Below are 276184 nucleotides of genomic sequence, written 5' to 3'. Positions count from 1 at the left end.
TAAGGCTGACCCGAGGCGTCCCTGACCACCCCCAGAACGACCCCTAAGACCGACCCGAGGCATCCCTGACCACCCCCAGAACGGCCCCTAAGGCTGACCCGAGGGGTCCCTGACCACCCCCAGAACGGCCCCTAAGGCTGACCCGAGGGGTCCCTGACCACCCCCAGAACGGCCCCTAAGGCTGACCCGAGGGGTCCCTGACCACCCCCAGAATGGCCCCTAAGGCTGACCCGAGGGGTCCCTGACCACCCCCAGAACGGCCCCTAAGGCTGACCCGAGGGGTTCCTGACCACCCCCAGAACGGCCCCTAAGGCTGACCCGAGGCGTCCCTGACCACCCCCAGAACGGCCCCTAAGGCTGACCCGAGGGGTCCCTGACCACCCCCACGCACAGCCCCGGTCCTCCTGCTGCTCTTAGTCGCCCGCCCGTGCTCATGCGCAGTTTTGCGAGCTCAGCATCAGGCACATCCTGTTTTGTGCTGAGCCAGCTCCATGCGTCCCCTGAGGCTGTGAGCTGCAGACCCTCCAGGCAGCTCAGCCTGGTGTCCTCCAGTTCCGTGAAAGGCTCTGCTGGCCGAGGGGCGGGCAGAGGGTTGGGCTTTCCAGGGAGGCAAGGACCGGGCGTCCTGGGGCTGTGGGGGCAAACGTGGCCTGGGCCAGGGTCTGACCCACAAGTGCTGACGGGGGAGCTGCAGGCTCTGGAGCTGGAGTGGCACCAAGAAGGGGAGGGATGGGGATGGGCCGGCCGTGAGTGGGCCGGCAGTGAGGCAGGCCTGGACTTCGGTGGATAAACCTTCCGATCCCACTGTGGCACCGGCGATACAGAAGGGAAGGTCCTCCCCACAGTGCTCTGGCTCAAGGCAGCCACGTGGGGAGGTACCTAGTGTCCACACCACCCGCCCCACCCCTCGAAGGCTTTCTGCTTGGTGAGCCGGCCCTGCCTGCTTCTCTGCAGCCCCCACCTCCCTCCCAGCTCCAGCGCCACTGGCAGTGTCCACATGATGCCCATTCCTGCTGCGGGACCGTTTTAGTTGCTCTTCCCGGAATTTCTCCACCCCAGATCTTTGCTCGTGAACTCCATCTCATCCATCAGACCCAGACAAAAAGATCACCTCCTCCAAGAAGACCTCCCTGACAGCCACCTGTGCCTACATCGTGTGATTTTCTCAGTAGTGCCTGTCCCTCACAAAAATGACCCGGTGTGTGTTTTTGCCACATTGTCAATCCCTCCCTGCCTTCCAGTGTGTACCACTCCTAAGCTCCACCCACCATGGCCCATCCTGGTGCCTGACACCCTGGGGGCATGCAGTGAGTGTCTGACTGCAAATCAGCGAATGAGTGATTATTAGAACCCCCACCCCAGCCAAAACTGAAAGTAGAGAAGCAGCCCTCAGGTTACACGATCCCCCACATCTGGCACTCAATTCTTTTCAGGGAATTAACCAGCTGTTTTGGGGTCACGCATACCCAGGCTGATTACAGCCATTTTTGTAGGTTGATTTGAGTTGATGGAACAGAACAGAGAGTTCAGTAATGGACCAAGCAGATGGGACAGTTGGTGCACTGGGACTCGGTGGAGGAGGGGACAGACTCCACAGTGACCACCCCATGGGGATGACTTTCTGTCCATCACATACACATAGAGCTAGATCCCTACCTCACACCAAGCACAGATGGAGTTTTGCTCTTGTTCACCAGGCTGGAGTGCAATGGTGCCATCTTGGTTCACTGCAACCTCAGCCTCCTGGATTCAAGGGATTCTCCTGCCCCAGCCTACTGAGTAACTGGGACTAGTCATGCCTGACTAATTTTTTGTTATTGTTGGTAGAGATGGGGTCTCCCTATGTTGCCAGGCTGGCCTCAAAATCCTAGGCCCAAATTATCGCAGGGTGGTCAATGAAGCAAGTGTGCCCCAGGCTTGGCACCCAGGGCAGAGGTATCCCAGGCCCTGCCCTTCCCTGCTGGAGCTCCCAGGCTGCCAGGGTGTGGGGAGCCAGGACAGAGCCCAGGAAAGAAGGCCTCAGAGGATGAGGATCCAGTGATAATGGGAGGGGGACCCTTGGGGAAAAGTGGGAGCTTGGGAGGTGTCAGAGGAAGGTAGGAGCTGGGGGTCTGGGGAGGAGGTGGGAGCTGAGAGTCTCGAGGGAAGAAGGTGTGAGCTGGGGGTCTTGGGTAGGAGATGGGAGCTGGGGGTCTGGGATGAGGTGTGAGCTGGGGGTCTGGGAGGTGTGAGCTGGGGGTCTGGGAGGAGGTGGGAGCTGGGGGTCAGGGGGAAGAGGTGTGAGCTGGGGGTCTGGGAGGAGGTGGGAGCTGGGGGTTGGTGGGAGGAAGTGTGAGCTGGGGGTCTGGGAGGAGGTGGGAGCTGGGGATCTGGGAGGAGATGGGAGCTGGGGGTCAGGAGGAGGTGGGAGCTGGGGGTCTGGGAGGAGGTGGGACCTGGGGGTCTCAGGGAGGAGGTGTGAGCTGGGGGTCTGGGAGGAGGTGGGAGCTGGGGGTTGGTGGGAGGAAGTGTGAGCTGGGGGTCTGGGAGGAGATGGGAGCTGGGGGTCAGGAGGAGGAGGTGTGAGCTGGGGGTCTGGGAGGAGGTGGGAGCTGGGGGTCTCGGGGAGGAGGTGTGAGCTGGGAGTCTGGGAGGAGGTGGGAGCTGGTGGTCTGGGAGGAGGTGGGAGCTGGGGGTCTGGGAGGAGGTGTGAGCTGGGGGTCGGGGGGAGGAGCTGTGAGCTGGGGGTCTGGGAGGAGGTGGGAGCTGGGGGTCAGGAGGAGGAGGTATGAGCTGGGGGTCTGGGAGGAGGTGTGAGCTGGGGGTCTGGGAGGAGGTGTGAGCTGGGGGTCTGGGAGGAGATGGGAGCTGGGGGTCAGGAGGAGGAGGTGTGAGCTGGGGGACTGGGGAGGACGTGGGAGCTGGGGGTCTGGGCAGAGGAGGGTCCCGGAAGCAGGACATCATTTGGGACAGGGCAGAGGCTCGTGCAGGCACAGGGCTGGGAGCCGGGCCACACTCCCTCCTTGATGTGGAGTGAGGGGCACCCCAGCTTGGGGACGGGGTGCTGGCACTCAGGCAGCCCCGACGTTGTCCTGGGTTCACTACGCCGGGGCAGGGGCTCCTACTGGGGCTCTGTGGTCCCACAGCCAAAGCCCCACTTCCCTAATCACACGTTGGGGCCTCGGCGGGAACCTCAGTGGGACCTTGGGGGGAACCTTGGGGGGGACCTCGGGGGAACCTCGGTGGGGACCTTGGCAGGGACCTCGGGGGGAACCTCTGTGGGGACCTCGGCAGGGACCTCGGGGGGAACCTCGGGGGGGATCTCGGTGGGAATCTCGGGGGGAATCCTCAGGGGGGATCCTCGGAGCCGAACCTTGGGGGGGCCTCGGGGGGAACTTCAGGGGGAACCTCGGGGGGGACCTCAGTGGGAACCTCAGCGGGGCCAGGCTGGTGGCAACTTGGGCCTGGCTGTCCTCTTGGAAGGACGTTTCCAGCCTCTGGGCCCCAGGAGACCCCGGCACGTCCACTGCCCTCACTGGAATGGGACCACCTCCACCTCTCGGGGCCCAAAGGCCTGGGTCCCAGGCACAGGTCGCCTTTTCCCTCCTCGTTTGTTTGTTTTGTTTTTTTGGTTTTTTTGCCCTTAAGACCCAAAGACAGAGGCTTCACCACGTTCAGTTAATGAAACTGGCTTTTGTGAGATTTGCGTCGGACCAGCTATGTGACTTTGGCTGAGCTATGTAACCTTTCTGAACCTCATCTCTGGGCTGCCGTGAGAACTGAGAGTGAGGAAGGCCCGGGGCCTCACAGGTGAGTGTCTCACCAGGTGTGAGAGCTGCTTCCCGGAGGGTCCAGCCTCCGAGGGTGTGGGCTGCCCAGAGATCCATGGGGCTTAAAACCCCAGACTCGAAGGCAACCTGGTTTGAGTCCCGGCTCTGCTGCGCTCTGTTCTTGACATAGGGGGAACATCACTCGGCCCCTGCCTCAGTTTTCCCATCTGGCAAGGGAGGTGCCAGCCGTAGGTGCTTCAGCAGCCCGTGGTGGGGAAACCTGGCCATGGCCCCACCTTGGAGTTTCAGGGGCAGGGAGCAGGATGTCTGGAGAGTTCCACGAAGTTCTGGGACCCAGCAGATCCCTGAGCGGGGACCCAGCAGATCCCTGAGCGTGGGCAGGGCTGGAAAGACTGGGACAGGCCCTGGGCAGTTTCAGGGTCCCTGGATGGACGGAGCCTGGAGCCGGGGCAGTCAGCGTGTGCATGTGTGCACGTGTCCACCTGCGTGTCTCTGCGTGTGTGTGCATGTGACTGCCTGGGGGCGGGGACTGAGGGGATGCTAGCTGGGGATAGCACCCCTTTCCTGCCAGTGATGACAGAGTGGCAGGGCCAGGGGTCCTAGAGAAGGTCCCAACCCCTGGTTCAGAGGGGACACTGAGACCTAGGTGGGACCAGGCCTGCCCCAGGGGTGCAGCCAGGGTGGGCCGGTTCCTTCTCTCCACGCAGGGCTGGGCTGGAGGCACAGGCTTCCAGAAGCGACAAGGAAGTGGTCTGGGGCACCTGCCTACCTCTCATTCAGCAGCAGGGATGGTGCCACCCCCTCAACCCGGCCTGATACACGCAGAGGACAGACATTCCCAAGCAGCCCAGGCTCTGCCTCCCTCTGAATCCGCCTGGTACCCATTCGAACACTCAAGGCTCTGATAAGGCCTGCACCGACAGGTCCAGCTAGTGGGCTCTGATAAGGCCTGCACCGACAGGTCCAGCTAGTGCTGCGTGACCTGTATTTCCCCGGGTCATTTGGCTAGAAGCCCTTTATCTGGAAAATCCTGAGGGACCTTCAGAGAACCAGGTTGTAGCTCACACCGCGAAGCGAGCTCTGCACGGCAGAGCCGAGGGGGCTCAGGGCCGTGCCTGGTGCAGTGCAGCCCCCTGGGGGGCTCCGTGAATGAGCGCCTGTGTGAATGGGTGAGTGGAATTCACAAGCGGAGCATGAAGCCCGAGTGGCTCTTCCAGCCCTGGACGCCGTACGAACTGCCTGTGTTGCGGGGCCAGAAGCGGCAGGGTAGATTCTGACCGAGGCCGCTTCAACGCCCGGTGCCCCCGAGGATGGGGTCCCAGGAGAACCCCCGGTGTGGGCTGCAGAGCAACTCCCCCGAGAAGCCGCCCGGGAGCTCGCGGGTGACCAGGACATCGTCACGCAGGGACAATGCCGGGGTCCGAGTGGGGCAGCCGTTGAGGGAACTGCCTTCACCCTTGGTTGAGTAAATGAAAGAGTGCTGGTGCGTGTGACGGGCAACGGGGTCAAGCAGACGTGGGGCGTCCCTGAAAGAGCCGCCGGCGACTTGAGGCTTCATGGAAAGACGCCCCCAGGAGCCAGGGCTGGAGCAGAAGGCAGGTGGTGGGAGCGTTAGCCTCCGCTGCTGCTGTGGGCTGAGTGTATCTCCCTAGAGGTCCCAGCCCTTGGCACCTCCGCATGTGACTGTACTTGAGGACAGGCCGTTAAAGACTCAATTCTGTTAAAACGAGGCCTTCCAGGGGGCCTAACGCAGACTCACAGTGCCCTTCCAGGGAGCAGAGGGCTGGAGATGCGCACGCAGAGGAGAGGCCTGTGGGGACCTGGGAAGGTGCCATCTGCGAACCAGGCAGAGACGGCAGGAGAAGCCCACCCTGCTTCACAGGCTCCAGTGCGGTGAGGGGAGCGATGTCTCCTGTGTGAGCTGCCCCGTCTGTGGTATTTTGTTTTGGGTGCTCCCAAATGCAGCTGCTTTAAACAATTGAAGACCTCGCTGTCTCACACGGCTTCTGAGGTCTGAGAATAGAGAAGGGCTTGGCTGGGTGGTGTGGCTTACGGAGACGTTACCATCAAGCTGTCAGCCAGGGCCGAGGTCACCTGAAGGCTGGACTGGGGCTGGGGGAGCCCTGCCTGGGGTCCACCTTGCCCTCTTCCATCAGTGCTGGGAGTCAGGAGGTCTCGGCCCCCACACGTGGCCCCCACATGTGGCCCCCACACGTGGCCCCTCCACAGCGCTGTCTGGGCCCTCCCGACATGGCTGCTGGCTTCCCTGGAGCAGGAGGCAGGGGCCAAGCCCCCTCACAGCAGTTACCCACCTCGTGGGCCTAGGCCTGACTGGGACCGGGACCCTCCTGGCACTACCGGCTCAGGATCTGTCCCTGCCTCTGACTTCGGCTTCTTTCAGCCACAGGCCGCAACTGGCAATTACCAAAGAGAAACCACAAACAACTGTACGTAATCTCCCGAATCCCCAAAGCAGCGCGGGAGGGCTGGCGGTCTCCAGGCGGATCCCGTCCCAGCCATAGGCTCCTCCTGCCCCGGACAAACAGCCTGGGGCACCCCCCTCCACCCCGCCCCCCACGAGCGGCCCCAGGCACCCCCCTCCACCCCACGGCGTCGGGATTCCTGGCTCCCTCCTGGTTTGGGCGACTCTAGGATTCCGGGATCATCCTGGCTGGGAGGTGGCGGGTGCTTCCTTGGAGTGAGCGAGGAGGGAGTGGGGCCTCCTAATCACCAGCATGCTGAAGACCCGGGTCCAGGACACGGAGGTGGGGGTTACAGGTTACAGGCTCGGGAGCTGCCGAGCGCCGTCCGCTGAGCGCTGAGATGGGCCACTTCCCTGCATGGCTCTGCCCGCCACTGCCTCGGCTGGCTGCCCACACACCGGGCTCCTGGCCTCTGGGGAGTGACAGCCCCGTCCCAGCTACAGTGTCTCCCCTAAGCTTTGAGGTTCCTAGGTGGGGGCAGGGACTCCCTGACAGAACCCCAGGTAGGACATCCTGGGCAAGAGGCCACGCTGACCCCCGGGCTGCCCACAGCACACACAAGGAGAGTCCCCTGAGAAGTGAGGGACAGATCAGGATGGAGCCAGTGTGGGCAGGACCCTACTGGGGCGATGGCAGGTGGGGCCCCATGGGAGCACTGGACCGCAGGGACATGGGACGGTGTGGGCTGCTCTTGGGTGCAGTTGAGGTGCAGTTCATTGCCCTGGAAGGGTGCGGTGGGAGAATCACCATCCGGGGGTCTCTGGCTCTGAAGATGGAGCCTCCACCAAGGCCCCTCGGGGGCAGAAACTGCAGAAAACCACATCCAGGACAGGGCACAGTGCCAAGCTCCCCCAGGCGGTGGCCCCTCACACCCCTCCCACATCCGGGACAGGGCACAGCACCAAGCTCCCCTGAGTGGTAGTCCCTCAGGCCCCTCCCCGGGGAACCCCTCCTTCACAGCACCAAGGTCCCCCGGGCTGTGGTCCCTCAGGCCCCTCCCCAGGGAACCCCTCCTTCACAGCACCAAGGTCCCCCGGGCGGTGGTCCCTCATGCCCCTCCCCGGGGAACCCCTCCTTCACCGCACCAAGCTCCCAGGGCTGTGGTACCTCAGGCCCCTCCCCAGGGAACTCCTCCTTCACAGCACCAAGCTCCCAGGGCTGTGGTCCCTCAGGCCCCTCCCTGGGGAACCCCTCCTTCACCGCACCAAGGTCCCCCGGGTGGTGGTCCCTCATGCCCCTCCCCAGGGAACTCCTCCTTCACAGCACCAAGCTCCCAGGGCTGTGGTCCCTCACGCCCCTCCTCGGGGAACCCCTCCTTCACCACACCAAGCTCCCAGGGCTGTGGTCCCTCAGGCCCCTCCCTGGGGAACCCCTCCTTCACAGCACCAAGCTCCCAGGGCTGTGGTCCCTCACGCCCCTCCCCGGGGAACCCCTCCTTCAGAGATTCCTCAGGCTGGAGGGGGAGGAAGTCTTCCTCGGTCCCTCCCTGCTCCCAGACCCCCAGAGGAGCAGCCACACACAGGGACAATGACGGGCAGAGCTCATGTCTTGTTCAGCCCCGTGGGGCCCCACTCAGGGTCAGACCCCAGGCAAGGCCTCGGTGCCAGGAGCTCATTTGCAGGGGAGGAGGGAGTGGCGAAGAAGCTGGCCATGCTCCGTGCACCAGCTCCCAGGCCCTTCTGGTGACTCGAGGACACCTGAGGCTGACGGAGCTCCTGGGGAGTCCCACTGTGTCCCCCTGGGGCCTCTTCCCACCAGGCCTCAGTGCCCTGGTGCAGGGGCAGTGACTGAGGCCCCAGTCGCAGGACTGCAGAGCAATCCCATAGGTGGAGGCCCCACCAGGCAGCCAGGCGCACAGGAGGCACCTAATAAACGCAGACACTCTCGGGGTGGGGGCAGTGAAGAAATTTAAGGTCCCCACCCCAGCAGTGGCTGGCACGCCCTCCCTGCCTCCATGACTGGCCTTGGGGGGTTAATGACGGTGGTGGTGGGGTCCTCAACCCCTCAGGCTCTTCCCCTCCCCTCCTGCACACTCATTCAGCTCCTGACAGGGTCCCCGTTGTCCACTGAGGCCCACGCCAGGAAGATGGGACATAGGCCACTGCCCTGCTCAGTGGCATCCTGGGCTGGCAGCTGTGGGGGCCTCAGGACAGGGTTCTGGCCAGGCCCATCACCTCCGCCTCCTCACTGGCTTCCGTCCACAGCAGTGGCATAGGCCAGCCGAGAACGTGGGCCCCACCACTTCCGACCTGCATGGTGCCAAGCCTCAGTTTCCCCACCTGCACCTCCAGGGAGGTTGAGAGTGTGAGAGACGCTATGTGGCCGGTGCTGAATGGGCCCAGGACTAACCATACATCCCCTCGCTCCCCGTGTCCCTCCAGAACCCAGGAGCCCTTCCTAAGCCATGGTTTCAGTGCCCCCCTCTCTCCCCGCAGCCCCCCAGAACCCAGGAGCCCTTCCTAAGCCATGGTTTCAAGGCCTGGCAGTAGCCTCTGGCTCCCCATTCCTCACAGTCCCCAGACTGGCTCCTCCAGACACCTGAAGGTCACTTCCGTGGTTGACAGCCTCGGACCCCCAGCCCTGCCAGCCCCATGAGCCTTGGAAGAGAGGCCAAGACAGGGTCAGAGGGTGTCGGTCACTGCACCCCAGGCAGCGTCTGCTTGGGACCAGGCAGCCCCAGGACTCCGCCTGTCCATCCCCTCCCCAGAGATTCTGCCCCTCCTCTGCCCCGCCCCACACTGGCTTCCAGGGCTTGGGCAGCTGGGCTGTGTGGGCCAGCATCTCAGCCAAGCCCACCCCCTCGCCACCCAGCCTGGCGTTGTGCCCCAGAGCCCCAGCCTAAGACGTTGCAGGCACGGGGGAGCCACCCCACCTCGAACCCCCCCACCCTGGCCCAGCCACCTCCACATACCCCAGGACTCCCATCCAAAAGCCTGTCCTCTAGAGTCTGAATCTGCTTGGACCAGCAGCCATGTCTTACCAAGCCTTCCCCATCCAAAGGAGGGGTGAATAATTAGGTTGCTATAAACTGGAAATGCTTTTCAGCTGCAGTGGCGGGAGCCAGTAGGTCCAGCCTCCCACCCGGAGCTCACAGCTGCAGGCTGGGCTGACTGCCTGGTGTCGGCGGAGAGGCTAAGGCCCTGGGAGGAGGGTGGGCTGTGAGGGGCTGGGGCATGACTGAGACTCCCCTCCCCTCCCATTCATTGCTCACCAAAGTCAAACATGTGGAGGGATGGACAGATGGACAGATGGATGGATGGATGGATGGATGGATGGAATGGTTGAATAGATAGACAGATGGACCAACAGATAGATGGAAGGATGGATGGATGGACTGGTGGATGGATGGAAGGATGCATGGATGGATGGATGGATGGGTGGATGGATGGATGGATGGGTGGATGGATGGATGGATGGTCAAATAGATAGAAAGATGAACCAACAGATGGATAGATGGATGGATGGATGGATGGATGGATGGATGGATGGATGGATGGATGGGCTGGTGGGTGGATGAATGGATGGATGGTTGGATGAATGGCTGGATGGATGGATGGAAGGATGGATGGATGGATGGATGGGTGGATGGACAGGTGAATGGATGAGTACATGGATGGATGGATGAATGAATGGATGGATGAGTGGATGGATGGATGGATGGATGGATGGATGGACTGGTGGATGGATGAATAGATGGACTGATGGGTGGATGGATAGATAGACTGCTGGGTGGAGGGATGGACTGGTGGATGGATGGATGGACTGGTGGATGGATGGATGGATGGATGGATGGTCAGATAGATAGAAAGATGAACCGACAGATGGATGGATGGATGGATGGATGGATAGGTGGATGGACAGGTGGATGGATGAGTGGATGGATGAGTGGATGGATGGATATGTGGATGAATGAATGGATGGACGGATGGATGGACGGATGGATGGACGGATGGATGGACTGGTGGATGGATGAATAGATGGATCGATGGGTGGATGGATGGATAGACTGCTGGGTGGAGGGATGGACTGGCGGATGGATGGATCGACTGGTGGATGGATGGATGGATGGATGGATGGATGGATGGACTGGTAAATGGATGAATGGATGGATAGGTGGATGGCTGGGTGGACGGATGGATGGATAGATGCATGGACTGGTGGATGGATTGATGGATGGATGACGGCTGGATGGATTGATGGATGGATGGATGGCTGGATAGGTGGATGGGTGGATAGGTGGATGGTTGGATGAATTGATGGACTGGTGGATGGATGAGTGGATGGATGGGTGGGTGGATAAACAGTTAACAGGGCCTGGGAGATGGTGTCTGGGAGGGCAAGTCTTCAGCTCCTCTCCCTGGGATGTGGGGTTGTCTGGGGCGGAATCCCCAGCCTGGGAGTGAGCCAGTCCTTGGCTGTCACTGGACTGGTCACAGGGGGAATCACCCTGGCCCTGCCCTTGGACCTGGGGGGTGGTTCTACAGGGCACATCCCATGTAACCAAAATGCTGGCTCTGGCCTCTTCCTGGCAAGGATTTAGAGTTTGGAGCAGCCGCCTCCATCCCCTGATGCTGAGGATGATGGGCAGCAGTCCAGTCCATCTGAAAAGTCAGGATGGGCTCCAGTTTCCATCAGCTAGAGGTCATCCCTGGGCCCTGCCTGTGTGCCCGGTGGCCCTGGGCTGAAGGGTGGCCCCCAAAAGGCACGTCACCCAGAAACTGTGAAGGTAGCGTTATTTGGGGAAAGGGTCTTTGCCGATGTGAGTACATTAAAGATAACTACATGAGACCACACTGGATTGGGCGGGCCCCAAATCCTCATAGGGTGACCTTGTAAGAGACAGTGGTGGGAAAGATGCAGACACAGAGAAGGCTGTGTGAAGACAGGCAGGGCTGGGGCAACACGTCCACAAGCCCAGAAATGCCTGGATGCGTGGCAACCACCCCAGGGAGCCACTCCCTCAACCTGGGGGGTGTAGGCCCCCACCTGGGCATGTTTGCTGCCCTAAAGCCCACCAGAGCCTGTGCAGCCCCGGCAGCCAGTGTGGGGCCACTGTGCCCGCAATCCAGGGCAGGTGGTCAGCCCCGCACTGCCCACCGAGCACCGCACTGGGTAGCTGAGGCTGGGCACCTGGCCTCCATGAGCCTCAGTTTCCCCATCTGTATGGTGGAGGCAGTAAACGGCGGAGGCGGAGCCTGGAAGCTCCACCTGAGTCCAGCACCTGGCCAGCACCCAAAACGGCAACTCCCCTCCCTGCCCTGCTGAGCCCCGGGCAGTTTCCAGAGAGGTGGGCTCTGTGGGAGACTGGGGTGGGGGAGGCAGGGATCCCCTGAAGTTGTCTCAGCAGCATCAGGGCTCCAGCCCTGGCTCCCACCTGACAAGGAACAGTGTCCCAGACTCTGCCAGGTGACCAGTCTCGCCCTCCAATGGCCATGGTGGATGGAGGCCTCATCCCTCCTCTGAGCCCCCATCGGGGCCACCCAGCTTTCCCTGGTCTACACGCCTTGGGGAGGAGCAGTTGCCTGGCAGTTCCCTGACTCAGAGGCCACTGTTAACCAATATTGTTATCCTGTTAACGGGAAGCCACTGGCTCCCACCCTGCAGTGGGATCGCAGCCTCTGAGCCCACTGTGCGTCTGGCCTAAGGGACCACAGACACCCTTGCTGAGCCCCGGTGGGTAGAGCCAAGCCCCCGCACCCAGGCCCCGGCTGAGTCCTGCCAGTGTGGCCTGCATGGTGGGCAGCCCCAGGCCCCCTCTGGCCAGCTCTCGGGTCCAAGTGGTGGGAACAGAGCCCACTGCCAGCCCCGGCTCACGCCCTCCAGACAGGCCCGCAACACAGGCCGGGCAGCAGGGCCAGGCGCAAGCAGCACCGGGCAGTGGCGACACTGGGGCCTTGTGATGCGCCAGGCACTCGGGTGCCCCCACAACACAGATCCCTGAGGGTGCCAGGCACAGAGCTCAGAGAGCAAGCCCATGGTGTGGGAACCCGCCCCCCGGAGCCCCCTGAGCTCCCCAGGCCCGCCAGCCGCCCCACCCTCTGAGGTCATTTTCCAGCCGGCCCACACCCACTGGAAAGAGAGCCCAGAACCAGGAGGGCGCCCGCCTTGCCAAGCCAGAGGGGAGCCACGGGGCGGAGGAGGCAGTGGGAACCCGACCAGGTGGCAATTTAAACAGGAGGCCCGGCGGCCGCCAGGGAGCGGGCTGTCGGGGGGCCTCACGGCGGGGTGCTCAGGCTGGAAGGAGCCAGGGGCCGGGAGCTGGCTCCACTCAAGCACAGGCCTCCTGGGAGGCCACACTGACACGGCGGGGGTGGGGTCTGCGGCGAGAGACGCCCACCAGAGCCGGCAGCAGCCCTGAGCCCTCCCGTGGCCCCAGTCTGGGCCCCTCCCCTATCCCCACTTTACAGATGCGAGAACTCACGCACGTGGAGGATCCCAGCCGTGGCGTGACCCGCATTCAAGCCCAGTGGGCTGTGCCGGGCTGCGTCTGTGCGCAGGGCCAGCCTTGGGGACAGACCCGGAGCCGAGTGGTCGGGCCATGCATCTCTCCCGGGGCTGCAGGGACCACGCCCCACGACAGGATGCCTTGAGATGCCAGAAATGCGTTCTCTCTCAGCGCTGGGGGCCGGACACCCCAAATCAAGTGCTGCTCTGAGGCCCTGGGGAGGGCGCCTCCTGCGGCTTCCAGCTTCGGGCACCGCCTGTGCCCCGGGCTCACGCTCATCGCTTGGGGGTCCTCGGCCGGCGTCTGCTTGTCTCTGTCTCCTCTTTTTTTTTTTTTTTTTTTTTTTTGAGATGGAGTCTCTCTCTGTCGCCCAGGCTGGAGTTCAGTGGCATGGGCATGATCTTGGCTCACTGCAAGCTCTGCCTCCTGGGTTCAAGTACTTCTTCTGCCTCAGCCTCCCGAGTAGCTTGGACTACAGGCAGGCGCCACCACGCCCGGCTAATTTTTTTGTATTTTAGTAGAGATGGGATTTCACCACGTTTGTCGGGCTGGTCTTGATCTCCTGACCTCGTGATCCACCCGCCTCGGCCTCCCAAAGAGCTGAGATTACAGGCGTGAGCCACCGTGCCTGGCCTCTCTCCTCTTCTTATAGAGACAGGTCCTTGGAGTCGGGGCCACCCTGAACCCTGCATGTGCGCCCCTGCCTTGATTACATCTGCGAAGACCCCACCTCCGCACTAGGCTGTGTTCTGAGGTTCTGTGTGGATGTGGATGTTGGGGGCTCAGCACAGCACCCCGGGAGCGCTGAGGCCTCAAGCCAGCCTACCGTGGGCAACGTCTGGAGAACAGGCAACGTCTACTGGGCCTGGGTGCACAGGCTGGAGGGAGGCGGTGGCCCTGGGGTCCCAAGGCTGGACTGGAGTTGATGCACGTGGCAGGCAGTGGGCTGCTAAGCTCGGGGTAGGGGGAGAGTGGGCAGGACCCCCGCAGCCCCGCAGCCTCACTCCCCGTGCAGCCCGGCAGCAGGGAGCCCCCAGTCGGGGCTTGAGGATTGAGCGGTGCCCGGGGAAGAGAGCAGGCGGAGTGGGGCGGGCCCTGGGGCCCCAGCAGCCACACTCAGCGCCGGGAGGTTGGGGAAGCAGCTGCAGGCCCCAGAGGGGACAGCCAGGAGAGTCTGCGGACAGTGAACCAGAGTCCAGAGTCAGCCTCCCTGGTGACCAGCAGCCTCTGTGGTGACGGGAAACAGCCATGTCCACCCTCCCAGTGGTGAGCAAGAAGATGGGTGGGGCCGGGGGCTCCACTCTGGGGAAGGGGGCCAAGGCCTCCAGAGGCCCCTCCGGACGGGCTGGGGCAGGGGCAGTGGCAGTGTCTGGCAGGCGGCAGGCGGCAGACGTCCTCCCGGGGCTACACAGCGCTGGGCCGAGGGGAAGCAGCGGTGCATATTGGAACGTGGCCCCGGCCCCCCACACCCGCACAGAGCATCCCAGGACCCCGGTCCCAGGCTCTGCAGGAAGAGGGGCCATCTGTTTTCTGTCGGGCAGACGGTCGAGGGGCCGCCCCTCCCAAGTGGGAGGCTCTGCAAACCAGCCGCCCGCCCCGAGAGGAAAGTAAGGAAATGGCGAGAGCAGGGCCGGCAGCACTGAGGTCAGGGCGGGTTCCCCTCCATCCTCCTCGGCCGCCACATGGGCCCAGTCCACGTCCCCGCTCTGCAGTCAGGAAGCTGAGCCTTCAGGCAGGTCCCAGGTGCCGTGCAGGAGCAGGATGGCAGCAAAGTGTCCCCAGGTCCCCGAGACTCAGTCCCAGTGCCCGCTCCCATCAGCCACACCAGCTTCTCACCCTCGCCTCAGGTGAGCTGGTCCCTGGGCAGGGTCTTGGACTTGATGTCCGGCGGTCTCTCAGGGGCCCCCAGACCCTCCCGCTCCTGCTCCATGGTTGCTGGGAGAAGGGCTTAGGGAGGTATCCTGGAGAGGCCAGAGCTTCCATCCAAGCAGGACAGTGTGGGGCGTGGGGGTGGAGGTCCCCAGCCAGTGTTGGGGGGCACGGCTCCGGGGAAATGGTGCCACCGCTGTGGGACCAGTTTAGGGCTCCTCAGACAGCCGCGCTGAGTCACCACACGTGTGGGCATGTGCCCTGAGGAGCTGAGGGCCGAGCACAGACCCCGATCACAGCAGCTCCGTTCACAGGAGCCGGACTGGGGATCGGACTTCACAAAAAGGGAAATATCAGCACAGAGAAACCAAACTCCCAACAGGACTCAAGCAGCCACAGAAGGCTTTCATTTTGTCCTTTTTCTCCTTTCAACCGTGGGAATCCTCCGTCATTTCCCCTGTGGGAGGGAGGCACCTGCTGCTCCTGTGGGAGGTGGGGCCCGCTGGACCCCCGGGACCCTCGGCTGCACCACGCCTGCCTCTGCCGCCCAGTGTCCAGTGGCCTGGCCTGCTCTGGCCAGCGGGGCCCCAGACCAACCGGCCCCACCTCCCTCCTCCCCCGAAGGCAGGCCCGGGTCTCTGGCCTTCAGGAAGGGCCTGGCCCAAGGTCCTCACCTTGCCCATCCATAAAAGCATATAATAGCTGACATTCTTAGATTTAACAATTATTATAATGATTATATTTAATAGCCAATAGAACGCCAGCTGCCGTGAGAAAGAAGCCATTCACTGTGGTGATGTGGTCAACAGCGCCTGGCCCGCGTGTGTTAGGGACGGAAGGACGCCACCCTCCCCGCCCCCACCACCGTCACCGTTGTCACCGTCATTTGGAACCTTCCAGAACTCACAGCCCACGGGGGAAAAAAATAGCACAGGAACAACTGTTCCCTGAGGCAGGCGTTGATCTCAGAAATAAATTTGCATCCGTGTTCACTGTAACGCGTTCCCAGAATGTGAACAAACGGAGATTTTCCGTGATCTCCCGGCCAAGGATTCTCAGTGTGTCTGAGGGTGGGTTTTCCCTGACACAGGCTGCATCCGGCTCAGCCCCCAGCTGCGTCTCCCCCACGGGGGGCTTTCGGCAGGTGTCTGGGCCTCCCAGGACCTTCGTGGGCAGGTAGGAGACAAGACCGTGGCAGGTCCCCGGGCCGGTGAGTTATTCAGGGTATGCGGGTGCAGAGAGCCGTGCCACATGGTCCGGGATTAGTGAGCTCCAGCGGTCGGGACGGAGGGCGGCACGTGGCCTGAGAGGTTGTTCCAGCCCTGCCCAGGCAGCATCTCCAGGCAGAGGCGCATTCCTTTCTTAGGGCTGCTGTGGCGAATGACCACACACTGGGCAGCCTCAAACCACACAAACCCCTGCTCTGGCAGCTCCGGAGGCTGGAAGTCAAAGCCACAGTGTCAGCCGGTCTGTGCGTCCTGCGGGGGTCCTTGGGGGTCCTCCTGCCTCTCCTGGTTTCTGGCGGCTGCCGCTGTCCTGGGCGGTCCTGGTGGTGGCCACCTCACTCCAGTCTCTGCCTCCATCTGTGCTTGGCCTCCCTGGACCTGCGTCACCTCCTCGTCTCCTAAGGACCCAGTCACTGGATCCACGCCCACTCTCAGCCGATATAACCTTAATGCTGCCAATTACACCTGCGACGGCCCCGCTTCCGAACACGCTCACGTCCCACAGGCACACTGGGGTGAGGACCCCGGCACACAGCAGCACCCATCTGTGCCCACCCAGCAAGCAGAACAGAAGCCGCCCCCTCTGCTGCACGAGGGCTTCACCGGCCCCGTTAGCTGCCCCGTTAGCTGCAGGGGACCTGGCGTGGGGACCGGCTGTGTCCTTGGCCTGCCGGGCAGGACCCCCTTACCACTGCCTTGCAGACAGACTCCAGCCTACGGGGTGCTGGCAGCCTGCGGGGCGGGGGCCTGTCACCACGGCAACGGGGGAGCTCCCCACATTGCCTGAGTGCTGTCAGGGCCTGGAGCAGCTCCAGAAACAGAACTCCAGCCACGAATCCGAGCTACATGTGCAACTGCGAATGTTCTGGTGTCCACAGCGAAGAAGGTGAAATAGAAGATGTGAAATTCAAATTCATGCTAATATTTCACTTCACCCAGTTTATCCGCAATGTTATCATGGCAGCATGCAATCAATATAAAAATCATGAATGAGATGCTTACATTCTTTACATAACAGCTCTATTGAGATGTGATTCACACAGCACGCCACCCAGCCACGGAAGCACACAGCTTGAGGGGCCTTTGCTGTATTCGCAAGGCTGTGCCAACGTCTTCACTGTCGCTTTCAGAACATTTTTATCACCACAAAGGGAGTCCCCCCAACCACCAGGCACTCCCACCCCTCCCCAGCCCCCACCAACCAACGGGCTCCATTCTGTCTCCGGACTTTCCTTCTCAGCACCTGTCGTGTAAATGGAGTCACAATCTGCGTCCTTTTGTGTCTGGCTCATGTCACCGTGCGCTGTGTTTCCGGGACTCACCTGTGGGGTGTCTGTACTCCTTTCCCTTTTATGGCTGCATGATCCAGCCAGCCGGCCGCGTCCGTGGACTCCACTTTTGGAGATTCAACCAACCTCAGATGGAAAATATATCTTTTAGTGGAGGGCTGCGTCTGTGCTGAACACGGACAGACGTTTTTATTATTGCTCTTCCCCAAGCCATACGGTGTGAGAACGGCTTCTGCGCGTGTGCCTGGCATTGGGGTCAGCAGGGACTGCAGATGATGTAAAGTTACACCCTGTTGCATGTGCGGACCCCGCACCCTCCACACCAGGGACCTCAGCACCCCCCACACCTGGGACCTCAGCACCCTCCACACCAGAGACCTCAGCACCCTCCACACCAGAGACCTCAGCACCCTCCAAGCCGGGGACCTCAGCACCCTCCACACCGGGGACCTCAGCACCCTCCAAGCCGGGGACCTCAGCACCCTCCACACCGGGGACCTCAGCAACCTCCACACCGGGGACCTCGGCACCCTCCACACCGGGGACCTCAGCACCCTCCAAGTCGGGGATCTCAGCACCCTCCACACTGGGGACCTCAGCACCCTCCAAGCCGGAGACCTCAGCACCCTCCACACCAGGGACCTCAGCACCCTCCACACTGGGGACCTCGGCACCCTCCACACCGGGGACCTCAGCACCAGTGGACCCTGCTGTGCTCTGGGGTTTGGAATGACCCCTCACGGATACTGAGAGACGATGGCTGCCGCCATGTCCTTTTGCGTTTTGACAGTTCATGGAGACACTGGCCGGCTTCGTTTCCTGGTCTCAGCATCACGGTGGAGCCGGAGATGTGTGAACACCCAGGCAGGATGGGGTTCCCGCCCAAGCCTTAGCAGGTGACGGCTGACCCTGGCAGTACCTTGAAGAGATCGTGTTGCAGCCAGGCAGAGTCAAAGGCTCTGGCTTCCAAAAAGAAAGAAAGGGTGCTCCCTCCAGAGATGTTTTCTAACTGGCTACTCATGTATAGTTTTGTTTTTTTTTGAGACGGAGTCTTGCTCTATCGCCCAGGCTGGAGTGCAGTGGCGCGATCTCAGCTCACTGCAAGCTCCGCCTCCCGGGTTCGAGCAATTCTCCTGCCTCAGCCTCCTGAGTAGCTGGGATTACAGCCACCTGCCACCACGCCCGGCTAATTTTTGTATTTTCAGTAGAGACACGGAGGTTTCACCGTGTTGGCCAGGCTGGTCTCAAACTCCTGACCTCAGGCAATCCACCCACCTCAGCCTCCCAAAGTGCTGGGATTACAGTTGTGAGCCACCGTGCCTGGCCTTGTGTGTGGTTTTCTAAACAGAATGAGCTGTAAGTTTTCAGGGAAGCATGGGAGGAAACATTCCGGATCTTCTGGGGTGGCATCAGCACCGGCCGCGCTAGCAGCCGTGGTGCCAGGCCAGGCGTGGGGACTGGCTGCGTCCTTGGCCCGCCCCCTCTGCCCTCGCTGTCCCCTCCCCGGGTGCCTTCTGTGCTGAGCAGTGGCCATCTCCATGGTGACGACAGGGCAAAGGCGACCTTCTCAGGGGAATCAGGCGTCCAGGCCTGGGAGCCACTGTCAGCTGAGCCCCACCTGTGACGGGACAATGTCACCTATCAGGTGGTGCCTGCTCCTCTCCTGGGGCCCTGCCAGGGAGCAAAGAAGAGGCAGTGGTGGGAGTCAGGCCAGAGCCACGTCTCCACCGACAATGGCTGGCAGCCATGGATTGCCTCCTCTGAGCCCGCAGCCAGACCCCCAGAACATGAAGGCCTTGAGGAATTACCACGTCCCCGGCCCCCAACGACGTGTGCGGCTGCCAGTGGGGGCCAGCCCGGGGCAGGAGCTGACTGTGCTGACATTCCCATAGTCCTTTTAGATTGTAGATGCCGCCTCCTTTACAGACAGGGAAACGGAGGCACGTAGGAACAGACCATTATTCAGGGTCACCCCGCCTGAAAGGGCAGGGAGGGGGCTCCCCCACTCCGACTTCACAAGTGTGATGGTTCGTCATGCGTGGGGTGCCTGGAGGGCCCGAACCCCGAGGGCCCTCCTCCTGCTCCTGTGGCCAGAGTGGACTGGCCGGACTCTGCCAGGCTTGGGAAAGTCAGGTCCTTTGTTCAGCCTCTGCTCATGGTTAGAAGAACCTACGCTTTGGAGCCGGGAGGACTTAGACCCCGAGACTAGGATTAGCTCCAGGGACTTGGAGATTTCTGACCACCCCAGCTGGGTCCCAGACGCACCTTCCTCCGATGCTGCCTCCCTCTAAGGGCCACCCAACCAAGGGGACGCCACCCAGAAGGGGAGGAGGAGCCAGGACCCTAGGACGTGGGGAGACTGTGCTCTGGAGATAGACGTGGGCGGAGAACGTGCCTGGCAGCGCTGGCCTAAACATGCATCCGACCGCCTCTTAAACCTGTCCAGCAGACCTCAGAACAAAAGCCCACACCAGCCACACGGGTGCCAGGAGCCCCAACCCTGACTTCTCTGGAGGAGCCGTAACTCCAACCAGCAAAGGCCTTTCTTGCTGGAAGCTGCGGCGTCTTGCTGTGACCTGAGGGACCCGGGGCGAGCCGATTTGGTGTCGAAGATCCTTTCTCTTGCCCTGGCCCTGACGCTTCCCCCGCCTTTCACAGACGGGAAACTGAGGCACAGAGGCCTGGACGCTGCCCCAGGGTCTCCCCAGCCCGGCATCGGGGGGCTGGGACTTGGACCCAGGGTTCTCCCAGCCAGGTCTTCTCCGCCTGCTAATTAATATTTGTACTATCAGTGGCACGGTGCCTGGACCCCTCCCTAGGCCCGCCCCGCCCAGTGTCCCCCGCCCCGCCCGGTGTCGCCCCCGCTCTGCGAGGCCCAAGTAATGGTTTCTACTCCGTCCCCTTCACGGACGTAGGTGCTGGAACTCGGAGGAGCGGGAAGGGGTCTGCCGAGGACACCAGCTTAGAAGCGGGTTCCAACCACCCCCGCTCCTGGCCCCTGTGTCGGGAATGGACTCGGTTCAGGGGGACTTCCCTGCATTGCGACAGGAAGGACTCCATGGGGACCAGGAAACTGAGGCACGGGGGGGAAGGCGTGGCCTGCTCTTCATCACTCCCCACCAAGCCTCAGCTGGTGCCGCTCAGCCTGCAGCCCCCGGCAGCCCCACCACACCCAGCCCTCTGCCCGAGCTTGGGCCAGGGCCCAAGACTCTCCATGCGGCTCACCCACCAGGCCCAGGCGGTGGCCCAAACCTGAGCCTCTGTGCCTACGTGAGACTCGGCAGCCGGTGCGCCCCGTCAGAGGCCTCCACCCCCTGCCGCAGGGCCCGGGCTGAGTGCAGACAGGGGACCCCTGAGGCACCGGTCAGACCCAGACTCCCTCAGGTGGGGGCTCCCCCAGTTGCACTGTCTTTCCCCAGGAAGCAGGAACCAGCGTGTCCTGGCCTCAGGCACCCAGGTCTTCAGCCCGTCCCAGCTCTGTCTGGATACCCCGACAGGGAGACGCAGCGCAGCTTCTCCGGGGCGCCAGGCGTTGCCCCAGGGATCCCACCTGTGTGCCTGGGTGGACCGGGTGGGCCCATCAAGCTGGAAGCGGAAGGAAGCTCTTGCAGAGGTAGCTCGGCTGCTGGCCAAGAGGATTCCAAGGGTGTTTTCCAGGAAAATCAGGAAGTGGGATCGGCTCCTTCATCCAGCCCCCAGGAGGGGCCCCACCTGGCTGCCTCCCCGGTGAGAGAACCAGACGGCCCCCAGCTGCAGGTCCCACAGAGCAGCACTCAGGCCTTCCTACCCTGGTCAGCCAGCTCCTCAGAAAAGAAAAACCAGCTTTTGCTTTGTCGGGGTCCCTGACAGCTGGACTCCGAGCCTGCAGCCCTCACAGTCCGGCCACAGGTGCCCAGGGGCTCCAGACAAGCACAGGTCCCCATCTCAGCTGGGGAGGGGACAGGAACAGGCGCCGGGGGTGCAGGAGCAGCTGGGCCCATGCTGGGGTGTGGGAGGGGCCGATCGCAGGGGGTGCTTATACTTGAGGTGCCAGACCCCCAGGGGACGTGTGAAGACCCCCGCTCCCTAGGGAAGGACGGGGACCCGGGGTGAACAAGCCGCTGACGGGGTCCAGGACTCAGCCAAGGGGTCGAAGCCACTGTGAGCCCAATTCCTAGACTTGGGCCAGGAAGGGCCGGGCCGCCGGCCAGAGTGGGGACGGCTCAAAGGCAGGTGGACCCCAGAGTCCTCCTGTGGCCCATCCTCGGCTCTCCTCGTCCTCTCTCTGTGTGCAAGCACTGCCGCGAGCCCAAGGCAGGCCCCGGCTCCACTCGGACCGCGCCCCTGCACCCCTGCCGCACCCTCCACGGCAGCCCCACCAGGCAAGCAGTGCCACCTCCGCAGCCAAGCGCGTCATTCCAGCTAGGAAACCCCCACGTCCCTCCTTTGCCGGGGAATTTGCAGAAGCAGAAGTTTGCTCAGACACCTCGAAACCCCCGGCGAGGGTCACGGCAGGGTGAGGGCGGCAGGCCTTTGCTCCCGAGTTCCCCGTGGGCCTTGGGAACAGACGCCTTGGAAGCAAATTCCGGGAACTCCCAGCTCCCGGGCTCAGAGGTGAGAGGGGGGTCTCCAGGGGGTCTCGACAGCATAGCCCGGGTTTTCTTCCTGGGTCTGGGGACACCAGGCCGTGGGGGCAAGGCCAGAGGACGCGGGTGCAGGCGCAGCCCCTGTCCGCTGTGTGACTCGGGCGAATCACTTCTCCTCCCTGAGGCCGGCTCCCGCCTCCACCTGGGTCCCCCTCCCGACTCCGGGGCAGCATCCGCAGGGGCGGACGCCATGCTTCCCTGCGCCCTGCCTGCCTGCTGGGAGTGGGCTGCGGCCTTGCTAATCTATCAGCCCCTGGCGTGAGCTGGAACAGGGTTGCCCCCTGCCCCTGCCCAGCTGGGCCGTGTCTGGCTTCAAACAGCCAAGGAATAATGGACGTTCGCACGGAGCCGATACAAAGCCCCTCCTAGGGTGACCCCTCATCAGGCCGGAGCCAGGGCCAGAGGTCAAACTCATTAGCTCAGGAAGCATCTGCCGCCCCCACTCCTGTCCCCAGGACGTCTGCTGGCCCTGGTGCCCGCTGGCTTTGTGGGGTGACTGGAGGTGACAAAAGGGAGGTGAGAAGTCTGGTGCCCCCCCCGAGGCTTTCCCCCTGCCATGGGCGGGGTAAGCCTCCCCAACCCCTGCCCTCCCTCCACCCTCGTGCTACAAAAGGCCCCCCCAGGGCTGCTGCCCTCAGGCCCCTGAGCCTGCCTGGTCCTCCCCTCCCCGCCGCCCTGAGAGCAACACGCACTCACACCCCTCCCTGTGCACCAGGACCACACAGAGCTGCCAGGGAGCTGCAGATGCCCCCAGAGAATGGTCCTTGTGCCCGGCAGCGCCCACAGGGTTTGTTATTCTGGGGCCCGAGGGCAGCCAGAACGGGTCCTGCAAGTGGAGAGGGACTGTGGGAATGCATTTTTCTGGGAGGGGTCTGCTGGCTCCTGGGACACTGGGAAGCCAGCCACTGCCCCAGAGGCGGCCTGGAGGGACCTGGAGGGACCTTCTGCAGACAGCTGCCCTGCCCCCACTCTGGCTGTGCCCTGCAGAACCCAGAAGGGGCAGCTTACAAGGCATGGAGTCAGCTCCACTGCAGCCAGTGGTCCTCACATATCTGGCCAACAGGTAAACCCATGGGGCTGTCACCTCTGCTACCTGAGGGCCCGACAGGGAGCTCTCGGCCGTGTCCCGGCCAAACCCAGCGCCTCCAGACACCAGCAAAACAGCCACACGCACCCCAGCTATCAGCCACACACGTCTGACCCTATCAGACCAGGCCTGTAGAGCTTGGGGAGAGGGTTCAGAGACCATTGCAGCAGGAAGCCGGCCAGAGAGGCAGCCCAATAGAAAGTCACGGCTGCCAGACGCTCAAAGGCACCTCGAAAGAGAAACTCAACGGGGCAGGGCCCAGGCATGTTTAGGGGCCGCAAAGCCCAGCTGCAAAGCGGGGTCCCCCTGCGCGAGGCCTGCAGGGCCCTCCGCCCTCTGCAGTCTTCCCTCAGGGCTCCGATGGGTTTGCCATTTCCTAGCACGTGGACGGGAAAGGGCCCGTGGACTGGGGGTGACCGGACGGCGGGGGGTCAGGACAGCGCCTGTGGGGGTGGCCTTCCGGCTCGACTCAGCCGAGACGCCAGCGCAGGGCCAGGGCCGGGGATGCTGCCGGCCGGACACCCGCGCTGTACTGCGCTCCTCGCCCCGGGGCTTCATCTGCCCTTGCGGGAGCCTTCCCGGCTCGCTGGTTTGTGGCCGACTTAATCCCACACTAATTAGGTTTCTGCGCTGGTGATGAAAGGGCTCCGTGCCTGCCAGCCTGCTGGCCGGCCCAGCCCACTGCTTGTTTTGCACAGAATTTTAATTATTTCCAAATTAATCCTCGGAATCGAGTGAGCTCAGCGCAGATAAGCCAGCTGCAGGGAGGGCAGAGTGCCGCGTTCCCATCTTCCCAGCCAGCGCGGCCGCCGCTCCCGTGGGGTGGCACGGGGAGGCCGCCTTCGGACATGACGCTATCGCCCAGCAATGTCCTGCGCCTCTTCCCGCTCGGCGGCTCCGAGAGCCCCGCCAGGCGCCCGGCTCTCGGGGAGTTTTCCTTCTGTTTGCTCTTGGCTCAGCTTCCCTCTTAATCCTATTTTCGCCAGCTTCTATCCAATTTAAGACAGCTCCTGTAAGTCAAAATTAATTACCCCGTGTGCTTCCAGCCCTGTGGTCTCGCTGCTCACTGTTCCTGCAACCTGGGGCTGGGCTCCAAAAGGAGGAAGGGAACACACCCCCAACGTGAGGGGGGCTGGGGGCCCCACCCCCGAACCAGACTGAAGGGGGCGAGGTCCCCACCCCACATTTTGAAGGATCAGCCTCCTCCATCACGAAGTCCTCCCTGACTGCCTCAATCTTCCTGAGCTCCCCTGACACCTAACCCAGCTCACCAAGGGCACCAACCCAGCTCACCAAGGGCCTGGGCTCCATCCACGCACGTGTGTCTGCACCCACCCAGCTCACCAAGGGCCTAGGCTCCATCCACGCACGTGTGTCTGCACCCACCCAGCTCACCAAGGGCCTGGGCTCCATCCACGCACGTGTGTCTGCACCCACCCAGCTCACCAAGGGCCTGGGCTCCTTACCAAATGTGTTCAGACACATAGAAATGAATAAAGGCCAGGCACAGTGGCTCACACTGGTAATCCCAGCACTTTGGGAGGCCAAGGCAGGGTTGTTTGAGCCCAGGAGTTTGAGACCAACCTGGGCAACATAGCAAGACCCCATCACTACAAGAAATACAACCTTTAGCCAGGTGTGGTAGGGTGCACCTGGAGCCCTGACTACCCGGGTGGCTGGGGCAGGAGGATGGCTGAGCCCAGGGAGGTTGGGGCTGCAGGCAGCGGTGATGATGCCACCGAACTCTAGCTGGCGGAGTGACAAAGGGAGACTCTGTCTCAAAAAAAGAAGATAAATAAGGACACTAAAAGCAACAAAAGGCAACACAAAATGTAGACAGATATTTGAAGTTAAAGACTTTTTGTGCCTCACAGGTCACCATCAAGAAAGTAAAAAGACAACCCACCAAATGGGGGGAATATTTGCAAGTCATTTATCTGATAAGGGGATATATAATATCCATAATACATAAAGAGCCCTTACAAGTCAACAATAAAGGCCGGTTGCAGTGGCTCACACCTGTCATCCCAGCACTTTGGGAGGCCGAGGCAGGTGGATCACCTGAGGTCAGGAGTTCGAGACCAGCCTGGCCAACGTGGTGAAACCCCGTCTGTACTAAAAATATAAAAATTAGCCGGGCGTGGTGGCAGGCATCTGTAATCCCAGCGACTCGGGAGGCTGGGGCAGGAGAATTGCTTGAAGCAGGTAGGTGGAGGTTGCAGTGAGCTGAGATGGTGCTACTGCACTCCAGCCTGGGCAACAAGAGCGAAACTCTGTCTCAAAAAAAAGAAAAAAGGAAAAAAAAAACCAAAAAAACAATAAAAAGACAAATCACCTAATTTAAAATAGCAGAGGATCGAAACAGACATTTCTCAGAGAAGATACACCTGTGGCCAACAAGCATGTGAAAAGATGCTCCGTGTCACCAGCCACCCGGGAAACCCAAATCAAAGCCACAATGAGAGGCCACCTCACACTCATGAGGATGCTTATGTCAGGAAAACCAGGCTGTAGGTGTTGGTGAGGATGTAGAGAAACAAGTCCTCGCGCACTGCTGGCAGGAATGGAGAATGAGGCAGCCAGTTTGGAAAACAATTTAATAGTTCCTCAAAAGTCGGAACCTAGAATTAGCACATGACCTGGCAATTCCGTTCCTAGCCATCTACCCAAGATAACTGAAAATATATGTCCACACACACATTTGTATATGGATGTTCATAGTACTATTCACAATAGCCAAAAAAAAAAAAAAAAAAAAAATGAAAGCCACCCAAACATTCACCAACAATTGAATGGATAGATGTGGGACAGTTCACCCACGCAGCGGAACACTAGCCTCACAGAGGAACAAGATTCTGACCCTTGCTACCAGATGGATGAACCTTAAAAACATGAGTTCAGTGGGAGAAGCCAGACACAAAAGGCCCCGCATTGTGTGATCCCATTTATGTGAAATGTCTCGAATAGGCAAACCTGCAGAGACAGAAAACAGATTGGTGTTTGTCTAGGGCGGGGGGAATCAGGAGTGGGAGGATCCGGAAATACTGATGTCTAAAGGTTAGGTGATTTCTTTCTTTGCTTTTATTTTTTATGATTTTTTTTTTTTTTTTTTTTTGAGACAGAGTCTCGCTCTGTCGCCCAGGCTGGAGTGCAGTGGCGCAATCTCAGCTCACTGCAAGCTCCGCCTCCCAGGTTCACGCCATTCTCCTGCCTCAGCCTCCCGAGTAGCTGGGACTACAGGCACTCACCACCACGCTCAGCTAATTTTTTTTGTATTTTTAGTAGAGACGGGTTTCACTGTGTTAGCTAGGATGGTCTCGTGATCTGCCCGCCTCGGCCTCCCAAAGTGCTGGGATTACAGGCGTGAGCCACCGTGCCTGGCCAAGGTTAGGTGATTTCTTTTGGGAGGTGATAAAATGTTCTAAAATGGATCATGCTTAGTTAGCACCGCATGCCGGCACCAAACATCTCATGTGCCCCATAAATATATATACCTACTGTGTATCCACAAAAATTAAAAATGAAATAAAATCGATTGTGATAATGGTTACACAATTCCAGCACATTTAGTGGGTGTGCTAAAATCATTGAGCTGTACATTTTTAAAATGGTGACTCTTACGTGAATTATGTCTAAGAAATAAAATTATGAAAAAATTAATAAAGAGCAAACAAGGAAAGAAAAAAATGCCAAAGAAACTACAAAGGTCAGAGAGTGCCCAGAACCCTAAAGAGGCAGCCAGTGCCAGGGCGGGTCACACTCCACACAGAGCTTCCCAGCGGGCAAAGCAAAGATGGAAACACCCCCAGTATGGTGGGCTGTGGGGTCCCATTTGTTGATGATTCACTCCGCTGAGTGTGCCCAGGTGTTTGTCAGGTGTCAACTCTGCTAATCCCAACAAGGTCCGGGCAGGAGGAGGGCTATGTAGATGGGGAAACTGAGGCAGGCCCAAGGTCACCAGTTGATACACGGCAGAAGCCAGACCAACACCTCAGTGGTTGGGATTGGAGCCTTTGCTCCCAGCCCTGAGGCCTCCCCACCTCACCCACCTGCCTGCTTCAGGGTCTTATTCCCTGGAAGGTAGATGTCACCCCAGCAGGATGTCACCCCCTGCAGGGGCCACCACATGCCCCCTCTTTCCAACCCAGGGCCCTCTGCAGCCGGTTCTTTTTTTTTTTTTTTTTTTTTTTGAGACAGAGTCTCGCTCTGTTGCCCAGACTGGAGTGCAGTGGTGCAATCTTGGCTCACTGCAACCTCCACCTCCTGGGTTCAAGATTCTCCTGCTTCAGCCTCCCGAGTAGCTGAGATTACAGGCACCTACCACCACTCCCGGCTAATTTTTGTATTTTTAGTAGAGACAGGGTTTCACCATGTTAGCCAGGCTGGTCTCGGACTCCTGACCTCAGGTGATCCACCCGCCTCGGCCTCCCAAAGTGCTGGGATTACAGGTGTGAGCCACTGTGCCCGGCCTGCAGCCTGCTCTTAAGTTGATGCTGCTGTGGGTGACCTATCAGACCAGGCCTGCAGAGCTTGGGGAGAGGATTCGGGGATCATTGCAGCAGGAAGCTGGCCCTTTCCAACAACCACCACGACTAAAGTCTGAAAAATATTTCAAGCCACAAGGATTTTATGAATGAGAGGGCCAGGAATGGGTCTGGGCGCTTGTTGGTGCTCTGGCTGGGGAGAGCCCAGTCTCCCGTGAAGGCTGTATAGAGCAGAAGCACGCGACCTGTGGGTCTGGGCACACGGTTGTCTCTCTGAGGCCAGCTGCTGGAGGAGGCCTGTCCCTGGGTGGACATGAGCAGGAGTAGTGGGCTTCAAGTGACCACACTTCCCAGGGCCAGCCCCGCACGGAGACCCCTCAGACCTACAGCTCAAAGCGGAAGGGCCTGGGGTCCTCAGCCAAGCCCCCTGCTCCCAGGACGGCTGCGCCCACCCCCGCGAGTGCAGCCCCGCCCTGTCCACCTCTTGTCGGCTCTTCTTCTGGAACCCTCCGCGGTGGACTCTACACAATCCTCAAACATCAGCATCCCTGGGGCCTGCAGGAATGTGCTCCTGCCAGGTCAGCTGGCTTAGACTGGGCGACAAGAGTTCTGTGTGTGTGTGTGCGTGTGTGTGTGTGTGTGTGTGTCTGGGGGTGGGACTGAGGCCTGGGGACTGTCTCAGCAGTGCTGGAGCTCTAGGGATCCATGGGAAACAGTAGGCTGAGTGTGCTCTCTGTTCTGCTGCAGGCCCTGAGGGCTACAGGCCTTGCCGACCCTGGCATGAGCTGCTGGCCTGCCCTCTGCTCTGAGCAGACGTGGGGGTGGGTGGCATCTGGCCACGGAGAGTGGGCCAGGCCCAACACACACAGCCCAGACCTCTGTCCCAGGGCAGCCTCCCAGGAGGAGCCACCTCCAGCCCTCGCCACGTCACCTCCGGTGTCGGGACTGGCCAGGCCACATTCTCTCCAGATTTGGCCGTCCTTTGCTGCAACCTCGGAGAAGCCACCCTCCTCGTCACTGGCAGCATCTGCCCTGGGGACCCCTGTGTCCCACTCATCTCCAGCCTGGCTGGGACAGGGAGACGACTCTGGGCCGGGGAGCTGGCCCTCCCGGCACAAGCCCTGCTCAGGGCTGGGAGGGAGGCATGCCTCTGTTCTCCCTTTGGTGAACAAGGAAGCTGGCCTCGGGCACTGAGTCCTCCAGCAGGGCAGGCTGGCCAAACAGATGGGCGGGTGGACCCATGGAGGCCCCAGCCCCCACTGTAGGAGGCCCCAGCCCCCACTGCAGGAGGCCCCCTCGGCCAGCATCAGAGAACAAGTCCACCCCACTCCACGAACTGGAAGACCAAGACTCACAGGGGCCCGGGACAACCCCTCAGAAGCCCACACCCAGAGCCCCGGTCCCGCAGACACGGCTTACCCACTCAGCTCACAGGACTGAGCCTAGGATGGACAGAGGAGACCTGGAAACCCACCCCAGCCCCAGCCCCACCAACACCTCCTCCCTGGGGGCTGCAGGCGCTGGGGCCATAAATCAGGGCTCCCGGCAACCCCTAGGCCTGGAGGAAGTCCAGGCCCCTCCACCGTTTCCTCCCAGCCAGACGGGGTGTCCTGGGCCCACAACTCAGCTCCCTCCCTGTAGCGGGTCCAGAGTGGATCATGAGCTCTCCTGGGCAAGGTCCCCTAAACCAAACCTCTCTCCCCTCTCCTCTCAGCCATCCCAGCTACAGGGAGGACACCGAGGCCAGGAAGGGGGGGCGTATCCATAGCCTCCCAGCTCCATGGTGCAGAGTTGGACCCACGCCCAGGGTCCACCTCCCAGTGCAGCTGCTCTAAGCCCAGAGCACTGTGGCCTCTGGAGCACCACCAGTCTCCACAGCACCGCTGGCCTGCCCCTGGGTCACCCCAGGCCCCATCCAGGGCCCCTGGCAGCCTCTGCCTGCCCAAGGTCCGCCACCAGCCTCCACAACGCCGTGGTCTCCGGAGCACTGTCCAATGCAGGTGGAGGAGGCGCTCCCAGCCCCGGCAGCTACAGCCCCTCCCCAGCCACCAGCCTGGGCCAGGAGCTCCTGTCAAGAGCTGGACACCTGTCCTGGGTTGGTCCTGCCTCACCCAGTGCCCAGCCAGCTCCTCCTCGATGCCACCAGCCCAGCCCAGGACAGAGCTGAGCGAGCAGATGCTCAGGACCAGCCGGAGGGGCCACTTAGGCGGGCAGAAAGCAGGGGCCAAGGGGCACCACAGGAAGATCCCAGCCCCGCTGGTGATGGGCACCTGCGTGCAGGCAGAAGGCAGCACATGGAACAGCAAGACAGGCCTGCAACAGGATGCAGTGAGGCGGCGCAGGGCTGCACAGTGGTACACTCATGTGTCCTGTGTGTGCACGGGTGTGTCCTCTGTGTGTGCACACGTGTGTCCTCAGTGTGCACGTGTGTGTCCTCTGTGTGCATGGGTGTGTCCTCTGTGTGTGCACGTGTGTGTCCTGTGTGTGCACACGTGTGTCCTGTGTGCACGTGTGTGTCCTGTGTGTGCACATGTGTGTCGTGTGTGCATGCGTGTGTCCTGGGTGTGCACTTGTGTGTCCTGTGTGTGCACGGGTGTGTCCTCCATGTGCACACATGTGTCCTGGGTGTGCATGCGTGTGTCCTCTGTGTGTGCACGTGTGTCTCGGTGTGCACGTGTGTGTACTGGGTGTGCACTCGTGTGTCCTCTGTGTGCACGTGTGTGTCCTGGGTGTGCATGCATGTATTCTGGGTGTGCACATGTGTGTCCTGGGTGTGCACGTGTGTGTCCTGGGTGTGCACTCGTGTGTCCTATGTGTGCACTCGTGTGTCCTGGGTGTGCATGCATGTATTCTGGGTGTGCACATGTGTGTCCTGGGTGTGCACGTGTGTGTCCTGGGTGTGCACGTGTGTGTCGTGTGTGCGCACGTGTGTCCTGGGTGTGCACACGTGTGTCGTGTGTGCATGCGTGTGTCCTGGGTGTGCACTTTGTCCTGTGTGTGCACGGGTGTGTCCTGTGTGTGCATGGGTGTGTCCTCCGTGTGCAAGTGTGTGTACTGGGTGTGTACTCGTGTGTCCTGTGTGTGCACTTGTGTGTCCTCCGTGTGCACGTGTGTGTCCTGGGTGTGCACACGTGTGTCCTATGTGTGCACTCGTGTGTCCTGGATGCACACACGTGTGTCCTGGGTGTGCATGCATGTATTCTGGGTGTGCACATGTGTGTCCTGGGTGTGCATCCGACTGGGGGCACCTGTGGGTTTCATCCTCTGCCCCAGCCTGCCCCCAGGTCACCCCTGGCTCTCCAGGCCCCCAACAGTCTCTGCCCACCTGAGGCCCAGCAACCCCGCAGGCGTCCTGCCCTGCTTACTCCCAGGCCAGCCCCACCTCTGCAGCCACCCCCTGGGGTCTCAGCCAACAGGAGGTTCCAGTCCCACAAGTTTCAGGAACCACATGGGGCCGGGATGGGGCTGAGAGTTGGACCCTCGTCCTCAGCCTATCAGGCACCCTCGCCTGCTCTTTGACATGGGGAGGGCACACAGGTGGGGGCACAGCCCGGTGAGTCCTCAGGACCCTGGGCAGGGGGCAGGATGCAGGGGCAGAATGCTGACCCCCATCAGCAGCCACCAGGACGGCGTCCGGAGCCTGAGGGTCCCAGGCTCGCATGGCCCTTCCCCGTGCTCCACAGCACTCCAGCCGCCTGCCTAGTCCATGTGGGTCCCAGAGGAGCTGCTGGGCTCTGGAATCATCTTGGGAAAGGCAGACAGAGGCCGGCCGAGGGTGGGGTAATCCCTGCCTTCCTGGGAATGGGGACAGCCTCAGGGGAGCTCTGGAGATGGATTTTCCCCGATTTACCCAGCTCCCCAGCTCCTCCCAGCAAGACTGCTGGGGTGTGGGCTGCTCTGAGACTCCCCATCTCCCAGACCCTGCCTGCCTGCCTATAGGGTCCCCTGAGTGTTACTAAACAGAGGGGCAAAGCGTGGCCCCCAATGCCCTGAAAGGGAGCCCGTACTGCGGTCCCAATGCGGCATCCGGTGTTCAGATCGTTCTGCTGGAGCCTCCGCATCTCTTCCAATGTGCACACGAAGGGACCCCCACAGTGTCTCAAACCTGCCATGGGGAGTCTCCTTTCAAAGTAGACTCAAAGCTGAGGGTGACTTGGAAGAATATCGGGGGGACAGCACCACAGTGGCCCCAGGTCCTGCGGGCAGGCTGAGCGTTGGCCAGAGGTAATTCGGGTCTGAAGGTCTCTGTCCCTCCTGCACTGAGCTCTGTGCTGCCCACTGGGTGGGGCAGCAAGGAAGAGGCGCCCCTGTCGCCCAGGTGCTCCTGCTCACACCAGGGAAAGAGGCAGAGACAGAGAGGGCCCCTCTGTGGTCCAACCCCACGGGAGGAGATGGTCTCCTGGACGCCAAGGCAGGGCACACACGACGTCTGGTTCCTCTGGGATCTGTGGCTTTCCAGCTGCCCGCCAGGCACATTCCCGGTCACTCTGCTTCCTGCTCTCCCGCTTCTCTCTCTGCCCTGGTAGAGTCGGGGCAGCCCCAGCCCTTGTGGGACCAGAGCAGGGCTGAGGCATAGCATGGAGACAGGCGGGGGATGCCTGCCGTAGTGGAGTGAGGGTTGCCGGGGCCAGCTGCTGCAGGAAGGGAATGCTGGCTCTGAGTACCACCAATGGCACAGCTGAAAACTGCAGCAACGTCCTCTCCCGCAGCCTGGAGACCGGGCCTAAAATTGAGGTGTGGGCAGAGCTGTGCTCCCTCCGGAAGCCCCATGGGAGGGTCCTTCCCACCTCTTCCAGCTTCTGGGCCCCTGGCTGCTCTGCGCTGCGTCTCTGCCCCGTGTCTCTGCCCTGCGTCTCTGCCCTGCATCTCTGTCCTGTGTCTCTGCCCTGGCTGCTCTGCCCTGCGTCTCTGCCCTGTGTCTCTGTCCTGCGTCTCTGCCCTGCATCTCTGTCCTGTGTCTCTGCCCTGGCTGCTCTGCCCTGCGTCTCTGCCCTGTGTCTCTGTCCTGCGTCTCTGCCCTGCATCTCTGCCCTGCGTCTCTGTCCTGCGTCTCTGCCCTGCATCTCTGCCCTGCGTCTCTGTCCTGCGTCTCTGCCCTGCGTCTCTGCCCTGCATCTCTACCCTGGCTGCTCTGCCCTGTGTCTTTGCCCTGTGTCTCTGCCCTGTGTCTCTGCCCTGCCACTCTGCGCTGTGTCTCTTCCCTGCGTCTCTGCCCTGCCGCTCTGCCCTGCGTCTCTGCCCTGCGTCTCTGCCTTACGTCTCTGCCCTGGCTGCTCTGCCCTATGTCTCTGCCCTGCGTCTCTGCCCTGGCCGCTCTGCCCTACGTCTCTGCCCTGCGTCTCTGCCCTGGCTGCTCTGCCCTACGTCTCTGCCCTGCGTCTCTGCCCTGGCCGCTCTGCCCTACGTCTCTGCCCTGCGTCTCTGCCCTGGCTGCTCTGCGCTGCGTGTCTGCCCTGTGTCTCCCCTACGTCTCTGCCCTGGCCGCTGTGCCCTGCGTCTGCCCTGGCTGCTCTGCCCTGCGTCTTTGCCCTGTGTCTCTGCCCTGCATCTCTGCCCTTCGTCTCTGCCCTGCGTCTCTGCCCTGTGTCTCTGCCCTGCATCTCTGCCCTGCGTCTCTGCCCTGCGTCTCTGCCCTGTGTCTCTGCCCTGGCCACTCTGCCCTGCATCTCTGCCCTGCGTCTCTGCCCTGCATCTCTGCCCTTCGTCTCTGCCCTGCGTCTCTGCCCTGTGTGTCTGCCCTGCGTCTCTGCCCTGCATCTCCTCTGTCTCCCTCCAGGGAGACTCGCCCGGGCGAGGCTGCTCCTGTCTGCTGGACCAAGCCCCGCACCCACAGCCCTGAACTGCTCGCTGCCGGCACTCCTGGGACCACCCTGGAACCCAGCCTAGGACACACTCGGCCAGCATCTGTCTCTCCACGTGCCTGGAGACCAGCAAAGCGAAAAGCCTGTGGCAAGGCGCACGGGCCTGAGGCCACCTGCCCTGCCTGCCGCACGTCTCTCAGAGGCGGGGGTCTCATTTTGCCACAGACACCGAAGCCACAACAGTGCAGGGCAACCTGATCAGCCCTGTCCCGGGACGGGGCCACGGCCATGTGGACACACAGTGGGCAGCCCCCAAGTGGGAACAGCCTCAGCCTGGCCCGTTTGGTTGGAGCCACCCGGGGGCCACACGCCACAGTCCCTCCTGCCCAGCGGCTGCCACTGGGTTCCGTGTTGCAGCCACATGTTTCCACACATTCTTCCGCTTGGGAATGGGCAGCGCTTTGCACAATGGGGTCATTACCGTGTGGCCGCCCGGGCCCTCCACTTTCACAGGGCATGTCCTTCAGGGCCCCTCCGAGCCCGCCGCCGCCTCTGCCCGGCCTCCGACCAGCCACTTTTATGGGCTCACAATCACAGACGGGTCGCTGCGACGCCTGGCCCCTCCCCCGGCCATGGGGAGGACTTGCTGAACAGGGGGCCGGAAAGGGGCCCTGTCTCTCCCGGAGGCGCCGTGAACGCAGCCTGGCTTCTCTGCGGCTGTGCCTGGGCAGCTGCCGGGTAAGGAAGCAGAAGCGGGCTGGGACCAGACGCCAGGCTCCCCACCTGTGCAGCTGTGTCCCCCTCCCTGCCGCTTTTGCCACAGAGCAGTGCTTCCTGGTGGCCTTTCCCCCCCACCACGCCCCCCACACTCCCCTCAGGCCGGGCCTCTCCATCCACAGCGGACACAGTCGCCTGGGAGCGTTGGATCCCCGGCTCAGCTGAGAGGCACAGAGGCAGCCCAGGACCCTGCAGAGGTCCCCGCATAGCCTCTGCATTGCCCGGGGGGGCCCTGCTCGGCCCCAGAGGCCCATTTGCAAGCATCATCAATGTGCAAGGCCAGCCCGGGCCCCGCCCCACACACGGGGTACCGCCTCTTCTCCTAGGTCCCTGTGGGCCTTCGTCGCTGGCTGGGCTAGAAGGGCTGCCACGCCCAGCCTCTCCTGGTGTCCCTGGCTCCTCCAGATCTGTCTCCCATCTCCCTCACACACTGAGTTTCAGGATCCGTGCGCCCCATCGCACCCCAGAGCCCCCACACCTGCTCCTCCCCCAACACTGGGGCCGGGTTCCCCTCTGCTTGCAGGCTGGGTGGTCGCCCGGCCTCCTGGAGGCACTTTGCCTCCCTCGGGAACAACCTGCTCCTCTCGTTTTCCACCCCAGAGCCTGGGCTGCCTGGGATTGATAGGTGGGCGCAGATGGGAGCTCTCGGGCTCCTGCCTACCCAAATTCCTGGCACCGGGGTAGCTCCTGGGCCAACCAGCCCTGCCTCGCTGGTGTCTCCCTCTGCCAGCCCCACGCTGACACTTTGCCCTCCTCTCAGCAGCGTGCTTCCTGCTAGCATCCTCTGAGCACGTGCTGTGTGCAGGGCCTGCCCTGGCCACCTCCCCACTGCCTGCAGACCCCGGTGTGCCAGCCCCTGCCCCGTCCTCCAGGCCTGGAGTCTCCCTGACTCATTCCCCCACACGCTCTCTTCCTTTATTTATTTATTTATTTATTTATACTGATTCTCCTTCCTCAGCCTCCCGAGTAGCTGGGATTACAGGCGCCCACCACCACTCCTGGCTGATTTTTGTATTTTTAGTAGAGATGAGGTTTCACCATGTTGGCCAAGCTGGTCTCGAACTCCTGAACTCAGGAGATCCACCCGCTTTGGCCTCCCAAAGTGCTGGGATTACAGGCGCCCACCACTACACCTGGCTAATTTTTGTATTTTTAGTAAACACAGGGTTTCGCCATGTTGGCCAGGCTGGTCTTGAACTCCTGAACTCATGTGATCCGCCCGCCTCAGCCTCCCAGAGTGCTGGGATGACAGGCATGAGCCACTGCACCTGGCCACTTCCTTTATTTAGATCACAGCCCAAAGCCACCTCTCAAAGCCCGATTCTGGCTTGCCATCCAGCCTGGTTCATGGACCCTCAGCCTCTCACCACCCCTGAGACCTCCACGGTATCCTTGGCAGACGCGTACCTGAGGCAGCAGCCCTGACCACTTCTTTCCAGTTCCCTGTGTTCTCCAGCTCCCTGGGTGACCCCCTAAAACCAGATCACTCCCTCCAGTGTCTGGGGGTCCCCGCCAGCGACAGGTCCCCGGTGTGGGTGAGTCTGGGGGCTCCCCCATCTCTCTGGACCTCAACTTCCTGAACTACAACTGGGCACTGTAGTGGGTTGAACAGTGTCCCCCAAGACACATCCACAGAGCCTCAGGACGTGCCTTTATTTGGAAACAGCGTCATGGCAGGTGTAACTGGTTTAAGGATGCGGTCAGTGGGTCTTAGCCTGAGTGCCCTTATAAGGAGGAGAGGAGAGGCTCACAGGAGGACCCGCGAACAGGCAGGCAGAGCCATGCGGCCGCCAGCCAGGGAGCACGGGCAGCAGCAGGTGCTGGCAGAGGCCAGGAGGATCCTCCCTGTCTCTCAGGAGAAACCAGCTCTGCCGGCTGCTGGACCTTGGCCCTCTGGCCTCCAGAGCTGTGAGGGACCCTCTGGCCTCCAGAGCTGTGAGGGGCTCTCTGTTGTCTTGAGCCTCCTAGTTGGTGGCGCTTCTTATGGCAGCTCCAGACACAAACGCAGGTGCCCTCATCATGGCCACCGCCCCGTGAGTCCTCACTGGAGACTCTCAGAGGCCATCCCCTCCCACGGGCCCCAGGTCCCTGCACTCTGTGCCCCTGTCTGTGAAGCGGGAGGTTGGAAGATAAGGTCATTTCCAAAACTCGGCCCAGCTTGGAGACTGCCTGGTCGGCACCGACGTCCACCCCCATCCATCACCCTGCGAGGTCCTGGGGCCTCGGCCATCATGGTCCCCCTTGAAGGGACCTCCTGAGTCCTCCAAGGATGTCCTGGCTTTCCACTGCCCAACTGGGAAGCCTGGGCCCCGGGACTTGGTGATGAGGAGAGGGGAATGAGGGGCTGGAGCTCCACCAGGGACAGAGACGGGGCGTACCAGGAAACAGGGCCAGGGGCCGTGGGGTCAGCCACAGGGGTTCAGACAGCAGGGATCCCTGCTAGAGTCTGGAGGCCCAGGTGGGAGCATCCCAGGAACCCCCACCCCTCCTGGGCCGTGGGAAGGACGCTGCCTGCTGGGAGTTACAGCACTTGGCACCAAGCTGGCCAGGTTCCCCTCGAGGGCACGGCAGAGCTGGGCAGGAGTGTGAGAAGGATGCCGGGCTGTAATGGGGAGGGATGGGGCACAGTCGGCTCCTGGCTTCCGGGCCAGAGAGTGTGACCCTGGGCTGGGTCCCAGTTACCTGGCAGGGCTGCTGCAGCTCCAGCCACGTCCGTCCTACAGGGTGCCCACACCCTCTTCCCAGAGCTGGATGCCCCAGAGAGCTATTTCAGGCGCCTGGTGGAGACATGACCCATCTGGCCAGACCGAGGCACAGCCGCCACCCATGGCCTCCCCTGTGTGCCCCGGTGACTCACACCCACCGGAGCAGAGAGGCACCGGGATCCCCCTTGGCCATGCTTGGTGTTCGGGGAGGGGAGAACAGGAGCTGCCACCTGGGAAATGCCTCCTCTAGCCTCCCTTGGCCGCACCCCAGAGCCCTAAATAAATGCCTTTGCAGGTCTGCTCCCAAGAGGCACAAGGACTCCTGGCATGTTCCCTGAGGCCTGGGAGGGATGACTTAGTGGGCTGGCCACCAGGGCCTGTCCTTCCACGATCCCAGGGCCCAGCCCTCTACCCCCCAGTACCAAAGCCTGTCCCCATCTAGAAGAAGGCGCTGGACTCGCTGCCTGCCGCCCCTCCCGCCTTGCTCCACTCCATCCTGCTCCGGGAAGGCTCCAGGCCCCCACGTCCCACACAGCCATGGAGCCTTCGGGAACCCGCTTCCCCGGTCTGGAATGTGGAGCAAGCTGAGGTGACGGTTTCTGTGGACAGGACAGATGGGGTGGCCGGGTGCCCTGTGCAGCTCCACGCTTGGGTGACGGTTTCCATGACAGACGGGGTGGCCGGGTCCCCTGCACAGCTCCAAGCTTGGGTGATGGTTTCCGTGGACAGGACAGACGGGGTGGCCGGGTCCCCTGCACAGCTCCAAGCTTGGGTGATGGTTTCCATGGACAGGGCAGATGGGATGGCCAGGTCCCCTGCACAGCTCCAGGGCTCCATCTGGGAGGTGGCCGCAGAGGGAGCAGGGATGTGAGGCTGGACCGGCTGACATGCTACAGGGACAGGACAGGTCCCAGGACCCATCCAAGGCCCAGTGTCCCTTCAGTCCCAAGAGCCCACATCAGCTGTCCCAGGACAGAGCCCTCCCCTGGTGCCTGGGGCTGGGGGCTGAGTGGTGGATGCAGGGGAGGGGTCCAGCTCTCATAACCCAAATCCCACTCCACGTGCCCTGTCCCTGAAGCTCGGCCCCAGCTCTCTCTAAAATCCCATCGGCCTTGTGATGCCCGTGGGCCAATGCCCGCACCCCATTCCTGATAGGGAGGGAGGCAGGGGGCCCAGCTCCTGGTGGACGGTGGAGCATGGCACAGACCCCCAGTGCCACCACCTCACCTCCCCACACCATTTCCAAAAAACAAAATCAGCACACAATCAAGAAGTAAAATCATCACTGCCCACTTCAGATGGAAATTCCCTTTTACCCACTGATTTACTCGTGGCTGGAAAGTAAGTTTTACAAATGTCTTTCTGTAAAGGACTTGGTTTGGGTGAGTTTTTTGTCTTTTTTTTTTTAGATGGAGTCTTGCTCTTTCGCCCAGGCTGGAGTGCAGTGGCGCTATCTCAGCTCACTGCACTCTGCCGCCCAGGTTCACACCATTCTCCTGCCTCAGCCTCCCGAGTAGCTGGGACTACAGGCGCCTGCCACCGCGCCCGGCTAATTTTTTGTATTTTTAGTAGAGAGGGGGTATCACCGTGTTAGCCAGGACGGTCCCTTTGTTCATATAAAAACCCAGAGCCGCCTTCTGTGAGCAGGCGTCCTGCCCCCCAGGGCGCTCAGGGGAGGTATTTCTGCATGAAATATGTCCAGTGGCAGGGCCTTGCTCTGAAGCAAAAATGAAGGCAGAAAATTCTGAGGAGGGATTTGTTTAACCTGTCACCTTGCGGCAAAGTGTGGCCCTGCCTGTTCTGACTTACTCTCCTGTGTTTTTATAACACTTGGCTCGGCCGCCGTGGAGGCTGGAAGAAAACCTGCCAATCGGGTGCTGCGGGGCGGGTTCACTCCTCTCCAGACAGAAGGAGCGCCGAGTCCTCCTGGGTCTACACCACACATCCATCTGCCCATTTTCCATTCACTCACTTGTTCACACCCACCTCCCTCGCTAGCCTTGTGGGGGTTGCTGGACGGGACCACAAAAGCTGGTGCCCAGCTCCGTCCCCAGCATGCCTGCCCTGACACGGCGAGGGGCTTTGTAACACTCCCAGCTCTGTCGCTCCAGACCCTGGGGGCACAGCTGAAGGAAGAAGGAATCAGACACTTTGCCACACTCCAAGCTACCCAACCCCAGCACAGGAGGCCTGCACAGGGAATGAGCTCTCTGTCTTAGGAGGTAAGCAAGAAGAACCTGAAGAGTCCTTGGGTTCAGGATGCTGTGGAGAGAGCCAGCTGGGCCAGTTGAACCTGGGGCCTCTACAGGAACACCCCCATCTTTTGTCCCTCTGTCCCCTCCCCCCATGTCTACGCCCTCCCCCATCTCTACCCCCTCTGTCCCCTCCCCCTCTCTACCCCCTCCCCCGTCTCTGCTCCTTCTGTCCCCTCCCCCATCTCTACCCTCTCCCCCATCTCTTCTCCCTCCCCATCTGTTTTTTTTTTTTTTTCTTGAGATAGGGTCTCACTCTGTCACCCAGGCTGGAGTGCAGTGGTGTGACCTCGGCTCACTGCAGCTTCTGCCTCCTGGGCTCCAGTGATTCTCCTACCTCAGCCTCCTGATTGACTGGGACTGCAGGTACACACCACCACACCCAGGTGATTTTTGTATTTTTTGTAGAGATGGGGTCTTGCCATGTTGCCGGGCTGGTCTTGAACTCCTGAGATCAAGCAATTCACCCATTTCAGTTTCCCAAAGCGCTGGGATTACAGGCATGAGCCACGGCGCCCGGCCCCCATCTCTTCTCACTCCATCTCCGCCCCCTCCCCGCCTGAGTGTCTGTGTGGATACCTGGCTCCAGGGGTCTCTCTGGACAGCCTCCTGGGGCACCCCACACGCTCCCCCCGCCATGGGCAAGGCTGGAGCCACCTTCCCGGAATCAATATTGACCCAGGCCCAGGAGTGGGGCTGGGGCCGGGGCCAGGCTTGCTGGTCACTCCTGTGCCTGCCGTGCTCCGGGCTTGGAGATGCGTGTGAAGGGTGGGAAATCGCCCGGGCCTCCTCGCAGGGTGCTCACGTTCACCTTGGGAAAAATAACAGGTTTTGGTTTTGTTTTCTTTTTTTTTTTTCTTAACCACAAAACTCTCATCAATGGTTCTGAGGGGACAGAAAACCTCAGGACTGAGTGTTTTCAGGAAATTGAGCTCCCGGGGCCACACGCGGGGCCGGCGCGAGACAGGGCGGCACATTCCAGAAGGCTGCTCCATCAGTGCCACCCACTGCCCCGTGTGCTTCATGCCCAAGGGGTCCACACAGGGCAGCAGAGGGTCTTCGGGCCAGGACAGCGGACGACCTCGGGGGGTAGAGCCCTCCAGACCCCTGAAGGGCCTTTGGGCTGGTCCCTCTGTGCCTACCGTGGACCTTGCCTCCTCTTCTAAGGACAGCAGCCTGTAGGGTCACAGCCCCCGTGTCTCTCCTCTAAGGACAGCAGCCTGTGGGGTCACAGCCCCCGTGTCCCTCCTCTAAGGACAGCAGCCTGTGGGATCGCAGCCCCCATGTCCCTCCTTTAAGGACAGCAGCCTGTGGAGTCGCAGCCCTCATGTCCCTCCTTTAAGGCTTCAACTGGTGAACCTTGGTGGCCCGAGTTCAGCCCAGGTCAGATTCTGCCTCTGATGGGCCCTGGCTTATGAGGCCTGACGCCGCCACACAGTGGAGAGAGAGAACGCGTGCCGAGGGCTTTCCAGGGCATCCCCTTGTGCTGCGTCCAGGCTGCCATCAGAGGGGTGCAGGGCATGAGGGGCTCTGGGCTTTTCCCAGGAAAGCAACTGGCAGCCATCCAGCCCTTCCCAGGACCACCACCGGGCTCCTGGCCAGCAGAACCTGCGCAGGCCTCTTCCGTCAGGGCAGCACTTTCCACAAAGCCTGGACACTGTCTGGCATGGGGCTGTGGGTCTGTGTGGGGCTGTGTGGGGCTGTGGGGCTGTGGGGCCGCGTGCTGTGTGCAGGAGTGGGTGTGAGCGAGGCCCACGAGGGGGCTGTGGCAGCAGGTGGGGCCCGGCCGTGTGAGTGCAGGGTCTCTGGACCCCGCACGGTTCCTCATTTGAAGTTCAGTCCCTGGACACGGCCACTCCATGGGGCTGCCAGGATGCCCCCCAGACCATGGCCACGGTGCTAGAGGCTGGGGACCCCTCCTCTGGCCTCTATAGCTCCCTCTCCACCCAGCATCCCCCTCCCCATCACTCCATGCCAGCTGCAGGGAAGGCCTCTGGGTCTCTCGACCCACACCTTTGCCCAGCCCTAGTTCCAGGATCCCACCCCAGGGGCCCACCCTGCCACGGGACTTTCGTTTTTCCAAACTTAGAGCCGCCCCTGGCCAGCGCGGGCCGAGCCTGCATCCACTGCTTGGCAGACGAAATGTCTGCGCTTCGGGCCTGTCCCGTGCCCTGGATGAACACCAGCCCCTCGGCACTGCCCTCCACTGTGGGAGGGCACTGTGGTCTTGAGGCTTCTGGGGAAAGGTCAGGCTTGTCTTTAAGCGACGCGTTGCCAGTGGCCTGGATGAGTCACCCCCGAACGTGAGTCATCTCAGCTGCTGGGAATCTTCCAATTCTTTGATTGAGGTGAGATCCACATAGCGTAGAATTAGCTGTTCACATCATGCGGTGCCGTGGCATCCAGCGGAGCCGCGGTATCTTGCGGCCACCTCCCCCCGCCCCGCATCTCATTCCGGGGCAATTTCATCCGGAAGGAAACTCCCGCCCCTCGGCCTCCCTTTCCGGCATTTCCGCAGATGGAATTGCAGGTGGCCTCTTCCGCTCGGCACGGGTCCAGTCCTTCCCTGAGGGGGCTGAGCTGAGGCCTCCCCCTTTCACAGCTCACGTTCCACGGTATGCGTGAGCCACGTCCGTGGGTCCCTTCACCCGGGGAGGGACATCGGGGCTGCGGCAGGTGCACAGCGGGTCCCTTCACCTGGGGAGGGACATCGGGGCTGCGGCAGGTGCACAGGTGCGGGTCCCTTCACCCGGGGAGGGACATCGGGGCTGCGGCAGGTGCACAGGTGCGGGTCCCTTCACCTGGGGAGGGACATCGGGGCTGCGGCAGGTGCACAGGTGCGGGTCCCTTCACCTGGGGAGGGACATCGGGGCTGCGGCCGGTGCACAGGTGCGGGTCCCTTCACCTGGGGAGGGACATCGGGGCTGCGGCAGGTGCACAGGTGCGGGTCCCTTCACCTGGGGATGGACGTCGGAGCTGCTTCCAGTGGGGGCTGCTGTCACTACCCACTCTCCGGACTGCGTGTGTCTGAGTTCTTTCCAGCCTGCGTGCAGGAGTGAGGTTGTGCAGGTGCACAGGTGCAGGTCCCTTCACCCGGGGATGGACATTGGACTGTGGTTGCACAGGTGCACAGGTGTGGGGTGCCACAGACCCACGGTCTTGCTCGGTTTACCTGTGTGAGTCCTCAGGTCACCACCAGGAATCCAGCCTCTCTCCCCTCCAAAGATTCAGCGGAGCCTCAGGGAGCCCAGAAGGGGGGCTGGGCCTCCCTCCTGCCACATCTCCAGCTCCAAGGGACCCTGAACTGTGCCCAGGTGACGGGGCCCTCAGAGCAAGGGACTGTCCACCACGTGGCTCACTGCCAAGAGCTCCCGGAGGTGCCAGCATCCCGCTGGGCCAGGAGGTCAGCAGCGGCAGATCTGAGGTACGGTTTGGATGGACCCCTCGGGCAGCAGAAGCCCCTCGGAGGCCCAGGGGAGAACTCCACGCCCCCACCCCTGGGGCTCCCTGGAAAGGCACACGGTGCTGGAAGGAAAAAATGTTCCTGAAAAACTAAACAAGTGAATTCAGAAGCTCACGTGTCAGAGCTGGGGCCCCATGACGGGCCAGCGGCAGCCATCGGCCCCTCCGTGGACACCAGGGTTCCCTGGAGAAGAAATCGTACAGGGCAGGCGGTGAGAACTCGAACTTCACCTCCACGGTGGCCTCCTCACAGGGCGATGGGAGGCTTGGACGAGATGATGCGGCAGGTTTCAGGCTGAACGGTGGCCACAGCTCATCCTGGGAAACTGTGACTCTGGCCTGGTTGGGAAATGGAGTCTCTGCAGATGTAATTGATCAAAAGATCTTGCAGTGGAGTCATCCTGGGTTATCTGGGTGGGACCTAAATCCAGCGAGGAGTGTCCTCACAGGAGCAGAGGAGGAGACAGATGTGCAGAGGAGACGGCTGCGTGAAGCCGGGGCAGGGGTTGGAGCAATGTGGCCACAAGCCAAGGGACACCTGGAGCCACCAGGAGCTGGAATAGGCAGGAAGGATCTTCCCCTGGAGCCTCTATGGGGAGTGTGGCCCTGCCCAAGCCTTGATCTCAGACTTTTGGCCTCCAGAGCTGTGAGAGGACAGGTTTGTTTTCTAAACCACCCGGCTCATGGCACTTTACTTGGGCAGCCATGTGGCACTGCCACACCCCCACAGCCAGGCCCTCAGCTCCAGGCATCTGGAGCTACCCACCCCATGGTAAATGCCGAGCTGAGGAGGCATCTCCAAGCCAGCTGGGCCCCAGGTCTGGGAGGCCCTCAGCACTCCAGCCAGGTGCTCATAGCTGCCGTGTCCCGGGGGCACTGAGGCAGGGCCCTACCCCACTGAATGGGAGGGGCAGCACCTCCAGACCCAAAAGGCCAGCGCCTGGGGAGCTGAACAGGGGAGACCCACTGTCCACACGTCTGCCTGGGACTCTCCTGGCTTTAGCCCTGAACGTCCCTCAGCCTGGGGACCCCTGGGCCTAACCCCAACAGGCTGATCCTCAAGTGGATACTCCCCAACCTCCAGGCTTCATATCACAGCCCCCATATCTGCCCCTCACACCCAGCAATTTTTCCTAGAGGCGCCACTGGGCAGCCTGCGCGTCGGAGCCAAGGATGCCGTGGCCAACAGGGGTTGGGATTTCACAGACTTTAGACAGCTGCTGGTGTCAGGGTCCCGGGGGCTTTTCCCAGCCGCACCCCCACCAAATGGAGCCATCAGCTCCCTCTCCCCAGTCATGGAGACCGCACTGCTGCCCTTTCTTCCAGGCCAGGAGCAGCCCCCGCCGTGTGACGAGCTGGGACATGTGTCCACTCCTGTGAAACCTGCTCTGCACGGCCTGGTCTTCAGGAGAGAAGCAGCCCAGATGGGCTGAGTGAGAAGCCCAGGGCCCACAGCCGCTGCACAGAGCCGGGGGCACCCGTTCCCTGCACCCCCGCTCTGCTTGCCCTCTCACACCCCCAACCCGGCTTCCCACCGACTTTCCTGCTGCCATTCCAGGGAAAATCAAATCTCCTGGGGAGAAACGGCATCTGTGTCCAAATGAGCTTTCTGAGTCCAGGTTCAAATGGTTTGGGGAGCTCCAGTAGCAAAAATACGGTTTCAATTTTCCAAAGCAGGCCGAGATCCCCGAGTTTAACCCACACGGCCTGAGAAGCAAGGTTCCCACCCAGACCCAGGTCATCACCCAGCCGAGGCCACGGGGAGTGCGCTGTGCACATGGCATTGCCGGGGCCTGGGGCTCCTGGCTGGAGGTCAGGGAACTGGGGTCCCCATCCCCGGTCCCATGGCCGACAGCGCTTCTTCCTCTGGCCCTGGCTGGAGAACCAGCTGTCCGGGCCACTTGTCAAGGTCACTAAGAAACTTGGGCGGGAGAAGGAGTTCATCCCAAACTCGGGAACCTTCCTGGGGTCGGGAGACACTGCGCTCAGTGACCTCCCAACCGGTACTTCCCAGGGACGGGACGCGGCCCTCACAGGGGGCGGCAGGTGCAGCCTCAGCTCTCCAGCTGCCAGCCCCACCTCAGTCTTGTCTGAGGTTAAATGGAGTCCCAGCCCCGTGCATCTTGATGTGGGGGCCCTGAGCCTGCGGGCACCAGGGAGGGCCAGGGAAGCACCAGCAGGTGTGCCAAAGTGTGGGCACCCCCAGGGGGCAAAGGCCCTGCCACTCTCCCAGGCCAGGCTCTCAGAAGCCCCAGGGAGCCCACAGTGCCCGCACCTGCCTGGCCCCTGCTGGCTGAGCTGCCCCGGAAGAGCCTCCCTGCTCTTGGGAATCACTGCAGGTCCACAGAACCCTGCCCCACATCAGCCTCTGACTGCTGGCTCATGACTGCTGGCTCATGACTGTTGGCTCCAGCAGCTCGAGGGGACCTGTCCTGAGTTCGGCTCAGGGGCCAGGACATGACTAGTGCGTCTCCCACCCAGACTCTGGCCCAAAGCCCAGCCTCCATCCACCCCTCAGTGGCTTGAAGCAGCTCAGCTGGTCATGGGGGCTGGTGAGCAGCTCCGTGTGCCTGGCATGAGGCACCAGGGTCAGTTGTGACCTCATGGAGGAACAGCCTGGGGATGGGGAAACTGGGACCCATGCAGTCCCACCCCTCACAGTGATTACTGAGGGTGACCATGGCCTTGAAGGAGACCATCAGAGGGTTCCGTCTGGGCCAGTTTAGGAGGGCTTCCAGGAGGAGGCAGCATGTGAGCCAAGAGTGAGAGGCATGGGCAGGAGAGGCAGGCTCAGGGCCAAGGACACTCCAGGGCCCAGGGTAGTGGACATCACTCTCCCTCCTCCCAGGAAGAGAAATGTCCCCTTTAGGCAGCAGCTTCTAGAAAGACCTGGGTGGAGCTGGCAGGGACCACCGGGAGCTGCCCCACCTGGGATCCCTCCACCTGTCCTCCACCCCATGCCAGGGGCAGACACGTGATCCAACTTGGTTCCCATCTGGCCCCTCAGGAACTGACGAAGGCCCATGCCGGCTTGCTCTGTGGAACCAGCTGGCTTTCCCTCTTTCCCCCTTCCTCTTTCTTTCTGAAATCTGGATGCAGTTTGCTGCATGGCCTCCCTCCTCAGTCCTGACCAGGTGGTTCACCCGGGCTCCTATGCCACCTGTCAGCTTCCTCCCTGCCTGTTTCCCCACCGGCACCAGCTGCCCAGGCCTCCGGGCCTTCCCGCCTTCCTCCTTAGAGAGAAGAACCTCCTTGGGCCTTGGAGAACCCCCACGCTGGGTGCACTTGGCCATCCGCACAAATGGGCTGGGCCGGGCCCTCACGCTGCTGCTCGCTGGATTCCTTCTGCCCTGCACCTACCCAGGAGGCAGTCCCCAAATCTAGTTCACTGCTTCCAACTGCTCCCACTGTGTGGCACCTGGTGTGCACCTCCTGCCTGCTCCAGAGCTCCCAGGGCCTCCTGTCGGCACCGAGGGCACCTATGCCCTTCCCCTTTTCCCCCCATAGGTCCTGGGAGGCTGGCATCACTGCAGGTGAGGACCTGCCAGGGTCGTGGCCTGGAACCCTGATCTGGAGACTGAGCCCTGTCCAGGGGTTCTTGATTTGGGCCCAGCACCGCCCTGGCACCCAGCAGCCTTCACGCCTCCCGAGGGCCTGTCCAGCTGGCTCTGGGCGCCACCTGCCTGGTTCCTGCCACAGGCTCCTCTCCTGCTGTCTGTCCCGCTGCCCTCTGACATGCCACGCAGGGGTCCCAGGGCGCCTGTTTCCCAGACACAGTAACGGCATCTCAGCCAGCTCCTGGGAGGCCTAGCCTGAGCCAGCCAGCAGGGACCACCAGGAGCTGCCCCACCCGGGGTCCCTCCACCCGTCCGACTCGAAGCAGAGCCCCTTCTCCCACAGCATTTTCGGAGCTTAAGCTGGGGGATCGGGGGTGGGTTTTGCAGACATGAGCTTCAGAGATTTAAAATAAAGGAGGATTCGGGTGGGGACTCTCTGGGGGCTTCCTGCAAACCAGCCCCCGCGCAGGCTGTTTGGTAACCGAGGGCACCGCGGCAGCGAGGCAGGAGCAATCCGCACCCACACGCCGGATCTGCCGCACCCGCTGCCACCCACAGCCCTCCGGCGAGCTCTCAGATGGGAGGAACAGGTGACAGGGAGCCCTCCCCAGGGGAGCCGCACCCCGAACCTCACAGGCAGGCGTGTGGAGTGGGAGGCGGGGGTGGGGTGAGGCCTCCAGACCCCATGGAAGATTGAAATGTCATCTGTCTCGTTTTCAAAGGAAGCTCAGCTGGCTCCGTCCCCGCCTTGCAAGAAGATGACTTCTCTGCCAGATGGGAGCGGACGCCCACCTCCGCCACGCCAGCTTCTGTCTTCCTCCCGGTGACGGCACCACAGCTCCCCAGACACCGTGTACATTCCTGAAGTGGTGAGGCCCGGGGACGGCCTGTGACCTGCCTCCTTCCCGGGAGGGGAGCCGGGCGGGTATTTAATGAAAGGAAATGCTCCAGCCGGCTGCTTCCTGCTCAGGTTGCCCAGCCTCCCTGCAGCTCCTGCCGCCGGCAACCTCTTGCGCTGGACACCGTGGAGGAGGCGGGCAGGCTCAGCACCCAGGGCCCCTGCAGGCACTGGCAGCTCTCAGAGATGCCTGGTCACTGAATGTGCCTGTAGGGCACAGCCTGGGCAGCCATCTGTTCCTGCAGACCCTCCCTCGGGGGCCCAGGGAGAAGCAGGGGCTGCTCTGAGCCACAGACCTTCCTCTTCCCTAAGACGCCTGAGGATGCTTCCCTGAAGGGGCCGGTGTGGGACTGGGGGCTGACAGGGCACAGGAGATGCTGCCCGGGCGTGTCCAGTGGAGAGATACAGCTCTGGGGATCTGCGCCCGAGAGCCTCCTCCCGTTCAGAGACACAGCACGCTCCTTTCTCCTCCCTGAGAGGGAGGAAGCCCTGTGCAGGGATAGAGGTGTGGGTGTGGCCCTAGGCGTGCTGCGGCCTTGGCAGGGCAGCAGACCCTGGCCCTGTCCCCACCACTCCTTTTCCTGGGCTTGGGCCCCGGCTGTGAGGGACGGACCGTGGGTAAACCACCAAGAAGTGGAGTCAGGGTCCCTCTTCTGTTAAATGGGGTGAAAACTTGCACCAGCCCCATGAGCCCTCCATGCCTTTGTTGAGATCAAGCTGGAGGAGGACCAAGCACGCAGACGCCCTCCCACACATCACCACTGTCACCGTCACAGCCACCACTCCCTTCCTTTCCCCTTCACCCCCACCCCAGCCCTGACTCTGGGGTGCTCAGGGCCCCATTTCAGAACAGGTGAGCACCAAAGCCCTGACAGAGGCTAAGTCTCCTCTTTCTAACAGAATCTTCTTCCCCCGCCAAGACATCCCCTGGTACTTAGAGAAAGGAGAAACTCACCATGCAGGGGAAACAGGCGGCTGCGAGCCGCCTCGCCTCCTCCCTTCCTCTTCACTCCTGCAGGTGCCCCCACGATGCCCCAGAAAATAACCATGCCTGCCCTCATGGCAGTTCACCTGTTTTGGGGTATTTTATTCTCATCTGCACAGTAGAGAGGAACATTCCAGAATGCGAAGACTTCAGAACATGGATCCTGGGTTCTGGAGAGAAGGTGGCCTGACTTTTAGCTGGGAGCTGGGGGGATACACCCACAACTCAGTGGGAGGACCCCCAGCTGCTCTGGAGACCTGGCTTTCCAGTGGGTCTGCATAGCTTGGAATTGATTTTGGAAGAAACTGCCCTGAACTGCTTTTCTCACTGCCCTGTCTGGAAAAAAAAAAATCACCTTGTAACTTTATGTAAATGAGCCATATAGCATGCTCATTTGCAGGAGGGGTCAGCATGCCTGCCTGCTTCCTCCTCGTTACTGAGCTGGATCTCAGAGTGGGAAAAGACCATAGTTTATCTACCTGCTCTTGAGGGGTGTGTGGAAAGTTCCCTGTTTGAGATCTACAAAGAACCTTCTCTCCTGGTGAACACAAGTGTGCATTTCACATGGGTGGACTTCTGGCAGCAGAATTGCTGGGTCATAGGTCACTGGCATGCCAGCTCTAGATGGGACCACAAACCATCTTTGGAGTGGTTGTGCAATAGCAATACAAGCTTCTATCAGGAGGACAAGGCTCCACTTGCCCATGTCCTCACCAGGACTGGATATCTTCCCTCTGAACTTCAGCCAACCTAGTGGGTGCTGCATCTTTTAGAGAAATGAGCTTGACACACACTTCTACCGTGTCTTGATAACTCAAGGTCGCAGTCATTAGCATTAACCACAGTCCTAATGATGTACTCAAGCTGAGCAGGCAGGTGTCCCATGTCATGCACTCAGGGCCCCCCAATTAGCAATGACTCCACCTGCACAGAACCAACAATAGCTGCCAGATGACAGATCGGAGCTGCCTGGGGCTCCTGAGGTCTCTTCCATGCTTACCTCCTTGTGCGCTACCCTTTTGCCCTTCCTGCCAGTGGGTCTCCTGTAGAAATTGTTCTCACCACTGGAGCAATTTAAAGAGAGCAATGATTACCCTGAGCTTCCTGCTGCTGCCCAGCCTGCTTCTGTTACCACTGAGCCTTCATTTGGTTCAATGCTCTGTTCAATGCTCTGAAATATCTCAGAGACTTGACTCTGTTCTGCCTGGAGCAAACATGCCCTGCTTCACCTTCATTCATTCATTCACTCATTCACTGATTTGTTCATTCAGCAAATACTCACTGAGTATCTGGTCTGTGTCCAGGATAATTTAGGTTGTGGGTGAAGGCCAAGGACAGTCATGGCCCCAAGATTGTTGAGCTCGTAAGGCCACCCGGGGACAAATGGCTCATGTTCTACCCCCACTCCACCATCCACACCACAAAGCATGTTCTTCTTCACAGATGGGCATGGGCGGTGTGGAACCTTCCATACCTGCCCACTAGATGATCACCCATCCTGGTTCTCCCAGGACTGATGGGCTTCCCAGGACATGGGACTTTCAGTGCAAAAACGGGAAATGTCCAGGCAAACCAGGATGAGTTTGGCACCCTACTGCTCACTGAGTCCTGGGACCCACAGCTGTGAGAGGGCTGCACATGGAATCGGTGTTTCTGCTTGCCTCAGGCATGTCTCAGACCTGTCCCAGGTGTCTCCTAAGCACTACCACTCACTCAGGTTCAGAGAGAAAAGAGCAAGTTGGAGCCATCCGGGTGGGATACTTTAGACTGAGTGAAGAAATGAAGGATGATGATATCTAACTGAGTGAGAGATAAGCTGCTCAGAGACAAGACTCAGTGGAAACATCTATCCTTGTGAACACAAGACTCACCAGAACCCTACTCAAGACTCAGTGGAAACATCTCAAGGGCCCCACTTCCTCAGAAAGCCTCCACTGACCACAAGGCAAGTTGGGTCCCTGTCCTGGTTCTTATGGTCCCCTGTACTTGTCCTGTTTTGCCCTTTCCTGATGTATTGAGGGAGCTCAGGGCTGAGTCTATCTCCTTCTTTAAAGCTCATCACCTACTACATAACAGTCACTGAACGAATGAATGAAAGAATGAATGAGTGGATGGATGGGTGGATGGGTAGGTGGGTGGGTGGATGAACGGATGGATGAATGGGTGGGTGGGTGAGTGGATGGATGTGTGGATGTGGTGGATAATAAATGGATGAATGGGTGGGTGGGTAGATAAATGGATGGATGGATGGGTGAGTGGGTGGTGGTTGGATGGATGGATGGGCAGGTGGGCGGTGGGTGGATGAATGGGTGGTTGAGTGGATGGATGAGTGGATTGATGGGTGGGTGGATGAATGGGTGGGTGGGTGAGTGAGTGGATGGATGGGTGGGTGGGTGGGTGAGTGTGTAGTTGGGCGGGTGCATGGAGGGATGAGTGGGTGAAAGGATGGATGGGTGGATGGATGGATGAATAAATGGGTGGGTGGATGGGCGAGTGGGTGGGTGGGTAGGTAGGTGGATGAATGGGTGAGTGGATGGATGGGTGGGTGGATGGATGGGGGTGTGGATGGGTGAGTGGGTGGATGGATGGGTGCATGGATGGTTGGGTGGGGGAGTGGATGGATGGGTGGGTGGATGGATGGGTGGGTGGGTGGGTGTGTGGGTAAATGGGTAGGTGAGTGCATGGATGGGGGTGGGCGGGTGAGTGGTCGGATGGACAGGTGCATGGATGGTTGGATGGGTGAGTGGATGGATAGGTGCATCCATCCACCTATCCATGATGGGTGAGTGAGTGGGTGGATGGATGGGTGGGTGGATGGGTGAGTGGGTGAATGGGTGGGTGCATGGATGGATGGATGGGTGAGTAAATGGGTGGGTGAGTGGATGGATGGGAGGGTGGATGGGTGAGTGGATGGATGGATGGGTGCATGGATGGTTGGATGGGTGAGTGGATGGATGGGTGCGTGGATGGGTGAGTGGGTGGGTGGATGGATGGGTGGGTGGATGGATGGGTGGGTGGGTGGGTGGGTGAGTTTGTAAATGGGTGGGTGCATGGATGGATGGATGGGTGAGTGGATGGATGGGTGGGTGGATGGGTGAGTGGGTGGATGGAGGATGGGAGGTAGGTGGATGGGCAGTTGGGTGGATGGGCAGGTGTATGGAGTATATGTTGCCATTGTCCAGCAGGCACACTTTTTGCTGATCATATGCAGGTGTGAGTCCTTTCCCTGTAGCTCAATGACAACTTCAGGTGATGTGTGTTGAGTAGCTGTTTCTAACCAAACCCTGTGTAAGCACCTGACCCACCAGCATCTCCTGTGTTCCTGAGCGCCATTGCTGGGGAGGTGGGCACCATTCTCTCCATTTTGCCAGTGGGCTACTGAGGCCAGAGAGGCCAGCAGCTTGTCTAAAGCCATACACACCAGGGGGTTTTTGGGGAGCCAAGTGTCTCACTCCTTTCTCTGTCCGAACCCCTAGACACGATGCCATGCCTCAGGGTGAACTTTGACCCTTCCTTGACACCCTTTTTCCTCTCAGGGGAAAAGGTACAAGGCATGGGTTTCTAGAGCCACTCCCCCAGGCCCTCTGACCACCTCTGTCCATCCCCTCCTTTTTTTTCCCCCGAGATGAAGTCTCACTCTATCGCCCAGGTACAGTCTTGGTTCACTGCAACCTCCACCTCCCGGGTTCAAGCTATTCTCCTGCCTCAGCCCCCCAAGTAGCTGGGACTATAGGCGCCCACCACCACGCCTAGATCATTTTTGTATTTTTAGTAGAGACAGGGTTTCACCATATTGGCTAGGCTGGTCTGGAACTCCTGACCTCAAGATCTGCCCACCTTGGCCTCCCAAAGTGCTGGGATTACAGGCGTGAGCTACCATGCCCAGCTTGTCCACCCCTTCCTTTAGCAAACAAAATCCCTGGGCGACCAGAGTGACCCCAGAAATTGGGGGAGGGCAGAGACCCTGTCTTTGGAGGTGATGCAGAGGGTGTCCAGGCCCGCCCTTGTCTCACAGGCGCATGCCCTGTTGGAGGCCAAGTGTCAGAAGTGAAGGTGGTGCTGCCCCGTGCTGTCCAGATGCCCAGCAATGCTCACTCAGTACCCGGAAACAGGACCAGCCTCTGCTCTGCGTGGAGCCCACCCGGACGGTCCATCTCAGCCCCCTCTATCCAGGGACCCCCAGGCCCCTGCCCGCATGCAGGAACTGTCCTCTGGGCAGAGCAGCCCCCTCCCCATGAGGGTCTCGCAGGCCCAGGACTCGCGTCCAGCAGCTTCTGGACGTGGCCTTGCTGCCCGGCCAGGGCTCGTGTCCGTGAACAGAGAATAGTGTGTGTGAGCGGCTCTCTCATCTGTCACTTGGGGCTGCCCGTGTCCCTCTCCAGGACCTCAGTGCCAATTGCAGGAAAGGATGTTGGCACAGCCCCCGGTTGGACAGGCCAGCCGTGTTAGGGGCTGCCGCGCGGCGAAGCCCACGGCGGTGGTGTCATATGAATGTCACCTGCTCTTCACACCCAGCCTAGGAAGGGCTGTTGACTGACGGCCGACACACCCAGTGAGGCCTCTGACGTCCCTGTCACCCCCTGGGGTGGGAGAGGCCCCTCTTCCAACCTGTCTGGGGCCTTGCCCCTCCCTACAGCCCAGCTCGGGAAACAAATGCTCCTTCCAGCAGCAGACAGCCGTAGAGCCGGGGCTCCAGGCAGCTTCTGAATCCAGCTCCCAGGCCACAGATCACAGGGACAGGACAGGAGCCTCCCACACAGACGCCAGGCAGCAGGACCCCGGGTATGTTCCTTTACCAGCCTCTCCCTCCACCCCCCAGCTGGGCGGCTCTGATCTGGATGCTTCCTGATCACGGAGAAATCTTCAGACCCACGAGGAGCTTGAAGCCTCTGAGTGGGAGAACCGGGTCTGCGGGGGGGTTGGGGGGGACCCTTTTTCCCAGTGACGTCTAAGTAACCATGGTGGCAGCAGCTGACGCTGGCCCAGCCTGGCTCCGGGGAGGGCTAGTCCAGGTCCTTTGAGACTCCCCTCCCCTCTCCTTGCCTCTTCTCCCTCTCTTCCCCACACCCCTGCTGCCTGCAGTGTGCAGAGCCCCCCCACCACACCCCACCGCCTATGTCTGTTCCCAAGCTGGGAAGTCACATCCAAAGGACAGAACCACCTGCCGAAGTCCCCTCCACGTCTGAGACCACCTGCCCAAGTCCCCTCCACATCTGAACATTCATTGCCGCGTCCGGACGCAGAAATTCATACTCGGATTTTGTCCGGCATTCCCACTGCCTGCCCTGCTCGGAGAGGCAGGACCGCAGGTCTGCCGGCCACACCAGCAGCGCCACAGTGCCCGGCACAGAGGCCTGCTGGTCGCGCATACAAAGCACCCGCCGGCCATTATCATTCCGGAGCCGGCCAGAGCCTCCCGGCTGCATCTCATCGGTCATTCAGCAGCCCGTAATGACTTGTCAGTTCCTTGCCCTGCCATTTTCTGTCTAATTAATTCTTTTATTGTGCACCGGATAAAGAAAGACAAAGGCCTCGCCGGCAATAATGATTCATTAAAATGCAGCGCCTTCGCCCGTGCTCCTGGCCCGCACCAGCCCGGCTGCTCCGCCCCACTGTGGGCACAGCCGCCTGCGCCCCTTAACCCTTTGTGGAGTCTCCTGGGCTGGGTGCCCGGCCTTTGCCAGGGCCCTGGGGGAGCAGGGCTTATGCAGCCGCCAGCTGCCCTGGGGGAGAAGCCAGGCCTGGGCCCATCTGGGCACTGCCAAGAAAGGGGGTCCTGGGTGTCTTACGCTTGTCCATGGCAGACCTCAGTGGGCCTGGGCCTGGGAATCCCAGACGGTCCCCTGGCCAGAGGGCCAACCTAGGCTGGGGCAAGTCCTCCAGTCCTGGCTGTAGGCCCATGGGGAAGGCGGGGGCCGGGGCAGGCAGGGAGGAGCATCTGCCACACACAGGACCCAGGGTCCCGGGACAAGTCTGCTTGAGATTTGACCAACAAGAGGGGCAGGACCAGCGTACTGGCCGCAGCCACACCAACCCCAGCTCAGTTAATCCATGGGGCAGCTCGGCAGAGCTCTCACCGCCTCGCGGTCATGGGGGAAACTGAGGCACGGGAGGTCACCTGGCAAGCACCCCTCGCGGTCATGGGGGAAACTGAGGCACGGGAGGTCACCTGGCAACCAGCCCATCCTGCCTTCCCGTGGGGCGGCGGTGTGGATGCCCCAGACACAGCAGGAGGCAGCAGGAGGGGCGCTCACTGGGTCTGCGTCCCCGGGATCTCGTGAGGCCGGCACTTTCTTTGCCAGTTTCACTTCGATTTTCTTCCTGCCAAACCCACTTTATTCTGCAGACAAGCAAAAGGGTCATTGTGTGGCCCGAGGTGGGAATAATACCACCAACAGCACAGCAGCACGTCAGGCACCTGGGGGGCACTGCTGGGGGACGGTCCCGAGCTCACCAAGTTCCCCAGAACTCCGGGGTCATTACCATCGTGCAGGTGAGGAAGCCACCTGCCCCACAGCCAGTGAGAAGCAGCAGAAGACGCAGGACTTGGCCCTACACTGCTCTGCTCCGGGACGGCCTTCCTGCGTACCCACGTGTCCCACCCCTCTCCCCTGAGGGCTCCTGCCCCCCTGGGAGCCCCACAGCTCCCACAGCCCATCCTGGAGACACAGTCTATGCTTCCTCTAGAACACAGGGGACACCAGAATGAGAGGGGACGCCGGGGACGTTAGATGATGCCTCTGAACGGCAGATGGGAGGTGGAGGGACAGCCAGCTCCCCCTTCCCTTCCCTTCCCTTCCCTTCCCCCAGCTCTTGGGAATACTGGGCTTCGCAGGTGGTAGGGGGCCCGGGTGGGTCCCTGCAGCTCCCAGGCAGCTGAGGGCCAGTGAGTATCAGGAGGCCACAGCCCCCTTGTTTGCAGTGGCCTCAGGACTGGGCCGGCAGAGCCAGGCTGTGGGGAGCAAGGATGGGGCCTCTGGTCCCAGGAGAGAGAAGCAGATGTCGTCACTGGCAGGGCCTGGGCAGTGGGCGATCTGAGCCTCTGGCTTCCATCACCTGCCTGATGCCCCTGCAGTCCTGCAGGAAGGGCCTGGCTGAGGCTTGGGGGCAGCGCTGGGTCCGGAAGGAAGGGCCCCGGCTGAGGCTTGGGGGCAGCGCTGGGTCCGGCAGGAAGGGCCCAGCTGAGGCTTGGGGGCAGCACTGGGTCCGGCAGGAAGGGCCCGGCTGAGGCTTGGGGGCAGCGCTGGGTCCTGCAGGAAGGGCCCGGCTGAGGCTTGGGGGCAGCTCTGGGTCCGGCAGGAAGGGCCCGGCTGAGGCTTGGGTGCAGAGCTCTGTCCTGCAGGAAGGGCCCGGCTGAGGCTTGGGGGCAGCGCTGGGTCCGGCAGGAAGGGCCCAGCTGAGGCTTGGGTGCAGAGCTCCGTCCTGCAGGAAGGGCCCAGCTGAGGCTTGGGGGCAGTGCTGGGTCCTGCAGGAAGGGCCCGGCTGAACCTTGGGGGCAGCACTGGGCTGCGTCTCCTTCCCTCAGGGGTGCTTCTTTGCCTGAGTCACTGGGGGGCCACCCATCTCCTTCATCTGGGGTCTACACTATCCCGGAGGGATTCAAACCAAGTGCTGGCTTTGCTGCCGGAGACTGGGTCCTGACTGGCGCAGGTCTGCTGTGAGCCCACTGGAATGTGCCCCTGCGGCCGTCCACACAGCTGTCCAGGGCTTGTCTGGAGTCTGGTGGTCAAGGTGTCACTGCCCGGAAGCAGGACCCCCAAGCCTCCAGCCGCAGCCCCAGCAGGTGTGGAATAGCTAGAGATGCTGTCAAGAAAGGTCCTCCGTCCTGGGCTGGGGAGGCAAGACTGGGGTCCAGACAGCAGGCCAGGACCCCGGGTCCATGACACCCCGGACGTGATGGTCCTCTGACAGGCCCAACGCCACAGCAGACCGAGCGGGTCCCCGAATCTCACTGCCCAAGAGAGGCGGGCGAGTGGAACCTCAGGCCCCTCCCAGGCAGCTGCTGGGAGGACACAGGCCCTCTTGGGAAGGAACAGCCACGCAGCTGTGAACTCACACCCACACCGATAACCTGCTCCTAAGGCTGCTTCTGTCCCAGGAAGACCAGAGGGGCTTTTCCAGCCTATCAGAATCCAGGGCGGATCACCAATGCCATTTCCCCTTTTGGGGCTGAACAGGGCATTCTGTTCAGCTGAGATCAGAGGCTATGCTCTCTGTGGAGGATGAGGACGTGGAAAATGAGGAACTGTCCCGGCCAGCCCATCCTGGGACGCAACGCTCTCAGGAGGACCGGGCGCAGGGAAGCTTGGGCTTGGGGCGAGGCCAGCTTGGAAACAACATCATCAGCCTGGTGTTCTTGGAGGACTTGTCTCCAGCAAAACCCCCACCAGCCGGAAACAGGGGCAGAGTGGCCTGACCCCCAGGGCACCGACTCCAGCCCCCTCCTCCGTGCAGCACCGGGGGAGGGGGACTGGCACCTGGAGACTCCCAGGGCTAGCATCCAGTGCCGAAGGGGGAAGCCACAAGCCCTGCCAGAGGGGGACCCCCAGAGAGGAGGGATGGGAGGGGCAGGGAGGGACAAAGGGCGGGGCTGTGCAGGGGGAGGAGGTGTCCATGCACCCCTCAGCCAGGCAGGGTGTGGACGCACCAGGGCAGTGTGGCACTCCCTGACCTTCACGAAACTCAGATACTGGAAAACCCACAGAAACACACCCAGGACCCAGGCACACCCGGGACGGGGACATGAGATTTTCCTCCCCTAGGGCACACACCAGTGAGACGCAGGGCCCGGGACCCCAGGAGTTAACTCGCAGCAGCCCTGCCAAGTCCACACAAAACTGGCAGGGCCTCCCAGCCCCTGGGAACCTGGCAAGCCCCAAAGCGTGTCCCGGGGCAGCCCAGGGGCAGAGCTGGCTTTGCCGGCTAGCCGGACACTGGGTTCTCCCCAGCTGGGGTGTCAATGTGTGAGCTTTGAGGGACATGTGGGCCTGGACAGCCCTTGGCTGGACGCAGGACGGGATGGGCCCGTTCCACAGAGGCGATGGGCGTCTGTGAACCTGGCTCTCGTCAGCCCCCTCCCAGCCTCCTCCTCGCCTGTGGGGCTTGGCACACCCCACCCCCAAGGAACCGTCATAAATCCGCACAGCCCCTCCCCCTGCTGCTCTTGGCAGGCCCTGGAACGGGATCCCCACTGTGGGGTGAGCAGCAGGGCGGCCAGGCGGGCAAGGAGATGGGGTGGGTGGCCCCCTACCCAGGTCACCCTGTTAAAATTGTAGACGCAGCTGCCTCTCGAATTTGGGTTCCTGTGAGCAGTGCATCCTCTGCCACCTCCGACCAAGATGACTCGAGAAGCCGGGTGTCTGCACTCCAGGGGCGGCCTCCAGCCCCGAGACGCCCCTGCACCAGCCTCAGGTGCCCGGGAGACCTGGCAAAGGGACCGGCTGCCCCTCACTGGCTGTCACTCCCACAGCCATTTTCTCCCTAGAAACTTTCCTCCAACCAGACAGCTCTGCTGGCTCCTGCAGGGCGCTTTCATCCGCTCCCAGCCTGGCTCCGTGCCAAGGCCCGAAAGATGCCGTTGGCTTCCTGGCGTTGCACAGCCACCCAGAAACCAGCTCTGGGATTCGCCTGGGAGGAAAAACACAGCCCCGAATCGGGCCCATCCAGACCCGTTTTGCCTACCAAGGAGGCCCTCCAGGAAGGAAGACGAGGAGCTCGGTTCTCAGAGGCCGCGACGGGATTCGAGAAGGGCACGGCTGTTTCCATTCCAACTGAAGCCTGCTGATGCCTCGTGGCACGACGGGCTGCCCCTGCCGCTCAGGGGTCCGGGTGGGCTCGCAGCCGCCCTCCTTGCCGCCCGGTGTGGAGGGCACTGGGGTGAGGCCAGCGGCCGCGTGGCACAGCCTGATCCTGCCTTTGCTGGACACCTTCGTCCTGGGAGCCCCAAGCTCACACAAAGCAACACACAAAATGCAGCCCACGTCCATAAAAAGCACTTTGTTTAATTTTATCAAATCAATCTGTACAAAAGTTAGCGTTGCTTGGTCAGAAAGGAGCGAAGGCAGCAGGCGAGTGAGGGTGCATCCTCTGAACGCGGTGCGGAGGGAGACGCTGCATAAAACCGGTCTGCGGCGGCTCCCCACCCCCACCCCCAGAGAAATAGAAGCAGAGACATTATCTTTTTTTTCTACAAAAAAGTAGGAAAAGTAGAAAAAATACAAAGAAGCAACTTCTCGGGTGTGTTTAAATTTACAAAGTTTAAAGGCACAAGTTTCCGTGAAGTAGGCGCTATCGTATGCTCTATGCTCAGCACACAGGGGAAGCAGTGCAGGTAAATCAGGTATTACTCGTCTAGAACTAAGGCCCTAACGACGTTTAGTGGAGAAGGTTTAGTTTCACAGCTTGGTAGGTGGCACTGGTGCCTGCGAGCCAACATCACTTCTGAAGCCACCACTTCCCAGGAATTCCTGTGTCCTACCACGTGGCACAGTCGGGGACAGGGACGGGGTCCTGCTTCCCAAACCCCAAACTGGTACTGGGTGCTGGGGCACCCCAACCTGATCAGAAATGTCACAAGGCAGGTCCCTTCTCCTCCCTCGGGTTTTTGGCTGCCAAGCTCGAGGCATGAGGGGCCCAGTCCTCCCAGGGACCTTGGGACCTCCTGGCCTTCCAGGGCAGCCTCCAATAAGCCGAGCAGCGTGATGCCGGCCAACAGCTGCAACCCCACCTCCTGCCTGCCCTCAAGGGAAGCTTCCCAGCTTCCGTTTTGTCTTAAATTCTACTCTTTGCCCGAATTACCTTATTAATTAAAGATAAAATAATACGGAACATAAATACATCTTTAACAGCTTTCAAAAGAAACACATTTAAGCTTCAAAAATAAAAATTATCAAAAACATAAAAATAAAAGAGAGACGTGTTAATCACAGCCAGACCTTGCGTGGATGCACTCTGCCAGCAAGGAGACCCCTCAGATCTGACAGGCGGGTCCCGGAGATGCTCCAGCAGACGCGTCCCAGAGAGTCTGCGGACAGACACCCCGGATCCCGGACAGACACCCCGGATCCCGGACAGCCCGTGCAGCCATCGTCGAAGGCGTGTGGCCATGAGTGCAGGGGCTCTCAGCGCCAAGGCCAGCCTGGACCTCAGGGCCTGGACCTCACAGCGCCCTGCAAGGCCCCCGCCACCCCCTCCTTTAGTCCTTGGGCTGTGCTGCTATTTCTCTTCTACCGAGATGCAAAGCGAAGGTGCTGGTGCCGCCAGTCCTCACAGAAGAGGGACCAAACGGCGGCCCTTCTTTGTGGAATAATCCCACCACCTCAAAAAGAAAGAGAGAAGGGAGAGGGAGTTGGTCCGTCCTCGCCGGAGGTGTGGCCATCTGGAGGCTGAGGGCCACCGGCCGCTAGCATGTTTCCCTGCAGACTTCAGCAGGCACTTGATGGAGCTCAGCCACTGGGGCCCCTCCCGCCCTGGCCACGCACACTGGGCCGGGACAAGGATGCCCCCCGACGCCCGCGAGTCCCTCCCCGCAGCCGGGCCCTCAGGGCCTGGTCAGGGTGGTGTACACCGGCTGGTCCCAGTGACTGGTGGGGCTGTGGGCGGGCGGCAGGGCCAGGCCGTTGAGCAGAGGCGAGGCGTAGGGCCGGCGCGGCGAGTGGAAGCAGGGGTACTGGTAGAGGCCGGGCGCGTAGCCGGGGTAGGCGCTGTAGTAGCTGGAGGCCTGCAGGTCGCTGTAGTCGCCCTGTGCACCGGGGAAGGGGCCGGCGGGGGCCGTCGGGGCGGCGCTGGCCTGGCCGCTGCAGGAACCGTAGTCGGGCGAGCCTCGGGGCTGGTCGCCGTAGTGGCCGGGGCTCGGCTGCTCCGTCTTGATGTGTGGCCGCGGGGGACCCGTCTCGGTGGGAGACGCGGAGGCCGACGGGGCACTCTTGTGGGCCCACACGGGGGACGCCCCGGCGTGGAAGTAGGTGCCCCCGTAGGCCTGGCCGGGCTCGGGTGGGGCGGGGCCGCCCAGGGGCAGGTACTGGTCGAACTCGTGGACGTCGAAGGCGTCCATGGTGCCCATGACCTCGCTGCTGAGCTCTGAGATGTCCACGTTGCTGAAGTCGATGTTCTGGCGCCCGCTGTCTGCCGGCCGGCGTCCCTCCAGCTTCAGCTCCGGCTTGGCGCCCGCCTGCTGCAGCTCCGTCTTGGGGGTGGTGGGCGGGGTGGGCGGCCCGTGGGTCTGCCCTGGGGACAGGAGAGCAGGCTTCAGGGATGAATGCCCCTTCTGTGGGGCGGGTGGGGCCGGCCAGGCTGGAAGGGGAGGGACGCCCGCGCTAACTGCCAGGGGGATCAACGGCTTTTTGTTTCTTTATATTTCCCAGAAATTCCAGCAAAGTCAGACCTAGACCTCACTCCTCGGCGAGAAAATTCCGTGAAGCGCTGTGCTATGGGAAGACCCGAGGCCCCTCCCAGAGACCAAGGTGGGAGGAAGAAGCCGACAGGCCCAGCCTGGCCAGAGCTGGCGTTTACAGGGCGCTGGGGGACCACACAGACCCTGTTCCTCCCCTGGCCAGCCAAGCACTCTGAGGCTGGCGGGCGTCAGCCAGCCTGACCGAGGCCCCGGCAGGACTCCACCCTGTCAGTCTGGCCCTGAAGCTGGGGCTGCTGAGCGCCGTGTGGGCAGCGGCTCAGTGTGGGAAGAGGAGCCCGCATTGGACTGAGTCTTGCTGAAAACACCACCTCCCGGGGTCTCCGCCAAGCAAAGCTGTCAGCCCCTCAGCACTCAAGGTGGCTAAGCAGGTCCCTCGTGCACCAAAAACAGGGGCGGCCAGGGCCTTGGGAGCTTTTTCAGGGAACCCAGGGAAGGCCTGGTTCTCTCAAGGGCGTCTGCCCCCCTCCACCATCATGCACCCATCTCAGCCAGAAACCCCACAGCTGCCTCCCGTACCAGGGACCCTCAGATATGCCGGGGGCCTGGAGCCCACCTGTGTGGTCGCCATGGTGGTGCGCATCTCCAAGCCCTGCTTCAGCCTTGTAAACGGCACCGCCGCCAGGGTGGGGTCCCAGCTCCGCGCCCGAGTCCGAGTCGCTGTGGCCGGCTTTGGCGCTCTTCCTGCGCCGTGGCTGGTACTTGTAGTCGGGGTGGTCCTTCTTGTGCTGCACGCGAAGGCGCTCTGCCTCCTCCACGAAGGGCCGCTTCTCGCTCTCGCTCAGCAAGCTGCAACACAGGGCAGAGGCAGGGATGGCCAGGGCGCCCACTGTGCCCTTGGCGCAGGCACACACCACAGGGGGAACCGGCAGCAGAGGCCGGGGCCAGGAGGCTCTGACCAGGGAAACCCGCCTGCCGTGCGCTCCGGAGCCTCCCGTGGCACCAGGCAGTACACTCCTCTGGGAGAACCGGCCGGCGCCTGTTTGGGGAGGTTGGTATGCTTACGACAGCCAAAGAAGAACAAGCTCCACGCCTCCCATCTTCCTCTTTCTGCTTCCCCCCATTCCGGGCCTGCTGTTCCCTCCCTCTGGGCTTTCTAAGGGAGGCGGGGGAGGCGGGCAGGACCCAGCCGGCGGTGGACAAAAGCGAGGCTTCCCGGGAACGGTGCCGGCCTTCGGCGGGCAGCTGGGCTGCTGTCCCTCCATTCCCAGACACCCAGAAGCCCTGGCAGGGCCCAGGCGACCGTCCTCACTGAGCCTCAGGACACATTCCCTGGGACTCTTCCCGAGGCTCACCTCCAACCGCCTGTGCGGCAAGACTTGGGGGAGCAGGGGCCTGCAGTCCACAGCGCCCCGTGGCTGCGCCCTACATCCAGACAGAAGGCAGGAGGTGCAAATACGCAAGCTCCAAGCTCCCTTCTTCCAGGTGAGGAGCAGGATACGGGAACCAGAGCCCCAAACCAAGAGAACCATTTTAAACCCAAGCAAAGGACACTCGGTGGGGGCGGCCTGTCCTGAGCAACAAGTTCTTCACTCTGCAGTCCTAATTTCTGGAAAATTGACCGGCCCCACCACGCCAAGGCGTGCACACGGCGCACCCCGTCATCTCCACTCCTGCCCTCCCTGCTTCGAGCCGAGGGTAGCCAGGAGAGGGAGAAACTGCGGGGAGGGTACTCGCAGGCAAACCTGCTGCCCACCCATCCGCCTGCCCCACTCCCTCCCCATGGGTGGTCCAGGAGCCGGAAGAGCTGAGCGCTTTCTAAGGAGGGAGCACCTCCAGAGAGCCGCATGCAACTTGCTCTCGTGCCGGGCGGGCCTCCCGGGGCTGGGGCCACTCGCAGCGGCTGGAGAGCACGTCGGGGTTCCCCGCCAGGAGAACTGGCTCCACAGCGCACCCGCCACGAGGGTGCACACCCCAGGCACTGCCCTCCGCGGATCCCGACTCCCATACCTGGCGCCGAACACCGGCTGGCCAGAGGGTGTTTTTCCACGGGGACCCGCCCTGACACCCGCCCGGGGTGCAGAGCCCGGAGCCTGCGTGTGGCCGCCACCTCCGCGAGCTCTGCGTCCTCCAGGCCCCCGCTCGCAGTCCGAGACCAGGGGCGGCCAAGGTCCCGAACCCCGCCCCCGGTGCGCCGGCACTCACCGCCACAGCTTGCCCAGCGTCTTGCTGAGCTCGGCGTTGTGCAGGTGCGGGTACTGGTCCGCCAGCTTGCGGCGCGCCGCCTGCGCCCACACCATGAAGGCGTTCATGGGCCGCTTCACGTGCGGCTTGGCTTTGAGCGCGCCGCCGCCGCCGCCGCGCACCGGCATAGGCACCAGGCTCCAGTCGTAGCCCTTGAGCACCTGCGACACGGCGTCGCGGATGCAGGCCGGGAAGCGCTCGTCCGCCGCCTCCGCTGGGTCGCCCCGGGCGCCCCCCACCGCGCCCCCCGCGCGGCCCAGGCCCTCGGAGCCGGCCGGAGACGGCGGCGCGTCCGAGTCCGAGTCCTCCACGTGCGACATGGAGCTGGCGGTGCCGGACGGGCTGCAGGGCGGCTGGGAGCGGGCCTCGCTCATGTCCAGCATCGGGGCCGCGCGCGGAGGGGCGCACACAGGAGACGCGCACTGGGGCCGGCGCCCGGGGCTGCCCTGCGGCCGCTCCGGGACCCGAGGTCGCCGCGCGGTGGACCCGACCCTCGCCCGTGCCACCGCCGCCGCCGCCGCCGCCGCCGCCGCCGCCGAGGCTCGGTTCCCGCTCCGGGACCCGCAACAAGTTTCTTTAAGCGGCAGCCCCGCGGCCCCGCCCCGCGCCCGGCTACCCATTGGCGGAGCGCGCCCCGATCCCCCGGAGGCGGAGCCCGGCCGCCCCCGCCCCCCCACCCATAAAGAAAGCTCCGCAGCTCTCGCCGCGCCCCCGCCTGCCCCACCCGGCGCCGCACCACGTGGGCCCGGCGCCCCACGCCTGGAGCTCCCCTCTCCGGAGCCCCGGGAAGGGAAGCGGGGCAAGGAGGCCGGGTGGGCGCAGGGGGGTCTCCGGCGCTTCCTCTCCTCTGCGGGCGCCGCGCGGCTCCTGGGAGTCCGCCCCCGTTCCTGACGCTCAGCTAGGAAGCGGGTCCTCGGGCCCCTCCCCCGATACACACACACACACACACACACACACACACACACACACACACACACAGAGACAGACTCTCACTCTCTTACACAGCCCCTCTCGCGCCCGAGGTCTCGCCCGCAGGCCGGTGGCGCGGGGTCAGCTGCTGCCTGCGGTCCAGGACAGGGTCGGTTCCGCCGCGCAGCGCCCAGGCCCAGCTCGTCCAGAGTCTGCGGGCAGCGCACGTCCAGGTAACGCGCGCCAAGGGGCCGCGGCTCGGAGCTGGGGGACCCGGGCCGCCCTCCCCATACGGGTGGGAGCGTGGAGAGCGCGGGCGGGGGCGCGGTCCCGGGGGCCGGGCAGCTGGAGGGGGCGGGAGCGCTGGGTGGGGCCTGCGCTGACCCCGGCGCTGAGTCCCTGGGGCCGCCGGGCGGATGGCGTGGCCGGACGCGGGGGCCCCGGGCCTTCCGGGCGTGACCCAGGGCTCGGGGGCGGGGAGGCCCCTCCGGCGGGGCGGCCCTGGGTGGTCCGGCAGAGGCGGAGGCCGCTCCGAGCCTGTGAGCCCTGGGCGCCTGCGGAGGCGGGGAGAGGGCGGGGTGTGCTGCCCTGGTGGGGACCGCGGGGTCGGAGAGGGGACATTACCCCCCGCGCCGAGGCGAACGCCCAACCGCGGGTCCGGGTCCCCGCCCAAGGCCGCCCCCGCGAGGTGGCCTCGGCCCGGCTGTCCCCGAGGGTGGCTCGGATCCTTTCAACTAGCGCGCTGGAGGCAAAGGGGCCGCGCCATTCCAGGTCAGGCAGCCAACGCGGGACACGCGCGTCTCCGAGCTTGCGGCCCGCGAAACCCGGGTGACCTACCGCGCCAGTGCCTTCAACGTCCCCACGCACGGGCCAGTGGCCGCCGCAGCCCCTGAGCCACGCGGTCTCCCCGGCCGGGCCGGCAGAAGGAGCTGGTCCGTTACCAGAAAAATCCAGATGCAAAGTTGGGGGTCGTGCTGCCGCTTCCTGCCAGCGCACCGCACCCACCTGGGGCCGCCGCCGACCGGGCAGGACGCGCCTCCTACCCCCTATTCTGGCCCGGCGGAGAGCTGGTGCCCCCAGCGGCCGCCCGCCCCCGTCCGCAGACCCCGGGGCCCCTGCTGATTTGCATTTGCCCGGAGCTGAGGGGGCCAGGGCCTTTGGAGGAAGCATTGGCCTCCGGGCTGAAGAGCAAAGGCCGTGCCACCTGCCGGGAGGGCGGGTGTCATCTCTGCAAGGGGGCAGACCCCTCGGCCAGGTCAGAGGAAGCAGCGGTGGGGAGACGGACTGCGCGCTGGGAGGCTCCACGCATCGTAGGTGGGGAGCTGGCTGCCAACCTGGCCTGCCCTCTCTTCCCCGCTCCACCATCTCGCTTGGCTCTAGTACCTGCCTGGGAAGACCCACACCTCCGTCTGCAGTGTTCCTTCCCCTTGGAGGCCCTGCCCTCTGCTCGAGTGCCCGCATCTTTCCGTGGCCCTCAGAGCATCGCCTGGGGCGCCCACGGAACTCATCTGTTAGGCCTGGGATGCAGGCAGGCAGAAGTGGAGGTTTCAGTGGAAGCAGTGAGGGTGGGGGCCCGGCCCGAACTGTGCCACCTTCCACCCCCTGCCCCTGGGAGAGCAGACATCGCCCACTCGGGCTCATGGTGTCATCCGGGTGAGGACCTCCATGGAGAGCTCCTCTTTGCCAAAGAAAAGCAAAGTTGCATTAGGTCTGCGAGCAGGCAGGGTGGCCTCTTCCTGGCTCCCCACCCACCAAGGAAGCTTCAAGTCCCTGGGACACAGGTGGGGGACTCCAACACCCCTGGAGGAAGGGAGACTGAGGTTGGGGGGTGGCGTCCAGGCCCTGACTCTGAGGCACGGTGGTCTGTGCAACCGAGACCCTGCCTCAGGCTCCACCAGCACCTGCTCCTTTCCCCAGGTTGCAGTGACCACCAGGAGAGGTGCCGGGTGTGTAGGCTGCCACGGGAAGGGTGGGGAGGTGGGGAGTCTCTGCGGCGGGGTGGTGGGGGCCTAGGCCAGCCAGCTGAGGACATGTTGGTGCACTCCTGGGAGGGCGGTATGTGGGTGAGGATCCCCATGCAGGGTGGTGCCCAGAAGCCCACTTCCAGAGTCATCTCTGGTCCACCTCGAAGTCCCCAGGAAAATGACCTTGTTCTCCGCGGGTGCGAGCCACTAGGCCTGAGAGGACGCCGGCATGGGGCTTTCAGAGAGGGAGGTGTCAGGATGGTTTGAGTGTCACCAGGTATTAATTAAGCACTTGCTGTGTGCCAGGCACTTTCCCACACAGGACAGAGCCGGACCATCCTCACAGCCCCTGCCCAGCAGACGCTAGCCTTGTGGAGGGAGGCGGGCAGCAGGTAACTCCAAAAGCACCTCTCAGAGGCAGGGACTTCAGGAAGGATGGTCTGGGAAAGCATCTTTGGTGTCATTTAATCTGAGCCCTGAAGCTTCTGACCTGCAGGGAGAGGCCAGCGTGTTCCCTGGGGAAGCTAGAACAGTGTCTGATGACAAGAGAGGGACCTGGGGGTGGAGAGTGGAGGGGCAGCCATCGGAGCCACCTCTGAGTCCACCTGATGGGCCCATGTCCTCATCCAGGGGGGACCTGCACACTCTCCTCCCCTGTCTCCCATCCCTGCCCCCACCCTTCAGCTGGGGCCGGCTCTGCCGTATCTGCATGGCCCCACCCACCGTGACCTCACCGCCTGCTAGTGGGCCTTGCAGTTTCAGGGGGAGTATACATTTCAAGTATAACCTGATGGGGGAACCTGGACCAGGGCTGTCCCCTGGGCCATGAGTGTCGGGCGTGGAGAGCTGGTGTAGATGACATTTGTAGCTCCACGTGCCCTGGCCTGGGCGCCAAGGACAGCTGCAGAGAAGAATGTGGGTGGACAGGCTCTGCTGCCCATGAGATGGTGCAGGGATGGCCTGCGGGAAGCTTCCAGATGAGAGACCACCCCACCCTACCCGTGGCTCCTAGGGATGGCGACCCCAGAGGCGTGTGTGTTCGTGTGTGTGTGTGGTGTATGTGTGAAGATATAGGTGTGTGGTATGTGTGTATGGCATGTAATGTGTGGTATGTGTATGGGGTGTATGTATGGGGCGTGTTTATGGCGTGTGTGGTGCGTGTATAGTGTGTGTGGTGCATGTATAGTGTGGTGCGTGTATGGTGTGTGGTGTGTGTGGTGTATGTGTGTGTGGTGTGTATGTATGTGATGTGTGTATAGAGTGCGTGTGGTGTATGATGTGCATGAATATGATGTGTGTGGTGTATGGTGTGTGTGTGTGTGCATGTGTATGATGTATGTGTGTGGTGTGGTGTGTGTATGGTGTGGTGTGTGTGGTATGTGGTGTGGGTGTGTATGTGTGTGTGGTGTATGTGTGCAGGGTGTGTGTGTGGTGTGTGTGGTATGTGGTGTGGGTGTGGTGTGTGATGTGTGTGGTGTATGTGTGCAGGGTGTGTGTATGGTGTGTGGTGTGTGTGATGTGCATGTGTATGATTTATGTATGGGGTGCGTCTGGTGTATGTGATGTGTGTGGTATATGTGTGCAGGGTGTGTGTGTGTGGTGTGTGGTATGTGGTGTGTGTGTGGTGTGCATGTGTATGATGCATGTGGTGTATGTGGGGTGTGTGTGTATGGCGTGTGGTGTGTGTATGGTGTGTGTGTATGGTGTGCATGTGTACGATTTGTGTATGGGGTGCGTCTGGTGTATGTGATGTGTGGTGTATGTGTGCAGGGTGTGTATGGTGTGTGGTGTGTGTGTGCATGTGTATGATGTATGTGTGGTGTGTGTGTATGGTGTGTGGTGTGTGTGTGCGTGTGTATGATGTATGTGTGGTGTGTGTGTATGGTGTGTGGTGTATGTGTGCAGGGTGTGGGTGTGTGGTGTGTGTGTGTATATGTGTGTGTGTGTGGTGTGTGTTGGGCCCAGGGCGCGAGGAGGAAGCAGGGCTGCCCAGGGAAATGCCACCCTGGAGAGGCCCCTGTCCCCCACTGTCCACCCCCAATCCGGCCCTCCTCCTGCGGCAGGCGGCCCATCTTTTGTGCGGCCTCTGAGAAGCACAGGGAGGGCCCGGCGGGCGTGAACCCGCTGGCAGCCGGTGTGTGCACAGCCCTGGCCCAGGCCTCCCAGCCCCTGCATCCCGAGCACCCGTGGGGCAGTTGGCAGCGTCCCGGCACGGCCTGGGAGATTAATTGGTGCTTTTAATGACGGCTGGTCTGGCAGAGACAGAGTAACTACAGGCTGGGCCGCGCAGGCTGTGAGCAGAGGCTGGGAAAGGCCCTGCCCCCGGATGGGTCTCCAGGGGAGAGGAGGGGTTCGCAGGACCCCTCTCAAGACCCCCTTCAGGAGTCAGCTTCTTGGCCATGCACACTTGGAGCTCTGGGCTGGGTTGCAGCTCCCTGTACTTCACTGTCTGGGGTGCTGACAGTGCCAGCTGGGGCACGAGTTCCGGTTTGGGTCAAGACTGGCCTGTTGGCCGGGGTGGCGTCTGCCTGAGAACTGGCCTTGTCTGTGCCTTAAGCTTCCTGGCGCTCACAGGGCAGTGGAAAACCACTCAGTGAGTCTTTCTTGGCACCCTGCAGGAGCAGTGCTTTCTGGGCCTCTGTGGCCAGAGCCGGCCCCGCTACAGCTCACTTCTGCCTGCAGCCCAGACATCCTCCTGGTCCTCCTGATGCCCCCGACCTCCACGGAGGATGAGCATTTCCAGCCCAGCCCTCCCCATCTCCACCTCCCACTCCCGACACACAGGGAGCCTCCTGATCTGTGAACCCGCGCTGGCGGGAGTAGCTACTGACTGCTGGGGACCCCTGCCCAGGCTGCTCCCATGTGGAAAGGATTCAGGGAGCAGGCGATGCTTAGCCGAAAGCGTGGAGACCAGCGCTGCTCTCTCCCCAGCGACAGGTGCACACCCAGATCACGGATGTGTCGGGAACAGCTGTGCTCCTGCTCAGCGTCCGTCACTCCAGGCTGGGAGCGGGTCCCCAAGCTTCCAGCTGGGCCTATCCGTCTCCACTCTCAGTGTGGGGGTGGGGGGCGCCAACAGCATGCATTTGCTCTACGCACTTCTCGTCTGATAATGGACTGAGGGTCCTTCTGCAGCCCCAAAACATCCCTAGGCAGGAGCCCTGGGGCCCCAAGCAGCCAGGGAGGTGAGCACCAAGGACTTCCCAGAGAGCCTCATCTCCCGCCGAGGGAGGCCCAGCCTGGAGGTGGTGTCTGAGACTTGGAATCAATACTTCCGTTGGTGGCAGTAAATCCTGTCCCTAACCCTGCAGTATAGATGTGCCCTGTACAGGAGGGTGCTGTCTGACGCCAGACACCCGGACTACAAATCGCAACCCCATTCCTGGTCCTTGCTCCACTGAACCGCAGACCCCATCCTCATTCTGGGCCCTCATCCCCTAGATCCAGGGACCCCAGCCCCATTTCAGCCCTTGGACCCTTGTAGGATGTCAGGCCCTGGCTCCCCTGGGCCCCAGCCCCCAGCCCATCCCTGACCCAGGCACTGGGGGGCCGAGCTCTTCTGAGAAGGGACACAGGGCCTGGGGGGCTCTCTCAGCCCATCAGCAGGAGAGGAGGAGAGGACAGACTCCAGAAAAATCAGCCTTTGTACCCACTCAGGCTGCCAAGACCTGTGTCTGTCCTTCCAAGCTCAACCTTCAGAGTTCATGAGGCCTCTTGCCCAGAATGTCCACAGATTTCATGAGGCCCCTTGCCCAGAATGTCCACGTTTGAAACCTCCCAACACCAAGCCCCATTTCAAGTATAACCAGGAGGGAAAATGGTGCTTGAAATAAGCATGCCGCAAAGGAACACCTGCTTTCTCTAAATGGGCTCTGGCCGCCCAGGCCCTGACCTCCCTGGCCAGGATGGAACGTTCCAGAGACCTATTAGTGCCAAAGGCAAATTAAAACACACCCTGTGAAAATGTCTCTGCTGTCTCCCAAGTATTTTTCTGAAGGTGGGGAAGGAAGGTTTAATTAAGATGCCCTCAGGCAGGTACGAGGAACAAGGTGGGAGCAGGGAGGGTGGTTCCTCTGTGGCCTTTGTTCAGATGAGAGCCTTCAGCAAAGCTTTGCTCTAGAGGCTCATAGGAAGGGACAGAGGGCACAGGCCCAGCTCTGCCTTTCCCCTGCCTTTCTTGGGGCCTGGCATGGGCAGCACCACCCGGCGACACACAACACTGGGCTCTGAGGCTGTTTGTTACGCAGCATTAATGTGGCCGTTGGTGACCGCTACACTGACTGATAACTGCACTGTGGGTAGAGCTCAGCCCACAGGGCTCTGGTTTGTGACCTCTGGGCCAGGCAACTTTCAAGTCTTCTTCCAGTGCAGAATATGATTCCTAGACAAAAAAAAAAAAGTACACATTGGTTTCCTCACATAGGGCCCTGCAACCAGAGAACACCACCACATCGGGAGCTGTGCTTTCCACTCTGTCTAGAAACCATCGCTTGCCAACTTGCAGGGTCATGTGGAGCCGCATCTCCTTCTGGGGTGCAGGGGTGGGAACACTCGTGGCCTGTAGCTGAGGGTGCAGGGAGAGGACAGGGTGAGCCAAGCAGAACAGCCGTCTGTGAGTCATCGTCCCAGGACAACCAGCAAATGGCACAACACCTGCTCTCTCAGCCCCCACCCGCACCTGCCAGCCTCATGTGGGGGGTGGGGGGGTTGGCCGCTGGACAGTCATGGCAGGATCTGCCCAAACTGACCACCCTTCCAGAAGGAGGCGACAGATGTTAGCATCGATGGGTCCTTGGCCCCCCTTCCATACACAGACTTCAGGACATGAAAAATTGGGGTAAATGAAGGGTGCACGATTAGTTTCAGGCCCACACTGGGTTCCTGTGGGTGCCAGAGACAGCTGCCACCGCATGCCAGGGACAATGGCCCTGAGGAGGCGGGAGCTGCCGGGGTGCTGGGGGACAGCTGGACGAGGTGCCGACAGGGGCTCATTCCTCCCTGAAGCCGGCCCGCAGCTGCTGGGAGCGTGGCCAGCCACAGGCCTGTGTGTGCCTGGGTCCCGGGGGCTGTGCTGGCGCAGGCTGGGACGGCGGGGACAGGGTTCCACCTAGGGCAGGCTTGTCGGTGGGTCTCCGGGGAGGCAGCCCAGTCTTCAGCCTGCGTGCTCTTGGGGAGTCCCTCCCTCCCTCCCTCCCCACTCTCCTCCTCTTCTCAGCATCTTCTCCCCCAGCACCAGGCAGCCCTGGGGTGGTCGAGCCTCATCTCCACTCCCTCAGGCCTCTCCTGGGTCAGCCTGGCTTTTTCTCTTAAGAGTTTCTGCTTGACAGGGCACGCTCAGGACGCCCTCCTCCTCCCGCCTCGGGTTGGTGTGAGGCGCTCAGGGCAGAGCCCACGTGCCTGTGGCCACAGGGCACTGAGCTGTAGAGTGAAATTACCCCACCTGGCCGATCTCCCGGCCGCTGCTGCTCACTCTGGGTTTGCAGAGAAGCCTCTGTTTTTAAGTGAAGTGCCTTCTTAGGGAATAAGACACACCTGTATCTAAATGTTATTTTTAAACTGCTAGATGCTCCTTAACATAGACAAAGAAGTGAGTGTAAATGACACGACGTATTCCGACAGGTGACAGCGCCTTCCAGGCGATTCTGAAACACCAGTGCAGGGCTGTCTGTTGTTCTTTTGTTTTCATTTTACTTTTTTTTTTTTTTTTTTGAGATGGAGTCTCGCTCTGTCACCCAGGCTGGAGTGCAGTGGCGCGATGTCGGCTCACTGCAAGCTCCACCTCCCGGGTTCACGCCATTCTCCTGCCTCAGCCTCCAGAGTAGCTGGGACTACAGGCACCCGCCACCACGCCCGGCTAATTTTTTTTTTTTTTTGTATTTTTAGTAGAGACAGGTTTTCACCGTGTTAGCCAGGATGGTCTCGATCTCCTGACCTCGTGATCCACCTGCCTTGGCCTCCCAAAGTGCTGGGATTACAGGCGTGAGCCACGGTGCCCGGCCTCATTTTACTTTTTCTAAAATTCGAGGCAAAATTCACATAGCATGAAATAAGCCACTTTCCGGCTTACACCACGATTCAGTGGTGTTTAGCACCTCGCAGTGCTGGGCAGCCATCACCTAGTTCCAGAACATTCTCATCAGCCCAGAAGGAAACGTCCTACCCACGGAGCACTCGCTCCCCACTCCCCGTCCCCAGACCTGGAACACAGAGCTCCCTCCTTTCCCCGTGGCTTTGCCTGCCCCGGACATTTCGTGTAAATGGGCTCACACAATACATGACCTCCACGTCTGTCCTGTCCCACTGAGCTTGATGTTCTGAGGTTCATCTGTGTTGTAGCATGTGTCAGAACTGGATTCTATTTTATTTTATTTTATTTTATTTTAGTGAGACAGAGTCCCGCTCTGTGGCCCAGGCTGGAGTGCAGTGGCGCTATCTAGGCTCACTGCAACCTCCACCTCCCGGGTTCAAGCAATTCTCCTATCACAGCCTCCCGAGTAGCTGGGATTACAGGTGCCTGCCACCATGCCTGGCTAATTTTTTTGTATTTTTAGTAGAGGTGGGGTTTCACCATGTTGGCCAGGCTGGTCTTGAACTCCTGACCTCAGGTGATCCACCTCCCTCGGCCTCCCAAAGTGCTGGGATGACAGGCTTGAGCCACCACGCCCGGCTCCTGGATTCCTTTTTATGGCTGAATCATAACCCAGTGCACTTTTGATTAAATTCAGGCTGAAATGGGCACGAACAGAGCTGCTGGTCCACCTCTCCCCGGCCCAAGCCCTGCCCCCGGTGACCTGATCTGGAGCCATTCTAGGCAGCGGACGGGACCCCTGCGGTCAGCGTCTCAAGAGAGCAGACCCTGAGGGAAACTTGAGCTCAGAGAGAACAGGAGCTCCCAGCAGACCCTTCCGCTGACTGCTCCCACCCTGGGCAAACGCAGAGCCAGAGCCCAGAGCGCTGGAAGCTGGAACAAGAGGCCCTTTTCTGCTCTGCACAATGCCCCATTGTGCCCTTCGCGGGGAGAGCAGCTCGGCCCAGCGAGGGGAAGCTGTGCACAAAGCCTCCTTGTGAGGGCAGCCCCACCTGAGGACAGCGCAGGGCCACACCTGACGCAGGGCAGTCCCTCTCGCCGTCCGTCCCCTAGCAGGCCTGGCATCCAGACAGGGCCCGCTCTGCAGGCTTGGTCCAAGGGTGTGGGGCTCCCTGTTCTCCACAGAGGAGGGGAACAGTGTGGGCTGTGCCGGCCCTTCCTAAGCTGGCCCCCAGGTCACGAGGAGAGGTACGGGTCGTGGGCTCTGCGGAGGGACTTGGGTGCCGGGCACCAGTCAGGGCCAATGGCTTCTGCGATCCCCAAGGCTCCGAGCCCTCAGGCACACACCACGTTCCCGGAGTCTGGGCCAGCACGTGGAGGATGTTTGCGTGTTCGTACCCATTGCAACATCTTTAACAGGGTCCCATTTCACAGCTGGGCTCCTAAGGGGGGTTTCATAGAAAAGAAATGGAAACTAAAAATGAATTAAACCATAAGATGTACACGTATGCTACAACCCCAGCAACACAGGGAGGCTGGAGACTGAGAGGAAGCTCTGGCCACTGCTGGTCGGGCCTGGATTTGGGGGCCCAATGTCCACAGTCAGTCCCTGTCCACACAAGGCTCACACTACAGGTGGTGAAGATATAATTAAACAGGTAATTAAACAAGCACTAAAGACGGGTCATTTGACCAACCGAGTGGCGATAATTTATATGCCAAAACACTAGGAACACTAGAGAGGCGAAAGAGAAGAATAGGTAAAAACAAAAACAAAAAACCAGGACAAATACTTCCAATATACACAGAAGAACAGGATTTTTCATACGTAAAGAGCTCTGACAAATGAATAAAGAGAAATCTGCACTTCTACCTAAGCGCCCCACAGTTTATTCAATAACCCCTAGGTCTCCAATGCCTACTCTGGCCTCACGCCCTTTCTTTCCTCTAAGGAATGCCTGTGACCCCAGCCCTTCCTAGCACCCACTTCGGATCAGCCCCCAGAACCCCGCTCCAGTCATCAGAGTGTAGAGTGCTGGCGTCCTCCTTCACGTTCTGTCTGGGGCACTGGGCAGTTAGCCCTTCCCTCCTGAGTCCTGAGTCCCCCTCTTCACCTACAGCTTGAAGTCCAGTCCCAAGGGCTGGCAGGAGCTGGGCTGTGCAAAGGCGGAAGGGTGCTCAGGCTGGGAGAAAGGGGAGGGTTCCCCGAGCATTCCAGGCCCAGCCCTGCCTATTCTGTCCCTTGCTGGCTGCGACGATCGCCCCAGCACCCTCCGCGGAGAGTGAGTGTCAGCTGTGAGGCAGGGGCACGCAGTGGCAGCACCGCCAGGGTCTCTGCAGCCCACCTTCCCCAGGACCAGAGTTCGGAAGGCGCCTGGCTGGGGGAGGGCACCTGGCCTCTGCAACTCGGACTGACGGAAGGCACGCGTGCATGCCCCAGTGAGTTCCGGTCGGGCGACGCGCACCACCTCCCAGGTACCCTGACCCGCGCCCTACCCGCAGCAGCGCCCAGCGAGGACTGCGGAGGAGGCAGGCTCCGGGCACTAGCTCCCGCGCGTGGGCGGGGCCGGCTGGAGGGGGCGGGGCCTCCGGGACTGTGAGCGAGGCCTCCCGGGGTGTGGGTGGGGCCTTCGGCCGTGGGCAGGGCCGGCCAGGGAGAGGCGGGGCCTCCGACAAAGGGCGGAGCCTCCGGGAGTGCGCCCTCCCCACACATGCGCCCTGACAGCCCAATAATGGCGGCACCCGAGGAGTCGCTGAGGAGGCGGAAAGCCGCGTACTCGGACCCGGAGCCTGAGTCGCCGCCCTTGCCGGGGCGTGACCCCGCAGGCTCTCCGGCCCATCTCCACACGGGCACCTTCTGGCTGACCAGGATCGTGCTCCTGAAGGCCCTAGCCTTCGTGTACTGTGAGTGCCGGGCGGGGCCGGGACATCCGCCAGCGTCACCTTCGCGCACCACGACCCCCGCCCTCCCTCGAGACTCCTCCGCGCGGTCTCGCGGCCGCGGCGCCTCCACGCAGCCCTCCTCCCTGTTGGGGCCCGGGCGAGGCGGGGCGGGCAGGGCAGGACGAGGCTTGCTGGCGATAGCGCACCCGGCCCTACCCCTGTCGCCGCCTCGAGCCTCCGGCCTGGGCTCCCGGGCTCCCGGCTCCACCCGCAGCCACGAAGTTGTACGGCCGCGCCCGCCAGGACCGGCTCGGGGCTATGCGAGGCGGGGCCGGCCCGGGCCCTGGCCCAGGAGTTCCCAGGAGAGCTGGGCAGGTGGGGGGACACCCGTCCGTGGGCAGGTCGGGGGTCTGCGTCCTGGCTGCGGGGCGGGGGGCGGCCTGGAGAGGCGAGGCGCTCCTGCTGCCCCCGGCACAGCGCTGTGTTGACGTTGAAGGTTCCCGCTGTAACTGGACGCCCGCACGCCACATCCCTACCGCGTGCGGCCCCTGCCAAAATCCGAGGAGCCGGCCCGGGAGCCTCCTTCGCGTCTCCCAAGGGCTGAGGGAAGGTGACTGGCTGGTGGCCGGACTGGAGTTTCTCCTTTAGTGTTCTCGACTGGCTCAGTCTGCGTTCGGGAAGATTCCCAGCGGAGGCCTGGGGGCAGCTCTGGAACCTCATCTGCAAGTGAAGCCTCCGCCTCACTGTGGGATGTGGTTGGCCGGGGCCACTGGCTGAGACCCTTCACCCCACAGCTGTGCGGGGCCCGCGTGCGCAGCCTGCAGAGCAGAGCTCTGAGAAAAGTCAGTTCACGCTCAAAACCTCTGGACCCCTGGCCAGGGGCAGCTGGCGATTCCAACTCCCTCACTCCCAAGTCCCTACAACCCCAGAACTGGTTTAGAAGAGAACGGTCCTGTGATCACAGGGACATGTGATCACACGGATACATGTTTCATAAGCCCAACCTGTTAGTGGCAACGAAGCCCAAACTGAGGCTCTCAAATGAGCCTGGAAGTGAGGGGAGCCTGCCAGGCCGAGATGCAGCCAGCGGGGCGCGTGGGCAGTCACCCTCCCAGAGGGCTCCGGAGCTGCTGGCCCCGGGCGTTGCCCACGCGTTGGTTGTAGGCCGTGGGCATTGGACGTCTCCCTTTCCTTCCGTCGTCTACTTCCCTCACGCGTGGAAGGAAAGGGTCAGGTTGCAGAAGTTCTTCTTTGCACAGCTTTTTTGCCCCACAGACATCGCGGGAAGTTTGGTAGCCTTGCTCTGCTGGAGTGATGCTCAGTTTGACGTTTTGTGTGACATTTGTGTGATACTTTGCACCTCCTGGTGCAAAGTGATGAGACGTGCTCATCGCTACAAGGTTTCCTGTGGGATTGCAGTATCGGCTTCAACTGGGTCTCTCTCTCTCTCTCTTTCTTTAAAGCAACTATTTTATTTTATTTATTTATTTTTTTCGAGTTGGAGTCTCACTCTGTTGCCCAGGCTGGAGTGCAGTGGCACCATGTCGGCCCACTGCAACCTCCGTCTCCTGGGTTCAAGCGATTCTCCTGCCTCAGCCTTCCAAGTAACTGGGATTACAGGCGCGCACCAGCACGCCTGGCTAATTTTTGAAAATATTTTTAGTAGAGACAGGGTTTCACCATGTTGGCCAGGCTGGTCTCGAACTTCTGACCTCAGGGCCTCCCAAAGTGCTGGGATTACAAGCGTGAACCACCGTGCCCGGCCAGCAATTATTTTAAAAAGTAGTTCTTCCCAGGTCGCTTTTCCCTCCACAGTATTAAACAGTCATTCTAAATGTTGGTGCTGTCACTTAGCAAACGATGAAGTAGAGATAAAGTGAAGCTGTGAGGCTCTAATAGGCCTTCCACAGGGGAGCCTGAGATACGGCGGGAAGTCCCAGTGGCCTTGCCTCTGGAGCACAGCTTCATAAAACCGGCTCAGACTCTTTCAAACGAGCTGAGGCTCCTTTGATCTCTGCAGGGATTCTCTGTTCAATTCAGAAGGAACTGCTTTTAAGCCACTGGGTCAAGCGGATACTTTAAGCCTGGTGCCCAGCATTGAACATTGCTCCTTGACATATGCATGTTCTTCTGTCTTGTGAGTATATTTGGGGTAGAATCAGTGTTTTTCTGCTGTATCAAGGAACCAGTTTCCCATCTTTCAGGGACATGGTTTTCTGGCTGAGCTGGCCCAGGGCAAGCAAGCAGTCATCCTGCATTTATCTCCTTCTAGAAAGATCTGGATTTTACTGGGACTGTGCGCTACTCCCTGTTCCTCAGAATCCCAGGGTTTTTCCAAGTTGCCATAGGGGCTCTCCAAATATTTCACTTGACACTGAATTTTACAATGTTTATAGCTATTGAAACACTTGTAATTAAACACATAACCAAATGTATTCTGTGGAAACTCCCGTTGTTAAAAGACATTGAACTGAGGGAGGCTTACCCTTAGGTAGATTGTCTCAGCAGACATGTAGTAAAGATGTACAGATCAGGAGAACACAGAAACGCCTGCCCTGTCGGGGAAGCTTCGAAGCCGGACCTGGAGAGGCCGGCTGCCAGCAACAGGCCTCTGCATTCAACCTGACTTTGCATCCGTCCTGGGGCTGGCTCCTTCCCCCTGCGGGCCTGGGCGTTTCCATGTGCTGCCACTGAGGTGTGTAGGTGCTAAGGGTGCGCTCACTGCACACAGATGTGCGTACCGCGGGCATCCTGGGGTGTCTGGCATGCCCTGCTGTGCTGTGGGAGCCGGAGTATGTTAGCGGAAAGCGGCATTTTCACAGGGCTCGGAGTTGAAGACACACCTGTCTTCCTGACGTGTGGACTCCGGTCCCTAGTGTGATTACTGTGTTGAGCAGATGCTGAAGTAGCACCCTGCCCGGTGCTGACCTGGTGACAACGCCACTACCCCCAGTGGACAGTGAGGAAGCAGGGTCAGCCGCCGGCCCGGCTGTGCAGCGAGTGTCTGTAGGCCCTGGAGTTCAGCCCTACCCTTCATTCACACCACTGTGCAGCCTGAGTATCCTGGACACCCGGTTCACATCTGGGCAGCGGCGTTCTCGGGCCGTGACGGCCCCTGGGAGGACCGAGGCTGCCCGAGGTGGTCGGGGACCCCTGACACTGAGCATCCCCTCAGCACAGATGTCACTCCCAGGAATGGCCGAAATCCGGACGAGTAAAAGCTCATGTGACAGGAGTTTCCGGCCTAAGCAGTGGGACCTGGGTGCTATGTTCTTGGTGTGTAGGGGCAGTGCCGGCCGCCCATGGGTGCCGGTGCCTCCTGCAGTCAGGCCTGCTGCCGTCTGTGTGCGCAATGAGGAAACCAAACCCAAGAGTGGGCACCATGCCCAGGGTCACCGGGACAGAGGGCAGAGCAGCCTGGCCAGAAGCCCTCACTGTTTTATGCAGGGACCCCCAGGGTCGTGCTCTGACGTTGTGGCCCAGCATTCCCCGTGGAAGATTGAGGCCCTCACTGGTCAACCCTGCAGTACGAGGGTGTGTGTGGCAAACAGCTGGTCTGGAGCCTTGTCAGCCAGGCCGGCTCCTTGATGCTTTGAAATCCCCCTCCCAGGGGGCCTGGCCATGTCGGTCCATGGGTGGCCACAGGCAGCTGGGGCTGGAGTCCTGAAATTTCCAGCAGCCCTGCGTCTGTTACAGCGCCAGTGGTAGAGCTGGATTCCCTGACAAGGACAGCCTTGCAGGTGCTACTGAAGACACCCTAGGCTAGAGCTGCCCACCCCGACTGAACTCACGTTGGTTTGCTGTTGATGAGAGTCACATCCAATATGTACACAATGCATTTTAACTGCCTCAGAATTAAGGTGTCATCTGGAAACAGTGTAATTACAGTTGGTCAGAATTGGGTTGATAGCATTTCACTGCAGAGAACTTTCTGGAAGCTTGTGACAGGTGGAAGTAGTGAGGCTCAGAGTTGGTGGGCCACACCTTAGCTGTGTGGCCTTGGCCAAGTTGCTCATCAAGACCTTCCCGTCACTGATGAGGTGAGAGTGACCGCTGGGCCGTCCTGAGGCTGACATGGGATTCCCTGCCTGTGCACACTTCCCAGAAGGTGGACCAAGGACACACCGGCCCAGGAGACAGCTTGCAGGCACCCACGGAGTATATCTGAACATCGGAAAGGACCTTTCCTTTGAAGCTCAAACATTTATGAGATATTGTTACAATTCGGAAGGGATTTGTAGGCGAAATGTGACAGGAAGACTGGGTAACGTTGGCATTTGCAGACTGATTTTATGACTGGCACTTTTCGTGGGTGCCATGCCGTCGGTGCAGAGACACTCCTGAGGGATTTGGTCTGTCGGTCCATGTGTTTGTGGGGGCCGAGTCCCGGACAGGCCTAGGAGGGAACCGCCCCGGCCAGGGCCGGCCGCTCAGCACCTGCACAGGGCATGAGTGCTGGGGGCTTTGGGACACACGCTCCCTGCTGCCTCTGGGGCAGATGTCCACTGCACTGCTTGCAGTGAGAGGCTGGGGCCCCAGTGGACGAGCCATGGTGCCTGAACTGCTCCCGCTGTGTCCCCGCCACGTGAGGCATCTCTTCCTGTCCGTGGTCTTGAGACCACCTGGCCTCTGCCTTCCCAGGGTTGAACTGTACTTGTTCTTTCCGTGGCTGCCGACGCCCTTCCAGCCTTCAGACTTAGCCCTCATCACTCGTGGACTCTGACCCCACCCAGGGCTGACCACCGGAGCCCTGCTCGCTGCTTCCTTTGCAGCTGATATTGTCCCCATTGCAGTGTTGTTCTTGAGCCCGTCTCCCCTCTGGCTCCTTGGAGTCAGGGAGAGGACTTTCTTTATACTTCTATCCCTTGTCTTCTAGGGGCATCTACTGCTCAGTGAAATGTGCTGACCTGGAGCAGGTGGTCTCTACCAGGGCTTAGTGTCAGCATGGGACACTTTTCCAGCCATTACCCCTTCCTCCCCCTCCACCCGCCTCCAGCCCTGAGGTGTGGCCCAGCAGGACAGACCCTGCCACAGCTCTCCCTTGGTTGTGTTCATACTTCCTGTTTGCTGGTAGATTCTCTTTTTGCTGGAGTGTATCTCCAAGCAGCTTTTCCAGAAAGGACCAACTTGCCTGGATCTGTAATTCTCCATGAAAGCCACTTTCCCTCAGAGCTTTGCAGCATTGAGGAGGCATCTTCAAGCATCTGACTCTTCTTCTTCTCCCTGGAAGCTTCTAGAGTCTCAGTGCCTTGCCCTCCTGCACTCCACCTTTGCTCTCTGTTCTGGTTATTTATTGAGGAATCTCTGAGGCTCTTTTTCTTTCTCTCTTGTAGTGGCCTCGGTGAGCTCTTCAGCCTCAAGGCTTGTCCTTGGCTCTGGGATCAGGCTCTTCTGGCCTCACCCCCATCTGCCCATGTGTTCCAAACACCGCATGCCCCAGCTGGGTTCCAAACAGGGCGGGTGGGGGCCACTCTCCTGTCTAGCCTCCTAGCGTGGGCTGGACCTGGGAAAGTCTCTCCGTGAAACTGAGTGGAGAAGAACATGGCTTCCCCAAGGCCCACACAGAACCCACTGCTTGGCTGTGATCCCGAGTGACGGGGACAGCCTGGGCTGCAGAAGGAACGCCCAACGCTGGCGGGAATGGAGGGTTTTTCTTGCTCGTTTTTCCAGTTCCACATTGTCACATTGGAGTTCTGGGGTCAGTGAGATTATGTTGAAAATCCGACCTCTAGGGGATCTCCATGCTAGTTTTGTCCTTTAGGCGTGGAGGCATGCGTGCCGCACTGTGGCGTCTATTCTGTGCGCCTGCTCACCGCCCTTCCTTCTTTTCCGCATGGGGCAGTTTTATCGCTTCTCCCCGGCAGCTGCTCCGGCGAGGTGGGGCTGCAGTGCTGTTGGTAGCGTGTCTCTGAGTCTCGCCGCAGCCCCTGTAGCTTGGCATCCTCCTCAGATGACACCCAAGGCAGGGTTGACGTGGCAGGCAGAATCGTTTGCGCCCGTATTTGCTAAACTCTCAGCTGTTCTTCAGAAAATCTGAGGAGAAAATGAAACCAAAAAGAATACTTGAAACCCTGCTCAGTTGGTTTTGTTCTGAGCTTTCAGTGGCTCTAAGAGCTCATGGGAAATGAGTTCTTTTTCTTTTCTCCAGGCCACTTGAGTTCTAATGAAATGCACCACTTGGTTTTACAAGTTCTTCTATAAAATACTTGCTTGTTTAAAAAGCAAACAGCACTGCCCTACCTCGGAGCTCCGCAGCACGTACCTTTAAAGAAAAAATACTTGAGGTCACTGTGCCAAGGCCCAGAATTTAACCACGGCCAGTAAGAACCATCAACAGAGAACGGCATTTCTGGGATGACTGTTTTAATTTTACAACAATTTATCTGAAAGGAGAAAAGAGAAAGCTGATTTTTTTTTTCTGATTCTTTTTTTTTTTTTTTTTTTTTTGAGACGGAGTTTCACTTTTTTGCCCAGGCTGGAGTGCAGTGGTGCGATCTCCTCTCACTACAACCTCCGCCTTCCAGTTTCAAGCAATTCTTCTGCCTCAGCCTCCCGAGTAGCTGGGGCTATGGGCACAGGCTGCCATGCCCAGCTATTTCTTTCTGATTCTGAAACAAAGTATTTATCGGCCATGCCTGCTGTTGGCTGCTGGAGTGACACGGTATTTCCCGGTTGCAGCTCCCAGGTCAGGCTCTGGGTCCCTGTGAGAGGCAGGTGGTTGCCATGGCTGTCTGTTGCCTCCTGTGTGGGGTGGTGACGGGGCCTTCCGAAGCTTGACTGGTTGGTTAGTTTTGCTTTGAGAGCCTGTGATGTTTCAAAATTTTTGCTGCATCTTTTTATGTAGCTATTTTTATAACATGAGTAGAGGTTGAAATAGTTTTTTTCTCTGAAATCTCAATTCAGTCTATCTTCCTTTTTCCTGATAAGCAGGAAGTATCCTTTGCTTCTTGCCTTAGAATTACTGATTTAGGCTATTGCTTTGGTGATGCCACATCTTGTTTTCCTCTGTGGTCCTGGAGTTTGCATTGTGGTGAGGGGCGGAGCACATCCACCCTTCAGCCAGCGCCGATTAGGTCCCTGTGGGAAAGGGGCCCCAGCCTATAACCGATGAGGGCTGGGCCCTGGAGTGTGCAGTGGCTGAACAGTCACCACCTGTGTTTCTCCCACCTGCATTCATGCCAGGACATACACACATGCATCCCTGCACACACACACATACATGTATACATGTGCACATGTGTACAGAGACATGCATACACCCCTGCACACATGGACACAGGGCATCCATGTACAGGTGCACATGTATACAGGTGCACATGTGTACAGACACGTGCACACACACAGGGACACATGGGCGTGTCATACCCATATGCACACACACTGGTCTGAGCTCCTGTGGAAGCTGCTGGTGCGGTCCCTGCACATGTGGCCGCTGGGGCTGAGGGCCTGCTGCAAGGTGTCCTCTATGTTGCTAGGAGGTCAGCGCTCACCACTCAGGTCCCTTCCACCCAGTGGTGGAGGCAGTAGGGGTGTGGGGAGCCTTCTGCTGCAGCCCTGTTTCCCGCCCCGTGACCCACCCCGTATCCACTCTGTGTCCCACCCCATGTCGACCCTGTGTCCAGTCTGTGTCCCGCCCTGTGTCTGCCCCATGTCTGCCCTGTGTTTACCCTGTGTCCATCCCATGTCTGCCTGTGTCCACCCTCTTCCTCCTCACTTGGAGCTGCCCCCACCCACCTGCCGTCGCAGCCCCTTTAGAGGTCACCAGCCCTGGCCCTTTCGTCGCCCAGGGCCCTGCGGTGCTCTGCCTGTGGCCCTGCTCCCGCTGCCCTGGAGGGAGGCTGCTCACAGCGCTTCACGCTGGGCACTGGGTGGTGCAGAGTCTTCAAGAAACCTTTACTTTTTAAAATTTTTTTATTAAAAATAAAACTATTAGCTAAAACTGCAGACTCTATGGCTTTTCCACCCGTGCCTGTTCCGTTCTGGGACCCGGTTTTGTCCTGGCGTCTCCTCCCTCCCTCCCTGGTCTGTGAGTCTCCCAGACTTTCCTGTTTTCCGACCTTGACGGCGTTGAGCCGGCCTGTCATGGTGTCTGTAGAGCGTCCCTCACGTTGGGTCCGTCTGGTGTTTTCTCGCAATTAGACTGGGTGATGGGTTTTGGGAAGACACCCACAGAGGTGTGGGCCCTTCCCATCACACCGTATCAGGGTCCTGACGTCCGCACGGCTTTCTGATCACCTGGCCAAGGTGTGTCCCCCCAGGTGTCCACTCTGTCAGTTCCCTGCTTTCCCGCCCACTCTGTCCTCTGGAAGCCGCTCACTGGGTCCAGCCCCCGCCTCCCAGAGGGAGTGTCTGCGGACATTATGTGGAATTCCTCTGTGAGGAAGATCTTGTTACTTGTTTGTGGTCACTGATTTTGTCACTATGGACCCATGCCCATTTATTTTCCCTCTGGGTTGTGATCCAGTGCTGTCACCGTGAGTCTGTGTCTGGGTCGTGATGCAGTGCTGTCACCGTGAGTCTGTGTCTGGGTCGTGATGCAGTGCTGTCACCGTGAGTCTGTGTCTGGGTCGTGATGCAGTGCTGTCACCGTGAGTCTGTGTCTGGGTCGTGATGCAGTGCTGTCACCGTGAGTCTGTGTCTGGGTCGTGATGCAGTGCTGTCACCGTGAGTCTGTGTCTGGGTCGTGATGCAGTGCTGTCACCGTGAGTCTGTGTCTGGGTCGTGATGCAGTGCTGTCACCGTGAGTCTGTGTCTGGGTCGTGATGCAGTGCTGTCACCGTGAGTCTGTGTCTGGGTCGTGATGCAGTGCTGTCACCGTGAGTCTGTGTCTGGGTCGTGATGCAGTGCTGTCACCGTGAGTCTGTGTCTGGGTCGTGATGCAGTGCTGTCACCGTGAGTCTGTGTCTGGGTCGTGATGCAGTGCTGTCACCGTGAGTCTGTGTCTGGGTCGTGATCCGGTGCTGTCACCGTGAGTCTGTGTCTGGGTCGTGATCCGGTGCTGTCACCGTGAGTCTGTGTCTGGGTCGTGATCCGGTGCTGTCACCGTGAGTCTGTGTCTGGGTCGTGATCCGGTGCTGTCACCGTGAGTCTGTGTCTGGGTCGTGATCCGGTGCTGTCACCGTGAGTGTGTGTCTGGGTCGTGATCCGGTGCTGTCACCGTGAGTGTGTGTCTGGGTCGTGATCCGGTGCTGTCACCGTGAGTGTGTGTCTGGGTCGTGATCCGGTGCTGTCACCGTGAGTCTGTGTCTGGGTCGTGATCCGGTGCTGTCACCGTGAGTCTGTGTCTGGGTTGTGATCCGGTGTTGTCACTGTGAGTTTGCTGCTCAGCTCCTCCACCTTTAACCACTGGTGGCTTTCCCCTCCTTCCCCTGGGGATGCTTCCGGCCCAGCTTCTGTTTCTCTGCCCCAGCCCTAGAATGAGCTGTCTCCAAGGAGCCCTGGTTCTTTTTAGGGGAGCATAGAAACTTCAGTCTGGGCACTGGGAGGGCCGTTGCTCCCTGGGTGTCACGGCTGCTGGCCCTCTTCCTGGGCAGAGCTAGGCTCTGTATGTCACTGTCTCATTTCACACATGTGATTGCATCTCTCTCGTATCCACCTATCCATCTGTAAGTATACGAAGGTCAACCTGGTCCGTGCTGATGACTCTGACTCTCACCTGGCACACGGTGTATTCCAGCCTTCCGTCCTGGCACACGGTATATTCCAGCCTTCCGTCCTGGCACACGGTGTAATCCAGCCTTCCGTCCTGGCACACGGTGTATTCCAGCCTTCCGTCCTGGCACACGGTGTATTCCAGTCTTCCCTGCTGGCCCATCTGAATACTCCCTCTCTGCTAGTGAGAACCTGGCTCCCCCGACTCCTCTAGCCTCTGCCCAGCCCTGGTGCACATGCGAGAATTGTCCACCCAGGCCCGGGGGAAAAAGCCCTGGAGTGCAGTGTTTGTGTACAGCTCCTTCTGGCCTTGTGGTCTCCACTCAGAACATTTTCCGGAGTTGCTTAGGTGGCTTCTGCCCTCTGGCCGTGTGGTTCTGTTTCACATTCGTGCGTGTAGAGCCTGCATTCTGTCTGCATCCTCCGACCTCCTGGTTGGGTCTTCCCCCAATAGTTGGTGCACATTGAAGTTCATCTTGTGTAATGTTCAGTGCTGTGGGCTTTGCCTCCATCACCCCAGCTCCAGCCCCAAGTCCCCCATGCATGGGAGTGACCACTTCCCCCGCACCAGCCCCTGGCATGCCCGGGTCTGCCTCCTGTCCCTCTGGTTTTGCCTTTTCCAGTGTGACATATGAATGAAATCACGCAGTATATAGCCTGTTGTGTCTAGATTCTTTCACTTAGCAAAATGCGCTTAAGATTCATCCATGTTATTGCCTGAACCAACAGCTGCATTCTTATCTGATTATTTTTCTGTTGCACAAATGCACCTCCGGTTATTTATCCACTTCCACCGTGAAGGATGTCTTCCTTGTTTCTAGTTTTTAGTGACTATGGACAGAGCTGCTGTGAGCATCTGCACGAGGCTTCTGTGTGAGCACGTTTTCAGGTTGAAGGCCTAAGAGGCGCAGTAGCTGGTTTGTAAGGTAACCCTTCATTACCTGGGTCAGACGCCACCGTCTGCTGTCCACAGTGGTACACCACAGCATCCCCGGCACAGCGAGGGCACTCCTGCTGTCCCAAACCTTCTGCAGCATGGGGCACTGTCCTTTTTCTTTTTTTTTTTTTTTTTTTTTTTTTGAGACAGAGTCTTACTCTGTCGCCAAGGCTGGAGTGCAGTGGCACTGTGTCGGCTCATTTTAACCTCCCCTTCCTGTGTTCAAGCAATTCTCCTGCCTCAGCCTCGCGAGTAGCTGGGATTACAGGTGTGCGCCACCACGCCCAGCTAATTTTTGTATTTTTAGTAGAGATGGGGTTTCACCACGTTGGCCAGGCTGGTCTTGAACTCCTGACCTCAGGTGATCTGCCCACCTCGACCTCCCAAAGTACTGGGATTACAGGCGTGAGCCACCACGCCTGGCCTGGGCACTGTCCATTTTCAAGCACTTTGGCCACGTGACGTGTGTGTGGTGACAGCACATTGTGGTTTTCGTTGGCATTTCCGCAATGATGAATGATGTTGAGCATCTTTTCACATGTTATTTGCCATCCGTACACCTTTCCTATGTCTGTTCAGATCTTGTGGCCTGGTTTTTTTCTTCCCACCTTTAACATTGGGTTGTTTGTTTTCTAATTATTGAATTTTAAAAGTTCTTTAAATATTCTAGATACAAATCCTTTATCAGATGTGTGGTTTGCCAGTGTTTTCTTCTAATCTGCGGCTTGTGTTTTCATTCTGTTAAAAGTAGCTTTTGCAGATCAAGAGTTTTTCATTTTGATAAAGTTCAATTTACAGTTTTTAATTTCATAGATTATGATTTTGGTGTTGTATCTAAAAACTTGTTGCCAAACTCAAGTCACATAGATTTTCTTCTATATTTCCATCTAGAAGTCTTATGCTTTTATGTTTTACATTTAGGTCTATGATCCTTTTTGGTTAATTTTTGTGTAAGGTGTGAAGTGTGTTCAGGTCCATCTTTTTGCATGTGGATATCCATTTGTTCCAACATGATTGTTAGAGAGACTCTTCTTTGTTTTTTTATTTATTTTGTAGAGACTGGGTCTCACTATGTTGCCCAGGCTGCTCTGGAACTCCTGGGCTCAAGTGATCCTCCTGCCTCGGGCTCCCAAAGTGCTGGGATGACAGGTGTGAGCCACCGCACCCGGCCCAAGGCTGCTCTTTGTCTGTATAGTTGCCTTTGAACCTTTGTCAGAATTTGTTCACTCTATGTGTCGGGTCGGGGCCAGGGGGGCTGTGTCTGGGCCGTCTCTTCCATTCCATTGAGTTCTGCAGCTCTTCCTTAATCAGTACTATGCTGTCTTGATGTGGTTTTGATTAGCTTTTTAGTAAGTCTTGAAATTGGGTAACGTGAGTCCTCCACCGCTGTTCTTTTCCAGATGATTTTGGCTTTTTAATCCCTTTACTCTCCCATGTATATTCTAGAATCAGCTTGTCAGCCTAGGCGGAAGCACTGACTGGGTGTTTTGGTTCAGATTGTGCCGAATTTATGGATCAAAGTGACACCTTAATGATTTTGATTCTTCCAATCCATGAACATGGTCTATCTCTTCATATAGTTAGATCTTGTTTCATTTTTTTAATCAGTGATTTGTAGTTTTCCATGTGCAGATTCCGTTTATATTTTTTTAGATTTATAAACGCACGGGGAAGAGTACATGTACTAGCTTCCTACATGTCTACACAGACACTCACTCCAAATCGGCACACACAGTTACACAGACATGGACCCCAAGCCAGCTTCCTACACGCAGTAGGAAGCCGCATGTACTTGTGGGGTTGCTCTTGTGATATTTTTATCATTATGCAATATCTTCTTTCATCCCTGTGTCATTCCTTGTTCGTAAATTGCCTTTTTTCCTTTTGAGATGGAGTCTCTGTTTCCCAGGCTGGAGTGCAATGGCGTCATCTCGGCTCACTGCAGCCTCCCGGGTTCAAGTGATTCTCCTGCCTCAGCCTCCCAAGTAGGTGGGACTACCGGGGTGCACCACCACATCCGACTAATTTTTGTATTTTTTAAGTAGAGACAGGGTTTTGCCATATTGGCCAGGCTGGTCTCAAACTCCTGACCTCAGGTGATCCACTCGCCTCAGCCTCCCAAAGTGCTGGAATTACAGGCATGAGCCGCCGTGCCCAGCCCTTAAATCTACTTTTTTTTTTTTTGAGATGGAGTTTTGCTCTTGTCGCCCAGGCTGGAGTGCAGTGGCGCAATCTCAGCTCACTGCACCCTCTGCCTCCCAGGTTCAAGCCATTCTCCTGCCTCAGCCTCCTGAGTAGCTGGGATTACAGGTGCCCGCCACAATGCCCAGCTAATTTTTGTATTTTTAGTAGAGACGGGGTTTTTCCATGTTGCCCAGGCTGGTTTCAAACTCCTGATCTCAGGTGATACGCCTGCCTTGGCCTCCCAAAGTGCTGGGATTACAGGCGTGAGCCACCATGCCCGGCCCTTAAATCTACGTTTTATGATGTTAATAGAGCCACTTCCGCTTTCTTTTGTTTATATTTTTTATTTTTATTTTTAGTTTTTTTCAGCCATGATGAATTAGATCCAGCTTTCTTTTGATTCACATTTGCACGGTGTATCTTTTTTACTTTCAGCCTACTTTTTCATTCTTCACGTTTACACACAGGAATGTGGTTCTTTCGCCTGTCAGCATCTCTGGGTAAGCATTCAGTGTTCTGCAAATACTGACGTCCAGAGGATGTGAGAGAGCCGTTGTGGGTGGGCGCCCTGAGACATGAACTCGGAGACCTATGGTCTGCATGGAGGGCAAGCGTGGCTCACCTGTAGGCAGTAAGCGTCAAGCCCTGCAGCGTGTGGTGGGAGTGACGCCGTTGACCAAAGCCAGGGTCATCAGGGTGTGTTTCATAATGGTGAATGCTGAGTGCAATCCGGGTGGTCAGCTAGCTGTCTGTGTGTAGCCAGGCACGCAATTTATATACATGTGTCTAGTTTACTTTTATGCGTATGCGTGTATACACACACTGCGTCTGCTGCAGACACGCAATTTATATATACCTGTCTAGTTTGCTTCTATGTGTATGCGTGTATACACACACTGCGTCTGCTGCAGGCATGCAATTTATATACACACATCTAGTTTGCTTCTATGTGTATGCGTGTATGCACACACTGCGTCTGCTGCAGGCACGCATTTTATGTAACGTGTCTAGTTTACTTAGATGTGTGCGTGTATGCACACACTGCGTCTGCTGCAGGCACGCATTTTGTAACGTGTCTAGTTTACTTAGATGTGTGTGCGTGTATGCACACACTGCGTCTGCTGCAGGCACGCATTTTATGTAACGTGTCTAGTTTACTTAGATGTGTGTGTGTGTGTATGCACACACTGCGTCTGCTGCAGGCACGCATTTTATGTAACGTGTCTAGTTTACTTAGATGTGTGTGTGTGTGTACACACACTGCGTCTGCTGCAGGCACGCATTTTATGTAATGTGTCTAGTTTACTTAGATGTGTATGCGTGTATGCACACACTGCGTCTGCTGCAGGCACGCATTTTATATACAGGTGTCTTGTTTGCTTCCGTGTGTGCGTGTGTGCACACTGCGTCTGCTGCAGGCATGCATTTTATATACAGGTGTCTTGTTTGCTTCCGTGTGTGTGTGTATACACACACTGCGTCTGCTACAGGCACGCATTTTATATACAGGTGTCTGGTTTGCTTCCATGTATACGTGTATACACACACTGCGTCTGCTGCAAGTTGGCTTTTCCCAGTGTTTCCCCCAAGATCTTGAGAATACTCAGACTCCTGAGCCTAGGGTTTGGACCCCAAACCGTCGGCCAGACTCTGCCTCCCCTTCCCACCTGCCTCGCCCCGCAATCTGAGCTGCGCCCACGGTGTCCACATGTGGTTTGTTCCTAGTCACGCTGGTTTTGTCTTCTTTTTCTTCCAGTCGTGGCATTCCTGGTGGCTTTCCATCAGAACAAGCAGCTCATCGGTGACAGGGGGCTGCTTCCCTGCAGAGTGTTCCTGAAGAATTTCCAGCACTACTTCCAGGACAGGACGAGCTGGGAAGTCTTCAGCTACAGGCCCACCATCCTCTGGCTGATGGACTGGTCAGACATGAACGCCAACCTGGACTTGCTGGCTCTTCTCGGACTGGGCATCTCGTCTTTCATCCTGATCACGGGCTGCGCCAACATGCTTCTCATGGCTGCCCTGTGGGGCCTCTACCTGTCCCTGGTCAATGTGGGCCATGTCTGGTGAGTAGCAGGAATGGGGCGGTCAGAGCTCAGGGCTTGCTGTCACTCAGCATAGATGTCTGGTGAGTAGCAGGAACAGGGCGGTCGGAGCTCAGGGCTTGCTGTCACTCAGCACAGATGTTTGGTGAGTAGCAGGAACGGGGCAGTCGGAGCTCAGCGCTTGCTGTCACTCAGCATAGACACCGCGGGTCTCCTGGCACTTGGAAAGACTGGACGAGCGTTCATCTTAAATTCATTCAGGAGGATATCGTCATTTTACTTAGGCCATGGCAGAGCAGCCAGTGCACCAGCCACAGCAGCCACCCATCTTCAGGATTAAAACCCCACCTCTTTGCAGTAGCTCCTCCTTACTTAAAGGACTGCGTTGCCAGCTTACTGGAGCCAGAGGGATGGGGAAAGGGAGGCAGAAGCAGTGGGTCCGTGTCTGTGTGGACGTGTAGGAAGCTGGTTTCGGGTCCGTGTCTGTGTGGACGTGTAGGAGGCTGGTTTGGGGTGGGAGTCTGTGTGGACATGTAGGAGGATGGTATGCGGTGGGTGTCTGTGTAGACATATAGGAGGCTGGTTTGGGGTCCGTGTCTGTGTAGGCGTGTAGGAGGCTGGTTTGGGGTGGGTGTCTGTGTGGATGTGTAGGAAGCTGGGGATGCGCTGGCTCCTGCGTGCCCAGCTTGGTTCCACCCTCGATGGGACAGCAGGGCTTTGCATGGAGACTGAGGACGGCTCTTGTGTCTTTCGTGGATGGGAGACAGGAGGCAGCTGGCTCAGGGCTGAGTGGTCGGAACCAGGACCCTGTCCCAGGATGGAAGGGTGGGGTGGTGAGTTGGCGCAGGCAGGGCTCAGCCTTGGGCTGTGGAGCCTGTGTTTTCCATCCTGGTCAGGGCGGCTGAGTTGAGGTTGGAGTGTCTGGGGCCACATGTGCTTCCGGGAGCCTGAATGCTCTGACTCCAGCACAGCTGCTGTGGCTCCGGTGTTCCCTGGTCGGAGGCTCGGGTTGCTGTGATCTGGGCTTGGTGGCACAGCCCAGGCCCTGCAGGCTCATGCAGGGAGGGCCGCAGCTGGCATCGGGGCACCTGTAAGGGGGGGGTCCCCACGTGGCTGTGCTGGGGTGGGTACCTATAGGGAGGGGTCCCCACTGTGTAGCTGTGCTGGGGTGGGCACCTGTCGGGAGGAGTCCCCACTGTGTGGCTGTGCTGGGGTGGGCACCTGTAGGGGGGTCCCCACTGTGTGGCTATGCTGGGGTGGGCACCTATGGCGGGGTCCCCACTGTGTGGCTATGCTGGGGTGGGCACCTGTAGGGGGGTCCCCACTGTGTGGCTGTTGCTGGGGTGGACACCGCTGCCAGGTCCAGTTGCTGGTGTCTCCTCAGGTCTCAGCTACACTTGAGTGTGTCACCTCATTCAACAAGCAGGTCAGACAGTGTCACCAGGGCAGGGCAGAAGGCATGGGTATGCCTTGGGTACCCACAGCGTGGCTCCGCCCCAGGGCCCCTCCGTGCACACAGGCCTGACTTTGCCGAGGCGCCCATGAGCTGTCAGCACAGGCTGAAGTGGTGTGCTGGGGTCAGGTGCTCTCACGGGATTCTGCAGGGCTGGTGGCTGTTTGTGGTTTGCCCCCGAAGCCTCAGGCCCTGTGACGCACCTCCCCCGCACATCACATTCGCATGAGCCGTCTCTGCTGACGGTGGCCTGGTGGGGGCTGTGCTTGTTGGGTGTCTGGACGGTGAAGCGGCTTTTTCTCCCTTCATTGCACGCTCTTGGTGAGGATGTCGCTCTGCAGTCTTCACTGGAGGAGTGAGGTTCTGCCTGAGGTTCCGCCCGCCTCCTGGGGGCTGCAGGAGTCGTGAGCCCACCTGCGTGGGAGGCTTCTCTCTGCTCCCCGTTTATCATTCACCTGAGCGTGGTTTGTGGCAGCGTGGACTTGCATGGTTTTTTTTGGTACTTTGGGGGGTCTGTCTTCTTGGTCTAGAAATTTAAACATCTAGGGGTTTGGCAACATTTATGACAGAGAGAGCCACAGCTTAATAATTGTTGCATAAAACTCTAAGTGATTTTAGAGAGGACTCTGACTCTGCTCAGAGCTGGCCTTCCGGTTACATAAAGCCACGCAGCCTTGCAGGACACTGGAGCCCTGAGCACAGCATCTGCTGCAGTATCTGAAGTCGCTTCAGCTTTTCCAAAACGTTGGCTCTGACTCTGTCATTGGCTGACTCTGTCGTTGGCTCACTCTGTCGTTGGCTCTGACTCTGTCGTTGGCTGACTCTGTCGTTGGCTCTGACTCTGTCGTTGGCTGACTCTGTCGTTGGCTCTGACTCTGTCATTGGCTGACTCTGTCGTTGGCTCTGTCGTTGGCTGACTCTGTCGTTGGCTCTGACTGTCATTGGCTCTGACTCTGTCGTTGGCTGACTCTGTCGTTGGCTCTGACTCTGTCGTTGGCTGACTGTCGTTGGCTCTGACTCTGTCGTTGGCTGACTCTGTCGTTGGCTCTGTCGTTGGCTGACTCTGTCGTTGGCTCTGACTGTCATTGGCTCTGACTCTGTCGTTGGCTGACTCTGTCGTTGGCTGACTCTGTCATTGGCTCTGACTCTGTCATTGGCTGACTCTGTCGTTGGCTCTGACTCTGTCGTTGGCTCTGACTGTCATTGGCTCTGACTCTGTCGTTGGCTGACTCTGTCGTTGGCTCTGACTCTGTCGTTGGCTCTGACTGTTGTCCGCGCTTGGCTTTGGCAGTGGCCCTGCGGGCTGCTTTGCTGCTCTTCAGCACGGCAGCACCGCCATCCCTTCCCCACTGTCTCGACTCCAGAAGGAAGGAAAGATCCTCTCCAGAAACTTGGACCAAAGTCAGGACACCTCAGGGGTCCTCCTTCCTGTGGAGGGAGCTGCCCTTGGAGCTTCCTTCCTGGGCAGGAGGGATGGCAGCTCCACTTCAAAGAGTGCTGAGAGCAGCGCCAGGGCTGGAGGGGATGCTGGGAGGCCGCCAGCGCCTAGGGACACTGCCCTCGGTGCTTCATTTCTCACTGACGATGAACAGCATGTTTGGGCTCCAGGACTTCAATGTAAGGAGGTTCCACAAGTACCTGCAATACCTTTTCCACCACCTGCCCCTGTGTAGCCCCAACTGGGTGGGTGGGGCCCTCCCTGGCTGGGCTGCAGCCTGTCTCTGTGTTAACGCATGGGAAGGGATTTGACAAGGCATAGACATATTTGATGGGAAAAGTAACGTCCTCTTCACTTCATAAGGTTCAGGGACCCCATGGTGGGAGGGGTGGCTGTTGCCACACAAGGCCAGGCACTCAGAGAGCCCACCCTGGGCATCTCTTCTGTCAGCCCGGTCATGGTCGTGTCCTCCTTCCAAATGGCGCGGGAAAAGCTGGACCCTGTTGCTGTGTGCTGGGTGTCTTTGTCTGCGATATCTGACTCCTGCCGAGCGCTCGGTCCTGCCTGTGAGCTGACCTCTGAAACAACAGAGTTACCTTCCTGGCTAGACGGGGATTAGTCTCCAGAGCCTGGCAGGTGGGTGAGCATCTCTTATGTGGGAGCCTGTGTGTGTCTGCTGATCGTCTCTCATGTGGGAGCCTGTGTGTGTCTGCTGATCGCCTCTCATGTGGGAGCCTGTGTGTGTCTGCTGATCGTCTCTCATGTGGGAGCCTGTGTGTGTCTGCTGGCGCAACTGCCATCACTCGGGTCATTTACACAGCTGGCAGATACTTACTGAGCCCCTGCTTGGCAACATGGACACTGAGGAGGGGGCGCCCTGACTTCAGCTTGGTCAGGCCCACCAGGGCACGTGAGATCCCTTGAGAGGCAGAGGAGTCCCTGGCAGAGCATGGCCATGTAGGTGACTGAGCCCACGTTGTTTGGCTTTGAGGTTGGTCCTGTGAACATTCTCTGTTAAGCCCACCTTCCGAACAGCATACCTGTAGACGGGAACTCCCACGGGAGGGGCCTGTGAGCACTCACCTTTCCAGGCTGCTCTAAAAGTCTGCCATAGCCTCAGCAGGAAGACCGGGACTGTCCGGGCCTCATGCCGTAAAAGGCCTCTTCTGGCCTTGGATCAGTTGCCTTAGTGGACACCCTGCCCTGCATAGGAGGCCGCAGGACAGCGTGGCTGTGGGTGCCTTCTGCAGAGGCTTGTCCCCCTCCTCTCTAGGACTTGCCGGGAGAAGCGCTTCCTTCCGGCTTCCTCTCCTGCTTGGAGCCGTAATGGCAGAGTTGGGATCTGAGGTTTCTGGGATTTGCAACAATACAGTGAATGCGGGAAGCACACGAGTGGCTTCATCCACTGCCACCCAGCTGTCCCCTCCCCTTCGTGGCTGCTGCGGCACATGGGGCTGGCAGCCGCCGCACCTCACCCTCCCTGGCTGGCCTGTGGTCGCGGGTCCACTTCAAAGGTGAAAGAACTCCCATGTCCCATGAGTCATTTGCAGATAACCACAGCTGAAGCCTGCTCCGAGACTCTGCATTGACTTCTTGGTGAACTCTGTGTCCACCATTAGCTTGTTTTGGGGTGAACTCTGTGTCCACCATTAGTTTGTTTTGGGGTGTCCATGTCAGCTGTTCCCAGAGGGTTTCCTATCATTGCTGCATAACAAGAGAAACATTTCAGGCAGCTGGACGCCAAGGGGAGAACAGTCTGTCTTTGCACGTTGTACTGAGGCTTTTCTGGTCCTGCGGGGACTTGGTAACCCAGTCTCCTGCGTCCGGAGCTTTCTTCCACAGTAGCTGTGGTGTGTGAACCATGACACTTCATTTCCTAGAGGTGAGTGGATTCCTTGAAGCCATGTAACATGTGTTTCCCAACCCTTTCTGCCGAGACCTTCTACTTCTCCAAATAGATTCCTGACCCTTTCTGCCAACGCCTTCTACTTCTCCAAATAGATTCCCGACCCTTTCTGCCGAGGCCTTCTAGTTATCCAAATAGATTGTGACCCTTTCCATTCTTAACCTAAATCTCTTTCACATTTTAAACAGATATTTTTTCTGTTTTTAAATTTTTTAACTCTGACCCAGTGCCAGCTGAACTTTTTTTTTTTTTTTTTTTTTTTGAGACAGGCTCTTGGTCTGTCACCCAGACTGGAATGCAGTCACACAGTCACAGCCCACTGCAGCCTCAACCTCCTGGGCTCAAGCAATCCTCCCTGCTCAGCTTCCCAAATAGCTGGGACTACAGGCGCCCAGCACCACACCTGGCTAATATTTTTATTTTTTGTAGAGATGGATGTCTCACTATGTTGCCCAGGGTGGTCTTGAACTCCTGGGCTCAAAGTTCAATACTCCTATCTCAGCCTCCCAAAGTGCTAGGATTACAGGCGTGAGCCACCGTGCCCAGCCAAATATTTTCCTTTTTTTTGAGATGGAGTCTCGCTCTTGTCACCCAGGCTGGAGTGCAGTGGTGCGAACTCGGGTCATTGCAGCCTCCACTTCCTGGGTTGAAGCGATTCTCCCACCTTAGCCTCCCAAGTAGCTGGGATTATAGGCACCTGCCACCACGCCTGGCCAATTTTTGTACTTTTAGTAGAGATGGGGTTTCACCATGTTGGCCAGGCTGGTCTTGAACTCCTGACCTCCAGTGATCCACCCGCCTTGGCCTCCCAAAGTGCTGAGATTACAGGCGTGAGCCACGGTGCCCAGCCCACTATTTTTTTTTAACCTAACAAGAGATATGTATTTCTTTGACTCCAAAGAGTACATCCCATAATCATCAGGGTGCACCAAAGGGGCAGGGAGGACACTTGAGATGGGATGGGGTGTTTAGGGCGCTGGGGCCGTAGACAGGGCGAGACTTCAGCAGGCAGCAAGGAGGGGCCGTAGACAGGGCAAGCCTGGCAGGGGCAGTTTGAGGGAGAGGATGTCTCACATTGAAAGAATACTTTAAGAGATTTGTCTTCATGGCCTCCATGCCCATCCATGGCAGAGTGGCAGGTGCAGGACGAGCCTCCCCACTATGAAAACGTCAGCAAGTGAAATACCAGAGGGCACAGGTGCCCAAGACTGCTGTCCCCGGAAAGGAGATACATACGGGGTGGCCTCAGTGGCCCCGGCCTTTTGCCTGAGCACCTTGTACACCGCAGCTAGGGCACCCAGCAGAACACAAGGCGTCTCCAAGCTCAGGAGGCAGGGATCAGAGTTGAGGGCAGCTTGCGTTTGTGCGGCAAGGCACCAGAGTAAAGGAGCTAACAGAGACATCACCACAGAAAGCTACATGGGTTCCCCTAAGTCTTTGGGTTTGTTCTAAGCTGTGAACGTGGAGAGTGAGAGTCTTTGAGGGTTGGTGGAAAGTGGCAGGTAGAGTCTTTGAGGGTTGGTGGAAAGTGGCAGGTAGGGAGTGGTGACCTTAGTGGTGAGTCTGAGGGTCCCACAGTGCTGGGGAGACAAGCCTACCCATCAGCCAGTCCGGAGGCAACTTGCATAAGACCCTAGGCACTCAGCCCATGCCCCCAGAAAGGCCACATCTTAGGAGGAGGGTTCCTCTCGCCCTAGAAAAGGGCTGTTCTAGACTGACCCTATTGAGCTTTTGGAAAGACCAAGTTCATCCTCCAGTAGCTCAACTGCTTACCAGACAGACTCATTCACTCTCCAAAGGAAGCAGACAAAATTAACCTCTCAATGATGTTATGATCTTTCATAATGTCAACTAGAATCAGAAACTACTACACAGGTAAAGAAATAGGAAAATAGGATCCCTATACAGGAAACAAAAAAGGGTCACGAGAAACTGAGCGTGATAGCCAAGATACCACAAGTAGAAAAGAAGATTTGAGGCAGCCATGACAGATACACACCAGGACTCAAGGGAAGTATTCCTCTTTTTTTTTTTTTTGAAACAGAGTCTCATTCTGTCCCCCAGGCTGGAGTGCAGTGGTGAGATCTTGGCTCACTGCAACCTCCACCTCACAGGTTCAAACAATTTTCCTGCCTCAGCCTCCCAAGTAGCTGGGATTATAGGTGTGCGCCACCACACCCAGCTAATTTTTGTATTTTTAATAGAAACGGGGTTTCACCATTGTTGGCCAGACTGGTCTCAAACTCCTGACCTCAGGTGATCCGCCCACCTCAGCCTCCCAAAGTGCTGGGATTACAGGCATGAGCTACCACACCCAGCCTAGTAGTGGTCTTAATGAATGAACACATGGGAAATTTAGCAGAGACTCTGAATCTTTTTTTTTTTTTTTTTTGAGATGGAGTCTCGCTCTGTCGCCCAGGCTGGAGTGCAGTGGCGCAATCTCGGCTCACTGCAAGCTCCGCTTCCCGGGTTCACGCCATTCTCCTTCTTCAGCCTCCCGAGTAGCTGGGACTACAGGCGCCCACCACCACACCCGGCTAATTTTTTGTATTTTTAGTAGAGACAGGGTTTCACCGTGTTAGCGAGGATGGTCTTGATCTCCTGACCTCGTGATCCGCCCGCCTCGGCCTCCCAAAGTGCTGGGATTACAGGCGTGAGCCACCGTGCCCGGCCGAGACTCTGAATCTTTAAAGAAGAGCCAATTGGACATTTTAGAACTGAAAAGTACAGTATTTGTACTGAAAAATCTGTTGCATGGGCTTAATAACAGGTTGGAGATGGGTAGAAGATAGCCTCAATGAATTTTAAGAGAAATCTGTAGAAATTATCCAAGCTAAAGAACAAACAGAAAAAAGATTGAAATGAGCAGAGCTTCAATGACATGTGGGATAGCACCAGGTGGTCTAAGATACCTGTGATTGGAGCCCCACAGAGAGAGGACACAGAGAATGGGGCATATAGCACCAGGTGGTCTAACATACATGTGATTGGAGCCCCACAGAGAGAAGACACAGAGAATGGGGCATATAGCACCAGGTGGTCTAACATACATGCGATTGGAACCCCATAGAGAGAGGACACAGAGAATGGGGCATATAGCAACAGGTGGTCTAACATACATGTGATTGGCGCCCCACAGAGAGAGGACACAGAGAATGGGGCATATAGCACCAGGTGGTCTCACATACATGCGATTGGAACCCCACAGAGAGAGGACACAGAGAATGGGGCATATAGCAACAGGTGGTCTAACATACATGTGATTGGCACCCCACAGAGAGAGGACACAGAGAATGAGGCACATAGCACCAGGTGGTCTCACATACATGCGATTGGAACCCCACAGAGAGAGGACACAGAGAATGGGGCATGTAGCACCAGGTGGTCTAACATACATGTGACTGGAGCCCCACAGAGAGAGGACACAGAGAATGAGGCACATAGCACCAGGTGGTCTAACATACGTGTGATTGGAGCCCCACAGAGAGAGGACACAGAAAATGGGGCATAAAAAGTATTTAAAGAAATAATAGCTGAATGATGTAAATGTGTAAATCCAAGAAGCTCAGCACACTCTAAGCAGTAAAAGTAAGAAAAAACGTTATCCAGGCACATTGTAGTCAAACTACTGAACACCAAAGACAAAGATAGCACCTGGAAAAAAAAAGACGTTACACTCAGAGAATAAAGATTCAAATATGTCTGGCTTCTTATAACCACTGGAGGCCAGAGGATGATGGACTGGCATCTTTAGAGTTCTAAAGAAAAACGATCGTCAACCCAGAGTTCTATCCAGTGACAATATCCTTCAAAAACAAAAGCAAAATAAAGACATTTTCAGATAATGGAAAACTGAGAGAAGGCTTTGCCAGCAGACACACTATAAGAAATGTTAAAGGAATATCTTCAGGCTGAAGGAATTATTGCTAGGCAAAAAGAATTATTGCTAGGCAGAAAGTCATCTATAGAAAGGAGTAAAATCTTTCTATACCACTGGAAATGGTAAAGGTAGGTAAATATGAAATGTTCTCTATTTTTTTTTTCTTAATTTAATATAGACACAACTAAGGCAAAAACTGTAATACTGTAATATACACAACATTAGCACAAAGGAGGGAGGGGATCCTTCCTGAATCTGTAACGTCACTGGCTCTCTAAATTCTACATGAAGCGGGAAAATATTAACCCCAGGTCTGTTGTGAGTAGGTGAGATAGCTGTTGTTAGCCGTAGGGCAATCACTAAAAGTAGTGCAAAGATATGTAGCTGAGGAGCCCATGGAGTGATTGAAATGGAGTGTTAAACATATTTGCTTCCAGTGAGAAGGCAGGAACAGAGGAACAGGACAAAAAACCAGGTGAGACTCTGAAAACAAAAAATAACCAATCAGCCATATCAATGATTACATTAAGTGTAAGGGACTAAATCTTCCAATTAAAAGACAGAGATTTAGAATCAGGCCAGGCACGGTGGCTCACACCTATAATCCCAGCACTTTGGGAGGCCAAGGCGGGCGGATCACCTGAGGTCATCAGGAGTTCAAGACCAGCCTGGCCAACATGGCGAAAACTCGTCTCTACTAAAAATACAAAAATTACCCGGGCATGGTGGCACATGCCTGTAGTCCCAGCCACTCTGGAGGCTGAGGCAGGGAGAGTCACTTGAACCCAGGAGGCGGAGGTTGCAGTGAGCCACTGCACTCCAGCCTGGGCAACAGGTGCAGTGGCTCTGTTAAATTGATTTTAAAAATCAATTTAAAAAAATCAACTATCAAGTATATGCAGTTTTCAAGAGCTATGCTTTAAATATAAAGGTACAAATGAGTTGAAAGAGGAAGGATAAAGATAAAGAAGTATAGACTACATAAACGTACTGGAAAGCTAGAGTGGCTGTATTAACTTTAGACAAAGTAAAGTTCAAGACACAGAGTATTACCAGAGGTGTACAGAGACATTTTGTGGTAATAAAAGAGTTAATTGATCACAAAGACATAAAGGCACCACATACTGAACCTCACAATATATGAAGCAAAAATTGCAGAACTCCAGGAAGAAATACACAAATTCACAATTCTGTTTGTAGATTTTAACATCAATCACTCTTTCAATAATTGAAAGAACAACTAAACAAACAAAAAAAAGAGGACATAGAAGATCAGAACAGCACCATCAGCCACTTTGACATAATTGATGAACCCCTTTACCCTGCGATACTTCCGGGTGTATTTCCTAAGAAGAGTGTTCTTTTCATTCCCGCAGGGATTAGCTGCAGTAGGTTTAACACGGTTGCCGTTCTGGGACTGCATCTCCCGCTCATTTTCCAGTTTGTCATCTGACCTAACAATAATATTTATAGCATTTACTTTCCAGAATAGGGTTCGGCGTTGGGTTTAGTTGTCCGGTCTCTTCTGGGACATCCATCTTTTATGACACTGATATTTTAAAGTTATGCATTCCTTTAAATAAACGGTGTTCCTCTTTGGGGTTTGCCAGCTGTTTCCTGTGGTCGTCGTCCCGGGCAGGATGCTGCCTGCCGAGAGGACCCTCCCACACCACCTGCCTTGTCTTCCATGATGCTGGTCCCCAGTGGGTGAGCCTGTGCTTCGAGGTGGTCAATGGGGAATGGAGATATGTCCAAACCACTTCCCATGGCCCCGTGAGAGACACACGGCGGCATTCTGCAGCCATGACAGTGACCACGTGGGGAGGCTTCAAACAAGAAACATTTACTCTCCCATAGTTCTTGAGGCCAGAAGTCTGAAATCAGGGTGTCGGCAGGGCCAGTTCCCCCCCAGTCTCTAAGGGAGGGTCCTTCCTCGTCTCTTCCAGCCCCTGGAGGCTCTGGGCTTCCCTGGCTTGTGGACACATCACTTGGGTCTCTGCCGCTTTGCCTCCTCCTCTTTGGTCTGTCTCTGATACCTCTCTCTGATACCTTTGGTACCTCTCTGATAAGTACCTCTCTCTGATAAGGACGTCTGTGATCAGATAGTCCAGGAGGCCCTCACCTCGAGATCCTTAACTTTATTACCTCCACAGAGACCCCTTTTCCAAATAAGACAGGGTTCAGGAATTAAGATGTGGACAAGTCTCTCTGGGGGCCTCCTTTTAGCCCACTGCCCCGGGCTTCTCTCCAACAAAAATGGGCTCAGACTGCACATCCTGTTTTATTCCCTGTCTATTCACTTAATTCTTAAACAATTTTCATTACCTAGTCCTTATGACAATATTGGAAATAACTAAACTTTTTTTACTTCCCATCAAATCACAAGTATCTTCCCATCTCGCCGACGTTGTCTGACAGCAGCTTTGGTCAGCATGTACTGCTCACGACAGAGGCAGAGGCCGCGTGGAGAGTGGTCTGGGTCGCCGCACAGACCGCAGGGTCGAGGCCTGGCGCCGGCAGTCTCAGCGATGCAGCGGTCAGTGCCTCAGATGCCACGCGCCCGTCTGGACCTCCGCTGCTCGGCGGCACGTGTGGTGGCCACAGGGTGGTCTGTTACTTGTGTTTGCTCGTTGCGCCAAGCCCACCGGCCGGCACGTCGGTGGTTGTTCCTGGTTTGTATTGCTGGAAGTGGCGCCTCAGTGGCCAGCTTTGTGGCGCAGGGATATTTTGCAGGGCTGTGACTTACTGTGGGAACTAAGCTCCTGAGGTGGGCTGCCGGGTCAGGGTGTGCGCGGTGGACGGGTGCCGCCAGCCTGCACCCAGGGTTCGTACTCACGGCGGGGGGCAGCGTGCTGTTGTCCAGTTCCCTACTCAGAACATCCCATTTCCGAAAAACCACTGAGAGTTTATAAGTGAAAATAATGTTATTTAAATACACATTTCTCTGCCAAGTTATTTTTCTTGGTTTTGCTCTTGGTGTTTCTCTGGGGATTTGTGTTTTGCCTTTGCCGTTCCCCTTTGGTGTGAGTGTTCTTTGTTTATCCATCTGTAAGAGGCCCTGCTGTCCGGGAAGGTAAACGCACGTGGAAGGTGTAACCCCTCGGCCGCATCCCATTCTGTGTGCACGGACTTTGCTTTCCACACAGGGTTCCTCTTGTGTCCAGTCTGCCCGTCTTTCCCCATTTTCATTGCTGCCTTTGGTGCTTCGGCGAAACGGCCTCCAGCACTTTTTCCTTACACTTTTAAGGGCTATTTACATCCTGTTTTAAATTGCTCACCTGTAGTGAATGGAATATGTACTCTGAGGTCGGTTTTCGCACAGTATTGGGAGCACCGTCCATCCATCCTTTTGTCTGTCCATCCGTCCATCTGTCCGTGGGAGCCACGCGTGCGCTTGGTGCTCCCTGCGCTGCCTGGCTTCAAAGCCTGGGTCCTCCCAACAGCCCTGGGACCTGGACTTCCTCTTGGCAGCTCCAGTAAGTGGCAACAGGCGACAGATGTTTGCAAAGACACCTCTTGTTATTACCATTTTATTTTCTCTGTTGTATGAAATTAAACATTAGGGTGGCAGCGGTCGTGTCTTCAGTGAACCAGTTGCCTCACTGGCGCTGCTGACCTGTTACGTGTGGTCCAGCCCCATCCCTGTCGTCCCCGCGAGCTGTCATCCAGCCCCGTCTCTGCCGTCCCCGTGAGCCACCGTCCAGCCCCATCCCTGCCTTCCCCGTGAGCCGCCATCCAGCCCTGTCCCTGCCGTCCCCGCCGTCCCCGCGAGCCGCCATCCAGTCCTGTCCCTGCAAGCCGCTGTCCAGCCCCGTCCCTGCCGTCCCCACAAGCCACTGTTCAGTCTAGCGCTTCCCTGTGCCAGGCAGGCCATGGCCCTGCACAGCACGACCCAGCGTCCCGGCCTTGCCAGTGCTAGCTGGCACCCCATCCCGTGATTGGGTGGGAGGCACAGTGGTCTGGTGGGCTCTCCACCCCCTTTCCTGCGAGGCGCGTAGACACGGAAGCCCCCCAGCTGCTCTCACCCAAAGGCGCTCCTCTTTTCTTGTGGTATTTTTTTTTGGTAACTTCTGTAAATAAATCCACATGTTTGGCCTTCACCACATGACAAAGACTTCAGTCTTGATGATGTGATCAGCTGCAGACACAAGTCAGGAACCCTGGCGTGGTTCAGGATCAGCTGCCGACACAAGTCAGGAACCCGGGCGTGGTTCAGGAGGAACCCTGGTGTAGTTCAGTGATGTGACCAGCTGCAGACACAAGTCGGGAACCCGGGCGTAGTTCAGGAGGACACGATTGATGATGTGATCAGCTGCAGACACAAGTCAGGAACCCGGGCGTGGTTCAGGAGGAACCCTGGCGTGGTTCAGGATCAGCTGCAGACACAAGTCAGGAACCCGGGCGTGGTTCAGGAGGACACGATTGATGATGTGATCAGCTACAGACACAAGTCAGGAACCTGGGCGTGGTTCAGGAGAACATGATTCATGATTAAGTCCCTACTACACACTCTAGATAGGCCTCCAGCAAAGTTCTTTGCGCTAGGCCAGAAAGTGGAAGATTTCTCACAAATTTACAGCTAGCCTTCCCCAAAATGGGGAGCATAAAATTTAACAAATATTTATACATGAAGCCTTTTTACAGATGATAAGTAGCTGGTACCAAATGTGCTTTTAAATCAAAGGCTTCCTATAGAAATGGGAGCCCCCGTCAAGTGCAAGGGGCAGCGCCTTTGCTGGGGCCGTGTGCAGCATCTGCAGGGCATCAGGGGTCTTGCTGCCTCCCTAGCACAGAGACCCCAACGACCTGTCAGTCAACAGAGACCCCAGCGGCCTGTCAGTCAACAGAGATCACAGCAGCCTGTCAGTCAACAGAGACCACAGCGGCCTGTCAGTCAGGTGTGGGGGCTCACAGGGGAGCAGGTTCCTGACCTCACTAGGCAGTCAGAGGGAGCGTGTTAACCCCGACCATCCAAAAGCAAAATCTACGTCCCGCTGTCCGAGGAAGGACTTGAGTTTCTTTAAAGAACAAAACAGAACAAACCCCAGAAGAACTCCATGGAGTCGGTATCTTCTAACGTGAGTTCCAACTGTTGAAAATATAATAAAAGCTATGAAAGTAATAAGACGTTTTAGTTTTTCATGTCATTACCTTAGCTAAAACCTGCTATTTAAAGAATCTTTTATCAGGCAGCCTTGAAATTCAAAATTCAAAGCAGGTGAAGTGACAGAAGAATGCGTTTTCAAACACCCTCAGCCTGTGTGAAGGCAGCTGCGTCTGGACTCACCCCTTTTCCGCACAGTGCTTGTATTTTGGTGGCCCTGAGTCACTGAAACTCTTCCAGGCCTTGGTCTCTTCTGATAAAAGCGTGAGGCTGCGTCTTTTTAGCTAGGATCTCCCGCCCTGTCGCCCAGGGTGGAGTGCAATAGTAGCGCGATCTTGGCTCACTGCAGCCTGGAACTCCTGGGCTTAAGCCATCTTCCAGCCTCGGCCCCAAAGTCACTGGGACTACAGGCGTGTGCCACCACACCTGGCTAATAAAAGAGCAAAGCTTTTATTCTCTATGGATTTTAAAAATCAGCTCCTTTTCCTTTTTCCATTCAACTAAGGTTATGTATTGGGAACATTTTGGGGGTAAATTTATTTCTAGCATTAGCCAATGTGTACAGCGGCTGCTTGGAAGATTTTGCTCATGGAAAGGGGGGCAGGGAGTGCATCCTGCAGCCCACGGGGTGCCCCCTCTCCCTCCCAGCCTCCTTCCTCAGCCCACGGGGTGCCCCCTCTCCCTCCCAGCCTCCTTCCCCAGCCCACAGGGTGCCCCCTCTCCCTCCCAGCCTGCTTCCTCAGCCCACGGGGTGCCCTCTCTCCCTCCCAGCCTCCTTCCCCAGCCCACAGGGTGCCCCCTCTCCCTCCCAGCCTGCTTCCTCAGCCCACGGGGTGCCCTCTCTCCCTCCCAGCCTCCTTCCTCAGCCCACGGGGTGCCCCCTCTCCCTCCCAGCCTCCTTCCCCAGCCCACGGGGTGCCCTCTCTCCCTCCCAGCCTCCTTCCCCAGCCCACGGGGTGCCCTCTCTCCCTCCCAGCCTCCTTCCTCAGCCCACGGGGTGCCCCCTCTCCCTCCCAGCCTCCTTCCCCAGCCCACGGGGTGCCCTCTCTCTCCCTCCCAGCCTGCTTCCCCAGCCCACGGGGTACCCCCTCTCTCCCAGCCTCCTTCCCCAGCCCACGGGGTGCCCCCTCTCCCTCCCAGCCTCCTTCCTCAGCCCACGGGGTGCCCTCTCTCCCTCCCAGCCTGCTTCCCCAGCCCACGGGGTGCCCCCTCTCCCTCCCAGCCTCCTTCCCCAGCCCACGGGGTGCCCCCTCTCTCCCAGCTTCCTTCCCCAGCCCACAGGGTGCCCCCTCTCCCTCCCAGCCTCCTTCCCCAGCCCACGGGGTGCCCTCTCTCCCTCCCAGCCTCCTTCCTCAGCCCACGGGGTGCCCCCTCTCCCAGCCTCCTTCCTCAGCCCACGGGGTACCCCCTCTCTCCCAGCCTGCTTCCCCAGCCCACGGGGTGCCCCCTCTCCCTCCCAGCCTCCTTCCTCAGCCCACGGGGTGCCCTCTCTCCCTCCCAGCCTGCTTCCCCAGCCCACGGGGTACCCCCTCTCTCCCAGCCTCCTTCCTCAGCCCACAGGATGCCCCCTCTCTCTCCCAGCCTCCTTCCTCAGCCCATGGGGTGCCCTCTCTCCCAGCCTGCTTCCTCAGCCCACGGGGTACCCCCTCTCTCCCAGCCTCCTTCCTCAGCCCACAGGATGCCCCCTCTCTCTCCCAGCCTCCTTCCTCAGCCCACGGGGTGCCCTCTCTCCCTCCCAGCCTGCTTCCCCAGCCCACGGGGTACCCCCTCTCTCCCAGCCTCCTTCCCCAGCCCACAGGGTGCCCCCCCTCTCTCTCCCAGCCTCCTTCCTCAGCCCACGGGGTGCCCTCTCTCCCTCCCAGCCTGCTTCCCCAGCCCACGGGGTACCCCCTCTCTCCCAGCCTCCTTCCTCAGCCCACAGGGTGCCCCCCCTCTCTCTCCCAGCCTCCTTCCTCTGGAGTGAAAAGCAAATCTAGACTTCGTACTCTTTTACCTATAAATAGTGTGGATCTCTACCGGGTAAGGGATGATTTAAAAAGATATCAGAGCCACTGGGGCAGCCACACACCTGATGCAGTTGAAGAATGAGCCCTCCAGTGCTCTGTCCCTGCCCACCCCCCACAGCTCAGATGTTGTTTGTCGTGGTCTTTGCTGTGCTTTTATTGTAATGTCAAGGTGGAAAATCACAGACATATTCAAAGGTCGGATGGTGTAGGGAGCCCTGAGATGGGCAGTGGTCCCTGAGGTCCGTCCCACACCCTGTAGCTTTTCATTCCTGTGGATTTCATTAGGCAATGTTGCTTCTTAATGTCTTTAGTGAGATATAATTCACATACCATAAAACTGCATTTAAAGCAAGCTTGTCCGCACGCAGCTCAGGATGGCTTTGAATGAGACCCAACACAAATTCATAAACTTTCTTAAAACATTATGAGTTTTCGTTTTTTTCCAGCTCATCAGCTGTCACTAGCGTTAGTATATTTTATGTGTGGCCCAAGACAATTTTTCTTCTTCCATTGTGGCCCACGGAAGCCAAAAGACTGGACACCCCTGATGTAAAGTGTGCAAGTCAGTGCACATATTCATGGACTCTGAAGCCACCAGCACCAAGTTTAAAACATTCTGGCTGGGGCACTTCACACCTGTCATCCCAGCACTCAGGGAGGCGGAGGCAGGAGGATCGCCTGAGTCTAGGAGTTTGAGACCAGCCAGGGCAACGTGGCAAAACCTCTATAGAAAATACAAAAATTAGTGGGGTATCATGGTGTACACCTGTGGTCCCAGCAACGCGGGAGGCTGAGGCCGGAGGATTGCTTCAGCCCAGGAGGTTGAGGTTGTAGTGAGCTTTTGCACCACTGCACTCCAACCTGGGTGATAGAATGAGACCGTGTCTCAAAAAAAAAAAAAATTCTGATCAACCCCAGAATAAACCTGGCAGTCTACCTCCTGTGTCTGTGGACTGGCCTGTTCTGTACATTTCATGTCCACAAACCACATGCTGTGCCTTCTGCATCGGGTGTGGCACTGAGCACCTGAGGCAGGGCTCCTCATGCGGGCATTGGTGCGTCCTGCCTGCCTCTTGCGGGACCATAGGTGGCAGAGGGGGTCTCTTCTAGAGCCGAAGGGTAGGTCTTGCTGTCAGGTGGGGTGGGGTTAGAGAGGTCAGAGGCTGAGGCAGGTGTGGGATGCGTTGGTGCTGCTTGCCCGCAGCTCTGCTGCCTCCTCTAGACGTGCGTGCTGCTTGTCTATACCTCTGCCGCCTCCTAGACATGCGTGCTGCTTGCCCGCGGCTCTGCTGCCTCCTCTAGACACGCGTGCTGCTTCTCCATGCCTCTGCCGCCTCCTAGACACGCGTGCTGCTTGTCTATACCTCTGCCGCCTCCTAGACACGCGTGCTGCTTGCCCGCGGCTCTGCCGCCTCCTAGACACGCGTGCTGCTTCTCCATGCCTCTGCTGCCTCCTAGACACGCGTGCTGCTTGTCCATGCCTCTGCCGCCTCCTAGACACGCGTGCTGCTTGCCCGCGGCTCTGCTGCCTCCTCTAGACACGCGTGCTGCTTGTCTGTGCCTCTGCCGCCTTCTAGACATGTGTGCTGCTTGCCCGCGGCTCTGCCGCCTCCTAGACATGCGTGTTGCTTGCCCACGGCTCTGCCGTCTCCTCTAGACACGCGTGCTGCTTCTCCATGCCTCTGCCGCCTCCTAGACACACGTGCTGCTTGCCCGCGGCTCTGCCGTCTCCTCTAGACACACGTGCTGCTTGCCCGCGGCTCTGCCGTCTCCTCTAGACACGCGTGCTGCTTGCCCGCGGCTCTGCCGTCTCCTCTAGACGCGCGTGCTGCTTGGCCACGGCTCTGCCGTCTCCCAGACACGCATGCTGCTTGCCCGCGGCTCTGCTGTCTCCTCTAGACACACGTGCTGCTTGCCCGCGGCTCTGCTGTCTCCTCTAGACACGCGTGCTGCTTGTCCATGCCTCTGCCGCCTCCTAGACATGCGTGCTGCTTGCCCGCGGCTCTGCCGCCTCCTAGACAAGCGTGCTGCTTGCCCGCGGCTCTGCCGCCTCCTCTAGACACGCGTGCTGCTTGCCCGCGGCTCTGCCGCCTCCTCTAGACACGCGTGCTGCTTGCCCGCGGCTCTGCCGCCTCCTCTAGACACGCGTGCTGCTTGCCCGCGGCTCTGCCGCCTCCTCTAGACACGCGTGCTGCTTGCCCGCGGCTCTGCCGTCTCCTCTAGACACGCGTGCTGCTTGCCCGCGGCTCTGCCGTCTCCTCTAGACACGCGTGCTGCTTGCCCGCGGCTCTGCCGTCTCCTCTAGACACGCGTGCTGCTTGCCCGCGGCTCTGCCGTCTCCTCTAGACACGCGTGCTGCTTGCCCGCGGCTCTGCTGTCTGAGAGTGAGAAGCAGGTCACAGCATCACTGAAGCCCCTTTTGGTTGAGATTCAATAGTAAAGACACAGGCCTTTCCCAGCCTTTCCCACCAATTCCTTTCATTGAAGATCCCTTTTCTAATGATCTGCGCTCGAGGTCATGTGATGTCCTTAAATTTTCAGATTCCAGAGTATGACATTTTCCGTGGCATTTAATTGATGCTGCAAAAAAATAAGTATTAATTCACTCATTCGCAAAATACGTATTTTTTAATTTCTATGGGTACTTAGTAGGTGTCTCTTAGAATATGTTTTGGTTGCCTGTTCTGGGCCTGCCTGTGTGTGAGCCATGGGGAGGGGCTCCTGTTCCCCTAATGCCCAGCGGGCAGGTCCTCCTGGCAGGGCTTCCCTGACCCCACACCGTGCTGGGTGCCAGGGTGGGCTTCACTGAGTGCGGAAACAGTGGGTTTTTGGTTGAAACAAGCCAAAGTGTTAATACTCGTTTCTTTTGTTTTTCAGGTACTCTTTCGGTAAGTGAGATGCATTTAAAGAAAGCTCTGCGAGAGTTGAGCGTTGTGTGTTTGGTATGTATCTTCACGCACTCTTCCTGGCCTCTCCCGTTCCTTAGCCTCTGCCATCGGCCTTCCCAGTATGCACGGATGGCAGTGGTGGGCGCTTGTGATCTGATCCATGCCTCCTCCCTGGATGTTGGAGCTCCTGGGCTTCCAGGCCCCGGGCACCTAGAGACGGATGGCTGCACGCGTGATTGTGGGCATCTCACAGGTGTGATTACCACCGCTTCCCTGGGGCAGAGGGAAAGCACCCACCGGCCCATCCCCCGTGGACACTCAAGGCTGTGTGCCCCTCGGCATAGAGAGGGTTCATGGTGCTCACGGCACTCACGCTGGCGGGCACTTTGGCTTGTGCTTTGTTTGGTGGAGGGGACTGGAGGTCTTCCCCATCCCACACAACGCAGTCAATACTGGAGGGTGGGAAGAGGGCAGCCACCCAGTGGACAGGACAGGGCCGGGAGGACAGTGAATGTGACCTCCATTGGGCCCGGAGGCCTCCAGAATGTCATGGGACACACAGTGGCTTGGTAAGCAGACCTGACTCCAGGACCTTGGGAAGGATGACCACACCCCACCCCTGCCTTTCTCCCTGACCAAAGGGCGCAGGCAGAAGAGCCGGTCTTTGCTGGTAAAGGCCCTGGCCTGGACCTTGCACTCAGGCTCTCTCTGCCCCGGCCTCTCTGGCTCTCGGCCCCTTTCCCAGGAGAGCGGGGGTGGCCTGTCTGGGCATGGATCTTTGCCTGCCCCCTGCACAGTCTCAGGCCTCAGGGCCTGTGTCCTTGCAGTAGAGGTCACTTTCTTCATGCTTTTATTCCTCACATATTTTCATTCCTTCAATATTGAGTACCGGTGATGCTGGAAATCTGGATTGAATCGAAGAAAGGAAGAACATCAGAATCTGTTAAAATGTAAATACAAAGGAACCTTATTCCTGATTTTAATCACCTTGAAAGGCAGGTTCCTGTAATTGCAGATGACCAGGCCACCTTGGCCACTGTCACTCCTGGGTTTCCTGGCTGCTGGGTGCTGCCTGGCTTGGGGTGCACCGTCAGGGCGTGCGGCTCTGCGTGCTTGCATCTGTTCATTGTTTCCACGTTTTTCTTAAAGCAAGAAGCAAGGAATTATTTCAGGAATTCCTTTTCCGTTTGCAAATCTGACGTAACCTGGTTGGAACCAGCTGGTTTTTTACAGTCCTGCAGCTGCATCAAGGAGCAGAGTGCTCACGAGTGCGGGAGCGGGTGGACCTGAGGAAGCGTGTGCGACGGCCTGAGTCCCCGGGCCTCCCCCGGAGTGCTCACGAGTGCGGGAGTGAGTAGACGTGAGGAAGCGTGTGCGACGGCCTGAGTCCCCGGGCCTCCCCTGGAGTGCGCCAGGATGCATTCAGTATCAAAATGCCCACAGGGAAAACTACATTCTTCAACATTTAGATAAACAAATCTTTTCTTAGTAAATTTTATTTATTTAAAATTACAACAGGCTGGGTGCAGTGGCTCATGCCTATAATCTTAGCAGTTTGGGGGCTGAAGCAGGATCTCTTGAGCCCAGGAATTCGAGACCAGCCTGGGCAACATAGCAAGACCCTATCACTACAAAAATAAATTTTTTTAATTAAAATTGTACAATTACAACAGTATTATTTTTTTCCAGTTCTTATGAGGAGGGAAACCTTTAGGTCCTGACACGTGTGTCTAGCGGGAGAAGTCCCTGCTGTCTGATGTTGTGAACTCTGAGCAGTGATCACAAAATCGAGTCCGTGAGGCAAGAGCACAGTGCGCGGGTCAGAGGGTCAGCACCGCGGGGGCCATGAGCGGGCGGGCCGGGGCAGGCTCGGGGGGCAGCGGCTGAAGCTTGTGTGTTCCCTGTGAGAGATGGGCCTGCGAGGCCACGGTGCTGCCCTGTCTCAGCACCGAGGCCACAGGACCCATCACTGAGGATGAGAGGGCCTGGAGCTCACCCTCCCCGTGCCCTCGCCTGTGAGGCCTCCTGGGGAACACAGGCTCTACTCTTAAGTAGGGTGTGGGGGAAGCGCCTGGGGAAGTGGACTCCCAGAGGCAGTGCTGGAAAGCGCCTGGGGAAGTGGACTCCCAGAGGCAGTGCTGGAGCGGCAGAGGCAGTCGAGGGGCCGGGTGACTCTGGAGCCAGCCTCCCGTGTCCCCAACCACGTGCTGAAGCAAAAGCAACGGGGTCTGCATGGGGGGTGGGACGTGAGCCTGCGTGGCCGCCGTCGGGGGCTGCGCTTGCGCTCCCAGCCGAGGGAAGTCCGTCTTCTGCGTTTGCGTCTCCCTGGGTGTTTTCAGGTGAGCGTCACACATTCTAACTGATTCTTCGGTAACAGGTGGTAATTGTAGGGACTCAGAAGCGAATCGTTGACTCATTAATGTTAATGTTTTCCGCCTGAGAGCCCTCGTGAGCCTGAGTTTCATGTTGTGTCTGACCCTGCAGAGGCTCAGCACGTCACTTTGGACTGTCGTGCAGAAATTCAGAAGACTCAGAGTAGCTTCGGCAGTGCTCTCCCTGCCTTCCGAGCAGCCATGCGTCTTTGAACTGTCTTCCCTTCCCTGATCTTGGAGAACATAGAGCTGCCGGTTACTGAGGTATGACGCCGGGTGCTGGGCCTCAGAACAGCTAGACCAAAGGCACTGGAAGGTCAGGCTTCCTGATCTGAGACCTCTGGGGAGGCTCCTTTCCTGTGGCCTCGTTCGGGACGGCCTGGGAGAACGCAGTTTGTGCGTGCGTTCCTCAGCTCATCCAAGCCGCGTGTGCTGCTGTGTCCATCTCAGTGACATTCCTTGTCTTCATTTTGCACAGTGGGCTTTAGTGGAGATCAGGTGGCTCAGAGCGGGGCGCAGGGTCAGTCCCTGGGACCCTGCGGCCCGCAAAGCAGCATCCTCGGGCAGTGCGTGCCCCCAGGCAGCAGCCAGCTGGCTCCAGGTGGGCCAGGCTTCCAGGGCCCCCACCCAGCCCGGCCATAGGGCACATGTGTTTCTAAAATTAATTAAAACTGAACGAAATAAAAAGCTCCAGTCCTTGGTTGCGTTGGCTGCACCTTACGTGCTTCATGGCTGCATGTAGCTGTGGGTTCCCCACTGGGCGGTCCCAGACCTTTTTTTTTTTTTTTTTTTTGAGACGGAGTCTCGCTCTGTCGCCCAGGCTGGAGAGCAGTGGCGCGATCTTGGCTCACTGCAAGCTCCACCTCCTGGGTTCAAGCGATTCTCCTGCCTTAGCCTCCCGAGTACCTGGGATTACAAGTGCCCGCCACCACGCCCGGCTAATTTTTGTATTTTTAGTAGAGATGGGATTTCACAGTGTTGGCCAGCCTGGTCTCCAACTCCTGACCTCAGGTAACCCGCCCGCCTCAGCATCCCCAAGTGCTGGGATTACAGGCATGAGCCATTGCACCCGGCCCCAGACCATTCTCAGCCTAGCAGTCTGCAGAGGCTGCCAGTCAAAGATCCTAACATTTCACCAGCAGCAAACCCTGCCTTCTGAGGGCTCATGGCTTGGCGTGGGCTCCCCGGGACATGCCCTCACAATGCTGTAGGCGTGAGCGGGACCCGCCTGAAATACACATGGCTGCTCTTAGTGAAACGGCCGCTGGCTGGGAAGTCCGCACAGCCCCGGTCGCTAGTGTCTTCCTTTTTCTCAGGATGACCACACCATCCACAGAATGTTTATGTTTCGTTTCTTTTCTTTTCAAGGCAGGGTCTTGCTCTGTCACCCAGGCTGGAGTGCAGTGGTGCAATCTCAGCTCCTTGACCTCCTGGGCTCAGGCGACCCTCCCGCCTCAGCCTCCCGATTAGCTGGGACTACAAGCGCACTGCCATGGCCAGCTAATTTTTAACTTTTTGTGGAGACGGGGTCCCACTGTGCTGCCTAGGCTGGTCTTTGGGTCTCTGTTCACATCTCTCTACTGTTGTAAGAGCCCCTCCAGTGAGCTCGCCTGCTGCTGTCCTGGGCTCTGTGTCCCAGGGTCCTGCGCCCCCGTTCAGGTGGACGCGACCGCTGCTGTCCTGGGCTCTGTGTCCCAGGGTCCTGCGCCCCCGTTCACAGACGGACCCAACCGCTGAGCAGGATGAAGCTGCGTTCGTCAGGGCCACGCTTTCCAGGACGCAGGAAAACCACAATATTTGTTAAACCCCATTCTGCCGTCTGTGTTTCTGCTGGAGTTTAGATAGAGCTGAGCTTTGAGGGCTGCTGAGTTTGGTAACATTCACTTCAAAGAAGGAGCCTGACGGTAATGAATTCCGCAGCCCCGAATGTGGCTGCTTCCTGCTGCCCTGCAGTGAGTGTACCTTTTGATATTCAGTGAGCCTGGATCTGGGAGTCTCTTGAGCCTCCAGCCGCCCTTGCGCATTGGAAAGGATGCGGGAACCCGAGAGGACCCGCAGCAGCGGGTGGCGGGGCTCCGTGGGGCGGCTTGCTTTCCCTCCAGGACCAGACCGCCTTTGCCGGCACCCTCCCGACAGTGCACTTTCCCCCAAGTGTGGGCCTGACCCCCAGCTTGGCCCCATCCCCCGAGTGTGGACCCTGTCCTCCAGCGTGGTCCCAGTCCCCCATGGGGCGCCATGCCTAGCACCTGGTTCTGTATGGAGAGCAGGCTCTGGGAAGGGGCTCCCGTCTGCAGAGTTCGGTGAGGTTGAAACAGCAAAGGCCACAGCCGTTGTTCTGGGACTGAGACCAGGGCCGGTCCCCAGTGCTTCTGGAGACGCTTTCTGGCCCCTCCCAGGCCTGGGGCAGCTGGGAGGGAGGGCTGGGCTTTCAGGCGCGGGATGGGACAGCATTGTGACTCCACTGGCCGCTGAGATGTGACCAGGGGAAGGAGACACTCATGGTGAGGGGTTCTGGAACCAGGGGGCAGCCTTGTGTGAGGAGGGGGCAGAGGCCACAGGCGCCAGGGCAGCGCAGGGCTTCCTCCGGCTCAGCTCTTGGGCCATTTTGCAGGGTCTTTGTGCCCAGATGGAGTCCCAGAGGAAGACCAACAGGTTTCCAAGGCCTTTGGAGTGTTTTAGGCTCCCAAAATCGTTTTGTAATTTCTTTGTGATTTTAGCCTGATGGACTTGGGTGTGTACAGGTGTCTACCTCCAGGTGATCCTACCCCCCCATCTTGCACCACTGGGCCCCCATGGGGGTGTAGGGATGGGCCCGTGGGGGCGTGGGGTGGGCCCGTGGGGGTGTGGGATGGGCCTGTGGGGATGTGAGGAGGGGCTCTTGGGGGCGTGGGGTGGGCTCGTGGGGCGTGGGGATGGGCTCGTGCAGGGGACCAGGCTGTTGATGGTGACTGCCTATGGGGAGGGGCTGGAGGCCTTTGCTCCCCTGCTCCCTCAGGGCAGTGAAGTGAGGGTGTCAGCTGGGGGCGTGCAGAGGAGTGAGGGTTCCAGGACCCAGGGAAGGGTTCTGGAAGTCTCCACCTTCCCAGGATATTCCTTTGTAGGAAGTGGGTTCTGTTTCTTACTACAGTCCCATCCAGGTGAGAGTTGGACGGGCCAGGGCCTGAGGGAATTTGGGGTCCTTGGAGTAAGAAACTTCGTTGATGAATGGTTGGTTTATCCTCATCTTCCACTGATGAATGATTGGTTTATCCTCATCTTCTGGAAGGCCAATGCCAGCTGGTCTGGGGCCTTCCTCCATGCTGGGCCAGGTGTCAGCGCCGACACACAGGTGGCCTGGGTCTCATTGGGATTGGACTGTGGTTATGCTGAAAACATGTGGAGGCTGTGGGGGCACGTCCATGTAGCGGGTGTGAGAAATGAATCTCAGCGGCAACAGGCACTCCTGTGTGAGCCGCGGAGGCGGGACGGGCGGGCTGTCCCAGTGTCGGGTGCCTGTGTGGGGCCGTGGCCCAGGTTTCATTGCAGGTTGTGCTGGAATTCGGTTGTTTGTCGCTACATTCGGAGGCTTTCCAAGCGCACCAGGCCACTCCTGGGTGTTGCTGCTGTGCTCTTGCCAAGCAGGAAACTTCCCCACCTCTCAGGTCTGCTTTCTAGGCTGTCCCTGCACAGTCCAAGTGTCGCCAGGCGTGTGCGGGCCCCAGACACTGGGCTAGGGTGTTTTCCATTGCGGCAGCACCTCTCGCCAGCTGTTGTGAATTAAATGCTCCGTGCGACCCTTCACCCTTGCCGCTCTTAAATTCATGCTTTAAAAACAGCTTAATGAGGGGTTTACTGGCCCAACTGGAAGTTTTTTTTAAGCCCTATTAGTGCCGGAGCAGAGCCTGCCTGCAGGAAGCCATTGCCGGGTGAGCTCCGAGCCGCCTGGGCTGCACCAGGCTCCACCAAGCAGCCCCAGTCCCTGCCCTCCTGTCCCTGCTTTAGCTGATGGCCCTTCCCTCCCCTTCCCAGCTCCCAGGGTCAGGAATGCAGTTTCTTTTAATTAAATTATTCCCTAATCAGAGGCAGCCTCCATGGCCTCTGCCATGAGCTCGCCCAGCTGCCAGACTGCAACCAGCAGGCCGAGCCAGCTCCTCTCTGGGTCCTTTCTCTTGCATTCCTGTGTTGATTTAACTGCACGGCCCCTCCCTGGGGGAGAAGCATCCTATAGAGTGTGGTTCCGGAGGGTTCCCTCAAACCGGGAGGCAGAGCCCTTCTCTGTCACCTGGGGCGTGAGTGACTGTGGTCCTGCGTGTCTCTAGTCTCAGTGTCTGGTTGTGTTCTTCATAGGAAGGACAGGGAAGCCCACTTGGGTGACTTTTAGAGCCTCCCATGTGACATGGGCTAGCTGTGAGCCATCTCCACGGGCCATTTCCAAGGTGAGAGAGGCTCTTGAACGGCTTCTGCCGCGTCCTCACCACGAGCGGCCCTTGGTTGGCCATGAGAGAAGGAGGGGCTGCCCTCAGACTTGGCTCCATCTCTGGAAGCCTCTGGGCCTGAGTCTCCGCCTGGGTGCAGTGGCCCTTCTGGACCCTCCAGTGCTCTCCACTGGGGTCTCGGGGTCTTTCTTGGCTCCAGGAGTGGTGTTTTCGCCTGGTGGCTTCTCTGTCACCACTTGCCAGGCTGTCTTCTTGGGCCACAGGGACCCCAGCGTAGGCCCGGGGTGCTGCCCAGGGAGGACTCCTGTGGCTAGAAGGGGAGGACTCTCAGGAGAGGCGGCAAATGGGGACCCAGGGAGCAGCTGACATCCTGGCTGTGACCTGCGGGGTCCCTGGGGTCCTGCATGCAGCCAGCACAGTGAAGGAGAAGAGGAAGCCTCTGGGTGGACGCCGGGGCCCCTTAGGGTGTATGCCGTGGTGCCGTGTTCCACCTTCACACGTGTGTGTGCACAACTTTGGTGGGCACTTGTTTTTAGGGTAGTCTTTTTTCATCTAATTTTCATCCACCCTATGTTAACCTCCTGGTTCTGTCCATTCTTATCTTCATGCCAACTCAGATTTGTACCCAAGCACAGACATATGCAAACACACGTGTGCACATGCGCACACAGACACACGTATGCAGATCCTGTGCAAACACACGAGCACATATGGACATACACAGACACGTATGCAGATCATTTGCAAACAGTACACACATGGACACAATGCAGATCATAGGCAAACACGTGCACACAATCACACACGTATGCAGACCTTATGCAAACACATGCAGATCATATGCAAACACGTGCATGCATGCAGACACGTATGCAGATCATATGTGAACACACGTGCACACGTGTACACACATATGCAGACTGTGCAAACACAGGTGTGCGCATGCACACACAGACATATTCAGATCATATGCAAACGTGCACACATGGGCACACAGACCCACGTATGCAGATCATATGCAAACGTGTGCACACGTGCGCACACACGTATGCAGACCATATGCAAGCACAGGTGCACCCATGTGTACACAGACACGTATGCAGATCATATGCAAACGTGCACACACGTGCACACACAGACACGTATGCAGATCATATGCAAACACGTGCACACATGTGCACACACAGACACATACACAGATCATATGCAAACGTGCACACGCACACACATAGACACACATGCAGATGCACATACAGGATTTAGGGGTAAATGTTTGCTTTACTCAAACAAGGCCATATTAGATACATTTCTTTCATTCCCTTTTTTTCACTTACTAATATCTGGTGAAAATTACTAAATTGAACCTAGAAGAAAAGCATATGTATATAGTTTTTTTTCAGAGACAGGGCTTTGCTCTGTTGTCCAAGCTGGACTGCACTGGCATGATCACGGCTCATTGCAGCCTCAACCTCCCCAGACTCAAGTGATCCTCCCACCTCAGCCTCCCAAGTAGCTAGGACCACAGGCATGAACCACCACACCTGATTAATTTTTTTATTTTCTTTTTTATAGTGACAGGGTCTTGCTATGTTGTCCAGGCTGGTCTTGGACTCTCCTAGGCTCAAACTGTCCTCTCTTGACCTCCCGAAGTGCTTTAGGGGATTACGGGCATGAGCCACCAGGCCCACCCAGAAAATAGATTTCAAAGGCCATTTTGTCTCATTCACATGATCATTAACATTTTGTTGGTTTTGAATTTCTCCCATCACGTTGTTACCCATTTCTGTTTTGAAAACGTGGTTATCTCTTTACTATGCAGAATTCTAAACTACCGAAGAACTGTTTTGTTGCTGTAATTCATACTTCCAGTGCTGGAACCCACTTTGTTGCTGTAATTCATACTTCCAGTGCTGAACCCACTTGGGTGGCTTTAATCTAGAATCTTCGACATTGCTTTGTAATTGTTTTTGTTAGACTGTATGGATGCAGGATGTTTGGTGGCATCTGCTCTTCATTCGTAGTGGATTAGTGACAGTGACAGCGAGCATGGAGCTTCCTGTGTGGCCCTGTGGTGGCTGAAGAGGGCGATTTCATCACCACCCATTCTGCAGGGGGCAGCTGAGCCCAGCAGGCGTTCGGGGACTTGCTGCCAGCACTCTGCAGACCAGGGTCTCACTGCACGCGCTCCTCCCCTCCACCCTCCCGCTGCCGGCTGTAGGGCGCAGACTGTGCCGGTGGCCTTGCCACCCCCTAGCAGGTCTGCGTCCGTTCTCTCGCCTGGGCCTTAATACTTGTTTCCTCCTTTTCCTCACTCTCCCTTGCCGAAACCGCCATAGATCATCCCGTTTATGGGTCTTTTCAAAGAGCTGGTTTTATCTATCAGAATTTTAAAATATACTCTAGCTCATTAATTTTTGCCTCTTGTAGGTTGCTTGCTTTTTCTGGGAGAAAGTGGTTTATCATTTCCAGTGCCTGGAGTTGGTTCAGCTATTTTCTGTCTCTTCTTCTCTGCTAATGAAAGCCATCTGGAGGGTGGCTACCCACTTCTGGCTATGTCCCTGCCCTACCCTGTCATCTGAGACCCCCGGCTGCCCCTGACAGTGGCCGATGGTGTGGTTTTATAACCTTCAGTGCTAATGCCTCTAGACCAAGGACCACCTGGAGAAATGCTTCGAAAACGCCACATGCTCAGGGTCTTACAGGTGGCCTTTCGTTTCTCAGCTTTGATTTTATTACACTGTGACCAGTGTGGCCTGAAGATTGTTCTTTAAATTATTTTAAAAAATTAGGCATGTGCGTGAATAGTCAAATTGTACTACCCGACTTCTAATACAAACAGAAGCACTTGCCGTGCCACTTCTCAGCCACATGCTGTTCTCCAGACAACCCTTTTATCACTTCCCACGCTTACTCTGGTATTTGTCTGTCTTTCTGACTGATAGGTTTATGTGGATTATTCTTCACATACCACGGTTAGACACTGTGTATACATGTCCTCTTATGAACGACAGGGATTGCCCTCACACGCCCTAATGTCCTTCTCATCATCATCAGTATAGCTGTGTCACAAATATAATTTTTATTAGTTTGTCTTTACATTATTTTGACTCTAAATATTATGACTGCTGAGCCAAATAGTGAACTATAGTAACTTTTTTTTAATAACTCTTCATTTTTCCTGGAGTTCATAGTTGCCTCTTCTTTTTTGATTGGCTTAGTTTTTCATCTCTGATCATATCTCACTAATTTGTTCCAACTTTACCAGCACAACTAGTCAACCCTTTCCAATACTGTTGTTTTTATAGAATCAAACACATTGGATAATCCATCAGTTTTTTTCTCTCCACTTTGTGAAGATTTCCACTCAGGACCTCATTGTTACTGCTTGGAGCAGATACTTTGTAGGCCTGTGGATTTGGAGATTGTGGGGCAGGTTAACTCTGCCAGATTGGGTGCCACTGATGAGTCTGTCCCTCTGCCCATCCCAGGGATCCTAAGATGGTTCCCAGGAGCAGGTGACCTCATTGTATTGAGGGTAAGGCTCAGACTCCACAGCCCCTCCTCCACTTCCTTCTAAAGCAGTGCTCTTAAGGAGGATTTCTCTTTTTTTAGAGCTGGGATCTTGCTCTGTTGCTCAGGCTAGTCTCAAACTACTGGGCTCAAGCTATGCTGCCACCTCAGCCTCCTGAGTAGTCGGGACTATTGGTGCAAACCACCGGGATCCTTTTTGAGCTCTTTGCTTGATCACATTTATAGGAAGACACATAAAAGCAGCTGCTGAGATGGGTCCCTCTCTCTGCTTGACCAGTAGTGGTGGTCACTGTCTGGTAGGGTGAGCTGTCGTCGTCCTCACACTGCCCTGTGGGGCTTCCCTGCTGGGCAAAGGCATGTGCATCCGGAGTTGGGCGAGCAGCAGAGAGGCCAGAAGCGCTTTTGGTCTTATGAGACACTGTTGAGGCCACCGGCTGGGGGAGACGCAGACACGGGTGCAGGTTCAGTGCATGGCCCCCAGGCCAGGGGAAACACAGACAAAGATGCAGACTCTGGTCGCCACACCCTCTGCCGCCCATCCCGTGCTTCCCCTGCTGTCTCTGACTCGGGGCCCCCATGCCCTCTGCCACCAGTCCCGCGCTCCCCCTGCTCCCTGACTCAGGCCCCGCGCCCTCTGCCGCCGGTCCTGTGCTCCGCCTGGTTTATGATGCTGCCAGACAACCATCTCCTGTTTTATCTTTCCAGCCCTGGATCAAGCTCTTCCCTGAGAAGCCTGATGCTTTAGTGGGGAAGGTGTTTAGAGACCAAGATGTGGGTGCTGGGGTGCCCGTTGCTACTGGGGTGCTGCAGCTTCTCAGCCCCTCAGCGGTTAGAGATAGGAAATACATGGCTGTTCAGGAAGCCACACAATGGGGAGGAATGTACTGTGGACAGCTGGGGACCCTTGTAGGCCACAGTGCACTGTGCCGGTGTTTGCAGCTGCCACATCCGCCCCACACTCCTTTCCCCTGCTCTGTTTTGCCATGAGGCAGATCCCAGGCATCACATTCCTGCATTTGGAAATGCCTCCTCATACACCTGAAGACAGGGCCTTTGCAACAACACGACACCAACACCACATCACACCCGAAAACCGAGGCGACTTTCGGACAGGGCCTTTGCAACAACACGACACCAACACCACATCACACCTTAAAACCGAGGCGACTTTCTTCACGTCCATGTTAGTAATGCCTTTTCTCAGCTGTTTGTCCACACAAGGGCTGGCCGTGTTGGGTGGATGCCCGTGCGCTGTCTCCCTGCTTCAGGTCCTGCTGGATCAGTTCCCCGGTGGCCACTCTGCCTACCTGGCTACCGGTCGCTGTGGGCTGGGGGTGAGAGCTCACAGCTGGATCAGAACCCCCTCTGTGGCCCCCCTTGGGAGGTGGCTGCCTTCTCCCACCTTGCCGTGGAGGCGAGATTGTGTAGGGATCAGAGGCTGCCCTCATCTGCCTGTGAGAAAGCCCCTGGGTGGTTGCTGCCAAGGAGCATGGCTGGGCCTGCGAGACAGGGTGCCCCGATCTGCCTGGAAGTTTTCTGTCCAGGCCGCCCTCCCTCGTCGCCTCTGTCCCGTGTCGGCTGCTTGGAATGCGTCTGTCTGGACCTCATCTGGGATAAACAGCTGCTTCTCTCCCCTTACTCCTCAGCTGTGGGGGAACGCTGGTTTCCAGGCCCGCTCACAGGATTTTTAATGTTCCGCCCAGACCTTGCTAACACCTCTCAGCGGGTAAGCCTATTTCTGTAGATTCTCTTACTTATGTTTTGTTTTTAAATTTTCTATGTAGTCAATCTTTTTTACATTTCAAACCTTTTAACCTTTGTTTTTCTCCTAAGAATTGTATAGTAAAACCCACACAGGGACCGCCTGGATGCCGTAGGTTCTGTTTACGGGATTTGCTGCGTTGTTATGTAGTGAGTCTCCTTGCCCGTGTCCCCCGTCACTGCGTCGGTGCATTGTATAGTAAAACCTGCACAGGGACTGCCTGGATGCCATAGGTTCTGTTTACGGGTTTGCTGCGTCGTTACGTAGTGGGTCTCCTCACCCGTGTCCCCCGTCCCTGCATCGGTGCTTCAGCGCACATCAGGGTGGGGCTGGTGTCAGTGCTTCCCCAGGTGCTTCAGCCTGCACATCATTAGCTGGAACTCACCGCGCACTGTATCTTTCCCTCAATAAAGAACTTGCACGAGCCCTATCAAGGTATAGGGAGTGGCCATCACCCTAGAAAGTCCCCTCATCCCCACTCGTCACCACCCCCATTTGTACAGAGATACAGCTGTCTTGTTCTAAGGTTGAGTCCCCGTGAGAATGCGTGGAGCGTTTTGTCTCTGCACCCACACACTCCACTGGGAGGTTTGGCTTTGTGCCGGTGCCTGGCTCGCTGGTGAACTTTCCACAGGGCCTGTCTAGTCCACTTCTCTGCAGGGAGCGCAGGTCCGTGTGCCCACCCAGGAGGTCTTGGACCCAGCGGCCCCTCAAGAAGGGCTATGGCGACTGTCTTCACCGCAGGAGGGCTCTGCGCTGTCTGAAAAGGGGAACAGAATGCCCCAGTGGAAGCAGATTTGTAGGTGATATTAGGGAAGCTTCCTCCTGCCTTCTACTTACCTGGACTTCTTATCCTCCAAGGCGCTTGACTCACAGTCTTACCTCCTTGAGTTACCTCCAGATGAAAATGGTCTTTGTTTTACTGAGTTCCTTCTAAGCGCAGTCTGTGATGGGGCCCGTTCTGTCCTGTCCTTGCCCTGCTGAGCACTGAGACAGAGACCCGGGCGACCTGCTGACCGAGGCCAGCTCCCGCCACACCTGCTCTGGGCCACGTGGTGCCGAGTTGCTTCCTCCTTCAGGCTCTGATGACACTGGAAGCTCCCCGGGGAGAGCAGCGGTGTCCTTTGCTGCTGGAGACGCCTGCAGATGCCTGCTCTGGGCGTGCAGGGGCCCCTGGGGAAGGATCAGCGCCTGGCTCCCTCTCTCCATCTGTCCCTCGTTTTGGACGGGAAGTCGACTGTCATTCCTCGCATTCCAGTGTAATGTGTTATGTTTCTCTGATGGCTTTGGGGATTTTATCTTCGGTTGCCAGTTTTTTGACTATGACATGCCTACTTTTTACCAAATTTGGATAATTTTTGCCAATATTTGGGGGGTTGCCCCGTGTTCTCTCTCCTCTCCTGTAGCTCCGTGGACGTGGACGTCAGGCCTCTCCCTGCCTCCCACCAGCTCCTGGGCCCTGTGCTTCTGTTGGTGTTTTCTAAAAGCCTCTCGTCTCTAGAATGAGTCACTGTGGCGGCTATGTCTTCGTGTTCACTGCCTTTTCTTTCTGTTCTCCACTCTGCTGCTGAGCTCAGCCAGGGGCATCGGTGCTCTGGAGATTTTAGTTCTTGCTCTGGAGTGGGCCTGGCCTTCGTCTGAGGCTCGGCGTCTCTGCTCACCTCTCCGGTCCGCCTGCCTGGCAAGCACGTTTTCCTGTGCTTTCCTGTCCTGATGCTTTCCTGCATCTGTGTGGAGCCGGCGCTTGGGGTGTGGTGGGTAGAGAGGGGAATGTGGACATGCAGTGCGTGCTGTGGGGGCTGACGGGCCGGGGCCGGTGTGGATGTCGTGTTGGGGGTTGAGCCGACGGGCCAGGGCCAATGTGGATGTTGTGTTGGGAGCCGACGGGCTGGGGCCAGTGTGAATATTGTGTCAGGGGCCGAGCTGACGGGCCAGGGCTGGTGTGGATGTTGTGTCGGGGGCCAAGCCGAGGGCCAGGGCCAGTGTGGATGTCGTGTTGGGGGCCCAGCCGACAGGCCAGGGCTGGTGTGGATGTCGTGTTGGGGGCCGACAGGCTGGGGCCAGTGTGGATGTCGTGTTAGGGGCCGACGGGCTGGGGCCAGTGTGGATATTGTGTGGGGGGCCCAGCCGACGGGCCAGGGCCGGTGCGGATGTTGTATTGGGGGCTGAGCCGACGGGCCAGGGACGGTGTGGGTGTCATGTTAGGGGCCGACGGGCTGGGGCCAGTGTGGATGTCGTGCTGGGGGCCGACAGGCTGGGGCCAGTGTGGATGTCGTGCTGGGGGCCGACAGGCTGGGGCCAGTGTGGATGTTGTGTTGGGAGCCGAGCCGACGGGCCAGGGCTGGTGCAGATGTTGTGCTGGGGGCTGACAGGCTGGGGCCAGTGTGGATGTCCTGTCCAGCAAGGCCCTGGAGGTGGTGTCCGGGCAGAGTCTTGACCAAGGCCGGAAGGATGGTGCCGGGGGCAGGAGCCTGACTGCCTCGGAGGAAGGGGGTCCCGGGGTGGAGCTGTGGGGTGGGGAGCCCATTGTGGATGCTGGCTGCTTCACCCTCACCCCCAAGTTCTGTCTGTGGGTCCCCATGAGGCTCCTCCCAGGGCGGCCCTGCCACCTGATATAGCTGAAACCCAGTCCTCTCTGGACACCAGTGTTTCTAGGAAAATACTTCCTGTCTTTCTCCCCAAGATCTCCAGGATGTGGGCCTGAGGATGTGGCTGCCTCCTTCAGTTGCTGCTGCCCGAGGCCCCCGAGAGTGACCCACATGAGACTGCGGCCCAGAAGCCCTCCCTGCCTCCGAGGGCGCACACTGTCCAGAGCGGGTCTGTGGGTGGGACGCCCTCCCTGCCTCCGAAGGCACACACTGTCCAGAGCGGGTCTGTGGGTGAGACGCCCTCCCTGCCTTCGAGGGTGCACACTGTCCAGAGCGGGTCTGTGGGTGGGACGCCCTCCCTGCCTCCGAGGGCGCACACTGTCCAGAGTGGGTCTGTGGGTGGAATGCCCCCAGCGGCCTCCAGACCCCTCGTCTGCGGGGCCTGTGCCCTGGTGGTTGCCGGCACTGCTGTCCTCTCGCGAGCACTGGAGATATGAGCTTTCCCAGGGGGGGCTCAGCAGTGATGGAGGTGGGGCGGGAGCTGTGTGTGTCCACCATAGGTCCTGACAGAGATGAGGCAGAGGCCACAGGGCTGCCCTGACCCCTGCCCTGGACATGTGGGGTGATTCCCGCCCACTTCTCAGGTGTGCCAACCCCCACGTTCCTTCTCTGTGAGTGTGTGAGCTCACATAACCCCTGGACACACCACCCTCCACGTCGGGTGGGTCATGCCTGTTGGCCACACTGAGCACACCTGGAAACGCCGACTGCCGAGTGTCAGGGGAGGGTCTGGAAAAGCTGCGAGTGAAAACAGACTGTCCCCCGAGACTGTGTGGTGAGGGTAACACCTGCTTCTGCAGCCTGGGAGTCCACGCTGACACGCTGACTGCCCACACAGGTGTCACAGCAGGCATGTGGATGCTGCTGAGCTGTGCAGGCTCCAGCCCAGGAGCCCCCATGGGAGGAGCAGGCAGGTGCTGTGAGCTTGTCCCACGGCTGCTCGGGAGTGAGACCCACATCCCACAGGTGTCTCTGAGCAGGCGCCCACCCCAGGACTGGCTGAGAGTCAGGGTGGACCCCAGGACACTGGCCCCACATGAGAGTCGGGGTGCACCCCAGGACACTGGCCCCACACGAGAGTCGGGGTGCACCCCAGGACACTGGCCCCACACGAGAGTCGGAGTGCACCCCGGGACACTGGCCCCACATGAGAGTCGGGGTGCACCCCGGGACACTGGCCCCACATGAGAGTCGGGGTGCACCCCGGGACACTGGCCCCACATGAGAGTCGGGGTGCACCCCGGGACACTGGCCCCACATGTGAGTCGGGGTGCACCCCGGGACACTGGCCCCACATGGTCACTTAAATTCACATCCAAGTGAACCAAAGTTAAATGCAATTTAATATGTGCTTCTCAGCCATGCAGGCTGCCTTTGAGTGCTTCAAGGCCTGAAGGGCCGGGGCCCTTGAGGCACGCTGTGACCCAGGACAGCTCCGTGGGCACAATGTCCCCGCAGCCCACGATGGCCAGCACTTTTCTGGGGTCTCATGAGTCGCTTGGAGGCTCGGCACACTTCAGCCATTTTTCATGCCCGGGTCACAAAAGACAAAGAAATGGTAATGTGTGGTGCCCGCCAGCCTGACTTAGGTGAAATACTTGGAATACATTAATCCTAAACACTGTTTGCCGCGAAGTCTAATTTCCGTGGACGGGAAACATTTTCGTATTTATCCAAAACCAATAAAGATAGCTAAGGTCATTACTGTGGATTTGTTTCCCGAGAGCTGGTGACATCTGCACAGAGCTGAGCCACAGGGACATCTGGGGCTAGGAAGTCTGGTTGTCACGGCAACCAAGTATGAACAAGCCGCACGGCCGGGCACGGGGGTCACTGAGGCCACTTCCTGTTTCTCGGCAGCGCCCACAGACAGCCTTAAAATATGTAACAGTCCACTAAATTCCTCGTAACTGAGAGCGTGCAGTTAACGTAATTTTATCTAAAGCACGAAAGCCCTTAACCAGCGCTTTCAGAGATGTCTGGTTACTAGAAAATGCTCTTCCGTTTGCCATCTGATCTCTGGTTTAACCCAGCCAGCCGCCCCGCGCCACGTCCCGATGCCACGTCCCCAGCTCTGCACCTATATGTCTTGCCGGCAGCAGAACAGCAGCCCTCCTGTGAAACGTCCTCAGGACATGAGACATGGCCAGCGGGCAGACGCAGCTGTGAAGCTCAGGCCGGTTCTGGAGGTTCCTGTGCAGAGCTTGGCTCTGGGTGACCACAGGCCAGGGAGCTGCAGTCCACTCCAGACACAGCCTGGTCAATCCCAGAGGAGGGAAGGAGCCCACGGTCAGGAGGAGGCCGGGGGTGCCGGGTGAGCACAGCAGCACTCCTGTCCCCTGGGACACCTCTGGGGTGGGGCTGACATCAGGACCTCCCAGCACCCCTGCAAACACCCCTGGTACAGGGACGGGCATGTCTCTTAGGGGAGGGCAGCCCTGCCTGGTCATCTCCAGTGAGCCAGAGGGGTCAGCGGGCCTGGACAAGCCCCCAGAATGGCACCTGCCCGTAGTGCACACGTGTGGCATTTCTTCACGTGGGCCTGCGCCTGCCCGCAGTGCACACGTGTGGCATTTCTTCACGTGGGCCTGTGCAGCATGTGCTCGGCGCGGCCACACCATGCCTGTGTGTTGCCCGTGTGCTTGGGGGAGGTGAGATGGTGGTGACCCGTCCCGCATGGTACCGGCATGAGAGTGGCTTTGGGCCTGGTTCTCCACAGGATTGCTTCTGTGTGCTGGGCTGCAGATGGGCCCACACGCGTGACTTTAGCTCTGCCTTCAAGATGAGTTTGCAGCATGGCAGCCCCTGGGTGGCATCTCCATCCCCGACGCTGAGCAGTACTCATGCTCTCAGAGCTCGCTGTGCAGAGAAATAGCCGTAACAGACCCAGAGCTCAATATTCAGGGGATCCCAGAGCTGGCTGTATAGAGCAATGGCCATAACAGACCCGGAGCTCAACACTCAGAGGATCTGCGAGGGGACACCCGGGACGTGGCCAGTTGCCAGGAAAGGGGTGTTCCTGACGTACCTTCAGTTGCTGCCAGGGAGCCAATGAGGGAGCCAAAGCCGCAGGCCTCAGTGGCAGAGCCTGCACTTGCCCCTCTGAAGCCTTTTCAAACATGGTCACAAAAGACGTTTTCCCCGTGGCCAGAGACATGGAGAAGTGGGGTCTGGGGCTCTGCATGTGGGCGGATCTCAGACAAGGCCACCTGGTGTCCCAGGGCCATGTGGGTGTGGCCTACCAGTGCCCACCCCCGCCACTGGCGCACCGAGAGCCGATCTCCCCGGCCCCCATCATCCAGCCCCAGGGGCGTCTGTAGCCCACAGCCCTTCTGTTCCATGATAGTGCAAAGTAAGATTTGCAGTGCTATTTCATAACTTTTCAGCCTAAAATATAACCTGTAAAAACGAAGGAAACTTTTAAAAGCTCCCAGCTCTCTCTGGGGCCGCCATTAGAAGCCCCTGGGGTGGCAGAGGGCGGCCCGGCGCAGAGCTGAGTGACAGGCAGTCAAGAGGGAAGCGCTTTGCTCCCTCGTCCCCGATTTTAACAGCGAACTTAATGGATTTCCTGTTTCTAACGTGGATGGTGGCTGTCATTTTTGAAGGATCCATCTGTGCTATATTTAATGACTCTCTCTAAGTAACTAAAATAGTTTCCACAGAGTTAATGAGGCCTCAGCTGGCGTTCTCTCCTACAGTGGCCATTGCAGTGACTTGCACCTCCAAAACGTTGTGTTAAATCACGTTTCTTCCTTGGTCGGAGGCGGCTCAGCCCACAACCCACTGGCCCCTCATCCCTCCCTGTGTCCTGAGGCTGGCTGCCCCCACCCTGCACAGCTTCTGTACCCTCCGAGCCTTTGCCCCTCACTGGTGGCCAAGCAGCGCCTGGGTGTCACCTGCCTCAGGCCCCTGTGTCTCACCTGCCCCGGCCTCTGTGTCCCACGTGCCCCGGCCCCCGTGTCTCACCTGCTCTGGCCCCCGGTGATGGTGCTCATCTCACCCGCCCGAGGCACCACAGTCACACCACCCTGCGTGTCTGTCATCCCACACGGCTGCTGGCCTCCAGGACTTTCGTCTGGAAAACCCCAGCTCAGGCTCCACCCCAGCACCCTGCCTGGCCAACAATGCACCCTGTCCCTAGGCTGGCCTGGGACCCTCCATCCTCTGATTGGGGTCGCCAAGGCTGGTGGTCCATGAGTGTGCTGCTGGCTGCCCAGCCCAGCCCAGCCCGGAGCAGCTGCCAGGTGCCCCTCCACATGTTCCCACGTGCCCCAGGCCGTCAAGCGCAGATCTCGCCTCTTGGTGGCGAATCTTCTGGTTCTTCAGTGGCAGAGGGTCCCTCCTCAACCTCTGATTCCCATAAATAGAAAATAAAGGTGAGCACGCATCTCTGCCTGGGTTTTATTTGGGGAGCAGGTGCCTAGGAGCTTGGCCGCGGAGTGAGGGACCCCGGCCGTTGTGAGGATGAAGAGAGCTCTCCGTGCCACCCTGTGGTCTCTGCCTGCTCTCTGCCCCCATCCTGCGCCTGGCTCCTCTGGTGTTTCAGACCCATCCATACCCATGCCTCACACCTATGCACACAGGGCCCGCCCAGCCTGAATGTCTCCAGAGTCACCCCTTGGTCGCCCCTTGGCTCTGCAGAGCCGGATCTAGGGTGAGTTTTTCTTTGGTTGTTTTTAAATCGGTGGTATTAAAACAGGTAGCCCAGGACCCTGCCATCTAGGAAGTGAGCACGGGACGGTGAAAACCCTGCAAGCCCTCAGGCCTCGGGGGATGCCCTTCCTGGGCCAGCCAAGCAGGCAGCAGCAAGGCCAGAGTCCTTAGAGATGCCGATTTAGGGCTAAGAGCTGTGTGGCCCTCTGTGTCACTCACTACAGAACATTACTGATCAGCACTCGGAGATTTAGTTCAGAGAAACCACATTTCCATCTGATTCCAAGGCAGTGAAATTTTGTCACCAATGGTCATGAGAGGGAGGGAGGGAGTGTGTCACCAATGATCATGGGGAGGGAGGGAGGGAGTGTGTCACCAATGATCATGGGGAGGGAGGGAGGGAGTGTGTCACCAATGATCATGGGACGGAGGGAGTGTGTCACCAATGATCATGGGGAGGGAGGGAGAGTGTCACCAATGATCATGGGAGGGACGGAGTGTGTCACCAATGATCATAGGGAGGGAGGGAGTGTGTCACCAATGATCATGGGAGGGAGGGAGGGAGTGTGTCACCAATGATCATGGGAGGGACGGAGTGTGTCACCAATGATCATGGGGAGGGAGGGAGGGAGTGTGTCACCAATGATCATGGGGAGGGACGGAGTGTGTCACCAATGATCATAGGGAGGGAGGGAGTGTGTCACCAATGATCATGGGAGGGAGGGAGGGAGTGTGTCACCAATGATCATGGGAGGGACGGAGTGTGTCACCAATGATCATGGGGAGGGAGGGAGGGAGTGTGTCACCAATGATCATGGGGAGGGAGGGAGTGTGTCACCAATGATCATGGGGAGGGAGGGAGGGAGTGTGTCACCAATGATCATGGGGAGGGAGGGAGTGTGTCACCAATGATCATGGGGAGGGACGGAGTGTGTCACCAATGATCATGGGGAGGGAGGGAGGGAGTGTGTCACCAATGATCATGGGGAGGGAGGGAGGGAGTGTGTCACCAATGATCATGGGAGGGACGGAGTGTGTCACCAATGATCATGGGGAGGGAGGGAGTGTGTCACCAATGATCATGGGGAGGGAGGGAGTGTGTCACCAATGATCATAGGGAGGGAGGGAGTGTGTCACCAATGATCATGGGAGGGACGGAGTGTGTCACCAATGATCATGGGGAGGGAGGGAGTGTGTCACCAATGATCATGGGGAGGGAGGGAGTGTGTCACCAATGATCATAGGGAGGGAGGGAGTGTGTCACCAATGATCATGGGAGGGACGGAGTGTGTCACCAATGATCATAGGGAGGGAGGGAGTGTGTCACCAATGATCATGGGAGGGAGGGAGGGAGTGTGTCACCAATGATCATGGGAGGGACGGAGTGTGTCACCAATGATCATGGGGAGGGAGGGAGGGAGTGTGTCACCAATGATCATGGGGAGGGACGGAGTGTGTCACCAATGATCATAGGGAGGGAGGGAGTGTGTCACCAATGATCATGGGAGGGACGGAGTGTGTCACCAATGATCATAGGGAGGGAGGGAGTGTGTCACCAATGATCATGGGAGGGAGGGAGGGAGTGTGTCACCAATGATCATGGGAGGGACGGAGTGTGTCACCAATGATCATGGGGAGGGAGGGAGGGAGTGTGTCACCAATGATCATGGGGAGGGAGGGAGTGTGTCACCAATGATCATGGGGAGGGAGGGAGGGAGTGTGTCACCAATGATCATGGGGAGGGAGGGAGGGAGTGTGTCACCAATGATCATGGGAGGGACGGAGTGTGTCACCAATGATCATGGGGAGGGAGGGAGTGTGTCACCAATGATCATGGGGAGGGAGGGAGGGAGGGAGTGTGTCACCAGTGGTCATGGAGGAGGGGGAGTGTCTGGTTTTGCACTTGGAGAGCTGGAGCGATCACGGGGCTCAGGGCCCATAGCAGTGTGTGTTCTCTTGTGAACCCTACGAGCGAGCGTCCGGTCTGTGTCCTGCACAGCAGGAAGGTCGGGTGTGGGGAGCCTCCCCGGGTCTTGGCCTGCCCAGCCTTCTCCCCGTTTGGGTCAGGGCTGTCTTCACAGGGTGCCAGAAGGGTTTGTACTGAAGCAACCTGCAGTCCCCCTTCAACCCTTCAAGGTGGAGACGTTTGCTCCCCTCCCAGGAGGGGTCTGGGACGGCCCAGGTTGCAGTGGTGGGGATGTCCCTGTCCACAGGGCTCAGCATCTCGTAGGGCCTCAGAAGACCGTGCGTGCAGCTGTAGCCGCCCTGGCCTCGTGGCCCATCAACAATGGTGAGAACTGATTCCAAACTCTAGAGCTCTAGGAAGCCACTCCAAGAGGCGCCATGTGGCATTTGCCATTGTCTGCAGATTTTCTCTTCCGAGTATTTCATCTTAAAGTTCCGTTATAAACCGAGGCCTCAATCCCTGTCGGGGCGTCAGGGGCCTGCAGGTCTGGCCCTGGCCTCGCCATGTGCCTCGGGCTGCCCCACAATGAAGCCTCTCTCTTCTGTGTGCCCCACGCCTCCTGTGGCTGCAGACCTGACATCCAGAGCCTTCAAACCCTAAACTGTCTCCAGCAAGGCAGTTATGAGGCTGCGTCCTTGTTTCTCCCTTTTCTGATGTCTATGAATGGCACAGTACAGTGACCTGCAGCGCTGGCTGGGCCTGCAGGCCACATGCTCCTGCCTTGGGCACTAGCCTGGCTGTGGATCTGCGTGAATCCTGAGGGGGAGGGCAGCTGAGAAGCATCAGTGCCCACCTGTGCCTGGATGCTGGGGCACTGCATTTCCTCCGCACCAGCATCGGGGCATCCAGCAGGCAATGAGCCATTAACATGGGTGCGCCGGGCGAGGCGCCAGGGCAGGAGTGGGGTGTCGCACCCTGTCCAGCGGGCAGGGCTCAGGAGCGTCTCCCTGGACCCTGCACACGCAGTTTCTCCGGTGATTGGGCCAGCACTGTCTGTGTCACAGGAAGGAGCGCAGCGGCCGTGGAAGTGAATGTTCCCCACGAGAGCTACTGCCCAGTTCCCCAGGCAGAGCGCGTCAGGCTCCTCACGGGGCTGTGCTCAGTCTCCCGGAAGGCCCAGCACAGCACGAGGTGGAAACGACGCCGGGGCAGTGGAGTGGAGCAGGGGCCCTCCCGGAGCCGTCCCCCTGGCTAAAGGGAAGGGAGGTCCCTGGGGAAGAGCAGTGCGTGCAGATGCTGGCGCCCAGCAGGCAGTGCGTGCAGCTGCGCAACGGGAAAGGTGCTGAGGCGGGGCGAGGACGGCTCCTCTCTCCGGCAGCCGCAGCGTGTGCCGTGGCCCTGTGTGTTGCCGCCTCGTTCGGGTGCCTCGGGCTTGCTTCAGGCAGCGCTGGTGTTTGCTGGGTGAGAGCTGCCTGAAGAGCCCTGGCCCTGGCCTTGGCGCTGAGGCCGCCCTGGCAGCGCGCTGCTTATTGACTTTCCTGGGGACGCGTCGTCCGCCACGCTGAGGCGGAGAACAATGGCAGCCCTTGTGCACGCCGCGCAGCTGCTGGAATTCCACAAGACCCAAGCAAAGAAAACAGAAGCAGGTGGGCCCAGGGCAACCCTTTCCTTCCCAGGGTGTCTGCAGGGCCCGGCCAGCCAGGCGGCTCTGGCTTCCGTGGGGAAGATGGGGCCCAGCGAGCGTGGGGCGTGAGCGAGGTGGAGGGGGTCTTGCTGAGAGACCAGCAGGCGTCAGCTTGGCAGCCTGTGCCCTCCACAAGCCGGGGCAGCATAAGGACCGACCGTCTGTCCATTCAGAGACCGGGGTCGCGCTGCCTCCATGCACGCCGATCTGTTTATTCAATAACTGGCGCACGTCAGTGTGGACTTGCAGGTGTTTATTTTGTACTTTGGGTTACAATCCAGTGCTGCTGTAGCAGCTTCTTCACAGGCTTTTGACTTTACTGTAGTATCTCAGGTAGAGATGAGTTGCACCAGTGGTTGGAGGAAGCTCCCCGCGAGCCTCCCTCCGCTTCCCCTCTGCACTCTCCCGTCCGCTCTGTGGCACGTAGACACTGCCCCCACAAGCCTCCGTCCGCATCCCCTCCGCACTCTCCCATCTGCTCTGTGGTATGTAGATGCCACCCCTGCGAGTCTCTGTTTGCATCCCCTCCGCACTCTCCCGTCCGCTCTGTGGTGAGTAGACACTGTGGTGTTGTGAGTCGTGTGATCGTTGTCAAGCTGGGCCACGGGTGGCCTCTGTCCCATCCGGCATCCTCAGAGCCCAGGAGGGAGCCCGGCCTGTGGGGTCTCTGGGGCCCTGGGACGTGACCTGCCATGGACAGACGCGAGCTGCGGGCAGTTTTCAGCAGCCACACTCACGGTGGCTCCACCTCTGAGAATAGCACTGGGAGGGCGACCCGCATCCGTGTTCTTATGCCGGGTTTCCAGTGCGAAGAATCCGTTGGGCCCCCATGTGTCCCCCACATCCAGCGGCAGAGCTGCTGCCTTATCCTGGGCCTGCGAGGGGCTAACCGGTGTTGGTTCCGTGTGGACCCACCATGACCTGTCTCTGCATCCTTGCCTGGCTTCCGTGCCTGCCTGGGAAGGACAGGGCCAGAGGGAGACGCTGCCTCACATGGAGGCTGGGCTGCCTCCCCAGTGCTGCCGCCCCAGTGCTGCCCCCCGCAGTGCTGCCGCCCCAGTGCTGCCCCCCCCCAGTGCTGCCTCCCCAGTGCTGCCCCCACAATGCTGCCGCCCCAGTGCTGCCCTCCCCAGTGCTGCCTCCCCATTGCTGCCCCCCCAATGCTGCCGCCCCAGTGCTGCCTCCCCATGCTGCTTCCAGGCTGGGAAGAAGGTGAAAGCTGTTTTCATGCAAACCTATGGGAGGGGAAAGGCTTCCTCCAAGGTCTGCCCGCAGCACGTGTGCAGGGCGCATTCTCAGATGTCAGGTCCGTGCAGTGTTCTGCAGGGTGGCAGGTGGCGGACATCAGAGCGGGGCCTTTCCCTTCAGGGCGAAGGGTGCCAAGGTCACAGGAAGCCCCAACCTAGGCCCCGGGTCCCATGCCACAGCTCCCACTCCTGCAGACCTGACCTTGCGTGTCGATGTTGAGACTAATATGTGGGGGCTGGTGCCTCTCAGTAGCAAGGTCAGCCCTGTCTCAAGGACCGTTTCCATTAAACTGAGTTTCTGAAATGATTTCTTTGTGAAATGTGTGGCTTTCATTAACTCACCTTTGGTATGTCTCGTCGTTTCAGGATGGGACTCCCAGCTTCTGGAGACGGGGTTCCTGGGAATCTTCCTGTGCCCGCTGTGGAGGCTGTCGAGGCTGCCCCAGCACACCCCCACATCCCGGATTGTCCTGTGGGGCTTCCGGTGGCTCATCTTCAGGATCATGCTCGGAGCAGTAAGTGGAGCTCTTCTGCGTGGTGTTTGGGGAATAACGGTGGCTCTTCTAACCTGTGCGGCTTCTAGGAGAGGTGAGGCTGTTTCGCCACTCCCCCACCGCCCTCTGTCCTCCTGTCGGCCTGGCCTGGCCAGCTGCGCGCTCTTCTGCCCCTTCAGGGGCCTGTGTTTGAATGCTGGGGACCCGGCTGGGTTTTCCCGGGTATGTTCATGATCCCTGTTTCTGGGAAAGAACCACACCTCTGAGTCTGTTTCAGGAGGAGACTCAGAGGAGCACTGGACGCCCTGCTTCCCCCACCAGCCCTCCTGAGCTTCCCTCACCAGCCCTCCTTTGCTTCCCGGAGTGTCCAAAATATTTCAGAGCTCATTTTTAAATGACAGAGTCTCAGGCCATGCTGGGCACGTTGGCAGACATATTCAAGGGTGAGGGAGGCATGAGACCCACCGTCCTGACGCTCAGGGAAAGCGCGGCCTCTTCATGGTCTCTTGGCTGCGTCCTTCCTCCCGGGTGCCTGGCCTGCTTGGCTTTGACGTCTCTCAGGACGGCCAGACTGTGCGGGTTTCCTGCCGAGCCCCGGGGTGGGGGTGGCGGGTTCCCTCCTGGGCCCTGGTGTGGGGGCGGCAGGCTGTGCGTGCTTCCTGCCCAGCCAGGGGCTGCTGATCTGCGTCTGCCCTGCAAACGGTGGAGACACATGCCAGTCGCCTGTTGAGCTTCAGTAATGTGACCTCTGAGTTCACAAAAACATGATGTGCACTTTAAAAACAGGATGACGTGGTCCTTTTGACGCCTGCCACACTGACCAGAGCTGCGCAGCTCTCACCTTCTCTTCCACTTCACATTGTTTGCTAGTAAGATTTTAATTTTGTGCTGGAATAATAAAATCTTCATGTTTTTGTGTTGGAAACCATGTCATACAGATATGCTCTCTGAGCATCTGTTTGCTTAAGTGTTTCGTGGAGGATTCGCTGAAGACGTACAGAAGAGTTGGGCACTGCCCCAAGGAACTTGTCCCTTCCCCACCCAACAGTGCGCTCACGCCAGGGCCACGGCCAGAGTGTGCCACTGTCTCGGCCACTCCTTCAGTCCGGAATGTTCCTCTTCTCTCCCTGGCCTTGAGGCATGGCTGCTGTGCCTGTGTTCAGCTTCAGGTCATGTCGCAGGCAGGGGGCCCGAATGCTGGGCAGTTCCTCTCACCCTGTCCCCCCAGGGCGGCTTCAGACCCTTTGGACACCCAGTCCTGAGACAGCACTGGCCACAGACTCAGGAAGTGATGACTCCACGTGGTTTGGGGTATCATGTAGCGTGAAGTGTGGCTCGGTGTAGCGTGTAGCATGGTTCAGTGTAGTGTGTAGCGTGGCTTGCTGTAGCGTGTAGCGTGGTTCTGTGTAGCACAGCTCGGTGTAGCGTGTAGCGTGGTTCTGTGTAGCGTGGCTTGCTGTAGTGTGTAGTGTGGTTTGGTGCACTGTGAGGGGCTGTCTGGGCGCATTCCTCACCGTGTGTTCCCTGCACCGTGACGTCCATGTCTAGGCGTAGCTCTTCTTTCCATCTCGTTCAGCTCGGGGCTCTGTCCCCCTGTGGCTCCCATCTTCCCCAACGCCCTCCTTTTCCCTCCCCCACTCACATCCCTTGCATCTCACCAGCGCCAGCCCTTAGCCAGTGCTGCAGAAACGTCAGCTGTGCATGGAGTAGACTGGCCATTTCTTGAGGTGCTCCCTGGTGGTATGCGAGTGCCTAATTCCCTTTATTCCTTTTCTGGGAGGGTTACATGGCCTCTCATGATGAGCACTTGCCGGGGTTGGGAGGGGTCACTGCAGGCTGAGCTGCACTAGCAGGAGACCCACAGAGGGACCTCAACACCAGGGCCTCTCTCACCCGCCAGGACAAGGTGTCCAGAGGGTTGTCCCAGGCAGGGAGCCTCCAGCTTTCCTCCCTGCCCTCTGTGGCATGCCAGCTTCAACCCAGGTGTTCCTGCCCCAGCCGCACAGGGGTGGTGGGCACCCGTCCACGATGTCACTGTACACCTGTGGATGGCGGGCACCAGGGCATCCCTGACAGGTTGGTTTTCTGGGGCTGTGGGGAGTCTTGGGTGCTTACTCTAGGTCCTCGCTGTTTTTACTGTCTGAACCCTGCAGGCTGGCTCCGCCTCCCAGGAGCCGCTCTCGCATGCTGCAACGTGGTGACCTCTGGGCTGGTGAGCTCGGCCTCTGCCCATGAGGCCAGGTGTCTGGGGAGGGCACTGGAAGCAGCAGGGCCTGACCTGCCCCATCCCGTCGAGGGCACGAGCAGGCCCCCAGGGCTTGTCAAGGGCCAGGGCCTTCTCATCTCTGCTTCCTTGCCCGATCAGGTGTGCTCGGGGCCATGGCACAGCGGGAGGGAAACATGGGTGGGTGGGGTCTTTGGAGAGCTTTCCGGACGTGGTGTCGGGCAGGGTCCTGGCTGAGGGGTGGGTGAGTGGCTGCAGAGCCTTCTGGACGTGGTGTCGGGCAGGGTCCTGGCTGAGGGGTGAGTGAGTAGCTGCAGACAGTTGGCCGTGGCTTGTTGGAGGAAGGCACAGCTGCAACCCGGCATCCAGATCCCGCAGGAAAGTGGGATGCTGTCTCCGGGTTTATTTTTCCATTTAATTAGAAATACTAGAGATGTTTCCATGGCTCCTTTTAATGGGACATTGAAATTCTTCATTGTCTCCAGCCAGAATACAGATACTCTCACAGGCTGTGGGTCCTGATCTCTCCAGGACTTAGTTTTAGGTTCCACCCTCTGCTGGCTTGAATATGCACAGATATGTATGCGGCATTTCAAAGGACTCTGTGGACAGCAGCCGTGCGGGGGAGGCAGTGTCAGGCCGAGCCCTGGGAGAGAAGCAGAGCTCCAAGGAGAGGAGCTGGCCCCACAGAGGAGCCGCCAGGAGGTTGTATGCAAAGCTCCTGGTGCCAAGAGTTGAACAGCTCCCACAGCGCCTAGTGGATGCAGGGACTCATCTGCTCATCGGAAGCACCTTTTATGGCATTTTGATTGATTGTTAGTGCCAGCTGGAGAAGAAATTATCAGGTGCACTAAAAGGTATAATTACTTGATAGACTCCTATGTTGGGTGTGATTAATGTTCCTTTGGTGGAAAGCAGAGGGTGAGTTGATAAGAAAGAGTGACAGCAGCAGAGTGTCCACCTGTTGATGAGGAACTGCCCTGTGCACAGAGCCAGCTAGGAAGGCACGCACACCCCTTTCCCTGCTTGTGCACTTGGGTCAGAACCAGCGCCGTACCATCAGCTTGGCGGATTCACTCAGAAACCAGCACCTGTGGTTCTGTGGCCTGGAGGGTTTCAGATGCCCTAACCACTGGGTTCCTCAGAGCCATCTCGGGGGAGCCCCATGGCCCTCCAGGTGAGGGTGCCAAGCAGAAGGGAAGGAGAAGCCGCAGCCTCTGTGCCCGCCTGAGCTGGACATCAGCTGCATGCCTCAAGGCCACCACACAAAATCAGTTGTATTTCTTTTTTTTTTTTTTCTTTTTGAGATGGAGTCTCGCCTTGTCATCCAGGCTGGAGTGTAGTGGCACGATCTCAGCTCACTGCAAGTTCTGCCTCCCGGGTTCATGCCATTTTTCTGCCTCTGCCTCCTGAGTAGTTGGGACTACAGGAACCTGCCACCACGCCCGGCTAATTTTTTGTATTTTTAGTAGAGACTGGGTTTCACCGTGTTAGCCAGGATGGTCTCGATCTCCTGACCTCGTGATCCACCAGCCTCGGCCTCCCAAAGTGCTGGGATGACAGGCGTGAGCCACCACGCCCGGCAAGTCAGTTATATTTCTGTATGCTAGGAGAAAATGTCAAAATGAAAATGTTAAATACAGGATTTATAATAACATTCAGAACCATAAAATAGGAAATTTTAACAGAAGAAATGCAGCCTGTATGCGCGAAAGATACCACACATTGCTGAAAGTAAGGAACACTTCAGTAAATGGAGAGGTATACCATGTTCATGAATCAGTCTTCATATTGTTAAACTGTCCATCGTCACCAATTTGAGCTATAGATTCCATGACATCCCAAACAATCCCAGAAGGATTGTTTTTTCCAGAAATAGATAAACTGACTCTTAGATGTACATGGAAATGCCAAGGACCTAAATAGCCAAAACAATTTGGAAGAAGAATAAGATGCAGGAGTCACACTACTTGATTCCAAGATTTACTGAAAAATGATCATGATGAAGACAGTGTGACACAGGTGTGTGTAGGGTTCCCTCGAGGGACAGAACTAACAGGATAAATATATATATATCAAGGGGAGTTTATTGAGTATTAACTCCACAATCACAAGGCCCCACGATAGGCTGCCTGCAAGCTGAGGAGCAAGGAGAGCCAGTCCCAAGTCTCAGAATGGAAGAACCTGGAGTCCCATGTTCGAGGGCAGGAGGCGTCCGGCACAGAAGAAAGATGCGGGCTGGAAGGGTAGGCCCGTCTCCCCTCTTCTCCTTTTTCTGCCTGCTTTATATTCTCTGGCAGCTGATAAGATGGTGCCCACCAGATTAAGCTTGGGTCCGCCTTCCCCAGCCCCCTGACCCAAATAGGAATCTCCTCTGGGAACACCCTCACAGACACACCCAGGATCAGTACTTTGCATCCTTCAACCCAATCAAGCTGACGCTCAGCATTAACCATCACAGGGCGTGAGGACAGATAGCTGCATTCGTAAAATAGAGAACCAAGAAATAGTCCCACACCGAAGTTAGGATCAAATGATTTCTGGACAAGCCACCAAGTCAATTCAACTGAGAGAAAGAAGCCTTTGCAACAGTTGGTGGTGGAAGTTCCAGATATGCACCTGGATAAGTGAACCCCCCTCTGTCACCACACACAAACGTTCATTTGAGATGGATTGCAAACATAAAAGCTAAAACTATTAATACTTCTTGAAGGCAATATAGAATATTCTGTAATGTTATGATACGCAAAAGTCTCTTAGGACACAGAAAATATTAACCATAAAAGAAGAAGATGTCTGGGTGCAGCAGCTCACACCTTTAACCCCAGCATGTTAGGAGGCCGAGGCGGGAGCGTCCCTTGAGCACAGGAGTTCAAGCCCAGACTGGGCAACATAGTGAGACCCTGAAAGAAAAAGAAACACATACACTGGACTTCCTCAAAATTAAAGTCTTCTGTTCTTCAAAAGACACCACCGAGAAAATGACAAGGCACAGATCAGGAGAAAATATTCACAATGCCGTTATGCCTGACAAGGAACCTGTATCTGGAATACATAAAGAATTCATAAAGTTCAATAGTAAAGATAATTTGATTTTTTAAAGAGGGAAAGGATTTTAGCAGGCACTTCACAAAAGGAAATATGCAAATGGCTATCACAGCACTTGAAAAATCCCTCAGATGCATTGGCTAGTAGGGAAATGCCAAGCAAATCTACGTTGAGATAATTCCTCCCCGCAAGAAAGGCTGAAATTAAACTGAGATACTTCCTCCCCACAAGAACGTCAGTGCAGAGGTCACCACCACACAGCAGAGACGGGCGTCCCCACGGGCAGTGCAGAGGTCACCACCACGCAGCAGACACGGGCGTCCCCGTGGGCAGTGCAGAGGTCACCACCACACAGCAGAGACGGGCGTCCCCACAGCAGACACGGGCGTCCCCGTGGGCAGTGCAGAGGTCACCACCACACAGCAGAGACGGGCGTCCCCACAGGCAGTGCAGAGGTCACCACCACACAGCAGACACGGGCGTCCACACAGCAGAGACGGGCGTCCACGCAGCAGAGACGGGCGTCCCCGTGGGCAGTGCAGAGGTCACCACCACACAGCAGACACGGGCGTCCACACAGCAGAGACGGGCGTCCACGCAGCAGAGACGGGCGTCCCCACAGGCAGTGCAGAGGTCACCACACTGAGCCAGACTGTCCTTGGCCTTCCCTGGGTTGAGCACCCGATGAAAACCATGTGCTTTGAGCCCTGGAAAGACAATCAGCCCAGCCAGAGCCAGAGCCTGAAACAGGCAGCCCCCAGGGTGCAGCTGCAGGAAGCTGCATCCTCTCGTGGGCTCGAGCAAGGTGGGGGACACTGTGTTCCCTCAGTGGCTTCTTGGTGCCCCTTGACGTCCAGGAGCATGAGGTGAGGTGAGGGCTCTGAGCTGGGAAGCTGACAAGTCAGGGAGAATGCCAGGCCAGACACATCGGCCTGTGGGGGCTGGAGCAGAGCCTGGTACTCACTGTACTTGCTCCGTCTCACTCCGGCTGCTGCGCTGGCCCAGGACTGCCCACCCCAGGCGCGTGGCAGAGCAAGCCTGGCTCCCAGAGCTCCCCTCAGGCCCTGGAGCGGCAGGCAGTGGGCATCCTCACCCCAACCCGTGGCCGTGCCATGCACAGGATAGCTGAGCTTGCCACTGCCACAGGGTGTCGGCGGGTTGGGGCAACAAACAGGGCCCCGGTGCTGGTGGCCAGGCTGGCTGTATGTGTGGGTCGGCTGCCACCTGACTGTGCTGGAACAAGAGCCACCCCCACCCCACCCCCCACTGCTCTCCACCCGGTTTCGGGGCCGGCCCTGGCTGGGCTTCGTGGATCCTCAGGTTGTACGGGTCATGGCTTCCCGGGGCTGGGCCAAAGCCATCATGGAGTCACCACGGTTCCTCGCAGACACAGGCGGGGCAGGCGGCGCCTCTCCACCCTCCTTGCCTTAAGCTTCGGGGACAGCACCGAGAAGCCACGTGGACCCAGATGGCCTCGCCCGACTTCCTGACTCAGGGCCATCTCCAGCCTGCATCCCACCAGGGCTGCACACACAGACGGCTTCTCCTAGAGCCCTGCAGCATCTCCCCCATGTTTCGGCTGGGTTTTCTGCTTTAAATGAGTATATTTCAGTCATGTCAAAGTGAAGGTCTCTTTCACTCAGGACGTGATCAATGGCGTGGCCATCAGGTCACAGCGTTTAAGGCAACAGATGGCCTTTGATGACGCTATTTAAAAATAATTTCCCCTTTCTTTCCCCATCCTGGTTTTGTGAGGACAGAGCGTCAGCGTCTCAGGGCGGGGGTGGGTCTGCCTACTCTGTGGCCAGCACGCAGCAGATACCTGTAGGTGGAGCCCACAGCTCTGTGTCCCGGCACCTCTGTGCCACCTGCACAGGGGCAGAGGGTGAGTTTTCCGTGAGGCCCCCTGGAGCCAAACCACCGTTGATCACTTCCTCCTGATGAACTGGGCTGTGCTGGGGTGCAGAGCTCTCCGTTGCATATGTTCTGGGAATTGAGCCAGGCTCCTTGTTGCTGGGAATTCTCAGACCTGGATAATATCAGTAGAGGAGAACACTTGATTTTTAGTTTGACCCCTGGAGAATTGAAAAGCTGGAAATCTGTTTTCTATACCTTCCCCCTCCCAACCCTCCCTTCACTCCCCACCTGGCTTCTGTCTGGAGGGGGCGTCCGCATGGCTGTCCTGGGGTGGCTGCGGGTGTGCAGACGCTCACCACCACTGTCTCCCCATTCCTGCTGGAGCCCACTTTGGCGTGAGTGTTGCCTGGCAGAGGCATCGCAGGCCCACAGGAGGATAAAGAGAAGCCAGGGAACTCGTAATTCCAAAAACTGGCAAAGTTAAAATGTGATGTCTGGCCGGGTACAGTGGCTCACACCTGTAATCCCAGCACTTTGGGAGGCTGAGACGGGCAGATCACCTGAGGTCAGGAGTTCGAGACCAGCCTGGCCAACATGGTGAAATCCCGTCTGTACTAAAAACACACACACACACACACACACACACACAAAAATTAGTGGGTATGGGGGTGGGCGCCTGTAATTCCAGTTATTCAGGAGGCTGAGGCAGGAGGATTGCTTGAACCTGGGAGGCGGAGGTTGCAGTGAGCCAAGATCATGCCATTGCACTCCAGCCTGGGCACCAGAGTGAGACTCCAGCTCAAAAAATAAAAGAAAAGAAAAAAGAAAAGAAAAGAATAAAATAAAATAAATAAAATAAAATAAGATGTCCAAACTCACACCTGTACGGCTCATGGCTCTGGAGGGCTCACACCTGGCTACAACACCCAGAGGTAGGACCTTCTGATGCTCCTTGTGTGCAAACTGTCTTGGTCCTCATTAACACAAGAAGAAAAAGCAACAGCTGAAATGTGGAATATGTAAGCCCACAGTGTCAACAATTTTTAGGTCAGAATCGAGCAAAGGCCAGGGAGCCACAGCCAGGCTGTGTGATTGCAGGTGCCCTGGAAACTCCAGTAACTAAGATGGCACCATGAAGAGCTGCCTGGGATATTACAGAAGCCTTAGGCCAGTCAGTGTGACAACTTAGATCAGATGGACAAAACCCTTGAAGAAGAGTGCAGGGGGAGTGCCGGGTGCAGTGACTTCTTTCCTCAAGGAAAGCCAGGATTTGGGACGTGTGTCGGAGCTGAGCCCCACGTCTCTCTTTACACCCAGACCTGCTCACCTTTTGTGGGATTCAGGCCCGAGTGTGCGGCATCATGCAGTGGAGTCTCCGACCCTCACGGGCAGGGCAGGAGGTCTCCCGCGTCCAGGGCGCGTGCCTCCCACATGTGTGCTGCTGCCCCAAGCCTCGTGGGGTCAGAAGGAAGGTGCCAGGGGCTCAACAGGTTTGCGTCTTCGTTGTCTGCTCTTTTCCCACAGGCCCAGGACTGTCTGCAAAGAGCTTTACGCCAAGTGTGCTTCACCCCCGAGCGTCCCAGAGGGTCCGCAGCCCATGGGAGGTGTGGGTCATGGGCGGCACTGAAAGGCAGACGTGGAGCGGTGCTGCCAACACCAAGAGCTGACTTTGAAGTCCACAGGCTGCTGCTTGGCATCAGAGCCGCTGGTGAAATCACATTAAACGTAATGGAATCAGTATCGGCGTGCAGCCCTGTGAGGCCAGGATCAGGCAGATGTGCTGCCGTTTCCCCGACAGGCCTGCCCTGGTCCTGGGCAGCCACACTCCAGAACAAGAGTAATTATCCTAATTGCTTTATTGTGTCAGTGTGGGGGCAGCTCGGGCAGCTCAGAGGAAAAGGGGCTTCTTTCAGGGCCCATCAGCTTCAGGGCGACATGCACCACCCGGAAGGGGCAGACCTCTGACTCTGGCACGGAGGCGTCGTGGGAATTTTTAGAAAATGATGTCTATGGCATCCTGACCTCTGGCCCCCAGCTGCAGCCCCCTGTGAGGCTGAGGCCCAGACCAGAGTCCCCGAAGGTGCTTTGTGCCTCCGACCTCCGGCGTTTGTGGGCAGAGCTGGGGCAGGAGCCGGGGTGCTCCTCGCGGCTGAAGCACATCAGCCTCCAGGGCGAGGGTGTCTCAGATCCCCGTGCAGCCCCCCGCGCAGCCCCTGGGACGATCGCACAGGACAGTGTTCCCCTGTAATCTTCAAAGGATCTCCTGGGTTGTGGGGGTGCAAAATAAAACTCTGCTACAAAGAGCATTAGTAATTCCTCTTCCCAACTGCACAGTTCAGCTCAAGCAATCTCCCGGTAACAGAACCAGCCGCCGTGCTTACCGTGAACACGCCTTTCTGGGTTCACGCCGAAGGTTTCTATTGAAGTGCACATTGTTTGCCAAAAAGTAAAAATAAAAATGCAGTAAGTCCAAAATCTCTTCTGTCCGATTTCTAAGTTAAAACCGTGATCACAGCAAGAGGAATTTACGTGGTACGGTGACTAGGGCAGCAACTTCCAGAAGGCAAACCGATCCCGTCAGAGAGACAGGCGGCTGAGAGTCTACAGCAGACCTGTGCTTCAGAGACGCCACGCCATGGCGAGAACTGCCCTCCTCTTAATTCCCCTCGCCCGACTAAGCTGCCAAGGCCTGGTGATTCTTGGGGTCTTCATGGTGTCTGGTGACTTGACAGCATGTGCCCCAAATCCTGGCCCCTGCACGGCCTGGCTGCCACCCCTTGGCTCTGCCCCCGCCTGGGCTGCTCTGGGCCCCAGCAGCCAAGGCCTCGAGGACACCCAGAGCCGGGGGAACGAGCAGTTCAGGTGTTTTCAGACAGACAAGCCTCTGAGAACAGGCCTTAGGTCCCGGAAGCCCAGGCTCTCCCAGCCAGCATTGGTCAGAAAGTCAGTGCCCCTACCCACAGCGTGGGTCCCCTAGGCTCTGCGGAGGCCCGACTGTCAGCTTGGGACAGCCTTTTCCAGGTGCTTGGGGAGGAAACAGCTGCCTTCAAACTCATGGGAATTCACTTCCAGGCAGCAAGCAAGCCCAGGGCGTTTGTCCAGGCCCAGGTCCCTTGGTCTGCAAGTTGGAGCCCAGCCAGTGTCGATGAGCCAGTCAGCTGCGTATCTGAGGGAAGAGCTTTGTCCTTAATGTGAAGCCACAGGGGACCTGGGTCCCCTTCGTCAGGAGCCATAGAGACCCCGGCCCACCGCACTTTGATGCTCAGCCCACTGTTCTGAGGCATGAAGTGGCCCAGAGGCGAGGCCCCTCCTCCAGAGGACGCCCGCCACGCAGAGGATGCCTGCCATGCACACAGCTCCTGGTGCAGCTGTGCCACAAGGAAGTCTGCGTGCTGAGCTGAAGCACTCAGGGGCAGAGCCCACTTCCCATGCCAGTTCTCTCTTGCATGAGGGCAAGAAAGTGCGGACACCATCCCAGGAAGACAGGAGAGCCACGGAGCCAGGCGGGACCCCAGGCGCCACCCCTGCTGCAACTGGGCCCCCCTCAGATATGGAGACGAGAGGGTCTTGATAGACCCCGCAGTGCCTGTGCCCACGGAGCCTGCCAGCAGTCCCCTTACCCTGAGACACAGTTTCCACCCACCCCCAGCTCTCAGAGCACTCGGGGAGAAGCAGTGGCTGCTGCAACAAGCCAGCAGCTGCTCATAGGGGCACTGGGCTGTGACCCGGCTCCAGGGCAAAGCTCTCCCCTTTGAGTCTCTCCTGCGGAGGCAGGACCTGTCGCGAGTAATTCCCTGTGTTTACAGGTGGGGAGGAAGGGCCACTGATATGGGCGAGGGGACCCTAACGCCAGAAGGGTGGAGGAGGTTGTGGCTCGGAGGGAGGCCTGGCAGCGCCCCCTCCTCGAACACCACGTTAGCTGCTGCTTTCAGGGACTGTCCTGAGCCACTGTGCAAGGGCACACAGGGGGCTGTCACTGCAGGGTGGATGGCAGCCTCTGGGGGCCAAGTGAGAGAAGCGGGGTCTCCACAGAGTGTTCCTTCTCCGCATACGACTGTCAGACGCTTCGAGTTTCCAGATGGCAGATTTGGGGAAGTGTGTCCCAGGACACACGGGCATCAGGAGAGGAGCTGCTGCAGCCACACGCTGCGAGGCGGGAACATTGTCACTGGGCCTGGAAAGTTCCAGCATGCCGAGCAGAGCGGGAGGGTGGCACGGGCAGCGTGGGTCCCCAGCTCCTTTTGGGTCTGGTGCGTTTATTGGCCTGTCTGTGCCATTTTTTTTTAGAATTAATTTTCGGCTGAAAAGCCTCAAAGAAGGCTTTGTTCCTTTGACACTTGCTCTGGAAGAAAAAAAAAATCCGTGGAAAATCTGACATCTGCAATGTAGAGAGAAATCAATAGATGGGAGGAATATAATTATCTTCCACTCCTGAAAGAATTTTTCAGATTTTTAAGTGTCTCATATCAGCTTAGAATTTGAATGACATTTTAATTATTTTGTTTTTTTCTTCTTTTCCTGGTTTGAATCTCCATAGAGTTCCACTCTTGGATTCTGCAGGGAGCAGAGCTGGTGCTCATGTGGGGGGAGCGGTGGCGGTGGCTGTGCCCCTGCCCGGTGGAGCCGTGCATTTCATCAGAAGCAGCAGCTCCCCTGGGTGTGGGCAGTGCCTTGAGGAGTGGGGCCTTCTCCGCCTGGTCAGCTGGACACCCTCAGCTGTTTTCATGCATGTTTGCAGAACAGGAGCCCAAGCGGGAAACAGTCTCCGGTGCTTTTGTGATCTGAGCAAACCCAGCTTCCAGAAGACCTGACTCTCGGTTTTTAAAGCAGTTCACCCTTCAGGTCTTCAAACAGTAACACTCCTGGGTGTTTGGTGCCCTCCCTGCCGTTGGGGGCGCAGGGCATGTGAGGGCGGGGGCGTGCAGCAAGACCCTAGAGACGGCGATGCGGGACCCAGACGTGGCCCCGCCAGACGCAGCCTTCACAGTGTGCGGGGTGGCTGAGCCTCACAACCCCTCCGAGGCGCATCTGTGGACCGCACAGCCTGCGTGTGGGTGGTGTCCCGTCTGGCTCACGCGAGGAGCAGGTGCCTGTTGCTTAGTGTTCCTGTAGGGCCAGGCTGGGCTCTTGGTCCCACTCCCATGCCGTTTCTCATTCGTGTCCCTCTCGGCGTCGGTCACTTCAGCCACGTGCCGTCCTTCAGGGCGCGGTGCAGCCTCTCCTGGCTCTCCCCCTCCCCCGCCAATCCCGCGGGCCCCATGTTCCAAACACTTCGGAATTGGACACGCCCCTCCCCTGCCCAGGTCGTCCTGCACAGACAGCAGCAGAGCCTGCTGCCTTCTCGGTCACATGTAGCCAGAGAACCCGGCGGCTCCTGTGCTGCCTGGCCCTGGCTAGGGGCCCGTGGCCGCCCCGAAGGCCCTCCCATGTGTGGTTGGTTTTGTGTCGGCCCGGCTGGCCTGGGGTCCCTGGTCCATCACCAAACACTGGCCTCCATGCTACTGGGAGGTATTAATGTTTCACAGATGTGGCTCCAGCCCGTGACGGGCTGACCTGGGGAGGAGGATTCTACTGGGAGCCCGAGGCTGACCCGACCAGGCAGGAGACCGAGGCTGGAGCTGGTGCTCCCTGGAGAGGAGGAAATTCCATCCCAACAGCAACTCCGGCCCCTGCTCTGGAGGTCCTGATGGCTCCCACAGGCCTCAGGCTGCACCCACCACCGTCTGGAGGCCAGTCTCCCGCAATGGGACTGTGACTGGCACCGCAGCGGTTGGGACCCTGCGTTCCAGGGGCTCCTGGGCCTTCCCCCGCGGCCTCCTCAGCCCTGCTGTACCGCACGCTTCTGCCTGAGGAGGGTGCCCTCACCCTCTCTTCCTCCCTCGTGGCCATCCCCACCTGCCCCGGGGCTCCCTGCCCAGGACAGCCCTGTCAGCTCATCCGGGCCCAGGCTGGCCTCCGCTGTGAACAGTTCGTGTTCCCCGAATTCCATTTCACATGGAAACCCTGAGCCCAGTGTCATGGTACCAGGAGCCAGGCCCGACACCCGAGCACGCCCGCGGAGGGGAGCACTCGCTGATGGGAGGCGGCCGTTACAAAAGTGTCCCCAGAGAGACCCTCAGCCTCCTCCCACCGTGTGGGCAACAGCGAGACGGCGCCACCTGCAGCCCAATGCGGCTGCCCCAGAGCCCACCATGCTACACCCACCGCAGCCGTCGGCTCCAAACCCGCGGCATGGATTCCTGTCCTTTATGTGCCACTGCGTCTGCCACGCCTGGTGGCCGTCCTGCCTCTCTGCACCTTGTCGCACCTGTGCCTGCAGCACGCGGTCTGTGGGGTGGAGCGGGGCCCGGCACCTCAAGGGCGCTCAGTGCTTATATGCCAGGTGGAAGTCGGGGGGATGGGGACGGGTGGGCGGACGGCCAGGTGGACGGGGGACGGGTGGCCAGACGGCCAGGTGGACAGGGGGACAGGTGGGCGGATGGTCCGGTGGACGGGGGACGCGTGGGCGGACGGCCGGGTGGACGGGGGGACGGGTGGGCGGACGGTCCGGTGGACGGGTGACGGGTGGGCGGACGGCCAGGTGGATGGGGGGATGGGTGGGTGGACGGTCCGGTGGACGGGACGGGTGGGCGGACAGCCGGGTGGACGGGACGGGTGGGCGGACGGCCAGGTGGACGGGGGGACGGGTGGGCGGACAGCCGGGTGGACGGGACGGGTGGACAGGGGGACAGGTGGGCGGATGGTCCGGTGGACGGGGGACGCGTGGGCAGACGGCCGGGTGGACAGGTGGATGGAGCCCAGGAGATTTGGCTGGGAGTGGTTGTGCAGCAGAAACCCCTGTCATGGAGGAGGCGGGACTCACTTCCACGTCTGTGCAGTTTCACCTCCGATGCGCCAGTGTGTGAGACGCTGGATGTGAATCTGTGTCTCAGCGGTGATTTTAGCGCGAGCAGGAGGAGGGGACAATTTGTTTCTGACTTGTGAAGGAATCGTCTGAAGCTGTGAGTGCCCCAGGGAAAGCAGACAGGTGTGGGAGCCGACCCCTCCCTGGATGCTTCACTGTGACCCTGGCACTGCAGAACCCCCATCCCCGCAGCCTTCCTGCCCAAGTCCCACCTTCCCCAGTGCTGACAGCTCCCTCTGCAGGCCCCTGGAAGCTTCTCCCGTGCCCCAGGCGTCCTCACAGCAGGCGAGCTGCAGTGTGTGGGAGACACACGGGGCCTGCGCCTGGGCTCCCTTTGTGCCGCAGGGGGCGGGGCTGAGACACGTGTGCACTGGGTGCTCCCTCTGACTTTGGGCTCATCCTGGAGGCACTGAGAAGCTTCCCTCTGACACTGTCCATGGGGTCTGTGCAGGGCGTGGTGCATTTGTCCTCTTTAAAGACACGCAACTTCTGTAGCGTGATGATGCATGGAGCTCTGAGAATGAGTGTTGGGGAAGGCGCACCAGGCGCTGACTATAAAAAGGGAGCCGCCGTTGCTCACGCCCGCGGTGTGCACTTAACTCCTATTCATCAAAGCAGCCCTGAATCTGCCCTTCTCAAATTCTGCCTTCCCGGATGTTCCATACGTAAGGTCCCCTCCCTCACTGCAGCCCAGATCCACGGCCTTCCTGGATGGTTCGTCTTCCTGGGAAGCTGTTTCTGTCGGGGCTGCCGCGTCCCCAGCCCCCGTGACTGACTCTCCCTCTGCTCTCTTCCTTGCAGGGCCTGATCAAGATCCAGGGGGACCGGTGCTGGCGAGACCTCACCTGCATGGACTTCCACTATGAGGTGAGCATGCTGTGCAGGGCGAGGGCAGGGCACCCGGCCTCACACCGCCCCATTCCTACTCTTGGTGAGGCTCAGTGCTGCACACCCTGGTGAGCTGTCGCATCACAGGGTCACCCCCATTGATTCAGGACATCCTCTCCCTCCTTTCTCCAGGTGGGTGGTCACATGGGGGCTTGCAGGAGCCCCCCCCCCCACTTGCTGGGGCTGCGGAAACGGGGTCTGTGGCCCTCCATGATCTCGAGTGCAGCTGGTTTGCTCTGGTTCCTGCACCGGCACCCTCCGCTGCTGTCCTTGGTCCTGCCCAGGCCTCCGGGCCAGCCCCTCCTTCCTGGAGTCCACAGCTCCCCACCGTCCCCTGACAGGTGCCTGTTGGTGGCTTCCTGGCTGTGTGCCCAGCCCCTGCCACACGGAGCTGTGGCTCCATCATTACCTGGATGTGGGCAGGTGTGTCCCACAGGGCAGATGTGAACCACAGCTCAGTTCCACTGTGCTTGCCCTAGGCCCAGGCTGAGTCCCTTCAGACACCCCGGTTCCTGCCAACTGCTCACGTGTTCCTGGGGGTGGTCTGGGGCCTGGAGCTCACGTGTTCATGTGGGGGCTGGGAGTGGTCTGGGGCCTGGAGCTCACGTATTCATGTGGGGGCTGGGGGTGGTCTGGGGCCTGGAGCACACGTGTTCATGTGGGGGCTAGGAGGGGTCTGGGGCCTGGAGCTCACGTGTTCATGTAGGGGCTGGGAGTGGTCTGGGGCCTGGAGCTCACGTGTTCATGTAGGGGCTGGGAGGGGTCTGGGGCCTGGAGCTCACGTGTTCATGTAGGGGCTGGGAGTGGTCTGGGGCCTGGAGCTCACGTGTTCATGTAGGGGCTGGGAGTGGTCTGGGGCCTAGAGCTCACGTGTTCATGTGGGGGCTGGGGGTGGTCTGGGGCCTGGAGCTTAGATAGTCATTTGTTGTCAGTCCATGTGGGAGCCTCCTGGTAGCACCATCCCCACCCTGAGCCCGTGTGGTCATGGCCACGGTGCACCTAGAGCATCTCAGGCCTGGACACCCCTTCCTGCATTCGGCCCGTCGCTCACACCTGCACGCGGAAGCCATCATTGTCTGCGTGCCACCGACAGCCAGTGACAGCTGTCTCATTGCCTTTGCGTTTTCTGCCAGGGTTGCTCTGGCACTCATCGCCTCCAAGCGTGGAGCTGGCGCCGTCCTCACGCGGCGCCTCTGCTGCGATTCCGGGTCTTGGTCCACGTGCCGGCCTGGGACAGGCATTTGTGCCTGCATTTAGTGGCTGTGTCCTGACTTTATTCTTCAGGCTCTTGAGATGTCTCCATACCCCATCAAATGTCCCGCCTTGCTGAGCACCCGTGAGCTCCTCTCTTTGTCCGAGAGCAGGTTCAGCTGATGGTCTGTGAAATACCAGAAAGTGAACACTCTCAGCTCTGTGGCTGGATGGTCCCAACACAGCCGTGACGGGGAGCAGCCGCAGAGCACGCGTGCGTGAGAGGCTTTCGCCAACAAAGCTGTGCACACCGCAGCCAACGCCGACCACCCTGCCCCTGATAAGGTCCAGCGCCCTCAGCCCAGGTCAGGAAAGCTGACGGGACCCGTGTCTCCAGACACCCTCAGGACAGATCAGAAAAGTGGGCGGGGGCCTGTGTCTCCCCCATCACCCTCAGAACAGGTCAGGAAAGCTGAGGATCCCCTTGTCTCCAGACACCCTCAGGACAGAGCAGCAGAGCTGAGGGGGCCCCATGTAAGGCGCTCTCAGGATAGGTCAGGAAAGTGGTGGGGGGTCCCGTGTCTCCATACGCCCTCAGAACAGGTCAGGAAAGCTGGGTGGACCCCTTGTCTCCAGGCCAGAAGCTCCACAGCACATCTCACTGAGCCCCCTGGCCCAGCACCGGTGGCGACAGCAGTGGTGCAATGGGCTCAGGTCCGTGAAGGCTGCATGCTGGTGAGGACCACCCCGCACAGGTTTCCATTGGCAAGAGACGCTGAGGCGCCCACCGTGCCCCCACAAACAAACACTCTGATTCCTTCTCTACGGAGTGGCTGCATTTTAAAGCCAGCATCAGGCATCTTGGACTGCGTCTCTTCAGTGAACGTGGCTGCTCTGGGCCCAGGAGTGTCTCAGGATCCCCAGGACTCGCCTGGCCAGGACCACCAGGGTGTGGTGTTTCTGGGGGACCGGTCACGCCACAGCTGCACTCCAGCGAGGACGCAGGTCGCAACTCTTGGGGAGGCGGGCCGGGGGAGCCCACAGCTGCCTGTCAGCACTGCCTTCCCCTGTGTCCACGTGGCCAGCTGGGATGCGGTGGGTCCCTCCTGCCCCCGTGAGCACCCAGTTCTTCTGTGCCTCAAAGGCCCAGGACTGCCCCCGACCAGAGCTCTCTGCTGTGCCGCGTGTGAGGAGTGCTCTGTGTCAGCCGTTAGCTCCACCAGTTCAGACATGGCCCGAGACGGTGGACAGGGTGGGCCCGGCCTGGAGCACACAGGCAGGGGCAGCCCGGGCCGGAGGGATGGCCCTGGATGTCTTGAGGCACCCTCGGTGTCACTGCCACCCAGAGGGTGGGCCGCAGCAGTGTCAAGGCCTCCAGGCAGGGCCCAAACCCACTCTCCCTGGAGCTTGGAGCGTGGCTTTATCCAGGACCTCCCTGGGATTAGTTAGGATGAAGTCAGAGTGGACTGTGCTGAGCCCCAAATCCAACGGCTGTGTCCTTAGAAGAGGCCCAGACGCATGGGGGTCCTATGCCCACGTGGCTGGGCTTCCGGAAGGTGGAGCCTCCTGGGACGTTGGATTGTGGCTGGGGCCACTCCCATCTCCAGACACTGAGGCTGCAGTGCAGGGTGTGTGAGGTCAGCGCCCTTTTCATCCACATCCCAGGACAAGCTGAGCCTTAGCTCACAGAGAGCCATGAGCCTGATGTCCTGATGGTCACACGGGGTCCAGGGCCAAGCCGGGCAGCGTGAGGCTCTGGCAGCAGCTGCTGTCCCGGCGGGCGGGACTGGCTCCCTCCAGCTGTTCTGGGGGAATCACATTTCAAAACCCACTGTGACCTGAAAGGCATGATGGAGCCCCGCTGAGTTGGGAGAGGGCCCAGGAGCCCCTTTTCTTGCTTCCTGGGGGCCCCTTGGGGCTCCAGGAGCGAGTACCTGGAGTAGCGAGTGTTCAGAGCTGTGCGGCGCCATGCCTGCAGCGGGTGGACCGCCGTGACACGGCTCTTTGGGGTTCACTGTGTCCCCTGGGGCAGGAATGGCCCATGTACCGGCCTCAGGGGCCTGGACTCCACTCGACAGATGGAGCAGTGGCCATGCCCAGTCCAAGGACAGAAGCATTTGTGTGGGTGGGGGGGGGGGGGGCAGGTACAGGGGGCAGTGTGTGGGGAGAGTGAGGACACCACATCTGGGGTGGGGTTTTAGGGACAGCTACATGGGGACCGCAGGAGAGGGACGCACAGGTGGGCAGCAGGGCCAGCCAGTATCAGGCAGCAGCCATGAGGCGGAGGGGTCCTCAGCTGGGACGGGAGCTGCAGCCCCCCTCTCACCTCAAGACTTGTCTCTCAGACGAGGATGCTTCCTCCCGTGTGTCTTGATGACGAGGCACTGGTGAAGGTTTCAGGAAGTCAGGGTGTCATCTGCGAGCCCAGGGCCCTCCATGAATCCTCTCTCCGAGGAGGACCTGATTCCAGAAGGTGGCAGGCCCCTGCCTGCAGCCCCCGAGCCATGCCCTCTGCCCCACAGCATTGTGGGCGGGGGTCTCAGGCCCTTTTGCTGTCTTTCCGCTTCTTGCTGGTCAGATAAGGAGTCAGAGAGGGGTGCCCCTTTCTCGGAGAGTTGCCCCTATGCTGTGGGGGACGCTGAGCCCCTTCAGGAGCCTGGAAACCTCCAGAAGTTTCAGCAGCACAGAGCAAGAGGCAGCCATGCACCCTGGGGACGCCTCCCTCGGGACTTCTCCCTCCGGGCTCGGGAGCTCCGAGTGGGCAGACTTCTCTCCCCAGAAGGAACTGCTCCACCACAGCCATCCACAGCCTCACACCCCGCACCCCACACACCGCTTGTTTCATCTGCTGGTAACAAAAGGCAGTTGCCAACAAATTCAGTCAGTTAAGCCAGAAGCAGCAGGGAAGGCGTCCCCAAGTTCCAAGAGAAGAGGCCAGCCCCCCAGAGGGTGAAAGGCGACCGGGCGGCGCGACCGGGCGGCTCTGCCTGAAACTCCCGACAACAAGCCTGTGGCTTTCCTCGCGTCGTGTTCCCAGATCTCTGGACTCCACCAGGGTGCCCTGCAGCTAACTCAGTTCTGACGACTTCTACCCTGAGTGAGTGCACACCCCGCAGGCCAAGGGCTCGGTCCCATGAGACACCAGGGATGCACGGACGGCTGCTTGCTCTCAGCCAGCAGAGGGACCAGAGCCATGTCCTCAGCCCTGTCGCGAGGACCCCCAGGATCCCAGGGTCAGCACAGGACAAGGGTCGGTGACCAGGGACGAGCGCTGTCCGGAATGCAGCAGGCTGTGGGAAGGGTTGCTGCGGTCCCCACGTCGGAGCGGTCGCCTGATGACGCGATGCAACAGCAGGTTGTGAATGTGGGGGTCACGCAGCTGCTTTTAGCAGCAGGGATGGCACTGGCTGCTGAAATGGAAAATCCAGACCTGTCTTCTCTCTCCACTTGGGTCTTAGGAAGTCAACTGTCGTCAAGAAGGTTGGCGTGAGGACTCCCACAGATGGTTTTGATGCAGAGAAAACTCACTGGATCTGGAATACATGGACCCTGAATGTTGCAAACGATTCTCCGTTGCTTTTTAGGGGAGTTGAACATAACTCTGTTGCTAGAGAGTTGCGGGAAATCCAACACTGTCATTCAGTCCCACGGCGCTCCTTCCACGCCTCTTCCAGAGCCGCTTCCCAGACGCAGCACAGGGCAGCCCCTGCCAGGGCCTCGGCAGGCAGGGACCCACGGCCACTTCCCTTGCTGCCTGCAGGAGTACCCCACTGAGCTCTACCCGCTGCACCCCAAGGCTTGGCCCGAGGCCAGGCCTGTCTGCGAGCTTGGGCCGACGTCGTGGAGAACTACAATTCTGTCTGCTGAAGGATGTTCTCAGGGCTACAGACAGGCCCTGTGACGGGCACGGAGCCCCCCAGAGTCGACTCACCTCCGGGGACCAGGCCACGCACCACAGACCCTCAGGGAGCTGCCTGGCCAGGGCGGGGGCCCCTGGATCTGCCTGGGGCCACCTACACTCCTGGAGCAAGGGTGTCCCAGCCTATGGCCGGCAGCCTGTGGCTTGGGGGTGCGTCTCTGAGCTCCCACACATGCAGGGGGAGTTTTAGGCCAGTGGTTAAGTAGAGTGATCCGGAAGCATTGCCCCTGCCTGAGGTCACGATCTGCACCCTGACTCCGGGCCCAGGTCACGGCCATGCCTTCCAGGGTGCCTGCGACCGCTCTGCTCACTCTGAGGTGCTCACAGAGACTAGAGGCCGTTCATGCTAGGAGCGTGCACTCTGCGTGCGGCGGACCACACAGAGCAGCCCTCTCTGGACCGGGCTCCCAGAGTTCTGCAGGGCCTCCAGGTGTGGGTGGGAGTGAGTGAGGGGGTGCAGAGCTGCTGTGGACACCCCCCAGGGACATGGCCCTGCTGCCCAGAGCAGCCTTGCTGACAGAAGCATCGGCTCACGCCCCCCTGCCCGCCGAGCTCCCCCACGGGTGCCCAGGCCGCGTGTGCCCCAACACTCCCAGCAGGAGCTGCAGGAATCCGTGTTGAAGTGCTCAGCCTGGCCCGGCCACCTTCCACACAGTGTATCTTGGGGCTGGTGCATCCCCGTGTCAGGCAGGCGCCCCTTTCCAGCCTGCCCTCAAGGCTCACACAGCACAGCGGCTGGGGCTGCTCCTGGCTGACTCCCAACAGGGAAGGTCAACACAGCCTTTTATCCTCCTGTGTCCCAGGACCCACCCAGCAAGGATTTGGGCCAGGAGATCCTGTAATGCCTTTAACTGCGACCAGGGGCTGTGGGCTGCCAGCCTGCTCAGGCTGTGACTGGATGTGTGTCACAAAGCGCCCTCAGATATGGGGGCCCGCTAATGTGGGAATAATGTATATCCAGGTTGGCGTCGCCCGTGAAGACTGTAAATGTCACCATTAGGGGAACCACGCCTGAATCCCATCCGGCAGGCTGGGAGCCGAGGTTTCTCGCCTTGTCTCCTGGCTGTTTTATTGGTTTTTGTAAGAAGAGAATGTTTTCTGTGTGTGCTGGGGGCTGGGGAGGAGAGGCAGTGCCGGGCCTGGGGAATGTCCGGGTCTCAGGTGGGAGGGGCCTGGGGAACGTCGGGGGCCTCGGGTGGGAGGGGCCTGGGGAATGTCGGGGGTCTCTGGTGGGAGGGGCTTGGCCTGGCTGGTAGCCCGCTACAGGGTGGTGTTGGCCGGGCCTGGCTCACAGCCCCAGGCCCGTGCCCTGGCATCACTCAGCAGAGCAGCCCACTGGGCGAGTGCAGGCCTGAGGAGACACCGACCTTCCGTGGGCCTGGATTTCCCGCTTCTCCTGGGGTCCTCTTGCCAGTGACAAGCCGTGGCTGGGGGAGACGGGTGGCACCTCAAGGTCAGCAGTGCTCACGGCTGTTCTACCCACGCAGCCGAGGACAGCAGCGCCTGCATCTGAGCCCTGTTCTTATGCAGCCCTGTGCTGCCCACCCTCCATGCGCCCCTCACTGGCTTGTGTGCTCCTGAGCAAGTTCTGTCTTTCCAGCTTTAAAATGATCACCCACTACCCTAGGGCGGTTGTGAGAATCAAATGTAACATGCACTGGAATGAAAGTTCCTTAAAAGCTCCAAAGAGACAGGGATTTTCCAGATATCTTTCTGTTATTGGTTTCTAATGTAATTCCTTTATTGTCAGAATATACTTGATATGCCTTCAGTCTTTTAAAATTTAGTCAGATTTGTTCTGTAGCCCAGAATATGGTTTGTCTTAGTGAAAGTTCCGTTTGAGCTAAAATGAACAGGCAGTGTTCTGTCAGGATTCATTAGATCAAATTGGCCAATAGTGTTTTCCAATTCTTCTGTACGTCCTCATTTCCTGCCTGTTTTATCAATTATTGAGATAAGGGAGATTGAGATGTCCAACTATAATTATGGATTTGTCTATGTCTGCTTACAGTTCTATCCATTTTTGCTTCATGTCTTTTGAAGCTCTATTATGAGGCGCATACGTGTTTGAGAGTCTTCTGACCTCCTGATGAACACTGTGAAATGGCCTCCTAACTCCTGATCATATTCTCTGCTCTGAATTGTGCTTTGTCTGGTGTGAAGGTGGCCAGTCCAGCCTTCTCGTCACTCGTGTTTGTATGGTATGTTTTTCCATCCTTTACCTGATTTCAGCCTGTGTGTGTCTTTGTGTTTGAAGCGGATCTCTTAGAGCCGGCGTATGCTTGGGTCTTATGTTTAAATCCAGTCTGACAAGTCCTGCCCTTTATCTGGGTGTCCGGGCCGTCTGCATCCAATGCAGTCTTTCCTGGGGAAGGTTTCAGCCTGCTGTCTTGCGATTTGTTTTCTGATTCTCCCATGTGTTCTCTGTTCCTTTTTGTTGCTGTTATTTTACACCTTCCTCTGGATTAATTGAATATTTTTGTGACTCCTTTTTATTTTCTTTCGTGGCTGTAACTTTTTTGTCTTATTTGTGTGGTGGTTTTAGGGTTTATAGTATATGTCTTTAATCCATCACAGCTCACGTTCAAGTTATACTATGCCTATCATAAATGCTGAAAGAATTTTACAACAATATTCTCCCAACAGTATTTTCCCCTCCTGGCCTTTTGCTATTATTGCCAAACAGTTTGATTAAACAAACAGTCCAGTTATCTTTCAGAGACATTTCATTCAATTGGAAGAACAGCCTCATTGTGTATCCATATACTTACCATTTCCAGAGCTCTTTTTTCCATCTGTGATCATTCTCCCTCCACCTAACATTACCATTTCCAGAGCTCTTCACTCCTGCGTGGAGATGCAGGTTTCTATCCGTGATCATTCTCCCTTCACCTAACATCACCATTTCCAGAGCTCTTCACTCCTGCGTGGAGATCCAGGCTTCCATCTGTGATCATTCTCCCTCCACCTAACATCACCATTTCCAGAGCTCTTCACTCCTGCGTGGAGATCCAGGTTTCCATCCGTGATCATTCTCCCTCCACCTAACATCACCATTTCCAGAGCTCTTCACTCCTGCGTGGAGATCCAGGTTTCCATCTGTGATCATTCTCCCTCCACCTAACGTTACCATTTCCAGAGCTCTTCACTCCTGCATGGAGATCCAGGTTTCCATCCGTAATCATTCTCCCTCCACTTAACAGACTTGACATTTCTTCTAGCATAGGTTTACTGGTGACAAGTTTTTTCAGCTTGTCAATGTCTGACAAAGTCTTTATTTCACCTTCATTTTTGAAAGAGATTGTTGTTGGGTATAGAATTCTAGGTTGACAGGTTTAGTACTTTAAAGATTGTACTCTACTCTCGTCTCATTTGCATTTTTCCTATGACAACTCCTTATCTACATACTCTGTAACATCTTTATTTGCATGTAAGATTTTTATCACGAGTTTTAAGCATTATTCGATTATGATGTATAGTTTGTAACACTACTCTAAGAGATCCTCTTCAAATACGAAGACACACACAGGCTGAAAGGTAAAGGATGGAAAAATATACCATACAAACGCGAGTGACAAGAAGGCTGGACTGGCCACCTTCACACCAGACAAAGCACAATTCAGAGCAGAGAATATGATCGGGAGTAAAGAGGCCATTTCACAAGGTTCATCAGGAGGTCAGAAGACTCTCAAACATGTATGCGCCTCATAACAGAGCTTCAAAAGACATGAAGCAAAAATGGATAGAACTGCAAGCAGACATAGACAAATCCATAAAGTTGGAGATTTCAATAATAGATAAGGCAGGTAGATAGAAAATAAGGAAGGATATAGAAGAGTTGAAAAACACTACTAACCAACATGATCTAATTAACATTTATAGACAGTTTGTGACAATTTGATTATTTGTCAAACTACAATCAAAGTGATCAATAGTGTCATACTGTCGTGCGGTAAAATGTGGCCATTTTGTTATTTGGTGTTGTTTTCCTCATATTTTTTGTGCTTGGAGTTTACTGAGTTGCTTGAATCTATTCGTTTATCATTGTCATTACATTCAGAAAATATTTGGCCAATGTTTCTTCAAATATTGTTTCTGTACCTCTCCAGGATGTAAGGAGGCTTACACGGGTGTGAGTGCTGAGCCCTGTCTGGGGTGGAGGGTGTGTGAGTCAGTACTAAGTATCTGTTACCCAAAGACTCAGAAAAACTTTTACTTTGGTTTCTCTAAAATGGGGTTTTCCCACTAACATCAGAGTTCAACACCGTTTGGCTTCTGGATTCAGGCTGTTTCAGAGATCTGCTATTGCCCAACATACCCCAAGCCTCAGGGGCTTAGAGCAGCAGCATCTTTCTCCTGGTCCTGTGACAGGTTCTGCTGGGCAGCTCCTCTTTCTCCTGGTCCTGTGATGGGCTCCACTGGGTGGCTCCTCTTTCTCCTGGTCCTGCGATGGGCTCCGCTGGGCGGCTCTTCTGCTGAGCAGCAGCATCTTTCTCCTGGTCCTGTGACAGGTTCTGCTGGGCAGCTCCTCTTTCTCCTGGTCCTGTGATGGGCTCCACTGGGCAGCTCCTCTTTCTCCTGGTCCTGTGATGGGCTCCGCTGGGCGGCTCCTCTTTCTCCTGGTCCTGTGATGGGCTCTGCTGGGCAGCTCCTCTTTCTCCTGGTCCTGTGATGGGCTCCGCTGGGCGGCTTCTCTTTCTCCTGGTCCTGTGATGGGCTCCACTGGGCAGCTCCTCTTTCTCCTGGTCCTGTGATGGGCTCCGCTGGGCGGCTCCTCTTTCTCCTGGTCCTGTGATGGGCTCCGCTGGGCGGCTCCTCTTTCTCCTGGTCCTGTGATGGGCTCCGCTGGGCAGCTCCTCTTTCTCCTGGTCCTGTGATGGGCTCTGCTGGGTGGCTTCTCTTTCTCCTGGTCCTGTGATGGGTTCCACTGGGTGGCTGCTCTTTCTCCTGGTCCTGTGATGGGCTCTGCTGGGCAGCTCTTCTGCTGAGCAGTAGCAGCTTTCTCCTGGTCCTGTGATGGGCTCCACTGGGCAGCTCCTCTTTCTCCCGGTCCTGTGATGGGCTCCACTGGGCAGCTCCTCTTTCTCCTGGTCCTGTGATGGGTTCCAGTGGGCAGCTCCTCTTTCTCCTGGTCCTGTGATGGGCTCCGCTGGGCAACTCCTCTTTCTCCTGGTCCTGTGATGGGTTCTGCTGGGCAGCTCTTCTGCTGAGCAGTAGCAGCTTTCTCCTGGTCCTGTGATGGGCTCCACGGGGCAGCTCCTCTTTCTCCTGGTCCTGTGATGGGCTCCACTGGGTGGCTCCTCTTTCTCCTGGTCCTGTGATGGGCTCCACTGGGCAGCTCCTCTTTCTCTTGGTCCTGTGATGGGCTCCACTGGGTGGCTCCTCTTTCTCCTGGTCCTGTGATGGGCTCCACTGGGCGGCTCCTCTTTCTCCTGGTCCTGTGATGGGCTCTGCTGGGCAGCTCCTCTTTCTCCCGGTCCTGTGATGGGCTCTGCTGGGCAACTCCTCTTTCTCCTGGTCCTGTGATGAGTTCTTCTGGGCAGCTCTTCTGCTGAGCAGTAGCAGCTTTCTCCTGGTCCTGTGATGGGCTCTGCTGGGTGGCTCCTCTTTCTCCTGGTCCTGTGATGGGCTCCGCTGGGTGGCTCTTCTGCTGCACGTGGTGTCAGGTGGGGTTATTCATGAGCTGATAGCTAGGCCGGGAGGTCCAGGAAGGCTTCACTTGTACTGGAACCTAGTGCACCTCCCGGTGGCCTTGCCACATGGCCACCATGGGCTTCCTCACAGCCTGGTGGCCTCAGAGTAGAGAGATGTTTAATGGGGCTGGATCTGCCTCTTCAAGGACTGAGCTTGAAAGTTCAGAACATCACTCATGCTGCATTCCCTTGGCCAAAGCTGAGTCCCAAGGTCGGCTGGGATGCCAGGGGAGGCGAGCCACGCTCAGGAGGGGCAGTGGCCACCACAGCTGAGCCTGATGCTCTTCTCTTTTTAACACAGCATTGGGTCATGTCAGCCCCATGTCTGTTACATTTGTCACTGTCTTTATCACTCAGTGTGGTTTTTTCCATCTGCAGTTGCCTTGGTGGGAAGTGGGGGTTGCACGTCCACAAAGGCACTGTGCCCCTACCGTGGCCCCTTCCCAGGTGAGGTTCTGAGAGCCGGTAGCAGTTACCACTCTGGGACACAAACATCCAAGGGCTGCTTCCCACAGGGATGCTTGTGATTGGCTTGTTCCTGGAACACATGGGACCTCCTTCTTCATCCCAAGACCCTCACCTGATAAGCATAAGCAGCCTCTCCTCCCCTCCCCGTCAAAGCTGACACGTCAGCAGCCCCAGCGTGCAAGAGGGAAGGAGAGGTTAAAGTCCCCCACCCCAAAAGCCAGACCAAGAGCTGGGACTTCAGGTGTGGGCCTAGCACTGGAGATGCTTGTTCCCAACACCTGGCCAAGCCTGCTGCCTCCTGCGTGGGTCTCGCCGCAACCCCAAACACACAACGAGCAGCCTAAAAGGGAAGTGGTGGACCAGGCGTTCCGGTTCTTCTCTGGCTTTTCCCTGTGGGCACTAGGGGGTGGGTCCCACACCGGGCACTCAAGCCCCAACAGACGACGCTCGTTCTCCCCCAAGATCTGCTGCCTTCTAAGTCCCTAAACAGGTGTCATCCCCTTCACTCTTTCCTCATGTTTTTCTTATTTAAAATTGTCTTTTTAGGAGAAGTTTGCAGGCTGTTTCCTGAGGTCTGGGCCAGCAGCCCCGCCATGCCCTGACCCACCATTCCCCTGGCCGCGGGCTGAGTGTCCTGGCCGCACGGGAGCTCCTGGCCTTGCCTGTAGCGTGCGACACTGCCACACCCACCTCACGGCTCACAGCTGAGTTTCAGGCCATGATGTTTTCTCCCAGCCTCAGTGTAAACAAAAATAACTCTTTGTCCTGTAAGCAAAGGAGCAGAGGCCTCAGGACCCTCCCCAGCCCACGGCTCTTGGGGTGTACTGGGGCCCTGTGCCCGGACGCCCCCTCAGGTGTACACATGGCCGCCTCTCCTGCACTTCCCACACCCCCACCCCAGAGCGAGCGCTGCCCAGCACCAGCCCCTATGTGTACTTTCTGCCACCTGGGGGCCCCGACCTCCACGCAGCCTCTCTGGACCCCGGGAGTCCCAGGACCTGGGTGCAGACTCTGAAGCGTCTGGGGGCCGCCTCCCTCCCTGCAGGGTGTGTTCATTGTTGTCCCTAGTGGGGTTTCTGCGGCTGTGCCAGGCCCCATGGCTCCCGTGGGCTGTGCTAGCAAGGCCTTCAGCCCCGAGCAGCATGCGGGCAGGCCCCTCTGCAAAGCCAAGCTGAGCGCGCAGCGTCATCCATCTCGGGCGCTCTTCCCACCACCACCCTGGGCTCACCGACTCACACGGCCCTGGCAGTGCCACTCCGGGTCCTGTCGTTGGGGGCTTCCGGGAAACAGCGTGTGGGGGCCTGGGCCCCGTTTGCCAGTCGGGCGTTCTCACTCCAGACAAGTCTGCACAACCGCTCTGACTTGATGGATCGACTGACTGATACAAGGTCTTGTTCTGTCGCCTAGGCTGAGTGCCGTGGCACAGTCGTAGCTCACTGCAGCCTCCACCTCCTGGGTTCAGGTGATCCTCCTGACTCAGCCTCCCGGGTAGCTGGGGCTACAGGCCTGCGCCACCATGCCCAGCTAATTTTTTATTTTTATAGAAATGGGGTCTTGATAAGTTGTCCAGGCTGGCTTCAAACTCCTGGGCTCAAGTGATCCGCCTGCCTTGGCCTCCCAAAGTGCTGGGATCACAAGCATGAGCCACCGTGCCTGGCCTTGATAGTTTTGAATTATGGTACAGGGCAAGTTCCCACCCTTCCTCCTGGCTGGGCTGCTGAGTGGGACCCTAGGTGTGGGGACTCCTCTGTGCCTTGGCCTAGGAGGCTTCAAGGTCCCCGCAGCCAGGTCTTGCGCTTAGAGCCTTGAGCTGGGCTCGGGGCCCGGGCCCCATTCCTCCTGGTCCCCAACCGGCACGTCCCCACCCACTTGTCCATCCCCAGGGAAAGGGTATCCTGAGCCTGAGGGGCCACCTGTGGACCCCAGCTCTTGGGGGTTGCAGCTTGGCCGCCTGTGGGCAGCAGGCGGCGCGTTCTCCGACTGCCTGTGTTCTCGAGTTGGGCACAGAGGGTTTACAGGTGTCGTCTCTCCTTCAGCTGGGGTGTGTATTCTTGGCTTTTAGATGGTAAAGATTTTAAGACAAAAAGGAACACTTTGCTTTTGCTTCAGAAGCTCCCTGAATGTCCCTTGGCTCCTCTTAGCCTGGCAGGTGGGCTCCACGTGTGCAGGGCCAGGCGAGCCGGGGGCATCCTGTGTGCAGTAGGGGCCAGGGTCAGGGGGCCAGGGACCCACATGCCTATCCCTAGCCCCGCCCCCCGAGATCGGCCAGGCACCTCACGGCCCCTCCTGTCCCTGCAGACCCAGCCGGTGCCCAATCCTGTGGCATACTACCTGCACCACTCGCCCTGGTGGCTCCACCGCTTCGAGACGCTCAGCAACCACTTCATCGAGCTCCTGGTGCCCTTCTTCCTCTTCCTCGGCCGGCGGGCGTGCATCATCCACGGGCTGCTGCAGATCCTGTTCCAGGTGAGCCCGCAGCGCCCGCCCTGCCCTCTGTGTCCACAGAGACGCTGGCCCATCGCCCTATTTCTGGCTGCCCTGCTGTCTGGGAGGCCCCTGGGGCATTACAGGCCCCCTTTCTTGGGGACAGCCTGTCCTCCCCAGGCTTCATTTGTGTCAGGGGCCCCACTGCGGCCCTGTACCGGGCTGGAGGCTGAGGGTCTCCTTCCCAGGCTTCCTCCAAGGACTGGCTCCTCCCAAGAGCGTTTCCAGCAGCTGCGAGAGGCCCGGCCATGCTCTGGGCTCAGCAGTGGGACGGAGTCAGCACGCCAAGGCCCTGTGTGGACACCCCCACATTCCTGGGATCCACTCCTAAGATTCTTCCATTCTAGAGGTTTCCTTTCACGTGTTTGTGTCAGTCCACCGGGAACCAGGGTCTGAGAGAGGCCAGGGTCATTTGTCTCCATGTGGGTGAGGGGCTGCCTCCCCCAGCCCCTGGAACCCCAGGTACCCCCTAACCCCCCGTCCTGCCCACAGTCACTGCCGTCCCTGCCCCACAAGCCCCCTGCATTGAGGGCGCCTCGAAGGGCAGGGCACCCCCACGCTGACTCCAGGGAGGCTGGGCCAGTCTCGGGCCTTTGCTTTTCCCTGTAAACACTACATTCCAACTGTCAATTCCCAAGGAAAACACGCTGGGGATTTTAAAGGTGGTTCTCTCTCTCTCGATTGTTTCAATGGAGGTGTAACATACAGCCAGGGCAATGCACAGGTCTGGGTGGCGTTCCACGTGCTCTGGAAAACAGATGTACCTGGGTGCCCCACACCCCTTCCCCTGCCCCCGCCACGCCCCTTCCCCCACCCTGCCTGCCCCTGCCCCCGCCCTTCCCGCCCTTCCCGCCCTTCCCCTGCCGTGCCCACCCCTGCCAGAGCACCGCCACCTTGAGGGGCAAAGCTCCATCAGCAGGCACGGGTGCCACGCCACGTTGGTGCACGTGGGGGCACCCACGGTTGTTGGCCGGGTCCTGTTTCACGGTGCACGCCTGCGGTCAGTTCGCCCGTCCTGTCTGTGTTCTTGTGGTTTCTGGTTTTCACCACAGCCTGCCGTGCACACACGCAATCTCGTCATCCTGTGGACGTGTTTTCAAGGGCACTCCTGTATCGTGAGCAGGCCTGTGATTCACTTTACTGGAAGCTGCACGTGTCCCAGGGTGGCTGTGCCGTTCTTGACCCCTCCCCCCACCAAGGACCCTCACTCTGGCCACCGGGGCCCTGAGCAGCTCCTGACTCCCTCCGGCTTTTCCGCGTTAGCTGCTCGGAGGCTGGCGCCGGTGCCCATCGGGTGATTTCCCTACGGGCATCGATGTCGCTGTGAATCTAAGTGGGAAGAATGGACTTGCTCACAGAACATCCCCCATCCAGGACCGCACATTCTCTCTGCAGCTGCTCAGGGCTCCTGGAATAGCTTCAGTTGATTCTGTGTAGCAGGACCTCACGCGTGTTTGGGGGCTCCTGGAATAGCTTCAGTCGGTTCCATGTGGCCGGACCCCACGCGTGTCTGGGGGCTCCTGGAAGAGCTTCAGTTGATTCCGTGTAGCCGGACCCCACACACATTTGCAGGCTCCTGGAATAGCTTCAGTTGATTCCATGTAGCCGGACCCCACGCGCGTTTGCGGGCTCCTGGAATAGCTTCAGTTGATTCTGTGTAGCCGGACCCCATGCGCGTTTGCGGGCTCCTGGAATAGCTTCAGTTGATTCTGTGTAGCCGGACCCCACGTGTGTTTGCAGGCTGCTGGAATAGCTTCACTTGATTTCCATGTAACAGGACCCCACGCACGTTTGGGGGCTCCTGGAATAGCTTCAGCTGATTCCGTGTAGCTGGACCCCACGCGTGTTTGCGGGCCACAGCTCTGAGGTGACTTCTTTTTGTTGATGTTGTAAATGGTGCCCTTTTAAGTCACACTTACTCCTCTTGGTGGCTAAGTGTGGGACTCTGGTGACCTTGACCTTTCTCGGACAACCTCTGCACTGGTACTACCCCGTCTGTCCGCGGGTCCCTCGGAGACGCATCCTGTGGGTGATCTGGGGATTCTGCCGGTTCTGCGTCCATCCCTTTCTCCCCTGCTGGGTGGGGTCGAGTGCTGTCCTGGGTCTGGGGTCCCACAGCGGGGAGGGCCCCCTGCCCCGCGCACTGCCTCTCACGGTGCCGGCTGTGGGTTGTTTTCGTGGCTGCTTTTATTCACTTCTCATTTGTGGGTTTTTAGCCATGAATGGATGTTGAGTTGGTCACGAGATGACTTGTTCTTTCCTCTGTGACGTGGCGAGTTACGTGAATGCTGCGGATGCTGAAGCAAGTTCACATTCCCACAACATCTGAGGCTCTTCCTCTGGGGGAGTCTGGAAAGCAGAGGTGACCGTGCCTCACACCTGGCAGTGCTCCTGCATGAGGCCACCTGCACCACCAGGGTCTCTGTGACTGATCACCCTTGCGGGCCACAGGACACGCAGTTTCCATTCCTTCTTGACTTGACGCAGTTTTTGTGGTGAACATTTCCCTGGGAATTTGTTCATTTCATCTGTTTTCAAATCTGTTGGCAAACAAAGTGATAATATTATCTTAGTTTTATAGCCTCTCAAGTAGCTGGGACTACAGGTGCCACCACGCCCAGCTATTTTTAATTTTTTGTAGAGATGGGGGTCTCACTATGTTGCCCAGTCTGGTTTTGAACTCCAGGGCTCGAGCACTCCTCCTGCCTGACCTCCTAAAGTGCCGTGACTGCAGGTGTGTACCCTGCCTCAAGGCCTGTGTCCTCACCGACGCGCGTCTCCTGAGACAGTGGGGAGCAAGGTCATGCTTAGGGTCAGCGTGGCCGTCTTTTTCTTTTAAGTAACAGGCCCCTATATCTCAACTGATGTATTTCCACATCTTTGTGTTTTTCTCTTTGTTCTTTGTATCTTTCGCTCACATTTTTTTCTGTTATTTTCCCTCCTCTAATGGATAAGGAAGACCCTCCGTTTCCTCAGTGGTTATCCATCAGCCGGGTTAACTTACTGAAGGTCTCAGTTTGGGCAGCACTTTACCACCATGACTCCCCGAGGTCCTCAGCCCGTCCAGCCCGCCCAGCCCGCCTCTGTCCGCCCCAAGCCACCTGCGTCCATTGCTCCAGTGTTTCAGCTCTGTTTCATTTTATTAATTGATTTATTTTAAAACAGTTTTAGGTTTTCAGAAAAACTGTGCGGAGACTACAGAGGCTCCCTTATCCTCCCTCCCAGTTTCCCTGCGCTCAGCACCTTGCATTGGCCGGGACCTTGTGTAGTTGATAGGCAGTACTGATAAATTTTTGCCAGCTAGAGTCCCCAGCTGACAAGAGAGCCATTTGGAGTGTTGCTCATTCTGTGAGCTCCGACAAACGGACGACGGACGACAACGCGTGTCCCCATCACAGCTTCATGCAGAGTCGCTTGTGGCCCTGGAAGTCCTCTGTGCCCCGCCAACCCTCCATCTCCACGATGCTGCCTCTTCCGGACGTCCTAGAGTGGGAAGCATCGTGCAGCCTTTGCGGACTGGCTTCCTTCCCTCCGCGGCAGCACGGGGGCTCCCCGTGCCTCCTGCAGGCTCCACCGCTTGTTTCTCTTCGGTGCCGAGACACCCGCGGTCCGCACGTGCCCCGGTTTATTTCTCCACTCAGCCTCGGAAGGGCCACAGACCGAGCCCCGGGCACATGTGCTTCCCACACGGGGCACAAGGAAGGTTGTGCTGAGCGCAGGCGTGGGGCCAGGGCCGGCTGTGCCAGCCCCAGGTCCCACTGCCACCCAGGGAGGGGTGTCCAGCCTGAATGCAGGAGTGTGTTCCAGGATTCCTGACCTGGGTGGGGCCACGCGCACGGGTGACTCCTGAGCCGTCTTCAGCCATGTGGTCCTGGGGTCCCAGCTGCTGGAGGAGGGCAGGGCTGGAGACTCCCGGGAGTCCCCCCAACCCCCTGCACCTCCTGTGTGGGCTGTGCTGCCCCAGGGTCCCGCCTGCCCCTGCCGGTGGAGAACACAGAGCTGCCCACGCCAGGCTCAGGTCTGGTTCCGAGGCCGGTCCAAGGGCACCCCTGGACACACGACCCAGGCAGAGGTGTTGGTCTGCTTGGCTCCTTGGTTGCCTGGCAGTGGGGGGTGCTCAGGATCCCACCTCCTGCTTCCATGGCCTGTGTACCCTGTAGCGTCCCTCCCCCAGGCTGTGCTGGCCGGTTCCACCACTGCCCCTCTCCAAATAAGCTGATGCTGGCTGGGAGAAGCTCTCCTGAAAAGCAAGGTGCTGAGTTACTTGAGGGCTGAGCTACCGTGACATGGAATGGGGAGGTGACCCTTGAACCAGAGGCTCAAAAACCTCCTTGTGACCCTTGAACCAGAGGCCTCAAAAACGTCCTTGCTTATTCAGAACGCAGGAACCTGGCCAGGGGGTTAGATGAGAATTGGACCAATGGGCCCCGGTGCAGGCAGACAGGGACCCTCCCAAGCATGCCAGCCAGGCTGCGGGTTCCCTTAGTGCCGGTACTGGCCCAGTTTTGGAGTCTGCTGCCTGGTGGGGTGAGCGGCGGTGGACAGTGGGGACGCTGGGAAGGGAGGGGACAGAGCTGGGCCTCACTGCACCTGGGACTCTGAGCTCCACCCCCAAAGACCCAGCACAGGCAGCGCCTCCCTTCCAGGCCTCGGAGGTCGGGCCGTGTCATCCTCTCCAGCCCCACACCGTGTCCAGGACGAGGTGGAAGCACCAGGGTCGTGGCTGTGCTTTGCGGCCTGGCCTGGCGTCCCCCTTGGAAGAGAGGATGGTCGGCCGGCTGTCCCGGCTGCGATGTATCCTGCCCCCTCACAGGCCGTGTGGGGTCTTGAACTAGGGCTTTTGCCCCCACAGAGGGTGTTTGGGGGATGATGCGGCATGGGGCTGAGAGTGACCCACGCCCTCTAACATTGTAGTGTCCCGGCCGGGGCCACACCCTCACCTGTGCCACGCTGTGCCAGCCGAGTGCCCTGAGACTTCTGAGCACCGCTTCCCTGGAGCCTGTCCTGGTTCTGTGTGTTCCCATCTGAGCGCCGCCCCCCTGGAGCCTGTCCTGGTTCCCGTGATTCTTCCGTTGGGGAGTTGCGGCATGAGCGGCCTCCCTCCTCCCACACAGTTTACACAGCTGTTCCGGAGGGTTCCGCGGGGCCCTGGGGCCACTGCCTGCCTGGAGGGGTGCACATGAGCAGTGACCGCAGAGCCCGGCCGCCCAGCCAGCACCCCACAGGAGCCATCAACCTCCACTACGGCACTGGGGACAGGGAGACGCAGCCCGGGGCTGCCAGGGCCGGAGGGGCAGGGGGTGAGCTCAGGTCTAGAGCCTCTGAGGTGCCTGCTCACAGGGGGCTGTCCGGCCCCACCGCACCCTGCCCCAAGGGCTCCTTGCCCTGTGGTGGCTGCACCCCACACCCCCTCAAGACAGAGGCCCGGAGGCCCTGCCAGCCCCGCACACACAGGCCGGCTGTCCTAAGGTTCTGTCCCGGAGCTGGGCTCACGGGCCCTTAGCTGTGTTTTGGTTGTGATGAAACAACAGAGATAATGCAAAGTTCACGCTTTTGAAGTGAACTCAGGGGCGTCCAGTACATTCACAGCGTGACGCAACCGCCGCCTCCGCCTGGTTCCAGAACTTCCCATACCCCTCCACAGCCGGCAAAGGAGACCCTCACACCCCCCGCCGGGCCTCCACCAGCCACTGGGAGCTTCATGTCTGGATTCCCCTGACCCGGACGTTCCATGCAACTGGCATCCTACAATGTGCGGCCTCCGTCCAGCCTCCCTTCCTGAGCACCATGACCCTGGGCCTGTCGCTTTCGGGGCATGTGCTGAACTCCAATTTCTTTGCAAGGCTGGATGCGTTTCCGTGGGTCAGGCACAGGGCTCTGGGTCACTGCTGTCGTGGACACTGATGGACTCGTGTTAGACCTCAGCAGATTCTCTCTACCTCCCACCATGTTCTCCGTGTTCTCCCCCCCTCATCTCTCCGTGACACCGAAGAGAGACCTGGGTTCACGCCCACCAGAGTGCCCACCTGGGAACACAACGCATTTCCTCAGCGGAGGGTCCCCGTGAGCACCGGCGTGTCCTCGGTGGAGGGTCCCCACGAGCGCAGGAGTGTCCTCGGCGGAGGGTCCCCGCGAGCGCGGGCGTGTCCTCGGCAGAGGATCCCCACAAGCCACCTGTTCTCCGTGGCAGCTGACAGGCAGGAGGCTGCATCCAGAGATGCCACTCTTCCTTCTTGGGGCCATGCGCTGTTGGCCTTGGAACACCTGCTGCTCCAGCTCTTGGGCCCAGGATTCCACCACTTCAAGCTCCTCTTCCTGTGCCGGCCTTGGGGACCCCCCTCTGGCCTCGCCTCCGCTCCCAGCCACCGGCCGGGTCATCTGTGGGCCCCACAGCCTTGTGAGGACTCTGCCGGTGGGGGCGAGCACAGATGGGCTGTGAGAAGATTGATTTCCCTCTGAGGAGATGGCTCAGTGACGCTAGAAGAAAAACAAGGAAGACAAGGTCCCCCAGGAGCGCTCAGGCCGTGTTCTCTACGCAGAACTGCGTTTTCACAACAAAACAGCCTACCAGATGGAGGGTGAGAGATGCACCAGAGCAGCTGAACGGGGCACAGCTGGGGATGCCTCCGCACGGAGCAGGGCCCCGAAGCTTTCTTAGAAACAGGATCTGACGCCCAGATCTGTGCTCCCTGGAGCCCTACTTCCCTGAGGCTAGAGTTCCCCAGAGCCCACATCAGGATGATCCAAGGGGGCTTTGGAAATACGCTCAGGCGGGGCCCACCCTGACCAACGCAGGCAGGCGCTCAGGGCTGGGTGCTGCTCGAAGCTCCTGATGGCTCTGGTGTGGCCGAGCGTCAGAACAGGCACTGGCTCAGGCTGTGCCCCAGGTCGCTTTGGTCCCATCTGCCAGTCAGGCTGACCACAGGGACGGGCCAGAAAGGCCCGAGCTTTTCCCACCCGGAACGGATGGCAGGACATTCCAGTTTCACCTGTGGCGTCTCCTCCGGAGCATCCCCAGAAGTGGGCCCAAAGGTCAGACCTCAGCGCCCAGCCCTGCGCCCTCCCTGTCACAGGAGCTCAGGGGCTCCCAGCCACCCCGCCCCAGACCAGCCCTGGTCACACAGGACAGAGGGCATGGGGGTCTGGACCGGCTGAGGGAGCTGGTGGCAGAGATGGCTGACCCCAGCCAGGGCGAGGCGGGGCTGTTTTTGACACGGGTTTGGTAACCTTCTAGACAGTGGAGAATATTTAACTACTTTGCGGCTCAGAACCAGGAAGGCTATTTTTCCAAATTCACCCAGGGAAAGCCATGAATGCACAGTTCATAAAACACCGTCATCACCCATAAAACTGACGTGGCTGCCCCCGCGAGGCCCTTCATTAGACATCCGTGTCCCCGCCCTCAACCTTCCTCCTGAGTTACGGGGATAAAGGCTGGGCTTTGATGCATCAAATCTGGCTGACGGAGCCGTCTGAGGAGGCCACGCCCGGGTCCTGCCGGCCCAGTGTCCACCGGCTCAGCCGCAGACCATCACCCGTGCAGGGCGACCGGCCACGCAAGCCGCCACTGTCTCCCTGACGCCTCTGCGGCAACGGCAGGGGTGAGGTTTGGCAGCACACCTGTGACATCACCCGACGGAGCTGCAGGGACAGCGGCTCAATCTCCAGTTTCGTCACCTAACGATCACTGGCCTGCAGTGGTGTCCAGAAGCGGGTCCCTCTGAGTCCCTCCTGCCGTGGGTTTGTCTTTCCCACCGCAGGTTTACTCACTGCTGCTGCTGAGTCTTTCCCTGGAGCTCTCCCAGCCGTGCTGCTCAGCCAGTCCTGAATGCAGCCCCTCCCCTCTCCTGCTGTTCCTCTCTGTGGCACAGGGTCCTGTGCCTGTGTCTCGCTTCCTTGCATTTTGTATTTTGGAGTGGGGGTGTTACTGGTGGCCCCCCCCCATGGCCCCTCTTTTCCGTGTCACCCATCGGCTGAGGGGCGTCCCCAGTACCCACTCTCCAAGCACAGCCTCCTCTGTTTGGACGCACCAGCCCTCCCCCGGCATGACCCTGGCAGGCGCCCTCTGCAGGTGAGGAGTTCCAGGAGGGCACAGGGTCTGGTGGTCTGAGCCAGCCCCAGCCTTGCAATCGCTAAAGCAAGGGACAGAACCTGCACAGAAACCTGCAGTCACAGGAGGAACGTTCTGGAAGCACCTGCCAGAAGGCACCTCTGAGGCGTCTGCTGTCTCCTCCATGAAGGCACAGTTGGGTTTCAGTTGTGATGCTGGGGCTGGGGGACAGCAAGGGCAGAGCTGGATGCAGGGCCCCGCCCCCTGCTCTGGGAAGAGAGGTACCAGCTCCCCTGCTCCAGGAAGAGAGGCGCCAGCCACCCGGGGGCCCTGTGCGAGGCTCAGCTGTGGCATCTCCACAGGGCGTCCTCATCATCAGCGGGAACCTCGGCTTCCTGAACTGGCTGACCATGGTGCCCAGCCTGGCCTGCTTCGATGACGCCACCCTGGGATTCTTGTTCCCCTCTGGGCCGGGCAGCCTGAAGGACCAAGTTCTGCAGATGCAGAGGGAAATCCGAGGTGCCCGGCCCAAACCCAGATTCGGTAGGTGGCTCAGCCGGGGGGCCCTGCCCCAGTGCCCACGGGCATGAGAAAGCCGGGTGGTGCCAGCCCCACAGCCTGCCCATGTGGGTTGGGGGTACCAGGGTAGGAGGTGAGTCAGCACTGTCCGCTGTGTAGCATGCTGGGAACAAGGCACGTGACGTCGGATGCTGTTCTGTCCCCGGGACCCAGGACAGCTGACCCTTAGGGAGCAGCAGCTGGGGTCTCCCCGGGGACAGGCCAAGGGGCAGCTGGGATCTCCACCTGGAAGATGTCACTCCCCTGCCAGGCTCCGTGGTGCGGCGTGCAGCCAACGTCTCACTGGGCGTCCTACTGGCCTGGCTCAGCGTGCCCGTGGTCCTCAACTTGCTGAGCTCCAGGCAGGTCATGAACACCCACTTCAACTCTCTTCACATCGTCAACGCTTACGGGACCTTCAGAAGGTATGAGCCTGGGGTCCCCGTCCCCCAGAGCTGGGTGTGTGAGGAGACTCAGCCCTGACCAGCCACATTCAGGCGGGGTTCGAGTGCAGGCCCCCATGACCCCAAGTGTCCCCTGCCCCACCCCAGCCTGACCCAGGCACAGGCCGTGCTGTCCCCATTACCGGGCCTGGACACACAGGCCTCCTCCGACCTGGTCCCGTGAGGCAAAGGGGCAGGGCCCGAGGTCACCAGGCAGGTGGGCTGCGGCCCTGGAATGCCTACTGGGGGCGTAAGGGAGAGGCGACCAGGCCCCGACCCTCTGGGTGGGAATGCCAGGTAGTGCCGCCTGAACACAGGCACCCTCCCTGCCCCGGGGCCAGCCCCTTGGCCTCTGTCCCCTTCGTGTCCACCCTGAGCTGCCGAGGGTCATGGGGCACGTGCTGGCTGCGGCTGGGTCTTCAAGGGCAGGGAAGGTGCTCTCGAATGAGCCCCTAGGGCCACAGTTCCCAAAAGTTCTCCTCAGCCCCACCCAGACTCTCAGTAGCCCCTGACTGGGAGGTAGGTGGAGGCTGTAGGCCCTCCATCTGGGCCAGGATGGACAGTCGGGGAACCCCCCATGCACCCCACTCAGCCCAGTCGGTGTGTGACGTGGGCCTGGCCTGCCTCGGTCTCCCGGCAGCATCACCAGGGAGCGGATTGAGGTGATCCTGCAGGGCACAGCCAGTGCCAACGCCAGCGCCCCCGATGCCGTGTGGGAGGACTACGAGTTCAAGTGCAAGCCAGGTGACCCCAGCAGACGGCCCTGCCTCATGTCCCCATACCACTACCGCCTGGACTGGCTGATGTGTTTTGCGGCCTTCCAGGTGGGGGACAGTCCCTGGCAGGCGCAGGGACCTGCCTGTACCCCACCCTCTTTTGCCCGCAGATGGCAGGTTTCTAGAACGCCCACCGAAGGGGCAGGTGGGGAGGGAGGCTGGGGGAGATGGGATCCTGCCTGAGCTGAGAACTGAGCCCACACGACATCCAGGCCCAGCCTTAGGAGGGGCCTCATGTGGGAGCCCATCCCCCAGGGTCTGCCAGGTAGTGTCTCATGCCAGGAATCCCAGCCTGGGTGCCATAGTGAGACCCTGTATCTACGAAAAATACAGAAGTTAGGCAGCAGGTGAGGGTGGCACCTGTGGTTTCAGCTACACGGGAGGAGGAAGGATCGATTGAGCCCAACTGCTGCAGCCTCAAATGATGGCAGCATTGCACTCCAGCCTGGGGGACAGAGCCAGACCCTGTCTCAGAGAACAGGAAAGAAGGAATCCCCAGGGCTGGGGGTAGCAGAGGCACCCACAGACAGAGCTGCTGTTTCTGTCCTCTCGGTCCCGTCTCAGCCACCAGAAAACAGCCTCAGGGAGGCAGGGTCCAGAGGGTGCTGGGGCAGACAGGCTCCGAGGCACCCAGGCAGGGAAGCGAGGCCAGCAGCCGGCATAGGAAAGAGTGGTTAGGGCTACAAGGAGCATGCGAAGCAGGCAGCCCCTTAAGGGGACCCCAGCCAAAGAACTGGAGTGCGGCTGCCTAGGGAACACCACCTCCAGGAAAGCCTCAGGAGGGAGTGGAGGGCCCAGCTAAGCGTCTGGAGGGGCTGTGCCTGGACAGCGAGTGGCACAGCCATCTCCAGCCCGACCTCTCCTCCCAGACCTACGAGCAGAACGACTGGATCCTCCACCTGGCTGGCAAGCTCCTGGCCAGCGACCCCGAGGCCTTGTCCCTGCTGGCACACAACCCCTTCGCGGGCAGGCCCCCGCCCAGGTAGGATGCCCTCCCGGCCGCTGCTCAGGGGTCTCCCCCAAATCCAGGGGTCTGCTGGGATCCCACCACCTGTACTCGCACCCCCACCTGCTCACAGGAAGCGCCCCTTCCCTCCCACAGAGGCAGGAGGTGGGGCCTGCTGGGAGCAAAAAGGGCCCCCCCACATCAGCCTTGGCATCAAGGCTGGTCCCACCCCTGCCTCATAGCCCACCTCAAACCAAACCTGCCATGGTGAGAGGAGCCCAGGACAACTGCTCTGGGCAGGGCAACCACAGCTCACAGCTTTGTTGAGGTGTCCTCCGGGTGCCACCTCTGCTCCTGGCCTGGAGAGGCAAGAAGGACAGGCAGGGCCCTCACTCCAGAAGCCCCAGGAGTCCATGGTGAACTGGGCAGCGGACTGCAGTGAGAGCCCTGTGGGCCCTGCAGCCTGGCCCACCCCAGGCAGTGACGTGACATTCCAGGGAGGGAGCCCTGCGGGGTCAGATTCTCAGGAGCCAGAGGTGGTAGCCATGGGGGAAATCACCCTCCTCCCCATACCGGGGATGACTTTCCAGACTCCACGCAGGGGAGCTGGGGTGCAGAGGGAGACACTAAGGACCTTGAGCGTTGTGACCAGCGGACAAGGTTTTGGGGAGAGCTGGGGCCTCCAGAAGAGGAGCAGGAGGCAGGGATGGGGCCCCACTGGGGTACGGGAGGGGATCTGAGGACAGTGTGGGGTGGGGTCCAGGGTGGGGCAGAGCGTGGAGGATTGGAGACGCCCACGTGACCAGACCTAGGGTGGCCACTCTGACAAGCATTTGCATCCTCTGCCCCACGTGGTTAGGATTGAGCAGCCCCCTGGAGGGAGTAGGAACAGAGCAGAGTCTGGACTGCCCACCCCTCCCCTGCACCATCAGCCACCGATTCTGAACGAAAACACAGCTCTGGATTTTCCCTCCAAGAACACTCGGGAACCGGGACAGCTGCACCCTCTGGAGTTGCTCACAGCTGCCTGGAGGCCCCAGCCAAGGAGCTGGAGGGCGGGGACGGGAGGGGCGCCGAGGTCCACAGAGGCAGTGGAGCAGCTGGGCCCGAGTCTGGCAGCCCAGGCAGGGTGCTCCTGGCCAAGCGATGCTTCCGGGGCTGCTTCCCCAGCACGGGTATTACAGGGAGGTGGGGCAGAGGGGCGATGGGGTCCCTCCTCGGGCCCGGCCTCAGGCAGTCCAGGGGAGTCTCCATCCCAGAGCCTCTGGTGGGGTGGCCACCCTCCTAGCTGGCGCCCTCAGACAGGGCCACCTTCCTGTGAATTAGCATCAAGCCCCATGTGACTTGCCTGCCATGTGGCCACCAGCAGCCCTGGAACTCTGAGGCCTTGGAGCCTGGACAGGCAGCCGTTCACCTGGCTCACTGGGGACCAGGCCCCAGAGCTCGTCCTTCCAGGCTCAATACGGGTCTTCTCTGTTACTGCCCCGTCTCAGCAGCCTTCAGAGCCCCCCAGCCCCCACCCCAGATCGCGGCCTCCTGGGTGCCTGGGGACCCTGGAGCTGGCCTGGAGGAAGGTTTGCCATCATCAGGTCGTGACGGAAGCCTCTTCTGGTGAAGGGCACAGTCGGATCGTCTTGTTTCTCCGCCAGGAGGTGTTGGGAAAAGTAATCATGTCAGAGCAGTTTCACGTCCATCCATGGGTCCCAAAGTCTACCTAAAAGGATGGATACTGTGAAAACCAAGTGTGAGAAGCAGTAACTATGTTATATGAACCAGTAATGAGTTAACATTTAGGGAAAACATTTAAAACATCTGAAATACTGAACATCGCCACACAGCACATCTCTCCCGTCTCCATGATACATGTGTTTGGCAGCCGGAGCAGGTGGTACCATGACAGGCCGTGGCCTAACCGTGGGCCTGCATTCAGTTCATTGACTTTAAAACTGGAAGATGGAGAAGACACTTATCCCTGTTCCTCCCACTAAGTGCAACCAAGATCCCTGGACGTTACACATGAAACAGGAAGACTGAAGGTGAGAGAGGAGCCACCAGCAGGGCCCCTGGACGTTACACATGAAACAGGAAGACTGAAGGTGAGAGAGGAGCCACCAGCAGGGCCCTGGACGTTACACATGAAACAGGAAGACTGAAGGTGAGAGAGGAGCCACCAGCAGGGCTCCCGGACGTCACACATGAAACAGGAAGACTGAAGGTGAGAGAGGAGCCACCAGCAGGGCCCCCGGACGTCACACATGAAACAGGAAGACTGAAGGTGAGAGAGGAGCCACCAGCAGGGCCCCTGGACGTCACACATGAAACAGGAAGACTGAAGGTGAGAGAGGAGCCACCAGCAGGGCCCCTGGACGTCACACATGAAACAGGAAGACTGAAGGTGAGAGAGGAGCCACCAGCAGGGCCCCTGGACGTCACACATGAAACAGGAAGACTGAAGGTGAGAGAGGAGCCACCAGCAGGGCCCCTGGACGTCACACATGAAACAGGAAGACTGAAGGTGAGAGAGGAGCCACCAGCAGGGCCCCTGGACGTTACACATGAAACAGGAAGACTGAAGGTGAGAGAGGAGCCACCAGCAGGGCCCCTGGACGTTACACATGAAACAGGAAGACTGAAGGTGAGAGAGGAGCCACCAGCAGGGCCCCTGGACGTTACACATGAAACAGGAAGACTGAAGGTGAGAGAGGAGCCACCAGCAGGGCCCCTGGACGTCACACATGAAACAGGAAGACTGAAGGTGAGAGAGGAGCCACCAGCAGGGCCCCTGGACGTTACACATGAAACAGGAAGACTGAAGGTGAGAGAGGAGCCACCAGCAGGGCCCCTGGACGTCACACATGAAACAGGAAGACTGAAGGTGAGAGAGGAGCCACCAGCAGGGCCCCTGGACGTTACACATGAAACAGGAAGACTGAAGGTGAGAGAAGAGAGCCACCAGCAGGGCCCTCGGGACGGAGCCATGGCCCCAAAATGGCAGTGACTGCCTAGGCTTACTTTTGACCTCATTTTCTAGACTTGGAGGTGAGGAAACTGGAAACCCAGTAATGCCAGCAGATACAGACAAGAAACACCTCAACAAAAATCCGCTCTTTCTGGCTAAAGGGCCAGAAAAGAGCAGCCTAGCAAGACAGGAAATTTACAGAAAATAATCACCACTCCAGGCAACACCACAGAAAAAGCCATGGCCCCACCCACACCGGCAAGGTATGGAGTAGGGAGCCTGGACTCTCCTCCACACAGCTTGCTGGGGTGCTACCAGAGGAGGCCAAGTAGGAAGCTGAGATTTTCATCCAAGTGGGCAGGAAGGACCCGCCGCTTCTGTGGTGTCAGCGGAGACCACCGGAGGAGCCTGGACTCCCCCAACCCCTGGCAGTACTGAAGGGCTCCTCCCCTCCAGAGTGGTATTACGTAATAACTAGCAGAAAGTCAGGACCTTCACCACCACCCAGCAGTGACTAGGCTACCCCCGCCATAGGGTCATGGAGGCCTAGTGCAGAGCCACAACTCCCACCCTACCCAGAAACAACAAGGAATACCCCCAATGCATCCACTGGAGTTCTACCCCAACCTGGCAGGAGCAAGGCAATACCCCCATCTCTACCAGCATGAGGTCAGAAGAAGTCATCTAAAGCAGAAGGTTTAAATAAGATCCAAAATCTCCTAATACACCAAAGTCTTCAGTTTTCAATGGAAAAATTACTTGTCTCAGCAGGAAACAGGAAGACATTGAACTGGTGAAAAAGGGCAGTCGACAGATGATAGCACCAAGATGAGAGAGGTATTAGAGTGACTTCACAGAGATGTGGATGCAGCCATCGAAAACGCATTCAGTAAGCAATTATGAACACAACTGATAAAAAATACAGCCTCGGCAAAGAAATAGATTTTTTAAAGAACCAAATGAAAAATTTAGAAGTGAAAAATATAACTGATATAAAACACTCAACATCTGAATGGCGAGGACAGAGGAAAGAATCAATAAACTTAAACATAGAAAGTACCCAGTGGGAACAAGAGAGAGGACATAGACGGGGAAAAACAGCAAGAGCCTCAGGGATCTGTGGGACTGAGACTGTAACAAAAGATCCAGAATTCATGTCATCAAAGTCCTAGGAGGAAGAGAGAGTGAGCTTTAGGGCTGAAAATGTACTTGGAGAAATAAGAACTGAAAACTTCCCAAATTTGGCAAAAGGGACAAACCTACTGAGTCAATAAACTGAGTAAACCCTAAATAGGAAAAACCCAAAGAAATTCAAACCTAAACACATCAAAGTCAAATTTCTAAAAACCAGAGATAATAAAACATTGCCAGCCTGGCCAACATGGTGAAACCTCGTCTCTACAAAAATAAAAATTAGCGAGTATGGTGCCACACGCCTGTAATCCGAGTTACTCAGGAAGCTGAGCAGGAGAATTGCTTGAACCTGGGAGGCAGAGCTTGCAGTGAGCCGAGATCACACCATTGCACTCCAGCCTGGGCAACAGAGCGAGACTCAGTCTCAAAAAAAAAGAAAAAAGAAAAAACATGGGTAAATACAATAGACATTCCTTCTCTTGAGTTCCAATCATGTTTGATGGTTAAGCAAAGGCTATAAAACTGTCTGAAGTAGTTCAAAGTTTATGTAGAGGAAGTAGTTAAGATAATTATAAATGGATGAGGGCAAACGGACATAGAGGTGAGGTTTCTATACTTAACTTGAAGTGGTAAAATGACATCAGTAGACTCTAAGTTACGTGCCAAGAACAGCCAGTAAAAAACAACCTATATTAAGAGATACATTGGAACACAGTATTGACAAATCAAAACGGAATTCTAAAACACTTACATAACCCATAGGAAAGCAGGTTGGAAAACAAAGAAATCAGAAACAGAACAGATGAGAAGACGTAAAATGATCGACTTTATATTCAATGTAAATGGTCTAAATAAGCCAATTAAAAGATAAAGACTGGCCAGGTGCAGTGGCTCACTCCTGTAATGTCAGCACTTTGGGAGCTGAGGCAGGTGTATCACTTGAACTCAGGAGTTCAAAATCAGCCTGGCCATCATGGCAAAACCCTCTCTTTACTAAAAATACAAATATTAGCCAGGCATGGTAGTGCATGCCTGTAATCCCAGCTACTCGGGAGGCCGAGGCTACAGTGAGCCAAGACATGTCACTGCACTCCAGCCTGGGCAACACAAGACCCTCTCTCAAAAAAAAAAAAAAAAAAAAGATAGTAACTTAAATATATGCATAATGAGCTTATGCCCTGATAAATGCAGCATAAGTTGAAAATGTAAGTCAAAAATGCGTTTAGTACACCTACCAAACATCAGTCGTAGCTTAGCCTAGCCTGCCACCTTAAACATGCTCAGAACACTTACATTAGACTACACTGGGCAAAATCATCTAGCACAGGCCTGTTTTATAATACAGTGTTGAATATCTTATGTAATTTATTGAATACTGTATGAAAGTGAAAACAGGATAGTTGTCTGGGCACTCAAAGTGCGGTTTCTACCGAGGTGCATATCACTCACACCATTGGAAAGCTGAAAAACTGTCAGTTGAACTCTCTTAAGTTAGGGACCATCTGTATAGGCAGGTTGAAAGTAAATGGATAGAAAAAAATATGTGAATATTAATGAAAATAAAGGATTCATTGTATTAACCTGAAAGTAGACCTCAGTGCAAAAATTATCACAAAGACGGACAATGAGAAAAGAATCAACCCACCAAACAGACGTAGCAATCCTAAGTGTGTGCACTAAGCACGGATCTGCAAAACGTGAAGAAAAAAAAGAACTGAAAGGAGAGCTCAACAAATCAACAATTACGGCTGGATGTTTCAACACCCTTCTCTTAACAGTTGATAGAATAACTAGATGGAAATTCAGCAAGAACATAAAGGAGCAGCATCATCGACAGACAGGGCCTAATGATGTTTATAGAATATGCCACCCATTGCACTGAATGACATGTCACATTTTCTGGGATGTAGTTAAACTAGTGATGAGAGAGAAAGCACCAAATGCATAACATTAGAAAACAGACGTGAGAGGTTAGAAAAGAGGAAGGATCTCAAATCAATAATCTGACTTCAGCTGGGTGCCGTGGACGCACCTGTAGTCCCAGCTACTCAGGAGGCTGAGGTGGGAGGACTGTTTGAACCCAGGACGTTGATGCCAGCCTCTTGCTATCAGGCAACACAGGAAGACCCCGTCTCTTAAAAAAAAAAAAAAAAAAGAATAATCTAAGCCCAAGATTACATGAATAACTAGGAAAAAATTTAAAGCAAGGAGCAGTAAGAAAATAATAAAAAGCAGAAAATGAAATTGAAAACAAACAATAGAGAAACTTATTGAAACAAAGAGATGGTTCTTTTAAAAGACCAATAAAATCAGCAACCCTCTAGTAAGAATAACAAAAGGAGAAGATACGATTGCCAATATCAAAGATGAAAAAAGGTTGGGTGTGGTGGCTCATGCCTGAAATCACCACACTTTGGGAGGCCAAGGCGGGTGGATCACCTGAGCTCAGGAGTTCAAGACCAGCGTGGCCAACATGGTGAAACCCGGTCTCTACTAAAAATACAAAAACTTAGCTGGGCATGGTGGCACGCACCTGTAATCCCAGCTACTTGGGAGGCTGAAACACGAGAATCACTCGAGCCAAGACTGCACCACTGCACTCCAGCCTGGGCGACACCACGAGACTCTGTCTCGAAACGAAAAAGAGATATCACTACAGACTCTGCAATCTGAAAAGGATAATAAGGGAATACGACAAACATCTACATACATAAATTTTATAACTTGGATGAAATAGACCAATTTCTCAAAAAACACAAACTACCACAACTCACCTGGTATGAAATAATAATTTAAATAACCCTATAACTAGAAATTGAATTTGTAATTTTAAACTCCAAAAAGAAATATCCAGGCTCAGATGGTTTCACTGGAGAATTCTAAGATTAATTTCCCAGGAAATAGAAGAGAAGGAAAAGCATCAATTTATGTTTTGTTTATTTATTTATTTATTTATTTGAGACAGGTTCTCACTCTGTCACCCAGGCTGGAGTGCAATGGCACAAACATGGCTCACTGCAGCCTCGACCTCCTGAGCTCAAATTATCCTCCCGCCTCAGCCTCCCGGGTAGCTGGGACCACAGGCCCACACCACCACGCCTCACTAATTTTTTTAGTTTTTGTAGAGACAGGGTCTTGCCATGGTGCCCTGGCTGGTCCCAACCTCCTGGGCTCAGGCAGTCCTCCCACCTCAAAGTGCTGGGATTACAAGCGTGAGCCACTGTGCCCGGCCTTAATTTCTTTTATGAAGCTAGTGGTTCTCTGATACCAAAACCAGACAAAGATAATACAAGAAAATAGTATTACAAGCCCATATACCTCAGTGATACACAAAAGTTTTTAACAAATAGACTGGGCACCGTGGCTCACGCCTGTAATCACAACACTTTGGGAGGCCAAGGCGAGCGGATCACCTGAGGTCAGGAGTTCAACACCAGCCTGGCCAACATGGTGAAACCCCGTCTCTGCTAAAAACACAAAAATTAGCCGGGCATGGTGGCAGGTGCCTGTAATCCCAGCTACTCGGGAGGTGGAGGTTGCAGTGAGTGGAGATCGTGCCACTGCACTCCAGCCTGGGCAACAGAGTGAGACTCTGCCTCAAAAAAAAAAAATTACTAAATAGAATTTGGCAATATATAACAAAGAATTCTACACCATGACCAAGTAGGGATTATTCCAGGGATAAAGGTTGGTTCTGTATTTGAGAATCAGTCGATGTGATCCACATGTTACCAGCTAACGAAGATAACTCACATGATCACATCTGTCACTGTGGGGAAGGCACTTAACAAGTTTAACATCTATTCATGATTTAAACTTGGAAAAATAGAGAAGAAGAGGAACTTCCTCAGCTGGATAAAGAACATCTGCACAAGCCCTGCAGCCAGCATTCTCCTCGAGGGGAAGGAATCACCCTTCACCCTTTCAGATCCGAAACAAGAAAGGACGTCTGCTCTAACCATCAGATCCGGCACGGTGCTGGAAGCACTGGCCACTGCAGTATGGCAGGACAAGGAAAGAAAAGGCATGTCAATCACAAAGGAAGAAACGAAACTGTGCCTGTTTACAGATGACGTCGTTGTCTTTGTAGGAAATCCCAAAGCATCCACCAAAAACACGCCTAGAATTATTAAGTGAGGCCGGGCGCAGTGGCTTACACCTGCAATCCCAGCACTGTGGGAGGCCAAGGCAGGCCAATCACCTGAGGTCGGGAGTTCAAGACTAGCCTGACTAACATGGAGAAACCCTGTCTCTACTAAAAAAAAAATACAAATTAGCCGGGCGTGGTGACGCATGCCTGTAATCCCAGCTACTCGGGAGGCTGAGGTAGGAGAATTGCTTGAACCTGGGAGGCAGAGGTTACAGTGAGCTGAGATTGTGCCACTGCACTCCAGCCTGGGCGACAGAGTGAAACTCCATCTCAAAAAAAAAAAAAAAAAAAATGAGTTCAGCAAAGTCAGAAGACACAAGATCAACATAAATGATTCAATAGTATTCCTGTATACTAGCAATGAACACACAGACACCTAAATTAAATACGCAGAACCAACTTAAAACCACTCCAAAAAGTGAAATACTTAGGTATAAACCTGACAAAACATGCGCAGAACTTATATGCTGAAAACTCAGCAATGCTGCTGAAAGTCGTCAGCACACACCTAGAGAGATGGCCGCGTTTGTGGGTTGGAAGACACAACAAAGTGGAGATGACAGTTCCTTCCAGATTGATGGACAGGTTTAATGCAATTCCTATTTTAAAAAACCCTAGCAAGGTGTGTTAATGGGTAAGGACAAGTCATCCCAAGTTTTCTATGGAAATGTAAAGGAAAGAAAATAGCTAAAACCATTTTGAAAGAGAACAAAGTGGAAGGAATCAATCTACCCAGTTTCAAGACATAGAACTACAGTAGTCAACACAGCGTGGTATTGACAGAGGGACAGACATGCAATTCCGTGGAACACAACAGAGAACCCACAAATAGACCCAAACAAACATGCCCGGCTGAGTTTTTTTTACAAAAGCGCAAAAGCAATTCCATGGACAAAAACAAAACCTTCAACCCAAGTCTCACCCCACACAAAAATAACTCACAATGGATCCTAGACTTCAACATAAAGCATAAGACAATCAACTTTCAGGGCCAGGCCTGGTGGCGCACACCTGTAATCCCAGCACTGGGAGGCCAAGGTGGGCAGATTGCTTGAGCTCAGGAGTCTGAGACCAGCCTGAGCAATGTGGCAAAACCCCGTTTCAAATTTTAGTAATACAAAATTTTGTATTTTTGTACAAATAATGTACAAATTTTGTATTTTTGTATTACTAAAAATACAAAAAATTAGCAGGGCATGGTGGCACATGCCTGTAGTCCCAGCTACTTGGGAGGCTGAGGTGGGGAGGATCACTTGAGCCTGGGAGGCAGAGGTTGCAGTGAGCCAAGATCACATCACTGCACTCCAGCCTGAGCAACAGAGCAAGAGCTCATCTCAAAAAAAAAAAAAAAACTTTCAGGAAAAAATAGAAGAAAATCTTTGGGATCTAGGGCCAGGCAGAGTCATTACACTTGATACTAAAAAGATGATCTGTAAAAGGAAAAACTGATAAATTGAAATTCATTAAAATTAAAAGCATTTGCTGCATAAAAGGCCCTGTTAAGAGGACAAACATAATTTTTAAGCTACAGACAGAAAATATTTGCAAGCCACGTGTCTGACAGTAGGCTAAAATCTGGAATATGTGAAGAAGTTCCATAACTTAACACTAAAATAATCTCATTAGAAAATGAGCGCAGACAGAAGGAGACGTTTCACCAAAGAAGGTGCACAGATGCCAGATAAGCCCAGGAGAAATGTCTGTCATTAGAGAAGCAAGAACCACCATGACACCACTGCACACCCATCCGGTGACATCACTGCACGCCCATCCCGTGACATCACACACCCATCCCGTGACATCACTGCACACCCATCCCGTGACACCACTCACACCCATCCCGTGATACCACTGCACACCCATCCCATGACACATCTGCACACCCATCCCGTGACACCATTGCACACCCATCCCATGACACATCACACACCCATCAAAACTGCTGGAATAAGAGTAGCAACAACCCCACGTGCTGGCAAAGATACTGAGAAACTGGGTCACTTGGCCGTTGCTGGGAGGGTAAAATGGCTCCACAAAAACGACACCCAAAGTTGCTGTGGACTCAGCAGCTGCTTCCATGGACGTTTAAGCCAGAGAGTTGAAACCCAGGTTCGTGAAGAAACCCGTGCAGAGGTGTACGGCAGCTGTAATAGACAAAAACTGCAAAGAGCTCAGCTATCCTTCCACAGGAGAGCGACCGCACAAACTAGGGTGCACTCACGCTGCGGATGCTGGTCAGCGATGAGGAGGAAGGAAGCCTCCATCACACGGCCTGGCGGAACCTGAGAATTGGCATGAGAATCGCCTGCCCCGCGGGCACGTGCCGCAGGGTTCCACTCATTCTTGAAATCATATGTTCTTGAAATCACACAAGGAGGCCGAAGGGCGGGGGTGGGTGTGGAAGGACACGGGGGTCCGGGCGTGGATGGGGCCTGTGTCTGTGGCCTCAGTGTCAGGCCCTGGCTGGGATCCCTACTATAGCTGTGCAAGATGCCAAGCTGTTGCCAGTAGGGTCTATTTCAAAAGGGCTGGGAGATCCCCGATTTTCAACACTCTCAAGCCCTCTGGGGCGGTGCCGTGGCCTTCTCGGGTACTTCGTCTGCGGGAATGAAATGCAACCCTTCAGGCCGCCGGGGGCCTGGGGCCCCTTCCCACCAACCTGCCAGTTGGCACAGAGGGTTCTGACCCTTTCCAAAACCCTTTCCAAACTGCAGTTCCAGCTCTTGATGTCAGAGACCAGGCCCCGGGCCCCCCAGGCCTTGACCCTGTCCTGGGAAGGAGCAGAAAGCAAGAGCAGGAATTTGGGAAAGATGGGCGATCCCACTGCAGGAGGCCTCCCCGGGACCCCCACCCTCCCGGCCTGACTAAATGCAGGGTTTGGGAGAGGGTGGGCCTGCGTGGGGTCTGTGCTGCCCTAGCAAGGCCCAGGAGAGTGTGCAGGGACCATGCTGCCAGCACAGCCCAACACCCTCACGGCCGCACCCCAGCCCATCCCTTCAGCCTGCTGCTGAGCTGCTCAGAGGTCAACCTCGGGGTCCAGTGTGACATCTCTGCCTGGCACCACCTGGCCTCAGTCCCCATGCTGGCCGCTGCCGTCCATATAGCCAAGAAAAACCATGGCAGCCTCAGGCCCAGGGGGTCCAGGAAAGACCCCTGGGGCCCAGGGCAGTGGGCAGTGCCCTCCTGGAGTGGACGGGAGCCCCCAGCTGCCAGCATCGCCCTCAGTCTTGGCTGCCCAGGAGGTTTTCCAAAGGCCCGACCCCACTCCTCTTGGAGCTGCTGATCCCTCTCTTCCATCAGGCGCCTCAGGGACCCTCCTCCACCCGGAGGGTCTCTGTCTTCCCAGTTTTCCTGGCATAATTCAGACTTGGGGAGAGAAGAATCATCATCCATCACACACCCAGACCCAAAGAGACAAAGCCAGGAGGAGCAGGGCAGACCCAGAAGTCCTCACCCTGCCAGCCTAAGGGGCATGGCCCAAGGTCTCCACCCACAGCCCCCAGGGCACAGCTGTGTGCAGGTCACCAGAAGCCCCAAATAATGACAGCACCCCAGACAGCATCGGGCCCTGGTGCAGCGTGAAGCCTCTGGCACTTGCCTGGGCTCATTCTAGGGGCCATTAGAGGGTCCTGTTATGGCTGCATCCTCACACCCACCGGGCAGCTGGGGCCCAGCTCTGCCGTAGATCCCAGCCAGGCAGCAGCTGCCCTGTGGGCTGAGAAGCTTCCACTCCTGCTGCACAACTACGAAGGGGCCTGGAGGGCCGGGAGCTGGTGATGGTGACAACTCCGCCTAGCGCCTCCTCCTCCTCCGGGGCAGCCAAGCAACCCTGGACACGAGGGGTCTTCGTCCCACCCCCAGGAGAAAATGCCCAGTCCTCCAAGAGTCCAGTGAGGGCTTGCCAGCTGGGGACCAAGACCTAGTGTGGCCTAAACCAGGCCTGGTCACCAGGGGTCAGGCGGGACCTTATACAGGGCTCAGTGGAGAGACCTGCCTGCTGCCCCGGTCCAGGGGAGATGGGGGTGGGAGTCTTCATTCCACTCGGGCATGACGGAGGAGAGCAGGCAGCCAGCATTGGCAGGGAAGGGCCTGAAGCCCTGGGAAGCAGAGGCTGCGCCCTCAGGAAACAGGTCCCGGCCTGGCTCCCTCACAGCCTCGGGCTGCCCCGTGGATCGAAACCCCCAGGCACCTTGCGCCAGGGCTGGCCTGATGGTGGAGATGCCACACTGTGAGCAGCAGGTTCCTCTCCACGCCTTCCCAGGTTGGGGGCACTTGGGGCTCAACCTGAGGCCTTGTCAACAGCCTCGGGCCTGCTCAGTACCACCGTTGAAGCCCCTGGCCTTCCCCGGGCCGGTCCCTCTGCCGTGTGGGCTCTGCCGAGTGGGCCCTGCCGAGTGGGCCCTGCTGGGTCTCCTCTCCCGGAGCTGCCCCGTGTCCGCCCTCCCGCCTTGCTGCACTGTTCACTGCCGAGGGTGCCAACTGGAACAGTTGCCCTGCCCGGGGTCTGCTGGAAGTCCGCCTGTGCTCAGGGTGGGGGCTCCTCATGCAGCCCCTCTGTCCGTGGGGGACCCCTGTGAGCAGCTGCAGCTCAGCAGCAGGCTGAGGAGCCGGGTCGGGGGCCGGGAGTCCCAGCAGGCCCTGGGCTGACACGTGCCCCTTTGCAGGTGGGTCCGAGGAGAGCACTACAGGTACAAGTTCAGCCGTCCTGGGGGCAGGCACGCTGCCGAGGGCAAGTGGTGGGTGCGGAAGAGGATTGGAGCCTACTTCCCTCCCATCAGCCTGGAGGAGCTGTGGCCCTACTTCAGGGACCGTGGGTGGCCTCTGCCCCTGCCCCTCTAGATGTGCACCAGAAATAAAGGTGAAAACCCAGCCCCTCGGCAGCTCAGCAACATCTGCCCTTCCCTGCGCCCGGCCCAAGCTCGGCATCGCCAAGAGAGACGTGGAGAGGAGAGTGGTGGGACCCAGCCCCCAGCACGGGGGTCCTGGGTGGGGTCTGCTGTCACACACTGTGGGAGCTCCCAGGCCCTGCCCGCCTGGGGCCCCACATCCAGGCCAACCCTTGTCCCAGGCGCCAGCCTTCTCAGGGGGCTCTGATCTCCCATCCATCCCACCCTCCTCCCAGAGGCCCAACCTGGGGCTGTGCTGCCCACAGGAGTTGAGACAATGGCCATCCTGACACCTTCCTTCACTACAGCCCTGACCACAGACCCAACCAGGGAGCTCTTGGGGTCTCTAGCGCCCCAGGGGCTGGTTTCTGTTCCCCCCATCAATGGTGTGTTCCCAGCCAGGTCCTGACCCTCAGAGCCGAGTCCCCATCACGTCTGGGGCAGCCGAACCCTTGCCCCACAGGGACCTGGACGCGCCCGGCCAGGATGTGGGGTTGGACGGGCCATTTTCTGTCCTATCCCTCATCTCCACCCCTGCCACAGCCTACACACATCCCACACATGCAGGCACACACAAGGGCGCACACAGCCCATGCACACGTGTTCTGGGCCCGGTTTCATCCCCCAGTGACTGGTGTCTGTGAGGCGCAGATGGGCACACCGCACACCCAGCCCCCCACCAGGCTGTGCCCACGCTGCCTCTGAGGCCTTGACAAGGCCCCTCAATCGGAGGACAGCCGGCCGTGCACACTTTCACCATTGTCGGACAAACAGCGTCTACTGCACGTTTTTCTATTATTCCTATTCTTATGCCATAGCTATGGCATATTTTTCTCCTATTCCTATTATACCATTTACCAGCTTACTCGAAAACAAACGGCTTAAATGAAGAAGTTCTTGTACCTCCCTCCCCTTGGCGGTGGCCGTGCCCCCAGCCCACACTCCGGTGCTGGGGCAGCGGGTGACCGAGCGGGACTCAGGCTTGGTGGAGAGGTGAATGGGTGGTGCTTTGCCTGGCGACCCTTCCAGTGCCTGCTGCAGGAATACTTGGAGTAAATGGGAATGAGCCGGGGTGCCGGCCCTGCTGGAAGGAGGCAAAGCTCTGGGGCAACGTCTCTCCCACCCAGGACGCTGTGAGGCTAGGTCCCGGGAGAAGTCAGAAGTGGGCCCCACCACAGGACAGAGGCCCTCCCCTCTCCCCCAGCTTAGGAGGTAGCCACCACCCCTTCCCCCTGCCTCCATCCATGGCGCCTGGAGCCGTGATGCCCACGGCTGAGCCACTGTGGGGGGCCCCAGTGGGGACAACACGGTGGTTCAGGCCGAGGAGGCCGGCTGCGGTGGGCACAGTGCGGGTCTGTGTGGAGCCCCCCGTCGGGGGCAGCCAGCCCAGGTGCGAACAGAGGGCCCGTGTTCCAGCTCCCAGGGAAACAGGGCGCCCTGTGTCTGTGGAGGGACAGACGGGGCCTCAGAGGGACGCGCCAGGAGCCAGCAAGTCTGCCGGAGCGACCACGCGGAGCTGTCGGCCACAGGGGCCTGAGCAGCCCTTCCTGGGGGGCTGTCCCAGGGACTGTGCCGTTGGTGGGGCCCAGCCCTGTGGCACAGCTCAGGCGCAGACATCTCGGGCAGCGGCAGGAGTTGTGGGAACCCGAGGGACCCATCGCCCGGGAAAGGCTGGTGCCATGGGGTGCCCCTGCCCAGCCTCTGCAAGGGGGAGGCCTGAGGAGCCAACAGTCCTCCATGCCCCCTGCCCGGAACCCTCCCGTGCAGCCGCCCTCCCCGTGGTGGGTCCCAAATCCCACAGCCCCTCTTCCCGGGCTCCTTCACCCCGCTCCAGGCTCCTCTTGTCCCAGGGCAGCTGTGTACCACTGGTCTCCCAGGGACCCCGTAGTGGGGTTGCAGGTCCTGGTCAAGGGGGCAGGGCAGGAGCCCACAGCAGGAGTGACTGGGCAGCCCGTTCATGGGACCCACAGCCCAGAAGCGCTGCAGCACTGTCCTGGGACCACGGGAAGGGCCTGCAAGAGCCCTGGAGCCAGCACTCTCATCCTCCATCGGGGATGGCAGCTGTGACTTCCCAGGGGACCTGGGGGTGGGGTCAAGTCACACAGCATGAAGCAGACCAGGGGCCGTCATTAAGCGAACAGTTTGTGGTGTGGAGTGCACTCCCGAGGCCATGCATCCACCACCCCTCCATCCAGCCCATTTCCATCTGCCAGACAGAGCCCCTAGCCCCAGGGAATCCATCTCACGCCTCTGTGGGTCTCCCTGTTCGGGACGCTTCATATAAACGGAATCACGGCCCTCAGCCCTCCCATCGGGCATGTCAGCTTCTTCCCTCACGTCTGAACTCTCTCCACAGAGCCTGTGCGAGACGCCCGGCCCCCGGCTGCCTGTATTCTGTGTGACGGAGGGTCCCATCTGCCGGTGTGGGGCAATGGGGCCAGTAGCCCCCACACGTGTCAGGCCAATGCCTGTGGTCAGGAAGTCCCCTGGGGGCGGAGGCCTGGGCATCTGAAGGGGTGCTCAGGGTGTGGGAGTCATGGTGTGATCTGCCCTCCCCATCTCGGCCAGCCTCGGGGGCTTGTCACTGTTGAAGGCCAGTCTGCTGCCACCTCTGGGTACCCCACCAAGGTCACAAATATAAGGGGGCCCCTGGACCCAGCTGGGGGCCTCGGGGACCCACTCCATGGAGCCCTTGGCTCTAACCCGTGAGTGTCCAGCCCTGCTCAGGGAGACCCCCTCACCCGGCAGGCAGAGGGGCCCTAATGGTGGGGGTCCAGTCTCTGGATCCAGGTTCCCAGAGACGTCCACTCACCTGGAGCAGACAGGTGACCTGAGGTCGGGTTGTGACAGACTCGGCTGGAGTGGAGCCTGCACCCTCTGCAGACCCAGAGCCCGTCACACCTGACCCTTCCAAGGCTGGGTTCCCGTCACCTCATCAGTCTTTGGCAGATGGTCCCAAGGCCTCACCGCACTGAGCCCATCTCCCCCAAATGTCTGGGGTCCCTGTGTGGTCAGGGCCGTGGGGCCTTTGCACTAGCAACCACTGCTGGCGTCCACACAGCAACCCCCTGGCTATCCAGGGCCCGCTCTGCGCCCTGACACCAAGCTGCCCCTGGTCCCACGCCAGGCCCGCAATGTGGGTCTGCTGGGTCAACCGTGGGCCTGGGGGAAGGGAGAGGCACCCTGGAGTCCCTGGAGCAGCCTCGCTGGCTGGGTCAGGCTCTTAGCCATTCTCACTGCAGCTTGGAGGTCTCAGACTGCCCAGGTCCTCATCTGAGCAGGAAGGTTTGGGAGAATGGCGGCTTTGGAGCTTTAGATCAGCAACACACAACAATACCACAGACGGTGGCAGCTGGCCCACAGTGGCAGAAAAGAAAGCTCCCTCATCAAAACAGTGTGGCAGCAGCATGAAGACCTAAAGATGGACGGGGCACAGTAACCACCCGAGAAATCGTCCACACGCAGCCAGGTACCTTCTGATGAGAACGTCCCCAGAAATCGTCCCACACACACAGCCAGGTACCTTCCAACGAGAACAACCCGAGAAATCGTCCCACACGCAGCCAGGTACCATCCGACAAGAACAACCCAAGAAATCGTCCCACACACGCGGCCAGGTACCTTCTGACAAGAATGGCCCGAGAAATCGTCCCACACGTGGCCAGGTACCGTCCGACGAGAACAACCCAAGAAATCGTCCCACATGCGTGGCCAGGTACCTTCCAACAAGAACAGACCGAGAAATCATCCCACACATGTGGCCAGGTACCTTCCGACGAGAGCAACCCAAGAAATCGTCCCACACGCAGCCACGTACCTTCCAACAAGAACAACCCGAGAAATCGTCCCATACACGCGGCCAGGTACTTTCCAACAAGAACAGCCCGAGAAATCGTCCCACACACGCGGCCAGGTACCATCCAACGAGAACAACCCGAGAAATAGTCCCACACGCGGCCAGGTACCATCCAACGAGAACAACCCGAGAAATTGTCCCACACACGCGGCCAGGTACCATCCGACAAGAACAACACGAGAAATCGTCCCACATGTGGCCAGGTACCTTCCGACGAGAACAACTAGTACCTTCCGATGAGAATGACCAGGTACCTTCCGACGAGAACGACCAGGTACTTTCCGACGAGAACAACCAGGTACCTTCTGACGAGAACGATCCAAGAAATCGTCTCACATGCAGCCACGTACCTTCCAACGAGAACAACCAGGTACCTTCTGACAAGAACAACCCGAGAAATCATCCCACACATGCAACCAGGTACCTTCCGACAAGAACGACTTGAGAAATCGTCCCACATGCAGCCAGGTACCTTTCGACGAGAACAACCAGGTACCTTTCAACAAGAATGACCTGAGAAACTGTCCCACACGTGGCCTGGTACCTTCCAACAAAGGCTCCAAGACCATTCAATGGGAAGAGGACAGTCTTTTCAGCAAATGGTACTGGGAAAGCTTGATCTCCACTTGCAAAATAATGAATGAAGCTGGCCCCTTACCTAACAGCATACACAAAAATTAACCCAAAAAACATAGGATGAAACACCTAAACATAAGAGCTAAAACTGTAAGACTCAGAATAAAACCTGGGAAAATCTTTAAGACATTGGATTTAGCAGTGATTTCTTGGATATGACACCAACAGCACCAGCAACAAAACAGAAAATAAATTGGACCTCATCAAAATTTGACATTTCTGGCCGGGTACAGTGGCTCACACCTCTAATCCCAGCACTTTGGGAGGCCAAGGTGGGCGGATCACCTGAGGTCAGGAGTTTGAGATCAGCCTGACCAACATGGAGAAACCCCGTCTGTGCCAAAAATACAAAAATTAGCCTGGCGTGGCAGGCACCTGTAGTCCCAGCTACTCGGGAGGCTGAGGCACGAGAATCGCTTGAACCCGGGAGGCGATGTTGCAGTGAGCTGAGACCACACCACTGCACTCCAGCCTGGGCAATAGAGTAATATTCTGTCTTTAAAAAAAAAAGTGGCTATAAATGAGACTGCAGAGCTGCCCCAAGCTGCTGCCTGTCTGTGGAAGCCCTGCCCTGCAGGAGCAGCCACAGCTGTAACCCCACCTCTTCAGTAAAGCTGTTTCCTTCCACCTCTGGCTCGCCCTTGAATTCTTTCCTGGGCAAAGCCAAGAACCCTCTCGGACTAAGCTCCTCTTTTGGGCTCACCTGCCAGGCATCAGAATGATGTGGCCATGTGGAGACTGTCTGGGGGTTACTCAAAATGTTCAGTGTAGACGGATGACCACATGACCCAGCAACTCCACGTCCGCACGTAGACCCGGGAGAGCTAGAAACAGACCACATGACCCCGCAACTCCACGTCCGCACGTAGACCCGGGAGAGCTAGAAACAGGGACCACGTGGCCCCGCAACTCTACGTCTGCACATAGACCCAGGAGAGCGGGGAAACGAGGACCTGGGTGTGCTTGCACCGGAACATTTGCAGCAGCCCAGAGGCGGGGACAGCCCAGATGAACAGACCAGGTGTGGTCACCCATGAGCATTACGCAGCCGCAAAGAGGAGCGAGGCCCTGACGCTCAGATGAGCCTTGAGAACCTGACGCCCAGTGAACATGCCAGACACAGAAGTCCTGCGATGCTGCCTCTGGAACGTCCGGAACAGGGAAACCCACAGAGACGCTGGGCAGGGAGAAGGCGGACGGCAGACTCGGGGCTGCCGGCAGGAACAGGGAGAGGAGGCGTGATGGCTCACAGGTCCAGATGGTTCTCTGGTGGGTGATGAAAACATCTGGAATTAGGCAGAGATGCCGGTTGTACGTGTGGCAAATGTGTTACATGCACCACATTGCTGACTTTTAAGTGGTTAATTTTATGTAAATGTCAACTTCACCTCAATGTTTTAAAATACAGCAAAGCAAAGCAGAGTGTCTTAAGTGTCCTGAGACCCTGGGCCTCCCTGCCTCAGGGCCCAGACCCTCACCCTGCCAGAAGGTCCAGTGGGGCTCAGGATGCCAGGCAGGGAACGCGTTTCGCTCCTTCTCTGTGGCGTGCACGGGGCTGGAGCCGCTTAAGACCCAGGCTCAGTGCACCTGGATGCTGGTTAACCCGAAAGTGCCGCACGGAGCCACCAGTGGTCCCACGAGCTCTGATGATGGCCTCGGTCGCGGACGTACAAACATTGATTCACTGAGGACCACACGAGCAAATGACAGGTGATGCCGGCAATCCTCAGCCCACTGCTGCCTGGACAGCTTGCCCCTGACGCCGCGAGCCAGGCTGCCCACCCAGCCCTCACCCGGGCCCACCCGGCACTTAGCAAATGGCCTTCCCACATCAGGCTGGTGGCTTTCCGCACCACCCAGTGTTCACCTGGGCGCCCACACACCAGCAAGGGGCAGCAAGCAGGCACCTGCCTCCCATCTTGCTCCAAGCGCTGTGTGTGGGAGGGACGGAAACCTCCGGGCGCTGGGAAGAAGCACCCCAGGCACTAGGCAGGGGAAGGCTGGGGGGCCTCTGTGCCCACCCCCAGGTCTGAGCGCATTGGGGAACCCGGGGCACTGGGAGGGTCTGTGGACAGTGCCACTCTCCCTGCAGGGCTGCGGCCACCTTAACTCTGCCTGGGCGGCCTGGCTGGGGGCCGCAGCTGACCCACTGAGTCTGGGCTGGTGGCTCACTGTTCTAGAGTCTACAACTGACCCAGTGTGGTCTATACCTGCCCAGGTCATACCACACTGTCCAAACTGTTACAGCTTTCAAACCAGCCCTAGACTGGCCGTCATAGCCGCCTTGACTGTCGTTGGCCCATTGCTGGAAGCAAGTTGGCGGAAGCTTCCGTTAACTCTGATGGTTGGTGTGCAGACAGACGGCAGGCCGCAGCATCCTTTCCTCCCCGCCCCGAGCCTCTTTTTCTTCTTGGGTGGTGTGTGGGGCCATCTCCTCTGCCTCATCTTTTTTCTAACCTGGAAGTTGTCCCTTAAACACCTGCCCATGGCGAGCTACTGCAAAGCCCTTCACCCGCAGCCACGTGGACGTGCTGGAGAAACATCAACAAACTCTCCTCTGAACCACAAAAAAGAGGAAAGAACATTCAGAAAAGGAAGGAAGAGGCACTGAGCCAGGTCAGCGCCCCGGGCCGCTGGGAGGAGGTACCTTGTCCAGATGACATGGGACACACACGGGTTTACAGGAAACCAGGACACATTACAGACACGGGACACACACGGGTTTACAGGAAACCAGGACCCATTACAGACACGGGACACACATGGGTTACAGGAAACCAGGACCCATTACAGACAAGGGACACACACGGGTTTGCAGGAAACCAGGACCCATTACAGACACGGGACACACATGGGTTACAGGAAAGCAGGACACATTACAGACATGGGACACACATGGGTTACAGGAAACCAGGACCCATTACAGACACGGGACACACACGGGTTTGCAGGAAACCAGGACCCATTACAGACACGGGACACACATGGGTTACAGGAAACCAGGACACATTACAGACACAGGACACACACGGGTTACAGGAAACCGGGACCCATTGCAGACACGGGACACACATGGGTTACAGGAAACCAGGACCCATTACAGACACGGGACACACACGGGTTACAGGAAACCGGGACCCATTGCAGACACGGGACACAAATTGGTTACAGGAAACCAGGACCCATTACAGACACGGGACACACACGGGTTTACAGGAAACCGGGACGCATTACAGACACGGGACACACACGGGTTTACAGGAAACCAGGACGCATTACAGAACAACGTCAGCGAACCCCAAGCTGCAATGATCTAGCAAAAAGGTGAGAAAATACAAATAGCCAATATCAAGAAGAAGAGATATCACCACAAATCCACAGAGGTGCTACAGGAATAATAAGGTAGTACATGAACCACTTTATTCTAATCACCCAGCACCCTAGATTAAATGAGAAACATTCCGCGAAAGGCACAGGTGACTAAAACGAACGCCCAAACCCTAATCCTCTCCCACCGACGAAGAAAGAAAACCCAAGAGTCCCATAATAATTGAAGAAACTGAATTTGGGCCGGGCGCGGTGGCTCACGCCTGTCATCCCAGCATTTTAGGAGGCCGAGGCAGGTGGATCACCTAGGACAGGAGTTCGAGACCAGCCTGGCCAACATGGTGAAACCCCGTCTCTACCAAAAATACAAAAACTAGCTGCCGTGATGGCGCACGCCTGTAATGCCAGGTACTCGGGAGGCTGTGGCAGGAGAATCGCTTGAGCTGGGGAAGCAGAGGTTGCAGTGAGCGGAGATTGCACCATTGCACTCTAGCCTCGGTGACAGAGTGAGACTCCGTCTCAAAAAAAGAAAAAAGAAATTGAATTTGTAATTTAAAATGTTCCACAAAGAAAACTTGAGGCCAAGATGTGTTCATTGGCGAGTTCCATGCAACACTCGGTAGAGAAATAACACTGCCCTATCCAAGCTCTTCCAGAAAATGGAGGAGGAGGCAGCCCTCGTACGCCCACCAGGACGCGAGGAGGCAGCCACTCTGGAGAAGAGTCAGTTCTGGAAACATGAAGCGTGAACTTCCTCAGGAAGCAGCCACTCCACTGCTAGGCGTCTGCCCAAGAGAAATGAAAGCACAAGAACGTGTAAGCAGCGTTTATAGCAGGTTGATTTACTGCAGCCAGGACCTGGGGTGGTGCCGGCGTCCGTCAGCAGGAGGACGGGTGAACCGGGTCATCTTGGAGTCATCGTCCTCAGAAACAGGCACATCTGGCTGTTGATACGCACAGCGTTGGACCCTCCAAGGCACCGCGCTCAGCTAAAGAACACAGATCAAAGAGCTCACAGGACAGAGCTCCACTCGAGGAACTGCAGGGAGGACCGCAGCCCAACTCCAGTGACAGACGCGGCCCATGTCGCCAGGGCCGGAATGCGGGGAGGTCTGGGAGAGGAAAGTTCTGAGTCTCAGCTGTGGTGCTGGGTACCCTTGTCAGAAACCGTCCGTTACATTTAAATGGGTGCATTTTATGTTTGGAAATCATGCCCGGCTTTCTGGATAAAGCCCTGATTTATGTGGTTTCGAATTTCTGTGATCTAAACACCGTGCCTGCCCCCATCTCCGATTCAAGCCCCCAACACGTCCTCACTCAGCGCGGAGCTGGGCAGACATGCACGACCGGCTCCCACCTGCTGGCGCGAGCCCACCTCACCTCGGAGAGTTGATTTGGAAAATGAAATAAGCACGAAACATGTCAGCGCCAGGCTGGGCTCAGCAAGCCACTGACGCCAGCGAGACACCAGAGACTCAGCAAGCCGCCGATGCCAGCGAGACGCAGAGCAGAGAACGCTGGTCAAAGAGCAGCTGGGCAGTGTCTGCTCGGCCGAAGCCCAGTCCCGGAGAGGCAGGCTCTGCACCGGGATGTGGAGGCTCCAGGGTCACGAAACCCCCGGGGCGAGAGACAAAGGTAGTGAGTGACCACGGGCCGTCCAGGGCAGAGGGGACGGAGGCAGCACGCACACGACAGAGCCTCCGCACAGAGCGTCACGGCCACGACTGGAAAGCCCAGACGTGTCACAAGCCCACGGCCCAGGTCAGAGGCAGCAGGACGGCACATGCACCAGAACTGCGGCCACGTGTGGAAGGGGACAGACACTGGAGGCACGGGGTCTACTCTGCTCTGGACCTGGTGGTGGCCACGCTGATGTTCACCCTGTGGACATTTTGGAGCTCACCGTCCACTCTGTGTGCTGCTTTGCATGAGTTCTAATCCACATGGAAACTGTTATGATCAGAAAATCTCTCTAACTGTGGCGTGTGAGAGCCTCCGGTTCCCGTGTCGTGCTGTTGTTTTGAGACGGAGTCTCGCTCTGTCACCCAGGCTGGAGTGCAGTGGCGCCATCTGGGCTCACCACAGTCTCCACCTCCCGGGTTCAAGTGATTCTCCTGCCTCAGCCTCCCGAGTAGCTGGGATTACAGGCGCCCGCCACCACGTCCAGCTAATTTTTGTATTTTTAGTAGAGATGGGGTTTCACCATGTTGGACAGGCTGGTCTCAAACTCCTGACCTCATGATCCACCTGCCTCGGCCTCCCAAAGTGCTGGGATTACAGGCATGAGTCACCGCGCCCGGCCTGGGCTGCACTTCTGAGTCCCTGAAGCTTCCACTGTGTTTATTATGAAGAGCTGAGCTGGGGTTTGTCCTCTAACACGTGTGCTAAGGAAGCGGGAGGAGACCCGGCTCCGTGCGGGGCCATCGTGGCTCCCGGCGTCTCTGCCTCTTCCATCCTATTTTGTTTCTGCTGATGGTTGACCCCAGGCAGCCTGAGCACAGCCACCCTGCGCCCCTGAATCCAGGTCATCGTGTCCTGAGCACAGCCGCCCCCTGCATCCAGCTCATTGTATCCACCCAGTGATGTGCTCCCCAGGCCGGACTTTTCTAAACTCAGCCTCTGAATCCACCACAGGCCGGACACATGGTGCCTTCCCCCAGCCCCACTGCTTCGAGAGGACCTGGGGGGCCCCGGCAACTGCCTGTCACCTCGTTGTTTTTTTTTTGTTTTTTTGTTTTTTTGTTTTTGAGACAGAGTCTCGCTCTGTCGCCCAGGCTGGAGGGCAGTGGCGCAATCTCAGCTCACTACAAGCTCCGCCTCCCAGGTTCACATCATTCTCCTGCCTCAGCCTCCCAAGTAGCTGGGACTGCAGGTGCCCATCACCACACCTGGCTAATTTTTTGTAGTTTTAGTAGAGACGGGGTTTCACCATATTAGCCAGGATGGTCTCGATCTCCTGACCTCATGATCCGCCCGCCTCGGCCTCCCAGAGTGCTGGGATTACAGGCGTGAGCCACCACCCCCGGCCTCAGGACACCTCGTTTTAAGGGCAGTGAAAGCCAGGAAAGCCACGGCCAGCAAGACCCAGCAAGGCCCGCGCCGCCCTTGTTCCTGTCGAGGGGCCGGCACCCGTTTGTCCTCAGGGAAGGTGGTCTTCGCCACTGGCTCTGGTCAGGGCTGCATCTGGGCCACCAGGATGTTTGGTGCCAGCCCTGCAGCTGCGGGGCCTTCTGTGGTGGGCACGCATTTGCATCTCAATGACCCTGATTAATATTTAAGGGGCCAGCTGTCTGAGCCACATGGAAAAAAAAGGGTGAAAAAACGCCTTGTTCCTTTAAATGGTGGGCTCCAGGCTCTCCATCAGGTGGCCTCATCTCCCCACGGTATCTTCTCCATGCAAAAGATACGCGGCACCATCAGCCCCATCAGGGCCTGTGTCCCCGCCAGGGCCGGCCCCATTGTGTGCCGCACAGCTGCGGGCTACAGCCCCGGCCCGTCTGCCTGCCCGGCCCTTTCACAGCCCTGTCTGGTAGAGGTTGACGGCACAGCCCACAAGTCAGGGGCCGTCCTCAGGGGGTGCCCCAGCCAACCCACCCCGGGCCCAGGGGCATGCCCCACTTGCTCACTGTCACCCACCCCCGCCAGGGGCCTCCCCGGCCACCTGCCCATCCATCCACGGTGCCTCTGAGGCAGGCATGGCCAGGCCTGCTGTTCTTGTTGTCTGTCCCCTCACTGGGTGTCAGCTCCCCTGAGGAGGGTCTGAGGGTTGGCCTTGACCCCAGGACAATGGGGACACTGGGCAGAATGCTGTCTCCCTAAATTCACAGCCACCCAGAATCTCAGAACGGGACCTATTTGGAACTAGGGTCTCTGCAGATGTGATTAAGGGGAGGGCCTTGAGATCAGGTCATGCTGGATTGAGGGCGGCCCAGACCCAGTGATGGCTTCATAAAGCCAGGGACGATGATATACGGCAAGGGAACGAGGCTGCGTGAACACGGAGACTGGAGTGATCCACCCACCCCGGGGCATCCGGCCGCTGGGAACTGGAAGAGGCAGGAAGCATCATCCCCCGGAGCCTCCAGAGAACATGGCTCCAAGACACCGAGACTCACTTCTGCAGAGCTGGGAGGGGACACCTCACCGTTGCCTGCAGACACAACACAGCCCTGGGCTGCCGCAGGCCCAGGAGACAGGGCCCCAGCAGGAGTGGGAGGCGGTACCAGGAGCCCCACAGACCCGGGTCTGACTGAGAGGAGCACGTGGAGGCCCCTCCTCAGCCAACCACCCCACCACCCCCTCAGCCTCCTGCGGCCAGGCAGCGGCCCCACCACCCACTCAGCCTCCTGCAGCAGCCCCGCCCGAGGCCCAGGGTCAGGTCCCGAAGCCCAGGTCAGAACCCACGGCCCCGAGTTCCCCAGCCCCGGGTGAGCTCCTGTGGCCCAGAGTCAAAACCCACGGCCCAGGTGAGAACCTGCAGTCCAGGGTCAGGCCCCAAAGCTGAAGGTTGGGCTGGGCCTCTGCAAGCCCCGCACCCTGAGAGGAGCCAGTGGGCGACCCCTTCACACACTCACGGGGACCCTGGGGAGGCCAAGACGCAGCGGGCACCAAGAAAAGCACAGGTCCCCCCGGGAGGAAGGCTTTGCCCAGGCTCGAGGCTGCAGCTGCAAGTCGGGGCACCCGAGGCCACCCACGCCCGGGAGGGCACCAGTCTCCCGAAACGCAACAGCAGTAGTTTTTTTTGTTTTTTTTTTTTGAGACAGAGTCTCGCTCTGTCGCCCAGGCTGGAGGGCAGTGGTGCGATCTCGGAGGGCAGTGGTGCGATCTCGGCTCACTGCAAGCTCCGCCTCCCAGGTTCACGCCATTCTCCTGCCTCAGCCTCCTGAGTAGCTGGGACTACAGGCGCCCGCCACCACACCCGGCTAATTTTTTGTATTTTTAGTACAGACGGGGTTTCACTGTGGTAACCAGGATGGTCTCGATCTCCTGACCTCATGATCCACCCGCCTCGGCCTCCCAAAGTGCTGGGATTACAGGCATGAGCCACCGCACCTGGCAGGAGTGGTTCTTTTTTCTTTCACCTGCCTGAGGTGCTGAGTGGACAGGTCCCTGGTCCCTTCCTGCCATCCCTAGTCCAAGCGAGTCTGAGAGTTCGGGGGATAATGGGGGCTGGTTGGCGGGGCCTGGGCAGCCCCATGCAGGAACCTGGGAGAAGATCCCCAAGGGACAGGAGCTGGCATTGTGGTTTGTGGCTATTTCCCAGGGAGAGAAACCCCATGTTCCCTGGGAGGGAAGAGGAGGGAGCGTGGCTAGGGGCACCAGGACACAGAGGCACCGGTGACACCCCCTCACGCCAGGGGGACACACACAGCACCTGCGTGGAAACACATGCACGCACCAGCTGACAGCACACATAAGTACACAGCCGCGGGTGCGACACTTCCTGCTAACATCAGTGTTGTAAATTGTGTGACTGGAAAGGTATTTTGGAAATAGGAGTGAGGCGTGTGGAGCTGAGCCTCTGCCCGGCGGTTGCTCTTGACCCCAGAGGTGACCACACCCCAGCCACGTCCCTGAACCAGCCACTGCGCAGAGCAGCCCCTGCACGGAGTGGCCTGGCTGAGCCTTTTCCAGTCTCCAGCCCCTGCTGCTGGGCGTGGCTTCTGCAGGAGGAGCCACCAGGCCCAAGACCTCAAATGCCCACCTGAGAAAGGGGCTCAGGGCTTTTCTTTCTCAAGGGGAAATGTGAGCTTCCAGCAGCCACAGGACGCCTGGGGAGCAACTCTCTTTCTGGAGCTCAAAGTCTCTTTCAGAGGAAGGTCCAGCCTCCGGGGGGGTGGGGTCACCTCATCCAGGGCACGTGTGGTGCCTCCTGAGGGCTCCTCGGCCCCACGTCACTCTGACCATCCCCTGGCTGCCCTGCCCCCCGCGATCCTCCACACCCAGTGTCCACTACCCCCTTAGGGGGACGCCGTCCACGGCAGCCCCCAGCTCCCTATCCAGAGCTGCCGCAGGGCCCCCCAGAAGCCCCCACAGTGGGAGGCCCGCGTGTTCATTCCACAAACACCTACGGAGCCCCTGCCTTCCGGGGGCCGTGGAGCCAGGTGCTGGGGACCAGGCTCCTGGCTGGCAGGACGCGCTCGAGGCCTCTGTTGTCCTGAGGGCTCTGGGGTAGCGGCAAAGCCTGGGGCCCTCCAGGTGGTGGCAGCCGATTGGACCCATCCACACATCCTTGAGTCCTCACCCTTCTCCTATCCCAGGGCTGGCAGTGGCCACCTCACAGGGGCTCCACACCTCCCCGGGGTGGACCCTCCCCAGCCCAGCCCAGCCCAGCCCAGCCCAGCCCAGTGATCTCAGCCAGAAGCAGAGCTGCAGCAAGGAGGGGGCCACACAGCCAGGGCTCCTCAGCCCGACCACACCAGGACGCCACATCCTTGGGCTTGAGGCATCTGCCTTTCGGGGCCAGGCCTCTGGCTTTCCCGGGAGCAGGATGTCAATAAGACTTCTCTTCCCTGGGGGCAGGCTGGCAGGGGGAGGGGGGATCCATGAGAGGGCAAAGAGACTGCGCCCCACCTGGGGACACGGGAGAGGCCAGGCTGCCCCTCCGCAGGGAGCAGGGGTGCAGGCAGGTGAGGGTTAAACCCACAGCTCGGGGGTGCCTCCCCACGCCCTTCCCTGGGGCCCTGGAGGGACAGCTGGCCCATCACTGTCACCTGTCGGGGCTCAGGCGGCACAGCTGTGTAGACAGTATGAGCCCAGGCCTCTGACCAGGCTGCTCAGAACGAAATGCCCACACATGGACCCAGCCTCCTGCTCTGGGCAACAGCAGAGGCCAGCCTGCAGGGCAGCACAGCTGGCAGCATTCCCCGGGCATCCCCCTGCCCTGAGTGCCCAGCGTCCCCCCGGGCCTCCCCCCGACCTGAGTGCCCAGGGTCTCCCAGGCATCCCCCCGCAACCTGTGTCCCCCAGACCCAAGTGCCCAGCGTCCCCCAGGGCGTTCCCCTCAACCCCAGGTGCCCAGCTCACAGTGGGGACCATGCTGAGTCCATCGCCCTGCAGGCGGCCCCGAATACCAGCCGGTCCACGTGCCCTGGCCACGTCCACTCAGCTCAGGGCAGCACGTGACCAGCACACTCAGCCCTCTCTCGATACCGCGATGGGGACCCCACCACCAAGTAGCAGCCCCGGCCACTCGGTGGCAGTAAGGGAGTGACCTGACGGCGACAGTGAACACGCCGAGCTTCGTCCTCAGGCCCACGGGGTGGGAACCAGACACCAAGCACCTTGTGAATAACTCGCCGGCTTCACTGATCTCCTCGTCCCATGACCCCCGAGCTGAGAATAAGCAAAGCCCCCGTGGGCTGGAGAGCCGCCTTCTCCCACCTCTACAGGGTCTGTGGGTCCACACTGGGGGCAGGGGGTACCCCTTCTCTGGTCGGGCCGTGCACACCCATAACTGGGCAGAGCCAGAGCGGGGCCGGAGCCACCCACAGACCCGGGCAGCAGAGGGGCCGGCCTGGAGGCCTAGAGACGGTGATAGTAGGAAAATGGGGAACCCCAAAAGAGACATCCACATCCTCGCCCCAGAACCTGTGGACGTGACAGTATTTGGAAAAGGGTCTCTACAGACGTCAGTAGGTTGAGGGCTTAGAGAAGAGATCGTCCTGGAGTAGGATGGGCCCTAAATCCAGGGGGAAGGGTCCTTCTAAGAGACAGGCGAGGAGAAAACACAGACAGAGGATGTGGTCAACTGAAGTCAGAGGCAGAGACGAGCGATGCGGCCACAAGCCAAGGAACACCTGAAGCCCCTGGGAGCTGGAAAGGGCAGGAGGACCCTCCCCTGGAGCCTCCAGTGGGAACACAGCCCTGCCGAAGCTTTGATCTCAGACTTCTGGCCTCCAGGACAGTGGGGGTGGGTTTCTGTTGCTTTAAGCCCCCGAGTTTGCTATAGCAGCCCAGTCTCCACACCCTCCTGACGGCCGCGCCCAGTCCCCGTGCCCTCCTGACAGCCGCGCGGCCACGCTGGGACGGATCCATCTTCCCAGCCCTCATCTGGCTCCTCCCGTCAGCCTCGGGGCCCAGCTGCCCCTCAGAGGCTCAGTCAAGACTCATCTTTGGTCTCAGGGCTGCCCAAAACACAAAATCAAAAGCAGAAACAACTCCCCTCTAAGCATGTAAATTTTATAACTTAGAAGAAATGGACCAATTCCTTAAAAACCACAACCAAAACTCACCCAAAATGTGACTGATACTGAACAGCCCTTCAGCTATTAAAGAAATTAAATCTGTAAAGATATGAAAAGGAAACGTCCAGCTGGGCGTGGTGGCCCACGCCTGTAATCCCAGCACTTTGGGAAGTCGAGGCGGGCAGATCACCTGAGGTAGGGAGTTCAAGACCAGCCTGACCAACATGGAGAAACCCCATCTCTACTAAAAATACAAAAATTAGCCGGGCGTGGTGGTGCATGCCTGTAATCCCAGCTACTCGGGAGGCTGAGGCAGGAGAATCACTTGAACCCGGGAGGCGGAGGTTGTGGTGAGCCAAGATCATGCCACTGCACTCCAGCCTGGGCAACAAGAGCGAAAGTCTGTCTCAAAAAAAAGAAAAGAAAAATAAAAGGAAATGTCCAAGCAAAGATGGTTTAACTGAATCCACCAAACATTAATAAAAGAAATAACACCAATTCTACACAACCTCTTCCAAATAACAGAAGAGGAGGAAATGCTTCCCAGTGTGTCTCATCAGGCCGGCATTACCATAATACTAAAACCAGAAAAAGTACGAGAAAAGAAAACCGGAGGGGCGCGGTGGCTCACATCTATAATCCCAGCACTTTGGGATGCCGAGGCAGGCAGATCACGAGGTTAGGAGATCCACACCATCCTAGCTAACACGATGAAACCCTGTCTCTACTAAAAATACAAAAAATTAGCTAGGCGTGGTGGCGGGCACCTGTAGTCCCAGCTACCTGAGAGGGTGAGGCAGGAGAATCACTCAAACCGGGAGGCAGAGGTTGCAGTGAGCCGAGATCACACCACTGCACTCCAGCCTGGGCAACAGAGTGAGACTCCATCTCAAAAACAAAAAAAAAAAAAAAAGAAAGAAAGAAAGAAAAAACCACAGGCCGGACACAGTGGCTCACACCTGTAATCCCAGCACTTTGGGAGGCCAAGGTGGGTGGATCGCTTGAGGCCAGGAGTTCGAGACCAGCCTGGCCAACATGGCAAAACCTCGTCTCTGCTAAAAACACAAAAAATGAGCCAGGTGTGGTGGTGTGCACCTGTAATCCCAGCTACTCGGGAGGCTGAGGCACAAGAATAATTTGAACCCAGGAAGCAGAGGTTGCAGTGAGCCAAGATCACACCACTACACTCCAGTGTGGGTGACAGAGTAAAATTCTGACTCAAAAAAAAAAAAAAAAAAAAAAAAAAAAAAGAGGCCAGGTGCAGTGGCTCACACCTGTAATCTCAGCACTTTGGGAGGCCGAGGCAGGTGGATCATGAGGTCAGGAGATCGAGACCATCCTGGCTAACATGGTGAAACCCCGTCTCTACTAAAAATACAAAAAATTAGCCGGGCATGTTGGCGGACAGACGCCTATAGTCCCAGCTACCCGGGAGGCTGAAGCAGGAGAATCGCTTGAACCCAGGAGATGGACGTTGCAGTGAGCTGAGATCTCACCATTGCACTCTAGCCTGGGCAACAGAGCAAGACTCTGTCTCAAAAAAAGAAAGAAAGAAAAAACAAAACCACAGACCAATATCCCTCATGAATATAGACAGAAAACAAAACCTCAGCAAGATATTAGCAAATTGGTAATATCAGAAATATGTAAAAAGAATTAGACACCATGCTCAACTGGACTGTGGATTGCATTCCATGATGAGGAATGCAGGGTTGGTTCAATGTGAAAACCAATCAGCCGGGCACAGTGGCTCACATCTGTAATCCCAGCACTTTGGGAGGCCGAGGCAGGTGGATCACCTGAGGTGAGGAGTTTGTGACCAGCCTGGCCAACATGGTGAAACCCCATCTCTACTAGAAATACAAAAAATGAGCCGGGCATGGTGGCAAACACCTGTAATCCCAGCTACTCGGGAGGCTGAGGCAGGCGAATCACTTGAACCCATGAGGTGAAAGTTGCAGTAAGCCAAGATCATGCCACTGTACTCCAGCCTGGGCAACAACTGTGAAACTCCATCCAAAAAAAAAAAAAAAAAAAGCAAATCAACCAATTAAAAGACTAAGAAAAACCATATGATTATATCTCCGATAGATACAGGAAAAAACATTAGACAAAATTCAACACTATTCATAATAAAAACTCAGCAAATTAGGAAGAGAAGGAAACTTCTTCAGCCTAATAAAAGGCATCTACAGAACCCATAGCCCTCATACTATTTAATGGGGAAAGACTGAAAGCTTCACTGTAAGATCAAGCACAGGACAAGGACATCCAGTCCCACTGTTTCTATTCCATATCACACTAGACTTGCTAGCCAGACTAATAAGGCAAGAAAAAAGAGAGCAACATGGATGCCGCCAAAGGCACTGATGGAGTGAAAGTTTACACAAAGTTTCAGAGTTGGTGAAACTAACCTATCGTGAAACACACGTGAGGACAATGGTTCCCTCTGTAGGGGGGTTACCCGGGGAGAAGCATGAGGAATGTTCAGGGTGTTCTGTCTTGACCGAGGAGTGTTCTGTCTTGACTGAGCTGTGGGTTACTGGTGTCACATTTGTCAAAATTCATCCAGTTATAACCTAAAATATGTGCATTTTATGTTAGCGGGTTGAGGACTCACCATTGCAAACCCTGTGGGCTCCATTTGGGGAGGCCCCCCTACATGTGGCTGCTGTGCCCATAGCTGCCCATGCAAAGGCCCCACCAGGACCTGGGCCTGTTGGTGCAGAGCCCTGTGAAGCAGAGGCTGCACCCCCCATAGGGCAATACCCAGCACCACCCCCATTACAGACCTTCCACACCACCCTAGCATGTTCTCACACATGCTCAAAGGGAAAAGGCATCCCTGACCGTCGAATGTTCCCTGTTCACCCTCTTTCCTTAATTTGCAATACAAGGTCACCCCTGAAAAGCCCCTTCTGAGCTATCCTTCCCTCCAGGTCCCAGAGATGCACAGCTAGGCACCCACAGGCTGCAGGCAGCTCCCGTCCAGATGACCCTCGGTGCTCCAGCACAGGGACTCAGGCCGAGGTGTGGGGAGAACTGTCCAGCCATGTAGCTGTGCGGCTGGTAACTCACCCCACTATTCCCAGGGGCTCAGAAGGGGGCCGACAGTCCCAAGAGACAGGTCGGCCATCGCTGCTGAGTGGGCGAGGCCACAGCTCTGTGTCCCAGACAAAGGCCCAACACGAAGGTCACACAGCCACCTCACTTGGGCGGGGTGGGGGGGTCATGCCCAGGAGCAGCCCCTGTGTCTGGCCCAGCCCCCGTCCTGGCCTGGGGTGTACAGGATAGGCAGATGCCCTCCCCCTCCCCTTCAGGCCCATCACTTTGTGGGGTCCACAAGCTGGGCCTGAGGGGGCTGCAGCCCCCAGACTGGTTTCCCCTAGTCCCTTGGCACAGGCAGAAACCAGGGAGTTTGTGTGGGGAGGGCAGGGCAGGGCAGGGCAGGGCGGGCCACACATGGAAGGGCATCCTCTCTTCCACTCCCCACCTCCCTCCACAACATGAGTCACACCCATTCCCCAGGCTGGTCTGGTCCCACAGGCCCAGGGTCACAGTCCACATGGAGTCTGGACTGCCATTTAATTTGGAGAGGGACTTGAGGATGGGATTTTGCCCCTACTAAAGACAAGTCTGTAATAATACAGCCACCAAAGTTCTAGAAGAAACCATTTTGCTAACCACGGTAACTCAAGCAAGGACCACCAAGGGGGCCGAACTGCTTGGTGACAGGCAATGGGAATCGGAAAGCACAGGGCGAGAGGAGCCCAGCCTGGGCCCACCACAAGGACAAGTGCAGCTGTGGTGTCAGTGGTGGAACAATGTAGAGACGCAGCACCCAACAGAGGAGCCGGCTGAGGGTGCTGGGTGGAGATTGTGGGCTCAACTCCCAGCCCACGGGAAACTCAAGGAGTGAGGAATGAGGCAGACGGCACAGACGAGCTGGCTGAGGGTGCTGGGTGGAGACTGTGGGCTCAACCCCCTCAACCCCAGCCCACGGGAAACTCAAGGAGTGAGGAATGAGGCAGATGGCACAGGAAAGTGTCAGGTGCATCAAAATGCCAAACTTCTGCCAAGACAACCAGGCTGGTACACGGGCCCCGTGGGCCACTGTCCCTCAGTGGGAAATTTGAATTCTCCAACTTTGTTCCTTTTCAAGATGATTTTGGCTCTCTGCTGTCTCTTGCAATTTGATATGAACATTACAGTCACCTTGTCCATTTCTGCATGAAAATCAGCTGGGATTCTGATAGGGATTGTGTTGAATCTGCAGATCAATTTGGGAAGTATTCTCGTCTTAGCTATATTAAGACTTCCTATCCATGAACATGGATGTCTTCGCATTTATTTAGACCTTTCTTTCTTTCCAGTGTAGTTTCAGTGTACAAGTCTTGCACTTCTCTTGTTAAATTAATTTTTTTTTTTTTTGAGACAAGGTTTCACTCTTGTTGCCCAGGCTGGAGCACAATGGCACGACCTCGGCTCACTGCAACCTCCACCTCGCAGGTTCAAGCGATTCTCCTGCCTCAGCCTCCTGAGTAGGTGGGATTACAGACCTGCGCCACCCACACCTGGCTAATTTTTGTATTTTTAGTAAGACGGGGTTTTGCCATGTTGGCCAGGCTGGTCTCCAACTCCTGACCTCAAGTGAACCACCCACCTCAGACTCCCAAAGTGCTGGGATTACAGGCATGAGCTACCGCGCCCAGCACAGATTTATGTTTGAATGCATGCACCTGTTCCCTAATTCACTGGATTTATTCTCCAATGGGAGTGTCCCCATGTCGGGAGACGCTGAAGTATTTAGAGTCACAGTGTCTGCTGCTTTCTTCAAAACGGTTGGCAGAAAATACAGAGGCACGTGCGTAACGTGTAAAACACATACAGGCAAGTTGCCGAAACGGCTGACCCTGGGCGCTCGGTGTGTGGATGTTCTCCGGGCTATTCAGTCTTTCCTTGAAAACCTTCACATCACGCAGCTGCCAGGAGGTCATCACGTTGGTGTGACCCCTCCCCTGGACCCGGCCACGGCTCTAGCTGAGATGACCTGGACAGTGCCCTCAGCTCAGGCACAACCTGGGGAGGCTGCTTCTCAGGGAGAGGCGCCGGGGCTGCTGTCCCCAACCCAGACTCCCCATGTGGCTGCCCTGGGCTGTCCAGCTCAACGGACCCCTCGCTGGGGCAGAACCTTCTCTACCATGGAGCAGATGCCTTTGTCCACGGGCTCCTGGGCACGAACCCCCTGCTCTTCCCCATTCCAGACGCAGACCCCAACCCAAGCCGTTGTTCCAGGACTAACGGGGCAGCCACTGCAGACTACAGGGATCTGTGAGCGAAACTGGCGGGACGGGTGATGGCGAGTGGGACACCCCTTCTCCCTACTTCCAGCCTCGTGCCTCGCACCCCCTCCCCTCGCCCCTCCTGGCCATGCTGCCCCACTCAGCCTCACGCAGCCCAGCCACATTGTCCCAACGCTGTCCTTTCAGAGTAGGGAGTGACGTTCAGCCCGACGCCAGTTCCCCACGCCCCGAGTCCCCCACAGTTCCTCACAGTCCCCGTTAACAAGCACACTTGCAGGGGGTGGCCGTCCACACACACAGCCCTCGCTGCCACGACGGGGCCAGCCCAAGAAGCAGGGGCTGCAGACACTGCTCTCATAGGGTGGCGGGAGATGCCAGCCCGGAGCCAAAGTGTCCAGAGCGGCTCACAAAAGGTAGCTCACGGGAGCGCTCCCTTGTGATGGCTGTAAATTTGTATGAGCGCTAAAGCAGCTGGGGCCTCACCTTGCCAGGGAACAGACTCGGAACAAATGCTGGAGGTGACTGTCCTCCTGTTCTCGGAGCTGCCGTGAAAAGCTCTGCCACAGGGTGGACGGGGCGGGGTGGGGCGGGGCGGGGCGGGACGGGGCGGGACGGGGCGGGACGGGGCAGCGGATGGGCTGAGGACCCACGGGGTGGTCAGGGCCCGTCTGCCAGCACAGTCATTGCTGCTGCTCTGACCACTTGGACAGAGATGGTGAGGACAGGGCACCGGCTGGGGGCAGAGACTGCTGTAACAGCCGTCCTGTCCCCTCCACACCAGCGCTCTGGCCGCTCCATCCTGCAGCCAGCCCTCCTGGCTCCGTCAGCTCAGCTCCTTTCAAAGCCGAAACATCCCACAGCTAAACCTGGAGGTGGGCGCAGTGGCTCACACCTGTTGTCCCAGCACTTTGGGAGGCTGGGCCAGGAGGATCACTTGAGCACAGTGAGCCACGATCTTTCGGCTGTACTTCAGCCTGGACAGCAGAGAGAGACCCAGCTCTAAAAAAAAGAAAGAGGCCAGGCACTGTAGCTCATGCCTTCACCCCACACCCTGACCACCCCACCCCCTCCCCACCCTCATGCTCCTCCCCCGCCTCATACCCCCTCCCCCTCATGCTCCACCCCCCACACCCCTCCCCCTAAGCCCCTCCCCCTCACACCCTCCCCCTCATGCTCCACCCCCCACACCCCTCCCCCTAAGCCCCTCCCCCTCACACCCTCCCCCTCACGCTCCACCCCCACACCCCTCCCCCCTAAGCCCCTCCCCCTCACGCCCCCTCCCCCATGCCCCCTCCCCCCATGCTCCTCCCCTGCCTCATACCCCCTCCCCCTCATGCTCCACCCCCACACCCCTCCCCCCTAAGCCCCTCCCCCTCACGCCCCCTCCCCCCATGCCCCCTCCCCCCATGCTCCTCCCCCGCCTCATACCCCCTCCCCCTCACGCTCCACCCCCACACCCCTCCCCCTAAGCCCCTCCCCCTCACGCCCCCTCCCCCACGCCCCCTCCCCCCTCATGCTCCTCCCCCGCCTCATATCCCCTCCCCCCTCACGCTCCACCCCCACGCCCCTCCCCCCACGCCCCTCCCCCTCACGCCCCCTCCCCCCATGCCCCCTCCACCCTCATGCGCCTCCCCCACCTCGTGTCCCCTCCCCCACCCCTCCAGTCCCTTTGCCTCCTTATTGTTCACTGCGAGCAGAGTCTGGGAGACACACCTGCCTGGCCCCTTCCTCTTCCTTTCTGGAACGTTTGCTTCTGAAGCTGCTGGTGACACGGGGCAGGGTGGGTGTCTCACCAGGGAAGGAGCTGGGGCCACAGAGCCCTGAGCAGGGCCAGGGCAGAGTCCACAGGCCCCACCCATTGCCAGGTTCATCCATTTGTTTCTGTGTTGATTTTGCTTTTTTTTCCTAAGAATTTAATACATGCCCCCTGCCGCAGCCCTGCCCTGGCCTTAGAGATGGGTCTCAGAATCCCAGGGCCCAGCAGGGAGGAGAGGTCCTGGTCTTTGCTTCTGCTCAGGGCACGCACCCTGCTCTCAGCGCGGTGTGGCCTCGCGAAAGGGACTGAGGGGCTGCCCTGGCCTTTTCTGTGAGTGCCACGCTGGCCAACTGCCAGGAAAGTAAACGTCTCCCAGAGAGAAAAAACTCACAGGGTGGAGGGTGCCGGGGTGGCACAAGGGACTCTGGACCGAGGGGCTGGAGGCAGCTTTTGTCCAAGGAGAACCCCCTTCCCAGGCACCTGCTGGTCAGAGCTGGGGCCCCCACATCTGTTCCCAGCGGGCGAGTCCCCGTCCCCACATGCCCGGCAGCCTCTGTGACGTTCAAAAGGGCCGCGGAGTGTTCCAGGTGCCTCACTGGGCCAGAAGTCGAAGGACAGAGGGCTCAGCAGGGCTTTCCTGACCCGTGATGACGGTGGGCAGAGCCCTCCCTTGAAACCAGCCCAGCAACGCAGGCCAACTTCACCCACCTGGTTGGACTAAACCCCTCTAAGGAGAGGGGGCCCTTCAGGGACACAGGCTGGGGTTTTAGGGAGTGAGGCTCTGTGAGCCCTGCCCCAGGACCACCACACAGCAGGCCCACAGGCCCAGGCAGGGACTGCAGCCATAGGACCATGCAGGGCTGGGAGCGCCTCCTCCTGGGACCCCTGCAGCCCCCGCCTGACACTCCCAAGCTCAGGGGCCTCCTCCCGGCCCTACACTCCCAGGCTCAGGGGCCTCCTCCCGGCCCCACAGTCCAGGCTCAGGGCCCTCCTCCCGGATATTTCTTCTGGAGCCTGACCCACAGGCTTTCCTGCATCTTCTTTGAGATAAAATCAAAAAGAAATCTTTAAAGGCCATCTCCAAAACCCACAAAGGCCGGAAGAAAGTAAAAATAAAGCTTCCTCTCAGGAGCTTCCCGCTTATCTAAAAACGCCTGTGTCTGCAGCACCTTCCAGCCCAGCGGGGTCCCTGGGGCCTCAGCCTCTGGCAGGGGCCGGACCCAAGGCCACGTGAGCCACGGCAGAAGGTGCCGGGCCGTGGCGTGCGGTGCCACGGGAGGGGGACAGTGACCAGCCCTGCAGCTCAACATCAGTGTCCGCGTGTGTGGAGTCTCCTGCTCAAGGGAAAAATGCCCTTCAGTCCTACGAGGAGGCAGCAAGGTGGCTAAACAGTGCCTCCGACCACTCAAATGTCAAAAAGCTGCCTTGCCTGGAAACAGGGCCCCTACCGATGTCATTGAGACGTGGTCATACCAGACCAGGACGGACCCTAAATCCAAAGTCAGAAGACACAGCACATGACGACCAAGGCAGAGGCTGGAGCTATGAGGCCACAGCTAAGGCACAACTGAGCGCCAGGGGCTGGAAGAGGCGGGAAGGCTGTCCCGTCCCCCCGGGGACCCTCCGTGGTGCAGGCCCTGCAGCCCCTGATCTCAGGCTCCTGCAGCCTCATTCCACAAGCCGGGCTGGGCTCCGGCGCATCCAGGGGCAGGGTCCCCTTCTCTCCTTCCCTGCCCAGAGTCTCACCTACCTCGGAAAAGAGGAGGCGGCGTGAAACCAGCTCTGCTGACAAGCCCGGCCTGGGTGTTTTGAAAGCAGAGGTCCATAAACGTTTTTAATCCGTAGGTGGAAGGTACCAAACCCCAGTATGGACCGTGCATGGGCACTCGGCATTTGATGACAGGAGAAGCCGGCTGGGAACCGCAGTGAACCAAATGCCCTCCCTCCCGAGGCCACAACACCCACAACATCCACACCACCACCCACACCACCTCCCACAACACCCACAACACCTCCCACACCCACACCACCCACAACACCACCCACAACACTCACACCACCACCCACAACACCCACAACACCCACAACACCCACACCACCCACAACACCTCCCACACCACCCACAACACCCACACCACCCACAACACCCACAACACCACCCACACCTCCCACAACACCTCCCACAACACCCATAACACCTCCCACACCCACAACACTCACACCACCACCCACAACACCCACAACACCCACACCACCACCCACAACACCTCCCACAACACCCACAACACCTCCCACACCCACAACACTCACACCACCACCCACAACACCCACAACACCCACAACACCTCCCACAACACCCACAACACCTCCCACACCCACACCACCCACACCACCACCCACAACACCCACAACACCACCCACAACACCCACAACACCACCCACAACACCCACAACACCCACACCACCCACAACACCCACAACACCCACACCACCACCCACAACACCCACACCTCCCACAACACCTCCCACAACACCCATAACACCTCCCACACCCACAACACTCACACCACCACCCACAACACCCACAACACCCACAACACCACCCACAACACCCACAACACCCACACCACCCACAACACCCACACCACCCACACCACCACCCACAACACCCACACCTCCCACAACACCTCCCACAACACCCATAACACCTCCCACACCCACAACACTCACACCACCACCCACAACACCCACAACACCCACAACACCACCCACAACACCTCCCACACCACCCACAACACTCACACCACCCACAACACCCACACCACCCACACCACCACCCACAACACCTCCCACACCACCCACAACACCCACCTGCAACACCACTCCTGGGTACACGCCCAGGCACCACAAAAACCTCTGTCCAACAAGAGGCGGTGCATGGACAACCACAGCGTCTCACACACCGCGACCAACAGCCCAGCAGCCCAGCGTCCACTCACAGACGAGCCACGAACCACACGCAGGCTGGCCACGCATGGAGCGCCACTCAGCCACGAGAAGGAAGGAGGCTTCAGCACACACCACGCCGGGATGAAACCTGAGGCAGGACCTCGAGTGACGGAGGCTCAGAGGGACACAGTGTCTGACCCCATTTCTACAAAACATCCAGAACAGGCCAAGCCAAAGAGTCGTGGAGGCTCCCAGGCTTGGGAAAGGGTGGGGAGCCAGTGCTGATGGAGACAGGGTTTCCTTTTGGGGTGATGAGGACATTCAGGACTAGACAGAGGCGAGGGCCGCCTGACACTGCAATGTGCTGAACGCCGCCCAAGCGCGCACTTTAAAATCAGTTACCACCGGCCGGGCGCGGTGGCTCACACCTGTCATCCCAGTGCTGTGGGAGGCGAGGCAGATGGATCACCTGAGGTCAGGAGTTCGGGACCAACCTGGCCAACATGGCAAAACCCCATCTCTACTAAAAATGCAAAAAAGGTTAGCCAGGCATGGTAGCGGGTGCCTGTAATCCCAGCTACTCGGGCGGCTGAGGCAGGAGAATTGCGTGAACCCAGAAGGCGGAGCTTGCAGTGAGCTGAGATCGGACCACTGCTCTCCAGCCTGGGTGACAGAGGGAGACTCTGCCTCAAAAAAATAAATAAAATAAAATAAACTTGGCCCCGTGGAAACTGTTTTTCTTTCCTAAGGGTGGGGGAGGAAGAAGGCTCTTCCATTCCCCGTACTCCCACATCACCCCACACACAAGCCAGAGGCCCAGGGCCCCTCGAATCTCTCTGAGAGCACCTCGTAGAGACTCCGGGGAGACCCGGCCACCTCACACAGCAGCAGGAGGCACCTCTGATCAGCAGCAATGCAAACAGCACTGCCTACTCCACAGCCCACCTGCCCACTTCTTCCCAGCCAACAGGACCCAGGCCTTCCCAGGTGCGGGCCGGGTGTGTGCCCAGGTGTGGGGCAGCCCCATCTCAGGGCAGTGCCCGAGTGGGAATGGGCAAAGGACGTGCCAGGCTGGTGGTGGTGAAGGGACACAGGACACAAGACACAGGAAGGACGTCTGTCCCTGGCCGCTGTGGGCGGGATGTGGGCCCCAGTGGGCAGTGGCAGTGCTGGTATAGGCAGGGCCGCGCCTCTTCACCCCGTGCTCACCGCAGCGGCCCCGGAGCAGCAGGCGGACTCAGAGAGCTCCTGGGAAGGGGCTGTCGGCTGATGCAGGAGGAAGACGGAACTGTCACCCCTGGCTGGGTAGGAACGAAGGGACAGGATCCCACCCGCCATCAGGGGCCTGCTCATAACACGGTCCCACGGACCCCACCCAGAGAGCGGAGGACCTTCCCAGAGGGCATGGGGCTGCCACGGTGATGGCCCCCAGCCTCCCAGGTCAGGGGCCTTCCCATTGTCGACCACCCAGAGGCTCCTGGTCCACTCCCCTATTCCCCACTCTAGCTCACAGAGCCCCTGAGGATAGAGTCCTCCTGAGTGCCCCCCAGGCCTCAGTCTTCCCACCCAAAGCGCCTCCTGTACTCCCCATCGAACCTCCTCTCCCAAGGTGCCCCTGCCCACATGCCACCCTGCACCAGTGGGGTCAGAGCCTCCAGGAGACGAGGCCTCGGCCTGGCGTCCCTCCCTGCCTCCAACCTCAGGCCTGAAACATGAACCCTGGGTCCGTTTCATCACACAAGTCTCAGTGTTTGAATCCAGCTTTACAATAGCCCTGTTGTAGGCAGGTGTCTGCTTTTGAACAAACTGTTGGTTCACGTCCCCAACGCCCTGGGCGCGTAAATCTCAGCACATTTAATGCACCTGGCTTCCAGCCTCTGGCAGGGTTTCGGGATGTGTGAGTGACTTGTCTGACCTGGGTCCAGGCACGGTGGCCCCAGCCGTACCCTGGATGCTGAGAGTTCACTTCCCCCCGCTAGGACTGGGCCAGACCCCTGCCTGACTGCCCGCGCCCCAGGCCTGAGCTGGGCTGTTCCCCGGGCCTGGGACACCCTTCCAGGTCCTGTCTGCTGCAAGGTTCCTGGAGCACATTCTCCCAGGACACAGGGGGGCAAAGAGAGAAACAGCAGGGTCCCCCGAGGACGCGCATCCCGGCTCCAGTTGTCACATGTGTGGCATGAGGGGAGGGGTGTGTTCCTGTGCATGGCAGCGTGTGTCCATGTGTGTGCGTGTATTGTGTGTGTGTTGTGCATGTGTTGTCTGCACACGTATTGTGTGCGCGCATGTTGTGTGTGTGCATTGCATGACGTTGCACCCGTGGCATAAGGTGACACGTACAGCTTCCAGAGCTACCCCGTGGCCTCCAGCACAACCCAGGCAGCAGAGGCCGGCCCGTTTTCCGTCCTGTGTCTCGGTTTCCTTGTTTGTGCAACAGGGACCCTCCCAGAATCCCTGGGGTGACTCCGGGAAGCGTAGTGACAAGCAGGTCCGTGAAATCCCTGGGCGCAGTGACTGGTACCTCCCGAGTGCAGCCCAAGGGCAGGGGTTCCGCCAGAACCAGCTTTGCAACCACTGGGAGACCAACCTGCACGGAAGACCACAGCCTACAAGGGCCCGCCTTGCAGGACAAAAGTCAGCCCACATTCTGGGGTGCACAGAACGGGGTCTGCGGGGGAGGGGGGAAAGGCAGAGGCAGCCAGCTGAGCACCCGCCGGTTGGTAAGAGGCAGGGCTTTGTGACGCAGATGGAATCGGCACCAGTGCCCCATCGGGACTTCTCACTGTCCAGAGAAGACCCCGGGTGACTCCGCCCTCCAGGGCACCCTGGGGCAACGTGGGATGTTTTTGCCCATCTCGAATCACAGATGCTGCTGGCATCAGGTGAGTGGAGGCTGAGGAGGCTGCAAACATCCTCAGAGCAGGGCAGCCCCCCTGCAGAATCAGGCGGCGAAACCCATGAGACAGACTCGGGGAGCCAAGCAGAGATGCTTTGGAAAACAGACGCGGCGCCAGGTCTGAGGCCTGGAAGCGACGGGGTCAGGCAGGTAGGGAGTCTTCACACCTGGCCTGAGAGCCACATCCTCAGTGTTTGTAAGCAGAGGCAGAGCCAGGGCCAGGTCTCCCAAAACCACCTCACACATGTGCACAGGTACACGTGCTAACATGCACAGACATACGTGTACACGCACAGACACGCAGAGACATGTGTGTGCACCCTCCCCTCCCCGACGGCACAGCTGCTCCTCAGAGAACCTCCCTCCTCGGCCTGGTGAGTCTTCAAACGGCTTTTACATTTTTTAGTTTAAAACTCACACATTTCCCCCACCCTCTTATTCTTTTTGTGAGACGGAGTCTCGCTCTGTCACCCAGGCTGGAGTGTAGTGGTTGATCTCAGCTCCCCTACAACCTCTGCCTCCCGGGTTAAGCAATTCTCCTGCCTCAGCCTCCCAAGTAGCTGGGACTACAGGTGCCACCACCACGCCCGGCTAATTTTGTGTGTGCGTGTGTGTGTGTGTGTGTGTGTGTGTGTTTTTACTAGAGATGGGGTTTCCCCATGTTGGCCAGGGTGGCCTCAAACTCCTGACCTCAGGTGATCCAACCGCCTCGGCCTCCCAAAGTGCTGGGATTACAGGCGTGAGCCACTGCTCCCGGCCCGACATCTGTTTTTAAAATTCACCATCCACAGACACAGTGGCAGCCACAGCACACGCAGCCCACGGAAACCCAGCCAGGTTAAAAACAGCAGTTTTGTGGCAAACCCTGAATTGTATTTCAGTGGCCAAAGAAGCACGTTAGCACATCAAGGAGAAAGAGAACTTGGGAGGGAGAAGGAGAGGCGGATGGGGAATCAGATTAATTTATTTTTGTGCAGCAAATATCTTACCAGCTTTCAGCTGTAAAATTCTGACACGCTTTCCTGAAGGGGACAAAGAGACCACAAGCCACCCTCGCTCTCACACCCACAGCGCTCAGCACCGAAAGCCATCCCGGACTTTAAAAAGTGGAACGACGGCGAAATCACACAGAAAATAAAAGCAGACGCTCAAAGGAAGCGGCTGTACGTAATCGCTTTTAGCAAACATTCTCAAATCCCGGTTTGATGGGAAACAAGGGAGAAAAGTACAGGTTTTAGGAAAGAACGGAGGCGTGGGGGCTGGGAGCTAAAAGAGGCATCTAATTTTATCTGGCTCCTTTCCAACAATAAAATCTAATCCATCATTTTCTCTGGGTGAAGGCTCTTAATGAAAATTTAGAGAGTGTGACTGAAATTTAGAATTCCCCAGGGATCCTGCAAGGAAGATGTCTAGCAGCCGTGCAAACCTCCCTCCAGCCCGAGCTGCCAGAGGGCACGGCCGCGCAGAGGCAGCGGGTTCTCATCTGGCTCTCGGACCACCATGCCCCTCGCCACACGGGGAACCTGTCCCTGAACCGAGGCCGCGTGCTTGAGCTTGGCAGTCCAGCCTCCCCCTGGGCTGGGCGGACCCGGAGTCTGGCTCTGGGATCCACGGCCGTTTGCGACTCACAGCACGAAGTCACCTGGGACAGGGTGGGGGCCACGGGTCCTCCTCTCAGCCTCTCAAAGCAACACATTTGCCCCGACGCTGTCAGCCATCACCCTGCCGCTCGGAGAGGGACAAGGAGGAAGGAATCCCGCTCTCCTCTGCTTCCCGGAAGCTCTCACGGTGAAGAACAAAAGTCAGCCCACTTTCTGGGGTGCACAGAACAGGGTCTGTGGGGGAGGGGGGAAAGGCAGAGGCGGCCAGCTGAGCACCCGCCGGTTGGTAAGAGGCAGGGTTTTGTGACGCAGATGGAATCAGCACCAGTGCCCCATCGGGACTTCTCATTGTCTAGAGAAGACCCCGGGTGACTCCGCCCTCCAGGGCACCCCGGGGCAACGTGGGATGTTTTTGCCCATCTCGAATCACAGATGCTGCTGGCATCAGGTGAGTGGAGGCTGAGGCAGCTGCAAACATCCTCAGAGCAGGGGCAGCCCCACCACAGGGATGCATCCTGGCCAGGCCAGCAGTGGTGCCACGGATGGGACGGTGGTGCCGTGGATGGGATGGTAGTGCCGTGGACGGGATTGTGGTGCCACGGACAGGATGGTGGTGCTGTGGACGGGATGGTGGTGCCACGGACGGGACGGTGGTGCCGTGGACAGGACGATGGTGCCGTGGATGGGACAGTGGCTTGCCCACCAGGGTTCTCAGCAGGCCCACGCTCAGCCAGCATCGGAATGACTTGTTACAGGCTCACAGCTCCTGACGCCTTGCAGGGATGTGGAGCCCCACCCCGCCCCCATCCCCAGGATGAGGTTGGACGCTCAGGTGTGTCCCTGCCACGGCATCCCTTTCCCGACACAGCACGAGGACACCAGGGGTGGCGTCCACTCTCCCTGAATTTCGTGGCTTGGGCAGGGGCTGGTGTCCCCAGATCATGTTTGTCCACAGACTCAGGGGGACCCAGGCCTGCCTGCACGCTGCCAGACCTGGGGAGGGGACAGCCGCCAACGTGGGACTCGGGGCAGCAGGTGGGGACTGGTCAAGGCGGAAGACCAGGATCCCCCTATGGGGAAGGGAAGGACGGGCTGGCCCTGGTGACAGGGTGGAATGGGACCCCGGCCTCCATGCCAGCAGCATCTGCTTGTATCTCTGCATTCACTAATGCTTTTCCCTTCTTATCATAAAATGTACATAACAAAAACATTACCATTTTAAAGCAAACAATCCTGTGGCATTTAGCACATTCCCAGTATTGTGTGGACACTGCCTCTATCTGGTTCCAGAACATTCCATCACCCAGAAAGGACCCCTCCCCTCTAAGGGGGGGACTAAGCACCCACCCCCACCACCTCCTGGGCCCTGCAGCCCCCGCCCGGCTTCACCCATGGGTGCATCTGCTCTGAGCAGTTCCTGCAGTGGCTCCTACCGGGACAAAGGCACCTCAGACAACACACACACGTCAGATAAGCATCGCGCCTACCATCACTCCACCGCTTCTCCACCCCCCACTCCAGCATCTCCTGGGTTTACTCTTTCGGTGAAACAGAGCTTGTGCTCTGAGCATCTGATAAATTATCATGAGTAATGTCTTACACCTGACACCTAGAATAATGAATAAATTCCCTCCCCAAAAATAGGCACAAGTGTTCTTAACTCCCTGAAAGAGACATGGGCTTAGAAAGCACACAACCCAGAGGTTCAACATGCACTGGGGCCACCAGGGAGGACCCAACGGTGAGCCCTTCCATGACTTAACAGGAATCCTCTAAGTTGAGCTTTGTTGCTTGAGTTCACACTCAACTTACTCTTTTTTAAGTGGGACCCACTAGTACATTCTTTTCTCAATGCCTATTTTCTGATTTAAGGGAAATGACTTTAGGGAGATGAAAAGGAATATTATTACTTCACAGTCCACGTGTATTCCATACTGAAAGTCAGGTGATTCTGCAACATGGAGGTCTGGCATCCTCAGGCTGTGTCCTGACAGCAACCTGGACATGGTACAGCCAAGATGGTGAGGGCCATCATCACCATCACCATCACTACAGTCTTCACCATCATCACCATCACTACAGTCTTCACAATCATCATCACCACCACAATAGTCTTCACCATCATCAGCATCATGACAGTCTTCACCACCAATATCAACATCACTATAGTCTTCACCATCATCACCATCACTACATTCTTCACCACTATCATCATCATCACTACAGTCTTCACCATCACCATCACTTCAGTCTTCACCATCATCATCACTATAGTCTTCACCATTATCATCACTACAGTCTTCACCATCACCACCATCACTACAGTCTTCACCACCATCATCATCACTATAGTCTTCACCACCATCACCATCACTACAGTCTTCACCATCATCACCATCACTACAGTCTTCACCATCACCACCATCACTACAGTCTTCACCATCACCACCATCACTACAGTCTTCACCATCATCACCATAACTACAGTCTTCACCATCATCATCACCATCACGACAGTCTTCACCATCGTCACCATCATGACAGTCTTCACTATCGTCACCATCACGACAGTCTTTACCACCAACATCAACATCACTATAGTCTTCACCACCATCACCATAGTGTTCACCATCATCATCACCATCACTATAGTCTTCACCATCATCATCACTACAGTCTTCACCATCATCACTACAGTCTTCACCACCATCATCACTATAGTCTTCACCATCATCATCACCATCACTATATTCACCATCATCATCACCATCACTATAGTCTTCACCATCATCACCATCACTACAGTCTTCACCATCATCACCATCACTACAGTCTTCACCACCATCACCACCATCACTATATTCTTCACCATCATCACCATCACTACAGTCTTCACCATCATCATCACTACAGTCTTCACCATCACCACCATCACTACAGTCTTCACCACCATCATCACCATCACTACAGTCTTCACCATCATCATCACCATCACTGCAGTCTTCACCATCATCATCACTAGTCTTCACCATCATCATCACTACAGTCTTCACCACCATCGTCACCATCATCTTTGGCTGACACTTACATGACACTGACCACGTGCCCTCTCCATGTATCCGTTTATCTAATCCTCACACCTGTTAGGTAGGAACCATTAACCCCAATTCACAAGTGATGAAACCAGAGCACAAGAGGTTAAAACCACGTAGGCAGAAGGTAACACCACCAGAGTGTGAACCCAGGCAGTCTGGTTCCAAAATTAGTCCTGTCCCTGAGCCCCCCAATTCTAGGTGAGCCAGCATTCAGACATAGCAGGCTCGTGGATGCAGTCAGCAAGGACGGCCTTGCTTTCCTTCCTCCCGCCTCCTTCTGCTTCGGCCTGTGTCCTGCACAGAGAAGGCTCCCCCAGGCCCTGTGGGGGCGGAAGGAGGGGGCGAGCGGGCATTAAAATGGGAAAGTCTCGGGCCAGGGGCGGTGGCTCACACCTGTAATCCTAGCACTTTCGGAGGCCAAGGAGGGCATGAGCTGAGGAGTTTGAGACTAGCCTGGGCAACATGTTGAAACCCCATCTCCACTTAAAATGCAAAATTAGCTGGATGTGCGGCAGGCGCCTGTAGTCCCAGCCACTCAGGAGGCCGTGGCAGGAGAATCATTTCAACCCGGGAGGCAGAGGTTACAGTGAGCCGAGATCACACCACTGCACTCCAGCCTGGGATAAAAAAGCGAAACAGTCTCAAAAAAAAAAAAAACAAGGAGGTCTGGCTCATGTCATTTCCCCACAGCTGGAGCACCCCTGAGGAGCCTGACTCAACACTGGCTTTTCTGAAGACGAGCCACAGAAGTTCAGTTCCTGGGGAGCAGGGCTGGTTCTTTCCTGCTTTTAATGCTATAGGAAACCTCAGCTGAGGAGGCCGCGGGCGAGGGGCCGCAGACAGGCCGAGGGTCTGCAGGAAGCTGCAAGTCGACAGGAGAGAGGGGATGAGAGATGCGCTCAGCAAAGGCGGCGAGAAACGCTGCCGTCACCTCCTGCCTGGGCCACGTGGGGCCGTCCGGCCGCCGCCATGCAGATGTGGTGTGTAAAACCGTCGGTCAGCCCGTGCCTGCTGGTCACCAGCGAGCAGAGGCTCGTTAAGAACGTCTGTTAAAAGCCAGGAGCCTCCATCGTCACTCAGCTAAAAACGTGTCAGTGGAGAACAGAACCAAATGTGCTTTTTCTAGGGGAGGAAACAGGCTTTTCACATACGGGCTGTCACCAGGACCAGGTAGGTGTGAGGGCCTGGCAGGCGACGGTGGGCAGCAAGGGGATGGCCGGCAGTGGTGCCAAAGGGTTGCGTCTTGCCAGAGCCTTCCTCCTCGCCTCCTGGTCAGATCCTCACCCTCCCTCGCCACCGTGCGCTGCAGCCACACTTGCCCCTCCCAGCCTTGGCCGGAGCGTCCTCCGAGGTGCGAGGCAGCAGACAGAGTCCCCGTGCCAGGCACCCTCCCCTTCTCGCTCTGTCTTGCCAGGTGACTCCGAGTCTTCAGCAGCAGAACGGGGTCCTCCATCCTCGGGGTCCCTGAGCTGCAACGCAGCAGCCTGAGGCTGGGGACGGCCCCAAGGAGCCCCCAGTCACCAAGAAGCAGCCTTCAGAAAAGCCGCCATGGGTTCCAGGGAAAGGCAGCCGGAGCGTGCATTCCCGTGAGACCACCTGGAGGGGCGAGCCCTGTTGCGGGGGACGAGGCAGGCTGCGGGGCAGAGGGTGCCTGACGGGGGCTGAGGCCTGTGCAGAAAAGCCAAGAGGACACCTGGACCCTCTGCCGAGTCCAGCCACCAGAGACCCAGAGCCCCCCACGAAAGCAGAGCCTCGGGCCGGGCCCTGTGGCTCACACCTGTAATCCCAGCACTGTGGGAGGCCAAGGCAGGTGGATCACGAGGTCAGGAGATTGAGACCATCCTGGCTAACACGGTGAAACTCCGTCTCTACTAAAAATACAAAAAATTAGCCAGGCGTGGTGGTGGGCGCCTGTAGTCCCAGCTACTCAGGAGGCTGAGGCAGGAGAATGGCGTGAAACCAGGAGGCAGAGCTTGCAGTGAGCCCAGATCATGCCACTGCACTCCAGCCTGGGCGACACAGCGAGACTCCGTCTCAAAAAAAAAGAAAGAAAGTGCAGCCTTTGCTCCCTGCTGAGAGGAGGCCCCAGGCCCGGGGAGGGGAGCCACCCCACGTGTTCCCACCAGGTAGACCCCTGCCCCCACCCACAACAAATGGGGCACAGCAGGTGTGGAGGGGCGGCCTTCTGCACCCCTCCTGGTGCTCAGCTCTCTCCAGGGACCCCTGCACCTCCCAAGGGCACCAGGCCTCCCCTGGCCCCATTCCTTGTTGGCTTCCAGGCCTGACCCTACGTGACCTCTTCTCTGGGGTTCCCCTCACCTCCTTCCAGTGCCAGGAGAGAGACACGGGTGCCTACAGGGAAGGTGACAGGTCCCTTCTAGCCTCGAGAAAAGTATGGTAAGCCCCGGTTGAGGGACCCTCTAGGAAATCCCAACCTCCCTCCTCAAAATCGCCCAGATCACCGACCTCCTTCCTCAAAACCGCCCAGACCACCAAAACCAAGGGAAGTCCAAGAAACGGCCACAGCCCAGGGGGGCTCAGGCAGCCAGACGGGAACTGTCCCGGGATGGGGAAAGGCCCCTCAGTGAAGGCCGAGGACTCTGGTAAACCGCGTCGATCCCGGCTCGCACCAGTGTGGGGCGTGACCTCCGCCGGACCCTGCGGGGAGGGCACAGACAGGGGCTTGGCACTGTCTCCTCAGTGTTTCTGAAAATCCACGGCTGCCCAAAAGAAAACCTGTTATTTGTTTAAAGTAATAAGATTCCTGTCAACCCAGCACTTTGGGAGGCCAAGGCAGGAGGATCCCTTGAGACCAGAAGTTTAAGACCACCCTAGGCAACATACTGAGACCTCATCTCTATCCAAAAAAAAAAAAAAAAAACTTTAAAAAATTAGCCGGGCATGGTGGTACCCACCTGTGGTCTCAGCAGACTGGGGCGGGAGGATCACTAGAGCCCAGGAGACGTCAAGGCTGCAGTGAGCTAGGATTGTGCCAGTGCACTCTAGCCTGGGTGACTAACAGAGGCCCTGTCTCAAAAAAATACATTTTTTGGCTGAGCGCGGTGGCTCACACCTGTAATCCCAGCACTTCCGGAGGCTGAGGCAGAGGGATCACTTGAGGTCAGGAGTTCGAGACCACCCTGGCCAACGTGGTGAAACCCCATCTCTACTAAAAATACAAAAATTAGCCGGGCGTGGTGGCAGGCGCCTGTAATCCCAGCTACTCGGGAGGCTGAGGCAGAAGAATTGCTTGAACCCAGTAGGCAGAGGTTGCAGTGAGCCGAGATCACACCACTGCACTCCAGCGTAGGTGACAGAGCAAGACTTTGTCTCAAAAAAAACTTTTAAGGTAGCAGGATTCACCCATAATGACATCAGCCCAGCATTTCCACAGACCTCAAAGGGAAGAGACGGGCCTGGCTGAGCCCCAGTGGCCCACACACCACACTCCGAGTTTCTGCACAGCCTGGCTGTACTCACAGGCCCCCATCTCAGCCCCACTTCTCCTCAGCTGCTTCTGGGACTTCTGTGAGTAATTTCCCAACAATCCGAACCTCAGTCAGTCTGGACTGAGGAGTCTCGCCTCCCAGAGTGACTGTGGTTATAAATAGGATTTTCTCAAGCTGGTTTCTACTCTGAAAACTGTAATAACGTATGTCTGATCCTCGTCTTCAACAAAAAGATTTAAAAGCAGCAAAGCACGGCCAGGCGTGGTGGCTCACGCCTGTAATCCCAGCACTCTGGGAGGCCAAGGCAGGTGGATCACTTGAGATCAGGAATTCAAGACCAGCCTGGCCAACATGGTGAAACCCCATCTCTACTAAAGATACAAAAAAATAGCTTGGCGTGGTGGCAGACACCTGTAATCCCAGCTACTCGGGAGGCTGAGGCAGGAGAATCGCTTGAACACAGGAGCCGGAGGTTGCAGTGAGCCGAGATTGTGCCACTGTACTCCAGCCTGGGCAACAGAGCAAGACTCCATCTCTGAATGAATCAAGCAAAGCAATGTTGGTAAAGACCCCACAACAGGCATCTGGCAGCTGTGTCCAGACCATGCTTCTCAAAGGGGATCCAGAAAGCTTCCAGGGTCCCTGAGGTCAAACCTGTTTTCATGACACTTCTAAGAATGGTTTCCTTCCCATTCTTATTTATTTATTTATTTATTTTGAGACTGTGTCTCGCTCTGTTGCCCAGGCTGGAGTGTGATGGTATGGCACAGTCTCGGCTCAATGCAACCTCCACCTCCAGGGCTCAAGTGATTCTCGTGCCTCAGCCTCCCAAGTAGCTCGGATTACAGGCGTCCGCCACCACGCCTGGCTAAATTTTTGCATTTTAGTATAGATGGGGTTTCACCATGTTGCCCAGGGTGGTCTCAAACTCCTGCCCTGAGGTGATCAGCCCACCTCGGCCTCCCAAAGTGCTGGGATTAACAACGTGAGCCACAGTGCCTGGCCTCCTTCCCACTCTCCTGAAAGTGTGGGGCGGAATGTTCCAGAGGCCACAGGCTTGCAAGCAGTCGCAGACATGAGAATCCAGCACAAACAAAGCCACGCCTCCTGTTTCTTCCCACTACATTTTTTTTAAGGGGAAACAGTTGTTTTTCATTAAAATGTTATGTTCGCATGCAATGGATTCATCGCTATTTTTACGTGAAAAAGTGAACATTTTTAAATGCTCTATTTCTAGTAGAGTGAATGTCCACAGCGGCCGCCCACGTAAACAAAAGCTCCAATGGTTTTAGGATTGTGACGGGTCCTGAGACCGGAGTTCAGGAGCCGGGCTGGGCCAGCGTTGGGTGAAGATCCTTCCGGAACCCGGGATCACGGGGACGATCACACGGACCTGCGGCTCCACCCAGTGGTGACGGCGAGGACGGCAGGAGACCCCAGCGAGCAGGAGCGCGGCCCGAACCGCGTGGCCCCGGGGATCCGCCCAGGGCAGGCAGGGGGGTCCCGGGCCCTGGGGCACTGGGGGCTCAGGCTGGCCGCCCTCCGCGGCGGGGCCGTCCTGCGGGTCGCAGCGTCCTGGGCGGCCCCCCGGGCTCCAGCAGCCAGATGCCTGCGGCAACACCAGCCGAGACCGCAGACGTCTCCAGATGCCGGCCAGCGCCCCCCGGGGGCAGAACCGCCCCACCCCGTGAGAGCTCCGGGCACTCACTCCACCTCCACTCCGTCCCACAGGGGCTCCAGGCCGGCCGCTCCCCACCGTGGGAGCCGGGGTGGACCCAGGGAGGGGGAGGGGGAGGCCGTGTCGCTCCGGCCTCCTTGCCGGTCCCGCAGCAATGGCAGAGGGGACGTCCGTGCGGTCGCCGCCCACGGCAGCATCTGCAGGGTCAGCGGCGCAGGAGGCGTTCAGGCCTGGGCGCTCCCTGGGGGTCTTAGCCTCTCCTTGCCTCCTGCCGGCCTCACGGACCCCGGGGACTCCCACGCAGTCTTTGAGGTCCCCAGCCACGACTGCGCCAAGGAGCACGGCCTGAGCGCTCAGCCCCATATGAGATATATATGACATATACACACACGCATATAAAGTTATAGGTATCTAAAGGCTCATTGTGGCATTTTTTGGTAGACTGGTTTTTAGTAGGATGAGAAATGACACGGTTTTATTCTATGTCTTATGAAGCCAAATGTTTACGCACAGAAAAGCAAACAAATCAACCTTGAGGAGCCCGCACCTGATCAAGTGAGCGACTGTTTCTCCCTGTGGGGGGAACCTCCCTGGTTCTGGGTTCTGTCAGGGCTCATTCCTTCACTCCACAGCAGGGATTCGGCTGTCATTCAACTCATCGGTGAGGTTTTATTTCTACAATTATGTTATTCTGGGTTTTTTTTTTTGAGATAGAGTCTCACTCTGTTGCCCAGGCTGGAGTGCAGTGGCGCGATGTCAGCTCACTGCAACCTCCACCTCCTCCTGCCTCAGCCTCCTGAGTAGCTGGGATTATAGGCATGCACCACCACGCCCGGCTAATTCTGTATTTTTAGTAGAGACAGGGTTTCTCCATGTTGGTCAGGCTGGTCTCGAACTCCCAACCTCAGGTGATCTGCCCGCCTCGGGGATTATAGGTGCTGGGATTATAGGCGTGAGCCACCGCGCCCGGCCACAATTATGTTTTTCATGTGAAGGTAACTCCTTGTTCTTTTTGCATGTCTCCCTGTTCTTGCTTCTTTGTTGTTCTTCCCTCATTTATCTCCTTGGGAACTGTAAACACAACTCTCTCAAGACCCCCTTCACTTTATTCCTTGGCTGCAACCCCCAACGTGCTGCTCTGTGGGCTGACTGCATGTGTGCAGCCTGCATGTCCTCCGATGTTGGAATATATTTGGTTGTTCTTTCCTGCACCTGCCCTGGTGGAGTGGGGGTTGGGGGTTCCAGGCAGAGGATTTTGAGGATTGTCTCTGACCAACCCCACAACATGCTCCAGCCCTGAAGTGGGTCTTCACAAGAGCGTCTCAAGTCTGACATGTTCACACCCCACACCTGGGAGCAGCAAGACCGTGGCCTCTTCTCAGACTAGCAGCCTGCCCGCCTGCTCCTGAGGTGTGGGGGTGCCCCCAGCCCCTGCCCTGCCAGCTCACTCCATTCTCCTTGTCCTGCTCTTGTGGGTGCAGTGGCTTTCTGCGGTCCTCCACCTCCCCGTCTGGGGAGTGGGACTCAGCCCACACCATTGCAGGCATCTCTAGGGGTAACTGAAGACCATGGCGAGAATTCTCACCACAGAGCTTGAGCCCCCACCAGCCACTGAGTCTCACCAGCGCCAGCCTCTCTCAGCCTCTCGCATAGGACTGGGCAGGTATGATGACCCCAGCGTTCTGAGGCTACGTCCCACCCTCGGTCATGGGAGTACTTTGTACTTTCTATTTTCACATTTAAGCCTTAGATACAATTTCTAGGCAACAGAAAAAATCCCATCCAGAACCATGTAACCTCCAATTTTTTTTAACTTTTTAATTTTTTTTTTTTGAGACTGGGTTAAGAAACTGGCTAATTTTTGTATTTTTGGTAGAGAGAGTTTCATCATGTTGCCTAGGCTGGTCTCAAACTCCTGGACTCAAGCAATCCACCCGCCTCAGCCTCCCAGAGTGCTAGGATTACAGGTGTGAGCCACAGTGCCTGGCCAAAGCCCTGATTTCAATTAATAGTTTCCATTTAAGTTCACCTATGACTAAGCGCTTTGCATATGCCAGTATTCATGTTTTTTGGTTTGTTTAGAGACAAGACCTCGTTCTGTGTCCCAGGCTGGAATCAGCTCACTGCAGCCTCAAACTCCTGGGCTCAGGAGATCCTCCTGCCTCAGCCTCCTGAGTAGCCCGGATGATAGGTGTGAGCCACCATGCCCAGTTAATTTTTTTTTTTTTTTTTTTTTGAGAGATAGTGTTTTGCTATGTTGCCCAGGCAGGCCTTGAACTCCTGAGCTCAAGCAATCCTCCCTTCTCAGCCTCCCAAAGTGCTGGGATTATAGGCATGAGCCACCACCCCCAGCCCCCTGGCAGGCACTGTGCAAACACTTTACACGGCGTCTCAGTCAACCCTCCCGACAGCCCTGGGCAGCACTGTCCTCCCTGTCCTCTAACGAGCAGACCTCAGAGAGGTTGGGCCACTCACCCATGCCAGCCACCTAGTAAGTGGCAGAGCCAGCCAGGAGCCCAAGGCAAACACAGACGTGTGGACAGCCGTTCCTCCCCTCCATGCCACACCTCCTCCCTGCTGAGGGAGAGGCCGGCCAGTCCCCATCCACATCAAGTGTCCCGAGAACCAGGTCTGCCTCCCCACAGGGCAGTCCTCTGGCTGCTGGCTCCTCAGTGCGGGAGCCTCCTTTTGGGCGGAGAGCAGCCCGGGGCAGCCCAGAGCGCACTGGACGTCCCAGGGAAGCTCCAAAGGCAAACCCTCCATAGATCCGAGCCTGCTCCAGAGCCCAGAGGTTCTGGGCCAAGGGGGCACATGCAGTTTGGGTTTGTGCTACTTCCCTGGGACATCCTGATGTGGCCTGTTTGGGAGAAGCCACCAGGAACACCCTATATACTGTTGGCTCCATGTCCCAAGTTACCCAGACCTGTCCCACACCCTCCCTGCTGCACCGTCTCTACTGAGGCCTCGGCAGGATCTATCTGGGACATCATGAAAGGCTCTGCTAACCCTCAAAGCCCAGGTACCATGGGGTCCAGATTTGGGCAGCATTTTCATAGAAAATTGCATCAGAAAGACCTCACTGCGTCTCCCAGCCCTCCTCAGGGAACCGGAGGGGACCCGTTCCTCACCCACAGCAACCTCTGCAGCCTCTCCTCAAATCCCCCAGCCTCTACCACAGCCTCCCCTCCCCTCCCTTCCTTCTGTTAAATGAAATCTATAGGAAGCCATTGGTGACCAGGTGCGGTGGCTCATGCCTGTAATCCCAGCACTTTGGGAGGCCGAGGCAGGAGGATCACTTGAGGTGAGGAGTTCGAGACCAGCCTGGCCAAGATGGCAAACCCCCGTCTCTATTGAAAATATAAAAATTAGCAAGGTGTTGTGGCACATGCTTGTAATCTCAGACACTTGGGAGGCTCAGGCAGGAGAATCACTTGAACCCGGAGAGACGGAGTTTACAGTGACCCAAGATCACGCCACTGCACTCCAGCCTGGGCGACAGAGCGAGACTTCATCTCAAAAAAAAAAAAAAAAAAAAAAAAAAGTTCCATGTCGCCAAACTGAAGCTAAGTTGTTTATCTGAACTTCTGAGAAACCAGGAGTAATAACAGCCAAATCCCCACACAGGCCGGTCCTGGCCGGTACAATAAGGAGTTCTCTTCTGCTTTCACCTTTACAAGAAAGGCAGCTTCGAAGTGAGCGATCCGTGTTTTCTGTTTCCGCTTTCCTCAGCCCTTCCGTCTAGAAAACCAGCCTCCTCTGTTCAGCCCCCCAGGGCACTCCCTGCTCTTTGTAGAGCCAAGCGTTGCCCGAATCTAGCATCACGAATGAAGCCCACGAGGATCTTTAAAGTAAATGTGTAACTCTGTCTTGTGACAATTCTCTGGACCAGCTTATGCCGGGAGGGAAAGAGGGCAAATCAGACACTGTCCTAGTGGACGAGGAGGGAGATGTCTGACCTGCCGTGGGTCGTCTCAAGCACCTACTTGGCTGGGTGAAGGGATCCCTGGAGACCTCATAAAGCGCTGCTTCTGGGTGTGTCTGCGAGGGGGTTTCCAGAGGAGCCTGCCTGGGGGTTGGGGGACCAAGGGAAGACCCTCCATGTGGGTGGATACCATCAATCGCCTGGGGGCCCAGATAGAACAAAAAGGGGCTGGGCACGGTGGTCCACGCCTGTAATCCCAGCACTTTGGGAGGCTGAGGCAGGCGGATCACTTGAGGTCAGGAGTTCGAGACTAGCCTGGCCATGGTGATACCCCATCTCTACTAAAAAATACAAAAAATATTAGCCAGGCATGGTGGCATGCATCTGTAGTCCCAGCTACTCCTCAGGCTGAGGCAGGAGACTCGCTTGAACCTGGGAGGTGGACGCTGCAGTGAGCTGAGGTTGTGCCACTGCACTGCATTCTGTCTCTAGCCTAGGAGGCAGAGCGAGACTCTGTCAAAAAAAAAAAAAAAAAAGAGGGAAAAGGAGTTCTGCTCTTGTTCCTGGCGCTAGGACTCTCTCTTCCTCCTCCTGCCCTTCGACATCAGAACCCCAGGGCCCCCAGCCTTGGGACTCCAGGACTTAATACCAGCGGCTCCTTGGATTCTCAGCTTTCAGCCCTGGCCTGAGAGTCACACCTTTAACTCCCCCGGTTCTTCCGTTTCCTGACTTGGACCGAGCCAGGCTGCCAGCATCCCAGGTCTCCGGCTTGCAGATGGCATCCCTCCCCGGACTTCTCGGCCTCCCTAACCGCATGGGCCAATCCCCCTAACAAATCCACTCTCATCCGTCTATCCATCTCTCTCTCCAATACATTGGTCGGCCTCTGGAGAATGCCTACTGATGCGACGCCTGTTTCTGTACACTGGCTTCTGCCTCAGATCTCACAGGTGTGCCAGGGAAGAAGCATTCCAGATCCCATTTAGGAAACTGTGGAGGACGGTGTGAAAGTAAAAGCTCAGGACCCCAATTCAGGCTGCCAAAAGGACAGAACGAAGCCGAAGACGGAGCCGGGCAAGTTACTGCCTCTCCCTGTGTTGCTGGGCAGGTAACTACAGACGCGAGGTCAGATCTCACTCTCCATTTCCCTCATCCTGGGGACGCATCATCGGCGACCCCCGCCCCCCCACCCACCCCCCACCTCTCCTTTTCTCTTCCCACCGTGGGCTCCGCAGCCCGCTTTCCCCCTTTAAATACGGAGGCCTCAAAACCATCTCTGGAGAAAGGTATCGACCTGTCCCCCAGGCGCGACCTCGACCTTGCCGAGACACGCTCCGAAGCCCACCGAGGCCTGTCCCGGCTACTTCTTGGTTTACAACTGAAATGGACCAAAAAGACAGCGGGCATCCTTCTGGATCATCTGATTCTGCAGGAGCCTGCGCCTTTAGCCATCCTCGAGATGTTTTACGGTCCTGGAGTTGCAGAAAGTGTCGAGCAATGCGAGCGACTCTCGACCAGCGCCGCGTCCATCAAATGCAATCGATCATCGCCAGTGGAGAGGGACCGGATATGAGACCCCTGCCCGACTCCAACATGGCCGCCCAGCCCACGACCGAGGCCTGGGCCGCCGCTGCCAGGAGCCAAGATGGCTGCGTCGAGCGCTGACGTCACGCGGGCGGCCACAGTGCGCGTCCGACCCTTTCCTGCCGGGACCCGGAAATTATCTCCCAAGGCGGAAGTAAACGGCGCGCGACGGTCAGTTGAAAAGTTGGCGGGCGCGGGCGAAGGCTGCGAGCGGGGCCGTCCGGGTGGTCTGGGCGACTGCCTGGAGGGCCCGCCACGCCCTGCGGCCAGCTCTGACCGTCTCACCTCAGTGTCCCCACCTGTAAGAGGGATCCGCGGGCGGGTCCCTTTGCCATCCTCCTTCTCTAAATGCAGGGACAGAACACGGCCGCTGGCGGGACGGCCACAGGTGCCCAGGCCCGGCGCCTGCACGCGGGGCTCGCGCCCCGGTGTTTGGCCATATCGGGAGGCGGCAGGAGGCGGCGGCGAGGGGCCCTGGCGAGGGCACAGGCGGGTCAGGGAGCAGCGCTGGCTGAGGCCCCGCGGCCAGAGGGAGCGGGAGGGAAGGTGTGCGGCCTGGGCTGCTTCCTCCTGGGCACATCTAGCTTTTGAGGGTCACACCGCGGGGAGAGGTGACATTTTGAAAAGGTAATGGGGGCCACGATCCCTCCAGAGGCTGTAGGGAGGACCCTTCCTGCCTCGTTCAGCTCCTGGGTGCTCTGGGAGCTCCAGGCGTCCTTAAGAGGCTTGTGGCCGCGTGGCTCCAAACTTTTTTTTTTTTTTTTGAGAGGAAGTCTCGCTCTGTCGCCCAGGCTGGAGTGCAGTGGCGCGATCTCGGCTCACTGCAAGCTCCGCCTCCCGGGTTCTCGCCATTCTCCTGCCTCAGCCTCCCCAGTAGCTGGGACCACAGGCGCCCACCACCACGCCCGGCAAACTTTTTTGTATTTTTTTTAGTAGAGACGGGGTTTCACCGTGTTAGCCAGGATGGTCTCAACCTCCTGACCTCGTGATCCGCCCGCCTCGGCCTCCCAAAGTGCTGGGATTACAGGCGTGAGCCACCGCCCCCGGCCCAAACTTTTTTTTTTTTTTTTTTTTTTGAGATGGAGTCTCCCTCTGTTGCCCAGGCTGGAGTGCAATGGCATGATCTCGGCTCACTGCAACCTCCGCCTCCCGGGTTCAAGTGATTCTCCTGCCTCAGCCTCCCGAGTAACTGGGACTACAGGCGCGCAGGCCACCACCCCTGGCTAATTTTTGTATTTTTAGTAGAGACAGGTTTCCACCATGTTGGCCAGGTGATCCGCCCACTTTGGCCTCCCAAAGTGCTGGGATTACATATGTGAGCCACCATGCCCTGCCTCAACTTTTTTTGAGACAGAGTCTTGCTCTGTCGCCCAGGCTGGAGTGCAGTGACATTATCTCAGCTCACTGCAGCTTCCACCTCCCAGGCTCAAGCAATCCTCCCACCTCAGCCTCTCCAATAGCTGGGACCACAGGTGCACACCACCACACCCAGCTAATTTTTGTATTTTTTTGTAGAGATAGGGTCTCACTTTGTTGTCCAGGCTGGTCTCCAACTCCTGAGCTCAAGGGATCCTCCCACCTTGGCCTCCATAAGTGCTGGGATTACAGGTTTAAGCCGCTACTTCTTGTCGTCTACTTTCTGTATTTTGCAAATAAAACGTTTGCAGGTCATGTCAAATATCAAGTGACTGATCTGTGGGGACGCAGGCGCCTTCCTCAGAGCCCCTCCCTCCCTTGCTCCTGCCAGCCTTGTGCATCTGCACATACCGAGGCTGCTCAGGGGCTCTCTGCTGCCCACTGAGTGTGAGGAGTCTCAGGCGCTGCAGGGACCTGGGTGCTGCCACACGGGAGGACAGCCCATGGTGGCCGGTTGGAGGCCTCTAGCACAGACCCTGCATACCTGGAGGCTTCTGCTGGCAAAGCCCCGGGACGTAAGACCAGATGCCCAGGGCTATGGCCCACTTGGGATGACACACAGGGTCCCCAGATGCGTGCATCTACCCCAGTGACCCCCTTTTTGGGGTGCATGTGTCTGTTCTGGGGCTGCTCTGGGCCCCAGGGGTTGGGGGTGGACGGTGTCCCCTTGTGAGAAGCGGCCTGTGTGGTAGGAGCTCCCTGTGGGCGCAGGCCAGACCCTGGAACAGTCTGTGCCTCGCACACTACGTTTGCGAGCGGCTGCGCTGTTCCTGAGCTGTTCAGGAGCTCAGAAATCCAGGCCGGTGTCTTTCTGCCCCACGTGGTGGTGGAGATAGCCAGGAAGTGAGTGCCGGCCGCCCAGGGCCCCAGGCTTATTTCCCGAGACGGAGCTTGGCCACCTGTGGTCTGGTCTCCACGTAGCAGAATGCACATTCGAGGCCTGTGACCCATGGGGTGGGAAGTGGGGTGTGCAGCTGCCCCACCCGTGTTGGGGTGACCTGGCTGTCCCCAGCAGCCACCTCTGCATGGGGGCTTCTGGTCAGTTCGGGCCATCCTAGCGTCTGGCTGGGCTCTGCCAAACCCACTTGCCAATCAGATTTGGAAGACCGGACATTCCGTGGTTTCCCTAGCCCCGGAAGCAACAGCAGGACCGCCCCCTGCACTGGGGGTCCCAGGATCCCTGATGGGCTGCGGCGTGACCCGTCCAGGGTCTTAGAGGCCAACCTGGACTCACAGCGTGTCCCGTGGCTAGTGGTACAGGCGGGTCCTTGGGCCCTGATGCACTTACAGTGGTGGCCACCCAGCCCGGGATGTTTGAATGAAGACATGGGGATGGGCAGAGGCCAGAACACACCATCATAACTTCCAGTTGTCCTTGGGCAAAATCACAGGACCTTTGTCATCCCCTTTTGTTTTTTTTGAGACAAGGTCTCCCTGTTGAGCTGTGGCGTGATCACAGTTCACTGCAGCCTCCACCTTCCAGGGTGGATCCTCTAGCCTCAGCCTCCCACAGTGCTGGGATGACAGGTGTGAGCCACTGCACCCAGCCTAGTCATCCCAAAGCAACTGTCCGTCTGTGTGGGCAGGGACTCACCCAAAGCCAGAGGCCCAGCCAGGCTGCTGCACGCCTCTGGCCACCACCCTGCAGATCACGGGCTCCTAGGAAAGCCACCCCAGGGACCACAACACCGGAGGGTGGCCTGGGGCAGAAGGCGCGACTCACTCTCCCTCCTCTTCCCCCACAGACCTTGGAAAGGTCTCACCTCAAGGCCTCCCACCACCCTCGGCTGAGCAAATGTGTGTCTATTTTGGAAAATCTGCAACTCCTTTGAGCTGGTGCTCTTGAAAGAGCGTAATTTGGTGTAGCCAGCAGTGGGGGCCTCTGAACCCAGCAGGCTGTTATTTTGCCTGTCGGTTCCCCTTAAACACACTCAAGTTCTGAATGGGGGCAGCACCCCATCCCCGGGAGCCCAGCTGGCATTGCTTCTGGTGACACACTGACCTCCAGTCCTCAGGCCAGGAGCTAGGGCATCCGAGCCCGTGGGGATCCACCACCCAGCCTGCTTCTGTCCTTCCAGGGCCTCCTGCCTCAGGCCATGCTTCTGGTTAGCAAAGAGATACCTAGGTTTTCAGGAGACGGGCGTCTCTTAAGTAGGAAACCTCCGGCAACTGTAACCACACACTGACCTGCAGCTGTTCAGAGTAAAGCGAGCTAAGGCAGGCACGCTACCCCGAGGCTGCAGTGTGAGCGTGGCTACGGCCGAGCCCCTAGCAGGCCCCTGACTACACAATGGAGGTCAGGTGATGACAGCCACGCACCCGGGATTCCCTTGAAGTTTTTTTTTTTTTTAATTATACTTTTAAGTTTTAGGGTACATGTGCACAACATGCAGGTTACATAGGTATACACGTGCCATGTTGGTGTGTTGCACCCATTTACTCGTCTTTTAACATTAGGTATATCTCCTAATGCTATCCCTCCCCCCTCCCCCCACCCCATCCCTTGAAGTTTTCCGTTCTGCTTTCTGTGCTTGGGTTTAAGAGCTTAAATTGTTTTTGAAAATCACTTTGAAACTTTCACAGATGACATAAAAGTCGTTGCCGTGAGCTCCAGTTAACTAGGTGGAGTGAGCTTCCTTTGGTGAGGAGCTTCCTTCGTTATTTCCCCAGGCCCCACGTTTGCGGTTTTGTTTGCAGGGACTGAGCGAAGTCAGCATGTCCTCCACACACATTCACCCACCGCCCCCAGGCTGCTTGGGGCCTGCAGGCCACAGGGTCCCCCTAGGACAGCCAGAGCCCTCTGCAGAGCCTAGGGCACAGGCGGGTGAAGGACGGGGCTGGTCCTGGGTCCCCAGCTCAGCACTTTATCCCTCTGTTCCTTGGAGAGTTGACTGGTGTCGGGGGCTGTCTCCCCCACCCACTCAGAGTTGAGGCCACAGCGAGAGACCAGTTCCGGGAGACCCTGCTGCAGCTTCCCGCTAGGAAGGGGTCAGAGCCCCCTGTGCCAGTGTGGGACCAAGCCCTAAAGTCAGCGTGAAGGGCCTCCGGCCTCCCGTGCTTCCCCCACGGTCTTGGTTGGCTGTAAATGGGGGGTCTCGATGCTCCTGCCCCAGGCCAGGCCCAGTGGCACAGCCCCATGCCTGGTGGGTCAGGAGCCCCTCAGGCCAGGGACAGCCATTTCTAGGCCAGCGGAAAGAGCCCTGCGTGTTCTCACCCAGCGGCCCAATTAGTGGCCTAATTTCAGAAAGGAGCCCCTGGTCTTGGGAGGCTGTGGTCACTCCCTTGGGGGAATGGCTGCCATTCCTCCCAATGAGAATCGCTGAAGCCGGGTCCAGCTGTGGGGAGGCAGATTCTAGACCCGAGGCTGACTCCAGCTCAAGGGGTCAGCGCCTGGATGTGTTTGTGGGTTTCTGAGTGCAGCCTTGGTAGGAAGGTCGAAGTCAGTCTTCGAGACCCCCGTCTTACTGAGAATGGGATCTCACAGACCCTCACACGGGAGCGGAGGTTACTGTACCCACCCAGGTCAGCACAGGACCTGCTTCTGATTCTGGGGGTCCATACGACACGGGGGCTGACTAGTGCCCCCCCCCCCCCAGCGACCGGAAACACCACAGAAGTGGGGTGAGAGACGGGACCCATCACATGCCTGGGACATGGGCCTGGAGCAGACCCAAGGCCCTCAGCTTGCCCTGGCCCTGCCCCGACTTCCCTCAACCTCCTCCTGCCCTTGGCCTTGGGGGTCACCCAGACCCTGCTCAGGTAGGCAGGCCGGGTCCACCATGCAGGTACACACAGCCACTTCTCTGCTGAGACGCTGACGACTGGCAGGATCTGCCTGGACCACAGGGCAGTGCTCACTCCAGGACGTGGCCCCACAGCCCGTCTCGGCTGTCCTGGTGGCCCACACCACACTCCAACCTGTGTCCTGATTCGCTGGGGGCACTGGCCGTGTTGGACAGAGCTCAGGCACCCTCAGTGACCTTACTGGGTCCAGTGAATTGCCCAAAAGCCAGAACCTGGAGCCTTGGCGACCCCATTAGGAGACCCCCAGGTCCTTCCAAATGAGCAAATGCAAAGGCCACTTGGGGTCCTGAGAGTGGCCACAGAACCCCCAGCTCTCACAACTCAGCTGCAGAACTCAGGGTGTCCCCCCGCCTGGCCCTGGCTCCAAGCCACCTGCTGTCCCAGTGAACGTCGGGGACATGCCCTGGGGTCCCCTCTGCCTTGCCTGCATCCTGGGGTGGCACACACTCCTCCCCTAACAGCCATTCCACTGTCTGGTGCCCGGGTGGAGTGGTGCCCCCAGCCACAGGGAGACCCCTCAGCAGCCCAGAAACTAAGATGCATCCAGAGTCACAGCACCCAAGGGCACAGGCAGGACAGGGCGGGCACTGGGACCTGGGAGACCTTGTCCAGCCCCCACCATGCCAAGAGGGGCAACCATCTGCCCTGAGGAAGAGGCCTGGTGCCCTGGGCTTTAAGCTGCCCCGCCCCACCCCCAAATCCATAATAAAAATAATCCCTTCCCTAATGTGCCCCAGTTCCAGAGGCGCCTCTGATCCAGCCGATCCACATCAGGGCGGGAGGTGCAGGTGGCCCCGATTCAGAGTCACAGTGGCAGGGAGTCCTGCTGACTTCAGGGGCCTGGGTGCCCAAGAGGGACAGGGCCCACCTCTCCCTGACAACCCCTGCAGGGCTCTGGGCCACCCCAGGCAGGCTGGGCGGTTCCCTGTGACACTGGGGAAGGCAGAGTGACCTGCTCACAGTCCCCTGGCCCTGGCAGCACCCACCAAGGGCCTGGCCCAGGCTTCCCCGGGGGTGGCCCAGCTTCTGCAGGGACTGAGTTTGGGGAGCTTGGCCCTGTGCCCCCAGAGGCTGCTGTTGCTGCCTGGGGGCCCCCACCTAGGATGCAGCCTGGTGCGTGCGTCATCTGCTGGTACATGGGGCACAGCTCCCACAGGAGCCCAGGGGGTGCACCCAGGGCAGAGTGGGAGGAGACACGGGAAAACGTGTCGGAGGAAAAGGGACCAGTCTCAGCTCTGCAGGCTGACAGGTGTGGAGCCCCAAAGGGAAGCCCCCTCCCCACAGCCTCGAGGTCACACAACCCCGGCCCGAGTGCTGCAGCTGGGGGCACCTCTCCCGAGGCAGCGTGCCCCAGAGCACCCACAGTGGGCCGGTGTTGGGGACGCCTCAGGCCACCACGCTCAGCTCAGACTGAAAAGCACGGCACCCTCCTGCCCTCGGGAGCTGCCCCGTGCTGGCCACTGGTCTGGGAACCAGGGATCGGGCTGGAGCCGGGAGCTCCACGGAGCCCCGGGGCCCCCAGCAGGAAGAGGCTCACATCCCAGGGTGAGCCACATGGCCCACACAGGATGCCTCTGTTGGGGGGGACAGCTGAGGGTCACCTGAACCCTGCAGGCTGCAGAGGCTCCAGAGGGCAAAGCGTCCCAGCCCCATCCCCACTCTTCCCGGCTGGCCCAGGACACTGAAGGGGGAACCCACCCCCTCAAGTGGAAGGAGACCACTCCACCAGGGCCCAAGCTGGCCCCTCAGGGAAAATGGACCAGCCCCACCCTGGCCCCTGGCTGCATGTCCACCCGCTGGGTGAGCCCCGGGGAGGTGCCAGCACAGGCTATCTCCGGGGTCAGCCCAGCCCTGAGGGGGGGGTGGGGGCGGCGCCAGGGCCCAGGTGGCGGGAGGGGCGGGGCACAGCCAGGGCTCTGCCTGGCGGACTCCCGGAACATCACTTGGCCCTCGCTGTCACTTGCGGTCGCCTGGCCGTTGTCATTGTCCCTCCACTGTCACCTTTTCAAGGTAGGTCCGATGAACAGGCCCCTGGGGCTAGGGAGGGCCCTGAGGCCCCGCGGCTCTCAGCTGGCCCAGGTCAGTCCCCTGGGCTCACCCTAACTCCCGGGGCGAGGGCAGCTGCCCCGTGGGCAGCAAAACCCAACCCGAGCCGGTGCTGCAGGCAGGGAGGCGGCTCGCGCGGTGCGGGGGAGCTGTGTCCATCTGAGCGCCGTGCGCCGCCTGCAGTGCCCACTGAGTCCCGTGGCTGGGGGCGTCCACGGGGTGCACGGGGCGGGTGGCCAGGCTTGGCGGCAGCTGCGCGAAGGTAGGGCCAGGCAGCGAGAACTGGGCTGCGGGCGGGGCACCAACACCCCGGGCCTGGGAGGACCCACACGCAGCTGGTCCCACACCCACGAGGCTGAGTGTAGGGTCTCCGAGGAAAGGCCTGCACCGGGGATGGGGGAGGGTGGGGGTGCCGGAACTCCAGGGTCTCTGGGAGGGAATCCTCTGCATGATCCTGATCACTCCCCCAGAAACCTGCCCCCGCTCGCTCCCCGGGCTCCCACCCCACTACGGGCAGATCCTCTGCCGGCTGCTGGGAGTCTGCCCAATTCACCAACCGGGACCCCACCCACCTCAGGCCCTGGGCCCCTCCCTAGGTGGCCGGCGCAGCTGCACGACCAAAGGGATGGGGAGACTGTTGGGCCAGGAGCCCCCTTCACAGCCAGAGGCAGGCTCCCCCAAACTCAACGCCAACCCCCCACCCACCCTCCCAAGGTTCAGCCCTATTTCCCTACCTTGGGGATGGGGGCCAGGGTTGGGACGAAGTGAGGGACTCCCTGGGCCCCTGGAGTGGGTAGGGAGTGGGAGAGGCAGGGGGCAACCCACCCCCACTTGCCTCAAACTTGTAGCAGTTCTGAAAGGTGTCAACCTGTGGCTTTCCCAGGCTGGCCACAAGCAGAAAGCATGCAGGTAACGTGTATGCGGTGGCCAGACACACTGGGGTCCCAGGGACCACCCACAGCCCATGTCCCAGACTCGGGTCATGTAGCCTGAGCCCCCAAGATACTGAGCACACACCCCACCTGCCAGAGATGCAAACTGCAGCAGAACATTCCTGTCCAGGAGTCCTGGCTCTGGATTGGGCTCTGCCCATGCAAAGCAGAGGGACACACAGCGGGGCAGGGCAGGGGCCACCTCCTGAGGACCTCGCCCCATGCCTCACAACGTGGTCTGGGTCAGCCTGCGTGGGCCTCAGTGGGAGGGTGCGAGCTGGGGGCCTGCCATGCTGAGCACCCTTTCTGCTGCCTGCAAGGGACCTTCGTAAGGTGTAGGGGGGTATGGGAGAGTAGCTGAGAAGATAAAGTTTCTTGCAATTAAGTAGTCCCACTAGAGGAGGTGGGAGCTGGGACCTTGTGGGAACTCGCCCTGTGCCCTGCACCCTAGCAACGCCTAGGGGACTGGCCCAGGCAGTGGTGGGGACTCTCCCCACTTCATCCTGGGGGGCTCAGCTCAGGCCTGCAGGGAGGGAGCAGCGGGGGTGGAGACTACAGGCTGGCAGCCTCGGCCCTGTGGCTTCCTCCTGTGCCCTCCAGCCCCAGGCTGGCTGCTTCGGAAGCCCCTGACCCCATGGAGGAATGGGACGTGCCACAGATGAAGAAAGAGGTGGAGAGCCTCAAGTACCAGCTGGCCTTCCAGCGGGAGATGGCGTCCAAGACCATCCCTGAGTGAGTGCCCCACCCGTCTGATTTGCCTCTCATTTGTCTGCCCTGCGCTGGCCGCTCATTTTCATAGCCACGACCACCACCGCCGACAGGCAGGTGCAGCAGGAGGCCCTCGGGGGCCAGGTGCCACCACTCACCCACCACCCGCCCACCCGCAGGCTGCTGAAGTGGATCGAGGATGGGATCCCCAAGGACCCCTTCCTGAACCCCGACCTGATGAAGAACAACCCATGGGTGGAAAAGGGCAAATGCGCCATCCTGTGAGCCCCACGCACACCATCCTGTGAGACCGTGCCTGGCCCCACTCCCAGCCCCACTCACACCATCCTGTGAGACCATGCCTGGCCCCACTTGCTCCATCCTGTGAGCCTGCACCCGGCCCTACTAGCTCCATCCTGTGAGACCACGCCTGGCCCCACTCCCACCATCCTGTGAACCCCACTCCTGGCCCCACTCACTCCATCCTGTAAGCCCACGCCCAGCCCCACTCACACCATCTTGTAAGACTGTGCCCAGCCCCATTCACTCCATCCTGTGAGACTGCGCCCGGCCCCACTCACTCTATCTTGTGAAGCCCACTCCACTCGCGCGCGATTACAGTCTGTAAAGGCGTGACTTTATAAACACATCTCCAGGTTTGTGTCTCCCTGCACTCTGCGGGAAGCAATGCGGGGGCGTGTCCGCAGGTCAGAGAGAATTAGAGCAAGTCCCTGATGTACAGGCTGCGCCGCACAGCATTGGAGACACCCTCGTTGAAGCGGAACCAGACCTCGCTCCTGCCCACTGCCGTGCCCATGCGCCGCTCCATTGAGTCCTGCTCCAGGGCCGTGTCCCCTGCGGGGCCACAGGGTTGCTCCTCAGCTAGACCCCAGCACCCCAGGCCCCCCACAACCCCACAACACCCCCCACACACACCTGCACTCGGGACTGCTGTGCTCCTGATGACCACACGTCCAAAGAAGTCCTTCTCAGGCTGATGGGGAGGAGGAACTAGTCAGTCCCATGGGACAGATACCCCATCCAGCCCCTTCCCGAGACAGGAAGACCGAGAGCCTTTCCAGGGAGGAGGGGCCAGAGCACCTCTGAGACACCTTTCCGAACCCGGCCCAGGCCAGCTGCCCCTCACCCCTCACTGCCATCTGCTCCCCGCCAGGTGCCAATCAAGAAGAGCCAATACAGCCACTCTTCTGCCCAGACGGGAAACTGAGGCCTGGGTAGAGCCCTCGTCATGCTGAGAGTAGGGAGCTGGTCCTTCAGAGCCCCCCTCTTAGGGCAATGAGCCAGCCCCACCCTCAGCCGGACTCCTCCTGTGGCTCAGCCCCACCCCCAAAGGTACCCTGGCCCCGCCCCATGGGTGCCTTGGCCCCACCCCTGAAGATACCCTGGCCCCGCCTCATGACTACCCTGGCCCCGCCCCTGAAGGTACCCTGGCACTACCTCACGACTAGCCACACCCCCAAAGGTACCCTGGCCCCACCCCATGGGTGCCTTGGCCCCGCCTCATGACTGCCCTAGCCACACCCCCGAAGGTATGTACCTTGGTCCCATCCCCACGGCTGCCCATTCCACACCTGTTCCTCCCGGGCCGCTCGCCTCATGATGTGCTCCAGCCGCTGCTCATGGTTGCGTGGGGCAGGTCGGCGCACCCCTTTCTCCCCACTGCCCCCCAGCAGACCCTCGAGCCCTAGGGGGCTCCCGTCCACCTGCAGGGAGCAGGCATTGTGAGATCTGGCCACACAGGGCTACAGTGGGGATGGTGCACGCCCAGACCCCAACCTGCTCCAGAGTCTGGGTGGGCTCACCTGGGGGCTGTTCTCTGCCCGGGCAGAAACCTCCGCCCGCCGCATCTTCTCCACCTCGATCTCGCGGGCAATGAGCTGCTTCGTCTGGTAGGTGAGGGGCTTGCGGGCAGGCAGCTCAGGGAAGCGGCAGAGTTCCTCCACGTTCCTGCTCAGCGCGGGGGGGGGGGGCACCAGCGCAGGTCAGCGGGGCCAGGCCCAGGGCCAGAGACCCGCCGGGCGCTCCAACCGCAAACTCCAAAAGCCACAACGCCAGAGCGGGAATGTGGGGCTGAGTCCTGGTGCCACCGCACCCCAACCCTGCGGCGGCCGGGTTTAACTGCCCCAAGCCTCAGTTTCCCCAACTGCAAGCGTATGTGGGACGACGATAAAACCTGCCAGTGGCTGCCACGGAGAGTGACAGCGTCCTGCACATTGGTGCCGTCACTGGGGCAGCAGGACCCCGGGGCCACTGACCCGTGCCTCACCCCCGCCACCCCCATGGCCATCCCACAGCGGGAAACGGAGCGTTGGAAAGTGCAGTTACTCTCGGGGCCCCCAGCTCCAGTTCCATGTGGGGGTGCTAAGGCTGGGAGCAGCTCTGCAGCAAAGCTCAGGTCCCAGAGCCAATCTCAGGCGGATGAAGGTGACCCCGCCTCACGGTTACATCTGAGCGAGATACACTGAGGCCCGCCACCCCCAGACGCCATGACCGTGCTTTCAGACTACTGGCCCTATGCGGGCCCTGGAACGTGGAGCACGGCCAGGCCCCCACCCCTGGCAGTGGCGGACTCACGGCTCCAGCCTGTAGATGTACTGGCCATCGGGCGTGCGCTCCTGGCGGTAGGTCAGGCTGTAAGTGAGCATCGTGCCCACCAGGCTGGCCAGCTGTTGCTTCTCACGGGTGCTGTACAGCTGCGTGCTCACCTGGGAGACGGGGGGCAGCAAGCAGGGGGCTGAGCAGGCTGTACAGATGTATGCTCACCTGGGATGGGAGGGCAGAAGGCAGGGAGTCCCCCACCCCGTGGACAGCACTCACGGGGCGGAGCTTGGGCGCAAGAATGTCCAGGAGCAGGCAGAGGGCATCCAGGAGCAGGGCCTGGGGCGTGGCCCGGCTGCGCGTAGCTGGCGCAATGCCGGACACCAGCGTCTGGATCAGGTTCCTCATCTGGCTCATCCGGTTCTGGGCCTGGGGCAGGCAGTGAGCCAAGGCCTGGTCACCAGGGCCTCCCGGGCGAGGGGAGAATGGTGGGTGGGGCCGGGGGCAGCCACACGGGCAGCGCGGGCAGGGGGGCACGGGGCCGGGGGCAGCCACACGGGCAGCACGGGGGCGGTGGCACAGGGCCGGGGGCAGTGGCACGGGGCCGGGGGCAGCCACACGGGCAGCGCGGGCAGGGGGGCACGGGGCCGGGGGCAGCCACACGGGCAGCGCGGGCAGGGGGGCACGGGGCCGGGGGCAGCCACACGGGCAGCGCGGGAGGGAGCACGGGGGAGGGGCAGGAGTGGCACAGGGGCGAGCACACCTCCTGCTGGCTGCTGGGGAAGGTGATCCTGGGTGTGTGGCTGGAAGCAAACAGCACGTGGAAGGCCACGGGCAGGAAGGGCGGATAGCGCAGCAGCTGGAAGCTCTGGCTGTGGTGAGCAGCCCCCGCCAGCAGGTCATCGAAGGCCAGCCAGTCGAGGGCCGCACACACAGCGCCCAGGCTGGAGTCTCGCAGCCGCAGGCGCAGGAAGTTGTCAAACAGACCCTGCAGGCGGCCGGCAACCCCTGAGCTCCTGCCCACCCCAGGGAAGGTGCACCACTGCGGACCCTCCACCTCCTGCCGCAGACCCTCCACTCCTGCCTGCCGCCTGCCACCCAAGGCTTCGCAGACCCTCCACAAGGGTCCCCACAATGCTGGGCGTCTGGGGCAGCAGCACACACCAGCAAGGGGTCACGGGGCCCAGGGGGTCGGGGGAGGGTCCACCTTGAGCATCCTCACTACAGCTTGACAGAGGCTGACACAAGGGGGTGAACCGCCCACCAAACGGCCTCCAGGAACCAAAGGGATCCAGCCTCACTCAGTCCCTCCTTAGACTGCCTAAGGAAGTTCTGCCCACCACAGTCCAGGCTGTGGTGTCCCCACTCCTGTTCCGTGGGGGAGTCTATCCCCGTCGCTGCTCCACACTGCCCCTCCACACCCCACAGCCCCCAACCCTGTTCCACGGGGGAGTCTAACCCTGCCGCTGCTCCACGCTGCCCCACGCTGCCCCTCCACATCGCGGGTTTTGGGATTTGGGGATTGGTTGTGGATCCCCAGCTGCTAATCCAAAGCCGCTTACAATCAGTAGGCAGCTCAGACAGGGACTCCCAGGGGCAGAGCGGCAGGAAGCCCTCACCGCCCTGCTCTCTACCCCATGTGCATCTTAAGTCCAGAATCCAGCCCCTCACAGCCCCAGGCGAGGCTGTCGGGCAGGGGCTCCACCCCAACCCGCTGAGAGTCCCAAGCAGCCACCAGAGCGACCTCCCCCGTCAGACGGCCGCCCCTCCCTCCTTGCCTGCCAGCCCGTGCCCTGCAGTCCCTCCCACCCTCCTGGCACCCCATCTCCGGACCTGCCTCTCTCAGCACCCCCAAAAACGCCTCCCCATCCACACGGGAGGGCCGGCAGGGGCAGGGTCACAGCCCAGGTCCTAGCCAAGCGGCCCCCAGGCAGGGATTTTGGTGGAAGACAGGTACCTGGACCACCTTCTCGTGCTCGCCCGCAGAGGCAGCGGCACGCAGAACACGGTAGAATCGCTGTGAGGCGGAGGTCAGGGAGCCCACGTCCCCGTCACCCAGCAGGAGTGTGTCAGCAGGCAGGGCAGGGTCCTGGCCCACACGGCGCCTGCAAGTGGGGTGCTGAAGCTAGATGGACCTGTGTTAAAAGCACAGGCAGCCCCACCGTCTCCCAGGGACACTCGGAGGCCCCATCAGAGCTGCCACCCGCTTCATTCTTCTCAGCAGGGCCCTTGCTCTCTCGCTCAGGTGGAGACAGCCAAAGACACGCCCGGACCTCAACCTCCTGAAACATTCCCTTAAGCCGAAGAGGAGCCCCACTCTGGGAGGAGCCCTACCCTGACCCTCTGGGGTTAGGGGACTCCAGGGAAAGTCACCCTCCAGGTCCAGGCCAGGAGCAGCACATCCCACAGGCCCAGACCAGCGTTTCCCATGTCCTGCAGCACGACCAGGCCAGCATCCCCTGGGGTCCCATACCAGGTCAGGACAGAGGCATGCTGGCTGCTCCTGCCTACAGGAGGCCAAGTGGTGTGGGCAGGCAGGAGCTCAGAGACCACAGCCCAGGCCAAATGTTGCAAAAATGAGGGTGCAGCCAGGGCAGGGGCTGAGTCAAGGGGCGCCCTGGAGAGGGACGCCCTGGAGGCCCCACCACATGGAGGGCGTCCTTCCCACAGGGGGCCCTGGAGGCTTCTCTGGCTGACCCGCCAAGGCTGTAGAGGTGAGAACAAGCCAGGAAAAGGCTGAGGAAGGCCCTGGAGGCCGGACCAGGCAGCTGTGGGCTCAGGACACTGAGTCCCCACCTCGAGGGTCGTGCTGGCCTGCATGCAGGGCTGGCGTCCAGAGGTCCAGGCACCGTGAGCGTCTGGGCCGAGGCTGTGGCCACCACCTACCTCTGGGCTCGAGGCAGCTGGAAGACCTCCTGCCACACCGAGAAGAGCCCTCTGCGCTGGTCCTTGAGGCCCACGCGTGTGGCCTGCACGTCCCGCACGCTCAGCTCCCGCTGGCCCCGGCTGTACAGGAACTAGACACGGGGCGAAGGCATGAGAGGCGGCCAACTCCCGACCCCACCCTACCCCACGAGGTGCCTGCCGGCCGCCCACCTGCAGGGTGTTGATGCAGGCCCGGATGTCATTGTCCGTTTTCTCACAGAGGGCGGCCAGCACCCCCGGGTCGGCCCTCATGCCCTGCCGCAGGGAGACCTGGGGGAGGAGGGCTGCTGGAGGGCCCGATGGTATGCCCCATCCTTTCGGGGGTTACCAGGGTTCCATGGGGAGGGGCAGGGAATCAGGGGCCAGAACGAGGCCACGCCCCCGGGGCTCCACCGACCTCCTGGAGCCGCTGCACCAGCCTCGAGGGCAGAGTTGGCGGGAAGTGGAGCAGGAAGGCCTGCTGCTTCAGCTGCCGCAGGGAAGGTGCGAACCTGAGGAGAGGTGGCAGGGCCAGGGACCCCAGGGTTGGCACCACAGCCCAGGACACAGGGACGGGCCGGGACCCTCCCTCCAGGCACCGGGGCCTCTCCTGACCGTGGCACCCGCCCGTACACTCACTGGTCGTTGCAAATGCAGATAATGGGCCTCATGAGGAGCCCCCCCTCTGCCCGGCGCCGTCGGCCGCCACCCGAAGGCACAGCCGGGCCCTGTGGCTCCACCTCCTGTGGCCCCTTGCGGTTCAGGATGCTCAGGAGGACGTTGATGGCGGCCTTGGGGCAGATGCAGAGGACACAGTGAGTCCAGGCCCTGCTGCCCGCCTGCCTGCCCGCCCACCCACCTACCCAGGCATCAGGAGCCCACCACGGGGGCCCCGTCGATCTCATCGATGACCAGGCAATTGGGCTTCCCGCCAGCACCCAGCACCGACTCCATCTGGGTGGCCGCCTCGATACGTGTGCGGAAGACCTCCGGGCTACGGTCGTCACTGCAACGGGGAGGTCAGGGGTCGTCAGGGCAGTGGGCGTCCCCGGCAGGGCAGCCTCCCAAGGCCAGGGCTGCTGCATTTGCGTGGAGACCGCCACGTGACGCGGCTGCTGCCGATCCCGTGAACCCCGAGGAAGGACACGTTTCCCCGGCCCACACGCCCAGGCCCCCACCACCCCCAAGACGGGAACATCCACACCCGGTTTCAGGTCCGCCGCCAAAACTCAAACACATCAGAACAGAAGGCGAGCCAGAGACAGGCCTCACGTCACTCACCTGGCGTTCATCTCCACCACAGAGTACCCCGCGTGACGTGCAATCACGTGTGCCAGGGTGGTCTTCCCCAGCCCCGGGGGCCCACAGAGCAGTGCCACCTGCAGCCCAGGTAGATGGAGGCATGGTGTGCACCGCACCTACAGGACGCTCCCGGCCCAGCAGCCAGGGACTGCCACGTGTCCCACAGGCTGGGTGCTCCCCCCACCCCACTCCAGCCATCAAATAATAACAAAATTCAGCACATTCACGCACCAATATAGCAACAGAAAAAACCCCTGCCCAAAACAAGAGTCGTGCAGACAAAACACAACTGGTACCCATGTGACCGACCCCCAGAAACCACCCACCATCCACCCAGATCGTCCTGGCCAGCCACCCAGCCCTTCAGGGACAATGACTTCCCCCGAGCTGTTACTGGAACAGATCCAGTTCTAACTCGTGCTAATGGCGCTGCACGCCGAGACCCACACGTCATCACACCCACGGCTCCTGGAGAAAGTCAACAAGCTGCGAGGGTGCCGGCGCCGAATGCAAAGCCTCAGGCTTGTTGCCGGCGGCACAGCCAGCGGGGCTCACCTTCTGCCTCGGTCGCTGGCTCGGGTCCAGCCCGGCCTCCAGCATCTCCTCCAGCACCTGTTCGTGGCTTTTCCACTTGCCTGGGGCCGTGGCCTCCTTGCTGACCCGGGCCGGCTCGACACTGGGCCTGGGCTTCCGGGCAGGCCTCTCGTGGCCAAACACCACCAAGTCCCACAACTTCAACCACTTGAGCAGGCAGCGGTTGGTGAACTGCGGGCAGCACGGGAAGGGAGGCACAGCCTGAGGGCACCGCCTCCAGGCACGGACAGTCAGCCTGCCACGGTGAGCCCCGTGCACCACGGGACACTGAGCCACAGGGTGGACGGCCACCCCCGTCTTCCTGCCAGTGAGTGACCGTGAGGCTCACACCAGGGGCTCCATCCCCACGGCTCTGGCCACAACCCATCTGGGAGGCCCCTGCCCTCCCCAAGGTCACCCCAGTGTCAGCTGCTACGAAGGTAGGAAAGGGAACAGAGACTTGGATCAGGTGACACCCTGGACCCCTGGCCTGCCTCACAGGTCACGGGGGACCAGTAGCACACAGCCCTGTGCTCAGTTCCCCACCTTACAACTCAAAGGGACAAACCAGAGCCCCACTCCATCCCCGAGGCCCAGTGGATTGGCTGTGCAAAAATCACTGGGCCCAGGTTCTTCCCTCTTGGGAACAAAGAAAGCCAGCCACACTTGAGCGAGAGCAAGACCTCACGTCATCACTGAGCAGCTCCGTGTAGTGCTGGGGTGCAAACTCATCCACCCAGAGGCAGTGAGTGGAGGCATCTTGGCCGTCAGTCGGCTCCTCCTCAGGGGCCCCCACGGGCTGTGCTGCCTTCTCCTCCCCCGACCTGAGACTGGAGAGGACCACGTCCTGAGCCACAAACAACTCACAGGGACCATGCCAACCCACGTGCTAGGAGCTAGGAGTTGGTGCAAAAGCCAACAAGGGTCCCTAGGGCGGAAGGGCCAGCCGAGTCACCTGTGCAGGGTGTCTGAGAGCCTCTGGGCTTCCTGAAGCAGCCGCTCCCGCCGCTGTGTAAACAACAGGCTGGGATCAGGAGGGCTCAGGCAGCCCTGCCACCGCCCCCCAGCAAACCCGCAGCCACAACCTCGCCGTCGACCTGCTCCTTCAGGGAGGCAAAGGACACACCCAGCAGGTCCAGCTGGCCACCGCCTCGCCATGAGACGTGGAGGAGAGAGCCCTGTGGGGAAGGGAGGACAATTGCCTATGGGCCCCTCGTAGGTCACAGGATTCACGTCAGCCCCCATCAGTGCTCAGGGACCCGGGTGGGACAACCCCAGTAAGCTGGCCGGTGAGGGGTGGGAGACGGGGCAGGGGGGCCAAAAGAAAAAAACCATCCAGATGGGGCAGCTGCAAAGGGGAAGTTGGGGGGCAGCTTTAAGAGGAAGGAGGAACAGGAAAAAGCAAGAGAGGGAAGCAGGGAGTAGGCCCTCTCCACCCCCCGGGCCATGCAAACAGGCTGGACAGCAGCCTGGGGTGTGGAGGCTGTGTCTTCTAAGTCTATGCCCCATGACGCAGCCTCCCCCTCTGCAGCCCCTGGGGGTGTGCACACGACCCACTTTAAGCAAATGGCACAGGTGAGGGCTCCCAGGACCGTTTTCTGAGCAGCACTGCCCCACCCACCGTGCAGGAAGGCCACAGCCACGCACCTGCAACCCCGTGGCCATGGGGTCAGCACGCAGCACCAGATAGGCTCGGACGCCCTCCGTGGATGTCACGTGGACGTAGTCCTCCAAGATGGGGGGCCGCCTCAGGACAGGATTGCGGGCAGCTGGTGAGGCCCGTGTGAGACCCACGTCGGCAGCAGCGTCTGAGGCTCTGGGGAGAAACCGGGGCTCAGTGGCAGAAACTCAAGCATGGGGTCACCCTTGGATATGCGTGTCCAAGACCACTCAGCCATGGAACCCTCCCCACCCCCCAGGCCTCATCCAAGGCACGGGATGGGTTCCATCTGAGTCCCACTGGACAGATGGCATGGGACGCCCATGTCCAAGCCACACACCCGTGGCCCCAAAGCTCTGCGAGGTCCTCAGGACTCGGCGGCGGGGTGATGTCCGTCGGCGGGGAGTCGGGAGGGGGCGGCTCCTCCATCTCCTCCGACCTAAAGTTCAGCCTCTTGGCCACCTGCAGCCTAGGCCGTTTGATCCTGGGGGCTGGGGGAGACACATGCAGAGAACCAGAGGCCTCCCCAGCCTCGCGCCCACTCCGGAGGCCCTGGGGCAATGCCGCCCACCTACCGTGGGGCAGAGACCCGGCCGGCTGCAGGTCGGCGTCCACCTGCCTCTTCTTGGCGCCGCCCTGGCTGCTGCCCACAGATGCGGCTGGGGAGGGACTGGAGGCCGCGTCCCCTCTGGTGAGGGCCTCCTCGAACGTCCGCGGGGGTCGGCCCGCGGTGGACACAGGGACCCCGGAGGGCGACGGAGTCGACGCCCCTGCTGGGAGAGGACATTGTCAGCGGCCGCCCCGAGACGGCAGATCCCGCCAGCGGCGGCGTGGAGGCCCCTTCGGCCCCCGGCACGCCCTCCCCGAGGTCGCCACTGTCCCGGCTTTCGCAGCTCCGGACAGCCCTCCCCAACGGCCAGGGGCCGCGCCCCACCTTCCAGCTCGGCCAGCACCTCCAGCTCGGCCGCGAACTGGTTGTGGAAATCGTCCTCGACGCCGCACAGCTCCTGCTCGTAGTCCTCCATGCCGTCCGCGAGCCCGGGCTCCCGCTCTGAACCTCCCGCGCCGCCGCCGCCGTCGCGCACTGCCCGCCCCGAGCGTGCCGGGCGCCGCCAATCAGCAGCCGGCGTGCCCGCCGGCGCTCACCATTGGTTGGCGTGGCGGAGGCGGGGCTGCGCGAGCGGTGGGCGGGGCGAGTTCCCGCTCCGCAGCCCCCGCGGCGTGCCCTGGGGAGCTCGCCATTGGCCGGTGCAGCCGCCCTTCCGCCGCGGGGGCGGGCCGGGGGCGGGGCTGCGCGCGCAGCGGGGCAGGGCGGAAGCGCTGCTAGGCGTCCGGAGCGGAGCTTCCAGGGTCTCTGGGTCGCCAGCGCGCGGGCACGGGGCTGGAGCCGGCGCCGGGCACGGCATCGGTGGCCTGGACTGCACGGCCCGGCAGCAGGTTGGTCTTGGCGTGGGCGTGGGCGCGGGAGGGGCTCGGAACCAGGGTCGGCCTGCCCACCGGGCCTGTGCGGGGCGCGGGTCTGCGCGGACTGCGGGGAGCGAGGAGGCCCCAGCCCTAACCCGCGCCCCGGGCAGACCTGGCCGCCGGGCCTGGTAGTGCTGCAGCCCCTCCCCGCCCCCACCGTCGGGCAGAGGCCGTCACGTGCATCCCCTGGAGGGGAGGGTCTGTGGGGAAGATCTGTGGGGCAGGCTTGGAACGGGCTCCTCCAGGCTTGGGTCAGGCAGGGTCCCTCAGGTCAGCCCGGGGCAGGCTGACTCCCTGACTCTCCAGCTGACGCCCCGGCCTGATCTCGGGGACTGAGGATGCAGGTGCACAGTAGGGCTGCGGACCTGGTTTCGTGGCTTCGCACCGGAGCCCGGGTGGGGCGGCGCGGGTACCTCTGTATGCTGGGCTGGGCGCTCCCCACGTGCTTACAGCACACGCACCCACGCGTGGCTCGGCAGGCCGGCCATGGAGCCAGGCAGCGTGGAGAACCTGTCCATCGTGTATCGGAGCCGCGATTTCCTGGTGGTCAACAAGCACTGGGACGTTCGCATTGACAGCAAGGCCTGGCGGGAGACCCTGACCCTGCAGAAGCAGCTGCGGTACCGCTTTCCCGAGCTGGCCGACCCTGACACCTGCTACGGGTTCAGGTAGGCGGGGCGGCCGGAGCCCCACGGTGGCGTCTGTGGAGGAAGGTGGCTCAGACGCCGGACTCTGCCCCACCCCAGGTTCTGCCACCAGCTGGATTTCTCCACCAGCGGGGCGCTGTGCGTGGCCCTAAACAAGGCAGCTGCTGGCAGCGCGTACAGGTGCTTCAAGGAGCGGCGCGTGACCAAGGCTTACCTGGCATTGGTAAGACCTGGTCAGTCCTGTGGGGGGGCGTGGGGACTCAGGACTCCCACCCCACTTGGGCAGCCCTGGCTCAGAGCCTCCCACCATGCTTTACGTGGCTGCTTGGTGTTAGGTGGGCTCCCCGGCAGTGGTGGGCTGCCCCGTGAACTGCGTGCGACTGCCCTTCTCCTACAGCTACGGGGACACATCCAAGAGAGCCGGGTAACCATCAGCCATGCCATTGGCAGGAACAGCACGGAAGGCCGGGCCCACACCATGTGCATCGAGGGCTCGCAGGGTGTGGCAGGCAGGGACCCACTGGGCGGGCATCGTGGGTTGGGGTGGGCCTGGGCAGATAGGGACCCACCGGGTGGGCATCGTGGGTTGGGGTGGGCCTGGGCCCCAGGTCGGTCCCGCTGACCTCACACCTGCCTTCTGCGCCCCAGGTTGTGAGAACCCAAAGCCAAGCCTCACAGAGCTCGTGGTTCTGGAACACGGGCTGTACGCAGGTGATCCTGTCTCCAAAGTGCTGCTGAAGCCGCTCACGGGTGTGTCTGGGGGGGGCGGTGTCCTGGTGGTGACAGAAGGGAAACTGAGGCACAGGGCCACGAAGCCTAGGTTGGGCCACCCTGAGCATCAAGGCAGAGCTGGCAACAAGCACTCATGTGTTCTTAACTCCACACCCTGCAGCCTTTCAGCTTCTCACCTGACACGGGGTCCCTGCTGGCTCCTGATTGAGTCCTTGGGGGTCTGGCTGGCCTAGATTCTCCAGGACCGAGCGCCATCCTGGCCCTGTCCTCACCAGTGGTGACCTGAACAGAGTCTCCTGTCCCAAATACTGTCATCCTCACCCATGGCAGGGGACAGGGAGAGTTCCACCCCAAGAGGCTGCTTTAAGACTACAGCGGAGTCATGATAGGAGCCAGGTCTTGGTCAGGGAAATAGGTGTGGAGCGGCCCCGCCCCCAGCTTGATCCGGCACCACCCTCGCCCCACAGGCCGGACACACCAGCTGCGCGTGCACTGCAGTGCCCTGGGCCACCCCGTGGTGGGCGACCTGACTTACGGAGAGGCCTCGGGCCGGGAGGACCGGCCGTTCAGAATGATGCTGCACGCTTTCTACCTGCGCATCCCCACGGACGCCGAGTGTGTGGAGGTCTGCACGCCTGACCCCTTCCTGCCCTCCCTGGACGCCTGCTGGAGCCCCCACACCCTGCTGCAGTCACTAGACCAGCTCGTGCAGGCCTTACGGCCCACCCCCGACCCTGACCCCGAGGATAGGGGCCCCAGGCCAGGCAGCCCCTCCACGCTCCTGCCTGGGCCCGGCCGGCCCCCTCCACCCCCCACCAAGCCCCCTGAGACTGAGGCACAGCGGGGCCCCTGCCTGCAGTGGCTGTCGGAGTGGACGCTGGAGCCGGACAGCTGAGAGCTGTGGGGCTGGGGCAGGGGGTGTCAGCTGCACAGCAGGACTCTAGGGAGATGGGCGAGGGAGCGTGTGCTCACCGGCTCTGGGGCCTCGAGGTGCCAGGCAACATCCGGCCCGCTGGGTTGCCCTGGCCAGGCCTGCGGGGAAGGGCTGAGGTGCGGCCGGCAGGGGGCGCCAGGCAGCCGTGATCACACGTGACGACATCGCACTGCGGCCGTGGGACTGATGCAGGATCCAGAGGGCCTTCCTACCCACATGCCCCAGGAGAAACCGAGGCCCTTCCCTCCTGGAACGGCTTCCGGCTGTCAAGCTTCACCCCAGGGGTGTCAGTTTTATGGACTCAAGGTCACCCCGGGAAGAGGCAGAGCCAGGTTTTGGGATAGGCTTTGCCTCCAGGGTGGGCCGCTCCTGGGCCTGGTGAGCTACTGCCGCCAACCTACCCTATAGAGGGGCTGGGAAGGGCTGTTCTGGGCTCACCTGGCGTGGGAGACCCATCTGGTCCCTGCGTCCTCTGCCCCTCACTGCTCTGTGCAGATCCTATCGCCCTCAGCTGCCTCCTCCCGAGACCTAACGGTCCCTGCTAGGCTCGAGTCTGCAGGCCCGGCTGTGTGTGCCTTGGCCTCCCTGTACCCGTGGCTCCCCCTCCGCCCGGATTCTGAGCTCAGTGTGGTGCTTGGTGCACGGGGGGTTGGTCAGGGGCCATGGCCAAGGCCGTGCCACGCACGCCTGTCCCTCAGATCCACCGTGAGCACCAGCCTGCTGCAGTCTCCTGGGCCCCTGCTAGCAGTTCTGCCGCGTCACCGCCTGCCTGGCTCCCACACAGCCGTGCATCGTCACTCTGTCTCTGGGACCCCAGCTTGGAAGCTATGGGTCTGCCAGGTCCCACCTTCTCTGTCCCCCTTGCTACAGCGGGGCTCCAGGGACTCCAAATAAATGTTCAGTGACTGGCTCCAAGGGTCACCATGAACGTGTCCGAAGTGGGGCTTCCGAGGGGCAGGTCTGGCCACCCAGACCTTTCCTAGCTCTCTTCCCTGCCCTGATGCCCCAGCAGGACCCGGGACAGATGCAGTGATCCAGGCTCCTATCGGCCCCTCCTGCAGACAGCAAGCACCCTGCAGCTTTGGCCTGGGTACAGACCCTGGGCAGGCCCCGGACAACCCCCAGCCCCCACAACCAGAACTATGGGAACACCGAGCTGGTCCAGCCAGGGATCTTCGTAGAGCCCAGGCCTGGGCCCACAGAGGGGCCTGGCCTCCCAGGTCTCAGAGCTCTGTGGAAGGGGCATCTCATGGGCCAGCACTTGGTCTCAGGTCCGCCTGGCCCCTGCCTGCCACTGTCCAGCTCCAGGGCCAGCCCTGAAACCCTGGTTAGGACCCCAGCAGTGACAGCAGCAGGGCCTGGACCAGAGGCAGCTTCCACCGTTCCCTCAGCCAAGACGCGGGTTCCAGACCCGGAGTCCCCACCGGGTCCCGGACCAGAGGCAGCTGCCACCGTGTCCTCAGCCGAGACGCGGGTTCCAGACCCGGAGTCCCCACCGGGGCCCGGCCCAGAGGCAGCTGCCACCGTGCCCTCAGCCGAGACGCGGGTTCCAGACCCGGAGTCCCCACCGGGGCCCGACGAGGCAGCTGCCACCGTGCCCTCAGCCGAGACGTGGGTTCCAGACCCGGAGTCCCTGAGGCGAGGCCGCAGGCCCTGGACTCACTGCTTCTGCTCCCGTGACTCAGTTTCCTCATCTGTAGAGGAAGGGGCTGGTGCAGATCCGAAGAGACCGCATAACCCTCAAGTAGCCAGTCAGGCTACCCCAACAGAGTGCAGCAGCAAAGCCCTCCCGGCCAGCACACCCATCACTCAAGGCTCCTCCCTGGCCAGCCCTGGGACGTGTCCACCCTCAGGCGCCTGGCCCCGGCCTCCCATCCCCCAGGGCTGGCTTGTCTCCAGGCCTCCTCCTGGACCTTGTCTGAATCAGCCCAAGTCGGGGCCAGGCACACCTCCCCTCTCTGGCTGGGACAGTCTTCCCACTCTGCCCCACAGGGCCCCACCCTTCTAGACTGGGGGCTGCCGACCTCACTGCCCCAACAGCAGCTGTTGGAGCCGCTGTGTCCAGCTGGGCTGACCCAGCTGACAGCCGGCCAAGGGGCCTTCAAGGTCTGACCTGAGCTGGATCCTCATCAACAAACCAGGCCTCCTGAGCGCCATCCTTCATGGTGCCTATGCCTCGGTGTCAGCCTAGAGCTCTCAAAGGGGCACCTGGGTTCCCGTGGGCCTGTGCAGGCCTGGGGAGCGGTCACCCACCAGTTCCCCTGCTGTCAGCCCCCAGACCCAGATCGGGGGTCAAGTCTCAGCTTGGCCATGGAGCTGGCTCGTTGGGCACCCATAGCATAGCTGTGGCGCAGGGGTTGGTGGTGCCACAGCTGAAACTGAGCTGCAGGTCCTGCCAAGCAGGGGCCGAGTCTCTCCCAAGATGAGAGCTGGGGTAGGTGGGCCAGGCCAGGGCTCAGCCTGGGTCACCCAGCACCCTGTCCCAGTGAGGGGAGAAGCCTGGCAGGTGGGCTGGGAAGTCCCTCCTGTCTCTTCTGCCCCCCTAGCCTGCCTGGTGGAGCCCCACAGTGCACACATGGGTGCTCTTGCCTGCCCAGCTCTGAGCTGTGGCATTCATGGAATGGCCGCAGCCGTCACCATTCCTGGCCCCCGCATTGGGTCCTCATGTGCCTGATGTCCCCGCAGAGGGACACACAGTGTGTCCGTGTCCGTGCTCCCGGGCACACAGACCAGGAGGCCCGAGATGCACCTGTGCACACGCAGGCACCAGCAAACACGGCGGACTCAGGTGCAGATGCATGACATGACCCCTGGGGCGCAGACGATGCAGAGCAGGGGCCCGGTGGGCAGGGAGGGGTGTGAGCTGGGCAGCTGCCAGCCGTGAGCTCAGCCTTTGCTCTGGGGGAAGGCAGTAGGTGCCCATTGTGCCTGAGGTCCCCAGGGGCTGACACAGTGCATCGCCTGGCACGGCCCGGGCCTCCCCCACAGGACTGCTGGCGGGCGTCACCGTGGGCATGGGACTGGGCGGGGCAGTGTCATGCCACCTGCCAGGCCAGGCATGGAGGTGAGCGGGGACCGCGGCATCCCCGCCCTGCACTGCCTCTGCACCCGGGCGCTCAGTGGTAGCGGCTGACACACTTGGTGGGCTGGAATTGCGTCTGGAGCACCTGGTCCGCAACTCCCTGCCAGGAGCAGCCACCCCACAGCCTGGGCAGCACCTCCCTCCGCCACACCCAGGGTTTCTGCTCAGGTGAGAAGGGCAGGCGGGAGCCACCACCAGCCCACCCGCAGGGCCGGTCCCGGACCTGTGGCTGGGCCTGAGCCTCTGCATTTGCCTCTGCATGGGGCAGCCTCCCTGTCTCCCTCTTGGGCCACAATCAGGAGGCCCAGAGGTGCCCAAAAGCCATCAGGCTGGTTCCAGGAGGAGACAGTGGCCCACAGCAGTACCAGACTCCTCCGGGGTCCCTGGCCTTGCAGCTTCCATTTCCAGCGTGGTTGAGGCTACCCCAGCTGCCACTGGGGGCCGGGTGTCAGCAACAGAGCCGGACATCTGGGGCTCAAAGAGGGAAAGGGAGCTGCCAGGGCCGCTGGGTGTGGAGACAAAGCCAGGGCTGCACGAGGCTGCCTGGGGGACTCGCTGTTTGTTGGAGATCTGTTCATTGGAGACCCAGCAGCCTGTGGGTCCCCTAGGCCCTGACCTGCGGTAAGAAAGGCCCCAGGGTTTCACATGGTTCCCGCTGCCTGCTGCTGCCTTTTAGTGTTTATGGGATCCTTTCCCCCCGAAGGTGGGGGAGCGGCAGCTCTGGCCCCGCTGCCCCGGGTGAGCCCGGACTGCACCCTCCCTCTCCACACCCCAGGGGGTGGGAGGCAGTGCGGGGCCAACCTGTGTGTCTCACCTGTGTCTTGCCTCTGTTACGCCTCTCCAGCTAGTCCTGGACCCACTGCCCGTGGCCCCAGCACCTTCCTGCCCGGGGACGTCTCAGCCAGGATGACCAGTGCACGCCACCGCACAGACATGGGCCCCAGAGTGGGTGAGACGAGGCCTCCATGCAGAAAAGGGGCCTCCAGAGTGCCAGGCCCACGTGGCAAAGCCATCCCGCAGACATGGGAGTGCCCAGGGCTCTGGCCACCCCATTCTCCTGAGCGAGGGTCTGTCCCAAGCCAAGGAAGGAGAAGGTGGGCCCTGCCCAGCAGCAGCAGGCCGGGGGTGGGGCTGCCAGGGCACTGTGAGCCCAGCCCTCCCCAGCAGGCATGGGGGTCCTGGGAGGGTGAGGCAAGGCAGGCAAGCTTGGCTAGAAGGGGCCACTCCTGGCCCAGGCAACTGGACATGGCTTCTGGGGAAACAGTGGGGGGGGTGAGTGGAGACGGCATTCTCTTGGGCAGCCCGGACACAAGCAGGGCCGGGCTCTGAGGCCAGGGTTGCCCAGTGCGTCACCCTCCCTGAGAGGGGTGGGCCGGGCCCCAGCAGCCCAAGAGGCCGTGGGCAGATCTGTGTGGGCTGTGGCAACCCCTGCTCAACGCCTGCCAGAGAAGAGACTTCACCACGTGGTCTCCCCAGGGCCAGCAAGATAAGGGGGCTCTCCTGCACCCAAACCCCCTTCCTGGGCTGGGTTTCCAAAGCAGGAAGATGGGCTGGGCTCCCAGTTCCTGCTGGGAGGCCCTGCCGTGACCCCCACTGCAGAGCTGAGCAGCCAGGGCCCTTGAAGGTGGCTTCTGCCCCCACAGCTCCACTGCCTTATAGGTCTCAGGGCTCCACTGTGAGGACACAGAGCCACGGGGCGTCTGGCTGGAGGAAGAAGGAGCTCACACATATGCACCTGCCATCTCACACATGTGCAACACGGGTGGACATGTGCACACCCTGCCAGACTCATGCACACAGCTGTCACCTACCCGTGCACACAGCTGTCACCTACCCATGCACACCGTCACCTACCCGTGCACACCGTCACCTACCCGTGCACACAGCTGTCACCTACCCGTGCACACCGTCACCTACCCATGCACACCGTCACCTACCCGTGCACACAGCTGTCACCCGTGCACACTGTCACCTACCCATGCACCCAGCTGTCATCTACCCGTGCACACCGTCACCTACGCGTGCACACAGCTGTCACCTACCCGTGCACACCGTCATCTACCCGTGCACACAGCTGTCACCTACCCGTGCACAGTGTAACCTACCCATGCACACCATCACCTACCCGTGCACACTGTCACCTACACGTGCACACTGTCACCCACTTGTGCACCCCGTCACCTATACGTGCACACTGTCACCTACACGTGCGTGCCTGCATGCATCCACAGCATCACGCCTGTACATGCACCACCAGACATGCCCTGTGCTCAGTCCCAGGCTGTGCACAGGTGGCCGGTGCTGTGGGGCTCCAGAAGTTCCTCTGTGTCCTCTGGCCTCAAGGAGACCCCCATGGTGGGGGTCACAAGTCCACCCTGGGACCCGGATGCCCCGGCCCCTGCTCCCGCTGGGACCCTCACAGCCCACCTTATTCCAGGTGCCCTGCAGAGCTCAGGCCTCACCCTCCTCTTGTCCCTTGCTGCCCACTGCTCTGGGCCCCAGGCCAAGGATCTTTCCCCAGGAGAGCTGGATGCCAGCAGGGCCAACCTGTGGGCCAAGTGAGTGCAGCCCTCCTGCAGTGGGGGTCTGCTTCTCGGTCGGGCCAGGGGAGGGGTCAGACAAGGGGATGGGGAAGGGTCTGGGGGTGGTCGCCAGCAGTCTGCACGCTGAGGCTGTCATCTCTTGCTCCACCTTGGGGGGCCCTGAGATGACTCAGTGTCCAGTGTCCAGCTTTGGACCTACACGGCCGGGTGTGGGTCCCTCAGCCACTGCCGAGGCCTCAACCATCAGGCCCTGCCGCCTCTGCCCACCCCAGAGGACACTCTGGTTCCCCACACTGCCTGGAACCTCATGCTGGGCTCGGCCCTCCTCCCCGTCCTTCAGAGTTAGTGACAATGACAGGCTGGTCAATTGACTAATCAGGGCGTCTGTGAGGCAGGGCTGGGGTCCTGAGTGGCACAAGGCCCGCTCTGTGTTTGACTGGATTAGAGTCACACCACAAGGAAGGCTGGGGAGACGGCTTCCCCGGGCCTGCCCAGCAGGTGCCAAAGCCCTGGGTGGGGCTGTCTCCTCCTCAGGTGCCTCAGCAGCCAGCGGGGGTGTTCAGGGAGCCACCTGAGCTCCCAGCCAGCTGAGACCCGGCCTCAGGAGGAAGTGCTGCCCCAGGGTCTAAGCAGGGGCTACACCTAAGGCTGTGTGTGCAGCCAAGAGCCTGGCCCCACAGGGTATTCTGGAGAGAATGAATGAAGGAGAGAATGAATGAATGAGTGAATGAATGAGTGAATGAGTGAGTGAGTGAATGAGTGAGTGAGTGAAAATGAGTGAATGAGTGAGTGAAAATGAGTGAGTGAATGAATAAATGAGTGAATGAGTGAGTGAAAATGAGTGAATGAGTGAGTGAATGAATGAGTGAATGAGTGAAGGAGTGAGTGAATGAATGAGTGAATGAGTGAATGAGTGAGTCAATGAGTGAGTGAATGAGTGAGTGAGTGAATGAGTGAGTAAATGAGTGAATGAGTGAATGAATGAGTGAATGACTGAATGAATGAATGAATGACTGAATGAATGAATGAGTGAATGAGTGAGTGAGTGAATGAGTGAATGAGTGAGTGAATGAATGAGTGAATGAGTGAGTGAATGAATGAGTGAATGAGTGAGTGAATGAGTGAGTGAGTGAATGAGTGAATGAGTGAGTGAATGAATGAGTGAATGAGTGAGTGAATGAGTGAGTGAGTGAATGAATGAGTGAGTGAATGAGTGAGTGAGTGAGTCAATGAGTGAGTGAGTGAGTGAGTGAATGAGTGAATGAGTGAGTGAATGAGTGAGTGAGTGAATGAGTGAGTGAGTGAATGAGTGAGTGAATGAGTGAATGAGTGAGTGAATGAGTGAGTGAATGAGTGAGTGAGTGAATGAGTGAATGAGTGAGTGAGTGAATGAGTGAATGAATGAGTGAATGAGTGAGTGAATGAGTGAGTGAGTGAGTGAGTGAATGAGTGAATGAGTGAATGAATGAATGAGTGAATGAATGAATGAGTGAATGAGTGAGTGAGTGAAGCAGGATCTTGCCTGTGTCGGGGGCACCACCTCCCGCTCTCCCTCCTTCAGTGCTGGGGAGCGGTGGAGTCAGAGCTCGGTCCTGCAGGCTGCGTGCGGCCCATGCCCTTCTGCTGGGCAACCCCCCTCAGCTGCTTCCACTCCTCCTGGACCCTCCCTGCCACTGCCTCCTCCTGTCTGCCCAGTGCCAACTGCTCCCTGCTGCAAGGCTTCTGGTGCCAGCCGGCCAGCCAGCTGCCCCGGGACCAGCTCTCAGCCCTAATCCAGAGGCTGGCCTTGTTGCAGGTCCCCCTCCAGGCCTGGCAGGTGAGCGGGAAGGAGTGTGAGTGGGTGGGCGGGCGGGTGGCCGAGGCCAGGCTCTGAGGGACGGGCCCGGATAGGGAAGGGCACATGGGTTCAGGTGTGAGAGGCGAGGGACGGCTTAGCGAGAGCTGGGGCAGGACCCAGTGTGACCATGGTCGGGATGGGGTGTGCGGCCCCCTAGAGCAGGAGGGCTGTGTGGAAGCCAACCCACCAACTTCAAAACCACCTGGAGTGTGTATCTGCCTGCCAGGATAGGAGGTCCACCAGGAGGCAGGGTGACTTTCGGGTGCAGCCCACACTTATCTACTTCCAGGACGTTTTAGCCAACTTGCCTGCAGATGCTCCACCCTGTGTCCCCAGTGAGGACAAGGGTTCACCCTCCCCCACCACCCACCTCGGCGGGGAATGGTGCCCGACTTGGGGTGCATACTCTGGGCCCCCAGAGCGGATTTTACAGCCCACAGGCCTCTCCCTGCACGGGCTGCAGGATCCTGGCCTGTGCAGGGCCGTCCAGGAAAAGGGAAAGGCAGAAAGACCTCCATCCCTTCACGGGAAAACCACACAGTGACATAGTTTAGAGTTATCTGAGCGGTATGAGTGACCCTGGCCTGAGGAAACAGTCTCAAGAGGTGTGAGCGCCCTGAGGCCGGTGGGTTACAGGTTGGTTTTCTAGGCATCCGGGAAGCAGGAGTTACAGGCAAAGAGGCAGAGAACACGGGGTAGGCAGACATCAGCCCGTTCTCCCTGAAAAGGCAGGATATCTCGAATTGGGGGCTTATAAGTCATAGGTGGATTCAGAGACTCTTTCGTTTGTAACCGGTTAAAGGAATAAAGCCCTATGTAAAACATGGACTCAGCAAATAGGGAATGCTTTCAACTCAGACAAGGAGGCCACAGGAGGAACACAGGGACAGCCAGCAGGCACCAACTCCCCTCTGCCTGGCACAGCCGTAGGTCTCATTTATAATTTGGTATCTTATTGCCACAGTCTTTTTTTCTCTCTTATTTATTTATTTTTGAGACAGAGTCTCACTCTGTCACCCAGGCTGGAGTGCAGTGGCGCGATCTCAGCTCACTGCAACCTCTGCCTCCCGGATTCAAACAATTCTCCTGCTTCAGCCTCCTCCCAGGTAGCTGGGATTGTAGGTGCGTGACACCATGCCCGGCTAATTTTTGAATTTTTAATACAGATGAGGTTTTACCATGTTGCCCAGGCTGGTCTCAAACTCCTAGCCTCAAGTGACCTGCCCATCTCGGCCTCCCAAAGTACTGGGATTACAGCCATGAGCCACCCCACCTGGCCTTTCTCTTCTTTAAAACATTTAAAATTTTATTATGATTATTATTTTTTGAGATAAGATCGCACTCTATTGTCCAGACTGGAGAGCAGTGGCACCATCTCAGCTCATTGCAACCTCAACTCCCAGATTCAAGCCATCCTCCCACCTCAGCCTCCCCAGTAGCTGGGACAGTTGTTTTTGTTTTTGTTTTTTGAGATGGAGTCTCTCTCTGTTGCCCAGGCTGGAGTGCAGTGGCGCAATCTCAGCTCACTTGCAACCTCTGCCTTCTGGGTTCAAGTGATTCTCCTGCCTCAGCTTTCCAAGTAGCTGAGACTACAGGCGCCCGCCACCACGCCCAGCTAATATTTTTGTATTTTTACTAGAGACGAGGTTTCACCATATTGGCCAGGCTGGTCTCGAACTGGCCTCAGGTGATCCGCCTGCCTTGGCCTCCCAAACTGCTGGGATTACAGGCGTGTGCCACGGCGCCTGGCGTAACTTTGTAATTCTTTTTAGAAACAGGGGTCTCACTGTCTTGGCCAGGCTGGTCTCGAACTCCTGAGCTCAAGTGATCAGCCCTCCTCAGCCTCCCAAAGTGCTGGGATTACAGGCGTGGGCCACCACACCTGGCCTGCTTTTTGCCTTTGATAATCAAACAGGCTGAACGTTCTGTTCCAGCTGACAGGCATTCTGGGTGTTTGTGGGTCAGGGTTTTTCTTCCCCTCCCTCTCAGCCAGGAGGACCTTGCGCTGCAGGAGGCTGGCAGCCCGTGCTCCATTCCCTGGGGCTCCTTTCAGGCTGCAGGAGGGTCCCCGAGCCCCCACCCTGGGTGGGCTCCTCCTCAGGGATGAGACCCTGGTGGGGGCTGCACAAAACTCTGGGGCCGTCCTTGTCTGCCTCGAAGCCCCTCGCCTTATGCACCGTATGTCCCAGGGGCTTGGCTGACATAAAATCAGGCAAAGGGCCCTCTGAGGAATGGGCTAAAAACCCTTGAAATGACCTCAAAGGCCAGGCTATACAAGCCTAGGCAGGAGGCGCTGAGGCTGGGCAGCGTGCTGCATAGGCTCAGAGGGGCGAGCAGAGCCTCAGGGAGCATGGGGTCGGGGGTGGAGGCCAGGCCTGGCAGAGCCCTGATGCCAGGAGGAGGCTGTCAGGTGGAGCCGAGGGGCACCACCCAGAGTCCACTTGGGAAGCTGCCAATGGGCTGCGCCGGAGGAGACCCCCAACCACAGCATTGTGGGGCCTCCTTGGTGGAGACAGGCAATCGTCTACACCCGCCCAGCATCCGGACGTGCGCTTTAACACCCCGTCAGTGAGGACACGGCTTTGGAGCTGGGGGCCAGGGAGGCTGCAGAGGGGCCTAGCGGCCAGGGAGGCGGCTTTGGGGCTGGGGGCAGCCGTTCGGAGGCCTGTTCTGCTGTGTGGGGTTCCCCTCCAGGCAGAGGGGCGGGCACGGGTGGCCGTGGGGAGGACCTGACATGCGGGAAATGGGGCCCGAGAAGTGGGTGGGGACTGGAGCCTGAGGCCTCTGCAGAGGGGAAGGGCGCCCACGGGCTGCCACGGTGAGTCCAGAGTGGACGAGGGAGTAACCAGCGCCCTTCTGCCCAGCTCAGCTGCTTGGCCAACCTGGCGTCACGGTGCGGCCTCCAGGACGACTTCACGCTCCACCCGCCTAACCTGCTGCTCTTCTACAAGTGAGTGTCCCTCCCTGCCTGGCCACAGGAGTCCTGGGGGCCCTCAGTGCCCCAGGTGCATCTCGGGGCTGCTGGGAGGTCGGGCCCCGCCCCCCGTCAGCCTGACAGCCTCAAACTCACCTGCAGCCTGAGCCAGGTGCAGGAAGCAGACTGCCGGGCCTTCATCCGCTGTGCCGCCCAGGGGGACGTGGAGCTGCTGAGTCATCTACCCGACCAGAGAGTCGCCCTGCGGCGTGCGGCTGTGGCCTGCCTGGTGGGCGCTGAGTGGGGTGGGCCGGGGTGCGTGGGGGGCGGCTGTGGCCCGCCTGGTGGGCGCCTGGGCAGGATGGGTCCTGTGCATTGGAGGCAGCCTCCCGCTGGGCGCCGACCTGCTGGCCCTGCAGGGAGTGGCCCGCCCGCGACTCAGCGCCTCCGATCTACAACTGCTCGGGGCCCTGGTGTGTGACATGGACGCGTCCAGCATCGGTGCCGCAGACCCCCGCGTGCTGGAGAACCTGCAGCGCTGCCCACGGCTGACCGCCGCCCAGCACATTGCCCTCAACTCACTGCTGGCCGGTGGGAAGACCTCGCTCGGGTGGGTGGGGTCATGGGGCCAGGCGAGGAGGCGGGGACGAGACGGGAGGCAGCCCGGGGTCGGCCCAAGAGGTCACTGATGTCCACAGCCCACTAACATCTGATCTCTGGCCTCAGCCTCACTGGGTCCTGTGGCCGAGGGGCAGAGGGTTGGGGTGCTGTCCCGCTGGCTGTGGTGGGGGCGTCCCTCCCGTGGGTGCCAGTCAGGGGCTGGGTGGTCAAGCACCTACTGGGTGCTCCTGCCTGCTGGGTGTCCACGGAGGGGCAGGGGCTCCCGGGGCGGGGGACCTGCCCTGGACCCAACACTGCACCCCATTCTGTGCACCAGGCCCCCTGGCTCCTGGACACTGGAGGGGCTACAGGCCCTGGGGCCCCTGGCCACATACATCAGCCCTCACCTGTGGGCGCAGGTGCAGGAGGTAGGAGGGGCCCCGGGGTGAGCACAAGCGGGCTGTGGCATGGAGGCCTGGGCCACCAACCTCAGCCCACACCTGCCCTGCCAGGCCGTGGGCCTGGGCTTCTTCCGCAGCGTGGTGGCTTCATGCCGGGCCGGGAGGCTCAGCCGGCGTGAGGCCAGGCGCTTTGTCACCAGCTTCCTGGAGTCCAAGACCAAACCAGTGTCCTCCAGGCCCCGGCTCAGCCCAGGTCAGTATAGCCACTGTGACCCGCCCTGCACCTCCCCGGTCTGGCTCCTCCCTCGGGCCTGGCTGACCTCAGAGAAGTAGTTTGGCCAAGTTCTTGGTTAGAACTCAGGGAAAGCCAAGGTCTGACCAAGGTCAGAAGTGGAGGGGAAGGGGTCAAAGAGGGGGCCTGGGCCAGGCACGGTGGCTCACACCTGTAATCCCAGCACTTTGGGAGGCCGAGGCAGGCAAATCACTTGAGGTCCATAGTTCGAGACCAGCCTGGCCAACATGGGGAAACCCCATCTCTACTAAAAATACAAAAATTAGCCAGGCGTGGTGCCTCATGCCTGTAATCCCAGCTACTTGGGAGGCTGAGGAGTGAGAATCGCTTGAACCTGGGAGGTGGAGGTGGAGGTTGTAATGAGCCAAGATCGTGCCACTGCATTCCAGCCTGGGCGACACAGCGAGACTTTGCCTAAAAAAAAAAAAGGGCTGGGCACAGTGGCTCAGGCCTGTAATCCCAGCACTTTGGGAGGCCAAGGCGGAACGATGCATTTAAGGTCAGGAGTTCAAGACCAGCCTGGCCGACACGGCAAAACCCCGTCTCTACTAGAAACACAAAAATTAGCTGGCATGGTGGCACATGCCTGTAATCCCAGCTACTCGGGAGGCTGAGGCAGGAGAATCACTTGAACCTAGGAGGCAGAGGTTGCAGTGAGCTGAGATCAATGCCACTGCTCTCCAGCCTTTGGCGCCCTGCTGCTAGGCGATAGAGCAAGACTCTGTCTCAAAAAAAAAAAAAAAAAAAGGTGCCCAGAGCCAGCAGTGGTGGTTGGCCCAGGCCCCGGTTACCAGCCTGGACCCCACACACCCCCAAGGGAGACCCTGTGTCCGAGGCAACATCACGGCCGCCACGCTGCGGGACGACCTCCTCCTGGTGCACTACGACTGTGCACAGCTTGAGTCCTGCCTGGACGGCCGCATCCTCAGAACCAACCTGGACCCTCTGTTGCAGCACCCGCTGCCCACTGAGTGCCAGCGCATGGTCAAGGCCAAGCTCGCACAGGTGCACGGCCGGGCTGTGGGGACGGGGAGGCCGGTGGGCGCGGCACCTCTGCTGACCCTGCCCAGCCCTGCCCACCTGCTCAGATCTACCCACAAGGCCTCCCGGAGGATCAGCTGCGGCTCATCCTCTACTCCCGCACCGAGATCGGCCAGTGGAGCATCACTTCCCAGGACACGGTCGTGGCTCTGCTGGCCTCGGACGTGGCCCTGGAGAACCAGACAGAGGTGAGGGCACCTGGGTGGGTGGGCAGGTGGGCGGCCCCGAGCCCCAGCCTGCCCCACTGACCCGGGCTCTGCCCCCAGGCTGTGCTGCAGAAGTTTCTGGAGCACAATAGCACAGTCTCCGGCGCCCTGCTGCTGGCCATCGGGGGCACCCGCCTGTGCTGGATGAGTCCTCAGCAGATCCAGACCATCCATCCCCAGGAGCTCCGGTGAGCCAACCCCAATCTCCCACTGCCTTGGAGGCAGCTCCTGCCTCAGCCCAGGAGGACCACGAGAGGAAACTGATGCCAGGGAGGGCAGCTCAGCCAGGCCATCAGGGGAGCATCAGTCCCAGGGCTGCCCTGCCTGGACTCTAGCTTTGAGCAAAGTACACAAACTGGGTGACTTTATTTATTTTTTTGAGATGGAGTCTTGCTCTGTCTCCCAGGCTGGAATGCAGTGGCGCGATCTTGGCTCACTGCAAGCTCCGCCTCCCGGGTTCTCGCCATTCTCCTGCCTCAGCCTCCCGAGTAGCTGGGACTACAAGCACCTGCTACCACGCCTGGCTAATTTTTTGTATTTTTAGTAGAGACGGGGTTTCACCGTGTTGGCCAGGATGGTCTCGATCTCCTGACCTCATGATCTGCCCGCCTCGGCCTCCCAAAGTGCTGGGATTACAGGCGTGAGCCATCGCGCCCGGCCTACTTATTTTTTGAGGCAGTCTCACTATGTCACCCAGGCTGGAGTGCAGTGGCGCGATCTCGGCTCACTGCAACTTCTGCCCCCTGGGTTCAAGCGATTCTCCCACCTCAGCCTCCCGAGTAACTGGGATTACAGGCATCCGCCACCATGTCCGGCTAATTTTTCTATTTTTAGTAGAGATGAGTTTTCACCATGTTGGCCAGGCTGGTCTCGAACTCCTGACCTCAAGCGATTCACCCTTCTCGGCCTCCCAAAGTGCTGGGATAACAGGTGTGAGCCACTGCACCTGGCCAAATTGGGTAATTTTAAAGAGAAATATATTCTCTCAGTTCTGGAGGCCAGAGGTGTGAAATCAGGGTGCTGGCAGCCCCTGCCCCTCTGAACCCTGCAGGGAGGACCCTTCCTGCCTCCTCTAGCTTCTGGCGTTGCTGACAAGGTTTGGCACCCCCGGGCTTATGCATACATCAACCCCATCTCTGCCTCCATTCTCACGCCACACTCTCCTCCATCTGTATCCACATTTCCTATTCTTTTTTTTTTAAGAGACAGGGTCTCACTATGTTGCCCAGGCTGATCTCAAACTCCTGGATTCAAGCAATCCTCTTGCCTCAGTCTCCCAAAGTGCTGGGATTTACAAGCGTGAGCCTCCACGCCCAGCCCTCAGATTTCCCCTTTTTGTTTGTTTTTGAGATGGAGTCTCACTGTGCCGCCTAGGCTGGAGTTAAGTGGCGTGATCTCAGCTCACTGCAACCTCTGTCTTGTCTCCTGGGTTCAAGCAATTCTCCTGCCTCAGCCTCCTGAGTAGCTGGGAGGGACTACAGGCGCCCACCACACCTGGCTGATTTTTGTAGTTTTAGTAGAGATGGGGCTTCACCATGTTGGCCAGGCTGGTCTCGATCTCCTGACCTCGTGATCCACCCGCCCAGGGCTCCCGGAGTGCTGGGATTGCAGGCGAGAGCACCGCGCCCGGCCCTCAGCTTTCCCTGTTCTTAGAAGGCTCCCAGTCATTGGTTTAGGGCCCACCTGATCCAGTCTGACCTCATCTTATCCCATCTGCAATGACCCTGTTTCCCAACAAGGTCACATTCTGACGTCCTGGATGGATGTGAATTTGGGGGAACCCTGTTCCCCCAGGACAGAGAGCGAGAGGAAAGCTGTGGCTCGGGAAGGGAGGGCCATGCCCAGCGTTGGAAGGGTGGGGGGCTGGCGACCAACTCCTCAGCCTCCTGCCTCCCACAGGCTGGCCGGGGCCCTGGACGTCTCCTCCTGCCCCCAGAGCCGGAAGAACGTGCTCTACACCAAGGCCCGTGAGGACTTCGGCAGCAACAGGACCCCAGCTGCCTACTACCGCCTCATGCGCCCCTACCTCGGTGAGCCCTGTCCGTGGGTGGGCACCCTCCCCCAGCAGCCCCACCCCCCTCACCCCTGTCACCCCAGGTGCTCCCCTGGTGGAGCCCCGCCCCCCTCACCCCGTCCCCCCAGGTGCTCCCCTGGTGGAGCCCCACCCCCCTCACCCCATCCCCCCAGGTGCTCCCATGGTAGAGCCCAGCCCCCCTCACCCCTGTCCCCCCAGGTGGTTCCCATGGTGGAGCCCAGCCCCCCTCACCCCATCCCCCCAGGTGCTCCCCTGGTGGAGCCCAGCCCCCCTCACCCCATCCCCCCAGGTGCTCCCCTGGTGGAGCCCCGCCCCCCTTACCCCTGTCCCCCCAGGCGGCGCGCCGGTGGAGGAGCTGCGGCACCTGGCCCAGGCCGACATCTCCATGGACATCGACACCTTCACCAGCCTGAACCCCCTCGAGCTGCAGGTGGGGCCGGGCTGCCCCGTGGGGGTGGGGGTGGGGGTGGGGGTGGGGGTGGGGGTGGGGGTGCAGGGCTGTCCCAGGCTGGGGAGCCCCTAGCTCACAGGTCACAGCCAGCATACCCCCACTTCCCTGCTCCAGGCCGTTTCTGGGCCTCACTCCCGCCATCTGCCCGATCCCGGGTCTGGCCCTACCTTGTGGGTCTTCCCCTGCCCCGGAAGGTGGCCCCATGGCCCCTCTGCCCCACCCCTCTCCGCAGAGCCTGGATGTCGGCAACATGACTGCACTGCTGGGCCACAATGTGGGAGACCTGCAGAAGGCCCGCAGCCACCCCACCGTCAGGGCCTGGCTCCACAGCCTCAACAGCTCTGCCCTGGGCCAGCTCGGCCTGGACGCCAGCCCCGCCGGCCCCGCCGGTTCCACCGGCCCAGCCCACGGCACCAGCGGGCCCCCCAGCACCACCCACCAAGCGCTCCATCTGGTCCACACCTCGGGCCTGCCCGCGAACACTGCCCAGGCCTCCACCTCAGGTATGGCCCCCACACCCCTCCGGCTTGGCCCCCTCTGCCCAGGGCCCTCTCAGACCCGTCCCCGCCTCATGGCCACTCCCACAGGCTGTCCACCAGCTTTGTCCATTGCCTCCTGGGATGAGGCTGGCCAACCCTGCTTCACCCTTCATTGCCCACTGAGTTAGAGACGCAGCTGCCTCCCCTAAAACCCACTGACCAGCAGAAAGTGGGGGCGGGGAAACTTTGAGACCTTTGTTGGGTCCCAGAAGAGTAGCCGCAGGTCGGTGTCCTCGCTGGCTGTCCCCACCCTCCCCCGCCAGAGGGAGGGGCTGCCCAGGCCTGTCTGGCTCCAGGGGGTGGATATGGGGGTAGCGTCTGGTGGCACTGATGGTGGCCTCCCTGTTCCATCTGCAGGCAGCCTGTGGGCCCCCCTGGGGTACCTGCCGCTGGCGGTGGCCCTGCCCTCCAGCCTCCTGTGGCTGCTGCACTGGGGGACTTGCGCCCTGGTTTCTGTGGACAGCACTGCCTTGGGGTGGCTGGGTTCACAGGGGTCAGGTGCAGGAAAAACAGGGCTGTAAGATTCAGCTGGACGCCCACTTGGGCTGAGGGGCCAGCTCTAGGCCAGGCCAACCTACCCGAGCCCCACCTATTAGACTGCCCCGCCCATCCCCGCCTCCAGGCCCTGGGAGCTGGACTGAGGACCAGGCCCTAAGAAGGTGCCTCCCGCACAACCACAGGCTCAGGCGGGCCACAGAAGACGCTGCCCGGGCCCTGCGGAAGGCTGGGGCTGGGGCCGGGGCCGGGGCCGGGGCCACTGACTTCACTGCTGGACGTGAATAAAGTCCAAAGTCGTGGTCCTGCCTGTGTCTGTGCTCAAGGCCTGAGCAGGGGAGCCTGGGAATGTCCTAGCCGGGGCCAAGCCTGTGGGGACGGGGACGGGGACGGGGACAGGGACGGGGGCACAGGACTCCCACCACTGTCTACTGGGGCCACCTTGAGTGCTGGCCTGGCCCTCAGCACGGTGGCAGCAGGGTCAGGAAGGCCTCCAAGGGCCCCCACCTGGCCTGGGGGCCCAAGACCAGAGGGAGAGGAGCCACGCTGGTGGGGTCCCAGAAAGTCCTCAGAGGCCACAAGGCGTGTCTGCAGGGGGCATGTTCCCGTTTACTGAGCGCGAGTTCTCTTGGGGTGGAACGGACCACCCATGCCTGCTCCTGGCCAGGCGGGGATCCCCAGCAGGGCTGGGGCCAGAAAGGGAGTGGGGCCCTCAGGACAGGGTGCAGGCCAGGAGCAGAGCCAGGACGGTGAGAACAGGTCCAGGTCCTAGGAGGCAGGGCGTCCCCGAGAGCGCCTCTACGGAGAAAGGGGTGACTCAGAGGGCCTCTACGGAGAAAGGGGTGACTCAGAGCGCCCACCTCCACGACCCCAGCCCTGCCCCCAGCCCTGGCCTGGCCACGCCACCCCACCCACCTCGCATGCTGAGGTCTAAGACCAGGTAGCCGTTGGGGATGCCGCCCTGTAGCCCCAGCCCCAGCGTGTCCAGGTCGTCCTGCCACTGCCGTCGGATCCAGTCCCGCACGGGTCGGTGCCGCTCCTCCGCCTTCAGGCCCTCCACGTGGGGTCCCAGAAGTTTCTGCACCTCAGCCACAGTCAACGGCTGCCAGAGCCCCCGTGCAGCCATCAAGGAGGGTCTCCTTCCCCCAGCGCCGCCAGAGGGCTGCCAGGCTCTCCTGTGTCCAAACTGCCCCACCCACAGATGCCCGCCGCAGCCTCTCCAGACTTTGGAGGTATCTGGCCCGCTGACCTCAGCTCAATGGCTGCCCTTCCCTAGGCCCCACCACACAGGAAGACACTGCCCTTCCTAAGGCCCTTCCTAAGGCCCTGCCCCACTGCAGACCCGCCTTACACGCCCTCCCGTCCCCCGGTTGGCCCCTCCTCCACGCGCTCCCCCCCACTCGCCATACCAGCACCGCATCCGTCTGCAGCTTCATGAACGTGGCCAAGTCCATGCTCACATTCTGCTGACTGAGAGCCTTCAAATCCTCCGTGTGGGCCCCACCTGCCCACCGGGAGAGGGGCCCGAGCTGAGGCCTCACCTCACACCCCCAGGCCCTTGACCACAGGCTGCAGGAAGCCCACTTGCCTTACAGGGCTTCCCTTTTTCCTTAGGGATTCCAGGGCCTGGGTTTGCCCGGCTGCCTGACCCCCAGGCGTGGGAGACACTGGAGGTGGCTGGCGCCCTGAGCTGGGGTCAGAACCCACAGCCCCTAAGGCCATACACACCCTGGGGGCAGAGGACAGGTGACCACCCAGTTACCCTGGCAGCAGGCGGCCCAGTGAGGCAAAGGCCTGGCACCCCTGAGTGGAGTCTGTGGCTCCCCCGTTGTGGTACCCACCCTGTCCAGGGACTCCCTGGCTCACCCAGGAAGGACCGGATCTTCACAAAGTATTCGGACCCGTTCATGTTCTGGAAAGCAAGGCGGGCCTTGGGATAGAGGACGTCCAGCTGCCTTGGGCCACACGTGTCCAGGTCCTGGGGCCTGACCGCCCTGGGGACAGGGTGGGTGGACAGTGAGCGCCAGCACACGGACCCACCTTGCCGGGCAGAGTTCTGGGGACTCACCAGATGATGCTGGGGGACACGGAGCTCAGCTGCTTGGGGCTGAGGGAGCACAGGTACCCAGGGTAGAAGACAGTCACGGTGTCTAGGGTGTCTTTGTCTAGCTGGCCCCTTCCCATCACAAAGCGGTCAATCAGGGTGGCCACCTGTGGGAGGGGCCACCGAGGAGCCTTGTGGCAAGGAGAGATGTATCCCTCCACCACCAGCATAACCTCAGGCTGTGCCCCTGACCCCAGACCCGCCCAACCTCAGACTTTGTCCCCCACTCCGCCCCTCAGCCCTTCCCAATCTCATGCCACGTGACCCCCGAGCCGGACGGTCACCTGAGCACTCATTTCGTGCCCTTTGTTGACTTCAAGCAAAGCCTTCAGGGTCTCCAGGGACGTCACATTCCACTTGCGAATATCCTCAGGGCTCATCTTGAGGAAGAGGTGGCCCAGGTGCTGGATCACAGACTCGGGGTAACCTTGTGGGTAGAGCTGCAGGCCAAGAGACCAGGAGGGCCTACGTCACTCCCAGCGGGGCTGGGGATGGCTTGGACACAGCAGGCCGGCGGGAACCTGAGTCATGAACTACCTCATCCAGTTTATGCTTTAGGACATCCAGCTGCTCGTAGGTGAAGGGGATGGCGTTCACACGTTCCATCTGGGCGGCCAGCAGGGCCGCATCCACGCAGGCTTCCAGCTCCCACTTCTTGTAGAAGATGAGGCTCTCGTCTATCTCGCGGGCCTTCTTGCCTGGGGGACAGGGTGTCTCTGCAGGGCACAGGGGTCAGGGGTCAGGGGTCAGGGCCGGAGTTCGTTTGACCCCTTCTTCCTCCCACACCTGCTGTGAGATGAGACCTTGGGCAATTTGTGACCCTCCCCGTGCCTCAGTTTACCCACTGGCAAACGGGGTTCTGTCCACTCTCTGTGGTTATAATGGGACGTGCTGCAGAGCTGGGGAGGGGCAGGTGAGACCCTAAACTGCAGATGCCCACCCCCAGGGGTGCTGCCCAGCCTGGTGCCAGACTGCGCAGGGCACGGCACTCACTCTCCACGTCCCGCCGGAACCTCGACTGGAGAACGGTCCGTTCAGGCTGCCACCAGGATGGGTCCCGAGAGGAGCGTTGCCGCCACGCAGCCACGATGCCCTGAGGACGAGCAGGACCCGGGCTGAGCCTTGGGTGGCCGGGCATCCCCAAGGGCTGGGGATCGGGGTCTCACCTGTGGGATGCTGCGGATGATGGGCTGGCCCAGCACGGGCAGCAGACCCTGCAGAGCGTCCAGGGTGGAGACAGACCACGTCGACGGGGGGCTGTGCAAACACGGGGCACAGCTCAGGGATCCCCCAATGCAGCCCCAGAGAGGGAAGAGGCCAGGCCGTACCCCCGGGCTGTGGAGGGGACGCTGGGGCCATTGGCAGGGGTTGTAGCGGGGTTGACTGACCCTGGGCCTTGAGGCGTGGCCATGGGTGTCCTCACGCTGCTCATGCCACGCCACCAGGTGAGCCTTCGAGGTTCTAGACACCTTCACTTACCCGTAGGGGGGTCCTCCGCCCTGCAGAGCCGCCCTGGCTGCCTCCTGCTGGTCGTGGTCCAGGGGTCCCAGGCAGCGCACCAGCCGGGGTAGTACCACTTCTGCCGACTCGGCCACAAAGCGCCCAGGCAGGTCGCAAGCCAGGCCCCCCAGAGCCTGCACATCAGCCTCGCTCAGCAGAGACCCCCGCATACCCTGCAGAGAGGCCGGCCTCAGCGCCTTTGGAACTGCCGAGCCCTCTCCACCCCGCGCTGGCCCCAGCCCCTACCCAGCAGTCCAGAGCCGCAGGCAGCAGCCGCTGTCGCTCAGGAGCCCCCCGCGGGAGCAGGTCCACGTTGGCCTTTGTGACGCGCGAGAAGAAACGGGTGCAGGCCTGGGGCCCTGAGAATGCGTCTGGGCTGTGGAGAGAGGGTGCTGGGGACAGGCCGCACCGATCACACCCGTCCCCACCCTGAGAGGCGGCCCGGCCAGCCTCCACGTCTCTGCTGTGGCCTGGGGTCCAAGGCAAGGGGCAGGGGTTGGGGGCTTAGGGCTGGGGGCAGAAGTCAGTGGGGGGGGGGGGGTGGGTTCACGGGGCAGGGGGTGGGGGGCAGGGCCTACTTGAGGAATAGCAGCAGGTCCAACGGGAGGGCGTCCAGGTCCCCCGGGGGCTCGGAGAGCCGGTGAGCCAGACAGCGCAGCTGCAGGGGCAGGGAGTCCAGCACAGAGCGTTTCGAGCTGCCACCCACGTGGCGGGCCAGGGTCGCCTGGCCAGCCTGCCCACCACAACATACCCCTGCCCTGGCCACGAGAATCTGTGGGAGTGGATCTCTGGCCGCCTGCAGCGCTGCCCCGGGGGATGTGGGCTCCTGTGAATGGCTGCTGCTGCCCTTTCCCAGGTCTCACCCACTCCCCCGAAAAAGATTCACCCTTGGGGCAGAGCCTGGAGGGCTGCTCACGGCGCTCCAGGAGGGGGTCCAGCACACAGGGTCATATCAGACCTGCTCCTGGGGAGCCAGCCCTTGATGTGGACGGGCACCCTAGTGGTCAGCTTGGGTGGCCAGAGGAACTCTGGGAAGAACTGGCCAGGGAGAGATGGCAGCGGGGACAGAGGGGACTGTGGTGGCAAGGTGGGCACTGCAGAGCTGCCTGTGAATTCCTCAGCCCCAGCTGTGCCTGCCTGCCTCAGCCCAACTGAGACTGACCTGCTCTGCTGAGAGCTTGACATTCTTCTGTCCCAAGGCCACAGCCAGCTCCTGGACACGCGCCGTGCTCAGGCCGGACACCTCCTCACACGGGAAGCCAAGGAGTTGGCGTGGGGAGAGGCTGCAGGAGGGGTCCGGCTGGGCACCCACGATCGCCCCTCCCCTGCAATGTCCACCCAGTGCTCCCCAAGCCCCACAGCCCCACCTCTCCCCGAAGGACCCTGGTGCTCCCTGCAGACCCCCCCCCAAGGCCAGGTGACGCCCTCAAGGGTTGGGAGTTGCCATCACCTGGGGGGTGTCAGTCCCTCCCACAGTCCTGAGCCCAGTCAGATCTGTGGTGGAGCAGAGGAGGAAGGGGGAGGGGACGTGGGGGGAGGGGGGAGGGGGGAGGGGACATGGGGGGAGGGGACGTGGGGGGAGGGGACGTGGGGGGAGGGGGAGGGGACATGGGGGAGGGTGTGGGGAGGGGGGAGGGGACATGGGGTGGGAGAGGGGTGTGGGGGAGGGGACGGACAGGGGATGGGATGCTGGGGGATGGGGTGCCCTGCCCACCCTCAGTCCCCAGGGCCTCTTGAGCCTCACCCTTGAGGACTGTGAGGACCCCGGACCCACCTGGAAATGTTAGGTGGGTTGGCCAGGACTCCGTCCAGGGGCGCAGCCTCCTGGGGGCACAGGGCCTGCTGAACATGGCTCAGACCAGCTCTCTGGAGCAAGAGTTCCCAGGTCCCGCTACCCCTGGGCCCAGGTACTCTCCGAGTTCAGCTACTTCCCAGGCCCGGCTGTGTCTCAGACCCATGGGCTTTGCTACTTCTCATCTAGCCACTTCCCGGACCCAGCTGCAATTTTGGCTCTGCTACTCCCCGGACCTGGCTGCTCCCAGGCCAGTCACATGCAGGTCCAGGTGCCCCCTTGCAAGCAGGGACCGTGGAAACTAGCAGGCACCGTGGATACATGACAGAGAGAACACAGCATGGCACCCCCACCTGGGACCTGAAGACCTTCCCCTGTTTCCCCAGAGGGGACCTTACCTGCCCTGTCTCTCCAGCCAGGGCCCTCGAGGGCTGCACCCATCCTAAAGGGGCAGAGGGGACAGCTTGGGTGGGGGGCGGGCCTCTTGGGTGTGCCCTGACCCAGGGGAGGAAGGAGGCAGAGCCCGGCCGCCCCCACAGCCAGCCCTGTGCACGCCCCAAAGAGAGGCCAGTGGCTCAGGCACGTGTACCCTGTGTGCCCCGTGTACCCCCTGACATCACAGTCCCCCAGGCACAAGGGTCTGCCCTCCACCAGGGAGCCCGGCCTTCCACATCTTTCCCTGAGACCTGGCGTTTGGCCGGTCAGACCACCCATCCCACAGACATCCCCACTGTGTCCTGAGCCCCATCACTCCCTGGTTGGGTCTCCAGCTCCTGTCACCTCTGGGGGCAGAGACTGCTGCTGGGACTTGGCCACCACAGGCACTCCAGGGAGAAAGCAGGGACAGGCAAAGCTTTGCTGAGGGCCTGGCCCCCAAGGCCCCTGGGCCGTCCCCGCCTCACCGGCAGCCCCATCTAGTACCCACCGAGGCTGAAGAGCAGGAACAGGAGGCTGCCGAGGGCAGGGGTCCCACAGGACCCCAACAGGGGTCGAGCCGTTGGCAAGGCCATGGTCTGTGTCTGTGGAGGGCAGTGACTCACGATGGGACCCCCTGCTCCCACCCCATGCCTCTGTCCTGGGCCAGCCTGGGGACATGTGGGCCCAGGAGGGGCTCCCAGAGCAAAATTCTGTGGCACCTGCAGCTTGCGTCTGCACCCTGGCCCTGCCCTCCAGCAACCGAGCCCTCTGTCCCCCCGACTGGCTCCTGTCCAGGGGAGGGGCTGGGTCTGAGATCCCGGTCCCCAGCCCAGACAGCCCAGGCGTCAGTTGGCGCCCACCCCTCTCCCGGAAGGGCAGGGCAGTGTGAGCAGAGCTTAGATGGAGCAGCCGGGGTCACCGCCCGCTCGGGCTGGCCTGAGTCTCCCCACTCCTGCACAGGAGGACAAGCAGGTCCTGCTGGGGTTGTGTCCAGCAGCCCCCTCGCCTAGATGTGGCTCCCTCCCCTCTGCCCCACCCTCAGCTGCAGGTGCCTGGGCTTTGTGAACACCCCAGGCCCTGCCAGGCAGACAACACCCTTGGAGCAGGAGGGGCGCTGCAGGCACAGAGGCCACCGCCCATTCCCACCCACCAGTGTCTTTTTGGGCCGCTTGGCCTCTCTGAGCCCACTTGCGGGTGCAGTCCAGGTGGGGCGGGACTGGGCTGGGCCAATGAGCAGCCTGGGGAGCCCCTTGTACTCTCTAGGGTGAGGCCCGGAGGCCTGTGGGCCAGTGTGGGGTGGGGAAGTGGGTGGGGAGACCCTCCCTGAACAAGAATTGTCCTCCTGGGGTAGGGGTGGGGCCCGCAGAAGAGGGAACTGGCTTCCACACTCACCCCTTTCAGGGAGACCACCGTGGCTAAGTAGAATAGAACTACCTCCTAAAAACCTTGGCCCAGGCCCGGTGGGTACACCCGCAGCTCAGAAATGGGGGTAACATGCTCATGCTCAGGGCCCCGTCCACAGGGGAATGTCTTGGGGAGCCACAGAGCCTCCCGGTGACGGACTCTACTGCCCCCAGGCCCCAGAGGAAGTGGGAAGGCCCCTGAGGCTCTGAACACCTTGAGATGGTGGAAGAAAACAGACCCCCCCACAGCCAGAAAATGAGCGGTGGGTGGGACCCCCAGCCCTTGGGGTGCGTGAAGCCAGGCAGGAAACTTGGCCATCGGATCACAGGGGACCTGGGCACCCCCAACCCCACCTCCACGTGACCCAAGGACCTCCGCACCTGGGGTGGGGGCTCCCCGAGAGCCCGGCCCTTCCTGCTCTGAGGGGCCTCTGCAGGCCACGGGGGGCCCTGGAATCTGCATCCTTTACACCTGCAGGAGGGCTGGGCTGGGGCCGTGGAGGCACCTGCGCTGCCTTAGGACTGCCGCTTCCAAATGGGTCTGCCTGTGCCCTCCGGGGTGAAATCTGCGTCTAGCTGAAGCCTGACCATCACTCTGGTGCTGGAAGCCCGGCCTGGGGCGGCCCCAGTACTCCAGATGGAAGGTGCAGATTCCATCCACACCACAACAGAAAGAGCTCAAAGGTTGTTACTTACAGATCCCAGGGAGGGAAGCACCGTGGGTCCGCCGGCAGCTCTCCTTCTGCGCGTCACAGCAGACGGGAGTGGCCGGCCAGGCAGAGAGAGGAGTGCGTGGCGCTGGCAGCGCCCATGGGGAACAGGACGGCCCCTTTCGGATCTCGGGCCAATGCCCACACGCGGTCCTCTAAAGAGCGATGTGAAAGGGGGAGCCCAGCCCCCAGGCCTCCGAGGTGTTCTGCGCGGTTGGGTAGGGAGCTTTACCCCTAACGCCCAGGCAGCCCCCAGCCCTCCAGGTCCCAAGTGGCCCCTCCCAGGTCTCAGTGGGCCCTGCCCAGGGTAACTCTGACGTGCAGCGTTGATTGGCCACACCTGAGCCTCCTCTGCCTCGGTTTCCTCAACTTGGAAGTGGGGGTGGAGAGCCTGGCAGCCTCCCAGGCCGTCAAAGGGAACAAATGACGGCTTTGCTCGGGGCAGCAGGGAGCGGCGGCGCCTCACACCTCAGGAATGTGTGGGTGGAGACCCCGCGCAGGGGCCTTGGACGGGCAGCGGGCCAGGCCCGGCCACCTGGGGGAGGAGGGATGCCCAGGAAGGCAAAGCTGCCCTCGGTGGGCGTGGGTGGGAGCCCGGGCCCAGGTTTCACGGCTGCCCTCTGTGGGCGTGGGGTGGGAGCCCAGGCCCAGGTTTCATGGCTGCCCTGGGTGGGTATGGGTGGGAGCCCTGGCCCAGGTTTCACAGGATCCCACCCTCTGATTCTCAGGTGCTGAAACCCAGGGAGCACTGTGGCCCCCCCAGTTGCAGGTCAGCAGGCTCTGGACGGTGACTACACAGCCCAGACAGGACTCCCGGGAGCACAAGCCTGACGCCCAGTCCAGTGTGGGCCTCGCAAGGCTGTGAGCCATCCGTCTCAGGGCTGTGGGAGCACACAGGTAGAGAGGCAGGACGGGAGCCAGCTCCAGGCACACGCACACCCCTTCTCGTGGGGTTGACTGGAACGGAGCTGCCCCCGGGCGCTCGCTGGCCTGGCGAAGTGGGAGCTGCCTTCCCCACGCATCTGGGTGGGC

The 276184-nt window shown here is 59.1% G+C and overlaps 9 protein-coding genes across 28 annotated transcripts; 5 read left to right on the top strand and 4 right to left on the bottom strand.

Moving 5' to 3' along the window:
• Positions 1 to 57696: 57696 nt before the first annotated feature.
• Positions 57697 to 62840, bottom strand: SOX8 (SRY-box transcription factor 8). The gene is made up of 3 exons (XM_054455373.2): positions 62270 to 62840; positions 60681 to 60913; positions 57697 to 59940 (listed from the first exon to the last, which is right to left on the bottom strand). Exons 1-3 carry the CDS (start codon positions 62689 to 62691, stop codon positions 59255 to 59257), a joined length of 1341 nt encoding a protein of 446 aa, XP_054311348.1. The 5' UTR covers positions 62692 to 62840; the 3' UTR covers positions 57697 to 59254.
• Positions 62841 to 63633: 793 nt separating this feature from the next.
• On the top strand, positions 63634 to 69143 carry LOC129016036 (uncharacterized). The gene is made up of 5 exons (XM_054454885.2): positions 63634 to 63808; positions 64112 to 64531; positions 65135 to 65163; positions 65488 to 65573; positions 67800 to 69143. The coding sequence occupies exons 1-5, from the start codon at positions 63634 to 63636 to the stop codon at positions 67912 to 67914; spliced, it is 825 nt and encodes a 274-aa protein (XP_054310860.1). The 3' UTR covers positions 67915 to 69143.
• A 4749-nt stretch (positions 69144 to 73892) lies between these two features.
• On the top strand, positions 73893 to 184877 carry LMF1 (lipase maturation factor 1). 5 transcript variants are annotated; one of them, XM_054455370.2, is made up of 11 exons: positions 73893 to 74113; positions 88621 to 88930; positions 107574 to 107584; positions 132169 to 132317; positions 147131 to 147196; positions 160787 to 160954; positions 169385 to 169565; positions 169852 to 170005; positions 170664 to 170767; positions 171669 to 171781; positions 184653 to 184877. In XM_054455370.2, exons 1-11 carry the CDS (start codon positions 73921 to 73923, stop codon positions 184842 to 184844), a joined length of 1641 nt encoding a protein of 546 aa, XP_054311345.2. In that variant the 5' UTR covers positions 73893 to 73920; the 3' UTR covers positions 184845 to 184877. The 5 variants fall into 5 exon arrangements, with proteins under 5 accessions (XP_054311345.2, XP_054311344.2, XP_054311346.2 ...); XM_054455369.2 differs by having other exon boundaries at positions 170664 to 170847; XM_054455371.2 differs by lacking the exons at positions 73893 to 74113; positions 88621 to 88930; positions 107574 to 107584 and adding an exon at positions 107675 to 107837 and having other exon boundaries at positions 170664 to 170847.
• Positions 184878 to 223308: 38431 nt separating this feature from the next.
• On the bottom strand, positions 223309 to 231578 carry LOC134738503 (proline-rich protein 25-like). Its single transcript, XM_063653947.1, is given in 5 exon segments — positions 223309 to 223511; positions 223514 to 223621; positions 223624 to 223800; positions 229409 to 229583; positions 231111 to 231578. Coding segments are annotated over 5 exon segments (1131 nt in total).
• Positions 231579 to 236266: 4688 nt separating this feature from the next.
• Positions 236267 to 238300, top strand: GNG13 (G protein subunit gamma 13). Of its 2 annotated transcripts, none has more exons than XM_054455367.1 (3): positions 236267 to 236339; positions 237908 to 238039; positions 238195 to 238300. In XM_054455367.1, the coding sequence occupies exons 2-3, from the start codon at positions 237942 to 237944 to the stop codon at positions 238298 to 238300; spliced, it is 204 nt and encodes a 67-aa protein (XP_054311342.1). In that variant the 5' UTR covers positions 236267 to 236339; positions 237908 to 237941. The 2 variants fall into 2 exon arrangements, with proteins under 2 accessions (XP_054311342.1, XP_054311343.1); XM_054455368.2 differs by lacking the exon at positions 236267 to 236339 and adding an exon at positions 236499 to 236637.
• A 330-nt stretch (positions 238301 to 238630) lies between these two features.
• On the bottom strand, positions 238631 to 248103 carry CHTF18 (chromosome transmission fidelity factor 18). 4 transcript variants are annotated; one of them, XM_054455366.2, is made up of 22 exons: positions 247948 to 248103; positions 247589 to 247783; positions 247354 to 247504; positions 247001 to 247169; positions 246439 to 246531; positions 246309 to 246361; positions 246042 to 246183; positions 245336 to 245545; positions 244760 to 244857; positions 244361 to 244484; positions 244118 to 244269; positions 243897 to 243990; positions 243671 to 243769; positions 243461 to 243591; positions 242532 to 242679; positions 241338 to 241562; positions 240854 to 241003; positions 240611 to 240741; positions 239839 to 239983; positions 239608 to 239739; positions 238952 to 239009; positions 238631 to 238870 (listed from the first exon to the last, which is right to left on the bottom strand). In XM_054455366.2, exons 1-22 carry the CDS (start codon positions 248036 to 248038, stop codon positions 238734 to 238736), a joined length of 2928 nt encoding a protein of 975 aa, XP_054311341.2. In that variant the 5' UTR covers positions 248039 to 248103; the 3' UTR covers positions 238631 to 238733. The 4 variants fall into 4 exon arrangements, with proteins under 4 accessions (XP_054311341.2, XP_054311339.2, XP_054311336.2 ...); XM_054455364.2 differs by having other exon boundaries at positions 247589 to 247786; positions 247948 to 248101; XM_054455361.2 differs by having other exon boundaries at positions 247354 to 247783; positions 247948 to 248102.
• A 190-nt stretch (positions 248104 to 248293) lies between these two features.
• RPUSD1 (RNA pseudouridine synthase domain containing 1) lies at positions 248294 to 251700 on the top strand. 8 transcript variants are annotated; one of them, XM_054455352.2, is made up of 6 exons: positions 248294 to 248450; positions 248957 to 249145; positions 249224 to 249347; positions 249522 to 249624; positions 249773 to 249874; positions 250324 to 251700. In XM_054455352.2, the coding sequence occupies exons 2-6, from the start codon at positions 248964 to 248966 to the stop codon at positions 250749 to 250751; spliced, it is 939 nt and encodes a 312-aa protein (XP_054311327.2). In that variant the 5' UTR covers positions 248294 to 248450; positions 248957 to 248963; the 3' UTR covers positions 250752 to 251700. The 8 variants fall into 8 exon arrangements, with proteins under 8 accessions (XP_054311327.2, XP_054311326.2, XP_054311328.2 ...); XM_054455351.2 differs by having other exon boundaries at positions 249522 to 249633; XM_054455353.2 differs by having other exon boundaries at positions 248315 to 248450; positions 249056 to 249145; positions 249522 to 249633.
• Positions 251701 to 253410: 1710 nt separating this feature from the next.
• On the top strand, positions 253411 to 267417 carry LOC129016207 (mesothelin-like protein). Its single transcript, XM_054455349.2, has 16 exons — positions 253411 to 253456; positions 256310 to 256430; positions 258111 to 258231; positions 261117 to 261202; positions 261329 to 261465; positions 261596 to 261776; positions 262104 to 262194; positions 262279 to 262420; positions 263295 to 263464; positions 263548 to 263688; positions 263767 to 263894; positions 265606 to 265736; positions 265940 to 265969; positions 266062 to 266171; positions 266425 to 266695; positions 267089 to 267417. The coding sequence occupies exons 1-16, from the start codon at positions 253411 to 253413 to the stop codon at positions 267250 to 267252; spliced, it is 2070 nt and encodes a 689-aa protein (XP_054311324.2). The 3' UTR covers positions 267253 to 267417.
• Positions 267418 to 267811: 394 nt separating this feature from the next.
• On the bottom strand, positions 267812 to 275584 carry MSLN (mesothelin). Of its 5 annotated transcripts, none has more exons than XM_054455345.2 (17): positions 275139 to 275578; positions 273548 to 273641; positions 273021 to 273064; positions 272605 to 272696; positions 271993 to 272113; positions 271409 to 271488; positions 271077 to 271206; positions 270810 to 271003; positions 270497 to 270587; positions 270324 to 270423; positions 269868 to 270046; positions 269615 to 269770; positions 269295 to 269437; positions 269093 to 269220; positions 268636 to 268730; positions 268142 to 268328; positions 267812 to 268024 (listed from the first exon to the last, which is right to left on the bottom strand). In XM_054455345.2, exons 2-17 carry the CDS (start codon positions 273630 to 273632, stop codon positions 267939 to 267941), a joined length of 1911 nt encoding a protein of 636 aa, XP_054311320.2. In that variant the 5' UTR covers positions 273633 to 273641; positions 275139 to 275578; the 3' UTR covers positions 267812 to 267938. The 5 variants fall into 5 exon arrangements, with proteins under 5 accessions (XP_054311320.2, XP_054311321.2, XP_063510706.1 ...); XM_054455346.2 differs by having other exon boundaries at positions 272605 to 272672; positions 275139 to 275495; XM_063654636.1 differs by having other exon boundaries at positions 272605 to 272651; positions 275139 to 275494.
• Positions 275585 to 276184: the final 600 nt, after the last annotated feature.

This window comes from Pongo pygmaeus, chromosome 18, assembly GCF_028885625.2.
Source record: "Pongo pygmaeus isolate AG05252 chromosome 18, NHGRI_mPonPyg2-v2.0_pri, whole genome shotgun sequence".
NCBI classification, from domain to species: domain Eukaryota; kingdom Metazoa; phylum Chordata; class Mammalia; order Primates; family Hominidae; genus Pongo; species Pongo pygmaeus.
Note: the sequence above shows the minus strand (reverse complement) of the source record. Positions and strands in the feature narration are given on the sequence as shown.

Coding starts and splice junctions, on each gene's coding strand:
- GNG13 (XM_054455367.1), top strand. CDS start 237,942: ATGGAGGAATGGGACGTGCCACAGATGAAGAAAGAGGTGGAGAGCCTC. Junction 238,040..238,194: donor GCGTCCAAGACCATCCCTGA/GTGAGTGCCCCA, acceptor GCCCACCCGCAG/GCTGCTGAAGTGGATCGAGG.
- LOC129016207 (XM_054455349.2), top strand. CDS start 253,411: ATGGCCGCAGCCGTCACCATTCCTGGCCCCCGCATTGGGTCCTCAT. Junction 256,431..258,110: donor AGGGCCAACCTGTGGGCCAA/GTGAGTGCAGCC, acceptor CTGTCTGCCCAG/TGCCAACTGCTCCCTGCTGC. Junction 263,465..263,547: donor TCAAGGCCAAGCTCGCACAG/GTGCACGGCCGG, acceptor CCACCTGCTCAG/ATCTACCCACAAGGCCTCCC.
- CHTF18 (XM_054455361.2), bottom strand. CDS start 248,038: ATGGAGGACTACGAGCAGGAGCTGTGCGGCGTCGAGGACGATTTCCAC. Junction 247,784..247,947: donor GGTGCTGGCCGAGCTGGAAG/GTGGGGCGCGGC, acceptor CTCTCCCAGCAG/GGGCGTCGACTCCGTCGCCC. Junction 240,742..240,853: donor TTGCGCCCAAGCTCCGCCCC/GTGAGTGCTGTC, acceptor CCCGTCTCCCAG/GTGAGCACGCAGCTGTACAG.
- LMF1 (XM_054455369.2), top strand. CDS start 73,921: ATGCGCCCTGACAGCCCAATAATGGCGGCACCCGAGGAGTCGCTGAGG. Junction 74,114..88,620: donor GGCCCTAGCCTTCGTGTACT/GTGAGTGCCGGG, acceptor TTTTTCTTCCAG/TCGTGGCATTCCTGGTGGCT. Junction 147,197..160,786: donor GCATGGACTTCCACTATGAG/GTGAGCATGCTG, acceptor CTGTCCCTGCAG/ACCCAGCCGGTGCCCAATCC.
- SOX8 (XM_054455373.2), bottom strand. CDS start 62,691: ATGCTGGACATGAGCGAGGCCCGCTCCCAGCCGCCCTGCAGCCCGTCC. Junction 60,914..62,269: donor ACGCTGGGCAAGCTGTGGCG/GTGAGTGCCGGC, acceptor CCTGTGTTGCAG/CTTGCTGAGCGAGAGCGAGA. Junction 59,941..60,680: donor CCACCATGGCGACCACACAG/GTGGGCTCCAGG, acceptor TCCTGTCCCCAG/GGCAGACCCACGGGCCGCCC.
- MSLN (XM_054455345.2), bottom strand. CDS start 273,632: ATGGCCTTGCCAACGGCTCGACCCCTGTTGGGGTCCTGTGGGACCCCT. Junction 270,047..270,323: donor GTTCCGGCGGGACGTGGAGA/GTGAGTGCCGTG, acceptor TGTGCCCTGCAG/AGACACCCTGTCCCCCAGGC. Junction 268,329..268,635: donor TGCAGACGGATGCGGTGCTG/GTATGGCGAGTG, acceptor GGGCTCTGGCAG/CCGTTGACTGTGGCTGAGGT.
- LOC129016036 (XM_054454885.2), top strand. CDS start 63,634: ATGGCGTGGCCGGACGCGGGGGCCCCGGGCCTTCCGGGCGTGACCCAG. Junction 63,809..64,111: donor GGGCGGGGTGTGCTGCCCTG/GTGGGGACCGCG, acceptor GCAGCCCCTGAG/CCACGCGGTCTCCCCGGCCG. Junction 64,532..65,134: donor GGAGGCTCCACGCATCGTAG/GTGGGGAGCTGG, acceptor TCCTTTCCCCAG/GTTGCAGTGACCACCAGGAG.
- RPUSD1 (XM_054455351.2), top strand. CDS start 248,964: ATGGAGCCAGGCAGCGTGGAGAACCTGTCCATCGTGTATCGGAGCCGC. Junction 249,348..249,521: donor CCAAGGCTTACCTGGCATTG/GTAAGACCTGGT, acceptor CTTCTCCTACAG/CTACGGGGACACATCCAAGA. Junction 249,875..250,323: donor GCTGCTGAAGCCGCTCACGG/GTGTGTCTGGGG, acceptor CTCGCCCCACAG/GCCGGACACACCAGCTGCGC.